Source organism: Mobula birostris, chromosome 2 (genome assembly GCF_030028105.1).
Source record: "Mobula birostris isolate sMobBir1 chromosome 2, sMobBir1.hap1, whole genome shotgun sequence".
In the NCBI taxonomy this organism is placed as follows: domain Eukaryota; kingdom Metazoa; phylum Chordata; class Chondrichthyes; order Myliobatiformes; family Myliobatidae; genus Mobula; species Mobula birostris.
In genome coordinates this window covers 62447014-62735371 of record NC_092371.1, presented here as the reverse complement: position 1 = coordinate 62735371, position 288358 = coordinate 62447014, and the positions used below count along the sequence as shown (strand labels likewise).

Sequence of the window (288358 nt, the reverse complement as noted above, 5' to 3'; positions counted from 1 at the left end):
ATTTTTTTTTATTGATAGTCAATCAGTTCATTCCTGTGAAGAAAAAGGGATTGCCGTTTCAGATCATGCTCCTATATTACTATCTTTAAAACTCCCTGGTCTTCCTCAAACCAACAGATTTTGGCGTTTTAATACAACTTTGTTATCTGATAAGGAATTTTTAAGATTTCTAGAGAAGCATATTATTTTGATTTTTGAAGAGAATATAAAGGAAGAGACTTCTAATCTTATTGTATGGGATACTTTCAAGGCCTATATTAGAGGACAAATTATTTCTTATACTGCGAGTGCTAAGAATAAAGCTAATAAAGAAAGCATTGAATTAGCCAATCAATTGAAACAATTAGATCAAAAATATTGAAGTGTTGAAGTTAAAACTAAGTATGATCTTCTGTTAACATATCCAATTGCAACTCAACTTCTTAAAGATTAAACTCAATTTTACATTCACAGAAATAAATCAAGCAAAATATTGGCCAACCAATTAAAAACTTCTGTAGTTAAATGACAAATTAAAGAAATTTGCAAAACTAATGGTGATAGGACAACTGATTACTCTGAAATAAATGATACCTTAAGAGAATTCTATTCTAAACTTTATAGTTCTGATTCCCCTAAAGATAATATGAAATGAATAATTTTCTAGATCAATTAAATATCCCTGCACTTTCTGCAGATAACTGCAAACAGATGGATCAACCCATTTCTTATAAGGAAATCACTGAGGCTAAACGTTCATTACACTCGGGAAAGGCTCTGGGTCCAGATGGATTTTCTGGAGAATTTTATAAGGCTTTTTCTTCATTAATTATACCGCAGTTACACTTAGTCTTTTTGGATTTTCTCAAATTGTTATGGTCCGGTCCGTGAAGTCCACGTTCCAGTTCCCGACCCCATCCATTGACCCTTGCTCCAGGTTTTCCTGTCTACCCTCTATCTGTTCCTGTTGAGCACTAATTGAGACAGCTGATTCTCGTAGGGGCTGGTTGCATAAATACCTCCAGAGACCAGGGCGTGGCTGCTGGATTGTTCTTGTCCTTACTCCTTGTATCCCTTCCCCTGCCTTCTGTTTCCTTGCCTGAAGTCTTGCCTTGTCTTGCCAGTAACTCTCGCCTTGCCTCGCCCGAAGTTCTTGTCTTGCCTTGCATTGCCTGAAGCCTTGCCTTTTCTTGTGGGTAATTCTCGCCTCACCTCACCTGAAGTCTTGACTTGGAGCCACCCTGTACCTAGGTCCCTTCCTATCCCTTGCCTCTGCCGGGTAAACCAGGCCAGATTGCCATTACCCTGTGGTGGGTTCTGTCCCTTCCAGTCCCTTGCCTCCATCGGGTAAGCCAGGCCAGATTGCCGTTACCCTGTGGTGGGTTCTGTCTCTTCCTGTCCCTTGCCTCCATCGGGTGGAGATCCGCGCCCTGCCCAGGAGGAGCTTCAAGACCCCAAGCCTCTAGCCAAGCCTCGCCTCAAGTCTCTAGTTGAGCCTCGCCCCGAGCCTCAAGCCTCGCCTCAAGCCTCTAGTCTCAAGTCTCTTGTCCCAAGCCACGCCTCAGGTCTCTGGTCCCAAGCCTCGCCTCAGGTCTCTGGCCTCAAGCCTCGCCTCAGGTCTCTGGTCGAAGCCTCGCCTCAAGTAACTGGTCTCTAGCCTCACCTCAAGTCTCTGGTCCCAAGCCTCGCCTCAAGTAACTGGTCTCTAGCCTTGCCTCAAGTCTCTGGTCTCTAGCCTCACCTCAAGTCTCAAGCCTGAAGACTCCAGCCTCGTCCTGCCTGCCAGCCAAGTCACGTCCTTGCCTAGTTCTGGGGTCCGAGCCAGAGGCAAGACCCAGGTTCTGGGTCCTTGTCCAGTCTCTGGCTCGGAGTCCAAGCCCTGGTTCCTAGCTCTCTTCTCCTGTCCTGTTCCAGGTTCCCGGTTTTCGTGTCCATGTCCTAGCCCTCACCCTGTATCCTAGTCCTATCCCTAGTATTTCAGTGTCTGTGGCTTGCTCTTGGGTCTGTTCCCAGCCACCTCCTTATGATACAAATTGCGTAGTTTGCCTGAATCATTTTATGAAGCTTCTATTTCGCTTGTCCTAAAAAAGAACAAGGATCCAACTGAATGCTCTTCATATAGGCCAATTTCATTACTCAATGTTGATACTAAAATTCTTTCTAAAGTTCTGGCTCATAGGATTGAAAATATTTTATCTTCTATTATTTCTGATGATCAGACTAGATTTATTAAAAACCGACATTCTCATTTTAATATATACCGTGTATTAAATGTTACTCACTCTCCTTTTCAGGAGATATCGGAATGTGTGATATCCTTAGATGTTGAGAAGGCCTTCGATCGAGTTTAATAGAATTATTTATTTAAAACATTAGAAAAATTTAATTTTGGACAGATTTTATTCAATGGATTAAATTACTTTATTTACCTCCTTCTGCTCCGGTACTTACGAATTTTTCAAAATTCCAAACCATTTAAACTTCACCGCGGAACTAGACAAGGTTGTCCATTGAGTCCTTTGCTTTTTGATCTAGCTTTAGAACCCCTTGCCATTGCTTTTCGAGAATCTAATGATATCTGTGGTATTTTAAGGAGAGGTATCACCCACAAAATCTCACTTTACGCTGATGATATATTGCTTTTTATCTCTAATGTTGAGACCTCGTTACCTTGCGTTCTTTCTTTACACTCCCGTTTTAGCCAGTTTTCAGGATATAAATTGAACCTACATAAGAGTGAATTATTTCTTTTAAATAATTTGGTATTGAATAATACTAATCTCCCTTTTAAAATTGTAAGGAATCAATTTACTTATTTGGGTGTAACAATCACTAAGAATTACAAACACCTGCTTAAAGAAAACTTTCTTACTTTATTGAACCATGTAAAAAAGATATTATTAAATAGGTCACCTGTTTCAATATTGTCGATTGGACAAATTAATTCTATTATAATGAATATTCTACCTAAATTTATATATCTTTTTCAGGCTTTAGCCATTTTTATTCCTAAATCCTTTTTTGACTCTCTGGAATCTATTTTATCCTCCTATATATGGAAAAATAAATGTCCTCATTTAAATAAAGTTCATCTTCAAAAACCTAAAAAGTCTGGGGTTTAGCCTTACCTAATTTTAGGTTTTATTACTGGGCAGTTAATATTTGATATCTTACGTTTTGGCTATATTATATTAATTGTGTAGACTGTCCAGTATGGGTTTCTTTAGAAGCTAACTCTGTGAATAAATTTTCTATTATTTCTCTTCTTGGATCCTCACTTCATTTATTTGTAAGTAAACTAACTGATAACTTAATAGTTAAACATACTCTGAGGATCTGGACACAATTTAGAAAACATTTTGGTTGATTGAGATTTTCCCTTTCTAGTCCCATTTATTCTAATTTTTTTAAACCTTCCATGACCGATTTAGTTTTTAAAGAATGGGACAGGTTGTGTATTAAATGATTTTGGGATCTGTTTGTTGGAGGAAATCTTTTTTCATTTGAGCAATTGTCAGCTAAATATAGCTTACTCAAAACTCCCTTTTTTAGATATCTACAAATCAGAGACTTTCTAAGATCTCAGTTATGCACATTTCCTGTAAGCTCAGATAAGAATTTACTAGACATAATTTTTAATTTGACACCTTTTCATAATGGTTCAATATCTAATGTTTATGGTATGTTACTGGAGACGAAGAATGTTCCTTTAGGCAAAATTAAGCATCTCTAGAAACAAGATTTACAGACATCAATATCTGAGGAAATTTGGAATGAAATTTTTAAACTGGTTAATACTTCATCGCTATGTGCTCGCCATTCCCTCATACAATTTAAGATGGTACATAGAATCTATATGACTAAAGATAAGCTATCTCGTTTTTATTCAGATATATCTCCCTACTGTGACAGATGTAATAATGGAGAAGCTTCATTAATTCATATGTTTTGGACTTGTCCAAGTCTTGAAAAATATTGGAAGCAGGGGCAGTGCTAAGGTGGTGCTAGCTGGTGCTATAGCCCCAGCAGAAATTGCAATAGCATCAGTGTAGCACCACCAAGAAATTAACTGAGATGTCACATACAAATTTCAGCTGCTTTGCTTTCTCTGTATAGTTTTGAATACAGCTTGTTTCTCCAGTTGATCTAGTGAAACAGCGTCCCTAATTACCATAGCACACACGCAGCAATAACTTTATAAACTCTATCAGATCCACTCTACACTTCTGCTTATTTGTTTGTTGTCAATGTCTTGCTGTTGTTGTCCTCAGATCAGTTAAACTGATCTAAGATCACTTAAGGTGGTGATGTCACTCACTCTCACTCACGCAAGAGATTGATAGCATACATCCAGGCGCAGATCCGTGGTCTTGCGAGACTAACGGATGCCATACACACACATTGTGCTTTTACAAGCTAGCGTTGGCCTGCCACATGCATTATTTTGGCCGGCGTGAAAAATGGATCACTTTTTAGTGAGAAAAAGACCTCATCCAGAGGAATCAGTGGTGTCTCAGCCTGAGCCTGTCTTAATTGAAAGTGACTTGCAGAAAGAAGTAAGTGGGGATGAGGACGACAGCAGTTCACCGAAGGAGTGCAACGGCAAAGTAGAGGGACAAGAAATGGAGCGGGATTCGGAAGAGAACGTGGATGAAGCTGCTCTTGGTGCTAGTGGGAATACTGTTAGCGATGTTAGCCAGCAGCCTGAGGAAGGACCCCGTCGGCCAGCATTGACAAAGTACCCTTCACTGTTCGCAACAAGTTTGGCAATCAGCAAAGGAGTTTTATTCGTGGCTGGTTTGATTGACTGGAATATTCGATCACAAAAAATACTATGTTCTGCTTCACATGCAGGCATTTCCTGGTGGAGGACATGGGTTCCATTCTGAGTCTACCTTCACTGTCACCGGTTACCGTAACTGGCGGAAAGCTACAACAGCTTTCAAAACCCACCATGTAAATGCAGCTCATAAGTTTGCTATGGAGACATGCGTCGAATTCAGACTGAGAAAACAAAACGGTTCAAGATTGGGAAATATGCTTGACGAAGGACATACAAATATTGTCCAAGAAAATCGTGAGTATATGAGAGCTGTGGTTGAGTCTCTAGCAAGGACAGACAGTGAATGACACAGTGGAATTTCTAGCTCCAATGAGACCCTACTGCAATGCATTTATAGATTTATACAAACTAATCTGCATATCATTGACACTACCTGCGACATCCGTCTCATGCAAACAGAGTTTCTCTTGCCTCAGACGCCTCAAAAATTACCTAAAGAATAGCAGCAGCGACACTCAGAACAGCAGTTTGGCCCTGTTGGCCATAAACATCCGGAGGACCAAAGCACTTGACATCCAGAAAATCATTGATGCTTTCGCCACCAGTCACAACAACAGACGGATTGTGCTTCTCTGAAAACATCAATGGTGAGTGCAGTTGATTTTTTTTAAATTTGGGCCAAGACTAATGCTGATTATTATTATTATTTTGTGGTGGATACCCCATAGTTCTTATGTTTCCTGCAAATCCTAAACTATTACATTTACTGCTATTAAGCCGACTGGTTTTGCTTAGACTTCCACGCGGTGATTCTGTTGATTTTTGTTTTAAGTTCAGTAGCCGAATTAATTGAGGTATTGCATGGTCAGAGTACGATTTGTCCAACTCCTGGTAAAGCCTTGCATCTGTTGTTTGCCTTATTTGACTTTAATAACGGTGTATCTTTTGGCATTGTTTGTCTATGTAATGCGAATAGCTGTGGACATTGTGGGTTAGTGTTGTGTTTTTCAGTTGAAAAGCAGGAATGATAAATACACAGCCTACATAAAGTAGAAATAATGTATGTACAGTGTAGTTTCACTGAACAGAATTGCCAAAAAGGATTTGTAGAAAAAAATGGGAATGTACCGGCATGCACATGTCACACATGCGCATGTAGGTGCCCGCGCAAGGCTTCATGGTCATAGTAGTCTTTTTTGGGGTAAGCACAACGTATTTGACTGCTACTGTTGTCTGTTGGCAACCCTACCATCACCACCCCCCCACCGGTCAGCCGGTCAGCAAGAATATTGTCAATATTAAACCGGTCCGCAGCGCAAAAAAGGTTGGGGACCCCTGCCATAAGGTACATCCCTCAGCACCATCACTGAATAATTCAGCTCCACTGTAGCACCAGCAAGAAAAAATCTCCTGCGCCGCCACTGATTGGAAGGAAGTTTTTCAAATTTTTTCTTTACTTTTCAAAGTCAATTTTAAGCCTAATCCTCTGACGGCCCTATTCGGTGTTGTTGCAGGACAAGATATCAAGCTGAAGACATCTGACTTACAAATTTTGGTCTTTAGCTCTCTTATAACTAGGAGGGTGCTTTTGTTTAAATAGAAAGATGTTTCTCCTCCTACTCATGCTCAATGGTTATGCAACATTATGTCATGCTTAGATTTAGAGAAGATTCGTTATTCAATTTCTGAATCTCGTCAAGACTTTCAAATATTGTGGGGAACCTTTCTGAATTATTTTCAAAACTTTCAAAACCCTCAATTCATTGTTTAAATTTAGATGTTGGCTATTATTAATTTTTATTATACGAGAAGGTATTTTACCCTTTTTTCTCCTTAATAAACAGCTTTGGTCTTAGTAGGGGTTAGATTCTTTTTCTGTTATAAATTAGTATAATTCAATATAACTTTGACAAACCTACATGAATACGGGGTAGTGAGATTGTCATTATGAATAGATATATTGTAATTGGTAGTTTTTTTTACCTTTTATATACAATTTCTTGTACTTTGTATTCTTCTATGTAGAAACTAATAAAAATATTGAAAGAGAAAAGTCAGCAAGGCTGTTCTCTCTCTGGCTATCCATCCCATAGGATGATGATGGTTCCTTTCAGTCAGTTAGTGGGGTGGTACCCCACTCCTCAGAAAGGAACAGCATGTGTGCATGTCCAGACCCACCCTCTCAACATCCTCTCCCGGATCCAGCAGCATGGTGGGGTCCAAGACGGGTGGGGGAAGTTCTGTTGCAGTGAATGGCCAGACCAAGCTTTGATGCAAGGGATGCCCTTTCCGCGCTTCAAAACTTCTGTTTGCTCGATGGCCGTTGACCCTATGAGAGGGTTCCCTCTGACAGGTCTTGTTTTTCATCCTGCAGGGTGTCTAGCCACCCTCCTCACCAGGCAAGCCTGGTAGGGGAGCCAGTTTAGTCGCCAACCACCCGACCATGCGACAGGTAATACTGGGTTACATGGTACGATTTGCACTCAGATGAGTGACCTGACCAACAAGGCTGTTAGTTAACAAATAAAAGCCTGCACATATTGTACTGAAAGTGAATTTTACTGGAAAAGAGATATTTATAAAAGACAAGAAGCTGTCTTTCTACTTGTAGTGATAAAGACATCAATCCAAATTGCTTTCAGAAGTGTATCAATTTGGATGAATAAATAGTAAAAATCCTTCACTAGGTGTGGAGTTGACCCAATTATGATTTTTACAACAGGTGATGAACTCTGATTGCATTATGGAAACAGCATAACAAGGATCACTTCATCAGTTTAAGAGCATCTTACCAAATTGAGCTATAAAGCTGAATATATATGATATATTTAAGATTGGAGTACTAACATGAAAAGTATATAACACTAGAAGTAAATTTCTCGATAACTAAGTCTCGGGAAGCAAACTGCAATGCTCATGCTTACTTTGCAGGTTGACATCCCTTCTCCTCCAGTAGACATGTGTGAACTGAACTGAATTTTGTTCTGAGATCTCTGCTTTTGTGCCAGAAAATGTAAGTTTGGCTCATTTTCTACTGAGAAACATTTGCCATCTGCTTGGGCTTGTTACACATATAAACATAGTTGGCATCAAAGGCTAGGCAGTGCATGTCTCTGCAACCCACTGTTCTGTAAAGGTAGCTAGTCACAACCTGTCGACACTTCTTTCTTTGGCTACTTACCCCTAAGAGTCCTCTCTTTATTTTAAAATAATAAAGCACAAAGTTTTGCATATTGCAACACCGAGAAGAAAAAGGCCAAATATCCTTTATGTGTGCCAGATTGGTCTTCAAGCAAAGGATTAGAAACTGTAATGTATTGTTTTCAATAAAATGGTCTCAGACAAGATGTTGCAATTCTGCTGTCAGTTTTGATCATCTCTGCTTTGCACTATCTTATATCAAACTGATTGCCCGTGCTTAATTATTGAAAGGGACTTGGCTGAATTCTACTTGTGTAATCAGCCAGCAACTGTAGTAATGGTAGTGGTATAATTTACCACTTATACAACCCAAGCATGCATGCTTGAACATAATGGTTTTTTAAATAGTGCATTATGTCAGCTCCTTGCACACGGTTCACCTTTGTTTTTATGAGTATGTGACTTCATCATAACGTACTGCAATGAATGATCCAGGCAAAGTTTTTGTTGTGATACTTAGCTCTATGATCGCTATTGAATGTGAGTTTTGCATGTGTCTAATTTGGTATTCCCTGAAATTGTAATACTGTCTGTCAGAACTGCCCTACTTGCGAAGAAACAGCAAGAAGCAGAACACATTAATAGCAGTTGTCAAAATGCCTTCAAACAGTGGTGTTAATGTGGAACATAGTTAAAAAAAAGAAATTAGAAGTGCTTGTGACTAGACCATAATCAGTAGAAATTTTAATCTACATACAGATTGAGCATAACAAATTTGTAGTAATGATGTGGAGGATGAAGTGTCTGTTTTCATGACAACTGTGTCAAAAACTGCAGAAAGAGACCTCATCAGTACAGAGAGAAAATGGGATACTAAAATCCTGAATATGAAGGACACTTGTAGGAGATGATCTCCACCAGTTCAGGAGCAACATGGGCTCAGCATCGTTATCAATGCTGAATGATATTTTCTCATTCTCATCAGATGTTGCTGTGTGATCCAGAATCTCCAGAGGGGAAGGCCCCGAATTCTCGGCTTTGCTTGTTGCTCGGCGGCCAGGACGGGGTCGAAGTGCTCGGTGCTCGGTGTCGAAGGGCTGGTCGGAGGCTCGAAGTTTTCGGACGGACTCAGAGTCAGCTGTGGTCGGGTGCTTCCAATGCATCGACAGTTGTCGGTGCCTGGAGGTTTATGGCAGAGAGAGTTTCTCCCTTCTGCCGCCTGCTATTGGGGACTATCAGGAGTCAATTGGAAATTTGAGTCTTTTTTTTACCCTTCCCATGGTCTGCTCTTTATCAAATTATGGTATTGCTTTGCACTGCTGTAACTATATGTTACAATTATGTGGTCTTGTCAATGTTAGTCTTTGGTTTGTCTTTTTTTTTGTGATATCACTCTGGAGGAACATTGTATCATTTCTTAACGCATGCATGTATTTCCAAATGACAATAAATGAGGACTGAGTGTCCTCATAATCTAATCTAATGTAGGGTTCTATGAATTTAGAAACCATTCCCCCACCTCCAAGCTATGCCCTCTTCTCACTACTGCCATTGCACAGGAGGTACAGAAGCCTCAGATCGCACACCACCAAGTTCAGGAACAGTTATTACATGCCTGAACACTTACCACATCACTTATTACAGCAGGCTCGTGAACCAGTGTGGATAACTTCATTCACCACTTCTCTGAACTGATTCTAGGACCTACAGAGTCACTTTCAAGCCTCTTTACAACTCAGGTTGTTTTTTCATTTGCAGTTTTCTGCCTTTGTTCATTGTTTGTTTGTCATCTGTCTGCTTATGTATCATTTCTTGTAAACGCTAACCTTCTCATTTTTTCCTGTAAATACCTGGAAGAAAATGAATCTCGATGGACAATATGTTAGCATGTATGTACTTTGATAATAAATTTACTTAGAACTTTTTATTTCCAAGATGGTTGCTACTTCCGGTAATTGCCCCTCCCTTTAGCATTCCCATTCCTGTATCTCTGTCTCACTTCATCTCCTTACCTGCCTACCACCTCTCTCTGGTGTTCTCCCTCTGCTATCAGACTCACCCTTGTCCAGCTCTTTATCATTTTCACCCATCAGCTTCCCAGCCTTTTACTTCACCCCTCCCCCTCTCAACAGTTTCACCTATCACCTACAACCTTGTATTTCTTCCTCCCCTCCACTCCCCCACCTTCTTAATCTAACTTCTCACCACTTTTTCCTTGTCCTGATGAAGGGTCTTGGCCTGAAACGTCGACTGTTTACTCTTTTCCATAGATGTTGCCTGGCTTGCTGAGTTTTGTGACGGTTGCTATTATGTCATTGCTGACATCCTTTTTCTAGATGTTGGCTATAAGCCTGTGAATTTGTGATTTAAGTTCTCCCCTAATGAGTTAAAGATCTTAGTAGGGAGATGAAAAGTTGTATCCCACTCTCCTTCTCCAAAGTGGAAGAATCTGTTTATAAATAAGTTATAGCTGAACATTATAACAAATAAATGTAGTAGTAGGAGGGCAGAGTTAATGTAGATTTATGAGATGTCATGTTTGACTAATCTGTTGTAACTGGCAGCATAGAAAAGTGCACAGCAGATGTAGTAAAATTAGAATATGATAAGACATAGGAGCAGAAGTAGGCCATTCAGTCTGTCGAGTCTGCTCCAGCATTTCATCATGGCTGATCCTGGATCCCACTCAACCCTATACACCTGCCTTCTTGCCATGCCCTTTGATGCCCTGACCAATTAGGGAACGATCAACTTCAGCCTTAAGTATAACAATGGACTTGGCCTCCACCACAATCTGTGGCAGAGCATTTCTCAGGTTCACTCCTTTCTGGCTAAACCAAATCCACCTTACCTCTGTTCTGAACGGCTGCCCCTCAATTTTGAGGCTGTGCCCTCCGGTTCTGGATACCTTCACCACACCCACTCTATCTAGTCCTTTCAACACTCGGTAGGTTTCAATGAGATCCCCCCCACATTCTTCTGAATTCCAGTTAGTACAGGCCCAAAGCTGCCAAACGCTCCTCATATCTTAACCCCTTCATTCCTAGAATCATCCTCGTGAATCTACTCTGAACTCCCTCCAATGACAACATATTGTTTGTGAGATACAGGGCCCAAAACTGTTGACAATATTCCAGCTGCGGCCTGACTAGCGTCTTATAAAGGCTCAGCGTTATCTCCTTGCTTTTATATTCTATTTCCCTTGAAGTAAATGACAACTTTGCATTTGACTTCTTTACCATAGACTCAACCTGTAAATTACCTGTCTTGGAGTCTTGCTTGAGGATGTTTGAACCTTCTCCCCATTTAGATATCAGTCTGCACTATTGTTCCTTTTACCAAAATGCATTATCATACATTTCTCAATACTGTATTCTATCTGCCATTTTTTGCCCATTCTTCCAATCTGTTTAAATCCTGCTGCAATCACATTGTTTCTGCAGCACTCCCTACCTCTCCACCTATCTTCATATCATCCACAAACTCTGCCACAACACCACCAATTTCATTATCCAAATCACTGACAATGTGAAAAGTAACAGTCCCAATACTGACCCCTGAGGAACACCACTAGTCACCAGCAGGCAACCAGAGAAGGCCCCTTTTATTCCCACTTGCTGCTTCTTGCCTGTCAGCCATTCCACTATCCATGTCAGTATCTTTCCTGTAATGTCATAGGATTTCATCTTGTTAAGCAGCCTCATGTATGGCACCTTATCAGATGCTTTCTGAAAATCCAAGTTAATGACATCCACTGCATCTCCTTTATCCATCCTGTTTGTTACTTCCTTGAATAACTCTAACAGATTCGTCAGGCAAGATTTCCCTTTACAGAAACCATGATGACTTTGACTTATTTTATGATTAGTTTCCATATACCCTGAACCCTCATCCTTAATAATAGTCTCCAACACTTTCCCAGTTTCTGAGGTTAGGCTAACTGGCCTATAATTTCCATTCTTTTGCCTTCCTCCCTTCTTAAAGAGAAGAATGACATTTGCAATTTTGCAGTGCTCCAGGACTATGCCAGAATCAAGTGATTCTTGACTGATCATGAACAATGCATCCATTATCTCTTCAGCAACCTCTCTCAGGACTCTGGGATATAGTCCATCTGGTCCAGTGAAATTATGATGGCACTAAATGGCGACTCCTTTGCATGCATCTTCGGAAACAGCTCTATTTCTATCTTTGATATCTCTTTTTTTCCCTTTTCAAGATTCTTTTGAAGATGCTGACCTGGAGTTATTCTGACTTCAGTTCTTTGTAGGAATGAGACCCGCTTTCAGGCCTCACGACCGGCCGCTTTTTGATAACCCAAGGACGTGGCCTGGAAGACTAGTGCACCTTCAGGGTGCCGGATTTTTGTGGCTTTGGAGTCAAGCTGATCCTAGGCCGGTGTCCCTGACTGAGGCGTTGCAGGAGAACACGTAACATCGGGAACAGTGGGTTAGCTGCCGGTAGCTGTGTGTCCGGTAAACTACACCTTTTGGGGCCAACTCTCTGGGTGCAGAGCTCGGAAGAAGCGATGCAACAAACGTTTAACATCAGCAAATCGTTTGTTATGTCTCCCCTCTCGCTGTGAAATGGGGACACCTCTTTTTCAGGGAGAGAGAGAGAGCACCTTTGGTATGTCGAATTACCAGGTGAACGAGTAGTCTTTGGGGTACTGCAACTCTGTGTTTTTATTGATGCTTCGCTGCATACTTGAGTGCTCGGTGAGGGCACTGCTGCTTTTTTGCTGGTGGAATTGAGGGGGGGATCGTTGCCTTGCTGCTGCTTGTGCATGGGAGGAGGGAGCTAGGAGGTGCTTTGGGGTTCTAATGTTTAATTGTTATTCATTATTTGGGGCACTCCTCTGTTTTCATGGATATTTGCGAAGAAAAAAGAATTTCAGGATGTATATTGTATGCATTTCTCTGACATTAAATGTACCTATTTAAACCTATTACAACCTTTGAATTTGCCTAGCACTTTTCCCTGTGAGATAGCAATGGCACTCACTCCTGCTCCCTGACATTCACGGACCTCTGGCACACTGCTAGTGTCTTCCATAGTGAAGACGGATGCAACTTTTGCATTAAGTTCATCCACCATTCCTTTGTCCCCCATTACTACCTCACCAGCATCATTTTCTGGTGGTCCAATATCAACTCTTTACTCTTTATAAAACTGAAAAAACTTTTGGGATCCTGCTTTCTGCTATTGGCTAGTCTGCCCTCATATTTCATCTTTTCCCTTCTTTAGCTTTTTTGGTGCCTTTTGTTAGATTTTAAAAGCTTCCCAATCATCCAACTTCCTACTCATTTTTGTTACCTTATATGTCCTTTCCTTGGGTGTTATGCAGTCCTTAACTTTCTTTGTCAGCTACTGTTGCCTGGCCCTGACATTTGAAAACTTCTTCCTGTAAGGGACATATCTATCCTGCGCCTTGTGATCCAGAATCATCAGCCATCTCTGCTCTGCCGTCATCCCCAGCAGTATCCTCCTCCTATCCACCTGGGCAAGCTCCTTTCTCATGTCTCTAATTCCCCTTGTTCCATTGTGATACTGACACATATGATTTATGCTTCTCACTCTCAAATTGCAGTATGAATTCAATCATATTATGATCACTGCCTCCTAAGGGTTCCTTTATGTTAAGCTCCCTAATAAGACTAGATTAGATTATGAGGACACATAGTCCTCTTTATGGTCATTTAGCAATGCATGCATTAAGAAATGATACAATATTTTTCCAGAATGATATCATGGAAACACATGACAAACCAACTTAAAAACTAACAAAAACCACATAATTATAACATATAGTTACAACAGTGCAAAGCAATACCGTAATTTGATAAGAACAGACCATGGCACAGTAAAAGTCTCAAAGTCTCTCGGAAGTCCCATCATCTCACGCAGACGGTGAACCTCCAGTGCTGCCAACTTGCCAATGCAGCATCCTGGAAGCATCTGACCACAGTCCGACTCTGAGTCTGTCCGAAAACTCCGAGCCACCGACCACCTCTCCGACACCGAGCACCGAGCACCAACTCTGCCGAGCACTTCAACCCCGGCCCCGGCAACAGGCAATAGGCAAAGCCGAGGATTTGGGGCCTTCGTCTCCAGAGATTCTCGATCGTACAGTAGCAGCAGCAGTGAAGCAGGCATTTCAGAAGTTACTCCAGGTGTCCTTCCGTGCTTCTTCACGTCTGCCTCCATCAAATCCGGATTGTGCACAGCCCCCTAGTTAACACATACGATAGTCATTCGGAACGGCCGTACGCGCTGTGTCATGCTGCTATCTTCTCCTCCCTCCTGAAGGGTTATTACACAACACTCAAACTAAGATAGCCTTTCCCTGAGTAGGCTCGAGCAGATGCTGCTCTAAAAAGCCATCTCGTACGCATTCAACAAATTCCCTCTCTTGCGATCCGACACCAACCTGATTTTCCCAATCCTCTTAGATATTGAAGAGCTCCATTACAATTGTTCCTTATTCAACGCCTTGTCCAGCTCCCTTTGCAATCTGAACCCCACATCTTAGCTACTATTTGGAGGCCTATATATGATTCCCATGATGGTTTTTTCACCTTTGAAGTTTCTTAACTCTACCCACAAAGATTCAACATTCTTTGACCCTGTGTCGCCTCTTTCTAAAGATGTAGTTCCATCGCTTACCAACAGAGCCACACCACCGTCTATGCCTTCCTGCCTGTCCTTTTGATACAATATATATCTTTTGATGTTCATCTCCCAACTGTGGCCTTCTTTCAGCCATGACCACAGCACATGGGATTGATATTGATAAATGGGCATGTGCTGAGGATGGTTAATGTCAATTCAATAGGGGCAATTAACCTGCTTCCATAGTCCCTTGTTTTTCTTATCCCTTTCCCCCTCTAAAGTTTGCTACCTTTTATTTGAGGGAAGCATTTTAGAAATCATGGACTTTAGGAATAAACAAGAAGTGTCTTGGTCCGAAGCATCGACTATTTATTCATTTCCATAGATGTTGCCTAACCTACTGAGTTCCTCCAGCATTTAATGTGCTTTGCTTTGGATTTCCAGCATCTGCAGAATTTCTTGTGTTTAGAGCATTTCAGGTTGGCAGGTTGTGATGAGTAGCATGTGAATCGGTGGTAAATGCCAACTGTTGCCAAGTTAATTCAAACTAGGGGGGTGGTGAATGCACTTGCTGATGACACAGTTTGGCAGTTATGAAGAGGGTACAGAGAGAAAGGAGCTAGGGATACAAAGAAGTTTTGGAGGATACAGGTAGTCAGGTGAATGGATGAGGGTGCAGCAGATGGAATTTAAATGGGAAAATGTGAAGTCATCCACTGTGGTAGAAAAGCAGGGTCAATTAAAAAAAATGAGGAATTTAAAGATGTTGATGTTCAGAATCACCAGTGTGTCCTTGGAAACAAAATACTGCAGCAAGAAATTAGGAAGGCATTCTGCATGTTGGCTTTGTTGCAAGAGCATATGGGTTCAAGAGGACTAGAAAATAGAAGCAAAGATGTGATGCTGAGGCTTTATGAAGCACTGGTGAGGCCACACTTGGAGTATTGTGAGAAGATTTGGGGCCCTTTATTTAAGAAAGGATGTACTGACTTTGGAGAGGGTTCAAAGAAGGTCACAAAAATGATTCCAGGATTGAATGTCTTGTCATATGATGACAGCTTGATGGCTCCAGGCCTGTATTCACTGGAACTCAGAAGAATGAGGGGTGACCACATTGAAACCTATCAAATGTTGAAAGGCCTCAACAGAGCAGATGTGCAGAAGATGTTTCCTATGGTGGGAGAGTCCAGGACCAGAGGACACAGCCTCAGATAGAGTAGTGTTCTTTTAGAATGGAGATGAGGCCAAATTTCTTTAACCTAAGAATGGTGAATCCGTAGAATTTGTTACCACAGGCAACTGTGGAGACCAAGTCATTGGGTATATTTAAGTCAGAGATTGATAGATTCCTGATTAGTCAGGGCATGAAGGGGTATGGGGAGAAGGCAGGAGATGGGGGCTGAGGGGGAAATTGGATCAGCCATGACGAAATGGCAGAGCAGACTTTGTTGGACCAAATTGCCTAGTTATTTCCTATACCTTATGGTCTTAAGAATGAAACAGCCACCCAGCTAGTGGAAGAATAGAGAATATATGCTCAGTGACTACTTTATTAGGTACAGGAGTGGAACCCAGTGTGGTCGTCTGCTGTTGTAGCCCATCCACTTCAAAGTTCAATGTACTGTGCATTCAGAAATGCTTTTCTGCACACCACTGTTGTAATGCATGATTACAGTATTTGAGCTACTGTCTCCTACCTGTCAGCTTGAACCAGTCTGGCCATTAACAAGGCATTTTTGTCCACATAATTGCCATTTACTGGATTTTTAAAATCTTTTGCACCATTCTCTGTAAACCGTTGTGCGTGAAAATCCCAGAACATCAGCAAGATCTGAGATATTCAAATTACTCCGTCTGGCACCAACAATCATTCAATGGTAAAAGTCACTTAAATCAAATTTTATTTTATTTTAACAAGACAGCATGAAGAAGGCCCTTCAGGCCCTTTGAGCTATGCCACCCAAGCAACTCCTGAGAAACCCGATTAACCTACCTAATCACAGTACAATTTACAATGACTAATTAACCTACCCACTATGTCTTTGGACTGGGGAAGGGGCTAGAATAAGTCCCTTCGACCACTACCCTCTGTTTTTATGGGAAAGCCAGTTCAAGCAGTCAACTCACTATACAACTTAATCTTCCAGATGAGACTGACATGAGGGACCTGACAAATACCTCACTAAAATCCAGTTAGCCAACATCCATAGCTGTAAACTCTTCAACAAAATGCAATCAAGTTAGTAAGATATGACATCCCACACAAAGCGATGCTGACTCTCCCTAATTAGACTATAGTTTTCTAAATGTTCATAAACCCTATCCCTAAGAAATCTCTCCATGAACTTCCCTACCACTGACATGAGACTTGCCAGTCTAGAGCTTCCAGGATTATCAAGGTTCTCTTCATAAATAATGGAACAATATTAGCTACTCGCCAGTACTCATGGACCTTGCCTACAGCTGGAGAGGACATGAAGATATTGGTCAAGGCTCCAACAATCTCATTTCTTGCCTCACTCAGTAATCTGGAATCTATATCCCATCAAGTTCTGACGAATAATCTATCTTAATGCTCTTTAAGAGACCCAACAATACCTCCTCCTTTACTTCGATGTCCTCGCATATCAATACGCTTGGCAATATTCCCCCTATCTCCTTGGGAAATATTGATGTAAAGTACTCATTAAAGACTTCATCCACATCCTGTGCATCTAAGCAAATGTTCCCCCTCCCACCTTTATCATTGATTGGTCCTACACTCTCCCTAGTTATCCTCTTGCTCTTCATGTATATGCAGAATGCTTTGGCAATCTCTTCAATCTTCCTTGCCTAGGACTTTTCATGACCCCTGTGTTGCCCTTAAGGCATTTATTCGACTTTGTTGGGTCTACGTTTTAAATGATCTGTTTGTAACTATTTTCTAGTTAGTTAAAGGTTTATAATTAAGTTACAGTATAACAAAGGCAAATCCATTGTCTATGGTATAGCGTGGCATGCGATGACGTCACCTCCGGTTTCGCTGTGTCTTGTGTGTATCCTCTGGTTCGGAGAAGGTGTGAAGGTGGTGCCATGCGTGCAGCATGATCATGAAGAGCTCTGTTTCTACCCACAAAGAAACATTATCGAAGCAACGCCGTAAGTTCATAAGAATGTATTTGAAGTAAAAATAATAATGTGGTTTCTGTTAAGGAAGCGGCAGTTGGGGTGGCGCGCGTGCTGGCTTTTCAGTTTCAAACGCGGGGTCGGCTCGAGCCCGATGGCGGTTTGACGCAACCCCCCCCCCCCCCCCGCCCGCTACTCGGGGCGGCTGGAGACACTCGCTAAAAGAAGAGAGCACGCTGGTCTCCAGAATGAAACAGACGCTGTATATGTTTGTATTTTTTGTATCAACAGTTTTCACCATACGATGTTAATGTGGAAGAGTGAACAGTAAATGGTTAACCTTACTACGACTCTATCTTCATTGGCTCTGGTTTAACTTGGTGTTTAGTCAGAGTTTCAACACACTGCACAAGAACATTACAGTGAAAAGGCAAAATCATTCGGTGTTTCCACAAGTGGTACGATGGCTTCGCGATCAAGAATCAAGTCGCTTGCATTAAGTGCCAAGAGCAGTAGGATGTCGACAAGGGTGGCTGCCCTCGCAAGAGCTGAAGCAGAAGCCGCCAAGGTGTGAGTGTCATACGCTAACCAAGAAGCAAAACTGAAAATGGAAAAAGCTGCCAGAAAAGCGGAAAACCAGAAGGAAAAGGCTGCCAGAGAAGCCGAAAACCAGTTGGAAAAGGCAAGGATAGATATAGAGTTAGAAGTGCTGACGCTACAACGAGAAGCTGATGCGGCCGCGGTAGAAGCACAAGTGTTGGAAAACGCTGAAGAAATACACGTTCCAGACGAAACAGGAAAATCTATGTCAGAAAGGGCCAAGTTGGAACGCACCAGTGAATATGTCCAATCTCAAACTGACCTGCAGATTCATTCTCCCTCTCCATACTTGCCTGTTGGCGTCCCATCTCATGTGAAATCGCAGGGAAGCTTCATTGCATCGCATCCACCTGAGGAAGACAACTCACAGTATGAAAGGGCTGACTACGAATACTTCCCGACACCAAACTCACCAGATCCGGCGAGATCAGAGGCAAAGGCTGAAGTCAGAACATCAAATCCCATCATGAACGTACATGCTCAGTCATATATTCCCCAACATATTCCCTCAGCTAGCACGCCACCTGCAGCAGAATCCTTGGCACAGTATTTAGCGTGACGAGACATCGTCAATTCAGGACTGTACCAGTTTGACAATAAGCCTGAAAATTACCGTGAGTGGTATTCCTCATTCACCAGTGCCACCGACGGAGTCTAGCTCACAGCAATCCGAGAGCTGGACCTTATGACTAAATGGCTGGGAAAGGAATCAAGTGAGCAGGTGAAACGCATACACTCAGTGTATGTCAGCAACCCCAAGCTAGCCTTACACAAAGCATGGGAGAGACTTCGGGACTGCTATGCGGCCCCTGAAATTATTGAGAGGGCGCTATTTCAATGGCTGGACAATTTTCCTAGGGTGTCAGCCAAGGACCACACTAAAGTATGAGAACTCGGAGATCTACTCATGGAGATTCAAGGTGCTAAAGAAGATGGATATTTAACTGGCCTGTCGTATCTGGATACCTCACACGGAGTTGGACCAATTGTGGACAAGCTTCCATTTGGGCTGCAGGAAAGATGGGTGACTATTGGCTCAGAGTACAAGGGAAGAGAATGGTGGTTGATTCCCTCCCTTTGAGTATTTTAGTTGATTTGTGTGCAAGGAGGCGAAGAGGCGAAACAACCCTAGCTTCATGAATTAAGGCAGCACCACCACTCACACGAAGCCAGTCAAACCCATTTGGAACAATTTTGTCATCAATAAACCCGTCTCTGTGCATAAAACTGAAATCTCCGCAATCAACAATGACCCTAGCAAGAATTGTCCATTGCACAATAAACCCCACCCCCTCAAAAAATAGAGAATGTTTCGAAACAAACCCTTTGACAAAAGAAAGGCCCTTCTCAAGGCAAAAAGAATATGTTTTAAGGGCTGTTCCTCTACCTCCCACCTCACTAAAGAGTGTACATTCCCCGTAAAGTGCTTGGAATGTAACAGCACTAATCACGATGGAGCCATGCATCTCAGCCTGACACCGCAAACTGCCAAGGCTCCTCCGCTCCCACAAGAGGATGGCGGGGAGGGAGAGGATCGCTCTGATACAGCTATTGTCAGCTCGGTCTGCACAGAAGTTTGCGGTCCAGGTCAGCTGAGCCGTTTGTGTGCAAAGATCTGCTTCACTAAGGTATACCCTAAGGGAGCCAAAGACAAAGCCATAAGAGCCTATGTAATTCTGGACGACCAGAGCAACCACTCACTAGTGAGACCAGAGTTCTTCGAGTTGTTCAGCGTAAAGGGTAATCCATTCCCATACTACCTCAGAACTTGCTCTGGCATCGCAGAAATCTATGGCAGGAAGGTGAAAGGCTTCCAGCTCGAGTTGTTGGATGGCAAAGTCGTCATCAGTCTCCCTCCATTCTTAGAGTGCAATGAGATCATGAATAATCGATCCGAGATTCCGACGCCAAGCTCAGTGCTACACCAGCCCCATCTCCACCACATTGCCAAGCACATCCCAGAACCGGACCCGGAATCAGAAATACTCCTGCTATTCGGAAGAGACATTCTTAGGGTGCACAAAGTCAGGCAGCAGGTCAATGGACCACATAACGCCCCCTTCACCCAACGTCTGGATCTGGGCTGGGTGGTGATAGGAGAGGTCTACCATGGCAACGTACACAAACCGACAGTTAACATGCTCAAGACTAATGTGCTAGAAAGTGGCCGCCATTCAATTTCTCAGCCCTCCACAAGTGTTACGTGTATCAAGGAAGCACAACAAAGGCACGAGCATAGTAAAGTAACTGAGAAGACACTGGAACAGTCAGTCTTCGCTCAAACTAAGCACGATAATAAACTTGCTCCATCGGTGGAAGATGCCATCTTCTTAAAAATAATGGACACAAAGGTCTTTAGAGACGAAGCAAACAACTGGGTTGCCCCACTACCATTCAGAGTACCGCACTAGCGCTTACCAAACAACAAAGAGCAGGCAGTCAACCAGTTCACATCTTTACAGCGAACCCTGAAAAAGAAACCTGAGATGTAGCAACAGTACGTAGAATTCATGGAGAAGATCTTCGCTAATGGGCATGCTGAGGTAGCGCCACCGCTGAGAGAAGATGAGGAGTGCTGGTACCTCCCAACGTTTGGGGTATACCACCCACAAAAGCCCAACCAGATCAGAGTGGTCTTTGACCCTAGTGCCCAGTACACTGGCATCTCGCTCAATGTCATGCTCCTCAAAGGCCCCAACCTTATTAATGCCCTCTTTGGGGTCCTGCTGTGCTTCCGGAAAGAGAAGGTTGTGATCATAGTGGACATCCAGCAAATGTTCCATTGTTTCTTAGTGCAGGAAGACCATCGCAACTTCCTCTGTTTTTTATGGCACAAGGACAATGACACCAACAAAGAAGTCATCGAGTACCGGATGAAGGTCCATGTTTTTGGCAATAGTCCATCTCCTGCTGTGGCCATCGACGGGCTGCGAAAAGCCATCAGCACAGGAGCATGGAGATGAAACTGTTAAGTTTGTTGAAAGACACTTCTACGTCGATGACGGCTTGATATCGGTACAGAAAGAAACTGAAGCAATCGAACTGCTCCAATGAACAGAGACCTCACTTGCTAAGTCAAACCTCCACTTGCACAAATTCGCATCAAACTGTCAGGCAGTCATGGAGGCCTTCCCACTTGACGACTGTGCTCCAGCAATCAAGGACCTAGATCTAGGTGGAGAAACCATACCCACACAAAGGAGTTTGGGTCTCCTTTGGGAGATCATGACCGACACATTCAGGTTCTCCGTGCCGACCATGAACAAACCATTCACCCGCTGTGGAGTTCTCTCCACTGTCAACAGTGTTTTCGATCCCCTAGGTCTGCTGGCACCGGTTACGATCCAGGGAAGAGCCCTCCTCAGAGAACTTACCTCTGAGCTCTCCGACTGGGACACTCCTGTACCAGAAGACAAGCTAAGCAGATGGAAAGCTTGGAGAGATTCACTTCAAGACCTAAAACAGCTTCATGTCCCACATAGGTACACTGCGACCTCTCTCACTGAGGCCACGCACAGAGAATTGTGCGTGTTCTCAGATGCGTCATCCAAGGCTGTCGGTGCTGTGGCCTACCTGAAAGTAGTTTGGAAAGATAGTCAAGTTGAAGTAGGATTTGTAACTGGCAAGGCGAAGCTAGCACCTCAGTCCGAGCCTACAATCCCAAGGCTTGAACTGTGCGCAGCTGTCCCAGCTGTGGAAACGGCAGATCTTAGCCAGGACGAGCTAGATCTAGAGCTGGATGCCACCAAGTTCTACACAGACAGAAAAAGTAGTGCTCGGCTATATCTATAATGAATCGAAACGTTTCTATGTGTACGTTCACAATAGAGTTCAATGCATCCGTCTGTCCTCAAAGCCCGAACAATGGCATTATGTACGTACAGAGGAAAACCCTGCAGACCACGTATCGAGATCTTTACCTGCATCCCATTTGGCACAGACTTCTTGGTTCACTGGACCCTCCTTCCTACATCAGTCATCAGCAAATAAGACACAAACAAGCGAGACATTTGAGCTGATCGAACCCGAAAGAGACTCGGAAATCCAGCCGCAAATACAAACCTGTGCCACCCAACTGGAAGAATCAATACGTACCACTGACCGCTTTCAGCAGTTCTCCACCTTGAACTCTTTAGTGAGAGGAATTGCATTCCTCATCCACATCACCAGATCCCACAAACACTCACCCCAAAATAGCAAATGCAAAGGATGGCACAAATGTGGGTTACCTCGCACTCTGGATGAATTGGCCTAGGCAAAGGATGTCATCCTTAAAGCAACTCAAAGGGCAGCCTTTGCAAAGGAGCTTTCAGCCCTCCAAACTAATAACCAGTACCAAAGAACAGCCCTTTGAGGAAACTCAGCCTGATCTTAGAGAACGATCTCATTTGCGTTGGAGGCTGATTAACACACTCTCACCTTTCAGCTGTAGAAAAGAGCCCAGTAATCCTGGCCAAAGACTGCCACATGTCCTTACTGTTCACACGCCATCATCACAAACAGGTAAAGCATCAAGGACGTCACCTGACGGAAGTTGCAATCAGGGCAGCGGGACTGTGGATCTTGGGAGGAAAAACAATAATCAATTCAGTACTCCACAAGTGTGTAACCTGCCGCAAACTGCGAGGGAAGCTGGAAGATTAATGGATGGCCGACCTCTCACCAGAATGCCTGAAAGTCTGCCCTCCTTTTACGTATGTGGGGCTCGATGTATTTGGTCCCTGGACTATCGCCACTAGACGCACGAGAGGAGGACAAGCAGAGAGCAAACAGTGGGCCATCATGTTCAGCTGCATGAGTTCGAGAGCCGTGCACATTGAGGTCATCGAGTCTTTAGATACATACAGCTGCATTAATGCTCTTAGGCACTTCTTTGCACTAAGAGGCCCTGCAAAACAGTTAAGATCCGATTGTGGCACGAACTTTGTTGGAGCGTGCAAGCAGCTTGGGATGGACAAAACTGTGCAAAGGTACCTCAGTGAGCAGGGATGCAACTGGGAATTCAACCCGCCACACGCTTCACACATGTGAGGCTCTTGGGAGCGGATGATTGGCATTGTCAGAAGGATCCTTGATTCAATGTTTCTGCACCGAATCACACGCGAAGTACTGTGCGCACTAATGGCAGAGGTCACAGCCATTATAAATGCACGACTACTCCTACCTGTGTCTTCGGACCCAGAAAGCCCCTTCATACTCTCACCATCAATGCTCCTTACGCAGAAGGAAGAAGTTCCCCCTCCACCTGGAGACTTCTCAGTCAAGGACTTGTATACGAAGTAATGGAGACAGGTTCAGGCTCTTGCAAATCAGTTCTGGACCCGTTGGAGCCACGAATACCTACCTTTGTTGCAACACAGACAGGAGTGGGCAGCACCTCGCAAGTACCTTCAAATTGGAGATCTAGTCCTGCTCAGGGACAAGCAGATCGCCAGCAATTGCTGGCCAACGCCCATAATCATTGCCACATTCCCTCGAAACGATTGACATGTCAGGAACGTTGAGTTAAAAACTACTGACCAGGGTGATGTGAAAACTTACTTGAGACCAAGTTACAGAGGTCGTTCTACTTCTACCTAAAGACTGATCTAGGGACTAAAGTTCTATACCATGTTTATAGTGACCTTACAAAGGTCAGGCGGGGAGTGTGTTGCCCTTAAGGCATTTATTTGACTTTGTTGGGTCTACGTTTTAAATGATTTGTTTGTAACTATTTTCTAGTTAAAATTAAAGGTTTATAATTAAGTTACAGTACAAGAACGGCATCTATGGTCTATCGCGGCATGCGACGACGTCACCTCCGGTTTCGCCGCGTCGTGTGTGTAGCCTCCGGTTGGCGAAGGTGCGAAGGCAGGTGCCGTATGATCGTGAAGAGCTCTGTTTCTACCCGCAGAGAAACGTTACAGAAGCAACGCCGTAAGTTCATAAGAACGTATTTGAAGTAATAATATTAACGTGGTTTCTGTTAAGGAAGCGGCGGTTGGGGCGGCTTTTCGATTTCAAACGCAGGGTGGGCTCGGGCCCGATGGCGGTTTGACGCGACCCCGTCGCCCGCTACTCGGGGCGGCTGGAGACACTCGCTAAAAGAAGAGAGCACGCTGGTCTCCAGAATGAAATAGGCACTGTATATGTTTGTATTTTTTTTATCAACACACTGCACGAGAACACTACAACCCCTCTTGGCTTTCCTGATTCCCTTGTTGAGTTCTTTTCTGGCTTCTTTATAATCCTCAAGGGCTCTGTTTGATTCTAGCTTCCGAAGCTCTACATACTTTTTCTTCTTGACTAAATACATCATCTCTGTTGACATCCAAGGCTCCCTTACCTTGCCATCCTTGTTTTTCTTTCTGACTAGAACATACCTGTCCTGTACTCTGTACTGTTGGTCATGTTGGATGTAGACTTCCCTAAAAACAGCTGTTCCCTTAGAGATTTCTCTGTAGTGTTAGGTGCTGAGGGATGACCTGACTGATTGTATATAAAACTACAAGAGGCATGAATAGGGTACATGGTCTTTCTCCAGGAAAGAATTGTCAATTAATAGAGGACAATGCTTTAAGACGACAGGGTGAAAGCATAAAAAGATTTACATGGCATTTTTGAAAATATAAACAGAGTGTATAGTTACTTGGACCACGCTAGCAGGGGAAGTGATGTAAGCAGATACAATAACAACATTCAAGAGCAATTCTGATAGACTCATGAACAGACAGGGACCAGAGGGATTATAAACCATGAGCAGTTTAAATTAGCATTAGAGACAGCACAGATACTGTGGGCTAAAGAATTCCAACAGATTTGTCAGGCAAGTCTGTTCCTTAACAAAACCATGCTGACTTTGGTCTATTTTATCATGTGCCTCCAAGTTCCCTGAAACCTTATCTTTAACAGTCTAGGCCAATGTCTTCTCAACCACGGAGGTCAGGTTAATTGCCCTATTATTTCCTTTCTTCTACTTTCCTCCCTTTTTTTAGATTAGATTATGAGAACATTCAGTCCTCTTTTTATTGTCATTTAGAAATGCATACATGCATTAAGAAATGATACAATGTTTCTCTGGAGTGATATCACAGAAAACAGGACAAACCAAAGACTAACACTGATAGAACCACATAATTATAACATATAGTTACAGCAGTGCAAAGTAATACCATAATTTGATGAAGAACAAACCATGGGCACAGTAAATAAAGTCTCAAAAGTCCCTGAGTCGATCGACTCCCGAGTCCCCGATAGCAGGCGGCAAAAGGGAGAAGCTCCCTGCCATAAACCTCCAGGCACCGTCAACTTGCTGATGCCTTGGAAGCAGCCAACCACAGCCAACACTGAGTCCATCTGTCTGAAAACTTCGAGCTTCCAACCAGCCTCTCCGATACAGCCTCCCGAGCGCCATCCTCTGCTGAGCGCCTTCGACCTCACCCCAGCTGCTGAAACACGCAAAGCCGAGAATTTCGGGGCCTTCTGCTCTGGAGATTCCAGTTACCACACAGTAGCAGCGGCAGCGAAGTGGACATTCCAGAAATTTTCCGGATGTTCCTCCGTGCTCTCACGTCTGTCTCCATCAAATCAGAATTGTGCACGGTCCCCGACTTGACAGATAACAGACATCACCATCGAAGTGGCCATGCGCGCTGCCGTCGCGCCGCCATCTTCTCCTCCTTTTGAAGAGTGAAGTGACATTTGACATAACCTGCTGAATCCTTTGATTACCTTCACCATCATTTATATGTATCACAAACTGAAGTCCCAGAAATGATCCTTGTGGGACACCATTGGTCACAGAATAGACCGGGGGTTCCCAACCTTTTCTGTGCTATGGGCACACACCATTAACTGAAGGGTCTGTGAACCCCTGGACTAGAGTAAGAATAACACACCCCATCACTACCCTTCATTCCCTAGAATATCAACATATCTCTCCCTGATCTTGCTATTCTCCATGTATCTTTCCTCAGTGAATAGTAATTTAGTAGTGCACCAACTTCCTCTGGCTCCATGGATAAGTTCTCTCCTTTGTCCATGAGTGGATCCTACCTTCTCCCTAGTTGTCTTCTAGGTTGCCAACCCTTGCTATACTTGTCCTTCTCCCTTTCAGGAGCATGTTGGACATGAATTCTGACTACTCACCTTTAAGTAACTCCCACATGTCAAATGTGGGCTTGCTCAATAACAACTGTTTCCAAACTACTCTCCCCATTTTCTGCCTAATACTGCTTTAATAAGCCTTTCCCTAATTTAGTATGTTGTCCCAAGAATGGAAGTTGCAGCAAGGTAAGGGTTAAAATAAAGTCCAGTGTGATAGTGTGAAGTCAACTTTGGCCTTATAAAGGAGGTTTTTCTGAAAGGTCTTTGAAGAACATAGCTTCTCTTTGCACAGCAAGGGGACTAGAGCCATTTGGCATACCAAGACAATGATACACGTAGGGTGACACACACCATTGATCAGTTACTTGACGAATTATGAAATATTATTAGCCTTTAATATGTAAATTCTATTGGTTATTAATACCTGTATTATTGTGATTGATCATGTAAATAATATACACAAGGCTGCCAATCAGTCAATATGCAAATCCAACTAGACAATTTCTGTGTAAAAATAATATTTTGTTCAACGTTGGCAGTGTAAAGGCAGGGCCATTCTTATCTCCTTGTGCACAAGTAAATAAAGTGTGGTTGAGAAACGAGTGTGAGTTTTCAGAGCCCAGTTAATCAGCGAGGACATGAAGTCCAGCTTTATCCATAACTGTTTTAAAACGTACTGATCTATGGTTGTGTTGATATCTTTCCCTTTTTGTGACAGGGAAGTGTGACAAAATTCCATCACATTGGGATGGTGGTTAGTTTAAAGTTTGATTGTTCAAATTTAGCAGTTAAGAGGTAATCTTATTAAAACTTTAAAAATGTGTATTGAAGTTGTTATAAGACAAAGGTGCAGAATTAGGCCATCTGGCCCATCAAGTCTGCTCTGCTATTCAATCGTGGCTGATCGTGTTTTTCTATCTCCTCCTCAACCCCAATTCTGGCCTTCTCCCCATAACCTTTGATGCCATGTCCAATCACGAACCTATCAATCTCTGCCCAAATACATCCAACAGCCTGACCTCCACAGCTGAACGTGGCAACAAATTCCACAAATTCACCACCATTTGGCTAAAGAAGTTTCTCTGCATCTCTGTTTTGAAAGAGCACCCCTCTATCCTGAGGCTATGCCCTCTTGTTCCAGACTCTCGACCATGGGAAACACCCTTTCCACATCTACTCTGTCTAGGCCATTCAACATTCGAAAGGTTTCAATGGGATCCCCCGTCATCCTTCTGAATTCCTGCGAGTACAGACCCAGAGCCATCAAACATTCCTCATATAATAACCCTTTCATTCCTGGAATCATCCTTGTGAACCTCCTGTAGACCTTCTCCAATGCCAGCACATCTTTCCTAAGATGAGGGGTTCAAAACTGTTCACAATACTCAAGGTGAGGCTTCACCAGTGCCTTATAAAGCCTCAGCATCACATCCTTGCTCTTGTATTCTAGACCTCTTGAAATGAATGCTAACATGGCATTTGTCTTCCTCACCACCGACTCAACCTGCAAGTTAACCTTCGGGGTGTTCTGTACAAGGACTCACAACTCCCTCTGCATCTGAGATTTCAGGATTTTCTCCCCGTTTAGAAAATAGTCTGCACATTTATTTCTACTACCAAACTGCGTGACCATGCATTTTCCAATTGAGTTGACCTTGTACAGATCAATGCAGTTTTCTGATCAAACTTGATGATGTGTGTCCATGGTATTAAAAAATCAAATTCGCATTGGAAATTCTCTTATCATTTTTTATTTATTTTTCCATGGGTGCTGTCTGCCCTTGGGATTCTTTAAGTATTTCTGTTTTCCAGAAAATGCAGCATTGTCCTTTAGTGAATTAGTGAACTTAGTGAGTTTTTCATTGCCGGACAAAGGTGGTGTCTTCCTTTTTTAAAGAAAGGGGCTTCCCTTCCTCCACCATCAACTCTGCCCTCAAACACATCTCTCCCATTTCACACACATCTGCTCTCACTCCATCTTCCCGCCACCCCACTAGGAATAGGGTTCCCCTTGTCCTCACCTACCACCCCACCAGCCTCCGGGTCCAACATATTATTCTCCATAACTTCCACCACCTCCAACGGGATCCCACCACTAAGCACATCTTCCCCCCCCCCCACTTTCCGCAGGAATCGCTCCCTGCGTGACTCCCTTGTCCATTCGTTGTCCCCCCATCCCTTCTCACCGATTTCCAATGTAGCGGAACAAGTGTTACACTTGCCCTTACACTTCCTCCCTCACCACCATTCAGAGCCCCAGACACTCCTTCCAGGTGAGCCGACACTTCACCAAATCTCTTACTAGCTCTTCCTTCAGTTTGTCCTGATGAGGGGTCTCGGCCTGAAACGTTGACTGTACCTGTTCCTAGAGATGCTGCCTGGTCTGCTGCGTTCACCAGCAACTTTAATGTGTGTTACTTCACCTGTGAGTTTGCTGACGTGATATACTGTGTTCGGTGCTCCTGGTGTGGCCTTCTATATATTGGTGAGACCTGACGCAGATTGGGAGGCTGCTTCCCTGAACACTTGCGCTCTGTCCGCCAGAGGAAGCAGGATCTCCCAGTGGCCAGGCATTTTAATTCCATGTCCCATTCCCATTCTGATATGTCAATCCATGGCCTCATCTACTGTCGAGGTGAAGCCACACTCAGGTTGGAGGAACAACACCTTATATTCTGTCTGGGTAGCCTCCAACCTGATGGCATGAACATTGATTTTTCTAACTTCTGTTAATGCCCCTCCTCCCATTCTTACCCCATCCTTAATTTTTATTATTTTTTCTCTCTCTTTCCCTCTCACAATAACTCCTTGCCTGTTCTCCATCTTCCTCCGGTGCTCCCTTCCCCCTTTCTTTCTTCCAAGGCCTTCCATCCTATGATACCCCCCCCCCTTCTCCAGCCTCGTTTTTGCCAATCAACTTCCCAGCTCTTAGCTTCATCCCTTTCCCTCCTGTCTTCTAATATCATTTTGGGTTTCCCCCTCCCCCTTCCACTTTCAAATCTCTTACTATCTCTTCTTTCAGTTAGTCCTGATGAAAGGTCTCGACCCGAAACATTGACTGTACTTCTTCCTATAGATGCTGCCTGGCCTGCTGCGTTCCACTCGTATTTTGTGTGTGTTAGTGAATTAAATTTAGTTTTGATTTTACTAAGACTGAATTGCATATGTTGACCCTGGAGGAACTCGACAGGCCAGGCAGCATCATCTATGGAAAAGAGTACAGTATAAGTTTCTGGCTGAGATTCTTTAGATGCTGCCTGGCCTGCTGAGTTCCAACAGCATTTTGTGTGTGTGTTGCTTGGATTTCCAGCATCTACAGATGTTCTCTTGTTCGGAATTGTTTGACCCTGTTGATTCCACGCAAGTTGCCATCAGAGCCTTGGCCACTGCAGATGATTGAAGTTCAGACGTGGGCAAAGTGATGATAAGAACTACATCTCCCACGATAGTGTGTGAGGTATGCTGGCGCTCAAGTACACGTTGATCCCCGTACGCAGCTGTCGGTGACGTAGAGGGCAGGTTTGGGCGACGTGGCGACGGGCGCGCTGTTCCTAAGTGGGAGGAGGGTGTGCGCCTGAGTTTCCACGTTATCCGTACATCGGCGCGGAGCACAAAGGCGCCCGGGGGAGCCGCTGGCGCTCGGAGGCGAGCAGCAACCATGCCGCGCGTCTACGTCGGGAGGCTGAGCTACCAAGTCCGCGAGAAGGACCTGGAGAGGTTTTTCAAGGGCTACGGCAAGCTGCTGGAAGTGGATCTAAAGAATGGGTAAGGTGGGGGGTGGGCGAGTTGGGAGTCGTCCGAGCTGGCTTGGCCGGGCCCACACCTGGCGGCGGCCTGGGCTTGCATTTGTTATAGCTTCCCTCTCTAGCCGTGCAACTCGACCGCCCGCGGACCCGGAGCTTGAGGGAATGATGGAGGGTGGGGGTTGGATGTGGAATTCTGCCGCGTGGAACGGCGAGAAAATGGCGGCAGCAGGCCGAGCGCTGGTAGTTTGGGGAGAGGGGGAGGGGAATGAGGCCATCAGCTGCAATCGCGATGCAGGAGGAGAGTTTCTTTCAACCCGGCACCCGCACACGCGGCAGGCTAAGTGTTTGCTTCGCTTAGTTTTTAAAAGGAAGGTAATGCAATCCATGATGCAGACTGCTATTCCAGTTCACTGCAGAATTGTTCCGGCAGGTAGTTGTGCAGCAACCCACTTCATTCAGGCTTGCTCCCTTATTCGGTTTCTCAAGTGGCGGATTTCCACCCGAGAAATGATTTTATTTTGGGTTGCAACCTTTGCAGTTGTGATATTTCCACGTGGAGGTTTGAGAGATGGATTCTATCGTAGACTGGCTTTTATTTACATTCCGTGCTTTAACCGATGACGAATTGTGTTCATCAAACTGACGAAAACCAGTAGCATTCGGACGGGTCATGTAAAACCCAGCGTTTTTGAACATTGGCCTGAGAGTCACCAGAAGTAAAAGTCTCGCCACTGTCTCGGAATTTATATTTCAGGGTTGCGGTGACCTGTGAATGTGTCCAAACATTGACCAGGAACATAAACTTTGGGAAAGGTTGGGAAATCAATGGAAAGGTTTTGCTTACTTTGCATTTAAAGTTGGTTGCCAAAAGAACAATGGAAAGAGTGGGGGGATGGTTGCTGAATTTGTGTGTGTGATAAAATGCCTAGGGGAAGCAAATTTCATACTTTGTTCAAAAGGATAATGATTATTTGGAAAAAATATAAATTGTTTTTTTTGGAAAGAGCTGAAAATAAGATTCTCTTGGAGAACTGATGCATATGTTATGGGAATGAAGAATATTTTCATGTTTTTTTGTGATGTCTGTCATTTAGGCTTAATCTATAATCATGAAGAGTACAGCTTCATAGTTTGCTGTAACAATCATCCTAAAGCAACTGAATACTTTCACTCGATTTTTACTTCATCAGCTTTTCCTTATTGAAATGGCTGAGATGCAGTCCATTTTGCCTCGTCTGTTTTGCATTCAGTGAGACTGTGGTTCATCTGTGATCTAACTCCATATATTACACTTGTCTCATGATTAATGAACAATTGGTTAACAATATTGAATAATTTTAACTTTAATCTTCCTCTTCCACTGTTTGAAAACTATTGTCAGACATAATCCTTCTGGTGGATTTCTGAATTAACTGTATATAAACTGTTTATGTAAGATACACACAGATTGGAAATATTTTTATCCCTTTTCTGCAGATATGGATTTGTTGAGTTTGAAGATTCACGTGATGCAGATGATGCAGTTTATGAGCTGAATGGGAAGGAGCTTTGCGGCGAGCGTATCATCGTTGAACATGCAAGAGGACCGCGGCGTGATGGGAGCTATGGTGGTTATGGTAGTGGTCGCAGTGAGTGGTTTTATTCAACAAAATTTGGTTAAAGTATTAAATTCAATTTTAAAAATTCCAATAGCAATTTTATTGAATTTTATAACAGTGAAATTATTCATCCAAACCTTAATAATGAGACCTTGATTTTTTAATTGAAAGAATCCATTGCGGCTAAGATGTCTGCCTGTTCCGATTGACTTTGGCCTTGCCTTACATTATGTAGCCTTTGGCGTTTGGCTGACCTAATGGAAGCCATGACGACAGCTGCCTTTGCCATTAAACCCTGGGTGATGAGGATGCCAAGGGTTAGACATATCTGGTTAATCTGAACTAAGTGCCTGTTACCATATGTGTGTTATACCAAACTTCTAAAATCTGCTAGAATGTAAGTACATAATGTAATATTTAGTTTTTTATATTTGCCAAAACATTTGGAGACATGCATGGTACTTAATTTTAGCATATAATGTAAATACAAAAAGAGAATACTTATTAACAAGATTATTTAATATCATGATCTATTTTCTGTGTTTTCATTAAAAATGTTCCCAATAATTTTTAATTGAGTACTTACTGATTTTTTTTTTTCCTTATTTGAACATCTTAAGGCAGCAGTGGTTATGGATATAGAAGAAATGGAAGAGAAAAATATGGGCCACCTGTCCGAACAGAGTTCAGGCTCATCGTTGAAAATCTTTCAAGTCGTTGTAGCTGGCAAGATCTTAAAGTAAGTTTTCAATGTTTTTGCTTATAAAACCACACAAAAAAATAATAAATGAAGGTCCATTGTTCTATCTTTTGTGTTTTTTTTCCTTTGAAGGATTTCATGAGGCAAGCAGGTGAAGTGACTTATGCAGATGCTCATAAGCAGCGTATGAATGAAGGTGTCATTGAATTCAGGTCTTACTCTGATATGAAACGCGCTTTGGACAAGTTGGATGGCAGTGAAATCAATGCAAGAAAGATACGATTAGTTGAAGACAGGCCCCGTAATAGACGGTCTTCATCTGGCAGTCGGTCCCGGTGAGCATAGAATTTCATAACCTGCTTAGCATTGGTGAGCCACTAACCATTGGAAGTAAAAACTGAAAAATTTACAATTGGAACTTGTTGAGAGAAATGTTAATATTGAACTTTGTTTTAAGGGTGCATTTTGTCCAATTATTAAGTTTATACAACTTCCTTTGTTTTTAAGTGCTTCTCCTATTCTGATGAAGGATTGATGATTTAAAACATTTAATGCTCTTTCTCTCTGCTGGTGCTGCCTGACCCCTTTAATCTTAATGTTTTCTTTTAAATATTGGTTTTTTTAGTATCTGTGTTTTATTTTGGCTCTTCACTAATTGGGGCACAATTAACCTGATTCTTATTCAGATTCAGTGGACTGAGTTAAAGCAAGATCAACCCAGATACATAATTGGAGGTAGCTACTGTGATAGATTCTGAGCAGCTACTCATGAAGAGCAGATGTGTTCTGTTATTCTCTTCATCCATGCTGTATGTTAAGTTTGGAGTTTGTACAGTTCTTAGCACAAGGGTCTGGCAACTTAAGCTCATCACCCCTAATGGGGTATAGGCCACAGAGAGCAGCTAGCTAGAATCCTCTGTTCTGGGCCAGTTTTTCAAATTGTTTCCAGTGTAGCCCACATATGTCTTCTAGGTAAAGATGCTTCCTTCCCTGTGGGTGGGGGTCTTCAGAATTTCTGTTGGCATTTGTGTAGTTCTTGGTTTTTATGGGATGGGTTTACTAGCCCCATGCCTCTCTTCTTTTCGCGACTGGGCTTGGGACAGTCCATGGCGGAGGTATACAAGGATCTGACAAGTAGCTATCTTAAGTTTCTAAAAGAGTTGTCTTGAATCTTTAACTATTATTACAGGAAACTAAACCCTGTCATCAGAGTGCAGAGGTAGGTGTGAAAGTACTCCATAATACTCCCAATAAAGAGGAGAGAACCTTTTATTTGTAGAAATGGGGTGCAGTATTTCAGCCATGTAAGATAGCATTGGTCAGATAGGAGGCAGATTGAGATTAGATGTGCTGATTGGAAGAAAGATACAAGTTGTATTCCATTAATTAGCTTCTGTTCTTGTAATAGTGGGCAACTAAATTCCATCATGAGCATTGCTTAAAAGTTAGCAACTATCTTGACCAAACCCTCTGCTTTGTCAATTAAAACAACTTTTCCTGGCCAAAATACAAGAGTTTTTATGCTTTATTCAACAGTGCACAGATTCTGTGGTATTGCACTAAAATATTAGTCTTGACATCGTTGAACTATCACTGACAGAGTTGGATTTGTTTGAGAGTCTTCAAATAAAGGAGTGGTGACATATCTCTGTGTGGTTCATGTTTCTGTGCTCTATGTTAGTGGTCCCCAACCATCGCACCAAAATATCATTTGCTGCAAGCAAACAATATGATTTGGCGATATGAAATGATATGAGTCAGCTGCACCTTCCCTCATTCCCTGTCACGCACTGTTGACCCCCCCCCCCCGGTCGGCAAGAGTATTGTCAATATTAAACGGGTCCGCAGTGCAAAAAAGGTTGGGGACCCCTGCTACGTCACAATCCAGAAATGTTAAGCATTATTAGTGGCCCTTCTGTATGTTGTTGTTTGCTGTGTTGAGGTGGAGGGGGAAGTGCTGGTCCTAAGTTGTGTTGACTTTCATTTTCATTGTTTAAATCAAAACTCAATTTTCACTCTTTTTTTTTGCTCAAGATGAGATGAAGAGCAGTGCAATTTGCACCTCAAATCAATGTTGCCTAGCATTAGTGTGGCTAGTGGACTTGAGGGGGGTGTGTGCAAATGAGAAAACCTGCATCCATTATTACAGTAATGACTATCCTGTCATAACACAAATGCTATATCATCAGCATCAATGCATAATTAACTCTTTCAAGCACCCTGAACAATTTCCTCTCTTGCCCATTGCATAGATATTGCATGGGCCAGTGAATGATCTTTTGGAATTTTTGTTCAGAGAAGCATTCTCATTGCTGACAGCCATATCGACAGTGTTCAAGAATTCACTCTCCCATCTGCTCTCAAGTATAATCTTGATTTGTTTAAGAGGCCATTAGTGGTGCAAAAATACATAACCTTCAAGAGCATAATAAACATGCATCATTGAGGTTCTTTGAATCTTATTGCTATCTTCAACTTGAGATCATTAGCACTGGGATTTCCTCAAATAACAAATGTAGATAAACTGTATCCAGTTCATTGGGGCAGTTATTTATTTGGGACAACTCTAAAAGACAATAACTACTGGAATTCCCTTTGTTTATTTGGAACAATTATGCTGCTAAATTGGGACAGGAGGCTGTTGCCAAACAGTCCAACTAGTGTCAGTTGCATGTGTTTGTGTCAACTATTAGTAGGCAAGAAATAAGAGGTCAGATGTTTCAGAACTGTTTTGCTTACTGGTTTCAAGCATTCAGACTTTGAGATGCAAGACATGGCTGGGAGGGGAAATGAAACATTTTTTTGCTACTTCAATAAGTTAGGAACTATGAAGAATTTGAAGGTATCGATAGTCATCTTGAATATTACAATAAAAATGAAGATTTTGGAGGATGCTATTGTTGAAAGCATTGCATGAATGCATTATCTGCAGTAGATGTCTGATCTGATTTTGTTTATTTACAATCAAAAGAACACAGCAGATGAATTCCTCTCGTATTAACTATTAGGAGCTAATACACAATTTTATAATATTGTAGGGATATTGGTAGTGTTTTAATTTGTTCATAAATTGTTACTCAGTTAACATTGTTTGTATCTGGTAACTATTTCCATGAAACTTTAGCTAATGAGGGCAGCTGCTTAATGGGCAAAAATGGTCCTGATATGTCCCAGTTAACTGGATTCCACTGTACTATGAAATTGTAATCCCAAACCACAGTAGCATAGCAGTTAGTATTACAACTTGGTGTCGGAGTTCACAGTTCAATCCCGGAGTCTTCGAAGGAATTTGTACATCCTCCCTGTGGAATGTGTGGGTTTCTTCCACGTGCTCCAGTTTACTCCCAGAGCCCAAAGAAATACCAGTTAGAAGGTTCATTGTTCAATGTCCTATGATTAGATTAGGGTTAAATCGGGGGCTGCTAGTGGCCTGGCTCGAAGAGCTGGAAGGGTCTATAAGCACTGTATTTCTAGATACTAAAGAGTAATAATTCAGAAATCACTTTCTGGCAACCTTTATTACTGAATAGCACTTTTTATTTCACAGATCTAGGTCTCGAAGTCGGCGCCATTCACGTAGTAGAAGCCGTAGGAGTAGCCGAAGCCGATCTCGCAGTGCCTCAAAGAGCAGGTCACGCTCTCGGTAAGTAAATTATTGAAATACTTCATATTATTGTGTTCTTGGAAGGCACACTATATATAGCATAATGAGAATTATTGGTTTCTTAATGTGATTTAACATGCTAGAAACTCCTTTTTAATGACATTTGAAGCATATAGATGAAGAATCAAACATCTGATTTTCATATAGTGAAAAATTAAGCTAATCCAAATATTAGGCTTGAAATACCTTTTTATAGGTAGCACAGCAACTGGCAATTTAAGATGGCTTGAAGAGAGAATAGGTCTGGTGTTTTGTAGAGATTTCGTATTCTATTCTTAATGCAACTCACAACTAATGATGGCCCCAGTTGGCATCAGCTGGAGACTGGTTCACTGTCAGCAAGAAGTTTGCAGTAAAAAGATTAGATGGCTTTAAGAGAATATCTGGGTTTACAGATAGACTGTAATTTAGCCAAATCTGCTTATCTAGAACTCCTGTGTAAACATGAATTGTAGTATTTGCTGTGTGTGAATGTTTGTACTATTAGGCACCTGCACCCTGGAGGAATACTGCTTCTTTAGCTGTATACATGTGTATGGTTGAATGACAATTGAACTTAAACACAATAGGATGAGGTGGCTGTGGTGAAAAGCTTTTGGTGAAGTCATCTGGTTTGAGAAGGTACGTATAAGCTGTGAAATAGTGGCCAGGACAGCAGGAAACATCTTGAAATAGTGGTAAGAGCGTAGGTTACAATACTACATCTGGTTAACCTGGATTGCAGAATTGGCAATTGAGGCCATCAAGAGCAATATAATTAATAAATTTGATGTTGTCTAGTAGGCTGTGATATGCCCAGATGGGATATTGGGAACTATTCCTCCAATTGTGTTGGGCTTTTTTTTTAGAATCGTGCTGAAGGCCATAGGCAGACAAGTTAGATTGGGAGCGATAATGTAGAATTAAAAATGGCAGGCTTGGAGCTGGTCTTACAGTTTGAACCGGTGTCTATAAAGTAGTCTATATATGGATGGTTTCTCCATTGTGATGGTAACTTGTCTTCACTCTGTTAGATGTATCTGCTTTGCTCTTTCAACCCCTTCTGCATTTTCTCTTCAGTATTGAGCTAACTTTTTTTTCCCCCCCAGTTTTGATAAAGGTTCTTTATCTTGAAATGTTAACTATATTGCTCTCTTCACAAATGTTTATAGGTTGCTGAGTGTTCATAAAATTTTCTGTTTTTACTACAGATTTCCAGCAACTGCATTTTTTTTATTCTTGTGGGTGTCATTTATATATTTGGCTTATTGCAATTGAAGTTAGTCATCAGGTTTAGGACTAGTATTTAAAGTTAATGGATATGTCTTAAACAAAATTCAATAATTTGTATCAATCTGATATTGTGACTTGGGGCAAAGGTAAATTATAAAAACATTGAAAACAATAAAACTACCAGCTAATGGTCTCAAACAAAAACAGAAAAATACTGGAAATCTGTAGAGCAGTTTTGCAGGAGAAATAATTTTAACTTGGGTTGATGTCCCTTCAAGATTGGCATAAAATTACAAAACAGGCATGTTGAAATTTGTAGAGGATGAGGACAAAAGATTCCAAGACAAGAAATGCTTGCAGTAATGTTGAAATGAAGAGACGATACCAGTTACTGTGGATTTGAGTTGAAGGATTATTAATGGTAGCTAATCCATTTGGAGGAACAGCTTCTACTCCTCTGCCATTAGATTTTTGAGTGGACAAAGAGTACTGTCCTGAGGAAGGGTTCCGGCCGGAAACGTCGACCGATCTTTTCCATGGATGCTGCCCGACCTGCTGAGTTCCTCCAACACGGATGCTCAAGTCCCTTATTCAACCTGTCTCAAGCGGTGGACCTTAGGACCCTGTGGAACTCCGGACCTTATTTAACCTGTCTCAGTGCGGTGGGCATTAGGACCCGGCGGCGGAGCTCTGAATCCGCAGTGTTTCTGTTCACGAAAGTAATCTCAATCACGATTTAAAATAAAGTGGAAATAATAAAGCGATCAGAAAAAGGTGAAACGCCATTGGTCGTTGGAAAAATGTTAGGCCACAGTCAGTCAACGATCGGAACAATTTTAAAGGATAAAATGAGAAAGGCTCTGCCCGATTAAAGCTACAACTATCAGTAAGCAACGCAGTGGTTTAATTATTGGGTTTTGGGTTTTTGATCCTCCACATCAACCCGGCAGGGATGGACAGTGCGCTCGGGAGCGATCTGTCACTGGATCGAACTTGCCCGGCGCTGAAACATGCATTTCTTAAGTATTTTATGCATAGAAAGGTAAAATATGTACTAAGACAAACGTTTGACTAACTGACGCTAAATAATACCGGATGTACCTGTTCCAACTTACTAAGAGAACTTCCGTTTTTTTTTTGATCCTGATCCACGATAACCCACGCACATCCTCCCGTATACATGAAATCATCTCTAGATTACTTGTAATACCTAATACAATGTAAATGCTATGTAAAATAGTTATATTGCATTGTTTAGGGAATAATGACAAGAAAAAAAATTCTGTACGTGCTCGAACAGCAAGTGCTGGAAGAGCACTTCCGGGTTTTCTGGATTCATGGTTGAATTCACCCCTGTGGAACTTGGGGATAAGGAAGGCCGACTGTATACAAGTGGTATTAAACTTGATGCTGATTCTGGATGTGGTGTAAATAAAGGGAGTGCGGGGAAGAGGAAGAACTTGCTGGAATTGTGATGCAGAACACAACAGTTGCTGGAAATTTGAAGTAAAAGAGTGTAAGCTAATTAAAGCCAATTCTGACACAAACTTTTCAAAGGCTAGTTATCTGGATAACTACTGGACTGCAAAGTAGTTGCCCAATCTGTTTTGGTTTCCCCAGTGTCAAACTGGCAAAGTGCATCAGAAATAAGTGAGGCAAGTGTAGGCTTGAAAAAAGACTGGAGCCAAGTACGAAGGAATTGGTTTTGTTGGGCAGGAATGGTCTGAGGCTGTGACAGTCTTCCTTGTGGGTCTTGGGGAGGAGGTAGAAGCAAATTGCGTAGTATTAGGGGTCATTGAGGTTGTTAGAGGAGAGGATTCCAAAGCAATCATTGAGATACGAGGAGGTGTCAGATCTCGCATCTCAATTGTTTCTCCATTAACAAGCTTTCTGAGCCCTTTTGAATAAAACACCAAGCTCTCATTCTTATGTTGGTCTCATCCTATCAGATTTCTAATTTTTTCTATTCATATGAAAGGCCATCTATCTGAAACATTGATGTAACTCTTATTTCTCTGTCCACTTGGAGTATTTGAGTTCTTAAAGGTGATTTTACTTTATCATGGAAGCATGAGCTTGGATTTAGTTGAAGGTTCTAAGCTTGTATGATCCTTGTGTTAAGTGGTGAGTAGGATTATTTTTCTATTTTTTTAATTGGCAGAGTGTTTTAATTGTCAGCAGTGTTGATACAAGGATTAATGTCTGTGGAACTTTATATTTGCATTTAGAGATCCAAGCATAATTTGTGAAGTTGCTGTTTCTGGAAAAGGTTACTTAATTTCATGCTGTGTCATTTAGGCTACTTCTGGAGCTGGCAATAGTCTTGATTTTTTTTTTTGGTTTGGAATTGTCTTTTTTTGGGCACTCTCGTTAGTTTAGGTAGTTAATCATGTATCATATTCCTAAAGAGGTGAATATGTAAATAGATTTGATTTTACTTTTGCTTAGTAAATTAGTGCTTTGGATTTCTTAAGGTATTCTGACTCCTTATCCATGTGTAAATTAGAATGTTGGCAGTTCATATGGGTATAAATATTTGGAATTTAATGGCAAACTTCATCTACAGGGATTATTCTTTGTTATCATAGCTTCCTGGGAGTCATTTGTCTAAGTAATCAACTATTTGTCAGGACCTGATGTGTGTTGATATTTTATTTGTGGCAAATGCTGACAATGCATGCATTAAATGATTTGCATGTTTGTTTAGTATAAGCTACTGCATAGGAATCAGCTGATGGTCTTTGCAGGTAGGTAAGTGTTTTTTAAGACGGTAATGAGGGAGACCTGAACACGAGGAAATCTGCAGATGCTGGAATTTCAAGCAACACACATAAAAATTGCTGGTGAACGCAGCAGGCTAGGCAGCATCTATAGGAAGAGGTACAATCGACGTTTCAGGCTGAGACCCTTAGTCAGGACTTAAAACAAGAGACAGGGTGAGAAGAGGAATAGTCCAGGTAGTTGTGAGAGTCCGTAGGCTTATAGTAGACATCAGTAGATAAGTTGTCTCCAGAGATAGAAAGATCAAGAAGGGGGAGGGAGGTGTCGGAAATGGACCGGGTAAACTTGAGAGCAGGGTGAAAGTTGGAGGCAAAGTTAATGAAGTCAACGAGCTCAGCATGCGTGCAGGAAGCAGCGCCAATGCGGTCGTCGATGTAGCTTGGAACATGGATTGTTCTACAAAACCAACAAAAAGGCAGGTATAGCTGGGACCCATATGGGTGTCCATGGCTATACCTTTAGTTTGGAGGAAGTGGGAGGAGCCAAAGGAGGAATTATTAAGAGTAAGGACTAATTCCGCTAGACGGAGGAGTCCTGACAAAGGGTCTCAGCACGAAACATGGACTATACCTTTTCCTATAGATGCTGCCTGGCCTGCTGCGTTCACCAGCAATTTTTATGAGGGAGACCTGAAGTGTGTTGGTAGATTCTGGGCTGTTCTTCAACTTAGAACCAGCAAGTTTGTGCGTGTGTGTAATATATTACATTATGTATTCTAAATACATAAGTTTTAAACATGCTTTCTGAATGGTAATCAGTTTAAGTTGATTCTGTAAAATGAACTGTCAAATGGAAACCCTAACTTTTATTTTTCTTCTCCAAATCTAGATCACGAGGCAAGGGCCATTCCAGGTCCAAATCAAAGACACCTGAAAAGAAATCCAGATCAAGAAGTAATTCCAAAGTCAAGTCTGATCATGGCTCTCGTTCCCGGTCTCCAAGTAAATCTAAATCTGACTTGCGTGATAAGTCAAACAGCAGATCTAGATCCCCTCAAGTTAATGGCAATGGAGATACTAAATCAATGTCACGTTCAAAATCCCGCTCAAGATCGAGGGAAGGGTCTGTTCCTGTGTCACCAGTGAAATCAAAGCCAAAATCTGAAAACGTGTCTCCATCCAAATCTCATAGTAGATCAATGTCCAGGTCAAGATCTAGATCCATGTCTAGGTCTAGATCTGGTTCTAAGGATTAGCAATAAATTTATGACTGAAGCAGTGTGTTGTAAGTTCTTCCTTACAGTAGCTGTACATGTAAATGCAACTTCAAGACTCCAGATTTTTTCCAACCTGGTGTTTTTCTTTCTAGTGTAGAGTGCAGGATGATTGTATATAAACCTGTTCACTAAATTGTTAAGCATATGTGCAAATATAACAATTGTTCTCCTTCTGCCCCCCCCCACCAATTATTAAAGCTTAAAAAAACAATGTGCTATTTGAGGGTAGCTTTTTTATTTCCCTATTTTATTGCTTGAATACTGCACAAATTAATTGTGCATGAAGAACTGCCACAGAACACTGATAGTTCCACTTCATTTTAGTGCCAAAACCATTCTTTTTAAATATACAAGTAATGTTTTGAACTTGAGCTGAATGACTCGATTGAACTCCTTGATATGGGGAAAAATTGATACTTTAATGGAGATGGTAAGGTCATAATTGTTCCTAAAATGCCCAATGTCAAAATGTACTCCATTTTAGGCAGTGTATATATTTTGCTGTACGTACTAATGATGTAATTTTGTCAAGCTTACATGCAGCTGCATCTAGCTTCATGAGCTAATGACTTGATTTTGCACATTCGTATGGTACGCAATCAAATATACATGTCCTCCCACATAATATGCAAGTAATCTATTGTAATTTAGTTTGTTGATCTTTGTGCAGGCCAGCATTTACAAATGCATGGATTTTTTTTACACCTGGTACATATTTGAAATATGCATGGTTTCAATAAAATATTTTATTGCAACTTTTGTAGTTTGTTTCTTTTGGACTTGTGCTTTTTATGTTTAATAAAATATGCAAACATCTTTAAATTGAGACTTGTAAGGTCACTATAAATGCAAAATAAAATGCACAGAAAAATTTAGTTAAGTTTAAGAAATAATGCAAGAAAGCTACTTAGAAACATTTCCATATCAGAAAATACCTGGTAATTTTGTGATCTGTTTCTGTACATATATTGACACTTATCCCAACTGCACAATGAAATGTTTGTATAGATTTAATTTCAAGTCATGGAGAAAAAATGTAATTTGTTGTAAAGTTTAAATTGCTGACATGATCACTTCTCTTTTTGGTCTCTTAAATACACCCAGTTAACGTGATGGTAGAGCAATTTTAAACTTGGTTAGTTCCCAATGATGCAGGTATCCTGTAAATTATAACACTAATGTAACCAATTCCTAGACATCCAGTAATTTGTGGAGTGTACTTGATTGGCCAAAGCCTAGTTTCCTGTGTGAGCATCTGCCTCAGAGGCAAAGACAAAGTGGATTTCTGTAGACACGAGAATGCAGAAGTTTGAATCTGGAGCAGCAATCTGCTTCAGAAACTCAGTAGATTGAGCAGCATCTGTGGCTCATGGGGAACTGTCAGCAGTTTGAATTAAAACACTCAGTATCTTTCAATTTTCCCTCTCCATATGCTAATTGACCGACTGAATTTCACCAGCAGATTTTGTTACTTTGCATGCCCAATTTGATAGAAATCCAATTTCACACTGGGAATTAATTGAAACTATCAATTACAGGAAACATTTACATTTGTAACATGAACTTGGATGTGATGCCTATTCCATGTTGATAGGGTCATGTGCAATCTTGATTGTTTTAGAAAGATTAAACTTTTAGAATAGTAAGCAAAATGTGTATCTTTTGGAATAGCAACAAAATCCGTTGCTGAGCTGGGTGCAGGGCCAACCTTGCTGGCGGTGGACTGAAGCAATGAAACACCAATAGGTTAGACGTATTTATCCTGCTATGTGCGAGTAGTCCGCATGGTCAAACACATTTTTCCTATATGTTTACATCTAATCACCTAGGAGCATAAATCATTTAGGACCCAAGACTGGAAACCTGTACTGTGACTTTGTAACGCACTCTTGCACGGCAGCCGTGTTGGTGGGAGGAATATTAACATTGGTAACCTTACAACCTTAATGTGTCATAGTTGCAGGGAGGAATGTACTACATGTTCAAAGTGCAATACAACCACGAAACAATGCATTTAGAGGTCATGTTGATTTTTTAAGTAAGTCTAGGATAACAGTTAAAACAGCAACCTTCCCTAAAATAAGTAACGCTTAGTTGAATGCTGCGTTTGTAAAAAAGAATGGTGATAGCGTCTTTGAAAGTTGCACATGCGCGCAAGCAGCCCCGCAGGCTCAAGCGCAAGTGCATTGTATTGGTAAGAAGCCTACACATTTTAGTATCTAAAAGAATATTAGATTACTTTTTCAGAAATAGAGGGGCTCATCGGGCAAAGACATCTGCTTCAATGTTCAATTATGCAATATTTGTCTCCTACCTTTCAGTCAATGTATTCTTTCATCGCAACGTCATTAATTTAACAAAAAACATTTGCATTTGGTCTAAAAATCTGTAGCACTACTGCAGACATTTGATTCCGCTCTTACGAGGGATGTAGTGGGGATTTGTGAATTTGGTACCTTTTTCGTTGCTAGTAACTTTTCGCTAGCTGCTTCTCCCGTATGAATTAAAGAGGCAACGTTGGGAGACGACGATTGAGGCTTGGCAGGCGGTGCATCCGTCGTTTGAATTTTACTTGAGCGTATTCATATGGACCCAAGTGAAAGACATGTATCTCATTTAATTTTACTGTAGCTTCTGTTCTTGGCTGCCCGTCAGCACCGCCATTTTGGTAAGAAATTAAATCTCTTGCATGGTTTTATCAGTCAATAAAATTGAAATGATAATCCCTAATGAATGAAGTATGAATTCACCGTACGGATGCATGTTGGTGACATAGTTGATTTTTTAATAAATAGCTATAGTTAGTTAATACGGGTTTCTATTGCATTAACAAAAATGCATGGGAAAAATCTCAGACAATTAGCAATCATTCCAAGGTTGTTTTGGTGGCATTATTCATTGAACATTATAAATAAATAGCATTCAGTGTTTGCAAGGTGTATTTTAATGTGCGTGAAAAACAGTGGTTACATGGTATACGCCTCTTTACACTGTGAAGTCCAGTGTTTGGATTGAATACTTAAAATTGACTAGGTTCATCAAATGTATTGGTACTGAAAAATTTATAATATTGGAAATTACCATTTTGTAATTGAACACATTTCAAAGCCAATGATATTCTAAACTGCAGTCTTAAATTTCCCCAGTGAGTGATTGAATATGGCAGTAATTCATTATAAATTAATTGGGATAGGGGAAGAAATGGTTCTAAGCTGAATAAAAAAGTTAAGTAAACAATATGAGAAGGTCGTTTACTTAGCAAAAATATATATCGTACAGAATAAAAAAATGGTCGTCAAGTTCCCGAGGGAAGGCCAAAAATAAAGATTTTAAATTGAGTAGTGCTATCAATTTAGCTGTAGTTTTTTTGGTAGAAAATTAGCCAAGCTATTCTCTCATTACCAAAACAACGTAACAAGGGGCTAGAGATTTCAAATTTAAACTGAAAGTGCTGGGAACAGCAACTCCAGGAACGTTTGTAGAGAGGTGATGTTAATTTTTTTTAAGGTCCATAATCCTTTAATCAGCATTGGAATGGTTTCGAGATGAAGTGCGTTTGCAAGCGCAGAGCTGGTGTGATGTAATGACGGGGAGGGTGAAGGAATAAAAGGGCGTTTCTTTGCTCGAAATAGGCTGGATAGCTGAAGTGATTTGTTGATACATGAGTGATGGTGCAAGGAAAAAAATACATCATTTTGAAGAGAGACATCGGGTATAAGAGTAAAAGGCTCTGGTTCTTATGCATTCATTGTTTCAGGATAGCCACCCATCTATAACCTGCAGCTACTGTTCAACCTAACTGGGAACAGGACTTGAGGTTTAAAGTTGATAAGCTTGATGTGAAGACCTGGTTGTTGCAAATTACTTGGTAAAAAGATCCGAGTGCTTCTTGAATTTAAACCACATTTCATTACACAGGAATATAGGAAGCTAGAGTGGGAATTAGATGGAGATTTACTGCAGGAAGTTAGTGGTTACTAAAGGTCATGACTGTGGACTAAATGGAAATATTCAAGGAAACAATTAGTTCATTTTTTTCATCTGTAATTGCTAGACAAAGATGTTTCTGCACGGAGTGTAATGCAACGAGAAAGCACCCATTACAGAACAGAATGAAGTGGGAATCATTTCCTGTTTCTGGCTGGTGACCTGTCATCAGGAAATTATATCAGATTCTAGCATCTAGTGTATTTAGATATTAAAATATGCAGAACACGTTAGTCGAAGATGTACAATGATACTGCTTGTAAAGTTCAAAAATGGTGATTTTAGTTCGGAGCCCTGGGGAAGGGAATAAGTGCAAGGGTAAGACTGACTGAGGTGTGAGAAAAATTCAGCAAAGGATCAGAATCAGGTTTAATACTGACATATGTTGCAAAATTTGTTTTAATATGGCAGCAGAACAGTGCAAGGTATAAATATTTACTCTGTTACAATGAATAAAAATAAATAGTGCAAAATGTTCATGGACCGTTCCAAAATCTTATGGTAGAGGGGAGGAAGCTGTTCCATTCCTAAAGTGTTGAGTGTTTTTCATCAGGCTCTCATACATCCAGGGGTTCCCAAAATTTTACGCCATGGGCCAATACCATTAAGCGAAGGGTCCGTGTACCCCAGGTTGTGAACCTCTGCTACATCCTCCCTGATGGTAGTTATGAGAAGAGGTCACGTATTGGGTGGTTAGGGACCTTAATGCTGGATGCCACCTTCTCAAGGCACTGCCTTTGGAAGATATTCTCAATGGCAGAGAGGGTTGTTCTCATAATGGAGCTGGCTGAGTTTACAAACCTTTGCAGCTGCTTTGATCCTGTGGATTGGAGCCTTCCTATTAGCTAAAGATGCAGCCAGTCAGTACATCTGTCGAAATTTGCTGGAGCCTTTGGTGTCATATTTGTTAGAGTAATTTTGGGTTTAGGTCATTTACACTTAGCAAATGGTTTTGGTCACCAGTCATCTGTTCCTAAAAGCTGTGAATACCAGAATCCCAGTCCATTTGTAATAATGCATTTCCTAAAAGCTGTGAATAGCGTAATACCAGACCAGACGCTGCTGGTGCCTGTGGGATGGATGTAAACCAGAAGGTGTGAGGTTTGCATGTAGTTTCAAATACAGCATTATCTATACTTTATAAATATGGATTGTCCTTCATGTTAAGCATGTAAAATACCAAATAAATATATTGTGGATTCAGTTGGGAACAATGGATTCCTGAATACCAGTCCAGATGCTGCTGGTGCCGGTGGGATGGATGTAATCAGAAGGGGTGAAGTTTTGTATTAGCTTCAAAAGAAAGCATTGTCTATACCTTGTAAATATGGATTGCCCTTTGTGTTTAGCAAATAAATATCGAGCCCCACACTGGGCCAGCAGACCTTTCCACCGAAAGCGTCTCAATGCCTGCTGTACCTTGTTCTGTTGAATAAAGAAGTTGCTTTGTATCTACCCGTAACTCTCTCTCCGGTGACTTTATTCACGCAACAACAATACTGATCTCCGCAAACCTCTAATGAAGTATAGTCACTGGTGTTCCTTCTTCAGTCATTTTGAAATGCTGGAACAGGATGGCAGGAGAGAGCAAGATATATTGGTGGTTGTATGTAGTTTGTTAAAAATTGTGGGAAATGATCTATTGATTGCAGAGGGGTAGCGGGTCGAGGGTAAGGAAATGGAACAATAGCTTTTGGTTCTAAGAAGATAGTGCTGAAGCATGAGATTAAAGGTAGATGTCGGGAGGGCTAGACAAAGGAATCCTCAGCCTAGAGAAAGGAATATGTTACAGAAGCTCCAGTATGGGACCAGATGTTGTTGGCACAGAAACACTTCAACTTATTTCGTTACTTTTATGTGACATTTTCTTTAAAAGTGAATGTAAGAAATTCCAATTATTAATCTGTATTGTTTAGTAAGTTACTCTGATTAATGTTGTGTAATTCAACAATAGAAATTTAATTAAGTTCCCTCTATATGATTACAGAATATGTACAGTTCTTGAAAAACCTGAGAGGCACAAATCATGCCATAGTTTTACTTTGGAACTCTTGAAAACAATTGACATTTACTTGAAATTTAAAACATTGAAATTGTAACATTTTCGTAAATGTTAACTAAAGAGCCAGTTGATCCTTGTGACTTTATGAGAAGGAAATTGATCCTTATACATTTATGAATAGGAGTGATGGTTGAAATTATAAACTTCACTCTAGGGTCAGTCACATAGACAGGCGAATAACTTTTAGAATGAATAACAGAGTGGAATTGGAAGAGCTGATGCCCAGCAATGTGACCCCATCGAGTGAAATCAGTTTACATGGAGTAACCAGCAACAGGTCTGTTCAGAGTACGCATCTGTCAACCAAAGCCTTTATTATTCCAGGTATGTTATTGTGTAAATGCCAAAGAATGTATGTTTACCCATGTCTGTAGATTACCACTTTAGTAGAGAAACTAACCTGAAGTGCCAACCACCCCTTTCCCTCCACAAAGACCACTTGATCTGCTGAGTTCTTCCAGCAGTTTGCTTTTTGCTTCTGAAACTTGATCACTTTGCTACAATATCCATATCCACTGTGGGACCTAGTGCATTTGATAATCTTCTTCTTGGGGCCCTTAGCTCCCAGTGGAGCATAGGCCATTGATGACTTCCAATGTCCATCATCCTCTGTTCTGAGCCAGTTTCTCAAGGATGGACCAGGAGAATCCCCATCATCATGTGCTCACTCAATTATGCGCCTCTTCTCACAAAGTAGATGGTATGGTTGGAGTTCAACAATGTTTCTGTAATCCATTGTATCTGCTGTACAGGAGATTAACATAGAAGCATAGAAACATAGAAAATAGGTGCAGGAGTAGGCCATTCAGCCCTTCGAGCCTGCACTGCCATTCAGTATGATCATGGCTGATCATCCAACTCAGAACCCTGTACCTTCCTTCTTTCCATACCCCCTGATCCCTTTAGCCACAAGGGCCATAACTAACTCCCTGTTAAATATAGCCAATGAACTGGCCTCAACTGTTTCCTGTGGCAGAGAATTCCACAGATTCACCACTCTCTGTGTGAAGAAGTTTTTCCTCACCTCGGTCCTAAAAGGCTTCCCCTTTATCCTTAAACTGTGACCCCTCATTCTGGATTTCCCTAACATCGGGAACAATCTTCCTGCATCTAGCCTGTCCAATCCCTTTAGAATTTTATACGTTTCAATAAGATCCCCCCTCAATCTTCTAAATTCCAGAGAGTATAAGCCTAGACGATCCAGTCTTTCATCATATGAAAATCCTGCCATCCCAGGAATCAATCTGGTGAACCTTCTTTGTACTCCCTCTATGGCAAGAATGTCTTTCCTCAGATTAGGGGAGCAAAACTGCACACAATATTCCAGGTGTGGTCTCACTAAGGCCTTGTACAACTGCAGTAGAACCTCCCTGCTCCTGTACTTGCTATGAATGCCAGCATACCGTTCGCCTTTTTTGCCGCCTGCTGTACCTGCATGCCCACTTTCAAAGACTGGAGTACAATGACACCCAGGTCTCGTTGCATCTCCCCTTTTCTTAATTGGCCATCATTCAGATAATAATCTGTTTTCCTGTTCTTGCCACCAAAGTGGATAACCTCAGATTTATCCACATTAAATTGCATCTGCCATGAATTTTCCCACTCACCCAACCTATCCAAGTCACCCTGCATCCTCTTAGCATCCTCCTCACAGCTAACACTGCTGCCCAGCTTCGTGTCATCCGCAAACTTGGAGATGCTGCATTTAATTCCCTCGTCTTAAGTCATTAATATATATTGTAAACAACTGGGGTCCCAGCACTGAGCTTTGCGGTACCCGACTAGTCACTGCCTGCCATTCTGAAAAGGTCCCGTTTATTCCAACTCTTTGCTTTCTGTCTGCCAACCAATTCTCTGTCCACATCAATACCATACCCCCAGTACTGTGTGCTTTAAGTTTGCACACTAATCTCCTGTGTGGGACCTTGTCAAAAGCCTTTTGAAAATCCAAATATACCACATCCACTGGTTCTCCCCTATCCACTCTACTAATTACATACTCAAAAAATTCTATGAGATTCGTCAGACATGATTTTCCTTTCACAAATCCATGTTGACCTTGTCCAATGATTTCACCTCTTTCCAAATGTGCTGTTATCACATCTTTGATAACTGACCCTAACATTTTCCCCACCACTGATGTCAGGCCAACCGGTCTATAATTCCCTGGTTTCTCTCTTGCTCCTTTTTAAAAAAAGTGGGGTTACATTAGCCACCCTCCAATCCTCAGGAACTAATCCAGAATCTTATGAGTTTTGAAAAATTATCACTAATGCATCCACTATTTCTTGGGCTACTTCCTTAAGCACTCTGGGATGCAGACCATCTGGCCCTGGGGATTTATCTGCCTTTAATCCCTTCAATTTACTTAACACCACTTCCCTACTAACATGTATTTCCCTCAGTTCCTCCATCTCACTAGACCCTCTGTCCCCTACTATTTCCGGAAGATTACTTACGTCCTCCATAGTGAAGACAGAACTAAAGTAGTTTTCAGTTGGTCTGCCATGTCCTTGTTCCCCATGATTAATTCACCTGTTTCTGACTGTAAGGGACCTACATTTGTCTTAACCAATCTTTTTTCTTTTCACATACCTATAAAAGCTTTTACAGTCAGTTTTTATGTTCCCTGCCAGCTTTCTTTCATAATCTTTTTTCCCTTTCCTAATTAAGCCCTTTGTCCTCCTCTGCTGGATTAGCCAGTACAGCTTCACCAGAGCCCTGATAGCTGGTCTTGCCCATTTTCACCTCTTATGATAGGGACATAGGGTTGGATTTTGAGATGTGTGTTTGATAATACAGGGTTATAAATACAGTTTAAATAAAAAATATAAAAATAATGCATAAAGATGTTTTCTGTTGTTGATATAATGTCAATTTTCATACCTGGTTCCCTATTTTGAAATCCAATCTAACTGTCATGTCAATGTTGACATTCAAGTATCAAGACTCAAAATATCTAGCCTTTAGAAAATAGAATTACCTTAATTTGCTTTCCAAATAAAGTAACAAAGTATACCCTCAGCGAAACCATGATTGTAACTATAATGATAGATTGACAATTTATGTAATAAGTTGAAGATGACAGTATCCTCTCAACAACAATACAGTATCTAACAGTGCATGTACAAATATATTGTAAGATTTTACTTGTTTGCATTTTTTTTCAAATGTAAAATCAGTTAATACAGCAGCGAATCTTCGAAAACCTCGGAGTTTCTCCAGAGAAAATCAAGGCATTTCCTTGCCAGTCAAAGCAGAACAGCCAGACAGCACTGTGCCAGTGACTGCTACAATTAGTCCTCAGATCAGTGGAGTGCACAACTGTGATGTGGTCAGTGTTTTGGAATGGAAAGATGGGATTGCTACCTTACCTGGAAGCAACTTGAAGGTTAGCGATTCTTTTAATTTGGACAAAATTTACCCTTTTACAAAGTAGAATGCTTTCTAAATGCAATCCTTGAAGCAAATAGGGAACATTGCATGTTTATACATTTTTCCATTATTCCTCAGTTTCTCAAAGTCTGTACCTAATATTGATGCTAAGTGTAACCTCTCCTAAGTTGTTGCATTTTATGTGTGCCTCTTGCTTTTGACTGTCAGTAACAGCTATATAGTCATCAAAGTTCCAAATTTCACAAAGCAATATTAACATTTTGGGGAATATTGATCATCTCTCAGTCAATATCAACAAGACCAAGGAGGAGGAAACCAGAGGTCCATGAGCCAGTTCTCATCGGGGTATTCAAGATGGAGAGGATCAGCAACTTTAAATTCCTCACTTTTCTGTCTTAGGTCCAGCACATTAGTGCCATTACGAAGAAGGTATGGTAGCACCTCTGGTTAGAAGTTTGAGAAGATTCAGCATGTCATTGAAAACTTTGGCAAACTTCTATAGATGTGCGGTAGAGAGTATATTGACAGGTTGCATCATGGTCTGGTATGGAAACACCAATGCCCTTGAATGGAAACACCTTAAAAAAGACGTAGATATGGCCCAGTCCATCATGGGTAAAGCCCTCCCCACCACTGAGCTCATCTATGTGGAGCAGCTGTCGCAGGAAAGCAGCATCCACCATCAAGACATCCCACCATCCAGGTGCATATTCTCTTCTCACTGCTGCCATCTGGAAGAAGATAATGGAGCCTCAGGACTCACGATACCAGGTTCCAGAACAGTTATTACCCCTCAACCACCAGGTTCTGGAACCAGAGGGGATAACTTAGCTCAACTTCACTCACCCATCAGTGAACTATTCGCACAACCGATGGACTCATTTTCAAGGATTCATCATCTCATGTTCTCAATATTTATTGCTTATTTATTTATTATTGTCATTCTTCTTCATTTTTCTCTTTGTATTTGGACAGTTTGTTGTCTTTTGCATATTAATTGTTTGTCCATCTTGTTGGGGGTAGTCTTTCATTGATTCTCAAACAAGAGAAAATCTGCAGATACTGGAAGTCCAAGCAATACATAAAATGCTGGAGGAGCACAGCAGGCGAGGCAGCGTCTATGGCAAAGAGTAAACAGTTGACGTTTCAGGCTGAGACCTTTCTTCTGTTTTCAAAATCTGCAGCTGGTTTCAATCTGTGTTAATTTTGTGTGTGTTGCTTTCATTGATTCTATTGCGATTCTTGAATTTACTTTGAATGCCCGCAATAAAATAAATTTCTGGGTCTTATATCGTGACATATCTGTACTTTGATAATGAATTACTTTGAACTTTGAACGTAATATGAAGTTACAATTCTAGATGGTTTTATCTTCCCTTGTTAGGGATTTTTAGGTCAGGTTAAGGTTGCATTCAATTTATAGGCATATTGCCACTTCCCAGACCCTGTTGAGTTGCTGGCTTTGCTACAGATAACGTTGTCCCACCTTGCAAATGTGATTGGAGTGAAGGGGATTGCATTGTTGGCCAAAGAGTCTTCCATTATGTCTCTTCTGCTTGGAGCTTTGCAGTCAACTCAGTAAATTTATTGATGAGCTGAAAATGCTGTACCCAAGGCATCATAGTAATTGTCTAAATCTCACTGCCACTTTAACATGTCACTACGTGGTGAGCCAGGAAATATCTAGGTGCAAAGTACCTTTTTTATGTATGCAAATAAATCTTTCTTGCACTGGACAGGGCTTGAATTCTCTGTGTTGCCTGCTTTCCAATTTTGGCTGCAGTTGAATGCTTTAAGTTCAAAGTAGATTTCACATCATTGTATGTATATGCTACTTTGAGGTTCATTGTCTTGCAGGCATTTACTGGAAAAGTACATAAACTGACAAAGACTGACAACCCATTTTCAAAGGAAAGCAAATTGTTCAAATACACCCGAGAACATCAGTTGTAAAGAGATATTGAAAATGAGTCTGCAGGTCATAGAATCAGTTCAGAGTAGTGTCATTGAAATTATTCACACTGGCTTTAGAGCCTGATGGTTGTGGGGTAATAACTGTTCCTGAACCTGGTGATGTGGGCCCTCTGTAAATCCTGTCAGATGGTGGTAGCAAGAAAAAAGGTGTATGCCACAGCCTGGAAGGTTACTTTACCTGCCAAGGTGAAACACCTTCAATAATTCCAAAAGACTGAAATAGGGTAAATATTGAAAGGCTTTTATTTGCAGTAAAATACGACTTCCATGCTGAGTGTCTGCCCCGGACTGAGGGGGAAGGGCAAGGCGAAATCACCTTTATTCAGGGTTCTGTGGGCGGAGCCACAGGGACAGTCAGCAGAGGGGCATGTCCAGACAGTTAACCCAGTTACAACATATATATGGTTTACCACACAAGGTGAGGCCACCTTCAGGGTGGAGGAGCAACAAGAAGCGCCTTAGACCGAAACATTGACTGTTTTTTCGTTTCCATAGATGCTGCCTGACCTGCTGAGTTCCTCCAGCACTTAGTGTGTGTTGCTTTGGATTTGCAGCATCTGCAGACTTTCTCATGTTTCTATATCACCTGGTGTTTAAAATTCTCATTGCTGTAAGCCCAACTTATCGGAGGGAGGTCGTTGCAATCCTCACTGTCATTTTCTGAGAGTACCCATTCTGATTCTGCAATTTTAGAAAATTGATCCTGAGAGTTGGAAAAGTTCCTTCCTATCTTGTATGCTTTGAGGCACCAAGCGTGAACCAATTGAACTAACAAATTTAAGGTAATTGGCAAAGAATCCACTAGGGATATGAGGAACTAATTTCTTTTTTTGCAGACCAAGTTATAAATTGGAATGCATTGCTAGAAAGGATTTTGATCACAGATCCAATGCCAACTTTAAAAAATAAATGGGTTATTTACTTAAAATGCAACATTGGGAGGAAAGAGAAAGAAAGTGGATTTTGAGATATACTTTTTTCAAATAAATTGGGTGCAATAGGTTGAAAGTTGTCTCATAATTCATGATTCTTTGGTGTATGCATGATATATATTAATGATAGCAATAACAAAATACTGCACTAAGTCACGTATTTAAGGGACTGTTCTCTCAGTTTTTTCTCTGGAATTAAAATGGTAATTTTAATTAATTCTCTTTAGTGAGTTTTTTTGTAAATAAGATCTGACTTCTAATTGAAAATTTAGAAGATGTATGATCTTTATAGAGTCATAGAGTTCTGCATCATAGAAACAGGCCCTCTGTGTTTTTCCCGACACCATGTTAATCTGTACTAATCACACTTGCCTATATTAATTCCATATCACTCTATCCCAAGTTCATTCCAGCAAATGACCAGATGCCTCTTAAATGTTGTTACCCCCTTAAATATCACCTTAAAGCTCTGCCCTCTAGTTTTAAAAAGCCCTACCAGGGGGATCAGACTCTGGCTTTCTACCCTATCCATGCCTCTCACAATTTTATATACCTCCATTGTGCCACATTTCAGCCTCCATTACTCCAGGAAAAACAGACCTAGCCTATCCAATCTCCTGTTAACTTAAGTCCTCTAGTCCAGACAGCATCTTTGTCTATCTTTTCCTTAGCTTCATCATGTCTTTCCTACAGTGGGATGACTAGAACGGCACACAGTACCCCCAGTATGACAACCAACATTTTCCACATCTCTACCATGGTATTCTAATTCTTTGGCTTCAGTTGTTATTTCGCAAAGAATTAAATGGAAGAAAGTATTTTACCATTAACTTACTCAAATGGTTCCTCATGTGAGGTTTGTTTCCTCTTGAGTGCTTTTGGTGAATGTGTGTTGAACGATGCAATTGCTTTTTCTTTGTAGTTCCGACTGAATGAATTTGGAGTTCTGGAGGTTGTCAGCTCAGAGGGTATTGTGACAGAATCTGTGACGACGGCATCTCCAGCAACACCGGTGGAAGCTGAGAGTGATACTTGTAGTGAGGCTGGCTGGAATACAACCACCCCTACTGAGTGTAAGGCATATCTACTGGGATACACATCAACACTTCAGGTCATAGCCTACAGTGACTCAGCAGATGTTAAACAATGTTTGGCATTGTTTCAAATCAAAGTCTATGCTGAATTTAAGTTTGCATTATGCCCCTTGTTTTGTTAATTATTTTTCAAATAAATGTTAAAGTTGCTTGTAACTGGAGGCAAAGAATGGACGAGTGAACTTTTCATTTTTTCTGAGTCAGGGATCCTGGCGGGTAGAGCATACTGAGGGCTTGGTTTCTGTAGATTCAGAAGCAATATGGCAAATAATCATTGGTGCAAGTAAAAGGGATTGTAGGTCCATTATTTAAACATTTTACACTTGCATAGTTACTGCACTGTATTGTTCCAGCTGCCATTTTCTACATTTGTCATCACTGACGTTCATTTGATCTTTCAATCATCAACAGATTCTTTTTCAGGGTTACAATGAGTGTTTTAATTTAAAAAAAAATCTTATGACAGGTTTTCTTTGCATAAGTTTATATTCACTTTGTGATCTTTGACAGAGTTTCCGGGTGATACTCTCTTTGAAAACACTTCGAAACAGCAGTGTAAAGGGGCAACTTAACCTTGTACCTCTATTTCTGATCGTTGGGTTCCAAAATGTCTTGAGCAGATGTCTGGGATAGTATCTCTGTCTTAAATATAAAAGGGGAATTTTGTCCTGTCATTCTGTCTTGTTCCAGTTACAGCAGGAAGGAGCGTCAGGAAAAAGGGTAACCATACAGAGAAAAGAATTCCGATTGCCAAGTTCAAAAGCAGAGAAATGTCTCATTGCAAGATCCAAAATCTCATGAAATATTATGCTGAGATGATAGCGCCTATACAACATGGACTATATCCTGTTAATGATTGTTTCCAGGACTTGAGTGACAGTGCCTAACAATTTCCCCAGCATCAGACTGCACCTAATTATATCAGTCTGTATCCAATGCATGTTTAAAGACTTCCTGTCAGAGAAAGTTTATCATATGATGTTACAAAAAAAAAGAACCACAGGAAGAGAGAAGTGAAATCAAGTATTTTGTTTACAGGTTTTGTTGGAATTTGCTTTATATGCATCATTAATTATTCAAAAATTGCCTGTAACTAATTGGAATCATGTTTTAATTAAATAGCACAACATTTCTAAGTAATTCAAAAAACTTAGCTAATTACTTATAAATGTAAAATTAGCTTGATCTATTTGAAGTTAATTAGTGAGCTGTAGCTAATTAAAGAAATATTACATTCTGATTCTGGAAAATGATAATTGAGCTGTCATTTAAAGCTTTATATAATTTTTGAGGGGTCATTGCGGTAGCCAACGTAGGTAATCCAATGCTATTACAGCTTGAGCCTTTCCACAGTTCAGAGTTTAATTCTGGCGCTGTCTGTAAGGAGTCTGTGGGTCCTCTCTGTGGAAACTGTGTGTTTTCCCTGGGTGCTCCGGGTGCCCACAGCCCAAAGACATTCTGGGTAGTTAATTAGTCATTGTAAATTGTCCCGTGATTAGGTTAGGGTTAATCGAGTTTTCTGGGGTGGTGTGGCTCGAAGGGCTGGAAGGACCTACTTCACACTGTATCGCTAAATAAGTAAGTAAATAAAACAGTTGTTAGTCTATCTGTTATTGGAGAAAACACTTTTATGCCATGGTTACCACATCCTCAAAAGAACTGTTGCAACATTCAAAGTGGAAAGCCATTTTTATGGGTATATGTGATACATAAATTCATAATGCCTCCATTTAATGCCTAGGAGTTTCTCCTGAGTGCTCAGCTGTTTACCTGAAAGAAGGTAGGATAATTCATTGGTTTCTTGCATTACTTCAGCTCCATGTTTTTCATTTTGGTTTTCTCATGCACATATTTCAGCCCCGTTCCACATTATTAGCAACGCACATTGTCATTACTTGCAGCATAGATATACGTAAGATATTGAAAAGGGATCATCCCACTCTACACCTTCTGTACATAATCTTGGCTAACATTAAATCCCAAGCTCCATTTGCGTTGTAACTGAAACGGGTGAACACATGCTGTTAGAGTTGGTGTCACAGAGAGATACAACATAGAATTAGAATCAGAATCAGAATCATGTTCAATATCACTGCATACATCACGAAAGTTGTTTTATGGCTGAGGTACAGTGCAAGACATGATAAAAAGCACTATAAATTACAATTAAGTAGTGTAAAAGAGAGGGAAAAATAATGAGGGAGTGTACATGTGTTAATTGTCCATTCAGAAATTTGATGCCGGTAGGGAACAAGCTGTTTGTAAAATGTTGAGTGTGTATCCTCAAGCTTTTGTGCTTCCTCTTCGATGGTAGCAATGAGAAAAGGGTACGTCCTGGGTGATAGGGGTCCTTAATGATAGGTAACACCTTTTTGAGTCATCACAGGGTCCACATTGACCCCCCCCCACCCAGTAACATTAGTTGCGCACTTACCCATTTTATTCTTCGCACATTCCCTTCCCTTCAACTTCCTGTAGGTTACACCATTACCTACTCACTGGGGTCAATTTTATAGCAGCCAATTTACCTGCCAACGTGCATGCGGAAGGAAACCAGTTTGATGGGGAATGTGCAAACTCCATACCTACAGCACTGGAGATCGGGACCGAGCACGAGTTGCTGGAACTGTAGGCCAATGACTCTGTTAGCTACACCACTCCGCATTGCTTCTGGTTGTTGGAAATTTGCAGCATTCAGAAGTCTAACAAGCATGGTGCAGCCAAGCTCCTAATTGTTGAGTGTGCTGTGCCTGTTTGTCTACTGGAGTTAGTTGTTAGTGTAGTTACATGAGTTGGGAATAAAAATATAGAGTGCGTGAATGAATAAGTAAGTACCAATAACCTTGTAGGTGTGAAAATGCTGCCCATTCATCTTTCCCAAGTGACTCTCCGTACATTTGCTGAGCTCCAGGCTGTATTGCTTACGATCTAAACTGAAAAATCAAGTCTGCTGCTTGATTAGCAATGTTTCTGGTTTGCACTTCTAAGTAGTTATGTTCTAAGGATAAAACCAAAATAACAAAGCAGTTTTATACAGAGCTGAGTATATATTTTGCCCTTTGGTGCTAATTAATTTTAGTTTAAACTCTACCCAGCAGCCTTGAATCTGATTTTTAAGTTCTTGTTCCTAGCACTTTGCATTACTTATTTTTCAATAATGGCAGAAACCTGTAATTTTCTCCATATTCGTTAATGCTGTTCTTCCAAGAGTTCTGTACCTTCTGCATGTAAAATGGTAGATGGGCAATCAATTCTCAGGCTTCTGCTATTGGATTGCCAACACACAACTGGAAAGAGTGACAAGGCAACCTGTGAATAAAGTTGCTTTGAATTCTTCTGTCATCTCAGGTTCCATGTGGTTGTAGTCAAAAGTGATACGGCTGAAATAGGGAACTTAGTGATGAAGATCTTCATTGTGAACTATATCTCATTTCTCCATAAAATTACACATTAATATATTATTTTTGTACAGTGCACAACTCCATTGTGCTAATTTTGATCACTTCTTGTACTTCCAGAAAGGTTCTTTATTAAGTTCTTATTGAAAGTTTCTAAAAAAAATCAAAAACGTTATGAATTGAATGAGTTCCCTTAAACTTGATAAATTGCTCTCACTTAGGTTTTCGGAATTGTAAAACATTTCATGATATGCATTGTAGTTGGAATAAGATGAAATAGCTACAGATTATGCCACCAAAAGGAAATATATTTACAGATGGAAGTAGTATTGATAAAATATAAAATATTAACCGCCAAGGACATTTTTTGATCTTGTGCAACTTTTAGGTTGACAGAATCAACATTAAAATGTGTAGTAAAATTTTCAAAATGCCAACGTTTCTGGAGTCTGAATAAAAATCAAAGGATTGATAGATGTCTTGTACTAAACAAATGCATTGCTATCTATAAGTAGCAAGTATATGCACGTGTATCACTTACTCAGTTTTCACCTTAATAGCATTAATGAATTAACAGAGCCTTTTTGCTGAAGTTCTTGTCCATATTCAGATCAATTATTAGTAATATTTCAAATGATTACATTTACTTACCATATCTTATTCTTGCAGTGAAACAGACAAATGCATCTTACATGGATGAACAGCCACACGTGGAAAGTGTTTGCTGCTGTACAAACTGTGGTCACACTTACACAGTGAACGAAGTCAGAAGCGATAGAAGGTTCTGCAGTGAGCATTGCCGGCACCAATTTAAAGAGAAGTAAGATGTTCAACTTCAAAGTTAGCAATCCGTAATACACAAGAAATATTTTTATTTTTGACAACTGGTGTAGATTCTTAACTTTATAGGTGATCGATAAGGGAAAGTGCCACATAAATGAGTCTAAAATTCATTGCATCTTGCTGGTGTCACGTACACGCAACCCTGTAAAAGTATCAGCAGCAATAGAACACACCTGGGGTCTGGTTTTGCTGTTAAACAAAACACTATTTTATCAGTAACTATGTCATATATTTACTTAAACCAGGTAAATCAAGAGTTAATGGTGTTATGCAGATATAGTTGAATATATATAAATCCCCAAACTTCTTCAAGCTTAGGTGGTAAGTGATACAGTCTTACAATGGTGTGGTAAGAAAATTCAGTTCAATCCTCAGGTTAATTAATGCGAGATATTTGTAATCCAAAGGCAAATGTTGTGAGAAGGCAATTACGTCGATATTCCACGACAGCAATACAAAATAACAGTAGCAGTAGGTTTTATCTCTGAAGTTGTTCCACTCCACACACGAAGTATCACAAAGGGGACCATCTTCAAGGGAACCACCACCCAGGCAAGGGTAGACACAGCGGTAGATTCCACACGGTTACCCCAAACACACAACGTGATAGCCACTTATCAGTTCCACGACATACGAAATAACTCCAACAGTGATTTGCCACAGCGATACTGTCTTCCAGTGAAATACCACACTCAGACAAAGGGTAAATTCACACGTGGGTATTTACAAAGGTTTTCCCCTCAGCAGAGAACCCACTCCTGTGGATTAACTATGTGACAATCACACTTTCGTATTCGAATGGAATCAAACTCACCCCTTACGGGCTCCTTCGGAAAGAGTCCAAGCAGTGATCTCTTTATCACTAGGTTTCTTCTGTTTCAAACATTTCTCTCCCCTCCTCTTTCTCTGCAAAATTCTTCTAGTTGTAGTACTTGTGAGTGTCAATTATCAATACTCTGGATCGATCTCAACTCACCCCTTTTGGGCTACTAAAAGTTTAAACCAGCGACCTCACTCACTGGTGTCTTCCATTGATAGAAGCCATCTTGACTCTGAACTGTGTGTCTCTCTATGTGTGTCTGTAAGGAGATCATCTGACCTTGCTTATTCGAAACAAGCCGTGACAAACTATAAACATTCATTGTCCATCAAACAATTCCACCTCTCTCACCATAGTAACCAAGCAATTTTGCAGTCAGCAGAAATCCAACAGTGTCCCAAAAGTCAGACTCATTCTCTCAGCGTTTTAAAGTGACAGTCCACAGAAAAAATGAACCCTAGGGGTATGTAACACTGGCCCTATGACTGCACCTAGTGCAAGGTCTAGTCCAGTACTGATAAAAGTCCTAATGTAATCCTGAAATTGCAGACCACTTCCAATTTATTTATTTATTTAGAGGTTTCAAGTCGCACTGCCCAGCAATCCTTGACAAATCTGATTTAACCCTAACCTAATCATAGGACAATTTACAATGACCAATTAACTTCAATGGTTTTAATGGGGCACGACTGCACAAGCGCATGGAGGTTGGCCAGTGAGACCAGTGGGAAGAGTTTAAAAGCAAGCAGAGTTGAAAAGGTGACGGTTATTTCTTCAGTGCTTTGAACGGGGCATGACTGCGCAAGCGCATGGAGGTCGGCCAGTGAGAACAGCGGGAAGAGTTTAAAAGGAAGACACATTTACAGGGCAGGCGTCGGAGGAGCAGGCGATGGAGTAGTAGGAGACAAAGTAGGAAGACTTTGGCTCAATGGGGCTTCGGCGATAAAGGGTTGAGGCCAGGTAGGTGATCTGTTTAAAATAAAAACAGAGAGTATGTGTGTGAGGCCAGTTTTCTGCGCTTGGTGTCAGATGTGGGAGGTCCTAGAGACTCTCGGACGACCACATCTGCACCAGGTGCGTCGAACTGCAGCTCTTTAGAAACCACATTAGGGAACTGGAGCTGCAGCTTGATAACCTTCATCTGGTCAGGGAGAGTGAGGAGGCGATAGAGAGGAGCTATAGGCAGGTAGTCACCCTGGGACCACAGGAAACAGTCAGGAGAGGGAAGGGCAAGAAGCAGGTACTAGGGAGTACCCCAGTGGCTGTCCCCCTTAACAATAAGTACTCCTGTTTGAGTACTGTTGGGGGCGGGGGGGGATGGCCTACCTGGGAGAAGCAACAGTGGTCGCGCCTCTGGCACAGAGTCTGGCCCTGTGGCTCAGAAGGGTAAGGAAAGGAAGAGGATGGGGAAGAGGAAGTTGTAGGGGACTCTATAGTTAGGGGGTCAGATAGGCGATTCTGTGGATGCAGGAAAGAAACGCGGATGGTAGTTTGCCTCCCAGGTGCCAGGGTCCAGGATGTTTCTGATCGCGTCCACAATATCCTGAAGTGGGAAGGAGAGCAGCCAGAGGTCGTGGTACATATTGGTACCAATGACATAGGTAGGAAAAGGGAGGAGGTCCTGAAAACAGACCACAGGGAGTTAGGAAAGAAGTTGAGAAGCAGGGTCTCAAAGGTAGTAATCTCGGGATTACTGCCTGTGCGTTGTGATAGTGAGTATAGGAATAGAATGAGCTGGAGGATAAATGTGTGGCTGAGGGATTGGAGCAGGGGTCAGGGATTCAGATTTCTGGATCATTGGGACCTCTTCTGGGGCAGGTGTGACCTGTACAAAAAGGACAGGTTGCACTTGAATCTGAGGGGGACAAGATTTGCTAAAGCTATTGGGGAGAGTTTAAACTAGAATTGCTGGGGGGTGGGAACCAAACTGAAGTGACGGAGGAAAGGGAGGTTGGCTCACAAATAGGGAAAGTTTGGAGACAGTGCGAAAGGGAGGAAAGGCAGGTGATAGAGAAGGGATGCACTCAGTCCGATGGTTTGAGATGTGTCTATTTTAATGTGAGGAGTATCATGAATAAAGTGGATGAGCTTAGAGTCTGGATCAGCACTTGGAGCTGTGATGTTGTCACCATTACAGAGACTTGGATGGTGCAGAGGCAGGAATGGCTACTTCAAGTGCCAGGCTTTAGATGTTTCAGAAAGGACAGGGAGGGAGGCAAAAGAGGTGGGGGCGTGGCACTGTCGATCAGAGATAGTGTCACGGCTGCAGAATAGGAGGAAGTTATGGAGGGGTTGTCTACGGAGTCTCTGTGGGTGGAAGTTAGGAATAGGAAGGGGTCAATAACTCTACTGGGTGTTTTTTATAGACCACCCAGTAGTAACATGGACATCGAGGAGCAGATAGGGAGACGGATTCTGGAAAGGAGTAATAATAACAGGGTTGTTGCGGTTGGAGATTTTAATTTCCCAGGTATTGATTGGCATCTCCCTAGAGTGAGGGGTTTAGATGGAGTAGAGTTTGTTAGGTATGTTCAGGAAGGTTTCTTGACACAATATGTAGATAAGCCTACAAGAAGAGAGGCTGTACTTGATCTGGTATTGGGAAATGAAGCTGGTCAGGTGTCAGGTCTCTCACTGGGAGAGCATTTTGGAGATAATGATCACAATTCTATCTCCTTTACCTTAGCATTGGAGAGGGATAGGAACAGACAAGTTAGGGAAATGTTTAATTGGAGTAAGGGGAAATATGAAGCTATCAGGCAGGAACTTGGAAGCATAAATTGGAAACAGATGTTCTTAGGGAAATGTATGGAAGAAATGTGGCAAATGTTCAGGGGATATTTGCATGGGGTTCTGAGTAGGTACATTCCAATGAGACATGGAAAGGATGGTAGGGTACAAGATCCGTGGTGTACAAGGCTGTTGTAAATCTAGTCAAGAGGAAAAGAAGAGCTTACGGAAGGATCAAAAAACTAGGTAATAATATGAATCTAGAAGATTATAAGGCTAGCAGGAAGGAGTTTAAGAATGAAATTAGGAGAGCCAGAAGGGGCCATGAGAAGGTCTTGGTGGACAGGATTAAGAAAAACCCCAAGGCATTCTACAAGTATGTGAAGAGCAAGAGGATAAAGTGTGAGAGAATAGGGCCAATCAAGTGTGGCAGTGGAAAAGTGTGTATGGAACTGGAAGTACTTAATGAATACTTTGCTTTGGTATTCACGACGGAAAAGTATCTTGGCGATGTAAGGATGAATGCAGTGGACTGAAAAGCTTGAGAATGGAGATATTAAGAAAGAGGATGTGCTGGAGCTTTTGGAAAGCATCAAGTTGGATCAGTCACTGGGACCAGACAGGATGTACCCCAGGCTACTGTGGGAAGCGAGGAAGGAGACTGCTGAGCTTCTGGCAATGATCTTTGCGTCATTAATGAGGACGGGAAGAGGTTCCGGAGGATTGGAGGGTTGCGGATGTTGTTCTCTTATTCAAGAAAGGGAGTAGGGATAGCCCAAGAAATTTTAGGCCAGTGAGTCTTATTTCAGTGGTTTGTAAGTTGATGGAGAAGATCCTGAGAGGCAGGATTTTTGAACATTTGGAGAGGCATAATATGATTAGGAATAGTCAGCATGGCGTTGTCAAAGGCAAGTCGTGCCTTACGAGCCTGACTGAATTTTTTGACTAAACACATTGATGAAGGTAGAGCCGTAGATGTAGTGTATATGGATTTCAGCAAGGCATTTGATAAGGTACCCCATGTAAGGCTGATTGAGAAAGTAAGGAGGCATGGGATCCAAGGGAACATTGCTTTGTGGATGCAGAACTGGCTTGCCCACAGAAGGCAAAGAGTGGTTGTAGATGGGTCATATTCTGCATGAAGGTCGGTGACCAGTGGTGTGCCTCAGGGATCTGTTCTGGGACAGGGTACTCTTTGTGATTTTTATAAATGACCTGGATGAGGAAGTGGAGGGATGGGTTAGTAAATTTGCTGATGACACAAAGGTTGGGGGTGCTTTGGATAGTGTGGACGGCTGTCAGAGGGTACAACGGGACAATGATAGGATGCAAAACTGGGCTGAGAAGTGGCAGATGGAGTTCAATCCAGGTAAGTGTGAGGTGGCTCATTTTGGTAGGTCAGATATGAAGGCAGAACATAGCATTAATGGTAAGACTCTTGGCAGTGTGGAGGATCAGAGGGATTTCGGAGTCCGACTCCATAAGACACTCAAAGCTGCTATGCAGGTTGACTCTGTGGTTAAGAAGGCATACGGTGCATTGGCCTTCATCAATCGTGGGATTGAGTTTAAGAGCCAAGAGGTAATGTTGCAGCTATATAGGACCCTGGTCAGACCCCACTTGGAGTACTGTGCTCAGTTCTGGTTGCCTCACTACAGGAAGGATGTGGAAGCTATAGAAAGGGTGCAGGGGAGATTTACAAGGATGTTGCCTGGATTGGGGAGCATGCTTCATGAGAATAGGTTGAGTGAACTCGACCTTTTCTCCTTGGAGCGACGGAGGATGAGAGGTGATCTGATAGAGATGTACAAGATAATGAGAGGCATTGATCGTGTGGATAGTCAGAGGTTTTTCCCCAGGGCTGAAATGGCTAGCACGAGAGGGCATAATTTTAAGGTGCTTGGAAGTAGGTACAGAGGAAACGTCAGGGGTAAGTTTTTTATGCAGAGAGTGGTGAGTGCGTGGAATGGGTTGCCGGCAACGGCGGTGGAGGCAGAAACGATAGGGTCTTTTAAGAGACTCCTAGATGGCTACATGGAGCTCAGAAAAACAGAGGGCTATGGGTAAAGCCTAGGTAGTTCTAAGGTAGGGATATGTTCAGCATAGCTTTGTGGGCCGAAGGGCCTGTATTGTGCTGTATGCTTTCTCTTTTTCTATGTTTCTATGTTCTAACCTACCTGGTATTTCTTTGGATTGTGGGAAGAAACCAGAGGACCTAGAGAACAACAACACATTCCATGAGGAGGATGCACAGACTCCTTAAAGAGGACAAACAACAGGAATTCTGCAGATGCTGGAAATTCAAGCAACACACATCAAAGTTGCTGGTGAACGCAGCAGGCCAGGCAGCATCTCCAAGAAGAGGTACAGTCGACGTTTCAGGCCGAGACCCTTCGTCAGGACTAACTGAAGGAACTTTCAAATCTCTTACTAACTCTTCCTTCAGTTAGTCCTGACGAAGGGTCTCTGCCTGAAATGTCGACTGTACCTCTTCTTGGAGATGCTGCCTGGCCTGCTGCATTCACCAGCAACTTTGATGTGTGTTGCTTAAAGAGGGCACCGGGGTTAAACTCTGAACTCCGGTGCCCCGAGCTGTAATAGCATTGCAATAATTGCTGCACCACTATGGCATCAAGTAGACCTTGAATCTATACTGGCACAATCCGCTCTGTGCGATTAGAGTAAAGATTCTTCCGAAACACTACCTTGGATTATTCTCTTGTTTAAAGTCTTGTTTCCTTGACTCGTGTAATGTCAAATATTATAATGGAAGTCACAAACTGAGGCACCATCATAGATGAAAACATATAAAAATGTAAAATCATTGGTAATTTGGAAGATTTTTAACAGTTTATGTAATGGATGTGGCACAAAATAACACGGGTTGCACGATAGATGTTGCATTGAGATCATAGCCCAGCCATTAATATTTTTCAGCAAGCTGCTGGAAATGAGAAAATAAATCAAACAGCTGTGCCATTGCTCTCATCAAATGGATGGCAGCTGTTACCATGACAACCCTGACAATTTCAGCATTCGGACTCACAACCAAAGAGAATTGTATGGCACTCGTCAGGAAAGATCGGGGATTTTCTTGCCACCATTACAATCTGAAGCTGATTTAATGATTAAACATATTGCTGATCTTTTTTGGACTGTTACAAAGTAGGTGCAGAATCCTTTTTTTATGACAGGACACTGCACTTCAAGGAGATAAGGCCATAAGACATAGGAGCAGAATTAGGCCAGTTAACCCGTCGACTCTGCTCCGCCATTTCATCACCACTGACCCATTTCCCTCTGAATCCCAATCTCCTGCTTTCTCCCTGTAACTTGCCACACCCTGACTAATCAAGAACCTATTAACCTTCGCCTTATATACATCGAATGACCTAGCTTTCACAGCCTCCTCTGGCAATAACTTCCACAGATTCACCATTCTCTGGCTAAAGACATTCCTCCTCATCTCCATTCTAAATGGATGTCCTTCTATTCTGAAGCTGTGCCCTCTGGTCCTAGACTCCTCCACTATAGGAGTTATCCTCTCCACCACTCCACATCCATTCTATCGAAGCCCTGATAGGAATGTGGTAAGAGAATATATAAGCACAAGTCCTGTAGAATTTAGTTCAGAATTTATTTTCCCTAGCAGATAATCCACCCGACACACGTTTTTAAGGAATAAATATCTGGATGTGGTACACTTTTGAATAAATGAAAATAAATATGTTACTAAAGTGGTAAAGTGGTTAGCACAATGCTTTACAGTACCAGTCATCCATGTTCAATTCCCACTGCCGCCTGTAAGGAGTTGTTCTCTTGAACTGCGTGGGTTTCCTCAGGGTGCTCTAGTTTCCTCCTACAGTCCAAAGATGTACTGGTTGGTAGGTCGATTTGGCATTGTAAATTGTCCTGTGATTAGGTTAGGATTAAATTGAGGGATTGCTATGCTGCACTGTATCTCAATAAATAAAAATAAATTTATTAGGCATTGTAAAAACCAATCAATTTACTAATAAATATAAATGTCTATTTTAGCGGTCTTTGTTACATAAACTCTAGGCCTTATCTGAATATTTACATGATCGCTTTTGTATAATGTAATTAACTTCTTTTCTTATAAACAGGTCACTCAGAATGGGCAGTGCAGCAGTGAAGAGGAGTGCTGGGGCAATATTAAAACGGGTCAAAAAGAGGAAAAGGAAAGTGTGTCTGAGTCCTAGTTCAGAATCCAATGAAGAATATGATTATGAATTAACTGAGATGGAGCACAGGGTAAGTGTACTTTATGCAATATTTCACTGGTGCAATTTGTAACATTTTGGTACAGAGTGTTTTTTGAAAACTCTTCAAAAGCATTATAGTGCTGCCGCCAGAAAATTGCAAGTGAAATCTAAAGCTGAGGAAATTTGCGTGAGCCTTCTCTTTTGAGTTGACCAATTTATGTTGATTTTTGCTGAATGTTCTTTGTGCTACATTTAGTGTATTTGTAGAGATTCTCCGTAATGAGAGTGTGTGCCAGTGGGAGCTTTGGGTCCATGAATTTTAATAGAGATAAATTTTTAAAGAGCAATCTAACCCCCCCCCACACACAAACTCCTAATATGGACATCCATATTTGTGAACTGTGGCAGGGGCAAGTATGCATTAGCTATACTCAAGGCTAAATGTACTGACTATAAGGTCGTCCTGCTATAGCACAGATACTTTATAGCTGTAAATTTGATTTCTGGCCGACTTTTGTTAAACCCAGTGAGGCAACTTCAGATTTATTGGCTCTGTCTGATAAATTCTGTTCTGAGATTCTACAATGTAGCTTTGAGTCTAATCATTCTGGAAAGAATATAGGAACTGGTAGCCAAATCTCAGAATGAAACCACCTGCTTTCTAGCAGTTAGCCAGAGTTCGATCACTGACTGCCTGTACACTTGTCTTAATGTTCATTATAAAGTACTTAGTCAGTGGAGTGACTCTGTAGGCTACTAATAATCGGTGAAAATGATACCTGTTTATTGTTGTGTTCTGATACAAAAACAATAAAAGCTAAAATTCATAAATATTATCACAACAGTCTAAAGCTGTAGAGATGCACTGTGCAGAAAACAAGGCCAGAATTATCCCACAGACTGTAAATTGGATTGCACCCATCAGGATGAACTTGTACTCATTCTCAATTCTTTAATTGGTGGTGCTTGCTGTTTAATGTTAAAAGATAATATCGGTTGAAGGCATTAAGGAGTTCCTAGGTGTTGATTTGATCCAGAAAAAAAAGTGCTTAAAAAAATCCATTTTATATTAGACGGAAGTTTTACTCCATCTGCTGAGAAACACAATAATTTCCTGTGGAGTATCTCCATGTTGGCTTCATTAGTTTGCTGGGAAAGTAGCAAATGGAATTTAATTCAGGCAAAAGTGATGCGATAGAACAAAAACAGGTGAAAATCTGCAGATGCTGGAATTCCAAAGCAACACACACAAAATGCTGAAGGAACTCAGCAAGCCAGGCAGCATCTAAGGAAAAGAGTAAACAATTGACGTTTCAGGCCGAGACCCTTCATCAGGTCCCCTCAGGACTGATGTGATGCACTTGAGGAGATGCAACAAGGCAAGCAAACATACAATACAGGGGAATGGGGGGAACATTAAGCACAGAGGACCAGAGCGTCCTTAGAATCTACGTCCAGGTCCACATATGCAGTAAAGTAGGAGGCCAGATAGATGAAGTGGCTAAAAAGTGGTGAAGTGTTTCTCTTTATTAGCTACACAGAGACACAGAATATGGTATCAGTGTCTTATATAAAAATTGTATACATTACTTATTGATTACAATTTGAGGATTGTATACATCATATTACAGGAAGAGTGCAAATATGCTGGAGAGGACGTAGAGTGGACTGAAGATGTTGCTGCTGAGGAACGTTTATCTAAACTGTGGTTGTCTTCTTTAGAACTAGTCTGACTGAGGGGAGACTGAACTGAGCAATTTAAAATTATGAGGGCTTGAGAAAGAGTAAATAGAAGTAGCTATTTCCCTTAGCCGAGGGATTATAGATGAGGAACATGGATCTAAAGTAATTGAATTAGAAATTGGATGAGCGCAGAATATTTTCTGGCTAGAGGCAGATGCAATTCTGGAAATCAGTGCCAAAAAAAAAGATCGGGAAAATCTCGAGAATGAAATCTTCCACATACTTAACAAGAGTTTTGTATACCTGAAGAAGACAAGAGGTCTGGAAGGCAGGATTAGGGTGGCTAGCTCCTGTTGAACCAATATGAATGTCAGAATCAGAATCTGAATTGGATTTAATACCACTGGCATATGTCATGAAATTTGTTGTTATGTGACAGCAGTGCATTACAATACATAATAAAAACTAAATTACAATAAAAAATATATATATACAAATATAAAGTAATGAGGCAGTGTTCATGGGTTCAATGTCTATTCAGAAATCTGCTAGCAGAGGGGAAGAAGCTTTTAGTAGCAATGAGAAGAGGGCATGTCCTGGGTGATGGGAGTTCTTAATGATGGATGCTGCCTTTTTGAGACATCGCCCTTTAAGAATGTCCTAGATGCTGGGGAGGCTAGTGCTCATGATGGAGTTGATGTGTTTACAACTTTCTGCAGATTATTTCGATCCTGTGCGGTGGATATCCTCTGCCCCCATACCAGACAGCAATGCAGCTGGTTAGAATGTTCTCCGTGGTACATCTGTAGAAATTTACAAGTCACATAGCAAATATCCTCAAAATCCTAATGAAATATAGCTGCTGCCATGCCCCTTTTTGTAATTGTATCAATATGTTGGGCCCAGGGTAGATCCTCAGAGAAGTTGACACTCAGGAACTTGAAATTTCCCACCCTTTCCACTTCTGATCCCCCTACGAAGACAAGTGTGTGTTCCCTTGTCTTACCCTTTTTGAAGTTCAGAATTAACTCTTCAGTCGTACTGGCATTGAGTACAAGGTTTTTACTGTGACAGCACTCAACCAGCTGATCTATCTTGCTTCTGTATGCTGTCTCATCACCATCTGGAATTCTGCCAACAATAATTGTGTCATCAGCAAATTTATTGATGGCATTTGAGCTGTGCCTAGCCACACGATCATAGGAGCAGAGAGAGTAGAGCAGTGGGCTAAGCACACACCCTTGAGGTGCACCAGTGATAATTATCAGCAAGGTGGAGACGTTTATTTCTGATCTGCACAGTGTGATCTTCCAGTGAGGACATTGAGGATCTTGTTGCAGAGGGGGATACAAGGACCCAGGTTTTGGAGCTTTTTGATCAGAAATGTTAGAATGATTGTGTTAAATGCTCAGCTGCAGTCAATGTTCCCTTTAATTTGTAATGACCAGTATGTGCAAAAATTTTGTCCTGTGCAATTTTTTGCCCAGCGACTACACCATGTGCACAATGAATAATTTCTTCAGTAAAATCCGTATAAATAAGCCAGGTTTGAAATCTGCAGATAAATCATCACAAAGTCCATATCGTTAACACAGTCTGCCTCAGAAACCGGAAAAGGAAATGTGATTGTGTATATAAATGCGAATGAGGTAGAGGGTGACATCCTTTTGTGTGCAGTTTAAATTCCTTTGTGCACTAGTAGCAAAGGATATGTGCGCACGCACACGCGCACCTTAGAGGGAATATTGGCTGTAGTCAATAAATGGCAGCTTGATGTAAATATTAGTAAGTACGTCCAGTGGCGCCATTAAGAAGGCGACTCGTGCAAGCTGCTCCAAAGGAACTAATAGGCCCAATGAGTTCCTTCAGTATTGTACATTTATTTGATTCTGTGAAAGTGGGAGCGTATTGCTAATCACCAATTCAGAGCCTACTGTAGCTGACTGACACAACATTTTGTGTTGTTTTTGAAGTCTAGTCTAACAACTGGAAAAAAGAAACACCAAATATAAACTATATTGATGAATTGGTGCTTACCTTAGCTATAATTCTAAACTTGTCTGTTCTTTGTGCATCACAACATTTTGTAGGTCGAGCAAAAGGAAGATTCCGGAAATGTCGGTGGACGTCTGATGGATGACAATCATCATGTGGAATTTAGACGAGGTCGACCCAATGAACCCAGTTGCCCTTTTCCTGGAGAGGGTATGTTCTGGATTTCATGATTAGTGATGTTATAAGACGAAATACATTAAGAGGAATGAAAAATAGCTTATTTTTCTTATCACACAAAGTATACAGGGAAGTTGTTGCTCACGCTGTATGTGCAAAAGGTTGGTTGTGCTCTGCAGACTTGGACCTACAAAATTAGCTTCATTTATTTTCACAGCCTAAGATAATTTTGCCATCAAATCTTTGAAATTGGCTTTATTTAATCTGTTTCTATCCACACTTGGCCTCTCTCAAACTAAATATAGAATCATATTTTGATCACGTTTCTCTATGCAATGGCCGATCCTGATACATTGCACAGAATGTTGAAATTCAGTGTTCCCTGATTGGTTCTGTCATTTTGTTTTAGATTCATGGAGTTACACAACATAGAAACAGGCCCTTCAGTCCAACCTGTCTTGCCGACTAAGATGCCTATGTGCATTCATTCCTCTAAATTATTCCCATGCTCCCTTGAACACACTGAGTCTCTGATTCTCAGGCTGCCGTTGAAAGCTGGGACCCAGGTTCCTGGGCTTTCTTTAAACTCACAGTAACCTCATCATTTTATAGAGTCGCTGAGATATACAGCAAGGAAGTAGCCCTTTCGGCCTAATTATTCTGTGCTGACCTTTCTAAGCTTGTCCCCTTTGCCTGCATTTGATCCAATTCCCTTTAAACTTTTCCTATTCTCTTACCTGTCCAAATGTCTTTTAAATGTTGAGCTTCTGGCAGCTCATTCCATTTACCCACCATCTTATGTGTGAAAGATTTAAAAATCCACTTCAAATCTCCCCTCTCTCACATTAAACCTTTGCTCCCTGGTTTCAGATTACTACACTCATCCTTAAAGGGACCTACTTTCTCCTTCATTACTCCTTTATTCTTAATATGTGCAAAGAGATTTTTAGACACCTCCTTTATCGTGACTGCCAGGAATATCTCGTGGCCTATTTTCACCCTCCTAATTTCCTTCTTAAGCATGTTCTTTCATCACTTACACTCCTCAAGGCACTCGCCTGACCCCAGCTGCTTTACCTGGCATATGCTTCCCTTTTACTGATCAATATCCCTCATCAACCAGGGTTACTAATCCTGACAGAGCTACCCTTCGCTGTAACGGGAATATGCCTGCCCTTAACTGACTCTCCCCATCTCATTTTCAAAGGCCTTCCACTTGCTAGGTGCTCCTCTACCTGTTAACAGCTTCACCCAATCAATCTTTGCAAGGTCTTGTCTCATGCTATCAAAATTAGCATTGCCTTAATTTAGGACTTTGACTGATGGAGCAGTCCTATCTTTTCCATAATTATCTTGAAGCTAACAGAATTATGGCCAATGCTCGCCTACTTTTCTAGCCTCATTTCCTGGGAGGACGTTGAATTTAGCTCCTTCTCTAATAGGGCCATCTATCATCATTTCAGAGTGTTATTCATATGGACTTACTGGACGTTTGTCCCAGGATATCATCACAAAGTACTGCGTTCTCCTTAATAAATAGTGCATCTCCTGCTCCTTTCTACCCTCTGGCTCGAAGCATCTATGCCTAGAACATGGAGCTGCCTGACTTGTTTGTGTCTCAACCATGGTTATGTAATAGCTGTGATACCACAATTCATGTGCTGATCCAAGCTCTGAATTCATCTGCCTTGCATGTCAGGCTACTTACATTGAAATAAACATAGTTTAGCCTGTCAGATGTTCCTTGCTCCCTGCCTTTTCATCTTGGCCAAAGATGTCAATTGTCCATTGCCCTTCTCCTTAGATGCTGCCTGACATGCTGAGTTCTACACCATCTCTTGTGTTGCTTTACATTCCAGTATCTGTATTCCTGTGTCTCTATATTACAACTGATCATATACAGAATATTATAATTTTAGCTACAACACTACAGCAGCTTTGCACTCCAGCATCATATCTGATAACTACACTGTCTTATGGATGCTCCTCAGGCAATATATTAAATTTTTGCTGAAAGTTCAGCAGTTGACACCTGGTGGAAGGAAAGCATATTCCTATTATAAGAGGAAGCTAGAGGCTAAGACATCTGAAATGTTTATCTAGTTTCCAAATAAGCATTTGTAGGTTGGGTGAAAGGAAAATTCCAGAAATGTCAGGCAACATTTAATGAATGACAACTAATGTTCCCTTTAATCTTTTTACACCTGTATGAACCAACCTTTGCTCTGAGCAGGAAATTTTAATACTGCTTGAAAACAGTGTGGCACTTTAATTTTTTTTGTAATATGCATACTATGAATATGTAGAATGAAAATTTGATAAATCACATACTTTTGATTTTATTTATTAATTGGAATGTATAATGAAGTACAACAAAGAAAATTTTTCACTTTTTGTCAGCTTATTCTCATCTGTCTATATCATAAACCTGTTGTCTATAAATTTTGCATCCAGATGAGTCTTAATCCTCATTAAATCATCCAAATGTTACACTTCTAGTCTGTTTCTGGATTTACATTTGACTGAATACATAAGACTGAATCCATTGCAGTCTACACTAGAAGCTTGAAATGTTCCAACGATGTCAATGAGAATTGACAGTTCTTCAAATTCTTTATTTCTAAGCGTGTGGTTCACATATCAGTGAATGTCTTAATTGAACTAGTCTTAATTTTATGCTAAATTATATTACCATAATTTCAAAATTACATGACTATAATGTCAAAATTCTAGTAAGATAATTTCAAAATTAACTTAACAAAAGGAAATTCCAACTGCATGGCACCCGCAATGCTTAGAGGGAACAGTGATGACAACAGTCACATGAACCTAGACCAAGCAACTTGATAGATTCAGTTTACAAATCTATTTAAATTATGTATTTTGAGCTACAGAGGAAAAAGTTAACTTCGTATTTATAAAGCATCTGGCTGCGGCATGTCTCTGCGCTCCTAACAGCTAATGAAATAATTTGGAAGATTTGCAGTACTATTTATTTAAGTTAATGCAATGCCAATTTGATCACAGCAAAATTGAACAAGACAGAAAAATACCAAGGTTCTCTCTTTCTTAGAAAATGTTTGTTGTATTTTAATTATGTGTTTAATATAAATTTAATGGTCTTAGCCAAAATATAAGAATTCTAACACCACTAAATTTCTCTGATGTTGTTTTCTAAACCTTCATTGGAGCTTGAGTTTGTTATATCTTAAGGCCATAAGACATAGGAGCAGAATTAGGGCACTCAGCCCTTTGAGTCTGCTCTGCCATTCATTTATCGCTGATTTATTATTCATCTTAACTCCATTCTCCTATCTTCTCCCCATAATGTTTGATGCCCTGAGTAACCCAAGAACTTATCAACCTCTGCTGTAAATATACTCAATGACTTGGGATCCACAGCAATGAATTACACAGATTCACCACCCTATGGCTAAATAAATTCCTTCTCATCTCTGTTCTAAATGGACGTCTCTCTATTCTGAGTCTGTGCCCTTAGGTCCTTGACTCACCCACTATAGAAAACATCCTTTCCTCATCTACTCTGTCTAGGACTTTAAATAGTCAAAAAGTTTCAATGAGATTCACCCCTCATTCTTCTAAACTCCACTGAGTACCGGCCCAGAGCCATCAAACACTCCTCCTACATTAACCCTTTCACTCCAGGAGTCATTTTCGTGAACTTCCTCTGGAGTTTCTCCAATGTTGGAGTTCAAAACTGCTCACAGTACTCCAAGCGCAGTCTGACCAATTCCTTATGAAGCCTTAGCTCCTATAATCCAGTCCTTTCAAAGTGAATGCTAACATTGCTTTTGCCTTCCTAACCACCAACTCAACCTGTAAGTTAACCTTTAAGGAATCCTGCACAAGGATCCTAAGCCCCTTTGCGCCTCTGATTTTTGAATATTCTCCCCAGTTACAAAACAGGCTTTGCCTTTTACCCTTCTACTAAAGCTCAGAGCCGTACACTTACTTACACAATATTCCATGACCATACACTTCCCTACATTGTATTCCTTCCACCCCTTCTTTGCCCATTCTCCCATCTGGTCCAAAACCTTCTGCGGACTCTGCTTCCTCAGCACTACATGCCCCTTCATCTATCTTTGTATCATGCAAATTTGGCAACAAAACCATCAATGCCATCACAAATCGTTGACATATAATGTGAAAAGAAGCAGTCCCAATAACGACCCTTGCAGAACACAACTTGTCACCAGCAGCCAGCTAGAATAGGCCTCCTGTATTCCAACTCTTTGCTCCTCCCAGTCAGCCAATCCTCCATCCATGCTATTATCTTTCCAGTAATATCATGGGCTCTTAACTTGTCAACCAGCCCCATGTGCAGCACCTTGTCAAAGGCCTTCTTAAAATCCAAGTAAACAACAGCCACCAACTCTCCTTTGTCTATCCTGCTTGGTATTTCCTCAAAAGAGTTCCAACAGATTTGTCAGGCAAGACTTCCCCTTCAGGAAACCTTGCTGTTTTGGGTTTATTTTGTCATGTGCCTCCAAGTACCCAGAAAGCACATTCTTAACAATTGACTCCCACGTCTTCTCAATTACTGAAGTCAGGGTAACTGGCTTATAATTTACTTTGTTCTGCCTCCATCCCTTCTTAAAGAGTGGAGTGACATTTGTAGTTTTCCAGTCCTCTGGCACCATTCCAGAATCTAGTAATTCTTGAACAATTATTACTAGTGTTACCATAATCTCCTTAGCTAGCTCCTTCAGAACCCAGTGGTGTAGTCCATCTGCTCCGGGTGACTTATCTACCTTCAGACGTTTCAGCTTCCTAAGCATCTTCTCCATAGTAAAAGCAATTACACCTACTTCTGCCCCATGACATTCTCAAACTTTTGACACACTGCTAGTGTCTTCCACAGTGAAGACTGACATGAAATACTTATTAAGTTCATCTGCCATTCTTTATCCCCCATTACTACCTCTCCAGTGTCATTTTTCCAGTGGTCCAGTGTCCACTCTTGCCTCTTTTTTATTCTTTATATGTCTGAGAAAACTTTTTGTATGCTGCTTGATATAATTGGCTAGCTTACCTTCATAGTTCATCTGTTCAACCTTCTGCTGGTTTTTAAAATCAACCCAATCCTTTAACTTCCCATTAATTTTTGCTATATCCTCTGTTGTGCTTTTATGCTAGCTTTGCATTCCCTTGTCAGTCACAGTTGTCTCATCCTCCCTTTAGAATACATCTTCATCTGAGCGATGTATCTGTCTTGCACCTTCCGAATAGCCCTCAGAATCTCCGGCCATTGCTGATCTGCCATCATCCCTGCTAGTGTCCCCTTTCCAATCAACTTTGGCCAGCATCTTTCTTATGCCTCTGTTGATTCCCTTTTACTCCACTGTGATATTAATATGTCTGACTTTTTCTTCTCCTTCTCAAACAGTAAAGTGTCATATTATGATCAGTGCTTCCCAAGCATTCCTTTACCTTCGGCTCCCTGATCAAATCTGGTTTATTACACAACACACAATCCAGAAATGCCTTTCCTCTAGTGGGCTCAACCATGAGTTACTCTAAAAAAGCCTTCTCATAGGCATTCTTCAAATTCCCTCTCTTGGGATCCAGCACCAGCTCAATTTTCCCAATCTAGATGCATATTGAAATCTCCCACAATTATAGTAACATTGCCCTTATTACATGCCTTTTCTACTTCCCATTGAAATTTATATCGCATATTCTGGCTGCTGTTTGGTGACCTGCATGTAACTCCCATCAGGATCTCTTACTCTTGCTATTTCTTAACTTTACTCAGAAGGATTCTACATCTTCCAGTCCTATGTCTCCTCTTTCTAAGGATTTGATTTCATTTTTTACCAAGAGCCATCCCACCGTCCTCTGCCTACCTGCCTGACCTTTTGATACAATGCGTATCCTTGGATGTTAAGCTCCCAGATATGATCTTCTTTCAGTCACATCTCAGTGATGCCCACAACATCATACCTGCGAATCTCTAACTGGACTACAAGATCATTTCCCTTATTCTGTATACTGCATGCATTCAAATATAACACCTTCAGTTCAGTGTTCATCATCCTTGTTGATTTTGTCCCTATGTTACACTTCACTTCATCTCTCTGACTGCAATTTTGCCCTGTCAACCTCCTGTCTTTCCTCATTGCCTCACTATACATTGCATTGACTTGTATACCAACAGCCAATCCTCATCCCTATCACTCAGGTTCCCATCCCCCATGCCAATTTAGTTTAAACCTTCTCCAATAGCTCCTGCAAACCTGCCTGCAAGGATATTGGTCCCCTTTGAGTCCTGTACTTTTTGTACAGGTCATACCTTCCCAGTAGTGATCCCAATGATCTAGAAATCTGAAACCCTGTCCCCTGAACCACTTCCTCGGCCACACATTCATCTGTACTATCAGCTTAATCCTGAACTGACTAGCCCATGCTACTGGGAGTAATTCAGAGATTACTACCTTGGAAGTCCTCCTCTTCAGCCTCTTCTATAAATCCCGATACTCACTGCGCAGGAAAATCTTCCCCCTTTCTACCTATGTCATTGGTGCCAACGTGCACCACGGACCCTGGCCGCTCACCTTCCCTCTTGAGAATCTTCTGCAGCCACTCTGAGACATCCAGGACACCAGCACTGGGGAGGCAACATACCATCTTGGCTTCTTTGTTGTGGCCACAGAATCTGCTGTCCGGTCCCCCTAACTGTTGAATCACTTTCATTCTGCCTGACTCTACCCTTCCCTGCTGAGCCTCAGAGCTGGGCACAGTGCCACTGGCCTGGCTGCTGCTGCTGTGCCCTGATAGATCATCCTCCACTGCATTATTTAAAGTGGTGTGCTTGTTGCTCAGTGGAATGCCCACAGGGGAACCCTGCACTGACTGCTTACTTCTGGTGGTCACCCATCTACCTGATGCCTGCACTCTGGGTGTGACTACCTCAGCAAAAGACTTTTCTATGAGATTTTCAGCCTCCTGGATAGTCCTGAGTGCATCCAGCTCCAGTTCCAGTTCCTTGACCTTGTCAATCAGGAGTTAAAGTTGGGTGCACTTGCTGCAGATATAGTCATCAGGGAGACTGTCAGGTCTCACAGGAGGAGCATTCCACTGCCTGAACTATCATCCTGCCTACACTTAGTACACCTCTAACTTCTCAATCTTACATTCTAGCCTGCACCTGTTCTTGCCTAAGCCTGTTGAGCCAAAGCCTGACCTCTCTAAAACTGGCCCACTCCAACAGTGACCGCTCTCACAATATAATTATTGCTTGTTAACTCAATCCATTTTGGCTGTCAGAAATATTCTGATCTATATTACTTCACATTGCAAATATGGAAAAGTGCATGATACTAAATAAAAATAAATGGGTCATGCTCTCTTATCAGGTTGTTAAGAAATTACTCAGATGAAAAGATAGTACTAGAGTTTTACTAATACATTAAATAATGCATAAGAAGGAATTTCTGTTGTAGAGAAAATTTAATGACAACTATATAATACTGCAGTACTGTCATATTTATCCTCAAGAGATGTACGGTACAGTGCAAAATTCTTAAACACATATATTATAACTAGGGTGCGTCAGACATTTGCATAGTACTGTAGTAATTTTATGTATTGCACTGTATTGCCACAAAAAGCTAATTTCATGACATATTGAGTGATGATAAACCCGATTCTGATATGGGTCTCTTTTGTGGACTGAGAGTGGGAAGTGGGCAGGGAGAAGAGGATTGTGGTTGCGGAAAGGGGAAAGGAGAGAGGTAGGAGTGAGAAGCACCAGAGAAACATTTTGTCATGATCAATAAACCAATTCTTTGGAATCAAATGACCTTGCCTGTTGTCTGAGGGCTGGGTGTGTCGGCAAAGATCATTCCTTCTTTGCCACCTGTCCCACACCTCCCTGCGGTGCTCCGCCCTCACCATTCCCAACATCCTTTGCTCCTGCTGGATTTACAAATACAGTACTTTGACAAATACAGAACTGTGCAAAAATATTTGGCACCCTAGCTATATGGATGTGCCTAAGACTTTTGCACAATACTGTCGGTCGGAGTGAAAAATGGCATTGAATCATATATTTTGTACTGTTATTATACCAATATATTCTTCCTGTTTTTTTTACTGTATTCTTCATTCTTTATTTCAACTATGCAATACATGCATAGTTTAAGAATGCTGCCTGATAATACCCAAAGATACTTTTCAGGCTGTTTGAATGATTGTTTGAAGAACTTTACTTCTTGAGGGCTTCTAAGAAACTTTGTTCTGTAGCAGAAATTAAATTAATGTTAGAACTGGTCTCATGCAAAATGGGTGTTAAACAAAACCAATCCATTTATTCTGGAAGGAAATGTTTCTATATTTAAAAATAAATTAATTGTAACTTAATTTTCCATGCATTTTTTAGCTGTATCTATTGTAGGAAAGAACAAGATCTGGTCTTGGGCTTCATACTTAGAAGAGGAAAAGGCTTTTGCTGCTCCTGTCAAACTCTTTCGAGAGGTAATAATCAATACTTTCACTATATTTTCTGAAATAATAAATCTGACCAAGATTCTATATATAGAATCGATTCACTCCCTATTGAATTAGGGTAATGCTGCTACGTAAGAGCATTAAAAAACAAAGGTGGGAGATAATTATTTGACTAGCCTAATCATTTTATAGAGAATGCAGCTGACATGGCTTAAAATTATCTGTTCAGTTGAGACACAGTCATATCCCTCGGCTCCCTTCACATTCATGTCATACTCGTTCCATGGCCTTATCCTTTAGGTGGCATTGATCAAGGTATGAAGGAACAGTGATAACCAACGTTATCTCTTGTTAGATAGCTATAGCAAAGAAGACTATGTACGTAAGTGGTGGACAACATGTATCGGTTTGAAAAGCTGACATAATATAGGTTGAGCACCCCTTATCTGAATCTCTAAAATTCTGAAAACCTCTGAAGTCCAGGAATTTTTTGAATGTCGGCGAGGCATCACAAATGGAAAATTCGACAAAGTGCTGGGCAGGTTCCCAGGTCTCAGCACACCACAGTCAGTTCTGAGAAGTCACCTCACATCTGTAATGAACTGAAGTTAATGAAAAATAGATAAAGCACTGCGTAAAACAAAAAATGAAGATCTTGATTGTTTATTGTCAGCATTGGAGAAAACGTATGCTGCGAGTTATGAAACAAACAGATCCATCACAACAAACTGAAAATTGAAGGTAATTGTGAATATTCAGCAGTCTGGTTGCAGAAAAATTAAGAAAAGGCAAGACTTTAAAACTTTAAAGCACCTGCTGATCCTGAAAATCTAGCACCTGAACAAATCTATGATGCTGATTGCTTTATTACGTACCTTACATAAAGCATAAATATAAAGAAAATACAAGTACAGTGTACTGTAACTTTTTAAGCAAAACATGGCATCGTAGGTGGAGTCTGAAGGCCTCCTGTTGTTGTTGTTGTTCAACAGCTGATTCGGGTATTCACCCCATGTTACCGTGCTGCTTTTGTTACCCTGCACACGTTATATGTTCATTATATTAATGGTATGCAATCATTTTTACTGTTAAGTACAGATGTATAATGAATAAGTGTGAGACAAAGATTGCTTACCAGTAGCACATAAATTCAGAGTCAGAAATTATGGTGATTCCAAGCTATCTCATTATATATTTCAAGACCCAATAAAATTCAAAATCCAAAACACTTCTGGCCCCAAGCATTTCTGTAAGGAGTACTCACCCTCTACTACTTTGTGATTCTTCTTCTTCATGTGCCTTGCTTGGGTGATCATGGCTTTCCACTTTGTGATAATATGCTCAATTGAATGCTTACTTTTCTCATTTTTGGGTTAGATTGGTATTAATAAGAGTTGAGTTTCTTTAACTAATTAAATAACAACAAATATATCTAAAGTTCTTTTTAGGCACATTATTTTCTTACATATGAGAAAGGCTACCAAATTTAAGATGTGAAGGGGTTAGGTATTCATCTTGGGCTACAAGTGCAAATCGTGAAAAATTGTGGGACTATCTTCTTTCTTACAATATAGTCCTGCCAGAAATTGAGGATGTAGTCAGACAATAGTGGTTGTTATGCATTAACGTCATCAGCATATGGCATTTTATGACTGATGAGTGTATTTTTGGATTATTTATAATCCTATCACTTATTAGCAAAAATGTCAATTTTGTTAGCTGAAGAATTCTTGAACAATGACAGTAAAAACAAATTTATTATAGATTGCCCCTGGATCTTTGACATAGCTGTTTCATTAGAAAAATACATGAGTTTTAATAAATGAAATTTTGTTATGCTTGTATAATCAATTTAGAACAACAGGTTTATAACTTGTAAAATGACATATTTGCTCTTTTTTCTCATCTCTGTCCAAACTAATAGTTGAGTATACAAAAGCTGTGGAGTGAGAACAGAACATAAACAAATGAAAATGGTTGTGGATATTTAAATTAATTGAAATAATGTTGTTAATTTTTTAATGTGACTACAGTTTTCTTTCCTCGAACAGTATCAGTCCTTTCCACAGAATAAGAATGCTTTCAAAGTTGGCATGAAGTTAGAGGGTATTGATCCGACACATCCATCTATGTACTTTGTACTCACAGTATTTGAGGTACAGGAAACTTCAGTTATTTTTAATGTCCGTGGTTAATTTACTGTATGTTTACTATTCGTATGTTGAACCAAAGTAACAGTTGAGCCACTGGTACTTTGGTTCAACATACAACTCATTAGGAATTAAAATGCAGAAAAAGTAATTAACACCTAAAAATGAATCTACTCAGTACAAATCTAAATATATGTAGATTTATGCATGTAAATTGGCTTTCAGTTATATGTATTTGTTAGCCCTTTTCTTAGCACATGATTTTCCTGCCAAACTGTTGAAATTAAAGCCAATAATTTTCAGAAGAATAATAGACAGATGTATTTGTATATGCCAGATATAACATGTGAATTGAATCAGAATCAGAATGAGGTTTATTATCACTGGAATGTGATGTGAAATGTGATATGTCGGTAGTCAGATCTACCTCATTAATATTTGAATGTTCTATTCTTTGTGACAGATGCAAATAAATGTCTTACAGTGAGCTACTGTCTGACAGGTATAATAGCGCGTTCAACCAAATCGAGTATGATGTTCTCCTAAGGGCTTGTCTATTGGTGGGTCCTCAGGTGGCTGTAGAGGCCGATCCAGGATCCACATAATCTGGTGTAGGGTAGGCAACGGTCTTCCAGACCGCATAATCCTGTCTTCTTCACCACTTGCTGAACATCGCAGTACTTAATCCAGGATGTTAGGGTGGATTTCTTAAATGGAGAATGCCTAACTCTTCCTGTGACTTTGTTTTATGTGGGGAAACTGATGCGTGGCCAGTCACCACATGGTCCTTGATGGATTAGGGTCAGGGCCTGGTGGCTTGGAACGTAAGACAACCAGGGACCCTTTCTGTTGGAACAGTATGCAAGACAAGTTTTTTCATTGAACCTCAAAGTTCAAAGTACATCTATGTCACCATGTACAACCCTGATGTAGGAGCCATGTATCTATTTTCTGTCCATTGAAGCCATGTCTGTATCGTATTTGGTGGTGTGTTTATTATGGTAATCTGTCACAGGGGTTGGGGCATGGTAGAAGCAAACGTGCATAGTTACATACTCACACTTAATTAGTTAGTTTTTTAGTATAGCGGTGAGGGGGGTGAGCCACGGAGAATGATATTTTATTGTTGATCAATAATTTAGTTCAACTGCTTAGTGTGTTAATTAGAACGCAATTCGACCACTTATTACACTGACTGAAATGCTTAAGTATGTGTAGAATGCTAATTCTGATATCACTAATTAGAATGCTTAATTACGCTGATTTGAGCACTAAGATCGCTGTATCGCTAATTTAGTTTTGTTAGTTCTTTATCACTATAAGGCCGTTCATCTTTGCTGGTTTTGTAATAAAGGATTGAAAGTATATTTTTTGACTTTGGAACTTTGTTATTGTGAAAGCGCATCATGCAGTGTTGATCTCCTGGCTTAGTTTCTCAGCTGTTTTGGTTTGTTTTAAAGTAACCACTACATTTTGGCAACAAAAATAACATTGTTCTACCAAATGAAGAGTAGTCTATGGTAAAGGATTGCCTCGGACCCGTTTGTGAAATTGGAGTCACAACACTGAGAACAATACGTCAGAAACTGGAGCAGTTTGCAGCAAGTAAATGACCATTTTGCTGATCCATACTGTGTATGTGTGCTTTGAAAACCGTCTTCAGTTGGTCAGTGCTGCGTGTCCTTTGGAGATGTTTGGTTGTTCATGTGGTGTTTGCTAGAATGTTTGTTGCTCTGTTTTATTGAAATGCTGAAATATTCCGATTGCCAGTGTTTGAATTGAAGGCTTTTTGTTCAGTCTGGTTTAAGTGCTGTGGATGTGCGGGCAGTTTATTTATTGACTACATATATTGAATCGTATATCTCCAGTACTGCAGAATTAATTGTGAGTCGTGCTACTGGAGATAGTAATATGAGTATACTGAAGCACTGAATTGGTGCCAGCATCCCAGCAGTTGGGGCCTGTCAAACAGAAATTAAAGCAGAAACTAGGGCTAATCTAATCGAACGACTTCAAAGAGAGTATGAAACAAATGTGAACAAAATTAAAAGTTTAGTACCATCAATTAATGATCTCATGAAAATTGAAGAAACTGCTTTACAACTGCAGTCTTATCTTGAGGGCTTGATGAATCTCTGTGAAGCAGTTGTAAAGCAACATCACATGCTAATCTCATTACTTCCCAAGCTCAAGCATCAAAGATAAAATAGGGGGTTTTCATGCATCAATGGCTATAGTAGTGCATTTGTAGGGGATGTGAAACAATGGTTGAGCCAAACATGTTTCATTGAAGAACATGATGCTGCAAAAAGTAAATATGTGTCTCTCCTTCCATCAGACAATGTTAATGAAATTCCAAGGCATGGTTCGGCTATGCACATTGCCAAAGACCCACAAGATGACATAGAACCGAGTGACAGTGTTTCAGATGTCAGCACTCAAAGTTCTGCTGCAGGCAGAGCATCTGTATCTAACACCTCCTCTGCAGACATTAAAACGGAGGCTGGTTTAGCTGCATTAATATCACATCAGTGATTATTAAAAGACAACACGTTAGGAGAACAAGAGCCGCTCCTCTTGGAACAGCTACGGAAAAGGAAGGAACAGTTTAAGTTGGAGGGAGAAATTGCATCACGTATGGCTAAAGTTAACGTGCTAAGGGCTTCAAGTGTGGCGAATGCTCAGAGGCCTCTAGTAGCGCAGTCCTATGGTGTGAATCCCTACATTGAAAAGGCATAAAGATAAACAAAAACACCCAATATGAATGCTGGTTTGTTCATTCTTCAGGTGTATGAAAAACTTGAACAAGCCCCCAAGAGCTAGTTCAGGGCGTTTACTCTCAGCCTGCGCTAATGAGGAACTCTGAACCCATGTTATAATCCAACAATTCAAAGTGCTCGTGGGGACATTTACTTACAGCATGAAAACACTCTTGTTCTCTTCGATACAGATCAAAGTAGTACTATTGATATTATGAGGAAGCAAAATGAAATAACAACCTTATTTGTAACAGAGCAATGCTTCATCTTTGCTTAAAAGAGGGATTCAAATCTTCGATGGCGATCCATTGCAGTATCATGCATTCATGAGAGCTTTTGAAAACTGTGTTAAAGCCAAGACTGACACTTATAGTGACTTCCTCTATATCCTTGAACAATTGCCTCAGATAACTTGTCTGAAGTTGCCAGCATGTTGCCCCTAAGAAAGGATGTCTAAAGGCTAAGGCTTTATTACAGGAACAAATGTTCAAAGGTTAATTTATTATCAAAGCATGTATCCCTATACAACTCTGAAATTTATATCCTCCAGATAGCCACAAAACAAAGAAAGAAAATGAAAGTCATTCTCGAAGAAACATTAAACCCCCCCATACAAAGAAGAATGGCGCCCTGATCATCAACCACCCCCAGCAGAAAATGGAACAGGAACAGTGCCCCCCCCAAAAAAAATTCCCTGCACAAAAAACTACCAGAGCGCTAATAGAACATCAACCCCCAAACACACCCCCTCACTCAACAAAACAGAAAAAGAACAAGTGAAAAAAAACACCGAATATAAAAGCCTAAAGTCTGCGAAAGTCCACAGTCCATAAATGCAATAATCTAAACCATAAATGCAGAACCATGATACCATCCTACAATATCACTAACATTCATTGAAAGAGAGTAACACCACACGAGGCAGAGATGCCTGCCGGCTTGTAACAGTGAGCCACACAGTGATAGGCTGCTCAAAGACGCCTTCTCTGGCAGCAATCAAAAGGAAGGCAGTCAGCATTGTAACTCTCAGTCACCTTCTGCATTCACTCCGATATCTCAATATTCTTTCATGCTTTAATCAGTGATTCCTGGATGCTTTAAGCAGTAGAATGGAGTCGAACATTGGCTCACGGCCTGTCTCAAAGTTTCTTCGCATCGAGGCCGTACAAGGACGCAGTCGTTTCCTGGAATCTACTCGGAGACAACAAAGCACTGGATCATTCAAATGATCTCAAAACTGTAAATCACAAGCTCTAAAAGTTACAGAAACAAATTTAAAATGAAAAAGAAGTAAAAAAGGTATTTTTGTTTGCTATTTGGACGATGTCAACTGAGGGAGCATTGTACGCTGGCCCCATCTTGACTGGAAGATTTTGGTAATGAACAAAAAATTGTATCTGCCTACATGGAAAAGGCTCTTTCTTGGGTATATGTCAAATCTGATGATGTGAAAGCTCTTCAAAAATACATTTATTTCTACTACTAAAGTGCATGACCATGCATTTTCCAACATTGTATTTCATTTGCCACTTTCTTGCCCATTCTTCTAATCTGTCTAAGTCCTCTGCAGCCTCTCTGTTTCTTCACCTCTATCTGCACCTTCACTAATCTTCATATCATCTGCAAATTTGGCAACAAAGCCATCTATTCCGTCATCTAAATCATTGATATACGTCATAAAAAGGAGCGGTCCCAACACCGACTCCTGCGGAACACAATTAGTTACTGGCAGCCAACCAGAAAAGGACCCTTTTATTCCCACTCACTGCCTCCACCAATCAGCCAAAGCTCAAACCATGCTAGCAAATTTCCTGTAATACCATGAGCTCTTAACTTGATAAGGAGCCTTGTCAAAGGACTTCTGAAAATCCAAATATACAACATCCACTACATCCCCTTTATCTATCCTATGTGTCATCTCCTCAAGGAATCCCAGCAGGTTTGTCAGGCAAGATTTTCTGTTAAGGAAATCATGCTGACTTTGTCCTATCTTTTCCTGTGTCACCAAGTACTCCATAATTTCATCCTTAACAATTGACCCCACCTTCTTCCCAACCATTGAATTCAGGCTAACTGGTCTATATTTCCTTTCTACTGCCATCCTCTTTTCTTAAAGAGTGGAGTAACATTTGCAATTTTCCAGTCCTCTGGCACTATGCCAGAATCTGATGATTTTAGAAAGATAAATGTGCAAATTATTTTGAGTGGGGAGAAAATCCAAAAGTCTGAGATGCAAGAGGATTTGGGAGTCGCTGTGCAGAACACCCTAAAGGTTAACGAGCAGGTAGAGTTGGTAGTGAGGAAGGCAAATGCAATGTTAGAATTCATTTCAAAAGGTCTAGAGTACAAGAGCAGGGATGTGATGCTGAGGCTTTATAAGGCACTGGTGAGGCCTCACCTTGGGTATTGTGAACAGATTTGGGCTCCTTATCTAAGAAAAGATGTGCTGGCATTGGAGAGGGTTCAGAGGAGGTTCACAAGGATGATTCTGGGAAGAAAGCTTTATTATACAAGGAATGCTTGATAGCTCTGTGTCTGTACTCGCTAGAATTTAGATAATTGAGGAGGGGGATCTCATTGAAATCTTTTGAATGTTGAAAGGCCTAGACAGAGTAGATTTGGAAAGGATGTTTCCCATGATGGGGGAGTTTAGAACAAGAGAGCACAGCCTCAGGATAGAGGGGCATCCATTTAAAACAGAGATGCAGAGACATTTCTTTAGCCAAATGGTGGTGACTTTGTGGAATTTATTACTACAGACATCTGTGGAGGCCAGGTTGTTGTGTGTATTTAAGGCAAAGTTTGACAGGTTCTTAATTGGACATGGCATCAGAGGTTACGGGGGGAAGGCTGGGGAGTGGGGCTGAGGAGGGGAAAATTGATTGAACGGCAGAGCAGACTCGATAGGCCAAATGGCCTAATTCTGCTTCAAATTCTTATGGTCTTATGATCTAAAGCATTGGAGCCATTGCATGTGATTCGTAGTGCACTGATAGACCCTATGCAATCAGAACAACGCCAAGTTGGACTGTGATAGACCACTGAAAAGAGAACGTGGTGATGGAAGAGACTGTACAGCCAGAGCTGACAGTTAACAAAATCTCAGTTTTGAACTTGGTTGAGCTTTAGCAGCTGCAGTTCAGTGCATACTTCCCTGAATACAGTCAGAATGAACAACCTGGTTTGTTAAGAGAAGATCACAAGTTTATGGAGCTGGTTACGAATTCAGCAAAACTGGTGGATGACCATAGCCAGATTAGGCTACCTTTGAGAAAGAATGAGGTTAACATGCCAAATATCATGAACTTTGCTGAACAGCATGCTCTAAATCTGAGGAAGAGATTTAAGAAGGGTTTGTCATTCATAGATCAGTGATTCTTTGGAAAGGTTTTCAGAAAACAGTCCTTCTTCAGAAAGGAATGAAGTGGGTCTTTAACCCCACCGGTTGGTTCATATCATGAACATAGGAGAGATTGATCAGGTCTATGCAAAAGGTCCTCATTTCTACCATGAAGGTACAGAATGTTGATGAAGAGGGTTTCCATACAGTCTTTTGTGAAGTAGGGGCTATTTTCAATGGATGTCCAATTACTAAAGCACTCTCCTATCCCAATGATTTGGAAACACTAACACCCAACTACCTGTATCTCCTGAAGACTACACCATCCTTACCACCAGGAAAATTCCATAAGGAAGACATTTATGCTCGTTGTAGATGGAAGCAGATCCAATACATGTCAAACTTGTTTTAGAAACGGTGCGTGAAGAAGTATTTGCCCCAATTACAGGAATGTCAGAAATGGTCAGGTAGAAAACCCAATTCCTTCCCAGAGACATTGTGCTTATAGTTGATGACGCAGCACCTGAAAACTCGTGGATCGTGGGAAGAGTCATTCAAGTCTTTCCAGTCAGAAGAGGATTTATGAAGCAGGTGCACATCAAGACCAAGACCAGCTGTCTGGACAGGCCTATAACCAAAATCTGTCTTGGCAGAAGTTTGGGGAGGTCCAGATCTAGAAGCTTCATGACTTTGAGTTGAACTACTGACTTGACAGAGAGTGGTGGTAAAGATCATTCCGTACGGGGCTAAGTGCTGGTAACACCTGGCCTAGATGACTGTTGCATGACTTGACTGGAAGAGGAGAGAAGAAAGAGTACATTTGTACAATTATTAAGATGTTTGTCTTTTAAGATTTCATTTCTCCTATTTTGGTAATAAGTAGTTGTAATTATTGGAAAGTAATAATTAAAAGGCTGGGATGTAGGAACCATGTTTCTACTTTCTGTTTGTATTGTATTTTTGTGGCACGTTTATTATGGTAATCTGTCATGAGGGTTGGGGTATGCAAGAAGTATGCTTAGTTAGTTGTTTAGTAGAGAGGGATTGAGCATGGAAAATTACTTTTTATGTTAACCGCTAATTTAGTTTGCTTACTACACTGATTGGAATGCTATTCAACTGCTTATTATGTTGGTTGGGACATTGTTGGAACACTAACCAGAACACTTAAATATGTATAGAATGCTAATTCTGATATCACAAATTAGAGTACGTATTTGGTTACGCTGATTTAAATACTAAGATCGCTAATTTAGTTTAGTTTGTTTTTTATCACTATATGAGCGTTCATTTTTGCTGATTTCGTAAATAAGGGATTGAAAGTACCTTTTTCAACTTTTGGAATTTTATTATTGTGGAAGTGTGTCATGCAGAATCCATCTCCTAGGTTAGTCTCTTAGCGGTTTTGGTTTGCTTTAACGTACCTGCTACAGCTGAGATTCATTTTCTTGCAGGCATTCTCAGTAAATACAAGAAACACAATAGAATCAATGAAACATTGCACCGAAAAGGATGAACAACTAACCAATGTCGCAAAGGACAACAAACCGTGCTAATGCAAAAGAAATGATAACAATTTATAAGCTGTAAGTATTGAAGGCATGAGATGAAGAACACACTACAGCTGTGAAGATTTCTGCTGCACCTGATGACCTTGTGATCTCTGTCTCAGAGGCCGATGTTAGGCTGTCTCTACAGAGAGTGAACCCTTGCAAGGCAGAACGTCCTGATGAAGTACCTGGTAAGGCTCTGAAAACCTGTGCCAACCAACTAGTGGGAGTATTCAAGGACATTTTCAACCTCTCACTGCTATGGGCAGAAGTTCCCACTTGCTTCAAAAAGGCAACAATTATACCAGTGCCTAAGAAGAATAATGTGGGCTGCCTTAATGACTATCGCTTGGTAGCACTCACATCGACAGTGATGAAATACTTTGAGAGGTTGGTCATGATTAGACCGAACTCCTGCCTCAGCAAGGACCTGGACCCATTGTAATTTATCTATTACCACAATAGGTCAATGGCAGATGCAATCTTAATGGCTCTTCACATGGCCTTAGACAACCTGGACAACACAAACACCTATGTCAGGATGCTGTTCATCGACTATATCTCAGCATTTAATTCTATCATTCCCACAGTCCTGATTGAGATGTTGCAGAAACTGGGCCTCTGTACCTCTCTCTGCAATTGGATCCTCGACTTGCTAACCGGAAGACCACAATCTGTGAGGATTGGTGATAACATATCCTCCTGGCTGACAATCAACACTGGCATACCTCATGGGTGCTCTACTTTCTGTATACACATGACTGTGTGGCTAGGCATAGCTCAAGTACCATCTATAAATTTGCTGATGATACAACCATTGCTGGTAGAATCTCAGTGGTGACGAGATGGTGTACAGGAGTGAGATATGCCAACTGGTGGAGTGGTATCACACCAACAACCTGGCACTCAACGTCAGTAAGATGAAAGAGCTGACTGTGGACTTCAGGAAGGGTAAGACAAAGGAACACATATCAGTCGTCATAGAGGGATCAGAAGTGGAGAGAGTGAGCAGCTTCAAGTTCCTGGGTGTCAAGATCTCTGAGAATCTAACCTGGTCCCAACGAATCGATAGAGTTAATAAGAAGGCAAGACAGCGGCTATACTTTATGAGGAGTTTGAAGAGATTTGGCATGTCAGCAAATACACTCAAAAGCTTCTATAGTTGTACCATGGAGAGCATTCTGACAGGCTGCATCACTGTGTGGTGCAGAGGGGCTACTATACAGGACCAAAAGAAGCTGCAGAGGGTTGTAAATCTAGTCAGCTCCATCTTGAGTACTAGCCAACAAAGTACCCAGGACATCTTCAGGGAGCGATGTTTCAGAAAGGCAGTGTCCATTATTAAGGACCTCCAGCACCCAGGGCATGCCCTTTTCTCACTGTTACCATCAGGTAGGAGGTGCAGAAGCCTGAAGGCACATACTCAGTGATTCAGGAACAGCTTCTTCCCCTCTGCCATCCGATTCCTAAATGGACATTGAATCTTTGGATACTACCTCACTTTCTTTTAATATACAATATTTCTGTCTTTGCACTTTTTTAATCTATTCAATATCTGTAATTTATTTACTTGTTTATTTATTATTATTATTATTTTTAATTTTATTTATTATTTTTTAAATTATGTATTACATTGAACTGCTGCTGCTAAGTTAACACATTACATGCCGGTGATGATAAACCTGATTCTGATTCTGATTCTGAAGAGTTCTTGAAAGTGAGTCCATAGGTCGTGGGAACAGTTCAGTGATGGGGTGAGTGAAGTTTAGTGACGGTATCCCCTCTGGTTCAAGAGCTTGGTAGTTGAGATGTAATAACTCTTCCAGAACCTTGTGGCGTGGGTCCTGATGGCAGCAGTGAGAAGAGAGCATGTCCTGGCTGTTGGGGGTCCTTGATAATGGATACCTCTTTCCTGCAACAAAGCTCCATATAGATGTGTTCAGTGGTTGGGTGGCTTTACTCGCGATGAACTGGGCCATATCCACTATTTTTTGTAGGATTTACTATTCAAGGGCACTGGTGTTTCCATACCAGGCTGTGACGCAACCACACCCTGGTATACTCCTTCACCACACATCTATAGAAGTCTGTCAAAGTTTTAGATCACGTGACGAATCTTCACAAACTCCTAAGAAAGTAGAGGGGCAACTGTGCTTTCTTTGTACTGCCACTTATGTACTGGACCAAGGACAGACCCTCTCACGTTATAACACTGAGGAATTTAAATTTACTGACCCTCTCCACCTCTGATCCCCCGATGAGAACTGGCTCATGAACCTCTGATTTCCTCCTCCTGAAGTCATAATCAGCTCCTTGATCTTGGCTCTATTGAGTGAAATGTTGTTGTTGTGGCCAGATTTTCAACTCCCTCCTATATGCTGATTCGTCCCCACCTTTGATTCAGCCAATGACAGTGGTGTCATCAGTAACCTTAAATAGGACTTCAGTTCATGTGCAACAATGCTAAACTAATTTACCAATTTACCTGGTCTTATTGATGTCTCCTGCATTTTGTTCAGTGTGTGATCATGAGACTAACTCAGCTGAAAATTACATATTTGGAAATTTTTGATCAAGTTGCATTAGTTTTGTCTTGGTAAGGAGTTTCAACATAGATAGTCATGTTCTTTTGCTCACTTCTCCATATATATGTAAATTACTCTTGGTAAACCTCAGACATTTTGACAGCTGTAGTGGCACTTGGCAAACTGTAGATGAGCTGAGTGGGTCAAGCAACATCTGTGGAGGCTACAAGTGGTAAGTCAGTGTTTTGGGATAAGACCCTGCATCATGATGTCCTGGTATATATACATAGAACATAGAAATTTACAGCATAATACAGGCCCTTCAGCCCACAATACTGTGCCGACCATGTAACCTACTCTAGCAACTGCCTAGAATTTCTCTAGTGCATAGCCCTATATTTTTCTAATCTCCATGTACCTACCTAAGAGGCTCTTAAAAGAGCTTATTGCATCCGCTTCTAATACCGCCACCGGCAATGCATTCTGCGCACCCACCACTCTCTATGTGAAAAACTTACCCCTGACATCCCCTCAGTACCTGTTTCCAAGCACCTTAAAATTATGCCCCCTCGTGTTAGCCATTTCAGCCCTGGGAAAAAGCCTCTGGCTATCCACACGATCAATGCCTCTCATCATCCTATACACCCTTATCAGGTCACCTCTCATTCTCCATCGCTCCAAGGAGAAAAGGCTAAGTACACTCAACCTATTCTCATAAGGTACGCCCTCCAATCCAGGCAACATCCTAGTCAAGATATAGGGTCTTGATCTAAAACATCAGCATAGACCTTTTGTCCCTGCAGATGCTGCTCGATGGTCTGATTTCTTCCAGTGTACTTTTTTTTGTCACTGATTTCAGCGTCTCCAGTCTCTTTTATCTTCTAGGCAGACTGTGACTTCCCAAACAAAAAAAAAAGCATAATCTGGCCATTTTTATAATCTTCCAAAAATGAGCAATCTGATCAAAATATAGAAAAAGCCAAAAGGCTCAACATGCTAGTTGCCAAGAAGATGTAAGGATATCAAAGGAACTAAGGCTACTGTTGTGATGGAGGACACTCAGTAAACACACTCCTTAGATGTGCGCATTCACACACACACAAACATTGCACTGTCATTCTGTTGTTGTGCTTAGTGTATGCACTTCACTGTCTTCCCTGGTATATTCTTATAATGGGTCCTAAACCAAGGTGATGTGCTTTGGTTGGCTTTATGGCTTTATGGTGCCTTTCCCATCATACATGGTGGAATATTATTTAATATTGGGGATGTGTAAATGTATGCATGTTGCTTGTGTACTGTATACTTCTGTTTGTTTTGTAATATTGTAACTACATTGTGGGGTGCATCATATTCTAATTCATGTGTTGTCTTAAGTTAACTTTGTGGGTAATTAAAGATGGTATGTCCTGGTGCCTGATAAACGGGGATCATCACTCTCAGTAGGAGGGAGAGATAGGGGCTGACAGGCATTCACACTGGACAAATACACAGGTGTGCGCTGCTTAACATCCATTCGGACAATGTCCGATCGCATATACGTCCGTAGTCCCGATCAGAGAACATGACGTAGCGGACGTAACAAATCTCGTGTATCGCGCGTCTCTTGAGTGTAGTAGTGTTACCTCTCTGTTTAATTTTCTTTTGAAAATATTACCGTAAAATGCATCATGGCTTCCAAATGCAGCAAAGCCACTCCTAGTGATAGCAGCAGCAAGAGGCAGAGGAAAAGTATTGATTTGGAAGTGAAACAAAAGGTTATTAAACAGTATGAAGGTGGAAAACCAGTGAATGCTATTGCTCAGGATTTAGGCATGTCGCACTCGACAATCACAACGATCCTGAAAAACAAAGAAAAAATTGTCAAAGCCATTAGAGGATCAGCTTCACTGAAAACTACAAGGCTCACGAAAATGCGAGAGAGACCTATATCGGATATGGAGAAATTGCTAATGACATGGATTTAGTCAATACAGGTACACTACAGTACTCTATATAGGTTTGATAAGTATATAATATGGTGTTCGCACAACGTCCAAATCACATAACGTCTGATTTCACAGAATGTTTCGTGGACGTTAAGTGATGCATACCTGTAGTACAAAGCTATTATTGTGTTTTCTGGTACATATCTTTTTTGTAAATATTAACAGTTTTCACCATTTTCATTAATTTTTGACACACCTAATAAACACCCTTGCACGAAAGTGCAAAGTGACTCCAGCCATTTTTTCGTTTGGTCAGAACCCACATATTTAACAAGTGTTGAGGTTGAAGATAAGCTATGATTTTCGCAAATGATGCAACAGACATATAATAGCTAATTTCTGCTCCTGTTTTCTCCGCTCATAGGATCCCTTTTAAGTGTTTGCTAGATGGTGGTTGCCGGACAGTTTTATTGTGGCATCTTATAATTTTGGAGTTGATATTGAAAATTAAGCTTTACAATTCTCAATGGGATTTTTGATAAAGTTTGGCTTTTGCCTCCTCCAGTCCATTACTGAAATAAGTTCAAATGAACTATGGTCAGAAAATGGATATGTGCAAAAACTTCTTAAACTGAAATCTCCTTACTCTCATTTCAAGTTAGTGGTGGAAAAGACAAGATGTCCCAATTGGGTCAGTTACAATAGACAATAGACAATAGACAATAGGTGCAGAAGTAGACCATTCGGCACTTCGAGCCTGCACCGCCATTCTGAGATCATGGCTGATCATCTACTATCAATACCCGGTTCCTGCCTTGTCCCCATAACCCTTGATTCTCCTATCCATAAGATACCTATCTAGCTCCTTCTTGAAAGCATCCAGAGAATTGGCCTCCACTGCCTTCTGAGGCAGCGCGTTCCACACCTCCACAACTCTCTGGGAGAAGAAGTTCCTCCTGAACTCTGTCCTAAATGACCTACCCCTTATTCTTAAACCATGCCCTCTGGTACTGGGCTCTCCCAGCATCTGGAACATGTTTCCTGCCTCTATCTTGTCCAGTCCCTGGAACAGAAACAGCAAATACCAAAAAATCCGTGCACAACGTGTCATGAGGTTTACACTGTGGCTTGCAAGTCATCCACACATGGCCAGGAACTGGAGCGATGTCTGTTACAGTGAGGTTGTGTAATAGCCTGTTTGTGACAACACATTAGCCTTCATTTAGTTATTTTATTTTATATTGCTGTTGTAGTTGGAAATGATTTATCCACCCTTATTTTTGTGAATAGATTTAACATAGAACATAGAATAGTACAGCACATTACAGGACCTTTGGCCCACAATGTCGTGCTGACCCTTAAGCCCTACCTCCCATATAACCCCCCCCACCTTAAGTTCCTCCATATACCTGTCTAGCAGTCTCTTAAATTTCACTAGTGTATCTGCCTTCACCATTGACTCAGCAGTGCATTAATGAAAGGCTAGAATTAATGTTTGGAGCACAAGTATTGGCAGTGAGCAGAGATGAGTTGCAAGACTACTTACTGGGTCACACTGAACTCCCATTGTAGATGGGGCCCAGTGGAGGATGCCTTCTATGTTTGTGGTAAAAATGAGATTCAAAGAAGGAAACTTGTTCTTGTCCTAGACTATACACATCTCTTTAGCTTTTAGAGAGTGGGGGGTGGGGGAAGAACATTTTAGAGGCCTATTATTCATGGTTTCTTTCAACCACAAAGTGGTCATAGGCTTGTGATGCAATGATATAGAGGAGTTGTTTATCAAATCAGGGTTTGGACGAAAGATGAAACTATATCTCATGAAGAATGTGAATCAACCAGCAAACATAAATGTCACTGAAAAATTTGATTTAATCAACTAATTCATTTTTTCTGAATATCTAGTTGTAATGAATCAGTCTATTCTAGTTTATTACAAAACATGAAAGAATGCTGAAGCCTTGCCACTGAATTTATTTCCTCTTGTTAGCGATTGCCTACCAATGTTAATGATTCATCTACTTATAGATCAGTAATGGTAAACTTTCCAAATGAAGTCTGAATAAGAAAAAAAACAGTTTCCAAGTTTTAGGCTTTCGTTATCCATATATCGTAATGTATACTGTGATCATATAGAAAGTAAAGCAACAGAATGAGAAGAAAGAAGACTGTTTAATTTTTCAACTACAGGAAGGCTCCTGGATCAATAACAGTATCCTCTCTTTGGAAGGTTTGCGGTTATCGCTTGAGACTCCACTTTGACGGCTATTCTGAGTGTCACGATTTTTGGGTAAATGCTGATTCTCCAGATATCCACCCTGCAGGATGGTGTGAGAAGACAGGCCATCGATTATATCTTCCTAGAGGTGAGAGATTCATAGGCATGGTCTTAATAGCTTTGGGCTCAATTATTGTCTGATCAGCCCAATTTCTGAGTAAAGTGATTATACTCCCCCCCATCAAGGAGACATTTATTATCCTACATACCAGTTCATAATTGTAGAAGTGCAGAAATGTATATCATGTTTTGCAAGAATTATGCATCTTAGAGTAAATTTGATTTCATTACATGGTAGTATCATCTGAACCAATCAATTGATTTTGCCAGATTTTCTCTATATTGATAAATATGTTTGCTATGCTGTACTGTCTAATTAATATTTTGTATCTAAAATTAAAGCTATAGACAATGACTAGGATTGTCCTCCTGTTGTGTGGCAGCAACTGAGGGATACAATGGATTCTGATTATTTGGTCCATAAGTTAATTGGGGCAGCCACATATGTTGGACAACTCTTAAAGAACAAAAACTAATCAAGAACATAGCTGGATTCTTTAAGTTTATTTGGGACACCATGCTGCTTAATTGTGACAGGAGACTGATGCTGAAGAGTTTCTAACTAGCGTTAGGTGCATGAACTCATGTGGCCCATAGACACTGTGATTAAAGTGAGCAGCTTTTGATGGGCGGCAACTGCGTGCATTTGTGTTCAAAAAGCAGTGATCTTTGTCTCTGATGGTTGGCAAGGGATAAACAGTAACACAATTTATAATTGTGTTGCTCATTGCGGTTTCAAGCATTCTGGCTTAAATTAAGATTTGGAGCATGAATTGCGTGAAGGCTGTCCATTATCCGCACTGGGTGTCAGCACTTATTTTGTTCATTAATGTCAATGAAATCTGTGCAGGGGAGTTTTTAAATTGGAAAAGCTGTTGCGCTGGGCAATTCCATTCTCTCTGCCTTGCAAGTCTGGGTCCAGTGGTATGAGTAGTCTTCACAAAATTGGATTCTTTCTTGGTTGCAGTGGATAACCCTGAATTCTTCTGTGCTTTATCATGCCCATGAAGTGTTGCAAAACTGCCTTCTTGGCCGTTGGATCTCACTGTTGATTCATTTTGCCCAGTACTCCGAAGCCGACTTCACATGCCAGGACATGCATGTCCCTGCTTCATCAGGGTATGAAGCCCACCAGCTACCCTCGCTGAGTTTAGCCCACCTGTCAAAGCTATGTATTGAGCTGTAGCCATAGTCACATGCCAACAGCAACTTGGAGCCACAGGTGAGAGCTGAGTGTCTGGTAGGGACAAAAGTGAGTTACTACCCCAAAATAAACATGACATGCCTCTTCACCAGAGGTGCTAACTGTCCCTGGACACCCTATACATGGCTGCAGATACAAGATGAATTCCTGCATTATTACTACAACTTCATAGTACTGTAGTAGCATTGGTCATTTTCTAATTTGTTTTGTATTTCACTTCAATACATAATTCGTTTACTCAGTTAAACGATAGTTTGCCTTTTTTTAATAACTTTTTAACTATATCCATGGAACTTTGACTAATTGTGGTAGCTGCTTAATTAGGCCAAAATGTATTGGTCCCAATATATCCCAATTAACCACAATCCACTGGACATAGATAAATAGATACTTTATTGATCCCAAAGGCAATTACAGTGTCAAGGTAGCATTACAAGTGTACAGATATACAAATAGATGAGAAGTAAGAAAGAAAAAAATAGTAACCCCGAACAGTTTAACAGGAGGGGGTCATCACTTCCCTGGCTCTAGGTTGACTTATTATAGAGCCTATGGCTCAGGTTAAGAATGACCTCATATAGTGCTCTTTGGAACAGTGCAGTTGTCTTAGTCTATTACTAAAAGTGCTCCTCTGTTCAGTCAATATGGCATGCAAAGGGTGAGAAACATTTTCCATGGGGTCTTCTGTTCTACCACAACCTCCAGTGTGACTCCTATAACAGAGCCAGCCTTTCTAATGAGTTTATTAAGCCTGTTGATGCCATAGCCCCAGCATACCATCGCAGAAAAGACTTGTGAAAAGAACAAGAATATATGCTGTCCACTAGATGGCGTCAAACTAGCACAAGAGTAATCGAAAGGATATCATTTTAAACAAAATAAATGACCTTGTGGTATGAATCAGAAGTTGATGTGAATTTAGCGTACGGGTTGATATTAATTTGCAGAAGTTTGTATTAGTTATATCAATAATGCTATTTTGTCCCATTTTAGGGTATAAAGAGGAAGAGTTCAACTGGCCAAATTACTTAAGGATAACAAAATCCCAAGCTGCACCGAAGCAACTCTTCATCAATCAAAATATAGTGAGTATCTGCACCATCCTTAAACATTTTCTTAGAGTGGGCTGCTTAAAGAAGTTGTGCATTGAAAGTAGTATTTCTTATGAATCTGCTTAATGACTTTTGCAATAATAGAGGAATTTGTTACATTTTTTTAACATAACAAGTCACAGGAATTTAAAGGCAACTGTTTCTTTCTGGTATCTTATAACAGAGTTTAGTAAAATACATTCTAATGTGTTATTAATGTTGGCAATAATGCAATGAATGTTCATGAAAATGAAAAGAAATTAGAATGTGGAAAGAGGCCTTTCAACCCAGCAAACCAATATTCATGATTACCCTTAACTCAGGGAAATCTTATACTTTATACTTTATTGTCGCCAAACAATTGATACTAGGACGTACAATCATCACAGCGATATTTGATTCTGTGCTTCCTGCTCTCTGTATTACAAATATTAAATATTAAAAATATTTAAAAATAGTAAAAATTAGTAAATATTAAAATTTAAATTATATATTATGAATAGAAAATAGAAAAATGGAAAGTAAGGTAGTGCAAAAAAACTGAGAGGCAGGTCCAGATAATCTTGATTACATTTGCTCATTTATTCCTTTATTCCTCAATTTTATAGTGAATTCCACAGCCTCAGAACATTTAAAATTTCTTTCATTTTGCTGTGCTTTAAAAGGAAATATTTCAAAAGCACAGAAAACCTCACTCTTGCACTATAAAAAGACAAAATATTGGAAATGAACCAAGGTCATATAACATTTATAGATTAAAAAAGTAGAGTTAACACATTCTGTTGAAAATTTATTGGCTGAAAGGCCAACTCTGTTTTTCTCTTCATAAATGTCTCCACATCTGCCGAACATTTCTTAAAGTTTCTGTATTTATTTCTATCTTACGTTTAGTTCACTTACATGATAATATTAAATAAATCTTATCACACTCGCATTTTGCATTATGTTAATTCAAAAATCCGGTGTTTCAAGTCTTTCTTTGTACTTGTTCAATCCTGATAAGATCCTCATTAATCTCACTCTTATGCCATTCTTTTCATGAGAAACCCAAGAATATATACAGTATTCTTGTTGGGTCCCATTAAGGTTTCATTTGACCTCATCATTACCAATAACATATATTTTATGATTGAGCTTGTGGTGTTATCAATCTGATGATGTACCTTCAGTGAGTCTATTTCTGCTTTATTCCTTAAAATCTACATATGGTGATTTCCACTTAAGTCTGAAAAGATAAAGTTTCTTCAAATTTCTTGCTTTCAGCAATCTGAATCTAGTACTGTTTGGAAAAATTGTATCCTCTAAACTGCATTTGGATAGTACCCTTCAGGAAGGATATACAGGATAGGTTTCATCACAAATTCAGCAAAATAAAATTAGAGTTTATAAACCAAAGGCTGCATAAATTTGATTCATATTCCTTTGGCATAAGTAATATAATTCTAACCGAAATGTTTAAAATGAAGAAGATTATATAAAGGAGTTGCAACGAAAATAAATCCTATGGGAGAAGTAGTTACGTGCAGTGGGCATAATCTTAAAACCAAAGCTAGGCCATTATGAGTGAAATGAAGAAATGTTTCTGCATTACTGAAAGGTAATTGGTCTTTCCATATGGAGGTGGACACTGACTCGGTTGAATTTGGGAGATTTCAGACGGGTAAGACCAGTGGTGTAGGGGCATCAGCACTGGACTTCGAGGTGGATGGCCGAGTTCGAATCTAGCCGGGATGCAACCTGGGCAGCAGCAATACCTGTGTGGAAGAAGGGCTTGGCAATCTACTTCCATATCTTGCCACAAAAACCCTATGGACAATTACTCTATCTATAGGGTCACCATGAGTCAACTATGACTCAGCGGCACAAGTTATGATCAGGTAGAGTGAAGGAGGTTGATGGCCAGGGCGGATGTACTCTAAGATTGGCCTTAATAGCAGTAAGTACCCACAACTGTTCCTATATAATCTTCACCGCTATATTTATTTTATTTGTCTTATCGTGAGAAGCCATGAAGTTGGCTGCAACAGAAATGGCGAAAGCTGTAATTTAAAGGTACATTTTTGGGGTAGACAGAATTAGAAACATCTTTAATGTGCATATGTTTTTTGTCACTTCCTGATTTGAGAGCTGATTTAAATTTATGAGTTAAGTTCTGATTACAATTAAAAGTGCACAAGTATGCCATGTTCTTGGGAATCCATTAGTTCTAAAAGCAACGAATCTGTTTGTTACAAGTGGTTACACAGACAAGTGGACTCCCAAGAACTTGGCATATTTGTGCAGGGGTATACAGAGGTAAGGAAGGATTGCAATTTGATGGAGTGAGATGAAACCCGAATATTATGTACAGTTTTCATCTCCTTATCATAGAAATGGTTTACTTGATATTGAGGAGGGCAGATGGGCCAGACGAAGGCAAATGCGATTTTGATACCATGGACAAATTGGGCTGAAGGATGTTTCTGTGCTGTATGATGATGATGATGACGACGACATCCGTCTGTTTTGAAGGACGGTGGATAGTGGCGCTAGAGTGACCTCTCCAGGGCACACGGGCACACGCCTGGGCAGGAGGAATGGAGATCCTGAGATTTCCCCTCTCCGCCTCACTGGTGTAGTCCAAAGGAAAGCGAAGCAATACATTTGTCACCAGCTTGGCTGAAAGAGCTGCTGGAAGGATGTTCAGTGATGTCCAGCTACTTTAGGGCTTCCACTCCAGATTTTCTGTCTGGGGTTTACTCCCATAGCCTTCATGTCTATCAAACCTGCCCTCAATGCAGTGGGGCTATTTACCCATATGCTGTATAACTCGATGATATCACTCTATGAGAGGAAGTACAACTGATACCACGATTGTTGTGCGTGTCTTGTAAGAGAAATTAAGTAAAGTGGGGCTGCAGTCTTTTAAGTGTAGAAGAATAGGAGATGTCATCAAAATGTATATAGCCATTTAACCGGCAGGGAAGATATTCCTCTGATTGAGGATTTAGGTTTATGGGGCACAGTTTCTGAATAAGGTACAAGGTTGACATTTGATGGGGGTGAACATTAGGAGAATGAAGGAATATGAGTGTAGTGCTGGAAAATGACACTGAGGTGGATCAGACATGATCTTAATGAATGGAGAAAAAGGTTCAAAGGAAAGTACAGCCAACTGCAGCTCTGATTTCTTGTGCTTTTATTATTGTAGGATCTTGGAAAAACAAGGCATGTTAAATGGTGGGTTAATGCATTTTATTAGGCAAAATGGTTCAAACTTAAATTTATAATGATGCTTTTTTTTCAGATGGTCACCCCTTTGGGATTTCGTGTTGGAATGAAACTGGAAGCAGTCGATAGAATGAATCCATCTCTGATCTGTGTTGCCACAGTGACAGATATAGTTGAAAGCAGGTTTCTGGTGCATTTCGATAATTGGGATGACACGTATGATTACTGGTAGGCTTTCCATATTGGTCCTTGAATCTGGGAAAGTTAACAAGTAAATAGGTGGCAGAAAAGCTTTGTGGAAAAAAGTAGGAAAAGATAGAGTGAAATAAAATGCTGCCAAAGAAATGAGAAACAAGAAGTAAACAGCCTAATCTGAGCTGAGATAGATGAGATAAATTTACGTAGCAAAAAAGGCAAAACATATATAAATTTTCCTGAGGTGATTTGAAACTCATTTTTTCCTTTAAAAAGAAGTCCTTGTATTTTTTTCTTTCTTCCTGTGCTCAAGTAGCACCTGAATATGTTGCCAGCTGATTTCCTTGTAGACTCTGTCACTGGAGTTCATGAGCCATTTGGAGTTTCGACAAGTAAAGGTTAGCTAGAAGAATATACACCGGATTTCCCGTGTCTCATTGATTCAGTCCCTTCATCAGAGACTAATCCGAACAGAATTAACTTCATTGGTCATTGGACACATTGAGTGGCTTATTCCAGCAAGCTGTAACATTTATATTAGTTATAATACTATAGTTTCAGTTTTATCACTACCAACAAATATATTTTTTTACAGGATTAGAACTTTGTTTTGTTTAAAGAGTTGGGTCACAGACTTTTGATGTGTAGGAGTCTGCCTTGCTCCATGAGCAATGCACCAGCTGGAGCTGCTTTGAAAGCTTATTCCATTCTCTTGTTTCTCTGTGCAGTCTGTAAATCAGTTAACACATGTTTTAAATGTCAGCGGTGCTGCCAGCTCTACTCTCCAAAACTTGCAAGAAAAATAAATTCATATACAAATGATTTACATTTTACAGCCTGTCACAGTGTATGTCCTGTCAGCTACAGTCCTGAATGAATGCTGTGGTGTAACTTCAACTTTAACTTTGTTTTATCCTATCACAAACGAGAAAATCTGAAGACACTGGAAATCCAAGCAACACACACAAAATGTTGGAGGAACTCAGCAAGCCAGGCAGCGTCTATGGAAAAGAGCAAACAGGCAAAGGTACCCTTTTCCATGGATGCTGCCTGTCCTGTTGAGTTCCTCCAGCATTTTGTGTGGTTGCTTTGGTAGTGAATTAACATGGAAATGACATTGTAACAATTGTTTTGGCATTTCTCAGTGCTGTAACTCATAATATTGTATGTCACAGAGACATTCTGTTTGACAAATAAAGCCCAACTGTTCTTCTCCTCTGATCAATGGTCAAAGAACAGACCAAGTCACCAGTCAATTCATCCTAGTACAGAGGGTAAAATAGGCTGGAAAAGGAGGCATGATGGCTCAGTGAACAAGTTATTGCCTTGTAGTACCTGAGACCTAGATACAATCCTGACCCTTATGTGGAGTTTGCATGTTCTCCCTGAGACTACAATATATCAGTTGCTTCTCGGTGGAAACAAGAGAGTGCAGACACTGAAATATGGAGCAAAAAGCAAGTTGCTGGAGGAACTCAGCAGATCAACAGGACCTGTGGAGGAAAGGGATGGTCGATGATTTGGGTCTGATGCAGAGTCTTGGGTCTGAAACTATTCCTTTGTCTCCACAGTTGCTGCTTGACCCACTGAAGTTCTCTTGCAGTTTTTTTTTGCCTCCTTTATTCCGGGTGCTCTAGTTTCCTTTTATACCCCGAAGTGCAAGTGTGTAGGTGAGTGGTGGAATTTGGAGGGAATTGAGGAAAATGTAGGGAGAATTAAAAGTGGAACTAATGCAGGATTAGTGAAAATTGGTGGTTGATAGTTGGCATGGAGACAGTGGGTTTTGATCTTAATGTATTCCATAATTGTGGTAATTTTTTCATGTTGAGAGGGAGCCTAACGTGGCAGCTGCTGAGGAATCACTTTTCTGATCAGACAGTCTTCTCAGATATGGGTTCATAATGAACTCTTGGCATTGAAGGTGATCAGGAGAAAGGCCTGCCTCTGTGCTATATCTCTCAATAAAACTTTAATAAGAGGCAATGCATTAACAATACTCCAAAAATCAGAAGCTTCATTTCTTCAGCTATCAGACATCTTTTTAGAATATAATTTCGATCTTTGTCCTTCTTTTTGGATATCATTCTACTGTTTAGCACCCTAAGTAGTATGAGGATTCTCCTAACAATTTCTTTTTTTTTGGTTAGGTGTGATGCCAGCAGCCCGTACATCCATCCTGTTGGTTGGTGCCAGCAACATGGGAAACCATTGACACCTCCACAAGGTAAGAGGAGAAAATCCTTAACCTGGTCAGATTTGCAGTTCTACCTGTACTGCATCTAGACTGAAAACGACAGGCTGCCAGCAGTGAGAGGGCAGCAGAGAGCAGGAGGGACAATGGGGAAACCGTAACTGTGGTTGGGGATGAAATATAATAGGCACTTCAAAGAAAGGCAAAATAAACTCAGGCAACACACACAAAATACTGGTAGAACGCAGCAGGCCAGGCAGCATCTATAGGAAGACGTATAGTCGACTTTCCGGGCTGAGACCCTTCGTCAGGACTAATTGAAAGAAGAGATAGTAAGAGATTTGAAAGTGGGAGGGGGAGGGGGAGATCCAAAATGATAGGAGAAGACAGGAGAGGGAGGGATGGAGCCAAGAGCTGGACAGGTGATTGGCAAAAGGGATTCGAGGCTGGAGAAGGGAGAGGATCATGGGACAGGAGGCCTAGGGAGAAAGGAAGGGGGAGGGGAGCACCAGAGGAAGATATAGTGAGAGGGACAGAGGGAGAAAGAAGAGAGAGAAAGAAAGGGGGAAAAAGAAAAAAAGTGAGGAAGGGAGGGAGGGAGGGAGGAAGGGAAGAAGGGATGGGGTTCAGAATGGGAGGAGGGGCATTAATGGAAGTTAGAGAAGTCAATGTTCATGCCATCAGGTTGGAGGCTACCCAGATGGAATATAAGGTGTTGTTCCTCCAACCTGAATGTGGCTTCATCTTGACAATAGAGGAGGCCATGGATGGACATACTGTATCAGAATGGGAATGGGACGTGGAATTAAACTCACTGCCTTTTCCTTCTTGTAAACTTGTATCTCCAAATCCTTATGTTCTTTTGCCGTTCTGACCTCATTGTCGTTATTGTTACTGCCGATGTTCAGAACATAGTTCCCACTGAACTTCTCTGCAGCATTCCCCTGTTCAGCTCTGCACCATTTTAACACCACTGCCCTTTAAAACTTTAGCTATAATTCTTCAAGGTTTTGATCTTGGTGTATTCCATAACTGCGGCAATTTTCTAAATGTTGAGAGGGAGCGTGATGTGGCAGGTGCTGAGATATTACCTTTATAATCAGGAAGATCTTCTCAGATATGGGTTCATATTTAACACTTACTCTTGGAGTTGAAGGTGAACAGGAGGAAAAGGTGAGGCCAGCTTTCTTGGCCAATGAGTCCTGTCTTCAGATTGTACCACGATATCTCCCAGTGAGAGTCAGCATGTCAGTGCTTCAGGTGCAGCAACTCTGCATTGGCAGTGGTTCGTTGAAGGAGGTCTTGCTCTGCTGCTTTGATTCTCTGAAATCGTCTTCAAGGTCTGGAATTCTGACTGACATTGGCACTGTCTGGCCTTGCATAGTAGCAGTCAGGGTGTTGTGCTGAAATGGAATTTGAAGCATTAGCATCATGGCGGAATCTATTAATGTAGTCAACCAAGTCCTTGCTGCAATTGTTGGGCTCCAAACTCTGTTCCAAGCTATATGATGCTGGATCCCTCTATTCACCTTGTGGGAACATACATGCTTTTTAACAGGCCAACCAAAGCACCCAGCATTTTGTGGTGTGTGAGAATCAGTCCTATATTGTAGATTTTCTTCTCATGGTTTTCAACTGGGGTTTCTGCAACCACTGTCTGACAATTAGACCAGCACCTTCCTTCCCTTTAATTACAATGTACTTGTATCCAATGTCTGATCAACTGTGGATCCTCTTGTCTGCTTTCCTCAGATGAGAGGCTGAAATTGTGAAATCAAGTGAGAGTATGTGTTCATCACTTGACATGTTCTGGACCTGGTGCACTGCATATCCAGTTCTTCTGTGTTTGAAAGGAATGTGGAACAATCTCAGGCTGTGTTGTGGAAACTGAGGGAAATTGAGAGGTGCATGCTTACTCAGTCTGCAGTTTGGAAGTCGGTAGGTATGGTGGATGATGAGGAAGTGCAATGTAAGAAGGAGGATGAGGTATGAAGATAGTATTAGTGCAATGGATTCAGCATTGCTACTTGCTTTGGGCCTAATATTGTCTTTCCAACACAAGTCAGTGCCATTATTCAAATAGTATATGTTCCTTTTTAAAAAATTAAATAAAAATGCTGGAAACATGCTGAATTTCTGCCCTTCACCCTGATACACATCTTCTTTGTTCTCCCTGCATCTCCTGACTTTCTCTAAGCCAAGGGTGCCAAACCTGTTTCTTCGTCTATAAACGCTGCTTGACCTGCTGAATATTTCTTAATGTTTTCTGACTGATTTCAGATGATCAGCATCAGCTTTATTTTGTTTATGGGTCCTTTTGTTACATTACTTGGACTCTAGGTGTGGAAGTAAACAGGGAACTAGCCTGGCCACTATGATGGAACCAGAATGTGGCTGAGAAGGTAAGCCTTCACTATTTCACTGCAGGGCCAAGAAGAATGCAATTGCTCCCACAAAGAAGGGCAGGATATCTCCAGCCTGCCATTTTCCCCAACCAGTATCCCCCTAACTGACCTTGGGAGTGGGCTATTGACATCTGGTAGCCAGCCACTATTTGCTGCCAGATGTCAATAGCCCACTCCCAAGGTCAGGTTTAGGTGGGAATCTGTGCAGAGGCATGCAAATCAATGAGCAGTAGAAGTCAATCCCAGATCTGTCCTTTGATATGAAGGCTAATGGCACCTCTTATATTTCAGGGTACCCTCACCCAGAGCAGTTCTCTTGGGATAGGTATTTAGAAGAAACTGGATCTTCTGCTGCTCCTGCGCGTGCATTTAAAACAGTAAGTAAAATGCTTTTCAATTTAACATATTTCAAAAAAAGATTAAGATATTGTAGATTCTTCCTGTCAAACAGGACTCAAATTCCACATTCTTAGAGCTTTCTTCCTCCTGTTTTAGCGTCCTCCTCATGGCTTCCAGGTAAACATGAAACTGGAAGCTGCTGATCGACGAAATCCAATGCTGATTCGTGTAGCAACGATTATTGATGTTGATGACCACAGGATAAAGGTAGTCAATTATATTGTTTTCTTCAGTAACAGTTAGTGCTTTTAACCGTTGCACAGTATTATGGCTCTGATATGTCACTATTAATGTTTTTATTTATTTTCTAATCAAAGTAACTAATTAGATAAAAGAGCATTTGGAATATAGAAATTTGCATTTGCTTAGCACCGTTATGGACTCTAGATTTCTCAAAGCACTTAACTCCTTTGAAGTGTAGTCACCCCTGCAAGATTGGAACAAATGGGTGCTCAACCGATAATGGTAACAGCATATTGTGTAAACTTGTGCCCTGTGAAAATGAGAAAGAACGGCTAAATGATATTTCTTAGGTTCTTTCGAATGGCAAAACTGTGAAAATCTTAATGCAAAGAATAAAGCTAGCTGCCCCTGTAAACAATCAAAAAATACTTGACTAATCTGAGTGCCTTAAAAGGCTAAAGACTATGAACTGCCTGACTGTCCTGGGGTAACCTGCTAGCTCCCTGCAAGCCTCTGCAGGCTTGGATATGGGCTGATAGGGAACAAGGCATCCCATTTGTACAAATGTCTCTGGGATCTCCCATGCTGCAACTGTAAATTTGTCTGAAAAATATGAGTGAAAAATAAACTTGCTTTAGCTCCCTACAGCCTTGAAAATAATCCAGGATTTTAAAAGGCTCCCTGATTTGGAGGAAGCATATCATCCCACTCACTACTGCCCATACATGAACATCATATTTGTGGGTTCAAAAGTGTAGCAGTAATTTTAGTTCCAAGTATCAGCTGATTTAATGATCGATTAAATATATATAGTTTAAACAGTTTTGTAACTTATCTTCTGTAACAGATCTGCTTTGATGGATGTAGCCATGCTTACAGTTACTGGGTAGACACAGATGATCCAGACATCCATCCTGCTGGGTGGTGTAATAGAACAGGACATATTCTTCATCAACCAGCTAGTGAGTACAGTGCTGTTCCTTCCTCATTACTCTCCTTATTGACACACTGAATATTAATTTCAGGCTGTAAGCTAATAGAATCATGGAAAGAAGCAGCAAGTCAGGAATAACGTAGGAAGAGAGAATCAGTTAACATTTCAGGTATTTTGTTTATTATTTTGACTTTTAAATACATTTATTTCAAATATTTTTGGTCACTACAGATATTGCCTGACCTATTGAATACTTTTCGTATTTCCTTTTATTTCAGACTGCAGTTTTAAAAAAACTATTTATTTCTGATCTTAAAAGGGAGAAATGATTGTTACAGGGTCATTTGTGTAGATAATTTTGATATTATCTCTGGAATTTAGCAACACCCATTTCTATTCGAAACCAATGTACTATTTTCAAAAGGTTTCAGTTTAAATATCAGTGTTTCTTTGTAATGATTTTATACTTATTTTTTTGTTTTACATTTATTTCCCCATATTTCTGAATAGTTGATACATTTCCCTCTGCTTGGGCAGATAGCATGCACTTTCATAATACTTTTGAATGAGTTTTGAATGGAGCAAGTTTTCTGAGAGATGGTAAGATTAGATAGAGGGAGATAATAACTTTAAGGCTGCAGCTTTGTTTTTTCTCTAACAGTTTCCTGTTGGAAATCAACCTGATTAACTAGTCTTGCTCCCTTTTGTAATTCAGAAGGCTGTGCAACCCAGGAGAAGATAGGGATGTTGCGGTTGGACTCATGGGCAATTAGCAGCATGGATGGGTGTGTTACCACAGTACAAGGGTATCAGACTTGTGAGTGGAGTAGATACCGGGGGGTGGGGTGGAGCTTGAATCTGTATGTTCTTGAGCTGGGCAGAGGGTCAGGGAAACATGTAAGGTTGGTGAGCTGTTAAGAGGGAACCTGGGGTGGTGTGTATGGGAAGCAATTCTCCTCCTTCAGTTCACATGATTAACTTGAAGACACTCCAATTTTATTGCTGGTTTAAATCCGTAAGGCAGCTTAAATCGGAAATACCTACCCTCATCATAATATCTTAATGGCCTCCGCAGCAGCCAGATAGCTGCTTGGCCCATCCAGTCTCCATTCAATAAAGGCTAATTTGAGACTGGGGTGATATACTGCGTCCAGTGCTCCCGATGTGGCCTTTTATATATTGGCGAGACCCGACGCAGACTGGGAAGCCGATTTGCTGAACATCTACACTCTGTCCGCCAGAGAAAGCAGGATCTCCCAGTGGCCACACATTTTAATTCCACATCCCATTCCCATTCTGACATGTCTATCCACGGCCTCCTCTACTGTAAAGATGAAGCCACACTCAGGTTGGAGGAACAACACCTTATATTCCGTCTGGGTAGCCTCCAACCTGATGGTATGAACATCAACTTCTCTAACTTCCGCTAAGGCCCCACCTCCCCCTCGTACCCCATCTGTTACTCATTTTTATGCACACATTCTTTCTCTCACTCTCCTTTTTCTCCCTCTGTCCCTCTGAATATACCTCTTGCCCATCCTCTGGGTCCCCCACCCTCCCCGTCTTTCTTCCCGGTCCTCCTGTCCCATGATCCTCTCGTATCCCCTTTTGCCTATCACCTGCCCAGTTCTTGGCTCTATCCTCCCCCTCCTGTCTTCTCCTATCATTTTGGATCTCCCCCTCCCCCTCCAACTTTCAAATCTCTTACTCACACTTCCTTCAGTTAGTCCTGACGAAGGGTCTCGGCCTGAGACGTCGACTGCACCTCTTCCTACAGATGCTGCTTGGCCTGCTGCGTTCACCAGCAACTTTGATGTGTGTTGCTTGAATTTCCAGCATCTGCAGAAATCCTGTTGTTTGAGAATGAGTTTGATAGTTTTCAGTTGTTCAACTCTTATCCTATACAGATTCACTTGATTTGGTGGATCAATTTATTATTTAAAGTTTGCAATGATGGTAAGGAAAATGTTAATTATGAACAATAGTTTAAATCTCTAGCTTTCTTTTTTCAGAATCAGCAGATTCCACAGCTGATCCTGGACAAAAAAGATGGCCCACTCCAGGGTGGAAGACTGTTAGTCATGCAAAGAGTCCAAAATATACCACCCATCACCGGTAAGTATCGGTCAAAATTAGGAAAGCCCTGACATTCAGCACTCAGCACTCTACGTTCTTTGCCCTCATCTGAACATCATTCAACAGCTGTGAATAGTTTACTGAGCTATTTCAACAAAAAAAAAATTAGCTCACTGTTACTGTAAAATCCCTGGATGTGAAGGGAATTATAGTACAGGAAAACCTCTTAAATCTACTTTGACTGCTCACTCAACTATGCTGTCCATGGACTGCATTTCCATTAGAGACTATCTAGTTACTTTTGCATCTGACAGAATTTTAATTCCTGCCAAATGGAGTATGATTCCTTCGTGAGATATTGTAAAAGGTATGAGACAGCTTTGATCGAGCATGCTTGCACACATATGCAGAATAGCTACGTCTAATCATCCCCTACTCCTTCCCTTTTTCATATGGTCCACTCTCTTCTCCTAACAGATTTTTTCCTCTCTAGCCCTTTACCTTTCCTACCCACCTAGCTGCACCTATCACCTTCTGGCTGTCCTCTTTCCCCTCCCCACACCTTTTTATTCTGGCATCTTGCTCCTTCCTTTTCAGCCCTAAAGAATGGTCTCGGCCTGAAACGTCAACTGTTTATTAATTTCCATAGATGCTGCCTGACCTGCTGAGTTCCTCCAGCATTATGTGTGCATTGCTTTGGATTTCTAGCATCTACAAACTTTCTTGTGTTAAAATTTGAAAGTATTGTATCATGACAGATACCATAAGAAATTGTTCTTGTGGCAGTGGGATCAAGAATCAGAGGGAATAGAATATAAAATGATTAACAAATTATCAGGAATGGTACGATGGAAAGTTTTGCATATTGGAATACACAGTGTGGTGGATGCAGGTCCACCAGTGGCTTTAAAAAGGGATTTCGATAAACAGTGAAAGGTAATACTTTTGAAACACTCCAGCATGGATGGTAGTAAGGCTGGCTGTGAAAGGAGGAAGGTTAGGCATGGGGCTAGCAAATCCATCCCCTAAAAACCCAGAGCTACAGAAATGCCAGCAGAAGCTCCAAGGACCTCATTCTTGGGAGAAGAAGGATCCTTGCCTAGAAGACATATAGATGAGCTGCACATGGATGTGAAAGACTGGCCCAGGACAGAGGATTCTGGCAAGCTGCTGTTGGCGAACTATGCCCCAGTAGAGGTGATGGGCTTAAGAAGAAGCAGAAGAAGAGTTTTGAAAGTTATGCAGAAGAATGATGTATTTTTCTACAAAGAACCAGCACAAGCTCAATGGATGATGCGTCTGTTGATTATTCTTTTATTCGGTGATTCTGTTACTTATACGGGAAACCTACTGTCTTTGTGTGTAATTAGCTATTCTCATATTTACCTTACAGTATGTCTAGTTTTATGTCTGGTTGCCAGTGCTTTTTCAATACGGTGACAAATGTCCACAACTCCAGCCAACCATATAAAAATAATTTAGATCCAGTCTGACACTGTGCAAAGTTTAGCAGCTGCAAAGGCTTTCTTCATAAGTTATTTTTAAGAAATTATCAACAGCTTGCAATTCAATTATTGAATAATTTGTTTCTTGCTTCTGCAATCTTACAAATATTTTGGGCCTTTAAAGTTGCTCAAATCAACAAGAAGTGTTATGTACCATGAACCGAAACAGACCTACTTGATTTCAAGGCTTCTGTGAAGTTCCCTTGCTGTCAGGAATGGGTATTTTAGCTGGTATCCTTCAGAGTATGGCATGAATGGGAGAGCATATTGGAAACATAGAGAACAGGGCAAGATGTGGAAGAAGAGAACAATAGAGAAGAGGGTTCTTGGCAAGAGGCTTCATCTTCACTGATGGATCTTCATCTTTTCTGATGGACAAGTTGCTCGTGTGTTCAAGTAACCTTTTTTTTTGGCTCCTGCACAGCACTGGATGGATTCAAGATCTCAAGATTCATCTCAAGACTGATAGTTTAAGGACTATGGTGAATAATACTGCCTTTATGCTATACAGTCTCACAGGCATAAAACCACAGTTCTTGCCACCAGTAATAAGTTGATTAGTTGTGGAGTTAGAGGAGCAGATAGAAAGACTTGGAGGAAATAATCAAGTTGACCCACATATGGCTGGGCTTACTGAACAATAATTCCCTGTTGAGCATCTTCCTTGTTCTACTACAATGTCTGCTTGACCATGGTAGTAAAATTAAAAGCCAATGCAAAAAAAAGATTAAATTTATAAATCAAAATTTTGCAGTATCTTTTAAAATGCTAGTCACTCAGTCTTGTCATTCCCTTAGTACCTGTCCTCATATACCTTGCCCAGTGCTACTCCTGTGGCTTCATCTAAAGGCAGGTACCATTCAGTGGAAGAGATTGCATTTGCTCACAAAGAATTATCTTGAGCATAAGCAGCTGTGATCTGGCCTAGTTCACTGACAAATCACAGGCAAGGTCATGACAGAACCTCAAAGATCAGATCTAATCCACAAGAAGGCAACATCCATCATCAAAGATCCCCACCACCTGGGCTATGCCATCTTCAAACATCTACTATTAGGCAGCAGGTACAGAAGCCTGAAGTCCCAAACCACCAGGTTCAAGAACAGCTATGTACTTCCCTTAACTATTCAGTTCTTGAACTAACCATAAAACGTTAATCACTACAGCTTAGCTATATTATGACTACGTTATCTTGCTTGTACCTCTTTCTGTCTCCTGTAAAATATCAGTTCCTTCATCTCTGCCGCATCTGTTCCCAGGATGAGGCTTTCCTTTCCAGGACATCAGAGATGTCCTCTTTCTTCAAAGAACGGGGTTTCCCTTCCTCAACCATTGACGCTGCACTCACCTGTATCTCCTTCATTTCCTGCACATTTGTGCTCACCTGGTCTTTCTGCTGCCTGAAAAGAGATGGGGTTCTTCTTGTCCTCATCTACCACCTTATGACCCACCACAAGTTCTGCCATCTCCAATGGGATCCTACCACCAAACACAGCATTATCTCCCATCCCACTCTTCACTTTCCACAGGGATCACTCCCTCCATGATTCCCTTGTCCATTCGTCCCTTCTCACTAATCATCCTCCTAGCACGTATCCCTGCAAGCGACAGAAATTCTACACTTGCCCTTTTACCTCCTTGCTTACCTCCATCAGGTCCCCAAATGGTCCCTCCAGGCGAGGCAACACTTCACCTGCAAATCTGTTGGGGGTCACCTATTGTATCTGGTGCCCCCGATATGGGCTCCTCTCCATTGGTGAGACCCGATGTAAATTGGAGGAGCAGCTCCACTCCATTCACCAAAAGCAAAATTTCCTGGGGGCCAACCATTTTAATTCTTATCCCCATTCCCGTTCCAACATGTTGATCCATGGCCTCCTCTTTAGCCATGATGAGGCCACTCTCAGGATGGAGGGACAGCACCTCATATTCCATCTAGGTAGCCTCCAAACTGATGGCATGAGCATTGATTTCTCCTTCTGGTAAAGAATGTTTTCCCTCTCCATCCCCTTCTATTCCCCACTCTTGCCTCTTACCTCACCTCACCCATCACCTCCACCTGGTGCCTTCCGTTTTCCCTTTCTCCTATGCTCCACTCTCCTCTCCTATAAGATTCCTTCTTTTGCCATTTACCTTTCCCACCCACCTGGCTTTGCCTATCACCTTCCAGCTAGCCTCCTTCCCCCTCCCTCCCCCCCCCCCCACTTTCTCATTTTGGCATCTTCCCCCTTTCCTTTCCAGTCCTGAAGAAGTGCCTCAGCTCAAGATGTAAACTGTTTATTAATTTCCATAGATGCTGCCTGACCTGCTAAGTTTCTCCAGCATTTTCTGTGTGTTACATTCATCACTTTGCATTAAAGTGGACTTAGTTTTTGATCTAATTGTACAAGGTATCTTTAATTTATGTTTTTCTTGTGAATGCTGTTATATTATGCTATGTGCCTATGATGCTGTTGTGCAAGTAAGCTGTTCATTGCATCTGTGCATTTGGAAATAAATGACTTTGACAGAGTTGAATCCCATAAACCTATCATAGATACCTGCACCACAGAAGATCTGCCACTCACTGACCTACCTCAGCAATTGACTGATACTTTTGCAGTTACGTTCCTGTAACATCCAATAACTCTTTTGAACAGAGCTATCCATAACCATGGTTATATAATCCTTTGAGCGGTTTCTGCTTCTGAGTGCCAGAAGAGTATGGATTGCCAGGGTATATTATATTATGATTGGGTTCATCCTTTACTGGCTTGAGTGGTTGGCTCTTTGCAAACCGTACGCAGGTTAGTTGTGGAACTTCAAATCTTTAGGTCATTGCATACAAGCTTTCAGGCAGGAATCATTCCTGCCGTACTGAAATGCTCATGTGTGTGGCCACACCCTCTAGGTGCAGGTCCCTGCCCAGTTCTTCCTGCTTGCCTTCCTCTCAGACGACTGGAGCTCAATATTGTGTATTCGAGCTGGTGCTAAATCTTGTGACTAACCGTTTTCATCATTGCTGTCCTACCACCTACCAGCCACATTGAAATTTGTTGCTATCTAAAAGGAGGAACCTTTGAGGGTTGTAGTGAGGGACACAGGAGTGGAAATAAGTGATGCATTCATGCACCATCTCTGGGATATAAATTAGAAGAAAATTAGTATAATCTGAGTCCTGCTGCTAGTCACGGCCACTCTAGTTTGGGCAAGAATACCTTCGCCATTAGTCCAATGACAAACAAGAGAAAATCTGCAGATACTGGAAATCCAAGCAAAACACCCAAAGTGCTGGAGGAAGTCAGGAAGTCAGCAAGCCAGGTAGCATCTATGGAAAAGAGTACAGTCAACGTTTCGAGCCAAGACACTTTGTCAGGACTAGAGGAAAGAAGATGAGGAGTCAGAGTGAGAAGATGTGGGGAGGGGAGGGCCATTAGTGTAGGATCATGTAGTCCAACGGTCCCTTGCTGCATACTTGTATTTATGCGTCACTTTGTTCTTCAAGAAAGGGTGGAGGGAGTTGGGGAATGTCACACACGCTTGATTGAACAATTGCTATGGTTAAAAATATGAAAGTGCTCAGACAATAATGTGAGACTTGCAGCTGAATCAGAATCAGGTCGATTATCACTAATATAAGTCATTTAATTTGTCGTGCTATGGGAGCAGCATAGTACAGTATATAAAAGGTATTATAAGTGACTATAAAAATTACAATAATAAATATTGGAAAAATTTAGTGCAAAAAGAGAGCAAAAAGTGAGGTAGTGTTCACAAGTTCACGGTCCTTTCAGAATGGTGAAGGAGAAGAAGATGTTTCTAAAATGTTGAGTGTGTGTCTTCGGGTTTCTGTACCCCCTCCCTGAAGGTAGTAATGAGAAGAGGGCATGTTGCACATGGTGATGGTCTTTAATGGTGGATGTCACTGACTTGAGGCTTTGCCTTTTGAAGAATTGTAAGCAAATTATTTTGAAGCTGTTCTAAGTATGCAAATATATGATAGAGCATTTGTGTGATTTGTGTTTGTTGGGGATTATTGATAAGTGAATGATAGGGATCAGAGAGCATTTGATGATATGCTCTTATCTTGACCATTTGTCAAGGTTATTGAACTTCATACCACACTGCACCCAGTGCTTGGGGCTTGACTCATGGCTCCCGCCCCGTCTTTCCGGTGTGTATCTGGATCCCATGGGTGGTGACATTTCTGTGCTCTATTTCTGGTTCTGAAGTGTTCAGTACTGCATTTAAAGATGACAGTTCTCGATACCTGCACTGGCTTATATGTTTATCAGGTTGGGTATCAGGTTGATTATTATCTGCGAGCATCCATAATAATCAAGAAAAAGAAGTAGCATTAAAATTCTGTTATTGTTCATTATGTTGCAACGCTGTAGCTGTTTCACATTGTGCTCTCTTTCTGTAGGTATAAAGCAGTAACTCGGCTATATGGCATATTTCGAACATAGAATGTAAAACCCTTCAAACTACAACGTTGTGCTGTTCTTTTAACCTCCTCCAAGATCAATCTAACCCTTTCCCCCCGCCCCACACAGCCCTCCATTTTTTTTTCATCTGTGTGCCTTTCTAAGTGTCTCTTAAATATCCCTAATATGTTTACTTATTGCAAGGAAATGAAGCTGAATGGTTTCCTTAAAGGTATGCGTCAAGGACTGCCAGGAATCTATGAAGAATGCCAGACAGTCTTAAGTGCTCTGAATGCAGCCTTCACATTTATTTTGTCGATGTTCCAGTGCTCCAACTGCTCCCATTCACTCATTGACCAGATATCTCCAGTTTCACCTTAACAGAGATAATCCCTCTCTGTCATCCTGTTTCTTCTGCCTCCTTTTCAGTACAAATGAAGTGCTTCTGACCTGCTGAGTATTTCCAGTGGTCTCTGTTTTTGCTTCAGATTTTCAGCATCTGCAGTTGATTTGACTTTCAGCGAAAAGTGTTGGGAGACATTCTTGAAATTCAGTCTCCTGCTGAAACGATAACTGAAGTTATTTAGAAATACAATAGTCTTCTAAATAAGCAGATATCATAAAGTTGGTATGCTTCTGCATCATTTGCTATTGGCTGGGATTAATAATGCACCATGATTGCCACATCTATTTTTGGAAATTATCCAGTTAAGCACCAACTCTGCCTTTGATGCAGTTAAGTGCCTCAAAACATCAGGAAACAAATACAGACAGGAGACACAAGAGACTGCAGATGCTGGAATCTGTTGCAACACACAAGAACTTGGAAGAATTCAGCAGGTTAGGCAGCACCTGTGGAAGTCCCAACTCAAAACATCATCTGACCACTTTCCGCCATAGATGCTGCCTGACCTGTTAAGTTCCTCCAGTTTCTTGTGTATTGTCCATGTTCGTTTTGGGAAACTGATTCAGATGAGATTTGACCAAATTGGCAAAAGTCAATAGAAGTTAGAAAAAAACCAAGTATATGTTTCTCATGAGACTGGAAGCTATTCAAGGTATAACCAAGAATAATTGCCTCTAAGATTTTGAAAATAAAAGTATAACTCCAAAAGTGTTATCATACAGTAGATATCGGTATCCAACCAACTTGGTTTACGTTGTGAAATATATGTGCTGCCAATGTGGAATATTGTACCAACCGTTTCTTATCGCTGATCAAAAAGGAAACATTCAGGCAGTTTCCATTTTAGTGAATGTTAATTTGACCGATGGAACATCCAGGCTAGAATGATCAAGACTGTCTTTACGCAGATTATATAACCAGGCTGGATGAATCCATAACCAGAAAACCAGATCAGACCTTTAACCATAACATATTAGAAATATTTAGATTTGGACGAAAGCTCTGCTAGTATAACAGAGGAGAATCTGTTCATTGTAACCAACTGCCTTTGGCTTGCTAGTAGCACTGTAGCCTTTGCATCACCAGACATTGGTTTGTGCCCACTACAAAAGGGGGGTTTTATATATTTGCAATGCATGGCACTTGCATCTGTGCAGAATAACTACTGACTCAGCCATAATATTCCTCCTGAATCACATAAGTTGAATCAGACCTTCTCCAAGTAACTCTGTGGGCCAACTCTGAGCACGTAACATCAAATATCTTCCTTTTTTTGGTGGGATTATTTGAACTCATCTGACATCCAGTCACCATTCTTGTAACTAATGAGTTCATATAATTCCATCAAAAATATGAAGATCGTTGAATGTTATCTAATTATTTATTTACTAAAATTTAGATTTGATATTTTATCATAACATCAAAGTTGAGAATGTTTTGTGTGTTGATTTTACAATTACAATTCATGTTTATTTGCAGTCTACCTTTTTTTTAACATTATGTCAGAAGCGGAATTGACAAAGTTTGTCTGAACTGTCATACGAGAGAGATATATTTTCCTTGTTGTACCTTCCTATTGTATATTTTGAATTTGTCTTTCCATTAATATTACAACCAGATTTACAGAAATGGATTCATTCAGCGTTGTGACAGAATTTCATTGTCTTGTGCTCAGGAAGTGCCCCACTCCAGGTTGTGATGGGTCAGGACATGTTACTGGAAAGTTCATTGCTCATCATCGTTTATCAGGCTGCCCACTGGCCGAAAAGAATCAAGCAAAAATGAAGTTAGAATTGTCAAACGGTGAAGGATCATCTCGAAAAAGAAATCTTTTGTCATTTGGGCGTAGAAAGAAATCAAGACATCATGGGAGGTAACAGTGATTAATGTTGTTAACCAATGAAAACAAACAACAAAATGTAGTAAAGCAAGTTTGACATTACTTTCTCCATCCTTCTGGTGCCTTTTCCATTCTAAGATAAGGGAGAAAGTAATTTGCATGTTAGCACTTTTTAGGGGAAATGCAAATATCTTAAAGTGGTTTGCATTCTGTTTATCTGTTGTCAGTAGGAAGATAACTTAGCATTGCAATGTATGTCCCTTAGCAAAAGAATAGCAATCATATACTTATTATATTTAGGCCTGACTGAAATCACCTTCCTTAGAGCATACTGGTGCAATTCCTCACTGCTATCATAGAGAGCATCCTCACATCAGCCATTACTGTCTGGTTTGGTGCAGCATTCTCCCGCAATACATGAAAACCACAGCAAACTGACTGTCAGGTCAGCAGAAAAGATCTTTGGCCGCAGTCTATCATCACTGTAGGACTTGTATGTATCCAGGACAAAGACGTGGGCAGGAAACATTGCAGAAACTACCCACCCAGCAAACAGCCTTTTCCAAAAGCTCTCATCTGGAAATTGCTATTGGACTATTAAAACAAAAACTTCACATGATCGTAAAAGTTTCTTCTTCCAGACACTTAATCTGATCAATCATTCTGGTTAGATACCCCCACCCCTCTCTATCGAGTACTTCAGTCACTGTGCTGCAATGTAACACTTTAAACTACTTTTGATAATACTGTTTACATTGCAAATACATGCTGATACATATGTATTATGCATATTGTTTTCCATATCCCTACTTTAACCTATAACTTATTGTTTATAATTCTTATTCCTTTTAATTGTTGAATGTAGTTTATTTTTGTTGTATATCATGCCAACACACCACAGCAAATTCCTAATACATGTAAATGTATATGGTGAATAAAGTTTATCCTTGAACTTTGAAAACAAATTTATCTTCTTTGGCTTCGACTTTGACTTTGCAGCCAGTAGCAATATGACCATGCTTGCTGCTGATACTGTCCTTTAAATTTTAGCATTCTCTGTAAGGTGTAAATATATTCTCTTCTGATATGGGCTGCAGTAGAGTGTCCCTGGTGTTTAGGACAGTGATATCAACAGGCTGACTAAGAGGCCATTCACATTGAAGAATTCTCACTGATGGCAAACCAGGAAGTAAAAAGCACAATATTGAATTCAAATTCTAACACCTTGACTAGAGTGAAATAAAGGTTGGAAAGCATTCATTATAAAAACAAATAGAAGTGTAATACCACGAACATAAATTGACCATGTGAAGTAAAATAACATTATTATTTTGTCAGTTTTAGTTATAAGCTTGCAGAGAAAACTATGTATTTTTAAATTGCTAAGTAGAAATTATGGCTTTGTAACCAGTAAAATGTACTTACAACCCATTCAAAAAAAAAAGAAATTTTCCAGAAAAAGTGCATTCCTGTATCATTCAATATACCTCAAATTTTAATCAGTTTTCTGATTTCTGGAGATAATAATAGAGGAATTGTGCCAAGGGAAGAAGAGGGGTGACCAACGAAATCTGGACTTGTGTATTTAAATACAAATAAACACTCCAGACACTTTGTAGTTTCCCACCTTAATGACTATAAATAATACAATTTCATTGTCACCAACATTACAAAATCTAAGCCCATGATTGAGCTATCTATCATGGCATTTCTCCACTAGTCCCTGACTCACTATGTTTTTCCTACAACAATAAGAAATAGAAAAGGAAATTTATTTCAAATTTATTATAAATATAAGAAACATATGAAATAATTACACTCATTGAAAGTACAAATGGATTTTAAACAGGAAGTATTCTGTCAGTTTTAATGCAGAATATGACAAGCAGATTTGCATAGTTATTGGTATTTTAAAAATAACTTTTGCCTTAATATAATATTTAATAATTTTTAAAAAATACATTTACATGATGTGGGTGTCGCCAGCTAAGCCAGCATTTATTGCCCATCCCAGTTGCCGTTGAGAAGGTGGTGATGATCTTCCTTCCCACTGCAGTCTCTGAGATGTAGGTGCACCCACAGTGCTGTTAGGTAATAAATGTACTCAGTTCTTTAATTTTCTTCTATTTGAAAGTGCAGATGTATTTTAGACTAATATAAAAAAAAGTTAACAGATTTGAACTGTTGTGTTAACTTGCAGTTGAACTTCTGCTTTTTGGATATCTTAGTCTGCTTAAGCCCCTAACCCATTTTAAACTATTTGTTGTACTTTTGAAAACTGCCAACACACACATTTTTTTAACTAAAGTGGTATGAAAAATTGCTATATTTATTTAAAAATTAAAATAAACATCCTGCATAGCCTTATAGCCAAATTCAGAAAAGAATATTCAAACATGTCAGAACAATAAAGTATTTGAGAGAAATGATCAGCAATTTACTTGGGGATTCAGCTTCTTATGCATAATGAGATGGATAAACATGTAAGATTAATAAACCATCCTAATAAAAATATTAAACAAATTTAGTCATATACAATTCATATACTTAATAATACAGAGGCTTACTTTTTTCAGGGGCAAGTACCATGTCAAATCCTAGATACTTTTCTGGATCTTTGATGTTTCACACTTTCATGGTGCATCTCATTGTGGTTTGGTCTCAGATATTCTGTTTCAGATAATGTACAGGATGTTAACTTTTTTTCCTGTCACCATATTGATTCCATGCACAGGCATTAATACATTTACACACAGGAGCGGAATCAAAGTGCTTTGGCTGTTGGTACCTCAGCCTGTCTCACTGTCTGCAGACAAGCATGACTGAACTCTTTCTGTCTAATCTCACCAATCCTTTGGAGTCCAATGTGGTCTTACTGGCAAGAAGGTCAGAGGCAGTGTTCCACAGAAGGTCCTCAGCCTAAAACAACCCTGACAGCCTTCAAAGTTGGCTGCATAGCCTTGCAAGCAGTAAATGTTGTCATTGATTTTAATAGGTTTTAAAAGCCTCCTATTTAAAAAAATACTAAACCTCAAATAAATAATTAAAGAAAAATACTTTTACATTAACTAAAAGATATAAAGCAATTATAAATCAAAAGTTCAAAGTAAAATTTATTACCAGAGTACATACATGTCACCACATACAACCCTGAGATTCTTTTTCCTGCAGTCATACTCAGGAAATCTATAGAATAGCAACTGTAAACAGGATCAGTGAAAGGGCAAGAGCATTGAAGACAACAAACTGTACAAATGCAAATATAAATAAATAGCAATAAATAACAAGAGCATGAAATAGCAAGATAAAGCTTAAAGTGAGACCATTGGTTGTGGGAACACCTCAATGGATGAGTGTAGTCATCCACTTTTGTTCAAGAGCCTGATGGTGGAGAGGTAGTAATTGTTCTTGAACCTGGTAGTGTGGGTCCTGAGGTTCTTGTACCTTCTATCTGATGGCAGCAGCAAGAAAAGAGCATGGCCTGGGTGGTGAGGATCTCTGATGATGGATGCTGCTTCCCTACGACAGCAATTCATGTAGATGTGCTCAATGGTTGGGAGTGCTTTACCCGCGATGCACTGGGTCGAATCCACTACCTTTTGCAGGATTTTGTAGTTATCAGAGAAGTAAGCTAAAGCAAAACAAAAGCATTCCCTTTTGTCTCCAACATCAATTTCCTTCAAACTCCATTGACAAACATGAATGTGGCATTGGCCCTTGCACTAGGTTGAATCTTATGCGGGGACTAATTGGCAATGATCCAAAATAATACAGGAAAATCTAAACGTGACTCAGCTTTGCGATTGAACTCAATATGAAGAGCAAGCTAACAGAATCCAACCCTTAAATCTGACACTAATTCCAAATACCCATGTCTAACACTATTTGTTAAAATTCTGGTCACTTGGAAGTCCAGTATTCAAATCAATATCAAAAGCATTCTGTGATCAGAACAGTTGGTAAAGGTCTGTGTGATCCAGCCCATTATAAACCAAACAGAATCATAATACTGGGCGATCTTAATAAGTCTTCCTTTAATTTTCTGCTATTTCTCTTTTTACCAGAATCGGCCGACCACCCAAGTATCAAAAGCTTCAACAAGAGGATTTGAAAGTCAGCTTTCAAAGTGAGTTGAAGCACAGCTCTTTGCAAGAAGTGTTATTTCATGTATTTACTAGCTAATTTCAGAACAGTTTCCCCTGTGTGAAAATTTACCAGATCTATTTACAAGGGTAGAAACTTCAGTCAACAAACTTCACAAACATAATCTGTTTAGGCTGCTTTCAGGCTATGAACAGAGAATATTCACCCATTTAAAATAATATACACAAATGCTTGCCCGAAGGGTTTCAGACTGAAACGTTGACTGTACTTTTTTCCATAGATGCTACCTGGCCTACTGAGTTCCTCCAGCATTTTGTGTGTGTTGCTCATATTTCCAGCATCTGCAGATTTTCTCTTGTTTACCCATTTAAAATAAGTGGGTTAATGTTTGAGTAGGTATTTGCTGTAGTATATGTGCATGGAACATGTGAAGTTTACAATTTGGAGTTCGATGTCTCAATTATCTAAGTACTATACTAGGCCTTTTTAGAATTTTATACTTTTTATGGAATCCATGGATAAAAATTAGATAAGATTAAAGCTCCTTAATTGAAATATCCTATGAATGTACACAAAAAACATTCTTGTGTTTTGTGTCCTTTTGATTCAGTTTATATATTCCTCTTTTGAAAATACTGGTAATGCTGGGATGTATTTTCAAATTTACCACCTCTCCAAACATTTCATGTTGTTGGTCCTGATGTTTTTGATCCAAGGTTTTTCAGAAGTCAAGAATGAAGCATAAAACTCGTTGCTTATGATCATTTAAATGTTACAAGAATAAAAAAGAAAAAGGTAGAAAGATGAAGTGAGTGTGACAGGGAGAGAGAGAAAGAGGAAAGGAACAAAGGGGAGAGAGACAAAGAGACCAACCAATGTGGTCTGGCCTTCTTATACCAGTTTGCTAATTCCATTGAATTTCCATAGTTAACCAATGTGTTAGCTCCTTTTCACATAATGAGATACCCACAACTGCAACCTCTAAAAAAAATACACAGTGAACAATTACAAGTATATAGGTAATTATAAAAAAATAAAAACATGCATAAGTAAGTTAAACTACAAGGAAAGTTACACTTTTCCATCCAATCCAATAATATTGTTGAACCAATGTTATAACCTGTGCTGGAGAGCCATCTCACAATTGGAGCATTGCCCAGTGTTTATTTGCCTCTTTAACCCAATCAGTAACTTCCCTTATATACGTCCAACTGTTTCTCTCTCATTGCTCAGTCGGTTCCTGGTTCTAATCAGGAGCTGTGAGGTGATGCTGTGGGTCACTAAACTGATAGCTAAGCTGGGACAAGAGCTTCCTTTAGGAACTATGTGAGTGCCTTCCAGCATTGGTCCTGCTGCCTGCACCAGTGTGCTGGAATTGTGCGTGGGTGCCCTGGGACTACAGGAACAACAGGCCATATTGCTATGTAGGGCGCTCAGTTCCCAGCATGCTCCACCCTTCCGTTCCTCACTAACTGCGCAACTAACTTCTGTGTGTTGCGTATTGTATATTCTCAACCTCAGGACAAAGCAAACCTCCGCTACTTGCTTGCACCACTCTCTTCACATTCTTCCCTCTGCACACATACCTACGTGCTCATCCCACCCTGTATGTGAGCCTTCCTCTAGGTGACAATCAGATATGTTGATTTACTTAGAACACAACACAATACAGCACAGGAGCATGCACACAATGTTATGCCAAACAAATTAAACTATTAATTAAATGCCTAGCCAAACGAATTTCTTCTGCTTACACAATGTGCACATCCCTCCATTGCCTGCTAATTTATTTGCCCATTTAGGAGGCTTTTAAATGCCTCTATTGTATCTGTCTCCATTCCCACCTCTGATAATACATTCCAGGTACCCACTAATTTGTAAAAGCAAAAACACTTGCCCTGCACATCCCCTTTGAACTTTAACTCCTGCGCTCACCTTACGTGCATGCCCTTGAGTATTAGATATTTCAACCTCCAAAAAGTTAGCAGCTCTCTACCCTATCTATGTCTCTCATTATCTTATAAATATAAAATATATCAGACAGTAATGGTCAATCAGACCATTATTGGCAATTTCACGATGCTAAGAAGTGGAATTAAACATTCCAATTAAAAAACGTCTTCCTTCTAACATCCTAAAAAAAATAAATGCTTATTATATTCAGAAGGGACCAAATTTATCATTGCAATCTTAGTGTTTTCTGGTGCTATATTTTTAGACATTCCAAAAGAAGGCATACAACAAGTCTTGCAACAATCAGTCTTTCTGTCTGCCATGTCTCCACATCCAGCTCGTTCATTGTCCCTGTGTTGGGAACAACACTGCAAGCTCCTTCCAGGTGTAGCAGGGATCAGCGCCAGCAAAGTAGCCAAATGGACTATCGAAGAGGTAAGAGAAGGGAAGGAAAAGGAGGTAAAATATGACCATTTAAGAATGTGATAAATCTGTTGGAATTATCAAATTGTTCCAGATTCAAGCTGCTTCATTGTGTTGTCAGTAAATTATGGTCCTTTTTATATGAACCTGGGTAGTTAGTCATTGCTCAAATTCAGAACTCCCTGAAACATACAGGGCATTTTTGCTGTAGTATTTCATTTTAGTTTACTTCCAATTAACAAAATGATTTAAGATAATTAATTTCAACTTGCTTTAAAATAATAACTTCATCTTATCAAGCATCTTATTTCTTGTGGGTGAGCTATGTTTGCAGCAGAAGTGTGACTACACTTACGGCTGCCCTCACTGATTTGATAAGATGAATTTCACTATATATTTCATGTTTCGATAAGAATATAAGACAGAGGAGCAGAATCAGGCCATTCAGCCCATCTAGTCTGCTGTGCCATTCCATTATGGCTGATTTATAATCCTTCTCAAATCCATTCTCTTGCCTTTTCCCTGTAACCTTTGACACCCTGCCTAATCAAGAAACTATCAAACTCCGCCTTGAATATACCCAATGACTTGGCCTCCACAGCTGTCTTTGGCAATTTATTCCACAGATTCACCATCCTCCCGTTAAAGAAATTCCTCCTCATCTCTGTTCTAAAGGGACGTCCTTCTAGGACCATCCTTGACTACCCCACTATAGGAAATATCCTCTCCATGTCCACTCGATCTAGGCCTTTCAATATTCAATAGTTTTCGTAAGATTCTCTCTCATTCTTCTAAATTCCAGAGAGTACAGGCCCAGAGCCATCAAATACTCCTCATACATTAACCCTTTCATTTCTGGGGTCATTCTCATGAACCTCCTCTGGGCGCTGTCCAATGCCAATACATCCTTTCTTAGATAAGGGCTCAAAACTGCTCATAAAACTTTTAAGTTTCAATGTACATGGGACAAATAAAGCCAATTATTTTATTAGTCATTTGAAGCACTTGCCTCAGTACTTTTATTTGCTAAGATCTATTTTAAGGACAATTGTCTCAATGGTCCATCACATAACTTCACTATAAGATGTTCCTATTTGTTTGATGTAGGTGGGAAACTTTGTTCAGAAACTTACCGGCTGTGAACAACAGGCCAAGCACTTCAAAGAGGAGGTAAAACTTGCTTCCACGTTTCCACAAACTGTGCGGCAGTACAGTGGTTCAGCGAGTGGAGTAGCTCATAGCTTCAATGACTGTTGTTCCTTCCTAACCCCAGTTGCTGTCTGTGTGAAATTTGTATGTTCTCCCTGTGATTGCTGGGTGCTCAGGTTTCCTCGCATATCCCGAGGATGTACAGATTGATAAATTAATGGGCTACTGTAAGTTGCCCAACCATGAATGAGAGTCCTAGACTCTGATGGGAATAAGTGGGAGTATGGGATGAATAAAACAGGATTAGTCATAGCATAAATAGGTTCTTGATGGTCAGCATGGATTCAGTGGGCTGAAGGGCCTGTCTCTGTAAGACGTTGTAACTCCATAGTACAAGGCAATTTCAACCCATTGAGTCTATGCCAGTATAGCTTGTACACTTGATATGCTGTCTTATGTATAATATATATAGATTTGTAAAGTTTTAAAAAATAAATTCTATTGTATTTTTTTATGTCCTGTAAATGCCTGCAAGAAAATGAATCTCATGGCAGTATATGGTGACATCTATATGGACTTTGATAATAGCTTTACTTTGAACTTACAGAATAAACCAATTCATCTCCATTTCAAATTTTCCCTAAATGTCCATGTAATCTGTTTTCCCCTCTTCCGCATCAACTCATTTTGATAGAAAGGAGTACAGTGCCAGTTGCATTGCTAATCAGGTAGAATGTCACAGCAGCATTTAGAGAGGACATCCTGAAGGTCACATCCAGTGAGGCAATATGGGAGATACTCAGGAATAAGGAGCAGTCATTATAGGACCCCCCCCCCCCACCCCCATAGCCAGTAGGATACAGAGGAATAGATATGTAAGCAGATTATAAAAGGACCTTAAAACAATTGGATAATTGTACTGCTACAGATTATATAGATGGTGCTAAGCTGGGGAAAGGCTTATTTGTGAGCTCTACCCATTTTGCCTCACTGGATGAGACCTTCACAAAGTCCTCTCCAAGTGCCACTCTGACAGTTATATGTTAGTGAGTCTTAAATCAATGGTAGCAACATTATTGGAGAAGATACTTAAGGATAGGATCTGCTCTCAGTTGGAAAAACATGCATTATTAGGGAAAATCAGCATGGCTTTGAGTGGGGCAGGTCATGACAAACATAGAGTCTTTTTGCCAAGGTTGAAATGTCAAATACTAGAGGGCATAACTTTAAAGTGAGAGGAAGAAAGTTTAAAGGAGACTGAGAAGTCAAGATTTTTACAGAGCAAGTAGTAGGTGCTTGAAACACAATGCCAGGGGATATGATGAAATCAAATACAATAACAATGTTTAAGAGGCATTTAAAGGTACAAGGACAAGCAAAAAATGAAGGGTTATAGACCATAGACAATCATAGGGGATTAGTCTGGATTGGTATCAGGGTCGGCACAGATACCCTGGGGTGGAGGGTATGTTGCTCTGCTAGACTGTCCTGTGCCCTATGCATCTCCCCTCTGATTCAACAACTCCCTTAGACACAGTGGACCATTTAAGTGGCCAATTAATCAACCAATATGTAAGCATTTGGGATGTGGGAGAAAACTGGAGCACCAACGGGAAATCACAGAGAGAATATGCAGATCCCTATGAAAGGTAGCAGAGAATCCAGTCTGTTTCTGGGAGCTGGGAAACAGCAGCTCTAATAGCTGCACCACTCTGCTTCTATCTCAGATAGCATTTACGTCAGGTTTATACAAGTTCTAATCTAGCACTTTGGACATCAGCCTGTTTATGCATGGCATATTTTCTGAAATTTTTATCCACACTATTTAACAGTCTGATGTCGACAATTTTTCTGTCAGGCTTCCCACAGCATAATTTCATGGTAATTGTTTTCATTAGTATCCTGAACTTAGATCATTGTTTAAACTTACACTCAAGAGCACTTTGAGAAATAATGCATGTAATATGACATTTAAATGATCATATCCTGATGTATATTAAAATTCTGCACTCTTGTTTTTAACAGTCAATCGACGGGGAAGCTTTTCTTCTGCTAACACAAGTAGATATAGTGAAGATCATGAGCATTAAACTTGGCCCAGCATTAAAAATTTATAATTCTATACTTATGTTCAAAAATGCAGATGATATTCCTTTGAATTTAAATGAAACATAATCTTGTAGAGGAAGTAAAACTGCTTTGGAAACACAATGGATTCCAATTAATTGGAACACATCAGGTCCAGTACATTTTGGCCCAATTAAGCAGCTGCCCCATTTAGCTAAAGTTTCATGGAAATGGTTAAGAAGATATAAAAAAGACAAACTGAGTGATAAGTTATATCTTTAAACAAAATACAGAACACTACCAATGCCACAAACAGTACTATAAAACTGTGTAATAGTTCCTAATCGTTATCAGTGGAGGAATTTACCCAGTGTACGCTGCTGTGTATGGAGTGTCCAGGGAGGTGAAGGGACTTGTCGTGTCCTTTCTGGGACAGCTCACTCACCTTTGGTCCTCATCGGACATTCAGCTCCTACCGTGGCTTCAAGTAGCTTTTTGCATGGGACAGTGGCTACACCCCAGTACACTGCTTCGACAGGTGGGTTAAGCCAGGTGAAGGTAGCCAGTGGGTCTCGTACCCTGGTAATATAGGGACATGCCTGTCCTAGCATGTGAAGTCATCTCCGGCGATGAAACCAACAGTGAGATCCAAAGGCCAAGAAGGCAGTTCTGCAATGCTTTGTGGAGAGTGAAGGGCATGATAAGGCACAGTAGAATTCATGGTTATCCACTGCAACTAAAGAAGGCTGCAGTTTGTGATGACTACTCATACCACTGGACCTGGACTTCTGAGGTCGAGAGAGTGGAATGGTTTTTGTACTTTAAAAACAGGTTTCACTGTCATCGTCACGTACAATGGACACTCAACATGCTGTCATGGTCCTTTTAAAACGCAAACAACAGGAATTCTGCAGATGCTGGAAATTCAAGCAACACACATCAAAGTTGCTGGTGAACGCAGCAGTCCAGGCAGCATCTCTAGGAAGAGGTACAGTCGGCGTTTCAGGCCGAGACCCTTCGTCAGGACTATCTGAAGGAAGAGTTAGTAAGAGATTTGAAAGTTGGAGGGGGAGTGGGAGATCCAAAATGATTGGAGAAGACAGGAGGGGGAGGGATAGAGCCAAGAGCTGGACAGGTGATAGGCAAAAGGGGATACGAGAGGATCATGGGACAGGAGGTCTGGGAAGAAAGACAAGGTGGGGGGGACCCAGAGGATGGGCAAGAGGTATATTCAGAGGGACAGAGGGAGAAAAAGGAGAGTGAGAGAAAGAATGTGTGCATAAAAATGAGTAACAGATGGGGTACGAGGGGGAGGTGGGGCCTTAGCGGAAGTTAGAGAAGCCGATGTTCATGCCATCAGGTTGGAGGCTACCCAGATGGAATATAAGGTGTTGTTCCTCCAACCTGAGTGTGGCTTCATCTTCACAGTAGAGGAGGCCGTGGATAGACATGTCAGAATGGGAATGGGATGTGGAATTAAAATGTGTGGCCACTGGGAGATCCTGCTTTCTCTGGTGGACAGAGCGTAGGTGTTCAGCAAAGCGGTCTCCCAGTCTGCGTCGGGTCTTGCCAATATATAGAAGGCCACATCGGGAGCACCGGACGCAGTATATCACCCCAGCCGACTCACAGGTGAAGTGCCACCTCACCTGGAAGGACTGTCTGGGGCCCTGAATGGTGGTAAGGGAGGAAGTGTAAGGGCACGTGTAGCACTTGTTCCGCTTACAAGGGTAAGTGCCAGGAGGGAGATCAGTGGAGAGGGATGGGGGGTACGAATGGACAAGGGAGTCGCGTAGGGAGCGATCCCTGCGGAAAGCAGAGAGAGAGGGGGAGGGAAAGATGTGCTTAGTGCTGAGCTCGTTGACTTTATTAACTTTGCCTCCAACTTTCACCCTGCCCTCAAGTTTACCTGGTCCATTTCCGACACCTCCCTCTCTTTTCTATATCTTTCAGTCTCTATCTCTGGAGACAGCTTATCAAAGGAAGGTCTCAAAGCTCTCCGCTTCTTTTTGGATTCCAGACCTAATCAGTTGCCCTCTACCACCACTCTGCTCCATCTAGCAGAATTAGTCCTTACTCTTAATAATTTCTCCTCTGGCTCCTCCCACTTCCTCCAAACTAAAGGTGTAGCTATGGGCACCCGTATGGGTCCTAGCTATGCCTGCCTTTTTGTTGGCTTTGTGGAACAATCTATGTTCCGTACCTATTCTGGTATCTGTTCCCCACTTTTCCTTCGCTACATCGACGACTGCATTGGCGCTGCTTCCTACATGCATGCTGAGCTCGTTGACTTTATTAACTTTGCCTCCAACTTTCACCCTGCCCTCAAGTTTACCTGGTCCATTTCCGACACCTCCCTCCCTTTTCTAGATCTTTCTGTCTCTGTCTCTGGAGCCAGCTTATCCACTGATGTCTACTATAAGCCTACTGACTCTCACAGCTATCTGGACTATTCCTCGTCTCACCCTGTCTCTTGCAAAAATGCCATCCCCTTCTCGCAATTCCTCCGTTTCCGCCGCCTCTGCTCTCAGGATGAGGCTTTTCATTCCAAGACGAGGGAGATGTCTTCCTTTTTAAAAGAAAGGGGCTTCCCTTCCTCCACCATCAACTCTGCTCTCAAACGCATTTCCCCCATTTCACGTACATCTGCTCTCACTCCATCCTCCCGCCACCCCACTAGGAATAGGGTTCCCCTGGTCCTCACCTACCACCCCACCAGCCTCTGGGTCCAACATATTATTCTCCGTAACTTCCGCTACCTCCAACGGGATCTAACCACTAAGCACATCTTTCCCTCCCCCCCCCCCCCACTTTCTGCAGGGATTACTCCCTTGTCCATTCGTCCCCCCCCCATCCCTCCCCACTGATCTCCCTCCTGGCACTTATCCTTGTAAGTGAAACAAGTGCTACACATGCCCTTACACTTCCTCCCTTACCACCATTCAGGGCCCCAGACAGTCCTTCCAGGTGAGGCAATACTTCACCTGTGAGTCGGCTGGGGTGATATACTGCGTCCGGTGCTCCCGATGTGTCCTTCTATATATTGGCGAGACCCGATGCAGACTGGGAGACTGCTTTGCTGAACACCTATGCTCTGTCCGCCAGAGAAAGCAGGATCTCCCAGTGGCCACACATTTTAATTCCACATCCCATTCCCATTCTGACATGTCTATCCATGGCCTCCTCTACCATCAAGATGAAGCCACACTCAGGTTGGAGGAACAACACCTTATATTCCGTCTGGGTAGCCTCCAACCTGATGGCATGAACATTGACTTCTCTAACTTCCGCTAATGCCCCACCTCCCCCTCGTACCCCACCCGTTATTTATTTTTATACACACATTCTTTCTCTCACTCTCCTTTTTCTCCCTCTGTCCCTCTGACTATACCCCTTGCCCATCCTCTGGGTTCCCCCTCCCCCGTCTTTCTCCCCGGGCCTCCTGTCCCATGATCCTCTCATATCCCCTTTGCCAATCACCTATCCAGCTCTTGGCTCCATCCCTCCTCCTCCTGTCTTCTCCTATCATTTTGGATCTCCCCCTCCCCCTCCCACTTTCAAATCTCTAACTAACTCTTCTTTCAGTTAGTCCTGATGAAGGGTCTCAGCCTGAAACGTCGACTGTACCTCTTCCTAGAGATGCTGCCTGGCCTGCTGCGTTCACCAGCAACTTTGATGTGTGTTGCTTTGTTGTCATGGTTCTTTTGATTGAATGTAAATTAACAAAATTAGCACAGACACCTATTGCAGATAATGGACTGACTTCAAACAATGCTTTCAGCAATTGCATCCTTCAAATCTTAATTTTTGTTGTAACATTCAAGATGATTATTGATCCACAGATCCTAATGCTGAAGTAAGGAAATCATTTCATTTTCACTCTTGCGCATTTCTGGCATCTCCAAGCCTCAGTGCCTGAAACCGCAATGAGCAAAACAATTCTAAATTGTCCTACTGCTTATTTCCTGCCAACTATCAGTGACAAAACTCACTGCTTTAGAACAAAAACACACACACAACTGACGCTATTCAAACTGTTCTCTCTAAGCACGGTGCAGTGTCTCATTGGTCACACAAGTTCACACGACTGATGCTAGTTAGAAGCTATCTGGCACCAGGCTCCTGCCCAATTAGGCAGCATAGTGTCCAAAATGAAGGAAAGGAATCCTAGCTATTTTCTTGATTAGTTTTTGTTCTTTTAAGATTTGGCTCAAATAACCAGCTGCCCCAATTAACCACTGGACCAATTAACTGAAATCCACTGTACTTAACGTTGTGTTTATTAATTTATCTTTTTTTTTGCATGGCAAAATGTTGAATGAAACAAATTGTACGTGTCATTTTGACAATCAATGGGAAGTTAAAGATACTGCTCAATCAATCTCAAATTTGTGACATTAGTTTATTCCCATTTATGAAACCCATTGAACAGATTTTGTGATTTTACTGATTTTACTGTGACAGTTCACATTTTACATGTAATTATCTTTTATATAAAATTTATTGAAGTATTACTGTACAGTTAAATAATGCATTTTAATTATACTTGGTTGCAACACTATTTGGATTTATTGAAATGTAGTTTCGGGGAAAAAACTAAAAATGTGATGTATTTTATAATTGATAGTTAAACAAAGTCTTACATTAAAAAATCAGATTGTAACTTTTCTAACTATTTCTGAGTTTACATTTGGGTTGATTGGAACTATTTTGTCATGTTGAAATACTCTAGATGACTGGTGAGAATTTCACTTTCGAACCTTTAGTCCCCACAGCCATACATTTAGATTTGTCGATATTGTATGCTTTTCCTTATTGTCTGAACTTTTCTATTGACTTTCAGAAGTCCTTGATTGCAAACCTTCTTTTAGTCAGAATATAATGTGGTGCTCAACATCTGCAGTCCTTTTTACTTGTAAAAGTTATGAAACGTTACTTAAGTTGTAGGGAAAAAAGATTCCAGATTTGTTGACGTTTTTGCTAGCTACAGTTAAATATTAATGATAGCAGAAGACCATCACCTCATGAGTTCACACAACATTCACTTTAATGTTATTTTTGCATGTGTTTGCTTATTTATTCGTTAATATTAATGCCTCTGTTCGAGTAGGGGATAGAGAAATATCGCATCATGATGCCATGAGTGGTTTTTGGTGATGCTGACAGCAGTATTTGTGAACCATATAGTAGTTTCTATGCATAAACTTATAGGATTCACATTCAAATCTTGTATTTATATTTTTACTGGAAGGTTAGAAATACTCTGCAAGCATCTGTCTTATTGCGCCAAATTATCCTTGTTTCGTTCTCTTAGAGCAGATATGTAATAGATCTTTATTAAATGTTGCTTAACTCCTTCAGAAAGGATCCCCACTCGGGTTAAAGAATTACAAATAAATTACTTTGCTTCAATAATTTTGTTTAATATTTACTTTTAAAAGCCTTAAACCTCATTTTGCAATATTTGTCTTAATTACCTTAACAACATAGATGAATAAATGTTATTATTTGTTGAAAAATTAGTTACAAAATCATAAATATGGTTGTTTTTTGTTAATTTATTAAATGATGTATTCATTATAGCTGTGATCAGAATTATGTTCTGCCCATGATGAAAGTAATTAAATACAGTGTGCTCAGTGAAAATAAACAAGGATTAATTACAATATGAACTGGAGCTTATATAAATGTATGTGTATCATACATGTAAGTGTAAATAGCTATCTTTTAAATTCCTTTATATCATTCAGAGTCTTCCCTGTAAGTTTCCTAATTTCTCTGAAGAAAATTGATGTTCATTTTGGTCAAGATGTGAGATTTGCTTTCTGCTTTTTCTGTTCCCTACTATTCTGCCATAAGGGCTGATAACAACTTGTGGTATTTTACATTGTATGACAATTCTGAACTTATGTTTTCTTGAGAAATTTTAAGTGATTCCATACTTGGGTTTTTCTTAAATTCAGGATGTCAGGGAAAGCTTTTTTGCTGTATTGTAAAAATAAAAAATATGTAATTTTAAGGAAATAGATACACATATCCTCATATGAACTTCTGTTGCTGTTGTAAACATTTCTTGTTTGTTTTATCTTGATGCAGTGTACTGCTTCACACACTACATTGGGGTGGACATTGATTTGCCACAGTTTGTGCCAGGTTCCAGGTATGCAAATACATCAAAAATTAATTATATGTAGCAGAAGACAGGGAGTGCTTTGGAAGGTAAAGATTTATCAAGTCTTGATATTTTTAACACTTAACTTGCATTTTTTCCCCAAATTAAGTACTTAATAATAATCCATCTATATAGTGCTTATGAGGATTTCAGTTGGGTTGACTGTATCCTTCACCAGACATTGTAGAACAGAAACATAGAAAACCTACAGCACGATACAGGCCCTTCGGCCCACAAAGCTGCGCTGAACATGTCCTTACCTGAGAAATTACTTAGGGTTATCCATAGCCCTCTATTTTTCTGAGCTCCATATACCTGTCCTGGAATCTCTTAAAAGACCCTATCATATCTGCCTCCACCACCGTCACTGGCAGCCCATTCCATGCACTCACCACTCTCTGCATAAAAAACCTACCCCTGACATTTCCTCTGTACCTACTTCCAGGCACCTTAAAACTGTGCCCTCTCGTGCTAGCCATTTCAGCCCTCGGGAAAAGCCTCTGACTATCCACACGATCAATGCCTCTCATCATCTTATACACCTATACTGGATTGGGAGATTTTTCATATTTCAACTTCTCTGTAATTCTATAGACGATAGTCAACCATAAAACCCCAAATTATTTTTGTTGCTGGTTATTTAGTGCTAAATAGAACAATTAAAAACAAATTTGGAGATTTTAGTTTGACAAACAACATAATCTTATATGTGTTAATTTTTATGTTTCTTTCCATTTCCACTAATCACCATTCTTTCTTAACAAAGATGAAAAGTGCCAACGTGTATTTTATTGCTCTTTCATGAGTCATTTGATTGAAGATCAAATAAGGAACTAAAAGGTCAATATTGCATCCATTGCTGGCATGTGGCTAAGTGGTTAAGGTGTTGGACTAGTGATCTGAAGGTCCTGGGTTCGAGCTTCAGCTGAGGTAGTGTGTACTGTGTTGTGTCGTTGAGCAAGGCACTTAACCACACATTGGTCCTGCATGTTTATAGTCCAGAATGGACAAGGCAAGACATTAGGTAGGTGGTTTCTAAATCCTCAATAAAATAGGCAGAAAGTAAGTGATTCTTTTTTTGCTAACAGTGGACAACCTTCCACATAATACAGTCATGGTCTTTAGCCAGCCATCAGTAAACTAGGGCTAATTGAATCTCAGTAAGGCTCTTAAAAAGTAAACTGTACATGAGTGATGACAACATTTAAAGACTATTATTCCTCGAGACTAAGGGATGTAAGAAACAGGAGAGGTTATTTTGTCCCTTGTACTTGCTCTGTCTTTTGTTGGGATCATAACTGATCTTTTATCTCAGTGCCACTCTCCTGCATGAACTTCATCGCCCTCAATTCACTTAAAATGCAAAAATCTAGCAACTGAAACAAAATTGTAATGCAGAAACTGGTGTTGCTAACCTTTGGTGTTTGGTGTTGTGTATTTAATATTTTGGTAATATTTGTGTAATATTGTAAATATATTGTTTGATTAAGCATCCTTTGTTGTTTACAGAATGCATTGCGGGTTATATGTAAAACTACGTCAATGGCATACGTCCTCACGCCACCATGTCATATACGGGCGTGTCTCGCTTAAAGTAAAAAACAAAGCATACAAATTCTCCTAGTCTCCCCTTGTTTTTCTTCCAATTACCTGTATCTTTTGGAGATGTAAAACATAACGGTGGTGATGAATAAGTTTTAAATGAATCCGAGATGACAACCTACCTGTTGAAGTGCAGTGGGGCACATTTTGAGTTTTAAAAAAAATGCAGAAAGATATTCAAATTTCTAAAAAAGCACAACACATTTGTTCCTTCACAAGGGGAAAAGAAAAATGGTGGAGTAAAAAAAAACAGTGCAGCACGTGTCCCTTCAATAAAGGAGACAGAGATGATTGAGTCAAAACAAAATGCAGAAAATGGACAGAATTTACAGGTTTATAAACAATGAGTACTGGGTGATAATAATAATAAACAAACAAAAAAAGCAGAAATGGCTGGCTACATCGGAACGATATACAGCTCATGTATACTGAGTGAATTGAGTGGTATTTTGAAACAAATAGAATAGTCAATGAGAAAAGAGCACCAGGTTTGCTGAGTGAATTGAGTTTAAAGGCATACAGTTTGCTCAGAAGTTTAACTGCTCCAACCAAACAAGCAGTTTGTCATTGAGCCTACTAAGGAATCAGTTATACTGGATTGGGTTTTATGAACCGGAGGTGATTAGGGAGCATAAGGTAAAAGAACCCTTAGCAACTAGTGATCACATTATGATTGAGTTCAACTTGAAATTTGATAGGGAGAAAGTAAAGTCTGGTGTAGCAGTATTTCAGTGGAGTAAGGGAAATTACAGCGGTATGAGAGAGGAGTTGGCCAAAGTAAATTGGAAGGAACTGCTATCGGGTATGTCAACAGACCAGCAATGGCATGTGTTTCTAGGAAAAATAAGGAAGGTGCAGGACATATGTATTCCAAAAATGAAGAAATACTCAAATAATAAAATAGTACAATCATGGCTGACAAGGGAAATCAAAGCTATTGTAAAAGCAACAGAAAGGGCATGCAACAAAACAAAAGTTAGTGGGAAGATAGAGGTTTGGGAAGTTTTTAAAAACCTACAGAGAGCAACTAAAAAAATCATTAGAAGGGAAAAAAATGAAATATGAAAGCAAGCTACCAAATAATATCAAAGTGGAAAGTAAAAGTTTTCTCAAATATATTAAAAATAAAAGAGAAACAAGAGTGGATATAGGACTGCTAGAAATTGAGGCAGGAGAAATAATAACAGGGGACAAGGAGATGGCTGATGAACTAAATGAGTATTTTGCATCATCTTCACTGTGGAAGACACTAGCAGTTTGCCTGATGTTGTAGTGTATGAAGGAAGAGAAGTCGGTGCAGCTACTATTACAAGAGAGAAGGTGCTCAAAAAGCTGAAAGACCTAAAGGTACAGAAGTCACCCGGACCAGATGAACTTCACCCTAGGGTTCTGAAAGAGGTAGCATTAGAGATTGTGGTGGTATTAGGAATGATCTTTCAAAAATCATAGGACTCTGGCTTGGTGCCAGAGGTCTGGAAAATTGCAAATGTAACTCCACTCTTTAAGAAAGGAGGAAGGCAGCAGAAAGGAAATTATTAACCAGTTAGTCTGACCTCAGTGGTTGGGAAAATGTTGAAATCAATTGTTAAGGATGAGGTTATGGAGTACTTGGTGACACAGGACAAGATAGGACAAAGTCAGCATGGTTTCCTGCAGGGAAAGTCCTGCCTGACAAACCTCTTGGGATCCTTTGAGGAGATTCGTCGTCATTAGGTCACATCTGGAATTTCCAGTTGGATGATTTCCCTCCTTGCCGCTCTGTCCTGACACTTGTCCACAACATCCCTAGTCTTGTCCAGCTTGCTCCAATCCTTGATGTTATCCAGCCACGTTGTTCTTTGCTTTCCTCTTCCTATCTTTCCCTCCACTTTTCCATATAGCAAATCGGACAAGATGTTATCTCTCTGCATAAAGTGTCCACAATAAGCAACTTTTAACTTCATGATCTTCTCCAGCAGTATCCGTGGTCTGTCTGAGGAGATTACAAGTAGGATAAATAAAGGGGATGCAGTGGATGTTGTATATTTGGACTTTCAGAAGGCCTTTGACAAGGTGCCACACATGAGCCTGCTTACCAAGTTAAGAGCTCATGGTATTACAGGAAAGTTACTAACATGGTTAGAGGATTGGCTGATTGGTAGGAGGCAGCAAGTGGGAATAAAAGGATTCTTTTCTGGTTGGCTGCTGGTGACTAGTGGTGTTTGCAGGGGTTGGGACCACTTCTTTTTATGCTGTATATAAATGATTTAGGCGATGGAATAGATGGCTTTGTTGCTAAGTTTGCAGATGGTGTGAAGATTGGTGGAGGGACAGATAGTGTTGAGGAAACAGGTAGGATGCAAACGGACTTAGGTTAGGTGAATAGGCAAGAAAGTAGCAAATGAAATACAATGTTGGAAAATGCATGGTCATGCACTTTGTACAGAAAAAAATGTGCGGACTATTTTCTCAATGGGGAGAAAATCCAGGAATCTGAGATGCAGAGGGACTTAGGAGTCCTTATACAGAACACCCTGAAGGTTAACTTGCAGGTTGAGTTGGTGGTGAGGAAGGGAGTGAGCAGATCGGGCAGCATCCGTGGAAAAGATCGGTCAATGTTTTGGTATTCAGTCCTCAGTCCTGACAAAGAGTTCCGGCCCGAAACGTCAATCGATCTTTTCCACGGATGCTGCCCAACCTGCTGAGTTCCTCCAGCGTGTTGTGAGTGTTGCTTTGACTCCAGCACCTGCAGATTATTTTGTGTTGGTGAGGAAGGGAAGTGCCATGTTAGCATTCATTTCAAGAGGTCTAGAATACAAGAGCAAGGATGTGGTGCTAAGGCTTTATAAGGCACTGGTGAGTCCTCACCTTGAGTATTGTGAACAGTTTAGAGAAGATGTGCTGGCATTGGAGAGGGTCCAAAGGAGGTTCACAAGGATGATTCCAAGGAGAAAGGGTTATCATACAGGGAACGTTTGATGGCTCTGGGTCTGTACTTGCTGGAATTCAGAAGGATGAGGGGAATCTCATTGAAACCTTTTCGAATGTTGAAAGGCCTAGATAGAATAGATGTGGAAAGGATGTTTCCATAAGATCATTAGACATAGGAGCAGAATCTGGCCTCCACAGCTGCATGTAGCAACAAATTCCACAAATTCACCACCCTTTGGCTAAAGAAATGTCAATTTCCCATGGTGGGAGAGTCTAGGACAAGAGGGCACAGCCTCAGGATAGAGGGGCGCCTTTTCAAATTAGAGATGTGGAGAAATTTCTTAGCCAAAGGGTGGTGAATTTGTGGAACTTGTTGCCACATGCAGTTGTGGATACCAGGTCATTGTGTGTATTTAAGGCAGAGATTGATAGGTTCTTGATTGGACATGGCGTCAAAGGTTACAGGGAGAAGGCCATGAACTGGGATTGAGGAGGAGAAAAAAAAGGATCAGCCATGATCAGAAAAGGATCAGACTGGATGGGCCAGATGGGCTAATTCTGCTCCTACGTCTTATCGTCTAAAATGAGCTTTGCTGATATCATGAAAGTAACGCAAAATCATTTAGAACTGAAAACATTGTTGAACAATTCAGGTTTCATAAGCAGAATCAAAAGGAAGGAGAGTCCATTTCAGCTGAATTGAAGAGATTATATGAGTGTTGTCAGTTCAGTGATAGGCTTAATGATTCACTGAAAGATCATTTTGTTTGTGGAATCTTACAAGAAAGCATTCAAAAACTACTAAATGAGAACAGTTGAAATAGCTGTATCAATGGAAGCAACAGACAGCGACATATTTAAGTTGCAGTCAGGAATGAATGTGAGAATGATCAAAATTACAATGTTCAAACAGAAACCAGCCTGGCCAAACAGTATGGCTTGTTACCATTGTGGCAGAGGCTCACATACACCAGACCAATACGGGCTGAAAGGTGAAACTTGCAGAAAAATGCAACAAAGTAGGACACATAGAAAGAGCATGTTGGGCAGACAAAAATAAAAGCACTGCACGGGAAGAGAAAAAGATAACAAGCCAAGTTGCAGTTTCAAAAAAGCACTAATCTACATACTGTTGATAAAAAATATGAGAATGACACAGGATTGGAGAGATTGGAGAGTGAGAACTAACAAGAGACAAACATTATAGCTCACACCAGAAATGAACAGCAAATTCATTACAATGGAATTGGACACTGGCTCTGATGGTTCGGTCATTCCACAAAATGGGTTTGAATGGCAATTAAGGAATACTGAACCGAAGCCTGCAGATATACAACTAAGAACTTATACTGGAGAAATGATAACTCCTGTGGGAATGACATTCATAACAAAGAAATACAACAACCAACAAAGCCACATTGGGTTTGAATGCAATAAAAACACAAAGGGCAGCATTGTGGGATGTGAGTGGCTGTAACAACTGCAACTAGATTGGAGTTGCAATTTGCACGCTATATGCTCTGCAACAGAGTTAACTGAATTAAAAAAGGTTCTGGCTGATGCCATGGCAGTGTTCAAGGATATCACTGGAAAACTTAAACATATCAAGGATAACATTGTGTTAAATGAAGGGGGCACACCCAAGTTTTGCAAAGCCTGCCTGGTTCCTTATACCATCCATAATAAATTATCTAGTCAACTGGATTACATGGAGGCTGAAGGAATTCTTTCCAAGTTTGAATGGAACCCATGGGCATTGCCAGTGGTCCCAGTAGTCAAGATGAATGGGTCTGTCAGTATCTGTGGTGATTTTAATTTGCCATCAATCTAGTACTGAAAGTAGATCAATACCCACTGCCCAGGATAGAAGATATATGCACTTGGGTTAAATGTAAAAGTACATGAATGACACATGTTATCACATTGCCACATCATGTATGTGTGTCTCGCTTCAAGTAAAACCAGAGTATACTATTTCTCCTGGTCTCCCCTTGCTTTTTTTTCAAATACTTTTATGCTTTGGAGTTACAAAACATAATACTTAGCTCCTTGTTTCTCAATACTAAATGGTTTAAAGGCAGAAATGAAACTTTAGTAAATAGCATGCAGCAAGATTTTTACACTTCATTTGCACTTTATGTTAAAATGCATTTCCATAAATTAGTCTTCAAGTGACAAAGACAATATGGAACATAGCTCTTCTAAGTTTTATGTTACAGTATTTGGTTAGAGATAAGTGCTTCCATGGGGAATTAAACTGAAGTAATGTTTGGAGATATGTATGTATGAAAGAGTTCTGTGTTCCAGATTGTCTTTATAGTTTATAGTATTATTTGGAAGATTGAATGGTAGAGAAAAAAAATCTTGGTTGATAATCTGTCATTGCTGCTGATTGACATTTTCCTTTAATAAAATCTGTGAACGTGATCTGACCTTCAATAGTGTCATTCTAAATTGTTCATTTATACTTCAATTGTAAACAATGTAGAAAAAGAATGACGTCATTTAAAATCAAATCATTAAAAGATCACCCTGATCTTTACTTCTCCACCATATTTTGCACTGAGCATTTGCATTTAAAATATGATTCTAAGGATATTTGATAAATACTGTATGTAAATAATTATTCATACATTTCACTGAATCTTGGGAATAAAATATCCAAGATAGACTATAACATGTTATTTTTCTTAAGTGAAATATGGTATCATAATCTCTTTGGGAACATGCAATAAATCAAGTGACATCAGCAGTATAATCTTGTGAAATGTAAAACTTTGGACACTTTTGGAATCATGTTGGCTCTCAGTAATCTGTTATCTATTTCACTGCATTACTCCACATTGTGCAAGAGTACGGCTAAACTTAAAGGTTATTTATTAGTCACGTTGTATAACAGACATTAAGTTTCTCAGCATTTTGTTTAACAATTCCCTTAGGTCAAATGACATGCATTTTATTGCACTAGAACAAAGCTGTCATACAAATTTCTGTTTACAGAAAATTTTGGTTGAAGTGTTGAATGGCTCAGGAGTACATGTTATTTGAAACAATGTTGAATGTAAAGATTAAACTGTCAGCTCCATACCATGCGAACTGTAACCCTGGTCTGGGAACGGTACCTCCATTAATCGCAGGATTCTGCAGAGAGTGCTGCGGACAGCCCAGTGCATCTGTAAATGGTAACTTCCCACTATTCAGGACAATTACAAAGGCAGGTATGTAAAAAGGGCCCGAAGGATCATTGGAGACCCGAGTCACGCCAACCACAAACTTTTCCAGCTGCTACCATCTGGGAAATGGTACTGCAGCATAAAAGTCAGGACCAACAGGCCATCAGACTGATGAACTCACACTGATTTGAATGTACTTCTATGTTACATTGACTGTTCTATTTATTATAAATTATTGTAAATTACTATGATTGCACATGGCACATTTAGACGGAGACATAATGTAAAGATTTTCACTCCTGACGTATGTGAAGGATGTAAGTCAATTCAATTCAATTAAGGCTGCCAGTTTCTACATATTAGCTAGTTTTAAGTGTGGCATTAAATGTTAGAAGTTAAGTATGAATCAGGGATCTGACACTTTTGGTTTATTTGCTCTTTATAAATTCAAATTTCTAGACACTTTTGTTAAACTCAGGTTTGATGTCTAGGATCTCAAAAGAGGAATTAAAAATAACATAACAATATTGCAGATAAAATTGTACTTAAATATGTCTGTTTATTTATTTATTTATTGAGGTACAATTTGGAACAGGCTCTTCTGGCCCTTCCAGCCACACTGCCCAACAATCCCTGATTTATTCCTAGCCTAATCGCAGGACAATTTACAATGACCTATTAACCCATCAACCAGCATGTCTTTGGACTGTGGGAGGAAAGCCGAGCACCCAGAGGAAACCCATGGTCATGGGGAGAAAAAACAGGCAGCAGCGGGAATTGAACCTGGGTCACCTGTACTGTAACTTGTTTTACTAACCACTAAGCTACTGTGCCGCCCCTCCACGGTTTCATCTCATTAGTAATAGGTCCATTCTCAATGATGTAAAAATACTCAGAATAAATATGTATTATATAAATAAGAAAACAAAACATGCTTTGAAGGAATGATTTTAAATGAGGAAAAACAACCCTGCAATATGCTTATGTGTCACTTTATTATTTTTGGCACAGTTCAGATATCTGCAGGAAAATGTACATAAAGGTGGTGAACTCTGATTGTTTTGCAGGAGCGAGAACAGTTCAAATGCTGTAAAATGAAACCAGCTACGTAAATATTTACAAGGTATATTTACATGGAGTTTCAAATATAATTTCCATGGAACTATGGTAATTTCTGAAGTGTAATAAGCCTATCTGAATGATGTGACCAATTGTGACAAAATAGAGTTGAAGTTAATTGTTCAGAATTTGGCTGTGTAATTTTACACCTAGTCCTACCTCTTAAATTGGTTTTGGAAAAGGTAAGTGGATATAGACTTTAATGTTATTAGTAAGCTTCTAGGTTGATATATGCAACATTATGGCAATCAATTGATTGGATTTTTAAACTTTAAATTGCATAAGCATCAAAAACTTGTCCATATCCATCTCCACCTCTACTCACTCATTAGAATTAGAATTTACTTAAATCTTACATCCATCTCACAACTTGAGGGAGTAAAAATTTCTGTGTTATAACTCCATCGCAATGTACAGACATGCAAATTTAAAAGTTTAATGGCTTGCAGAAAGAAGCTGTCCCGTAGCCTGTTGGTCCTGGCTTTAATGCTGTGGTACTGTTTGCCAGACGGAAGCAGCTGAAACAGTTTATGTTTGGGGTGCCTGGTGTCCCCGATGATCTTCCGGGCCTTCTTTCCACACCTGCTGCTATGAATATCCTCAATGGAGGAAAGTTCACATCCACAGATGCTCCGGGCTGTCCGTAGTTCTTCCTTCCTTTGCAATTCCTGATTTTGTTGGTGCTGGGTTATCCTCTATATTTAACGTCTCAGACATAAGACTATAAGTCACAGGAGCAGAATTAGGACATTAAGCCCATCGAGTCTGATCTGCCATTTCATCATGGCTGATCCCAGACTCTATTCAATCCTGTACACTTACTTTTTCACCATAATCTTAGATGCCCTGACCAATCAGGAAACTATCAATTTTCGCTTTAAGTATACCCACAGACTTGGCCTCCACTGCAGTCAGTGGCAGGGCATTCTATAGATACAGTACTCCCTGGCTAAAAACAATCCTCCTTACCTCTGTTCTAAAGGGTCAGCCCTCAGATTTGAGGCTGTGCCCTCTATGCACATCACCACCATAGGAAAAATCCTTTCCACATCCACCTTATCTAGTCCTTTCAACATTCGGTAGGTTTTAAAGGGATTCCCCCTGCATGTTTCTAAATTCCAGTGAGTACAGGTCCAGGGCCGCCAAACGCTCCTCATATGTTAACCTCTTCATTCCCAGAATCATCCTCATGAACCTCCTCTGGACTCTCTCCAATGACAACACATCTTTTTTGAGATATGCGGCCCAAAACTGTTGACAATACTCCAAAAGCGGCCTGACATAAAGCCTTGGCATTATTTCCTTGTTTTTATATTCTGTTTCCCTTGAAGTGAATGCCAACATTGCACTTGTCTTCTTTGCCACAGACTCAACCTGTAAATTAACCTTCTAGGAGTCTTGCATGAGATCATTACCTAGGCGTCTCTCATCTAGCTCCCATGAGCTATTGGATATGAGGCTGGTTTAAAGAATTCTTACTTACTCCTTATTTTCCAGTACTAAATCTTCAGAGAGACTTTTCAGAGAAGCATTCTCAGTTTGCTAATTTATTTTAGTATCCATGAAACTCTTACAGTCTACTTTTACATTTTGAACTGGTTCTGTTTCTATAAGCTTTTCCTCCTTATTCATCTTTTAAAAGTTTTTGTTGATAGATTTTGTCAAATCTGACTGGCACCTATCTTTGGACAAAGATATATTCAGAGGTCACAGAAGCAATTCAAAATTTTAATTACACATTGGCATGTATTTCTTGCAGTATAGAAATCAAAGTGTCAACGTTATGTTAATTGGTATTGCTTTGCACTGTTGTAACTGTATGTTATAATTTTGTAGTTTTGTCAGTTTTAGTCTTGGTTTGTCCTGTGTTTTCTTATGATATAATTCTGGAGGAGCGTTGTATCATTTTTTAATGCATGCATTTCTAAATGACAATAAGCGAGGACTGAGTGTCCTCATAATCTAATCTGACTAACAGGCAATATGTTGTAAAAGTTGTGCCAAAGTGTACCTTTTGTCTAACTTTGTTGTATCATGACTGATTGTGCATGTAACAGTGTAACCTGAATGTTTAGTCTCTGTTTGGAAGTTAAGCACGTGAGTACTAAAAGGGAGTAGACGTCTTAGATGAGATGTATTCACTTACATTTTCGTTGCTACGCATAAGGTACAGGGTTGGTGGGATTCTAATGTTATTTGTATTCTGTTCCTTCAGAATTGCCACTACCGTATTAGTTTTGTGCCGTTTCCTTTATGTATTTTTATACTGCATATGCAATTCGTTGATACACAAGGGTGTGGATCTAAAGTTAAACTGAGATTGTAACGGCAGGAACTGGTTGTAAATTCGTTCGTTTTGTTTTGAGACCCTCTTCCAGCACTAAAACATCTAAAACAGATAAATGAATTAAAACCCGAAAAAGTATTTGTTGTCCTGAGTGTGTACTTTTCCCCAGGCTACATTCAGAAGAACAGTACAATACACATGTGCTGCTATTCACTGTGGGTTTCTGAGGACAAACATCTTCATATCATAAAAGGACATTTAAAAGAACACTGAAAGTGCCAAAAGGGTTTAGAATGTGTTGCCAGAAGTGTAAGATTACAGATGCAAGGGAAAGCATTTTAGATAAAGAAAGACAAAGACAGCCTGAAAAAGCACTGGAAATACAAAAGGGATTTAGAATGGAGGTACCTTGAACATCAGATTACAGCTACAAGGAAAATGACTTTAGATGAAGGAAGACAAAGAGGCAACCTCAGCAGAGGTCTTTAGAATGATGAATTGGTTCAATCTGTTAGTTGTGGTGTGTTCTTTTCTCTCCCTGTGAGAAAATCTAGTATTAGGAACAATGGATGAAATAGAGTAAGTGATGAACCCCAAAAAGCAAATAAAGAGAAATTTTGAGCAGGAGAATGGCTAGACTCCTTCATCATGAAGATGGTTGGGCAAATAGCTCAGATGCTTCATGCCAATGAAACAGAACAAGCTGAGAGAAAATGGAACAGAAAGCCCCATGACCTGCAGAACCATGATTTCCAGCACTGGAATGTTTTATGTTCCTGATAGCAGCAGGAGCCACTATCTCTGCTAAATTAAAATAGGATATGAACCTGGAGGATCAAGATTGTGACAATGAATCTGTCCTCAGTGGGATAAGTTAGGTGGGATACTTGAATCTCGATTTTTGCATCTGTCCTTGAAACTATGAACATAAGCCTACTATAAGCCTACTGACTCTCACAGCTATCTGGACTATTCCACTTCTCACCCTGTCTCTTGCAAAAATGCCATCCTCTTCTCGCAATTCCTCCGTCTCTGTCGCATCTGCTCTCAGGACAAAGGAGATGTCCTCCTTTTTTAAAGAAAGGGGCTTCCCTTCCTCCACCATCAACTCTGCTCTCAAACGCATCTCCCCCTTTTCACGCACATCTGCTCTTACTCCATCCTCCCGCCACCCCACTAGGAATAGGGTTCCCCTGGTCCTCACCTGCCACCCCACCAGCCTCCGGGTCCAACATATAATTCTCTGTAACTTCCGCCACCTCCAACGGGATCCCACCACTAAGCACATCTTTCTCTCCCCCCCCCCCCGCATTCTGCAGGGATCGCTCCCTATGTGACTCCCTTGTCCATTCATCCCCCCCCATCCCTCCCCGCCGATCTCCCTCCTGGCACTTATCCTTGTAAGTGGAACAAGTGCTACACATGCCCTTACACTTCCTCCCTTACCACCATTCAGGGCCCCAAACAGTCCTTCCAGGTGAGGCGACACTTCAACTGTGAGTCGGCTGGGGTGATATACTGCGTCCGGTGCTTCCGATGCAGCCTTCTATATATTGGCAAGATCCGATGCAGACTGAGAGATTGTTTCGCTGAACATCTACGCTCTGTCTGCCAGAGAAAGCAGGGTCTCCCAGTGGCCACACATTTTAATTCCACGTCCCATTCCCATTCTTGTATGTCTATCCACGGTCTCCTCTACTGTAAAGATGAAGCCACACTCAGGTTGGAGGAACAACACCTTATATTCAGTCTGGGTAGCCTCCAACCTGATGGCAAGAACATTGACTTCTCTAACTTCCGCTGATGCCCTACCTCCCCCTCGTACCCCATTATTTATTTATTTATATACACACATTCTTTTTCTCTCTCTCCTTTTTCTCCCTCTGTCCCCCTCACTATACCCCTTGCCCATCCTCTGGGCTTGCCCCCTCCCGCTTTTCTTTCTCCCTGGGCCTCCTGTCCCATGATCCTATCATATCCCTTTTGCCAATCAACTGTCCAGCTCTTGGCTCTATCCCTCCCCCCGTGTCTTCCTCCTATCATTTCGGATCTCCCCCTTCCCCTCCCACTTTCAAATCTCTTACTAGCTCTTCTTTCAGTTAGTCCTGACGAAGGGTCTCGGCCCGAAACGTCGACTGTACTTCTTCCCAGAGATGCTGCCTGGCCTGCTGCATTCACCAGCAACTTTGATGTGTGTTGCTTGAAATTTCAGCATCTGCAGATTTCCTCGTGTTCGCATTTTTAAACTATGAACACCATCTCGTTTTTCATCCTTTTGCTCTGTTTATTTAATTTTGCAACTTACAGTAATTTTTATGTCTTGCTCTGTACTGCTGCTGCAGGACAACAAATTTCACCACATGTCAGTGATAATCAACCTGAATTCTGATATTTGAAGACTTAAAAGAAGCTAATTTTTTCACTATTTGTTAATAAATAAAGTAAAAATAACTAAACAATTAACTGAGATTATGCGCTCAGCGTTTAGTGCAATTTTAAGTGTATAAATTGTGAAAATATACAGCTCCAGAAGCTGGAAACAAGCTGCCAGAATAACTCAATGTGTGAAGGGATTAGGCCAGAACGCACTCGCGGAAGTATTTTTGAGTGCAGCAGGTGAATTCGGTTTTAGCCCTACCTCTGATTAACATCAGGTCAGTCAGTCACTTTTCTTGCAAAAGGTTGTCATGCTGCAGTTGGATCTTCCCAATTTTATATTACTGATAGCAGCAAAGTTAAACGACTTAATTCTTCTGAAAGCAAGTCAATTGTTTTATTTTTTTCAAGTGGGCTGTTTTGTGGGCGGGGGGAGGGGGAATCCTGAATGAAACGGAGGGTAGCCAGTAACTTCAGAGAGTTTCGTAGGCCGGATGACAGGAATGAAACGAAGTCCCGAATTGGTGCACTCACACACTCGCGCGCTGTACGAACGCATTGCAAGTCAATCGGAAAGGAATTGTTTGGCAGCAATTAAGCAGAGGTTAGGTTGCAACAGAAGACTGACGTCAGGCCCTGCGCACCACTGGTTCCTCTCTCGTTGCTCCCGCTCAGTTGTATAGGGGAATCGCTGAGGTGCCGTAACCATTCTCTTTATTCCGCGTGATCAGCTCGATTTAATTGGACTGCTGCGCGCCGTGCCTTCCCGGTCCCTGCCCTCCGCTTCTCCTACTATTTGAAGGTAAGTGCTTTAAAAAATATATATGTATGTGGAGAGTTATTTCCACAAGGAAAGTTGTGACAGGAAGGGGTTTTAACTTCTGCTTAATGACAGCTGCTGAGCTCGATCTGGTTGCTAATGGTAGCTGATTCTGTTGCCATGGAGTTGTCTGGTTGATTTACACATTGCCCTTTCAGGGGCTGGGTCAATATAAATTGGGGGTGCAGGGGACAAGTGCTAGCTATTTTCCCTCTTTCAAGAAACAGGCATTAAGAAATAACCGAATCTAGGTGCGCTCTCAGTTCTGTTTTTCATTAAGACAACTGCACAGACAAGAAGTAGCTTGACGATCAGGTTTCCAGTTTTAGTTCCTTGTTTGGATTAAGGCCATGCTGATTATTTTTGGCATTGATGTGATAACCTTCTGCTCGGATAAAAAAGAAGACTTGACCCAAGAGTAACTTCATGGCGGACGATTTTATTTTAGCAAAATTTAAATTGTTGAAACTAGCATTTCTGGGCTGAGAACTCTCTCTTTATAATCAGCCCGAAGTTTGCAGCACCAAACACCTGTTGATCATTTTTTGAGGTCAAATTGAACTGGTGGCGTTGCTGTGTTGTGCAAAAAGGACATTATGTTCAACAGAAGTGTTCTACGGAATTATTATTGTTTTGGAGAGGAGCACTGTTACTCAGATGGTGCCACTTAATCTGTAACTATCCCCTTGGTTTGCAACAGACATTGCTGTTTACTGCAGAAAGAGTGCTTGTAAACTAATATTGATATATGGCATAAAGCATAGCCTGAAAGAACTACTTTGAATTATTGTAATATTGGGATAGTAGAGATAGAAAAAGACTGCAGATATTGGAACAGGGAACAAAACAAAACCAATGCTGTTGGAACTTAGTTGATCAGTCAGGCCCTGTGAAGGCAAAAGTTGCAAGTCAATGCTAAGGGTCCATGCTGTAGTGACAGTAATTACTGTAAGTGATTAGTTCCCAAATTTTAAAAGAACAACATCCTGATTTGACATAAATTGACAGTGTACAGGAAAATGGAGAGTATAAATCAATATTAGTACCATTTGGTACTCATCCAGGCGATAGAAACACCACTTTTGCCAAGTCATAGCAAGACTGTGGGTTTTGTGTGACAACATGGCTTCCATTGTAAGCACATGTGTTAATGGGTGGCAATCCAGAGTTGGCAGCAAGCCATGACATTCCCCTCAAGCCACTAAGGCAAACTACAGTGACAAGAGCAACATGAATGTCGAGCTTCATGATTCACACCCTGTGGCTTCATGCCATCTATACATTGAGAAAGGAAAACCTCTTGCTACAGATGGCCAGCTGAGTTAACCTACTGCGCCCACAAAGCTCATTTTGTTCTGGATACTATTAGATTGTGGATTTTCTGGGACAGATGGTTGTGAGGTAAAGCTGAGGTTTATCAATAGACACATGCAAACTGATACTGTATATTTGAATGAAGTTGCCAAGGGCTCGTATGTAGATAGGAAATAGGAAGAGTAAATGAAGTCCTTGCAGGTGGTGCTCTGGCTGTAAGTGAGCAGCGTGTCCAAGCATCCAGCTGGATAAAGGCAGAGAGCTGTGGAAGAAAGATGGTCAAAGATATCAAAGTCTGCAGATAGTCTAAGAAAAAACAAGTGGGATGGTATAATTCATTACAGATAGAGAGGAGGCCTTTGTAACTTTAGTAGGAGCCACCCAGGTACAATGGAAAATTTGGAAAAATGTTTGGAAGGATCCAAACAGAGAATTTCAGAAAGGTTTGGCATTGAGCTATGAACGATAAGACTTTGGAAAGTAAAAAGTGATTGGAGGTGGTTTGGTTCCCATGTACTTTCTTCTCTTTTTCTTCAAGGTGTTTGTGATCAAAGGTCTGCAAACTGTTGTCAAAGAAGATTTGATGAGTCATTAGTCATAGAATCATTCAGAAGTACAGCACAGAAACAGGCCCTTCAGTCCATCTTGTCTGTGCTGAAACCTTTTAAACTGCCTACTCCCATTGACCTGCACTGGTACCATAGCCCTCCATATCCCTTCTTTCCATGTACCTATTTAAACTAATTTTAAACATTGAAATCGAGCTAGAATGCACCACTTGTGCTGGCAGTTCATTCCACATTCTCATTAGCCTCTGAGTGAAGAAGTTTCCCTTCATGTTCCCCTTAAACTTCTCACCTTTCACCCTTACCCATGACCTCTGGTTGTAGTCCCACTCATCCTCAGTAGAAAAAGCCTGTTTGCATTTACCCTATCAATGCCCCTCATAATTTTGTATTCCTGTATCAAATCTCCTATCAATCTTCTACATTCTAAGAATACAATCCTAACTTATTCAATCTTTCCTTATAACTCAGGTCCTCCTGACCCAGCAACATCCTTGTAAATTTTCTCTGCACTCTTTCAACCTTGTTTATGGCTTTCCTGTAGGTAGGTGACCAAAACTGCACACAATACTCCAAATTAGGCCTCACCGATGCCTTATACAACTATTGCAATGTGTTTGTTGATACCACACACTGCAAGTGTGTAGTGATGGATGGAGTAAACATTTATGACCTTGGATAATAGTGCTAACAAGTAGACTGCTTTGTTCTGGATGTTGCCAGATGTCTTAATCATTACTGAAGATACACCTTTCCCAAAAATTGGAGGAGATTGCTTTATGTTTCTTGTTTGTGTTTAGAATGTGGTTGTACTACAAGGAGTCAAATGTGAGGATATCCAGCCCCTGACTTGTTTTTTTAAGTCATGATATATATGCAGTCAGACCAACTACATTGTTGGCTGGTAATGAACCTCAGATGTCCATGTTGGTATATGGAATGGATTACGAGTGCAATTCTACTGAACTCAGAGAAGGTGGTAATCATTTCTTTCACCAAAGATGGTAATTTCCTGACACTCTTGTCGAAGAATTGTTGCTTCTCACTTTTCAGCTTTAGATAGAATGTTTTATTTCTGGATTGATTTTTGTCCACCATTTTAACATTCCAAATTAGGTTTTCTCATGACAGATAAAGAGATGTAGAGTTACTGTCAGATTTATAAGTGATCATATCAATTGGAAGGCGACTTGGCAATTCCAGCTAATTCACATTTTATCTTGCCTAGTTTCTGATAATGTTTTCAATGCAAAACAAATATTTGTAAATTCCCTAAGTACATTATGGAAGTACCATGATCACAAAGAATGCAGCAATACAAGTATAAGCTTGCTAGTATTTTACCAATAAAATATGAATGGACAGTAAACATGGTGTGCCAGAGTTTCCCACAACTTCAACCAAGTATGAATCTTATTCCCTACACCAGTGGGAATACTTTATCGTAAAAAAAATTAAAATAGGTAAACAAAGAAAAATGTCTTAAGGCACCCTACAGATTGGTATTAGTGAAACTTGCTGAGCTCCCCAAAGGAATGTTAAAGCAAACAGTGGTAGAATTTCAGGATCATCGTCAAAGAGGAATGAGAGGTAGGAGCAGAGAGGCTATGAGAGAGAATTCTATCGCTCACGGCCTTGGCAATAAAGGACTGGTCAGCAGCTAACAGCACAAACTGGATCTGGATTTCAAATTACCTATGAGCTATGGGAGATGCATTGGTTTCTAATAAAATGTTAGAATATAGAACATTACAGGTCCTTTGGCCCATGATTTTGTGCGAAACTTTTAACCTACTCTAAGATCAATCTAACCCTTTCCTCCTACATAGCCCTCTATTATAAAAATATGATAAGAAGATGAAGGAAAATCATGGTTCCCAAACTTTTTTATGCCATGGACCAATACCGTTAAACAAGGTGTCTGTGGACCCTTGCTCTGGTAGTAGTTCAGCATGAAACTAGGTTATGGGAATGATTTTCTTGTATTTCAGTGTTACAGTATGTAAATTGTTACTGACATGAATGAAATTTATTTTTAAATGCTAATGTATTTTTAGCTTAATCTTGAAATAATTAAAGAAAAATCTTCTGTTGGAAATGTACAGGGGCCCTGGAGTGGAGAGTTGAAGAAAAGGTTTTTCAATTCCAATCCTGTCTCGATGAAGAATCGAGGTCTGAAATGTCGCCTGTTTATTGGTTTCCATAGATGCTGCCGGGACCTGATGAGTTCTTTCAGCATTTTGTTGCTCTGGGTTTCCAGCATCCGCAGAATCTCTTGCTTATAAAATTACAGCTTGTTTATAAGGCACTTGTTATAAATTGAGGAGAGGAAATCTTGCCTGCTGTTTCTAAAGTATACTAAACAGTAATACAGTTTAAGTACAACTTTTTTAAAAACGCACTTATAAGAAGCCTTTAACAGTTTCTGGATATTCAAAGGTACTTCGCAGTTACTGTAATAATATAGAAATTATTGAATCTCATTTGCTGATAACCTCCTATGATCAGAAAACAAAGAATTTGGAAATGCTGGAAATTTGGGGTATTGATTGAGAGATCACCATGGGAAGGGGATCAGGGATAACTTCTATTCTTTGAAATTATGACCATGGAATCTTTTTCACTTACATGCTTATGTGGAAGGTATCTTGGGGAATGGCTTATCAAGTGATCAGCAGCTTTCACAGGGAAACTCCCTCTTGCAGTGTGTGGGTGTGCTAGCATTGATCTTTTGATTGTGTACCTGGAATGTGACTCAAACCTGCAGCCTTCTGACACAGAGGCAGGAGTGCCAACAGACTGATGTTCCTTTGGAAAATTTGTCGCTGAGTCCTATAGGCTGCAGCGTGCCCAGACGGAAAATAAACTGCTGTTTATCAAGCTTGTGTTGGGCCTCATTGTCTCATTGTGACAGTACTGGAGGTGACAGAGTGAGAGTATGATGTCAACTTAGAATGGCAGGCACAGTGGACTGAATGCAGCTCCTCTGCTATGTGTTCACCCACTCAATTGAGTGCATCTCTTTTTGTTTATGAAATTCAAGTTGGGCAAGAGTGAGACATGGTTTATAAAAAGGTTACAGCTGCCTCAATCCCTTTTATGACTTCATGGATGAAGAATCTATCTGGTGCAGGAGGTCCTAAGGTTTAATTTCCAAGCATGTTAAATTTACTGATCTCAACCAATGGGAAAAAATTTTATTATTGGAGAGCAATAATTATCCTCCTTGTCCCCATGCTTTGAAAGAAGTTAGCTCTCATTGTTCCTGGTTGGCACCCGGTAATCCATTATCAGGTATCAAGTAAGCACATCATCAGGCTCAAATTTATGAACATCTATGGTTGCAGAATTGACGAGGGCTCTTTGGATGTAATGATAATGTTCTGTGTTCATGCATAGAAAACATGTCCATCAGAGTGAGGTTGGTTGCACCATTAATTGAAAAGCAATGGATGTTGACTCAGGAGGGTAGAGCCAAGAAAATAATTATTTCCCTATCCCAGGCATTGAATTACGTCAGAAGTCTAGAGTCAATCGGGTAGTTCTGTCAAACTTCTATTCAGTTGGAAGCGCAAGAAAGCTTGTGTTCATTATAGGGAATTGGTATTTTAATGATGTTTTTAGAAATAATTGAATGCACAGCAAACATGTTCTTTTCCAAATGTTTTTAAAGTCACTCACATTAGCCCTTTAAAATGGGAATGCTATTTATAAGTTATGACCTTAGTCATCCTGATCAGCAATCGAAAAGTTTTTGAATTTCATTTGGTTTGATATCTGCAAAACTGTACCAAACAGTTGAAACCTATTTCTTTCAATTTACAATCTAATTGTAAAGAAATGCTCTACTTAGTTGACAAATATTAATATTTACTTTTTTGAACCTTACTACCACTTCTTTGTTTAAGTACTGCTGTAGGAAATTAACACAATTCATAGTGAGTAGTTGCTTGAAGGAGAATCCAGTTGTCTTAAGTGGTCTTTTTTATGAGTAGCCAATGAGTTTGTTAATAAGTGTGAATGCTGCTGACTGTTTCACTTGTTCTGTATTTTCTTTCCAATCAATAGTTTAATTCAAAGCAAATGCCAATTATGAATACTCCACAGTGTTTATTTAATATAACAAGCACCATCTGTGGGTGTGTGGCTTTCTTCAGTTGAGATAAATTCAACTCTATTGAATTTTAAAGTGCTCCTCCAATTCAACTGCTTTGTAGAACCAATTTAAACATCTAATCTATTAATGCAATTGATTTTGGTTAACTGGGGCATTGGGGCAGCTGTTTATTTGTGACAACTATCAAAGAACAAAAACTAATTGGAAAAAATAGCCAGCATTCCCTTAGTTTATATGGGACACTTGGCAGCTTAATTGGGATAGGACACTGTAGTGATGTGCAATTGCATTAGACACTACACTATGCTTAGAATGAACAGCTTTTAACTAGCGGGAGTTGCATGTGTTTGTGTTCAAAAAGGAGTGATTTTTGTTGTTAATAGGTGGTGAGAAATAAGCAGTAAGACAGTTCAGAACTGGTTTGAGCTGTGATTTTCTGGAGATGCTCGAAATGGCTGGGAGAGAAAATGGGAAATAAATTAGGAACTGTTGAGAATTTGAAGGTATTAAATGTTACAATGAAAATGAAGATTTGGAGGATGTATTGGTCAAAAGCATTGTATGAAGGCAGTCCATTATCTATACTAGTTGTCTGGGCTGATTTTGTTCAGAAGAACACAGCAGCATACTCTGGATGAATTCCTCCATTGATAAGTAATAGGAACTAATACACTTTAATAGTACTGTATAGGTATTGTTTTAATTTGTTCTGTATTTCACTTAAATATGTAATTTATTACTCACTTAAATGGTAGTTTGTCTTCTTTACACCTCTTGAACTATTTCCATGAAACTTTGACTAACTGTGGCAGCCACTTAATTGGGCCAAAATGTACTGGTCCTGATGTGTCCCAATTAACTGGAATCCACCTTGCATGTATGCATTTCATTTATTTAATGATTATTTAGGGGGCTTCTGCCACTGCAGCACTCTGCATTAACATGGCTCTGAACAGATGTAGAGATGAAATAGATTTTTTTTATGGAGAAGTTTAAAGACTTAATTGAAGTTTGAGACTACATTTATACAATTTTTAATGTGATGTGAAATTGCATTTATAAATTTGGAACTGCTTGAGGAATCCAGTAGTGAAAAGTTACTGTAAGAAGATTGTCCCTGTACTGAAATTTGAAAGCATACTTTCAAATTGCTGAGATATCAGATGATTTAAATATGCCTAGGAATCTTGCAAACATTTTTTGAAGTCCATTTAAATGTAAGGGTGGCAACTTTACAGTGATAACTGATCACAGCTGTTGGAATTCCAACTGGTTCATGTGAAGAGAGTACCTTTGCCAAGAACCATTGCAGGAGCCATGGTTTTGGATCAGTAAAAGCAAACTAATTACACAGCCTGCACAACTTGTTTGCATTTAATGTGAAGGAAGATTTAAAGGTTTGCAGTTATCGATTATTTCATTACAAATATGAAACAAATGCAATGGGAAAAACATAGGGTGAATAAGTGTTTGGAAAACAGCATATTAATGCATTCATCATAATTGAAATATGCATGCATTTTTCTCTTACAGTTTTTGAAGTTATTCATTTTATGTGATTTCAACACTTGCTTGGTATGTTTTCTATTTTAAAATGACAAATCCTTTTATATCTCTTTTGTATCTCAATTTGATGATTGCTCAAAGATCTGTCAGATATCCTTTGTGCTGTCAAAAATGTGGAAGATAGTTTTCTTCTTGCAAATACTTCCTCTAATAAGGAACGATAAACCAAAAGCGCTTACTGAAGGAAATTTATGTCTATGATCTCATCACATCTGGACACGAAATGTAATCTGATCTCTGACTTTTCCATGATTCTTTGTACTAATTACTTTTGCAGACAGGAACAACCAATGTAGACAACAGGATACAATGAATTTGTACTATATTAATAATAAAAGAGGTATGGGGCAGTGTGATCTTTTATAATAAAAAAATCTAGCTTAAGTTTAAATAATTTTTGAGAGCATACTCAGAGAAAGTGCTGGGGGTATTGAGGCATGCAAAGAAAGATAATTCCCAGGGTCTGATGGTGTATCATAGGATGAAGCTACAGAAGAAATTGCAGGGGCCCTGGCAGAAAATTCCTTAGGCATATGTGAGGTACTCAAAGATGAGATGCTGGAGGGCAACTAATACCTTTATTTAAGTAAGGCTCTGAGGACAATTCAGGGAATGATAGGCTGGTGAAACTAACATTGTTGGTCGGAAGGTTACTGGAGGTATTCTGAGAAACTGGATCTATCTGCATTTGGAAAAGCAAGAACTGAAGTCAATATGACTTTGTGTATGGAAAATAATGTCTCACAAATTTGAGTTTTTTGAAAAGATGATTGAGGATTGATGATTAGGGCAGGGTATGTTGTTTTATGTGGACTTTTGTAAGGCTTTTGTGAAGCTTCTGCATAGGCTGGTCTGGGTGGATAGATCACATGGGATATAGGGTGATCTAGCTGGTTGGATTGAGGAAGGAGACAAGGTTGTGCCTGGTGGTTTTTCAGAATGGGAGATTATGACTAATGATTTGCTGCACAGTAAATAACAGTGCTCTGTATCCACTGTTATGCCGCCTTTGTAAATGCATTGATATATTGGGCCCAGGGTAGATCTTCAGAGATATTGACACCCAGGAACTTAATACTGCTGATCCCATAATGAATGCTGGTGTGTATTTCCTTGACTCCTCTTTCCTGTAGTCCACAATCAATCCTGACTTAGGTTGAGTGCAAGATTGTTGATGGGACATCACTTAAGCTGATCCATCTCCCTCCTATACATCTCTTTGTAGCCATCTGAAATTCTGCCAACAATAGTTTTGGCATCGGCAATAGTGGTGTGCAAAAGAGCAACTCTGAACATACAACACGTTGAACCTTGAAGTTGATGAGCTGCAGCAGAAGACCTTGAACTTACATTCAGGGCCACTACACTAATAAATGGTCACTGAATGTGTATGGGCTAATGCAAGTGGAAGCTGATGAACGCTGGTCTGAAGCCAACATCATTTGCCATAGTTGGGTCTCAAGTCAAGGTTTTATAAGGTTGGGTGTAAAATGGTGATTTTTTCCGAGTGTATTGCTGGTGAACTGAGCTAGACCTAGCCCTGCTATTGGACTTCATGTTGGCATCCATTAACAAAGTATAGTTACAGATTTAACATTTATAATGTTTTTCTTTGTTTAGTCACTTGTATTATCCATTCTGTGAAGAGCAAAAAAAAAGAATACAGGCCATCACCAGATAATGATTCGCTTCAGTTTACGTAGACATCCGTAAGTAAATTTTGTGCATAAGTCAGAAGATAGACAAAAAATACTTACTATAGTAACCAATATCTTCACAGTAATGAATGACATCAAAAGCACATAAGACTGAGAACAGTTATTATGGAAAGTGTGGAGAGAGGGAACTAGTTCTGCCTTTTGTAGGAAAGAACATGTGTGTTTTTGAACTTTAAAGCGTTGATGTCTTACTGAGGTTGGAGAGAAAATACAAAAAAAAACTAAGGTACAAAGGGACTTGGAGTATTCTGAGCAGTTTTGAGCCCCTTATCTAAGAAAGGATGTGCTGCAACTGGAGAAAGTTCAAAGGGGATTCAAAAAAATGATTCCAGGACTGAATGTATTGTCATATGAAGAGCGTTTGATGTCTTTGGGCTTGTATTCACTAGAATTCAGAAGAATAAGGGGTGACCTCATTGAAACCTATCGAATGGTGAATGGCCTTGATTGAGTGCATGTGGAAAGGGTGTTTCCTATGGTGGGAGAGTCTAACGCCAGAGAACTTGGCCCCAGAATTATGTATATTTAAGGCAGGGGTTGACAGGTTCTTGATTGGTCAGGGCATGAAGGGATATTGGGAAAAATTAGGAGATTGGAGCTGAGAGGAAAATTGGATTTGCTATGGTGAAATGGCCTAATTCTGCTACTATATCTTATGGTTGTGTGTGCTTATTCATATGCTGTGAGAATATATACTAATCATAAATATTATCAAAGTTCAGGCATTTGTAACTTTGGAACAGCCTGTATTATCTGTATCTGTGTTATGATTACTTTTATACATACTGAAGCTCAGTTAGTTCAAAGCAACACACATGACATGTAGAAGGAACTCAGCAGGCCAGGCAACATCTATGGAAAAGAATACAGTCAATGTTTCTGGCCGAAACCCTTTGGCAGGACTTGGAAACAGTAATTCAGGAGCTAAACCTTGCGTGGCATGAAAACCTTTTGGAAACTGGTTTATTTTGCATAAAGTTAAGTTTGTGCATAATTATATAGCATTGTTCTCCTTCATTTCCCTGTTGGCAACTTCAGACAGGTATAAGCTTGTCCAAGTGAAAATAGTTCACAGAGGAAATAGCATATAACTTGTTCGTACTCTTGCTTATTGGGAAATTTGCCAGCAGCTCCTAAATGTGAGTGCTAAAATATTCTAAATATGATCTAAATATGTAGGTCTATATTGCCAAATATTTTCCTTGGGTGATCCGGTACCTGTTGTACATTATAACAATATTTGAAGCATCTGATCTGTATTTGCGTGACAGATTTGCTACAATCTCCAGGAAGCAAGTTTACTCCATTTTGATTGAGTATATGCAATAGTATGGAAACTCATGAGAATGTCCATCTTGAAACATTTCTTCTTCCTCCTTTCTTCAGTTTTCCCTTTCAATTTCTACATTCCCACTTACTCCTTTGAAGGTTTATTTGTTTTGATGTTTGATTTATGATCAATTGCCATATTCTATTTGCATGTTAATTCTTCACATGTAAATTTAAATTATGACAATTGGTGGACTGTAAGGTGTCAAAGTCACACTTTTATCTTTTTCCTCAATGGATCCCAATCAGACTTCCAGTTCAGATTGGGGTCAATTCACTTAGTGTGCATAGCATGTTGAAACAGCAGCTAATGTCTCTTCCCAGAGCCCTGATTTCCAGTCAGTAGTAATGATCACATTACAAGTATTCCACATGTGGGAACCCTTATGTTCAATTGAGTAGACTTGAAGATCTTGAGAAATAAAAACATTACTACAATCATGAAAAGCTGGCAGCTGATTTGGGAAACTGAAGGTATTGGGGTTTTAAGAGAGTACCTGTAAGAAATATACTTCCTAAAGAGTGTAAAAACCTGGACCATTCAATGAAGTATCCTGCAGGGCTGCTGCAGTCACATCTGCTCGCCAAGTATTTTCCCTGAAAATTGAGTACCAGAAGGAAGATTTTTGTGGTAATAGTGGAAAAAAACCAGTAAATGTATCATTACAGCCTCTATGAGAGGAGCTGGTTGCCCAGGAGCAGAAGACTTGGATGTTCACATCGTTATGACCTTTTACAGGACAGGGGAGGAAGGTAAATAGCCTTGTTTCCCTGATGGGAAGAAAGACTGGGAATGGACTCCAAATATGGCAAGAAGTGACTATGTCTATTAACACCAGGCAAACACATGGATAACTGCCAGGACAGTAATGACCACACCAGGAAGGGAAAGATAAATGTGAACCTTTACATAGTGTATTTTTTAAGCACTTTGGAAAGTGCTTCTTGCCACTAATGTTTATGTTCATAATATGGACATCTTGTGGAGCCACGTTATGACTTATGAAATGCTAAATGGGCCACGGTTTATATCCAGTATCTTCAGGGATTTGGCACAGGAAACTACAGCTTCTGAAAGGTGGTTAATGACATAGTTAATGATGTAGTCTGTCCAGATATTACAGTTATTTATAATGGAAGGGAGGCATGTAACAGTAGATTTGCTACAGATAAGAATAGGACAATGGAACTTCAAGAGAGGATACACAAGGCAGTGAAGCAGCAGGAAGAAGAGGCAAAGAAGGAGAATGGGTCTAGCTGATGAAGAAGAAATGTTCTGGGACTTGTACAGCATTCAAAAGAGGAATGTTCTTAGAGCAGGATAGACAATGGGTGATGTGGATAGGATTAATCTGTGGAAAAGATTGTGACTAACTTGTGTGGCACATTAATATATGGACTTGAAAACGTAGAGCCATGATGGTGGCATCTCTAATCCCATCTACAGTGTAGCCTTTCATAACTGAACATTATTGGCAACCCTTTTGACAGCTTGTGATTGCTCATATTCCTGAAGTAGGTTTTTATTCCGCTAATATTGTGGCTTCCTCCATGGATACTTTTACAGAAGAGATTGGCTAAAACTGGAGGGGAAATAGTGGTTGCATTGCTCATTCTGTTGTGGACTATGCCAACCCTCAGATAGACACGGAGTTTGTCAGAGAGGCAAATCGAAGGAATGGTACAGAACAGATGGTGAGTGTTAGTGCTCTGTTTTCAGATGGCTCTCCACTTCCTCTTAATCCCCTCAACTAACATCATAAAAACAGATTATCGTCTCATCAATTTGCTGTTTGTCTACACATTTTAGCCGTATATCTTGCATTACAATAATGAATGCACTTCAAAAAGTAGTTTATTAACTGCAGTAACTTCTTGGGTGAGGTTGTGAAAGTTTCTTTATAAATGTAATTTTTTTTATATTTATTAATTAACTGGATCTTGACATGAAACTGGACATGTTTAGTCACTCTTCATTGGGGCAGAATTGGAATGTGTACTGACGGAGGATGAACCTGCTTGTGACCCAAAGCAGAGAGCTGGCATGTACCTGATACTTTCCTATCCAACTTCTGTCTTGGGAGAACCACTGATAGGATGCACTAGACAAGAACCCAGTTGTTCGGGGAATATCTCATAGCAGGAAGGAATTAATTATCAAGTGACAGTAACAATTTGTACATTAGCTACAGATGCTATCTTAAACAATATTATTGGATGGTGTGGAATTTTAAACTGTGACATGATCGGGCTTGGATTCTTTTCCTATTCCCTGTGATGGTTTGATGCTGAAGAACAGGATGCTTTCTGAAAGGGCTCAGCTGTTCAAGTTATATTCCCCTTTTTGTCCTTAGCATTTAGTTCATTCACTTATTTAGTGGACCCCATTCTCTGTCTTCTACAGAGCATAGTATTTGACATTCAATCATAGGAGAAAAATCACTAGTCCTTCCTCAACCCACACTTTTCTCTCCAACAAAAGCCACTGGGTGCTGTTGAACAGAAATGTTGGCTGATACACTTCCCCCTATCTCGTCTCCCGAGGCCAGTTAGGGTTCTTCCCTAACTTCAGGATCAGGTTTTATATGACTGACATATGTCGTGAAATTTGTTGTTTTGTGACACCAGCCCATTGTGCAATACTCAAAAATAAAAACTACAAATTACAAGAAGATCTGTATAAAAATAAGTAGCGCAAAAGGGAGTGGGAAATACTGAGTCAAGTGTTCATGTGTTCATTGTCCATTCTGAAATCTGATAGCAGTGGGCAAGAAGCTGTTCTGTCCCATGTTGGATTAATATCACTGTGAATTGGGCTGCCAGTTAAATGAGATGGTCAGCTTCCTTGAAAATCAGCATGTCAGAATCTGAGCTGGTAGAAAGGTATTTGAAGTAGTTCAAAGTTCTCTGCCTCTCCCTAATAACACTGACAATGTACACACTGAGTATAATGTAACATTCAACATGAATGTTATTGTCTTCCACAGTAACACTTGAACATACAGCAGAAAAACATTGTGTTTGCTTTTCATTTCTTTCCAACCATTGATTTGTTTCTGTTTTTTTCTCTCTATCTATCCCACATAGACTAACCATTTCTCAGTATTAATTAATACTTCTCCCCCTTGGCTTTCTTTTTCAGTTAAGCATGTTGTCTACTGTCCCATGTGACTCTTTAGTAGGCACTAAAGGGGACCTGAGTTCAGTTTCATTATAATGAAGTATACAACCTTTGGGGTATCAGAAGAGTGACAACCCATTCCTGTATCCTTGGACTCCAACGTACACAACCTTCTTAGGAATGATTTTTCTAAGTTTTTGATAAGCCTGAAGAATTCTCTCTCAAATTCCTGTTGGATTTTTGACAACTAAAATTATTTTTTTTTTGTAAAATTATGGCCCAGAACTTTTGGCACTTAAACTGTTTTATGGGTCAGATTAATACTATTTGTGAAAATGATGTAAAGAGCAATGTGAAGTTCATAAATCAGTGATGCCAGATTTCCTGTAATGCACCAATTTCCAGTGTCGGAGTGCATTCCCAATTACATAGTTGTTTCAGTACATCTCAGCAGATGCAATCTTTCTATGCAGCTCTTAAGACAACATGACATTTCATCTGCTGGGAGATTTGCCATTGGAAGATTCAGCACTGTTAGGAGGGTGTGGAGTGTGATGGAGAGAGCATACTCCCTGGGGATGAGAGAAACACTGGCTGCCAATGTTTATGTTCTGTAGGAGCTTGTTATGAAAGAGCCTTGCTTGATTATATTTTTATAAAACACAAATCTTTCAACTATTCCCTCAATAACTTGGTGGTGCAAAACTCTCTCTAAAAGCCTTGTGAATTGAGAGTCTCCAAATGCAAAAAGTTTAGGAGACTCCAACCTAGTGTACATCAAATAGTAAGATTTATAGAGGAGGTACAAACTGATCTTGACTGAGATTTTGCTCTGCTGCCAGAACTAATTGCCTTCACATATAGTTACAGAAATGACTTGTGTAAGAGCTAATCACCATTCACGGTTGTGTTGAATTTAAAGCTCAAAGTCAGTTTATTATCAAGGTGCATACAATATATGTCACCATACACAACCCTGAGATTCATTTTCTTGCAACTGTGCACAGTAAATCTAAAAAACGCAACAGAATGGTTGAAAGACTGTACATAACAGGGTGGACAAACAGCCAATGCAAAATTCAACAAACTGTGCAAATACAAAAAAAAATAATGGTAATAAATAAATAGAACACGAGATGAAGAGTCCTTGAAAGTGAGTCCATTGGTTGTGGGAACAGTTCAGTGATAGGGTGAGTGAAATTATTCTCTCTGGTTCAGGAGCCTGATGATTGAGTGGTAATAACTGTTGTATAACCTGGTTGTAGAAAAAAAACGTAGAAAATAGGTGCAGGAGTAGGCCATTCAACCCTTTGAGTCTGCACCCTGTACCTGCCTTCTCTCCATACCCCCTGATCCCTTTAGCTACAAGGGCCATATCTAACTCCATCTTAAATATAGCCATTGAACTGGCCTCAACTGTTTCCTGTGGCAGAGAATTCCACAGATTCACCACTCTCTGTGTGAAGAAGTTTTTCCTTATCTCGGTCCTAAAGGCTTCCCCTTTATCCTTAAACTGTGACCCCTTGTTCTGGACTTCCCCAACATCGGGAACAATCTTCCTGCATCTAGCCCGTCCAATCCCTTTAGAATTTTATATGTTTCAATAAGATCCCCCCTCAATCTTCTAAATTCCAGCGAGTATAAGCCTAGTCAATCCAGTCTTTCTTCATGTGAAAGTCTTGCCATCCCAGGAATCAATCTGGTGAACCTTCTTTGTACTCCCTCTATGGCAAGAATGTCTTTCCTCAGATTAGGGGACCAAAACTGCACACAATACTCCAGGTGTGGTCTCACCAAGGCCTTGTACAACTGCAGTAGAACCTCCCTGCTCCTGTACTCAAATCCTCTTGCTATGAATGCCAGCATACCATTCACCTTTTTCACTGCCTGCTGTATCTGCATGCCCACTTTCAATGACTGGTGTACAATGACACCCAGGTCTCGTTGCACCTCCCCTTTTCCTAATCGGCTACGATTTAGATAATAATCTGTTTTCCTGTTCTTGCCACCAAAGTGGATAACCTCACATTTATCCACATTAAATTGCATCTGCCATGAATTTGCCCACTCACCTAACCTATCCAAATCACCCTGCATCCTCTTAGCATCCTCCTCACAGTTAACACTGCCACCCAGCTTTATGTCATCCGCAAACTTGGAGATGCTGCATTTAATTCCCTCGTCTAAGTCATTAATATATATTGTCAACAACTGGGGTCCCAGCACTGAACCTTGCGGTACCCCACTAGCCACTGCCTGCCATTCTGAAAAGGTTCCATTTATTCCCACTCTTTGCTTCCTGTCTGCCAACCAATTCTCTATCCACATCAATACCTTACCCCCAATACCGTGTGCTTTGTTTGCACACTAATTTCCTGTGTGGGACCTTGTCAAAAGCCTTTTGAAAATCCAAATATACCACATCCACTGGTTCTCCCCTATCCACTCTACTAGTTACATCCTCAAAAAATTCTATGAGATTCATCAGACATGATTTTCATGTGTGTGTGTTGAGGCTCCTGATGGCATCAGCTAAAAGAGGGCATAGCCTGGGTGGTGGGGGTCCTTGATGATGGATACTGCTTTCCTGTGGCAACTCTCCGTGTAGATGTATTCAGTGATGTTGCGAACTGTATTTGTGATGGACTGGGCCATATCCACTACTATTTGTATGATTTCCATACCAGTCCATGATACACCCAGTCAACACACTCCCCCACCACACATCTATAGATGCTTGTCTAAGTTTTAGATGACGTGCCAAATCTTTGCAGACTTCGAAGGAAGTAGAGTTGCTGCTCTAAGATGATAACACCGAGGAATTTAACATTGCTGTCTCCCTCACTGATACCCTGATGAGGAATGGCTCATGGACCTCTGGTTTCCTCCTTCTGAAGGTAATAATCAGCTTCTTGTCCTTGCTGACGTTGAGTGGGAGGTTGTTGTTGTAGCACCAGTCAGCTAGATTTTCAATCTCCCTCCTATATGCTGATTCGTCACCACCTTTGATTTGGCCAACAATAGTGCTATCATCAGCAAATTTAAATTGGGGCTGTGCGAAAATGTCCAGAGCTGGGCTAAGCATACAGCCTTGTGGTGCATGTCTGATGGTGGAGATTGTGGAGATGATATTGTTGACAATCTGGACTGACAGGTCAGCAAGTGAAGAAGGCAAGGATCTAATGCACAAGGATATTTTGAAGGAAATATTTCAGAATAGTCAAATTAATTTTTAGAATTCTGTGGGATGATAATGTAAATTGGGGGTCGCCAAACTTCTTTGCACCGCGACCCGATTTAATATTGACAATATTCTTGCAGACCGGCCGACTGGGGGGCGGGGGGGTGGGGTGTTAAACTCACCTCAACATGTCTTTTACAGTTAGGGTTGCGAACTTTCTCACTCCCAAATAAGGGACAAAAGTAGCAGTCAAATCCTGATGAAGGGTCCCGGCCCGAAACATCGACTGTACCTCTTCCTATAGATGCTGCCTGGCCTGCTGTGTTTCCCAGCATTTTTTGGTGTGTGTTGACGGGACACTTGTGTTTACCCCGAGAAAGACTACCATGACCATGAAGCCTTGCAAGGGCACCTGTGTGTACATATGTGACGTGTGCATGCGCGTAGTTGCCGATTTTTTTTCCACAAATCGATTTTGGCTTAATCTTCCCCACTACATTGTACATACATTATTTCTACTTTATATAGGCTGTGTATTTATCATATTATTCCTGCTTTTTCTATATGTTAATGTTATTTTAGGTTTTATGTATTATTTGGTAGGTTATTTTTTGGATCTGTGAATGTTCAAAACTTTTTCCCATATAAATTAATGGTAATTGCTTCTTAGCTTTAAGCCATTTTGGCACAAAAGGTTTCATAGGCATGCTGTACCTTAGCGGGGGAAATACGGGACAAGGGTAGTCCCGTATGGGACAAACCAATTTAGCCCAACATACGGGATGTCCCGGCAAATACGGGACAGTTGGCAACTCTATGTTCAAGTTCAACAGTGCGTGACAGGGAATGAGGAAAGGTGCAGCTGATTCGTATCGTTTCCTCGCGGCCCGGTAACGGTCCGCGGCCTGGTGGTTGCGGACCGCGGATGTAAATAGTGCATTCTGGTTTCGTGTCAAATTATTTTAAAATGCGATATTATTATGACATTTTAGTAAACTATCACTTAGTTACAGAACTATTGTGCAAATTGATTTTCAAACCATGGGCAGGGAATTGCTTTTTACAAAATATGTATATTCACTCCTTGCATACAAGCTTGAACATGTGAAATAACACATCCATTTCATATGAAACAATACTGGTGAAGGACTTGCCTAAACTCGTCTTTCTACTGGTAGGAATATTTGTTTTTTACTGCCTTGAATCCACCATTCCAAGTTTTGAACTCCAAAGCAGATCATGTGAAGAACAGATTAGATTTAAGATCATAGACAACTCCAGATGTCCTGGCAATCCAAGCACAATTAAATATGGTCGGGAAGTTGGTTTGAGGACAAAAGTTATAGCAGAGTGGACTCGGAGGACAGTGGAGTAACTCTGCTCCTGTTGTTCTGATATCCTTTGCGAGCATCTCTTTGTAATCCTTCTTTCATAACCTGATTTGACCATAAGACACAGGAGCAGAATTAGGCCATTTGGCCCATCAAGTCTGCTCCACCATTTCATCATGGCTGATCCATTTCCCTCTCAGCCCCAATCTCCTGCCTTCTACCCATAACCCTTCATGCCATGACAAATCAAGAACCCTGCCTTAAATATGTGCATTGACTTGACCTCCACAGCCACCTGTGGCAATGAATTCCACAGATTCACCACTCTCTGGCTAAAGAAATTCCTCATGTCTGTTCTAAATAGACGTCCCTCTATTCTGAGACTGTACCCTCTGGTCCTAGATTTCCCCACCATAGGAAACATCCTCTCCACAACCACTCTTTTGAGGCCTTTCACCATTTGATAAGTTTCAATGGGATTTACCCTCATTCTTCTGAATTCCACTGGAAGTCAGAAGAATGAGAGCCGAGAGCCATCAATTGGTCCTCGTGCTAACCCTTTCATTCCCAGAATCATTCTCATGAACTTCCTCTGAAGCCTCTCCAATGTCAGCACATCCTTTCTTGGATGTGGGACCCAAAGCTGCTCACAATTTGTGAATGGAACGCAGCAGGCCAGGCAGCATCTATAGGAAGAAATACAGTCGACGTTTTGGGTCAAGACCCTTCGTCATTACTAACAGAATAAAGAGATAGTAAGAGATTTGAGAGGGCGAAGGGGAGACCCGAAATGATAGGAAAAGATAGGAGGGGGAGGGATGAAGCCAAGAGCTGGGAAGTTGATTGGCAAAAGGGATACAAGGCTGGAGAGGGGGAGTATCATGGGAGGAAGGCCTTGGAAGAAAGAAGGGGGGAGGGGAGCACCAGAGGAAGATGGAGAACAGGCAAGGAGTTGTTGTGAGAGGGAAAGAGTGAGGAAAAAATAATAAAAATTTGGGATGGGGTAAGAAGGGGAGGAGAGGCATTAACGGAAGTTAGAGAAATCAGTGTTCATGCCATCAGGTTGAAGGCTACCCAGACGGAATATAAGGTGTTGTTCCTCCAACCTGAGTGTGGCTTCATCTCGACAGTAGAGGAGGCCATGGATTGACATATTGGAATGGGAATGGGACGTGGAATTAAAATGTGTGTGTTGCTTGAATTTCCAGCATCTGCAGATTTTCTTGTGTTTGCACAATTTGTGAATGTTGCTCTTAGTACCAGGTGTACCTATTATTTGTAGAGTTTTTTATGTTTACAGTGTTCCTCTCCTCATCCAAAGCATATATTTTTAAAGTACAGTTATTGTCCTTTTGGATGCTGTTTCACACTAAATGCTTCTGAGCAAGCCCCATTGGTTATACTACAGATTGAGAACATGTGCTCATTTTCCATAAACAGCCCATGTTATCATTGCGTTGAAGTTACCCCAACTTAAGTCTGTATGTTAAAATCTATTCAAACTTGCTCTGCATATGCTGCATCATTGTCTACTCCCTACGTTTATTGCCAGTAAGCTTAAGCACAACTTCTGTGATAGCACTAAATCCTTTAACATTTCTCAAAGCTACCAATAATACAGTTTGTCTGTATATGGAAATTAAATTGATTTCATTCCTAGTCATTAAAGCTGCTCTTCCCTTTCTACTATTTTTATTGTTCCTGTGGACCTTACAAACTGAGGATAAGTTTGAAGTAATATTTAGTACTTACAGACTGGATATTCAGAACTGCTGAATTTACAGTTAATGAAATGAGTCTCAGTGACATTGAATTTTATAAAGAAAACTTAAAAATTAGTCATTATTGCTGTTTATTACAGTTTTATAGTTCCATGACTCAGAGTTCTAGGAAATCAGCTGTAAAAGATAGCATCGAATTTGAAGCAATGCTTCTCTAAACAGCTGCAGTCCAGTGAACAGCAAGCGCTTCTATGTTGTTGTGAGCACTGGACTGGGGATTGTACAATATACTGTATAAGTAATAAAGGCATTTTGCAAAATCACTCTTTCTCATTTATTGCTTGAAGATGCTGTCTTTTACAAAGCTGCTTTATGGCCTGCTCCGTGTTTCTTAGATGATTATTTTGATCTATGGCTTGTGCGTTTTCAGTGATAAAGCTCTAAAGCTGAGTGAAACCAAATCTACTGCCAGGTGCTTGGTTCTAAAAGATTAATCCTCATTATTCAGTAGTAATTTGATGTAACAAAAATCGTTAATGATGGGAAAGTTGGCATGGAAGCATCAATCAGTGGAGACGGCATGTTTTGTGTGTTGATCTTATTATTGACTAACCGTTGTGCTCCTTGTTTTGTTTTAAACGTTCCAGTGTTCATTCATAGGCAGCAGTGTGTAACAGTGCAAGCACAGTTCTGCTTGGTAGCTTGTTTCTGATAGAGTTACACTGAGTTTAATATTGCAGATTCTTGTTTATAAATTTCATTACCATTCTAGAGAGGGAATTTTACCTTGCATTTTTCATTTTTTACCGTTGAAGAGTGTTTGGGATTCTAATAATGATTTTTGGTTTTGAAAATTCGGGCATGTCAGTACAGGTGTTTTTTTTTTGTCCTATAGAAGATTTAAGCCCCAAGGTAATATTGATAAATGAAAGAAAATTCAGTGTCAGACTCAGATTTATTTATCATGTATAAGGTACAGTTTTAAGCACATATACTGTAGCTTGGGGGCCTTTTTCTACAGTACTGTAGTAATTTTATGTACAACAAATTTCGTGACATGTGAGTGATGATAAACCTGATTCTGATATGGGTCTCTATTGTGGACTGAGAATGGGAAGGGGACAGGAAGAGGGGAATCATGGTTGGGAAAAGGGGAAGGGAGAGGTAAGAGAGTGGGAAGTATCAGAGAGACTTTCTGAAATAATCAGTAACCCAATTGCTTAGAATCAAATGACCTAACCTGCTGTCTATGTGTGCCTGCACCCATGCCACCCATCGCCCCTGGTATTCCTCTGCCACCTGTCCCACACACATCCTGCGGTGCTCCATCCGTGCCATTTCCAACATCCTTTGCTCCTGCTACATTTACAAGTTCGCTCTCCACTCCACTTTGTCAAATACAGTATTGTGCATAAGTCTGAGGCACCCTAACTATTTATATGTGCCGTAGACTTTTGCACAGTACTATATGTTGAAGCATACAGTAAAGTGTGTCATTTTGTGTTCACAACTAGCATACTCAAGTGGCAAGCCTGAAGTGTCAGCACACATTCTAATGCTAAAATAGCATGGTCAAAATGATGCAGAGAATAACACAAGCAGGAACAACAATAATACCAACAACGGCCAAACAAGCCTCTTTCTTATCTCTTCTAATCCACTCACGCACACACAAGCCTCGTCCCAGGATTCTCAGACTCACGGATGTTAGGCCTCTAACGTTAGATGTCACCCCCGGGCATTGATCATTGGTTTGACCTTTTGGGCTTTGACTTCTAGACTCACACGGACCTTCAGCCCCAGTGACCCAGAGTGTGACTCCTTCAGAAACTTATGACTCCTTTGGGCCTCTCTCTTCAGTCTTTGACTTTCATGCTTCTACCTCTGGACCTACCATGCCCTGGAATTTGACCTTTAGCTTTATAGTGGAAGATATTTCTGACTGACAGGGTGACTAGCATTGCTTTCGCTAAGAAGCTGAACAAATGGGATTTGTGGCTCTTCAAAAATCTCCCTTTAGTACTGAAGATGGGTATCGAGATGGGCTAAAGGTCCTCTGAAAGGGATTGCCATATGGCTGACATACCGGTGATACTGAGTAATTGCATCCAAAGTACAAAAGAAATTTTCTCGGCTTTCCCGGATCCATCATGCATCAAGACCAAGTTTCCTATAATGCTTTCATGAATCAACATGATATCAAGAGGTGGATTTGAATAAAATTCAATTCAAAGACGCAGTTCTTCAATTACCCTTACACACCACCTATCCATGGTAGCTTCCTGTGTAAGTGAATTGGATGCAGTTTTACTACTTCCTACATGCTGTCTATATCCTTTGCAGGCATTTGCTTTTTATGTCACATGTCTCCATTTTGTCTCATCTCCATGGGAAACCAAATGTCGATGTGGGGAGAATTTTGTGCAATATCTCTGTTCAATCTGTAAACCAATTGCTTAGAATCAAATGACCATGGAAGCTACCATGGATAGGTGGTGTGTAAGAGTAATTGAAGAACTGCGTCTTTGAATTGAATTTTATTCAAATCGACCTCTTGATATCATGTTGATTCATGAAAGCATTATAGGAAGCTTGGTCTTGATGCGCGATGGATTCGGGAAAGCCAGGAAAATTTCTTTTGTACTTTGGATTCAATTACTCAGTATCTCTGGTATGTCAGCCATATGGCAGTCCCTTTCAGAGGCCCTTTAGCCCATCTCGATACCCATCTTCAGTACTATGCAGGCACACCCAACCCGTAGACACCAGGCTAGGTCATTTGATTCTAATGCAGGAGGAGAAGATGGCGGCGCGACGCAGTGCGCGCGGCCTCTCCGGTGAATGATGTCTGTAATCTGTCAAGTAGGGCACCGTGCACAATTCTGATTTGATGGAGACAGACGTGAGAGTACGGAGGAACATCTGGAGAAACTTCTGAAATGCCTGCTTCGCTGCCGCTGCTACTGTGTGGTAACCGGAATCTCTGCAGTGGAAGGCCCAGAATCCTCGGCTTTGCTTGTTTCGGCGGCCGGGGCTAGGTCGAAGGCGCTTGGCAGAGGATGGTGCTCGGGAGGCTGTATCGGAGAGGCTGGTCAGAGGCTCGAAGTTTTCGGATGGACGGACTCAGTGTTGGCTGTGGTCAGCTGCTTCCAATGCATCGGCAGTTGTCAGTGCCTGGAGGTTTATGGCAGGGAGTTTCTCCCTTTTGCCGCCGCTATCGGGGACTCGGGAGTCGATCGGAACTTGAGACTTTTTTTTACTGTGCCCATGGTCTGTTCTTTGTCAAATTATGGTACAGGTTTCCCCTGCCATCCAAAGGTAGAGCATTCCTATGAAATGATTCGTAAGCCGAAATGTCATAAAGCGAAGAAGCAATTACCATTTATTTATATGGGAAAATTTTGTGAGGGTTCGCAGACCCAAAAATAACCTACCAAATCATGCCAAATAACATATAAAACCTAAAATAACAGTAACATATAGTAAAAGCAGGAATGATATGATAAATACACAGCCTATATAAAGTAGAAATACTTTTCCACAATCATTACTGAACTGTTCTCCTTAGCGAAAATCTCATGCAAGCACCATCGGCAGAAAATCTCACGCAAGCGCTGTTGGCATGAATACTCTCTCCAGTAACCTTTAAGCTATGAAGCTGCCAAATCATACCAAATAACACCTAAAAATACACAGCCAATATAAAGTAGAAATAATGCATGTACAGTGTAGTATCACTTACTGGAATTGGGAAAGCAGCGCCGAGCACACTGATGATGGTGTGTTAGGCTGAGTCAGAGTTTGGGTGGTGCAGTGGCCCCCACCCTCCAGGCCGCTGGGCGATACATTGCCGTGAAGCATGCAGGAATGCAGCGGTAGCTGGGAGGTACACAGCACATCTTTAAGAAAAAAGCCGAAATAAACAAACTAATTAATTAGGTGCCGCCTGACACATAATTGTCGGCCCAGATCAGTGTCGATTTCCGATTCTGTCGTCTCTGATCTGCGCCGACATTTACATGTGGGGCGGTACCTAATTAATTAGCATGTTTATTTTGGCTTTTTTCTTAAAGATGTGCTGTGTGCCTCCTGGCTACTGTTGCATTCTCCGCGAATCGGTATCTGTCTGTGGCCTGGGGGTTGGGGTGGGGGGACACTGGGGTGTCATCCCATCGTCTGTTTCCATTAGAGCAGGCAGCTCATCTTCTCCTATGACTGTCCGCCTCGATATCGAAGGTCGAGGTTCGTCGTCTGCTGTGGCTGATGTGGAAGGCTTGCTTGATTGCTGTGCCTCGCACATTTTTCTATCACACAGTTCTTTGTAAGGACTCAAACCATCCTGCAAATATCTCCTAAACCTACGTACCCTTTCAAAATTAAAGTGGTACTTCATCATTACTCATTCGGTTTCGATTGTTATCCTTTTTTCTTCCAATTGCTTCAGCTCTTCATCTGTCAATTCTTGGTCATGGGATGCCAAAACCTCTTCAACATCATCTTCGTCAGTTTCCAGAAGCCAAACTCACTTTGTCCTTACTTCATTCATCACGATCGAAACGCTAAGTTAAGCTAAGAGTAACATCCTTACGAGCTCTTTTAGGCTTTTGCGATATCTTAGAACTCATCTTGCAAACGGCTGCTCACAGGCTCGTGTTTAAGCAATGCCAGCGAGAATCCGGGGGAGAGCAGCTGCTCGGGGTGTGTGCTGCCTTTTATCGCGCATGGATTTTTTCACGCGCTGATTTTTTTTTATCGCATGCTGCTTTTTTTTTCTTAACAGTGAAAACACCTTCTGAAAGTGAAAACAGGGTACTAATGTAGGTCTTTCGTAACAGTGAGGTTTCGTAAAGTGAACGTTCGAAAAGGGGGGGACACCTGTATTGTTTTGCACTGCTGTAACTATATGTTATAATTATGTGGTTCTGTCAGTGTTAGTCTTTGGTTTGTCCTGTTTTCTGTGATATCACTCTGGAGGAACATTGTATCATTTCTTAATGCATGTATGCATTTCTAAATGACAATAAAAGAGGACTGAGTGTTCTCATAATCTAAATGCCACCTTGAGCTTCTGGTTGCCTGAATTCTCCACCTCACTTGCATTTTGACCATTCGGTTTTCTTGCCTTTTACATTGCTCAAATATAACTTAACAGAGGTGTGAGGAACAGAATTTCATCTCTCAGGCAATTTTCAACCTCTTGTTTTTCTCAACACTGATTTCAATAATTTCTGCCCTTCACTTTTACCATTTTCTCCGGCAGCCATTGGTCATCACCTTGTTATTGTCTTTCACACCTCTAAACTTAATGTGCTCCTTTAATTTTTGTTTGGATTTTAACTCGTGATCTGTCAATGATTACATTTTATCAATAATTGCTGATCATTCCTATACCTTAGTCTTTGAACTCTGATGAACCCACTAAATACTCAACGTTTCTTCCCCTCAACACACCCTTCGAAGGGTCTTGGCCCGAAACATTGACTGTACTTCTTCCTATAGATGCTGCCTGGCCTGCGGTGTTCACTAGGAATTTTTATGTGCGTTGCTTGAAATTCCAGCATCTGCAGATTTCCTGGTGTTTGCGATTTCTTCCCCCCTCTCAGTTCCTTCTGTGGTTTATCTTTTCACTTATGTGATCTCTTGAGTGTCTGCGTTTATTTAAGGAATCCCAAATCAGTGCAAGCTCTTAACAATTTATTACGAAAAGAAAGTCTTGTCTTTTCCATCCGGAAGCAAGGCTGATTTTGGGAACTTTATGTAAAAGTGAGGAATATCAAAACAGAGATTTTGATGGGATTTGTCTGTTAGGAGGAGAAGTAATTAGTGAAGCAGGCCCATTCTGTTCTACTCGGGGGATATGTGCTATTTTACTTATTAAGCATTTCGGTAGAAGTAGAATCTTCTGTCATTTCAGTAGAAACTTCTGTCATTGTGGAGAAGGGTGGATGGAAGAAAGAATTTGGGGAAAAAAGACTTGTAGACACTGAAGGTGAATTTCCTTGTCGGTCTGTCATTTTTGTTTAAAAAACATATGAAAATAGATTAACTCAACTGAGTATTGTGTGGTTTTTTCATAGAATTGTTACAGCAGAGAAATATGAACTCCTGCACATTGGCCTCACTCACAAATGAAGTTATGCAAATACTGTATCATATTTACACTGCTTTGCAACAAAGTGTGAAGTGACTGGCCCATTATTTTTGCCCTCATTATAGCAAAGTAAGGCTCCCAACAATTTTTTTTTCAGAATTATTGTCATCCTGTAATTATGGCAGGTTTACTTGGGGGAGGGGGAGCGATGGGAAAAAGAATGTTTCTTCTATATTATGAATGTATTTTGAAGTGAAAGTGAGCTTCAAATGGAGATTCAAAAGGAAAAGCAACATAAACAAAATGCTGGAGGAACTCAGCAGGCCAGGCAGCATCTATGGCAAAGAGTAAACAGTTGATGTTTCGGGCTGAGACCCCTCAGCAGGACTCTTAACCCGAAACACCAACTGTTTACTCTTCTCCATAGATGTTGCTTGGCCTCATGAGTTCCTCCAGTATTTTGTGTGTGTGTTGCTTTGGACTTCCAGCATCCGCAGATTTTCTCATGATTGTGATTCAGAAGGAAAATAAGGTTTCATTAAATTGAATATTATCACAATTGCGATAAACTACAATAATGAAGCAGTCTGAGTCTTCGGATTTCTTTTTTTACATGTGCAATGATGTTCAGTTTAAGATGGGGGAATTAATAAGGAAGAACATCTCAGTAATGGCCATAATGGGATTGTCAGAAGCAGAAGGGAGTGACTGGTATTGAAAAGCCCTGTTCTCCAAAAAAGGGCAAGGAAAGTCTTTGAATTTGAAGAAATTTGACCCTCAAAAGAATATCCAGGAAAAAATTTACATGGAGATAGATTCCAAAGCAATCTTAACATGCCAAAAAATTCCTTGTGGAACTGCCAGCAAGGCCCAAGCTTGTATAATTTACATCAAATGCTAAATTTTAGAAAGCTAAGTGAAGGTTCAGAAAGAAAACAAAATTGGCTTTGTTTTACGAGTGATAGAAGATACTGTGTAAAATCATCATAACATTTATCTATGAAGTGTTAAATAATTGAAATTAGCTGTCATATTTCCCTACTGAAATTTCAGGTATTTGTCATGGACAGAGAAATACTTACTCTTCCCTCCCACAGGGCAACAAGGACAATTAACCTTTGATATCCTTTAGTTACCTATATTTGATCTCCACCTGAGGTTGTGGAATATAAACATTAACCTCAAACATTTACACATCTATATTTTTATATGTTATAATTTGTTTGCTCCTCAATTTGATAATTCCAGGTTTGTTGAAGTCTTGGCGTTCCTTGCTATTTCTACAGGGATCACGTTTACTGAGAGCTACCGAAGACATTTATGTAACATGAATCTCTGATTCTTTAACACACTTAAAATGTTGGAGGAACTCAGCAGGCCAGACAGTATCTATGGAGAGGAATAAACATTCAACATTTTGAGCCAAGATCCTTCATCAAGACTGGAAAAGGAGGGGGCAGAATCCAGAATAAGAAGGTGGGGGAGGAGGGAGAGGAAGGAGTGCAAGCTGACAGGTGAATATTCCATAAACATTTTCTGAAATTGCAGTTGCTCAGATCCCCTCTTTAAATTACATGCAGATTTATGATGAATTAATTCAAGTGGATAGCAATGGTTCTGAAGTACTGTCAGTGAGAATTGTGATAATTGATTTCTAAAATGAATCTTCACAGATAAAAACGCAATGTGGTTATCATATCGAATGAGTACAAGCCTTTAGTACTTTGTAACTTGGAGACCACCTAGACAACACAAACACCTATGTCAGGATGCTGTTCATCAATTATAGCTCAGCATTTAATACCATCATTCCCACAGTCCTGATTGAGAAGTTGCAGAACCTGGGCCTCTGTACCTCCCTCTGCAATTGGATCCTCGACTTCCTAACCGGAAGACCACAGTCTGTGTGGATTGATGATAACATATCTTCCTCTCTGTATACACATGACTGTGTGGCTAGGCATAGCTCAAATACCATCTACAAATTTGCTGACGATACAACCATTGTTGGTAGAATCTCAGGTGGTGACGAGAGGGTGTACAGGAGTGAGATATGCCAACTAGTAGAATGTTGCTGCAGCAATGACCTGGCACTCACCGTCAGTAAGACGAAAGAGCTGTTTGTGGACTTCAGGAAGGGTAAGACGAAGGAGCACATATCAATCCTCAGAAGGATCAGAAGTAGAGAAAGTGAGCAGCTTCAAGTTCCTGGATGTCAAGATCTCTGAGGATCTAACCTGGTCCCAACATATTGATGTAGTCATAAAGAAGCAAGACAGCAGCTATACTTTTATTAGGAGTTTGAAGAGGTTTGGCATGTCAACAAATACACTCAAAAACTTCTATAGTTGTGCTGTGGAGAGCATTCTGACAGGCTGCATCACTGTCTGGTATGGAGGGGCTACTGCACAGGACCGAAAGAAACTGCAGAGGGTTGTAAATCTAGTCAGCTTAATCTTGGGCACTAGCCTACAAAATACCCAGGACATCTTCAGGGAGTGATGTCGGTCTCAGAAAGGCAGCGTCCATTATGAAGGACCCCCAGCACCCAGTGCATGCCCTTTTCTCACCGTTACCATCAGGTAGGAGGTACAGAAGCCTGAAGGCACACACTCAGTGATTCAGGAACAGCTTCTTCCCCTCTGCCATCTGATTCCTAAATGGACATTGAAGCTTTGCACACTACCTCACTTTTTTAAAAATATAGTATTTCTGTTTTTGCACATTTTAAAAAATCTATTCAATATACGTAATTGACTTATTATTGTTTTATTTATTTTTTTCTCTCTCTGCTAGATTTATCAACTGCTGCTAAGTTAACAAATTTCACATCACGTGCCAGTGATAATAAAACCTGATTCTGATTCTGAAATCTTTCAAAGGCAATGACTGACAGATGTCAGGATATGTGTTGCATGTTAGAATGAAGAGGTACTGTATTTGTTGGATATTTGTTTCCCTCTAGTGGAAAAGAAGGATTAGTACAGGCCATCAAGCTGAGATTCTGATGACCTTCCACCATGAGAACCATAACGTTGCCTTGGCAATGTAAACTTGAAGATTTTTTTTCTTATATTTTGCTTCAGTTGATGAAATTCAGATTTTAATGCCATCTTCTTAAAGCCTACAGCCTGTCTATGCAGGGAAGAGTAATGAACAAAATTGCAAGATTTGACTAGAGGTGCATACTGTACGTAAAGTCTTCAGGGTAGTCACCAGTATCTCATTGAAGTTATTGTTGAATATAAGTGTAAAATTACTTATAAAAATGAGGGAAAAGTAGTAAAAATAATTTTAATGATACATATCAGGACATAAGCATCTTATTTAAAAAATAAGCTATGTGTATTGTGAAAAATGTGTTCCTTTGGTTATTATTTTTATTTTTCACTGCTTTTTACAGGATACATAATGTGCTGATGGAAATGCCATGTTTGTGAGTTATTGATACAACTAATGAAGTCCCGGGGAGCTGAATTTTAGACAAGATTTGGCAATGGGGAACAAACATTGTTTTACCTATGAATTGTAGTGGCATGTAGCCATTGTTTTCCAAGTATTATTAATGCAATACACAGATGCATACTGCATCATTAATTTTCAGATATGCAATGTTTTCATATCACACAAATAATGTCATACAATGCATTTTTTGGAAGTAAGTTGTTTCTCCCAAACAACATCGAACAGGAGAAGTGTTGATAGATTTAAAAGGAAACTACTGCAGACAGTAGAAGTCTGGAAAGGAAAATAAAGAAATACCAAGTCAGGCGAGATTCATGGTGAGAGAAATAGCCGTGACTCTCTTCACAGGTGATTCCTGGCCTGCATGTATATCATTTTCTGTTTTTATCTGAAATATTGACTGCTCAAATGATAAAGCCACCTGATTTGGATATACTTAACAGCTTAAGGGCTGTTTATCCATATCCCTATAAAAATGGTTTCCCAATTATTAACGAATATATTTTACAGAATTGCATGAATGAGCTGGGGGGTGTGGTCTGGATCATAAAAAGGATGGAAAATCATTGTTCCAAATCTGTGTTACATTTGTATCGCTGGCTATATGGACACTGTTAAGCATGATTTCTATTATTCAGTTTAGAGGTATGTTTTGGTTTTTTTAATCGTCTTTCCTAACTGGAGTATTTGCATTGTTCAAAAGAACTTTATTTAGGATGCATCAACATTTGGTTTTTATCACTGATGATACTAGTGCGTGCATATTAAAAGTGGTAAATTCACAACTGTTTACTTAGTTACAACACACTAATGACAAGCATATCCTGAAAGCAAATGTTATTATTCAATAATCTAAATCTCCATTCTGAAGGCTGAATATTTAACCTTCAGTGTTATGACAGAATTTGATTAGTGACCAAAATGAAACTACTATTTCAATAGACCTACTAAGGATTTTTAAAAATTTATTATTGGCTAAAATAAAAAAAAGTAAGCTCCATACAGCCTGATCTGCTGAGTTCCTCCAGCATTTTCAAATACGAGAAAATCTGCAGGTGCCAGAAATTCAAACAACACACACCAAATGCTGGAGGAACTGAGCAGGCCAGGCAGCATCTATGGAAAAGAGTACAGTTGACGTTTCGGGCCGAAACTCTTCGGCTGTACTCTTTTACATAGATACTGCTTGGCCTGCTGAGTTCCTCCAGCATTTTGTGTGTTAAGCTGCATAAAACATAGAAACATAGAAAACCTACAGCACAATATAGGCCCTTCAGCCGACAAAGCTGTGCCGAACATGTCCTTACCTTAGAACTACCTAGGCTTACCCATAACCCTCTAGTTTTCTAAGCTCCATGTACCCATCCATGAGTCTCTTAAAAGACCCTATCGTTTCCACCTCCACCACTGCCACCGCAGCCCATTCCATGCACTCACCACTGTCTGCGTAAAAACAACAACTTACCCCTGACATCTCCTCTGTACCTACTTCCAAACACCTTAAAACTATGCCCTCTCGTGCTAGCCATTTCAGCCCTGGGGAAAAGCCTCTGACTATCCACATGATCAATGCCTCTCATTATCTTGTACACCTCTATCAGGTCACCTCTCATCCTCCATCGCTCCAAGGAGAAAAGGCCAAATTCACTCAACTTATTCTCATAAGGCATGCTCCCCAATCCAGGCAACATCCTTGTAAATCTCCCTTGCACCTTTTTATGGTTTCCACGTCCTTCCTGTAGTGGGGCGAGTAGAACTGAGCATAGTACTCCAAATGGGGTCTGACCAGGTTCCTATATAGCTGCAACATCGCCTCTCGGCTCTTAAACTGAGTCTTACAATTGATGAAGGCCAATGCACCATTTGCCTCCTTGACCAGAGTCAACCTGCATAGCAGCTTTGAGTGTCATATTGGTGTCATTATGGTGTCTGTTGTGCTTGCTTTAAGTTTCACATCATCCATCCTCTTATCCACTTGACTGAATGCCTTTGGAAGCAGAATTTTTATTACACATGTAAAATATACAATTTACAAGTCATAGAGTCATAGAAAATTACAGAACAGAAACAGGTCCTGCCATACCAAACCATTTAAACGGCCTGTACCTGGATGACAGGCCTCCATACCCCTCCCATTCATGTGCGGATCCAAACCTCTCTTAAACATTGAAATTGAAATCGCACCCACCGCTGGTGCTGACAGCTCATTCCACACTCTCACCATCCTCAAGCAACTGAGCCTTCTTGACCAACCTCCCACGCGGGACCTTGTCAAATGCCTTGCCTGAAGTCCATGTAGATAACATAAACTGCCTTGCCTTCATTAGCTTTCCTGGTAAGTTCCTTGAAAAGCTCTATAAAATTAGTTAGACATGATCTACTACACACAGAGACATGCTGACTATCCCTAATCAGTCCCTGTCTAACCAATTACTCCTATATCTGGTCCCTTAGAGTGCCTTCCAATAACTTCACCATTACTGATGTCAGGCTTACTGCTCTATTATTTTCTGGTTTATTCTTAGAGTCTTTTTTAAACAGTGCAATGACATTAGCTATCCCCCAATCCTCCAGGACCTCATCCGTTGGTGAGGATGATTTAAATTTCTCTTCTGTGGCTGCTGCAAATTCTGCACTATATAAAAAGGGAATGGTTTTAGTAAGTTCTTTATGTAATGATTAATAACCTAATGGAATAGTAGAGGCAAAAGATGAGATTGTTTAAGAGCAAAGGACACTGAAGGGGAGAGAGTTAATGCTTCAGATCATCAACCTGGAACATTTTCTGTTTCTTCCACCCGTTCATATGTGCTGCCTGACCTCCTGAGCATTTCTAACTGTTTGTATTTCAGAATGTATAATCCAAAGTATTTTTCACTAGACACACTGAAGAACAAGAAAAAAAGAGGATTCAATAACTTTTGTCTTGTGTATTAATGTTGTGAATACAAAAAAGAATACTTCACATTAAACTGCAAGTTAATGTCCAACGTAAAAAGAAAATAATAATCATAACATGCGAATTGTCAAATCAAAATGAAAGTATCTTCTACAATGATAGTTTTGAACATCTACCTTAATTTTACAGAATTGTTTTTACATTTATGTTTATTGGATATTTTTTGTTTTTATATTGTGTTCTTTAGGCTTATTGTTTTTGCTGCATTAGATCTGGAGTAGCAATCATTTCATTCTCCCTTACACTGAAGAAGGACAATAAACAATCTTAAATCTTGAATCATTAATTGATTCTCTAAAAGTAAAATGACCTGCAGTTTCATCCTGTAAACATTCCCCTTGATCTGAATTTTATACTTGACAGAGCACAACAAACTGTTTTCGTCTAATAACCACTAGATGACAGTAATTTGGATAAATCTTGAAATCCTTCCTGAATATCATACTTGAGATGTGCACTGTGAAACTAAAAGTATGCTGGAGTTGATCACAGACACTCAGGGTTTATCGCCTCATCATGTTGCTTTAATATGAGTATTTATTGTTGTTGAGATCAAATTATTAAATGAGCATTAAAGTATGCATTTTGAATCAGAAGTTACATTTTAGTTTCAATTAACAAAACAATTTTCAAATCAAGTAAATCAAAGGCATATTAAGGCATATGTATGCATCATCAATCATAGCTTTAGTGCCTTTTCCATCAATTAATGATCATGGTGTAGGTGATTGAAATGTTGCTCTTTGCTGATACTGCTCAGCAATGTGGAGGGTAGAGGGCGGTGCACTCTATGCCATGCATATTACACTTGTTCCTGAGCTGATAAGACCACAGCACCGAAAGAGTTGGAAAGAGGAGTGTGCCATTCTGCTGCTTGGGCCTGCTCTGCTTTACGATATGATCTTGGCTAATCCAACTTGCCTTTCTCTGTAAACATTGATTCCCTTCCTGATTTATATAAAACCTTCTGTTTCAGTGACATCATTTTATGAATGCTGCTGTTTCTAGGTTTTAACTTTAATTTGGCAATCTCCTTTGTTGTTATCCAAAAATCAGAAGGCCAATCTGCAAAGAAAATAACATAAGGTATTCTTCTGTAAATTCTCATGTCACAATTCAAAATTTATATTGGGTGCTGATATTAACACTAAATTGCCCAGATGAAACAGCAGTGGCAAAAGAGGAAATTGTTTAATTGATACAATATAAAACCATAAGATATAGGAGCAGAAGTAGGCCATTTGGCCCATCGAGTCTGCTCCGCCATTCGGTCATGGGCTGATCCAATTCTTCCAGTCATCCCCACTCCCCTGCCTTCTCCCCACACCCTTTGCTGCCCTGGCTAAGCAACAGCCTATCTCTGCCTTAAACACACCCAATGACTTGGTCTCCATAAATCAACTGATTTACCACCCACTGACTAAAGAAATTTCTCTGCATCTCTGCTCTTAATGGACGTCCTTCAATCCTGAAGTCATGCCCTCTTGTCCTCGACTCCCCTACCATGGGAAATAACTTTGCCATATCTAATCTGTTCAGGCGTTTTAACATTTGGAATGTTTCTGTGAGATCCCTCCCCCCCCCCCCCCCATTATTCTCCTGAACTCCAGGGAATACAGCCCAAGAGCTGCCAGACGTTCCTCATATGGTAACCCTTTCATTCTTGGAAACATCCTTGTGAATCTTCTCTGAACCCTCTCTAATGTCAATTATCCTTTCTAAATTAGGGAACCCAAAACTGCACACAATACTCCAAGTGTGGTCGAGTACCTTATAGAGCCTCAGCAGCACATCCCTGCTCTTATATTCCACCTATTCTGTACCTCTAGAAATGAATGCCAACATTACATTCACCTTCTTCACCACCGACTCAACCTGGGGGTTAACCTTTGAGTATCCTGCACAAGGACTCGCACGTCCCTTTGCATCTCCGCATTTTGAATTCTCTCCCCATCTAAATAATAGTCTGCCTGTTTATTTCTTCCACCAAAGTGCATGACCATACACTTTCCAACATTGTATTTCATTTGCTACTTTGCCCATTCCCCTAAACTATCTAAGTCTCTCTACAGGCTTTCTGTTTCCTCAACACTACTCGCTCCTCCACCTATCTTTGTATCATTGGCAAATTTAGCCACAAATCCATTAATCCCACAGTCCAAATCATTTGACATACATGGTAAGAAGCAGTGGTCCCAATACTGACCCCTGTGGAACTCTACTGGTAACCGGCAGCCAGCCAGAATAGGATTCCTTTATTCCCACACTTTGTTTCCTGCTGACCAGGCAATGCTCCACCCATGCCAGTAACTTCCCTGTAATTCCATGGGCTCTTACCTTGCTAAGCAGCCTCATGTGCGGCACCTTGTCAAAGGCCTTCTGAAAATCCAAGTACACCACATCTACTACATCTCCTTTGTCTACCCTACTTATAATTTCCTCAAAATCTGCAGTAGGTTTGTCAGGCAGGATTTTCCTTTCAGGAAACCATGCTGGTTTTGGTATATCTTGTCATGTGCCTCCAGGTACTCCGTAATCTTGTCCCTAACAATCGATTCCAACAACTTCCCAATAGCAAAGGCAATAAGATAAAATGTAAATTTTGGTTTAAATACACACTGTGCAAAATTTTGCACTCCTATTTGGTGGTATAAGAAATTCTAACATCCATCCCACATAAATGGAACAACAGCTTCCATAAACAAACTGCTGCACGAACATTTTAAAATTTTTAATGTTTTTGCCTACTTAAGCATCACTGTCTCCATTACCATTTTAATGAAAGCATGAAAATGAATAGAAATTTACTTAGAATTACAGCACACTGTTGTACTGTGATATTGAGAAATGCTGGATATAGATCCTCTTATGTGTATGAATACTTAACTTGTGTATGTACAGTCCATAGATGCAGAGAAGCATTGGGGACTGCCAGCTTCTCTGGGGCTGGTGACTGTTCTTGATACTAGCTGGTATTTTCCCACATCAAACCCAAAAGGAATATATCCTAGTTAACACATTAATGCCCATTCTGTGAATCTCAAAGGGAGATATGTTGTTTGGGTCAGCAACAGTGTCTTTTTAAAAGCTATCAATAGCATTTAAAAACTCCTCTTCAGTAAAATCTTTCAGAAGAATATAATTATTAGTCTGAAGGAAGCTTGGGCTAAATTTGTTAATATCAGCATATTAAAAATGCCAAAATGAGCTTCTCATAGATTTTCTATTCTTGCAGAAAAACTCAACTCTGCAGGCATTTTCTGCTGTTTGGGAACTTGGTTCATGGCACATTTCTGTTTACTCTGTATACCTCAGACTCTAGATACAACACTGAATCGTGTCATCTGCGGAAATTCTCTAATGACTCAGCAATAGTTGGGTGTATAAAGGAGAACGGGAGAATGAATTCAGGGCTCTGGTGGAGGACTTTGTCGAATGGTACAAGCTGTATCATCTGCAGCTGAACGTCAGTAAGACAAAGGAGATGGTGATGGACTTTAGGAAGACTAAGCCTGCACTGCTCCCTGTTACTATTGATGGTGAGGATGTGGATTTGTAGGACCACATCCACGTCCTACAAATACCTGAGGTGCACCTGGATGACAGACTTGAGTAGAACACCAATACAGAGACTGTGAACAAGAAGGGCCAGACTGAGGAGACTGAGGTCCTTTGGAGTATGCAAGCCTCTCCTTCACATGTTCCACCAGTCTGCTGCTACCAGTACAATCTTGTATGTGGTGGTGTGCTGGGGCAATGGCATCAACATGGGTGATGCCAACAGGCTCAATAAACTGATTAGAAAGGCTGGCTCTGTTATAGGAGTCGAACTGGACACACTGGAGGCTGTGGTAGAATAAAGGACCCTCTGAAAAATCTGGTCAATTCTGGATAATATTTCTCACCCTCTGCATGCCGCCTTGGCTGAACAGAGGAGAACTGCACTGCTCCAAAGAGTGCTGTATGAGGGCATTCTTACCCTCGGCCATTAGGCTCTATAATGAGTTAACTTATAGCGGGGAAGTGGTGACCCCCTCCTGTTAGACTGTTGGAGGTAACATTTTATGTTCTTTCTTACTTCTCTTCTAATATTTGTGTATCTGTGCACTTGTAATGCTACTGTGACACTGTGATTTCTTTTGGAATCAATAAAGTATGTATCTATCTCTACTTCTGACCTGCAAACTGTCTGGGTTACAACCAGTTCACAGGAAGAGAATGCTGCTGTAACTTGCAAGGATATGTACATTGCAGAGATAAAGACAATTTGTGACAGCCAGTACAAGTCAGTATTTAAAATTCACACAAACCAACTTCTGTCCTGTCTTTATCTGTCCCATTATCAGTATAACCCATTCAGGAGCAGTCTCTCCATTGTACAATTCAATTCAACACTTCCTTGGTATAGCTTGTTCCACATTCTCACTTATCTCCAGGGGTGATTTTCTTTTAATTCCCCAATTCTCTTATAACATATAATATAACATATAACCATATAACAATTACAGCACGGAAACAGACCATCTCGGCCCTTCCAGTCCGTGCTGAACTCTTACTCTCACCTAGTCCCACCGGCCTGCACTCAACCCATAACCCTCCATTCCTTTCCTGTCCATGTAGCTATCCAATTTAACTTTAAATGACAACATCGAACCTGCTTCAACCACTTCTGCTGGAAGCTCGTTCCACACAGCTACCACTCTCTGAGTAAAGAAGCTCCCCCTCATGTAATCCCTAAACTTTTGCCCCTTAACTCTCAACTCATGTCCTCTTGTTTGAATCTCCCCCATTCTCAATGGAAAAAGCCTACCCACGTCAACTCTAGCTATCCCCCTCACAATTTTAAATACCTCTATCAAGTCCCCCCCTCAACCTTCTATGCTGAAATCACTATCTCAGAATAATTATATTGTTCTTCCTCTTGATTGGAAATGCTCTCTCTCTGTCCAGTTTTAAAGTGATCAGGTTTTCAGTTTCACTAACCAAAAAGACCACAGCTGCTCAGCCTTTCGCAGTAGATAAAACTAATTTCTTGGAATCTTCGTGTAACTTAATTCGCTACCTCTATGCTTTTCAAAAATATTTTGGCTGGAATGACTGTCCATGTATTGTCTATATATAGTTTTGTTTTACAACAGTGATACAAATTCTCTACTTTTAATCCCACGCCCCTTGAAAAAACCCAAATGCTTGGTTTGCTGAAATCGTCTACTCTACCAATTGCACTTGAAATGCTTATTGTTTTCATTGGTTTCTGTTTCACCATCTGCAGAAAACAAAATCTCATTCATTAACCTCTCCAGCTTAGTTTTTATCAATGACGTACAAGTCTAATTATCCAGCTGAAGTGTGTGTGTATGTGTACGTGCACGCACTGAGGGAGTTTAATAGTAATATAAGGAGTTATAGTAAATTAATATTCTGGCAGTGGTTTGGTGTACTATATTGATATTTCTGACTTTGTTGTCCCTATGTTGCTACTTAAGCTGCTCATTTTATGAGCGTATTTTGTTTTTATTTAAAACTTTAGGCAGCTGTAGTTTTTAAAATATGTATTTACATTATTTAACATTGCTGTTCCAACCTAAAAGTGAATACATTTATTTGACACTTCAACTTTAAATATGCTGGCTTTGAAGCAAATGTAAAAAAAAAATTAACTCTCAGTTTAGGAGCTTGGGTCACAATTCCAATAGTGAAGCTAAAACTATTCCACAAGTTGGATGTTATCAGATAATTACCAAGTACTGGGATTTTATCGATAACCAATGTCAGATTAACACCAGTACAACTACGAGGTTGTTAAATACATCATTCTGGAAGGAATAAGTAACTTTGTATTTATGGTTCCCCAAGCTCTCTTTTTTTTGTCATTTCTGCCACTTTTATGGGTTAATTAATGGAGATTTAGAAGTTGGAGTTGAATACAAGTTTATAAATTGAATAAAATGAAAACAAAATCATTATCTAATCTTTAATTTGCCCTCACAATAAATGTTTGACAATGCAATAATTATTTAATATTCTTTTTGACAACTATATCATCGGAAGAAGATTCTGTTTCGCAAAATTGGGATATTCCTAGAAACCAAATAAGACATTGATAGATATTTATATATAGATTCATAGAATAGTACAGCACAGTACAGACCCTTCGGCCCATAATGTTGTGCCGACCCTCAAACCCTGCCTCCCATATAAGCCCCCACCTTAGATTCCTCCATATACCTGTCTAGTAGTCTCTTAAACTTCACTAGTGTATCTGCCTCCACCACTGACTCAGGCAGTGCATTCCACGCACCAACCACTCTCTGAGTAAAAAAACCTTCCTCTAATATCCCCCTTGAACTTCCCACCCCTTACCTTAAAGCCATGTCCTCTTGTATTGAGCAGTGGTGCCCTGGGGAAGAAGCGCTGGCTATCCACTCTATCTATTCCTCTTATTATCTTGTACACTTCTATCATGTCTCCTCTCATCCTCCTTCTCTCCAAAGAGTAAAGCCCTAGCTCCCTTAATCTCTGATCATAATGCATACTTTCTAAACCAGGCAGCATCCTGGTAAATCTCCTCTGTACCCTTTCCAATGCTTCCACATCCTTCCTATAGTAAGGTGACCAGAACTGGACACAGTACTCCAAGTGTGGCCTAACCAGAGTTTCATAGAGCTGCATCATTACATCGCGACTCTTAAACTCTATCCCTCGACTTATGAAAGCTAACACCCCATAAGCGTTCTTAACTACCCTATCCACCTGTGAGGCAACTTTCAGGGATCTGTGGATATGTACCCCCAGATCCCTCTGCTCCTCCACACTACCAAGTATCCTGCCATTTACTTTGTACTCTGCCTTGGAGTTTGTCCTTCCAAAGTGTACCACCTCACACTTCTCCTGGTTGAACTCCATCTGCCACTTCTCAGCCCACTTCTGCATCCTATCAATGTCTCTCTGCAGTCTTTGACAATCCTCTACACTATCTACAACACCACCAACCTTTGTGTCATCTGCAAACTTGCCAACCCACCCTTCTACCCCCAGATCCAGGTCGTTAATAAAAATCACGAAAAGTAGAGGTCCCAGAACAGATCCTTGTGGGACACCACTAGTCACAATCCTCCAATCTGAATGTACTCTCTCCACCACCACCACCCTCTGCCTTCTGCAGGCAAGCCAATTCTGAATCCACCTGGCCAAACTTCCCTGGATCCCATGCCTTCTAACTTTCTGAATAAGCCTACCGTGTGGAACCTTGTCAAGTGCCTTACTAAAATCCATATAGATCACATCCACTGCACTACCCTCATCTATATGCCTGGTCACCTCCTAAAAGAACTCTATCAGGCTTGTTAGACACGATCTGCCCTTCACAAAGCCATGCTGACTGTCCCTGATCAGACCATGATTCTCTAAATGCCTATAGATCCTATCTCTAAGAATCTTTTCCAACAGCTTTCCCACCACAGACGTAAGGCTCACTGGTCTATAATTACCCGGACTATCCCTACTACCACCTGCATGCCTATGAAATGCTTTTCTCTGTCAGCTAACAACAATCTTGCTTTCTTTTGGATATATGCATATCTTTAGTTTGGACCAGTTAGTTTCAAAAAGCCATTTGTTTAAAAGCATCTTAAGGTTCAACAGTGCATGATTGTATTGACATCCTTCTGGTTATGAATCATCAATGTGTAACTATTCAAAGTAAAATCCTTGGACCTCGGAATGAGTGATTTAGCCTTCGGTCAGGTTGTCCGTTCAATCAGAGTGAGTTCCATCAGTCTCAGAAACCATTTACATAAAACCTTCTTCAATATAACATGAATGACACTCGGGCAAAACCAAACCAAACAGGTTTTAAGTTGCAGAGAAATGCAGAATGGCAGAGAGAACAGTAAAAATTCTGATAGGGTGGTGCCCAGAAGATATAAGTGGTAGTGGTACTGACAGAGAAAGAAAGATACAAGCCAATGAATAACATCAAAAAAAAAGTCTGAAAAGGCACAAACAAGAAGAGGTAAATGAAATTTGTTGTAACTGGAAGAGAAGGAAAAAGAAACTGATGCTCAGAATTTGATTTGAATATTATTTTGGCGTGCAGAACATGTGCTACCTAGAGTGCTAATGCCATTAATCCCATGTAAACAAACTGTGAAATTTGTCCCAAATCTTTAAGAAGCAGATTACACTTGGACTGGTATGGTAAAATGGGCCATGTGATGTTTCTGATGGGAGCTCATTGACTTTGATACTATTTTAGATATTATATTGCTCACCTAACAGAGAAGGATGTTAACCTTTAATGGCATAGAGCCAGATACCAACAATGCACATAATGTAGGAGATTAATTCTGCAGACTATAGGGAGAGACCCTTAAATTTACTGAAAGGGAAATGGTACTCAGTGAGATCCTGCATTTCAGCTGGTCCAAGAAGCTATGAGAAGGAATTGATAGGTGACCTCCAGCTGTCCTATTCAGCTCAGAAAATCACCTCTCCTTCATGCAATACACACACACAGTATGTCAAGAGGTGCTCCCCATAACTTAAAGAAGTTGTATCAAGCTATTTCTGTAAACGATTAGAGGTTCATACAGTTATTTGTTATAACCAGGTGTTGTATAATCATGAGGGTGTTCCTGCAAAAGAGAGTTTGTCATCTGGGCTCTCTTGAACAATAGCCAGTGAACTATTCTCTGTAAAGTATTGGGGTGTGGTCAGTATAGTTAGATTTTAACTTATTAGCCTATGAAATGATGCCGTCATGGATTCCTTCACTGCCCATGCGGTAAGTCTCATCCTACTCTACTGGAAACAAAAGGCTGATGGTATTCTGTTGGGACTTCCCAGTGATGGCCTTCCTTGTCCCCCTGTTCGACCTTGTTCCTACTGCTGTTCTTTTGGTGCCTCAATGATGTACCACATGGTGCTGTGAGCACTAGATTTGGAGATGCAGCAAAGGCCCACCACGGTCATCTTTCACTGTACCTCTGTACATGTGACAATAATAAATCAATTTACCAAACCTAAGACTTTGAATACAGTTTCATCAGAGAGAGCCAAGTAGCGGTGATGCGTGTCTGTGGGTGTAGTCCCTTCATGATGAATATTTGTTTGCCTCCTCACCTGTGTAACTGTAATAGTGTTTCCTGTCTGCAGTTTCGCCACTTAGGCTTCATTGAATGTGTGTGTCACAAAAGTATCTGGGCCAATTGCTTCATGCCAATCATGGAAACGATTTGTACACAGAAAGATGTTAGTAGACAGACCCAACCAGTTCCCCTGCACCACCACTCTCCTCTGTCTGATGGAACTGGTCCTCACTCTCAATAATTTCTCCTTTTGCCCCTCTCACTTCCTTCAAACCAATGGTGCAGCCATGGGCACTCACTTGGGTCCAACTATGCCTGCCTATTTGTCAACTATGTGGAATTGTCCACGTTCCAAGCCTACACTGGTATCAGTCCCCAGCTCTTCATCGATGACTATATTGACGCTGCTTCCTGCTCCCATGCTTAGCTCGTCAGCTTCATCAACTTTGCCTCCAATTTCCACCCTGCCTCAAATTTACTTGGTCTACCTCCGACACCTCCCTCCCCTTTCTTGATCACTCTGTTTCTGTCTCTGGAGATAGCTTATCTACTGATGTCTATTACAAACCCACAGCTGTCTGGACTATACATCTTCCCACCCTATCACTTGTAAAAGTGCCACCCCCTTCTCTTAGTACTTCTGTCTCTTCCGCATCTACTCCCAGGATGAGGCTTTTCATTCCAGAACTAATGAGATGTCCTCCTCCTTCAAAGAAAGGGGCTTCCCTTCCTCTACCTTCAATGCTGCCCTCACCCCATCATTCTGCCACCATAGCAGGGATAGGGTTCCTCTTATCTTCACCTACCACTCTGCTAGTCTCTGCATCCAGCACATAATTATCCACAATGTCCACCATCCCCACCAACCAAGCACATCTCTCCCTCCCCTGCCATTTACCGTTTTTCACGGGAATGCTTCCTGCACGACGACTTTGTCCATTTGTCCCTCCCCACTGATCTCCCTCCTGGCACTTATCCTTGCAGGCAGAACAAGTGCTACACCTCTTCTCTCACTACCATTCAGGGCCCGGAAAAGTTCTTCCAGGTGAGGTTACACTTTACCTGCGAGTCTATTGGGGTCATCCTCTGTACCTGGTGTTCCCAGTGTGGCCTCCTGTATATTGGTGAGACCCAACATAGATTTGGAGACTGCTTCACTGAGCACCTTCACTCCACCTGCTGCAAAATATGGGATTGCCTGGTGGCTACCCATTTCATTTCTACTCCCCATTCCCATTTTCATTTCCCAGTCCATGGCCTCCTCCACTGCAGTGACGAGGCCACACTCATGTTGAAGGAGCAACACCTTATATTCTCTCTGGGTAGCCTCCACCCTGACGGCATGAACATCGGCTTCTCAAACTTGTGGTTATTGCCCCCCCCCCCACCATCCTCTACTTCACCATTCCCCATTCTCATTTCCCTCTCTCACCTTATTTACATAACACATCCCTCCGGTTCTCCTCCCCCTTTTCTTTCTTTCGTGGTCTTCTGTCCTCTCCTTTTAGATTCACCCTTCTCCAGCCCTTTACCTATTTCACCAATCAACCTCCCTGCTCTTTACTTCACCCCTCGCCCTCTCCCAGTTTCACCTATCACCTTCCTTGTACTTCTTCCTCTCTTACCCCCCACTCCACCTTCTTACCCTGACTTCTTCTCTTCTGCTCCCATCCTGATGATGAAGGGTCTCGGCCAGAAACGCTGACTGTTTACTCTTTCCATAGATGCCACACAGCCTGCTGAGTTCCTCCAGCATTCTGTAATTGTTGCTTAGGATGTTAATAGATTAATTTTCTAGACTGGAAATATGATGTACAGGGCGAAATGGCCTATCAATGTTGAGTTCATTTTTGAGTCCAGGTGGTTGCAATCTATCCAGTTGGAGGGTAAGATGATGTACAGGAGAGAGAAAGAATGCTGGTCAGAGGCATGTTTTTGTGTAACATTCTGTAGTTGCTTCAGGTGAGGAATCCTGATGATAGGTTGCTTGTCCTCTAACTAATGGCTGGGAATGCACCATAAAAGTAGAGGACTTGAAAGATAAATAATAAAAATAATTTAAATTTTCAGTTTTTTAAAAAAAATTTCATCCATTGGCTTCCCCTCCACCCATTCTGTACTGTCTGCAGGGGTGTATCCGTGGAAAATAGCACCTATGGCAAGCACTGAAATTGCGCCCGTCTAAACATCTGACACCCATCTTTTAGATAACTCTACCATAATATCAGCTCAAAAATACAAGTCAAGCTCGTTAATCTTGTAACTAACAAATTATGGCACTACATGAAAATTATAACTGCACCTTCCTTGCTTTCACTGATGCAAATTGGTCTAAGATGTGATCAAAGTCAGTTTTTTCAGTTTCTTCTCTTTCTACACTCAGCAGAGCAAGATCACAGAGTCTGCCTTGACCCATGGAGGCTCTCAAATACAAAAGTATTAGTTTTAACTTGGTGCATGATCTCTCTCAGCTGGTGATGGAAACTGTCATGGTTAGCATTATCTGAATAGCAATGTGGAGATTGAGGTAGACGCTCGCATCTCCATACAGAACAATAAATTTAAGAAGCTCTTCAGGTCTTGATATTTTCATGTTGACCTGCCTTGATAGCAACATTCTGCAATCCAAAATTTCTTCATATAGCTGCTGTCCATCAACATCAGAGCTGTACAATTCGCCCAAATTTTCACACTTCTTCTTCAGATTGTTACTGTTGGCGCCGTAACACAGTCCCTCGACATGGAGAAGGAACCCAAACTTGGCGTCAGTGCCGTGCAAACGAGCGAACCTTTCATAGTCATAGTCATACTTTATTGATCCCGGAGGAAATTGGTTTTTGTTACAGTTGCACCATAAATAATTAAATAGTAATAAAACCATAAATAATTAAATAGTAATATGTAAATTATGCCATGGTTTAAGTCCAGGACCAGCCTATTGGCTCAGGGTGTCTGACCCTCCAAGGGAGGAGTTGTAAAGTTTGATGGCCACAGGCAGGAATGACTTCCGATGACGCTCTGTGTTGCATCTCGGTGGAATGAGTCTCTGGCTGAATGTACTCCTGTGCCCAACCAGTACATTATGTAGTGGATGGTAGACATTGTCCAAGATGGCATGCAACTTGGACAGCATCCTCTTTTCAGATACCACTGTCAGAGAGTCCAGTTCCATCCCCACAACATCACTGGCCTTACGAATGAGTTTGTTGATTCTGTTGGTGTCTGCTGCCCCAGCACACAACAGCAAACATGATAGCACTGGCCACCACAGACTCGTAGAACATCCTCAGCATCGTCCGACAGATGTTAAAGGACCTCAGTCTCCTCAGGAAATAGAGACGGCTCTGACTCTTCTTGTAGACAGCCTCAGTGTTCTTTGACCAGTCCAGTTTATTGTCAATTCATATCCCCAGGTATTTGTAATCCTCCACCATGTCGACACTGCCCCCCTGGATGGAAACGGGTCACTGGTGCCTTAGCTCTCCTCAGGAGCTCGTCCATTTCTCTGTGAAGATTGTCGAATGTTCCCTTCATGACCCTTCCCATTTCCTCCTTAGCTGTTAACCAGCGTCTCTCGAGTTCTCACCAACCATTCGTTTCTTTCATCTCTGACGTCTTTCAACTTCAATATTCCATTCTTGACAGAGACCGACTCCTCCTTCGAGTGGCTCACTGACCAACACTTCTCTTTCATCATAAAAATGATCTCAGAGGGGTTTCAAATCCAGGGCAGTATTGTGGAAGTTCATGCTAGGATCCTGCAGTCTCTTTTGAATACAGTCAATGCGAATGACTACTTTGTTCCAAACTCCTAGCAAAATCAGAAAATCGTAACTCAACATGCGATTGTACAGCTGCCTTGCATCACTTCTTGTTTCATTGGTCATTGTCTTATCATGTCCTAGAGAGCCTGAAGTATCTCCTCAAGGTACTTGTTGACGGGCTTCACTGCTTCTGTCCTTGCAATCCACCTGGTTTCAGACTCCGACTTCACAACCACAGGCACGGCATTTTTGAGTTTTTCCCAGCGCTGTGTTCACTGGTTCACCGCGGAAGAACGATCGTATCCGGAACGGAGGGTTCACAGTTGGTGACCATAGCGGGATAGAAGACATAAAAGGGTCGGCCCAAAACCAACTGCGAAGACACCAAAGGTCTGCCTGATCCAAATTACATTCATCCATCTCTCTCTCTATCTCTCTCTCCCCCCACCCCTGTTGGTACCACAACAGCGATGATTGCGAACTGCACTAAACTGAACTGAACTCTGCGTCACTTAAGACTGATCATTTTACCCCTAGACTGCGATAGAGCTTGGTTGATTCCTATTACCCTAGTTCTGTGTATATGTGTGTATTATTGCAAACCTGTCACGTTTATATCCTTACGATTAGAGTACTGTATTACTTCTTTAATAAAACTTTATTAGTTCCTAGTAATCCAGACTCCAATGAGTGTTCCATTTCTGCTAGTTTGGCAACCCAGTTATGGGGTACGTAACAGGACTGTCTAACACGGACTGTTTTCCTCTCAAAATCAACTTCCACATTCCTCACTACTTCTGACATCTGCTCACGGTGTGCCTGATCAGGAGTCAAGTTGAACATGAGACCATAGTACTTGGCTTTAAGAATGCTTCTCAGTAAGCTTTGGTGAACAGTGCATGCCATCATGTGGATGAATTTGTTCTGGACACCTGGTGAAAGATAAGACGTGGATCCAGGATGACTTTCCAAATGAATGAGGTGTTCTTTTATGACAGGGTCAAAGATGGCCAGTAGTTTCAGTAAGCCAATGAAATTTCCCACATTGGAGTCATCGTCTAGCTAAAGTGACTCCCTGTGTCCTCACAAAGCCAGGTTCTGAGTCGCAAGGAATTTTGTGCAGTGAAGGATTCTCGTCAAGATATCACACCACTTCTGCTTTTCCTTCTCAATCTGTGACTGAAATACTGTGTTAATAACTCCTCTGTTTCCAGCTAAATTTCTTTCCATTTCTTTCCACTGTGTGAAGCATTCCCGATGATTCTTGGCATTTTCATGAACACTAATCCTTTCGGGTGCTTTCCACTGGTTGAATCCACTTTCCTGCTCCAATGAGGATTGATGGTCTGACTGGGAGTAGAGAAGACAACAGATACAAAATGCAGACTTTTTAGAAGGGGAATAGACCAGCCATGAGCGAGTCACTTCCTCACCACGACCATTTCCCAATTTCCTCTTGAACCAAGTTTTGTTCATTGAGCGGTTATTTGTTGGTAGGAAAGGCCCCTCACTGTTCTGGAAATACTTCGAACCCAGCTTTATTATCTCTGTTCTCAACGCGTCAGGCAGAATTGCTTTTCCAGTATCCTTGTTGAACTTCAGAAGTCCAATGTCATGCTGTTCAATCACTTCTGGTATGACAGTTTGAGGCTCTTTGACACCATCCAGTTCATTAGGTTCAGTGTCGTCAGGTTCAATCTCGTCAGGTAAAATCTTGTCAATAAACTCAATGTCACCACCACCACCATCGTGTTCCCCTCCTGTCATGTCCACGTTCTCCGTGGCAGCCTCACTGTTAATCTCATCATACTCAGATTTATCTGACTTGACTTCCTCCTCGGCTTGTGACGCATTTGTACTTGATCCACCTTCGGATTCTAACAAATGTGTAGCAGGTGCAGGCGACTCCATGGAACATGTCGAACTACTTGTTCCGGGCTTTTCAAAGAAGGGCATGAAGAACTTACTCGACCTCTTGGCTTCCTCCCCTCCAACTTTCGTCTCTTCCATCCTTCAGCTCCACTTTCCTTCTTCTTCGTGAAGAAACGTTTCATGGTCTTCTTAGACAATGCTCTGAAATAAGGCCATCCTAGTGCTTCTCAATCAAAGACAGATCATATATCTGAAGAAAATTCTTTTTTCACTGTCTGAGGATGGCTTGTCTAACTTTAATAGAAACTGCTCAGTGGCGCCCAAGGCATGTGCCAAACCTGCCATACCTTAGTTGTTCCTTTTTCCTGACCTGTTCCATTATCATTTGCTTGAATATATGGTAAAAATAAGTGGTCTTGCAATTTGCCCCTCCTGGCTTCTCGCTTTCCTAATCCACTACAACACTTCATTTTATTTATAAATGAAGCTGAAGTTGACAAATTAATCATAGTTTTAATAAGGCAAGTCCAGGTGCCCTCACCCCATCCAAGGACTGTATTCTGTCTTTGAAAGATAGAACCCTATTATTTCTACCACAGCTTCACAGAATCGTTAACTAGAATTATTGAGACCATGCCAATGATCTGCTATGTGATTAAACCCTGCAAAAGAATGAAACAAAACCTGCTTGGCCCATGCTTCAACCCTGTGTCTTGTGATAGATTTTTCAATGAAGCATTTCCTTTTTTTTAAAAAATTCAGAATGTACAAACGTATAACAGAAAATTTTTAAGCTGGTTGGATGAAATAAAGAACACAAATGATTTTTTGAGGAAATGCATAGAAATATGCAGAATAGCTGAACAGATAGTAAATTATTGACGTGCATGCACTCAACAAGGGGGTGGAGTCATTGCTCCCAGCTGTACAGAGCTGCTGTAGCAGAAAGCTTGACAATGCTTTCCTCCTGAGCAAGCTTCGGCCAGAAAAGAAGTGTCAGATAGAATATTTTCTTTTATTGAGTTTTCTGTTTTGGGTATAGAGTTTTGGATACTGTAAAAGATAAACTCATCAGCTAACGATGGACAGGAAGAAAAGTAACTTCATTTCCAAAACTTATTCTCGTATCACAAGACCAAAATTGTATACGGATTCAATGGCATCTACTACCTACAATTTCTCACATCAAAGATATTCCCGCAGGTAATTTGTAATGTACTTCATGGTGTAACTTCGCTATTGCTGATTTATAAGTAATATAAGATGAAGCTAGAAAATCATTTGATTTGTGTCATTCATAGCATTCTGCATTAGAGTGTTATTAAGCAGTAAACCTGCGTACATAAGTGAGGCTGGATTATCACTTGATCAAATTTTGAGCTATGGTACTATTAGGCACTTGTTTAAAGGGATTCCAGATCTGTTACTTTTTCAACTGGAGATTTGTTTCGCAGCATAACATTAAAGGATATAACATACATGTTATATATGTTTTTGCATTATTACATTGTCATTAACTTTATTCCACAAAATAATCAAAGTTCAAAGTAAATTTATTATCAAAGTACATATGTGTCACAAATGCTCAGTGAAGGGGAAGGATTTACCCACTGTGGAGGGTTCTCTATCTACTACTCCTTCCAGGATTTTTTTTTGTTCAAAGGCATTGGTGTTTTCATATCAGGCTGTGATGCAACCAGTTAATATACTCTCCAACGCACATCAATGGAATTTGTCAAAGTATTAAATGGCATGCTGAATCTTCACAAATTTCTAAGGAAGTAGAGATATTACCGTGCTTTCTTTGTAATAGCACTTACATACTGAGCCCAGGATAGGTCCTCTGAAATGATAACACTAAGGAATTTAAAGTTATATCCTTTAAATATTACACTTTTTTCTTACAAAATTTTACACTTTACATTCTGGTAACTTTTCAAGTACATTCATGCAAACAATTTTTAGATTTATATTCAGTAGTGATGCTGAATTTGTAAATGGGTCCATAGCTTGCAGAAGCTGGACATCTATAATCTTCTCTCATTATGTATTCAGACAGCACACTTAGATTTGTATGTCTTCTGTATGGTGGTGGTGGCATCCATTAGTCTCGAGAGACCATGGATCTGTGCCTGGAAAGTCTTGCTTCAGACTGTGTTAGAACAGTGTCTGTCGTGGCTGTAGAGTCCCACACAGGTGTAACAGTTTCGGCTGGAGCAACTGCACTTGAAGGCGCTGTCCTCCAGTGTTGTCTTGGTGCTGTTTTTTCGACGAGAGCGCTTTTCTTCAGCAGCAAGCTTCAGCTTCTCTTCTCCTCCTTTTAGACCACTGCGTAGTTCCAGCCTCCAGTGAGAGCGATCGCTTGCGATGTCCTCCCACCCCTCGACGTTCATTTTCAGTGACTTCATGTCTCTCCTGCAAACGTCTTTGAAATGAAGATGGGGCCACCCTTGTGCTCTCTTGCTGGAGGCCAGTTCCCCGTACAGCAGGTCTTTCGGGTATCCTCCCGTCTTACATGCGGTGTACGTGGTCCAGCCAGTGGAGACAGTGTTGTTGGAGCAGGGTGAAGAGGCTGGGTATCTGGGCCAAGCTGACACTGGTGCCAAGCTGTATCGGCCTTGCCGTTCCCTTGGACAACATCAGTGTCGTGGAGAGGGGAGACTTGCAGCATGGGCAACTGCTGGTCTTCCATACAACCTTGTCCAGGCCTGCGCCCTGGAGAGTGAAGACTTTTCAGGCGCAGATCCATGGTCTCGCAAGACTAATGGATGTCTTCTGTGTTACGCACCCCGTAACTGGGTTGCCAAACCAGCAGAAATGGATCACTCAGTTGGAGTCTGGATTACTAGAACTAAGGAAGTTTTATTAAAGAAACACGCAACACAGTACTCTAATCAAAAGGATAATAAATGCAACAGTTCAGCAATGATAAACACACATGTACACAGAATTAAGATAACAGGATTAATCAAGCTCTATCGTTGTCTAGTGGTAAATGACCAGTTTCAAAGTGACGCAAAGTTCAGTTCAAGTTAGTTCAGTTCAGTTCGCAGTAATCACTGCCATGGCAATGGACAGTGGGGGGAAGGAGAGAGAGAGCAAAATGAATGAATATTCAACACAGCTTCCACACAGACCTTCGCAGTCAGCTTTCGGGCGAGTCCTTTGTGATGTCATCTGAGGTCACCGACCGTGACCCCTCCGTTTCCAGATACGATCGTTTCTCTGCGGTGAACCCAGCACCCAGGCAAGGGTGGACACACACCAGGTTCCCGCCGATCGTGCCTTTCCACCCTGTGCGTCTATGGCCCGGTACTTCCCACCGACTTGTGAGAGACGCACCGCTTCCAGGGTCTTGTTACCTCAGGTGTCGGGTGTGTCCTGCCTTAGCGAACCTATCCCTTTTTATCCCCCTGCTGGGGTATCGCCTGTCCATCACTTCAAACAGTTCAGGGTTCAAAGGGGGAGCCGACCTTGACAGCTCTCCTTCCTTCATTAACATCTCCAAATGCTGCCCCATTGTTTTCCTTATCTCTCTCTCTCCTGAAGACAGGTGGCAGACAAACTGCTGATCCCACCGGTGCCAGCACAGGACAGCTACATCTTAATCTATGTGTATTCTTGTCACATCTGTATGATAATATGTTAAAAAGGTGTGATTTGAAGGAAGCCAGGCCTTGGGATCCGAGTGGAGTGTAGTGGAGTGGAGTGTAGGCAACTAAGAACTTGCTTATCACAGATTGAAAGATTGTGCCTGAGGGAAAACGTAGCATAAAATCATTGAATTTGGTAAGAGATGATATACTGGTATAGAATGAAATATTGGATAAAGACAATAAGGCAATGTAAAATAGTTCTAACACTTTAAATCTGAGATTTTTAATGTCTAACAACAAAAATGTTCAATGACAGTATTTTCAAAAACACTTGATTTAATATTAAACTTTTGTTTGCAAGATTAATTTATCAGTCAGTGAACCATATAGCATAGAAGCAGGTTTAACTGGTCTGTGCTGACCAAAATTCCCAACTAAGCTAGGACCCTTTGCATACTTTTGGAGCATATCTCTCCAAATCTTCCTGATCTATGTACCTAGCCAAGTCAATTTTAACTGTTGTTAATGAACATGTCTCAACCTCTTCCCCTGGCAGCTCATTCAGGTACTGACCACTCTCTGAGTGAAAAAGTTGCCCCTTAAGTTTCTATTAAATCTCTTCCCTCTCACCTTAAACCTGTGTCATCTAATTCTCAATTTCCCCAATTGCTGGGGAAAAGAATGTGTGCATGTTCTCAGGCCTCCCATCCCATGATCCTCTACCTTCTCCAGCCCTGTATCCTTTTTGTCAATCAACTTTCCAGCTCTTAGCTTCAACTCTCCCTCCCCGTCTTCTCCTATCATTTCGTATCTCCCCCTCCCCCTCCCCCTCCCACTTTCAAATCTCTTACTAACTCTTCTTTCAGTTAGTCCTGATGAAGGGTCTCGGCCCAAAACGTCGACTGTCCCTCTTCCTATAGATGCTGCCTGGCCTGCTGCGTTCCACCAGCATTTTGTGTGTGTGCATATTCATCTGTATATATTCTTCATACCTGTATACATCACTGAAAGATCACCCAACAATTTTTCTATGCTCCACTGATTATTTTCCCAAGTCCCAACCTGCTCAATCTCTCTCCTTGATTCAGTCACTCCTCAAGTTCTGGCAACATCCTTGTAAATCTCCTCGGCATTCTTTACAGCTTAATGCCTCTTTCTAACAGTAAAACTAAACACAGTATTTCAAACATGACCTCAGCAACATCTTGTAGACCTGCAACATAACATCCCATCTTCTCCTCAAGTGCTCTGGCTGATGATGACCAGTGTGTCAAAAGTCACATTCACCACCCTGTTTGCCTACTGTCAGGGAACTGTGTACTTGTGCTCTTAGCTCCCTCTGTTCTACAACATTGCCATAATTCTATTATTCACTGTGAAATCCCTTCCAACAATTGTCTTTCCAAAATGCAACACCTCCTCTTATCCAAATTAAACTTCATACGCCATTCCTTGGCCCACTTACTCATCAAGATCTCTCTATTAATCCTGATAGCCATTTCCTCTGTCAACATACTACCTACTTCAATGTCATCTGCAAATTTACTAACCACACATTTACTATAGTTGTATATATCCTTTAATGTACAGTAGTGGTAGAGCAGGAAGTGAGATGTAAAGTTTGCATAACTAACAATGGAATGGACCAAAGCTGATGGCAACTGATTAGATGCACCACCACTGAATTTGCAGTGTCATTTCTGCTGAAATAATCTTGCTACTTTTAAGTGTATAGATGCACTCACCTGAATTTGCTACTTTTAACTTAATCATTAAGACTATAAGACATTGGAGCAGAATTAGGCCATTCAGCCCTTTTGACCCATTCCTTCATGGCCGATTTATGATCCTTCTCAACCCCATTCTCCTATTTTCTCCCTGTAAACTTGTACACCCTGCCAAATCAAGAACCTATCAAGCTTCCCTTTAAATATACTTAATGATTTGGGCTCCACAGCTATCTGTGGCAATGATTCACCATTCTCTAGCTAAATAGATTCCTCCTCATCTCTGTTCTAAGTGAACATCCTTCTGTTCTGAGGCTGTGCCCTCTGGTGCTAGACTCGCCCACTATAGGAAACTTCCTCCCCATGTCCACTCTATCCAGACCTTTCAAAATTCAGTAGGTTTCAATTAGATCCCCCCTCATTCTTCTATATTCCAACAAAAACACTCCCTATATGTTAACCATTTCATTCATGTAATCCTCCTCTGGACTGTCTCCAATGCCAGCACATCTTAGATAAGGGGCCCAAAACTATGCACAATACTCCAAATGTGGTCTGACCAATACCTTATAAAGCCTCAGCATTATATTCTTGCTCTTATGTTCTAGTCCCCTCATAAAAAGAATGACAACATTGAATTTGCTTTCCTTCCCACCGACTTGACCTGCATGTTAACCTTTAGGGAACCCTGCGCAAGGACTCCCAAGTTCCTTTGCACCTCTGTTTCTTGAATTTTCTCCCCCTTTAGAAAATGGTCTCTGCCATTGTTTGGACAGTCCACACCAGGAGTGCATGAGAAGAGGTACTTTTTAATCAGGGTGGTGATCGAGATTTTGAAAGCAGAATGTTGCAGCAGCTTTTCCTGATTTGAGGAGCGACAAATCAGCAAGAAGGATTCATTAGAAAGGGGGAGTACAGGAAATGCAGGTGCAAGCAGAGCAGCCATTCTTTTGGAGTGGGCCAGTCTTTAGAGTGGCTTTGTTTCATCAGGCTTAAGCAAGATTAGGCTTGCGTGAGGTAAATTGTCTTGTAAGTTACTCTCTCTGTGTTCTTATTTGTTCATTCCTCTTTTAGTGCATAGTATAGTGAGAATGATTCCAGCGGCTGTAGTTTGTAATGTTTGGGGGATGCGCGAAGTCTGGTAGAGCTCCATTCTCCCACATAAACACATCTGCACCAGGTGTTCCGAGCTACATGACCTACGATAAGGTATTAAGGATCTGGAGCTGCAGCTCAAAGACCTTCAACTCATACGGGAGAATGGGCAGGAGCTACAGGGAGGTAGTCAGTCCTAGATTGCAGGAGATGGGTAACTGGGTGACTGTCAGGAGAAGGAGGGGAAATGCACAGCCAGTGCAGAGTATACCTTTGGCTGTTGCTCTCAATAATAAGTATATAACTTCAGATACATTTGAGGGGAATGACCTACCGGACAGAGCCACGGTGACTGGGTCTCTGGCACTGAGCCTGGTGCTGTGGCTTGGAAGAGTAGAGAGGTGAAGAGGAGTGCAGTGTTGATAGGGGATTCTTTAGTCAGAGAAACAGAGTTGAGGATTTGTGTGCGCGATATAGACACACGGATAGTATGTTGCCTCCCTGGTGCCAGGATCAGGTATGCCTTGGATTGTGTCCATGGCAATCTCAAGGACGAGGTTGAGCAGCCAGAACTCTTGCTACATATTGGCACCAATGACATTGGTAGACAAGGTGAGGAGGTCCTGAAGAGATATTTTAGGGAGCTGGGTAAGATAGCTGAAAAGCAGGGCCTCCAGGGTAGTAATCTCTGGATTGCTGCCTGTGGCATATGCCAGTGAGGGTAAGAATAGAATGATTTGGCAGGTGAATGTGTGGCTAAGGAACTGGTACAGGGGGAAGTGGGTTCAGATTTATGGATCATTGGGATCTCTTCTGGGATAGGTGTGTCATATGCAAAATGGAAGGGTTACACCTGAACTGGAGGGGGTCCAATACCCTTGCAGGCAGTTTGGCTCGAGGTGTTCGGGTGGGTTTAAACTAATGAGGCAGGGGGATGTGAACTGGAGTGATAGTGCTGAAGTTAAGGTCGTTGGGCTACAAAAGAGGCAATGTGTAGTGAAACTCCTAACAAGAAGAGGCTGTTGTTAGGGCAAAATCGCAGTCAACAGGGTGAGTTGCAATGTAAAAGGCAGACAAATTCAAAAAGGATGAATACAGGATGAAAGATAAGACCATAAGATATAGGAGCAGAAGTAGGCCATTCGACCCTTTGAGTCTGCTCCGCCATTCAATCATGGGCTGATCCAATTCTTCCATGTTATATTTATATGTAACAATATTATGTTATATTTCAATGTGTGCAGTATACAGAATAAGATCAATGAATTTGTAGCATAGTTACAGATTGGCAATATGATGTTCTAGGAATAACTGAATGATGGCTGAAAGAAGATAACAGCTGGGAGCTCAATGTCTGAGGATACACATTGTATCAAAAAGATGGGCAGGATGTCAGAGGGGGTGGTGTGGCTCTGTTGGTAAAAAAAAAATAAAGTTAAATTATTAGAATGAGGTGACATAGGGGAGAGATGGTGTTGAATCATTGCAGATAGAGCTAAGGAACTGCAAGTGTAAAAAGACCCTGGTGGAAGTTATATACAAGCACCCACACAGTAGTAAGGATATGGCCTATAAGTTACAAAGGGAGATAGAAAATGCATGCCAAAATGGCAATGTTACAATACTCATGAGGGATTTCAATATGCAGATAGGTTGGGAAAATCAGGTTGGTGTGGGATTCCAAGAGGGAGAATTTCTAGAAGGCTTACAAGATTAGATTTTTAGAGCAGCTTGTGGTTGAGCCCACTAGAGAATCAACTATTCTGGATTGGGTGTTGTGCAATGAACCGGAATTGATTAGAGAGCTTAAGGTAAAAGAACCCTTGGGGCCAAGTGATCATAATATGATCAAGTTCACCCAACATTTGAGAAGGAGAGGCTAAAGTCTGATGTATCAGTATTACAATGGAGTGAAGGAAATTACAGAGGCATGAGAGAGCAGTTGGCCAGAATTTATCTGAAAAGAACATTGGCAGGGATGATGGCAGAACAGCAATTGCTGGAGTTTCTGGAAGCAATTCTGAAGGTACAGGATGTATACATCCCAAAGATGAAGCAGTATCCTAAAGGCAAGATAACACAACCACTGCTAACCAAAGCTAACATAAAAGCCAAAGAGAGGGCATATAATAGAGAAAACATTAGTGGGAAGTTAGAGGATTGGGAGCTTTTAAATACCAACAGAAAACTACTAAAAAGTCATTAAGAAGGTAAAGATGGAATAATTTTTAGCCAATAATATTAAAGGGGATACCAAAAGTTTCTTCAGATACATAAAATGTAAAAGAGAGGTGAGAGAGGATATTGAACCACTGAAAAACGATGCTGTAGTAATGGGGGACAAGGAAATGGCAGATGAGTTGAACATCATCTTCACTGTGGGAAACACTAGCAGACTGGTGGAGGTTCCAGGTGTCAGGGATCACAAAGTGTGAGTTACTTCTCCAATTACTAAGGAGAAGGCTCTTGGGAACATGAAAAGATAAAGGTAGATGAGTCACCTGGACAAATGGTGTACACCCCAGGGTTCTGAAAGAGGTGGCTGAAGAGATTGTCCAGGCATAATTAATGATCTTTCAAGAATCACTAGATTCTGGAATGGTTCTGGAAGACTGGAAATTTGCAAATGTCACTCTACTTTTTAAGAAGATAGAGACAGATGTGAGAAGCAGGGAGGAACATCTGGAGAAACTTATGAAATACCCGCTTTGCTGCCGCTGCCACTGTGCAATCGAGAATCTCCGGAGGGGATGGCCCCAAATCCTTGGCTTTGCCTATTGCTTGTTGCCAGGGCTGTGGTCGAAGTGCTTGGCAGAGATGGTGCTTGGTGTCGGAGGGCTGGTCGGAGGCGCAAAGCTTTTGGACGGACTCAAGAGTTGGCTGTGGTCGGGTGCTTCCAGGGTGCTGCATCGGCAAGTTTGCGGCGCTGGAGGTTCATGGCAGGGAGAGTTTTTCTTCTTTCTATCTGCGTGAGATGATGGGACTTTTGAGAGACTTTGAGACTTTTTGTTAACCATGCCCATGGTCTGTTCTTTATCAAATTACGGTATTACTTTGCACTGTTGTAACTATATGTTATAATTATGTGGTTTTTGTCAGTTTTTCAGTCTTGGTTTGTCTTGTGTTTCTGTAATATCATTCTGGAGGAACATTATCATTTCTTAATGCATGCGTTACTAAATGACAATAAAAGAGGACTGCGTGTCCTCATAATCTAAAAAAAAGAAGGGAAATGCAGAAGAAAGGAAATTACAGGCCAACACGAGGAAATCTGCAGATGCTGGAATTTCAAGCAACACACATAAAAGTTGCTGGTGAACGCAGCAGGCCAGGCAGCATCTCTAGGAAGAGGTACAGTCGACGTTTCGGGCCCAGACTACTTCATCAGGGCTAACTGAAAGAAGAACTAGTAAGAGATTTGAAAGTGGGAGGGGGAGGGGGAGATCTGAAATGATAGGAGAAGACAGGAGAGGGAGGACGGAGCCAAGAGCTGGACAGTTGATTGGCAAAAGGGATATGAGAGGATCATGGGACAGGAGGCCTAGGGAGAAAGAAAAGGGGGAGGGGGGAAGCCCAGAGGATGGGCAAGGGGTATAATGAGAGGGACAGAGGGAGAGAAAGGAGAGAGAGAAAAAGAATGTGTGTATATAAATAAATAACGGATGGGGTACAAAGGGGAGGTGGGGCATTAGCGGAAGTTTGAGAAGTCAATGTAGGCCAGTTAGTCTGATCTCAGTGGTTGGGAAGATGTTGGAGTCGATTGTTAGGAAGGGAGTCTCAGGGTACTTGGAGGCACATGATAAAGTAGTCAGCATGGGTTCCTCAAGGGAAAATCTTGCCTGATAAATCTGTTGGAACTCTGAAGAAATAAAAAGCAGCACAGACAAAGGGGATTTCATTGATGTTGTGTACTTGGATTTTCAGAAAGCTTTGACAAGGTGCCACACATGAGGCTGCTTAACAAGCTACAAGCCCATGGTATTAGAGGAAAGTTTCTAGCATGGATAAAGCAGTGGCTGATTGGCAGGAGGCAAAGAGTGGGATTAAGGGGAGCCTTTCCTGGTTGGTTACTGGTGTCTAGTGGTGTTCCACAGGGGTCCATGTTGGGACTGATTCTTTTTATGTTATATACAAATGATTTGGATTATGGAATTGATAGCTTTGTTGCAATGTTTGCAGATGATATGAAGATGGGTGGAGGGGCAGGTAGTTTTGTGGAAGTTGAGAGGCTTCAGAATGGCTTAGACAGATGAGGAGAATGGGCAAAGAAATGGCAAATGGAAAACAGTGTCGGGATGTGTATGGTCACACTTTGGTAAAAGAAATGAAAGGATTGACTATTTTCTAAATGGTAAGAAAATACAAAAACCTGAAATGCAAACGGATTTGGGAGCCCTTGTGCAGAACTCGGTAAAGGTTAATTTGCAAGTTAAGTCAGTGGTGAGGAAGGCAAATGTGATGTTTGCATTCATTTCAAGAGGACCATAATATAAAAGCAAGAATATTACATTGAAACTTTATAAAGCACTGGTGAGATATACTAAAATTGGAGAGTGTTCAGAGGAGGTTCATGAAAATGATTCCAGGATTAAATGACTTGTGACTTGAAGGCCATTTGATGGTCTGGGTCTGTATTCACTGGAATTGAATATAGAAGAATGAGGAGTTCCCCAATTAAAAACTATCGAATGGTGAACTGCCTTGGTAGAATGGATGTGAAGAGGATGTGTCCTTTTGTAGGAGAGTCTAACACCAGAGGACACAGCCACAGAATAGAAGGATGTCCTTTTTAGAACAAAGATGAGGTGGAATTTCTATAGACAGATTATGGGGAGTCTGTGGAATGCTTTGCCACAGACAGCTGTGGCAGCCAAGTCCATGTATATTTAAGGCAGAAGCTGATAGGTTTTTGACTAGTCAGGGCATGAAGGGATATGGGGAGAAGGCAGGAGATTGGGGTTGAGAGGGAAAATGATCAGCCATGATATGGCAGAGCAGACTCGAAGGGCCAAATGGCCTAATTCTGCTCCTATATCTTATGGTCTTACTTATTCTACTTAAGTATATGACCGTACACTTCCCAACACTACATTACATCTGCCACTTTTTTGTCCAGTCTCCCAATCTGTTCATCTTTTTGCAGACTTCCTGCTTCCTCAACACCACTAGCCCCTCTACTTACTTTTGTATTATCTGCAGACTTGACCATGAAGCCATGAATTCCATTTTCCAAACTATTGACATATAATGTGAAATAAAGCAACACCAAAACAAACCCCTGCAGAACACCGCTAGTCACTGACAGCCAACCAGAAAACACTCCCTTTATTTCCACTCTTTGCCTCCTCTGAGTCAGTTAGTCTTCAAAGGTTCATTTATCAAAGTATACATCTCTGAAATTCTTCTTCTCCAGATAGCCAAAAAACCAAGACAGAAAAGAATGACAGCACAATTATCAACCCTCAAATCCCTCCTCCCCACCCAAAAAATGAACAAAAATAGAACAGCCACATCGACCCCCCAAATACCCCTCCCCTGCACACAAAAGAAAAACAAGAAAGATTGGGTGGAAAACACTGAATATAAAAAAGACTTTAAGACTGGGGGAAAAAAGACCATAGTCTAAGTCCATGTTGAAAATGCAGAAAACCTGGGTAACACTCTCTGGTCAGCAGTTTGCTTTTCCCTCTCCGGCATCAGAGTGATCACACCAGCAATCAAAAGGCACTGTCCTGTCTCTGGCAGCAGAGCATTCCCACCAGTGATCAAAAGGCAGTCTCCCCTCTTCAGCAGAGCATTCCCACCAGCAATCAAAAGGCAGTCTCCCCTCTCCAGCAGCAGAACATTCCTACCAGCAATCAAAAGGCAGTCTCCCCTCTTCAGCAGCAGAGCGTTCTCACCAGCAATCAAAAGGCAGTCTCCCCTCTCCAACAGCAGAGCATTCCCACCAATGATCAAAAGGCAGTCTTCCCTCTCCAGCAGCAGGGTGTTTCCACCAGCGATCAAAAGGCACTGTCCTGTCTCCAGCAGCAGAGCATTCCCACCAGTGATCAAAAGGCAGCCTCTCCTCTCCAGCAGCAGAGTGTTTCCACTAGTGATCAAAAAACAGGCAGCCAATGCTCACCCTCCGCATTCGCGTTAAAGTTTTCAATCTCCCTCGCTGTTTTAATCAGCGAATGATGGAAGCTTTAATTGGCAAAATGGAGTTGAATATCAGTTCGCACCACATCCTGTAGCCTTCTCACCACAAGGTTTGTGCATACTGCCTCTGTCTCCCAGAGTACTCTCAGAGATTGTGGAGTGCTGAAACACCCAAATGATCTTCAAACTGCAAATCACAGGCTCCAGAATCACCTTCAAGATGAAAAATAAATGTAAACGATATAAAAAGTTAAATATATGGTTTCATGATCTATCTAGAAGATGTCAACTGAAGGAATGTTATACACATGCGCCATAAGAAGCCTTCTATCCATGCTATTGTCTTTGCTGTAATACTATGGGCTCTTATTTTGTTAAGCAGCCTTATATGCAGAACCTTGTCAAAGACCTTCTGAAAACACAAGTAAACACCATTCACTGACTCTCCTTTGCTTATCCTGCCTGTTTTTCCTTCAAATAATTCCAACAGATTTTTCAGGCAAGATTTCCCCTCAAGGAAACCATGCTGACCTTGGCCTGTTTTATTATGTGCCTCCAAGTACCCTGAAACCTCATCCTTAATAATGCACTCCCAACATCTTCACAATCATTGAAGTCAGGACTTCATTATTCCAATAGGACTTAAAGGGAGCATGGGAACCAGATCCCTAAGGCAATGGAGGGAGCACAGAAACCCGGATCCAAGTATTTTAAAACTTAGTACAACATACTCTTTTACTTATTATCTCAATTAAGTTGATTTGAACGGTTCTACAATTTGTATTTTTAAAGAATAAAGTTACTGAGATTGAAAGATTTAAATCCTTACACCAATTTCTGTTTCTTGCTGTCTAATCGGTAGAGAATGGGAAGACGAAGTATGGTGTTAGATGATGGGTAAAACCAGAAGAGGGTGGGGGGTGAACTAAAGAGCTGGGAAGTTGATTAGTGAAAGAGATAAAGAGTTAGGGAATGTGATAGAAAAGGATAGAAGAGCTGGAGGGGGAAGGGAAGGTGGAGAAGCACTAGAGAGAGGTGATGGGCAGGTAAGGAGATAAGGTGAGAGGTGGAAACAGGAATGGGGAATGGTTAAGGGGGTGGGAACAATTACTGGAAGTTCAAGAAATCAATGTTCATGACATCAGGTTGGAGGCTACCCAGATAGAATATAAGGTATTGCTCCTCCAACTTGTGCGGCTTCATCGTGGTAGCAGAGGATGCCATTGACTGACATATTGAAATGGGAAGTAGAATTAAATTGGGTGACCAGCAGGTGATCCTGCTTTTCCTGGCGGAGAGAGCGTAGGTGCTCAGCTAAGCAGTCTCCTAATCTATGTTGGATCTCACTGATATACAGAAGACCACATTGGGAGCACTGGATGCAGGAGATGACCCCAACAGACTTGCAGGTGAAGTGTCGCCTCACCTGGAAGGACTGTTTGGGGCCCTGAATGGTAGTGAGGGCGGAGGTGTTCGGGCAGGTATTGCACTTGTTCCTTCTGCAAGAATAAGAACCAGGAGGAAGATCGGTGGGGAGGGATGAATGGACAAGAGAGTTGCACAGCAAGCGATCCCTGCAGAAAGCAGGAGGCAGGGAAAGATGTGCTCGGTGGTGGAATTCCATTGAAGATGGCAGAAGTTATGGAGAATTATGTGCTGGATGTGTGTGGTGCGTGGCCAAGTGGTTAGGGTATTGGACTAGCGATCTGAAGGTCGTGGGTTTGAGCCTTGGCTGAGGCAGCGCGTGTGTCCTTGAGTAAGGCAGTTAACCACACAGTGCTCCAGTCTACCCAGCTGAGAATGGGTACTGGCAAAAAAAATACTGGGGGTTAACCTCGCAATAGACTGGCGTCCTATCCGGGGGGGGGGCGGGGGGCGGGGGGGGAGTCTCGTACTTTCAGTCGCTTCACACCACGGAAACTGGCATAAGCACCGGCCTGATGGGCCACAAGGCTTGTGACAGACTTTAATGTGCTGGATGTGGAGGCAGGTGGGGTGGTAGGTGAGGACAAGAGAAACTCTTTCCTTGGTGGGGTGGCAGGAAGATAGGGTGAGGGCAGACATGTGCGAAATGGAAGAGTTGCAGGTTGATGGTGGAAGAGGGGAAGTCCCTTTCTTTGAAGAAGGAGAACATTTCATTAGTTCTTGGAATGAAAAACCACATCCTGACAGCAAATATGTTAGAGATGGAGGAACTGAGAGAAGGGGATGACATTTTTACAAGTGAAAGGGTAGGAAAAGGTATAGTCTAGGTCGGTGTGAGAATCAGTGGATTTAATCTATGGCTCCTTTGTTCTACTGTGAATGCCTGCAAGAAAATTAATCTCAGGGTAGTATTTGGTGCCAATATCCATACTTTGATGATAAGTGTACTTTGAACTTTAGTTAGACTTTAAAAATTTTAATTTTTTGCAAAATTTATTGTATTTTGGAACAGAATGTCCATTAGTTCTTTCCATAGTAAAACTCCAATAAAGTTCAATAGAAAAGTTTAGAAATCTTGATGATTCACTATCTGGCTCAAAGTGTGGTGATTCCTGTGCATCCTTTAATACACTCGGACCCTGGTTCTTTTGAACTCTTTAACATACTTGGGTGCTGGTTTCTGTGCTCCCTTTAATGCCCTGGAGATCTGGTTACCATACTCTTTTCAACCTGGAGTCCCATCATTTCATAATCATTGAGTTATACAGCAAGGAAGCAACCATGGAACCCAACTCATCCATGCTAATCAAGATGCCTTACTAAGTTAGTCCCATTTGCTGGCCTTTGACCCCTATCCCATTCCTATTTAAGAATCCATCTTAATGTCTTTTAAACATTTCACTTGTACCTGCCTCCATAGTTTCCTTGGGCAGCATGTTCCATATCACCAACACCCTTTGTGTGGAAAAACTTCCCCTTAGAACCCCTTTAAACCTTTCCTTTTTCAAATTTAGACCAATATTCTCTAGTTTTACACTCCCTTATCCTGTGTAAAGACCATGATCATCCACGTTATCTGTGTTCCTTATGATTTTATAAACCTTTATAAGCTCATCCCTCAGCTTCCTTTGCCCCAAGGACAACAGTCCCAACCTATCCAGTCTCTCTTAAACCCTTCAGTTCCTACGACACGCTTGTGATTTTTTTCCTGTGGATTTCTTAAGATGAATCTCAAGGTTGTATATGGTATATATGCTTTGATAATAAATCTACTCTGAACTTTTCACTCTTTTTAACTTCAGCATATCCTTCCAAAAGTGTGGCAACCGGAACTGCACACATTATTTCAGGTGGAATCTCATCAATGTCCTTTGCAGCTGTAACATGCTTGTGATTATTTCCCTGTTAATGAAAGTAAGCATGCCAAACGCCACCTTCAATACTTTATATACCCATGTCACCACTTTCAGTGAATTATATACTTGTACCCTGAGGTTGTTCATTTCTAACACACTTCCTAGGGTATTAACATTTCCTGTGCAAGTCTTTCCCGAGTTTGACTTGCCAAAATGCATCACTTTGAACTTGGCTGCCAAATTCCAATTGTCATTACTTTGCCCAGTTTCTTAACTTTTCGAACAGGATCTGGATCTGTTGTGACCTTAGCCAACCTTTTTTACTGACCAACACAATGGTGGTCATCTAAAGTTATAAAGAAGTCCCATGCTCCATTTAAACTTGCTGGAAAATATACTACTATGTAACATCTAACAAAAAAAGATTAATTAAAAGTGAGTTGGGGTAATAATTGTACTGACAGGCAGTCCAAAAATTTGCCTGTCTAGAATCCTCGAAATCCTGAGTGTGGTGGATTAATGGAGTTTTACTGAACAAGTCTTACTATACCACTGCACAGTATCACAGGTTATGCAAGTGGAATCATTGTTGATTGTAAAGTGACAAAATATTTTGGTTAAGGATATAAATGGAAATGTAAAGCAGGTGTATTTAAAATGAATGAGATGCAAATAAGAGAAAGTAAATGGCGGCCTTAAATCTGAGCCCATGAAACTGAACCAGCACTATGTTGTAGTATGGATGACCTTGGTTACTGAGGTTTTCCATGAGGAACCGAGGCACAAGGTAATATCAAACCATTGAAGTAGTGCCATGAAGTCTCAAAAAATTGAACTTCTAGTGTCTAACATGTTTTAAGATGTTTTAATATGGCTTATGATAAAACATTTGAAATATTGTATTTGTCAGCCTTGGAGAAAGGCAAATGCAAGGAGTTTCTGCTGTGTGTAAAATGGGAAGGAATCGATAATATTTACTTATTTATTTGAAGATATAGTGTAGAACTGGCTCAATGATCTGCAACCCCCAGCAAGCTTTCTATTTTATCCAGCCTGACCATGGGACAGTTTACAATGACTAATTAACCTACTAACTGGTACATCTTTGGACTGCATTCATTCAAAGGATATAGATACCTTGGGCAAACCTGGAACTTAATACCCATTTCTCTTATTCTCTTATTCCCTGGAATATAGGAGATTAAGGGGTGAGTTGATAGAGTCATATAAGATCATGACATTCATAGGGTAAAAGTAGGGTCTTTTGCCTAGGGAGGAAATGCTTAAAACAAAAGAGTGTAGGTTAAGATCAGTGGCAAGAGATTTAAAAGGGATATCAGGACAGCTTCTTCATGTTACAGTGCCTGTTTGGAATGAGATGCCAGAAATAGTGGCTAATAATGGGAGAGTTTAGAAACATAGAAACATAGAAAATAGGTGCAGGAGTAGGCCATTCGGCCCTTCGAGCCTGCACCGCCATTTATTATGATCATGGCTGATCATCCAACTCAGAACACCGCCCCAGCCTTCCCTCCATACCCCCTGACCCCCGTAGCCACAAGGGCCATATCTAACTCCCTCTTAAATATAGCCAATGAACTGGCCTCAACTGTTTCCTGTGGCAGAGAATTCCACAGATTCACCACTCTCTGTGTGAAGAAGTTTTTCCTAATCTCAGTCCTAAAAGGCTTCCCCTCTATCCTCAAACTGTGACCCCTTGTTCTGGACTTCCCCAACATCGGGAACAATCTTCCTGCATCTAGCCTGTCCAATCCCTTTAGGATCTTATACGTTTCAATCAGATCCCCCCTCAATCTTCTAAATTCCAACGAGTACAAGCCCAGTTCATCCATTCTTTCTTCATATGAAAGTCCTGCCATCCCAGGAATCAATCTGGTGAACCTTCTTTGTACTCCCTCTATGGCAAGGATGTCTTTCCTCAGATTAGGGGACCAAAACTGCACACAATACTCCAGGTGTGGTCTCACCAAGGCCTTGTACAACTGCAGTAGTACCTCCCTGCTCCTGTACTCAAATCCTCTCGCTATAAATGCCAGCATACCATTCGCCTTTTTCACCGCCTGCCGTACCTGCATGCCCACTTTCAATGACTGGTGTATAATGACACCCAGGTCACGTTGCACCTCCCCTTTTCCTAATCGGCCACCATTCAGATAATAATCTGTTTTCCTATTTTTGCCACCAAAGTGGATAATTTCACACTTATCCACATTAAATTGCATCTGCCATGAATTTGCCCACTCACCCAACCTATCCAAGTCACCCTGCATCCTCTTAGCATCCTCCTCACAGCTAACACTGCCCCCCAGCTTCGTGTCATCCGCAAACTTGGAGATGCTGCATTTAATTCCCTCATCCAAGTCATTAATATATATTGTAAACAACTGGGGTCCCAGCACTGAGCCTTGCGGTACCCCACTAGTCACCACCTGCCATTCTGAAAAGGTCCCGTTTATTCCCACTCTTTGCTTCCTGTCTGCTAACCAATTCTCCACCCACACCAATACCTTACCCCCAATACCGTGTGCTTTAAGTTTGCACACTAATCTCCTGTGTGGGACCTTGTCAAAAGCCTTCTGAAAATCCAAATATACCACATCCACTGGTTCTCCCCTATCCACTCTACTAGTTACATCCTCAAAAAATTCTATGAGATTCGTCAGACATGATTTTTCTTTCACAAATCCATGCTGACTTTGTCTGATCATTTCACCGCTTTCCAAATGCGCTGTTATCACATCCTTGATAACTGACTCCAGTAGTTTCCCCACCACCGACGTTAGGCTAACCGGTCTATAATTCCCCGGTTTCTCTCTCCCTCCTTTTTTAAAAAGTGGAGTTACATTAGCCACCCTCCAATCCTCAGGAACTAGTCCAGAATCTAACGAGTTTTGAAAAATTATCACTAATGCATCCACTATTTCTTGGGCTACTTCCTTAAGCACCCTGGGATGCAGACCATCTGGCCCTGGGGATTTATCTGTCTTCAATCCCTTCAATTTACCTAACACCACTTCCCTACTAACATGTATTTTGCTCAGTTCCTCCATCTCACTGGACCCTCTGTCCCCTACTATTTCTGGAAGATTATTTATGTCCTCCTTAGTGAAGACAGAACCAAAGTAATTATTCAATTGGTCTGCCATGTCCTTGCTCCCCATAATCAACTCACCTGTTTCTGCCTGCAGGGGACCTACATTTGTCTTTACCAGTCTTTTCCTTTTTACATATCTATAAAAGCTTTTACAGTCCGTTTTTATGTTTCCTGCCAGTTTTCTCTCATAATCTTTTTTCCCCTTCCTAATTAAGCCCTTTGTCCTCCTCTGCTGAACTCTGAATTTCTCCCAGTCCTCAGGTGAGCCACGTTCTCTGGCTAATTTGTATGCTGCTTCTTTGGAATTGATACTATCCCTAATTTCTCTTGTCAGCCACGGGTGCACTACCTTCCTTGATTTATTCTTTTGCCAAACTGGGATGAACATTTGTTGCAGTTCATCCATGCAACCTTTAAATGCTTGCCATTGCATATCCACCGTCAATCCTTTAAGTGTCATTTGCCAGTCTATCTTAGCTAATTCACGTCTCATACCTTCAAAGTTACCCCTTTTTAAGTTCAGAACCTTTGTTTCTGAATTAACTATGTCACTCTCCATCTTAATGAAGAATTCCACCATATTATGGTCACTCTTACCCAAGGGGCCTCTCACGACAAGATTGCTAATTAACCCTTCCTAATTGCTCAAAACCCAGTCCAGAATAGCCTGCTCTCTAGTTGGTTTCTCGACATGTTGGTTCAAAAAACCATCCCGCATACATTCCAAGAAATCCTCTTCCTCAGCACCTTTACCAATTTGGTTCACCCAATCTACATGTAGATTGAAGTCACCCATTATAACTGCTGTTCCTTTATTGCACATATTTCTAATTTCCTGTTTAATACCATCTCCGACCTCACTACTACTGTTAGGTGGCCTGTACACAACTCCCACCAGCGTCTTCTGCCCCTTAGTGTTACGCAGCTCTACCCATATCGATTCCACATCTTCCCGGCTTATGTCCTTCCTTTCTATTGCGTTAATCTCTTCTTTAACCAGCAACGCCACCCCACCTCCTTTTCTTTCATGTCTATCCCTCCTGAATATTGAATATCCCTGAACGTTTAGAGGGCTTTGGGCCAAATGTAGACAGATAGGTAAAGCTCTCTGAGCAACATGGATGAGTTTGGCTGAAGGGCCTGCTTCTATGCTGTATGACTCCACGACTCTTTTTGCTGTTGAAAAGCTGGTATTAAGCTATTTTCTTGAACCACTTAGTTCTTGTATTGATTGGAGATTTTTCAGGATCAAGCCAATGATGATGAAGGAATAGACTATTTGTAAATCACAACTGTGTGTATCCTTTGATGAACTGAGAAGGAATAAGTATCTTCTCACTGTGCATGAGGACCCAGTGCTCATCAATGCCTATAAGTGCTCACTTCCAATAGGGTTATGGGCTTTTAGGCCTCAGCCCTAGGCCGAAACTCTACTGCAGTTGTGTATTTCTGCATACATTGCTGCGATCAGTAGAAATATTAGATGTTGAATTTGAGGCCCTTTGAGTCACATACATGGTTTCTTCATTGTAGCAACATTGTGAAAGCCAAGTTAATGCTTCATTTGTATTACATGTTCAGTACAGTGCTAAATTTTTGCATGACTGCTTTGGTTATAAATATCATTCAATAGCTTCACTGCATTACATGAACAAATATAGTTGTGTAAATGAGATGGTTATGCCTTGAAAGATTAAAGAACTGATTAGATGTATCAGTATGTGCATTTAATGGGGGGGGGGGGAGAGGTGCAGCTGTATCTTATTGCTGTTGAATAGGAAGTCATAGAGTGATAAAATATAGAAAGAGCTCCCTTCGCCACCATATGAATACCGATCAGCCACTGATCTATCCACCTTACCAAATGATCAATAATATTAAAGAGAAAAGGAATCAGCTTTTTTTGTCTTGTGTTCATTGAAACGGACAGTGAAATACGTTGTTTTGTGTCAAATCAAATCAGTGAGGATTGTGTCGGCAACCTGCAAGTGTTGTGACACTTCTGGGGCCAGCATAGAATGCCCACAACTCATTAACCTAAAGGAAACTGGAGCGTGCAGAACCGATGTTCTTCACTCTAAATATCCCACAGGTGACTCCTATCGTTCTTTCAATTATCAACATCTCTGAAATTACTAATCACATTTCCTGCATTCATCTCCAAAGCATTAATATGCAGCAAACAGTAAGGTTATCAGAACATTTCTCTTATTGTCTGTAGCCAATGAAGATTTAAAAATCTCTGTCAGGGACACTAAAATTTTGTCCCTTGTCTGGGATACATCTCATTAGACCATGTCGATTTATAGACCTTTAAGCTGACTAAACCATCTAATACCTCTTTTGTTTTGTGAAATCGCAGTCTGTTTTTGACATAAAATGTCCTTTTTCTCATGAATACCAAAGAAAAGTATTTACAGGTATTTAAGGCCTCACCTACATCCTCTGGCTCCCATGAAGAGATTGCCGTTTTGCTCCCCAATGGGCCTTAATCTTTTGCTGGTTACCCCTATGTCCTTAATATATTTATAAAATGCTTCAAGATTTTTTGCTGCTTTGTACACAATTAAAATTATATGTCATTTCCTTGCCCTTAAAAGTTTTCCACTACAATTTTCATAGTCCTATTGGACATTGTTGGCTTTCCATTCTCTGTACCTGCACTTATATTCATTTCTTCGTCTAGCCCTTGATATGCAGGGATCCTTGGACTGGATGTCGATACCCTTCTCCTTTTTTATAGGAATATGATGGCCCTCAATTCTCATTATTTCACTTTTAAATGATTCCCACTTTTCCAGTGCAGACATATCTGTAAGTAACTGCCACCAGTCTACTTTTGCCAAGCCCTAGCTAATTATTTTTAAATTGGTCTTGCCTCAATTCAGGCCCTTAATTTCTGGACAATCCTCATCTCTTTCCCTAACTACTTTGAAGCTTGCAAGGTTATGCCACGTGTACTTCAACCACTTGTCCAGCCACATTGCTCGAGATTAGGTTCAGTTATGTTCTTTCACTTATAGAACTACTACTACTACCCTCAACCACTTTATTCAGTGGGGGTAACTTCACTTGCCCCATCACTGAACTGTTCCGATATCCTATCAAATCACTTTCAAAGACCCTTCATCTCATGTCCTCAAGATTTGTTGTTTATTTATTTTTTTTTGTATTTGCAGTTTGTTGTCTTTTGTACACTGGTTGAACACCCAAGTTGGTGTGGTCATTTACTGACTCTATGGTGTTTCTTGGATTTGTACAGTATGCCCACAAGATAAATGAATCTCAGAGTAGTATACATATACAGTATGTACATTGATAATAGTTACTTTGAACTACTGTTGTACTCTTTCAGAAAAAAACTCTCTTTAATGCAATTTAAAAATTCTATCCTCTCTGTGCCTTCCACACTAAAATTAGTCTCTGCTTTAATTTTCAAACAATATTTTCATAGTGGTACCACGATAGTGTAGCAGTTAGTGCAATGCTATTATAGCTCTGGGTGTCAGAGTTCGGAGATTCTGCTGTAAGAAATTTGTATGTTCTCTCTGTGACTGCGTGGGTTTCCTCCAGGTGTTCTGGTTTACTCCCATACTCCGAAGAGGTACTGGTTGGTAGATTAATTGGCCATTGTAAATTGTCCTGTAATTAGGCTAGTATTAAATAAGTGGGTTGCTGAGCGTCACGGCTAGTCGGGCCAATAGGGTTTGTTCCACACTGTATCTCTAAATAAATAAGTGAAAGCAAACCAACAATCAATATTGCTGGGAAGAAGTTGGCCAGAGCTATTTGCAGAATAATATGATAAGGACACACGAGATTCTGCAGATGTTGGATATCCAGAGCAACACACAATATGCTAGTGGAACTTGGCAGGTCAGGCAGCATCTATGGAGGAAAATAAACAGTCAAAGTTTTGGCCAAGGCCCTTCATCTGGTTCGGAAAGTATTGGTGATCTTTAGAAGTGTCTGCTGATTGGATGGAATGTTACTTCATCTGGAGGGAACATCGACAATCATTGGGGCATGAAATGGGCAACTGCCAGTGTCCAGTCACCTGTGAGGGCAGCTCTCCTGCTGATTCCATATTCAGTAAAGCTTAACTGTTGTAGCGTGTACTTGACCCTGTTATAGAGGAAAACTATTCTTGAAATAGAGCACAATATAGGGACCAGCTTATTTATTCTCACAAGCACAAGGCCAGTATGTGGGTACTTTGCACCTTTCAAAGGAAACTGAAAACAGGGTTTTGTCTGTTTTCAGGGCATGGGGGCTGAATCTTTCCCCGCAAAGCAGAACAGGCCTTGTTGTCTTGGTGTTTCAATGTTTCAATAATTTGAGGATTATTCCTAGAAAGAATTAATATACAACAAAAAAAATATACTTTTATCAGATTAAGTGTTCACAATTGATTTTACTGTGAAGATATGCAGAGTTCTATTGGCTCTGGAAAGAAAATTGAAAATACAAACCTCACTTAAGCTTATTTCAATAGACCCAACATTTATGCTGGGTTTTAGAAGCCACCCTGTTCATTTACATGTCTACAGAAGTATTTTTATTCACTATCTGCATATCCTGAAACTGAACACTGTATTGGTAAACAAGGTGTATTATGTGACAAGCCACAAGAGATTACAGATCTTGAATTCTATTATGGAAAGTTGTATTTTGAATAGAAAAATAAACTCTTTCATCCTGTTTTGTGGATACAAAATTCCCTGCAGACTTTTTGGTAGTTATTTTAACCTAGTATGAAAAGCAGTAGAACAGCCAAACAATTCACTATTGTTTTCTTGTATGTAAATTAGACTGGTTCAGCCATATTCATAGTGGCATCTTAAACAATGAAATATGTTTATAATGCAAGAGCTTAGTGGCTAGAAGACTCAAAGTTCAAAGTTTATTTTATTATGAAAATGCATATATGTCACATTTTCTTGTGGGCATACTCAATAAATCTATAGCGTTATATACATAACAGAATCAATGAAAGACCACCCAACTAAGGCATTCAACCGGAGTGCAGAGGACAACAAACTGTGCAAATACAAAAATAAGAAATAATAATCATAAATAAATAAGTATCAGGAACATGAGATTAAGAATCCTTGAAAGTTAGTCCATTGGTTGTGGGAACATTTCAATGATGGAGAAAGTGAAGTTGAGTGAAGTTATCCCCTTTGGTTGAAGAGCCTGATGGTTGAGGAGTGATAATTGTCCTGAACCTAATGGTGTGGGTCCTCGGGCTCTTTTATCACCTTGATGGCTGCAGTGAGAAAGAAGCATGACCTGGGTGGTGGGGGTCCCAGATGACTGATGCTGCTTCCCTGCGAAAGTGTTTCATGTAGATGTGCTTAGTGGTTGGGAGGGCTTTACCTGTGGTGGACTGGACCGTATCTAGTACTTTTCGTAAGATTTTTCTGTTCAAGGTCATTCATTGGTGTTTCCATATTGGGTTGTGATGCAACCAGTCAATATACTCCCCAATACACATCTGTAGAAGTTTGTCAAAGTTTTAGGTGGTATTCCAAATCTCTGTGAACTCCTATGGAAATAGAGGTGCTGCCATGCTTTATTCATAATTGCACATACGTGCTGGGTGCCGGACAGGTCCTCCGCAACAATAACACCTGGGAACTTAAGTTGCTAACCCTCTCCACCTCTGATCCTCCGATGAGGACTAGCTCATGGACCTCTGGTTTCCTTGTCCTGGTCTAAAATCAGCTCCTTGGTCTTGCTGACATTGGGTAAGATGATGTTGTTATGATACCACTCTGCCATATTTTCAAACTTACTCCAATATGCTGATTCATCACCACCTTTGATTCTGCCTAAGACAGTGGCGTCATTAGCAGACATGAATATGGTATTGGAGCTGTGCTTAGCCACACAGTCATAAGAGTAAAGTGAGTAGAGCAGGGGACTAAGCAGACAGCCTTCTGGTGCACTTTGCTGATGGAGACTGTGGAGGAGATGTTGGTGCCAATCCAAACTGACTGGGTCTGGAGTTGAGGAAATCCAGCCAAGTTACCCAGGTGAGTAATGCATTTAATTCTGGATCTGATACTAAATGTCAATCAGCTCTTACCACCGTGCATTTTCCTGAAAATAACTCCAACCTTCATGGAATCACTGATTCATTGGAATTTGTGTCAAAGAAGGTGACCATTGGGCACATTATGTCAATGCTGTCCAAAACTGAACCTGCGGTTAATTCTACCACTTAAACTTTTGATCCTCTCAAGCTATGGCCCTTATCAATATCCTCTCAAGACCTCTGTTAACTGATGCTCATCTTTAATGCTGCCTTTCTTGAAGTCTTCATGTAGCCATCACTTTGCTTCTTCTGCTGGTAGTCTTTAAATACCTGCATGGTATCCTCCCATCCACACATGAATTGCCATGATGTATATTTTTTGACAGTCTGTGTATCCCCTATATATCGTCATATCCCTCTGCCTTTAACTTTCCAATGTTGCAAAATTTTAGAGTTCAGTGTTATAGCAGCTGTCATATCTGGCATTTAATTTCATGTGCTTTTGAGGATCCACAAGAGGAATCACAACTGTTCATTCTTTCTTTTCCTTCCTTGTAGAATGTTGAGCTCAGCTACTTAGTGGCATTTTGCAGCACTGACACTTCACTGCATGTCAGACAGAGATTTGAGTGTTATGCTGCCTTTTCAATTGGCCACAACCTCATTTCCTCGATGTTGCAACTACCAGTCATTCAGTACGTTTAAGGAAAGCTTTAGTTCCCTCATGCATGCAGTCATTTGCTTGTTGGTTATAGCACTTCACTGGTGCTCAGTGAAGAAGAATATTGTGGCTGCCGTCCAGCTTTTCCGCTGCCTAAGGAAAGCAACCAACATAATCAAGGACCTCTTCCGAACTGGCCATTCACTCCTCTTCCTCCTGAGAGCTCGTGCCACCAGACTCAAGGACAGCTAACACACTGTTGTCAGACTCTTGAATGGCTTCTTGTACACTAAATGATGAGCTCTTGGTTTATGAATCTACCTTGTTATAGCCCAGTTACTTTGTCTACTGCACTATACTCTCTGTGTGACACTGCTCTGCATTCAGTTTCATTTTCATACCTTGATCTACTTGTATATGGCATGAGCTGTCTGCATAGCATGCAAAACAACTTTTCACTGTATCCCATCATTTACTTAGTGTCTGTCACACTGCTGGCATTTAGAGCTTCCTTCATCATGCCAGTAGCTTCCTCTTGGTTTTCACTTCTGTCAGTCATGCAAGTCCCAGGTGGAGACTCAGGAATACCATCACTCTCAGATGTAGAAGTATTCTTCATTGCTGTTTCTGCAATAAATTTGTTTTACCTGAGTTGAACCCCTAAACCTGGAGGACCGGTGGACTACTCTTAGTCTGGCCTCTACCCTTTGACCTGTTTGGCATGGGTGACTATACCAAGAGCCAAAGCATAAGGCCCTAACTCCAGCCAACATAGCCCTCCAGGTCATTGAGCTTCCAAACCATGACGAGGTTGTGGTCCTCTGGAAGGTATTCCAGTACATGTGACAATAATAAAACAATATCAATCTACAAAATTCTATTTAATCCAAAAGAAAAGCCACTAAGGATAAGCAAAATGCAGCTTTTATAGGATTGCCACATCTTGGGAATAAATTAAAAAACAATATCTGCTAGATGTACCCATTTTATCCTAAAACAGATATTTAAGGGAGGGTTTGAACTATTGTTTCTTTTAACAGATCTTAGTCAGGATATTAGTGAGTAAATTTAAGGAGTTTTTGCAAGCAATGCAAAATGCCGTTCTGATGAGCACCTAGTGTCAGGTTCAATTTAAAATAGGAGTTCACTTTGCTTCAGTTAAATAAAGCAAAATGCAAGGGATAATTGAACAAAGCTGTGTAGTGAATGATAACATACTGTGTGTCACAAACCTGTTAGACAGCAGTCACAAATGTCTAAATTAGTATATACACCAGAAACGCAAAAGCTGTATATACTTCTCACATACACTGCTGGAGGAAATCAGCAGGTCAGGCAGCACCTATGGAAAAACCTAAACAGTTGCTGTTTTGGGCGGAGACCCTTCATCAGGATTGGAGAAAAAGTAGATGAGAAGTCAGAGTAAGAAGGTGGAGAGAGGGGACAAAGAAGTACAAGGTGATAGGTGAGGGGGAGGGTGAAGTAAAGAGCTGGGAAGTTGATTTGATTGGTGAGATAACAGGCTGGAGAAGGGGGAAATTGATAGGAGAGGATCTCTCTCTCTCTCTCTCTCTCTCTCTCCCTCCATTTAGTTGGGTGGTACCCCACTCCTCAGAAAGGAACAGCGTGTGGGTGAGTGGATTTTAAGTGAGTAGGGGGTTGCACAGGTCCAGACCCACCCTCTCGACATCCCCTCCTGGACCTAGCAGCATGGTGGGGCATAGGAGAGGATAGAAGACCATGGAAAAAAGAGAAGGGGGAGGAGCACCAGAGGGAGGTGATGGGCAGGTAAGGGGATAAGGTGAAAGATGGGAATGAGAAATAGTGAGGGGGAGGGGCAGACAATTACCAGAAATCAATGCTTATGTTACACAGACAGTATATAAGGTGTTGCTCCTCCAAATTGAGTGTAGCCTCATTGCAGCAGTAGAGGAGGCCATGGACTTAGGTTTACAGTGGTGTCATATGGGCCTAGAGATTCTTTTACTGACCACTGTTTTTATGTACATTTACTGTATGTCATTTGCACAATTTTTACTGCACATTTTGTCAGTGGTATAGACCTTGTACTTAAAGACAAGAGGATGAAGACGTACACAAATGGCTTACTTTTACCTGCCCAGCTCTTGACTCAGCCAGGGCAGCAGTATCTTTAATCAAGCTGGGTTCCTCTGAAACTGTCCATTTCAATCCCAGGAGGAGTGACTGGTTTATCCTTGGTGTCCAAATCTGTAGGGAAGATATCATGTCAATATGATGGCTGGCCCCATTATCTTACCCCTGGCATCCAAGAGAAAATCTGTCTCAAAGAAGCACAGCTTGAGCCATGTTGGGAACTTCTGGTTTAAGAGTTTGCATGATAGTAAAAAGTTCATACTTTGTTTAATGGGTGGCTAATATCTGAAGGACTAGTTGGTGAATTTGCCACAAACGTTGTATGCTATGGAACATTACCCTCCAGCCTTGCATCAAATTACATTGTTTTTTTTTATGCAGTATGTTTCAATGCATGCATTCACCTCAAAAAGAAATTTCATCTCTGCTTTTAATGATGATGCCAGCTATAATTAATGTGTTTTTCATGATTTCTTGCATCCCTACGGAAATGGACAAAATTTGAACAAATGAATTTCATTACAGACAAACTTGAAGTTACCCACTTCATTATGCTTATTGTATTTTTATGCTGAATCAGATCCAGATTAACAACCATTTCATTCTCTTTTACACTCCTGCACTGAAGAATGACAAAAGACAATGTTGAATCTTGTATCTTGGACCTAATAATGGAATTTCTGAATTAGTGAAAAGCTGAAGGGACTTGTGGCCCAAATAAACTTCTGAGTTCATGTACAGTACATACTGTAGACCATTAAGTGTCATTAACAGGGACAGAATATAATTGAGTTATAAAAAGGGAGGGGAGATTTCACATTTCAGTGGGAGACCAAGGTTTGCCAATACTGAACATCTCCAAGTATATACTATGTTTTAGGTAGAATATAATGCATGTGGAGAAAATGTTGTGTACTTTGCAAACGCCAGTCCATGCTTTTCTATGTCATGCAAGTGATAACAATTGCTGCAGATCTGACAGAGGTGTCCAAATGATTTTGTTAAGAATATGGCAGACGATGGACCCATCATACTTCAACAGTGTAAACAAGCTACTTGAGGAGGTCAGTGTGCTGGGCAGCATCTGAGGAGGCAAAGGCATAGTCGAGACCCTGCATCAGGACGGGGTCTCAGCCTGAATCATTGATGATCCGTTTGCCTCTACAGATGCTGCCTGACCAATGTTCCATTTAAGTTGTGTGCTTGTGCACGTGCATACGTCCTTTGCTACTAGCGCACAAGGGATTGAAACTGTGCACAAAAGTTGTCACCCTCTACCTCATTTGCATGTTAAGTATACTTCACAATCATACACAATCATGTTTCCTTTTCTGGTTTCTGATGCGAATGGTGTTGACAGTGTGGAGTTTGCGATATTTATCTGCAGATTTTAGAGCTGGATTATTTATACTGTTTTTATTGCAGAATTTATTCAGTGCAACATGTTGTCACTGGGCAAAAAATTGCACAGCACAAGATTTTTGTGCACACTGGTCATTACAAATTCGAGGGAACATTGTGTCAGACCCTCGGAATAGATCCCTCAGCTTGTTGCTCGCTTCAAATTGCCTGCAGTGTCTTGTGTCTCTGCTGTATAAGCACCAATTTCCAACACCCATTCCTCATTTTTCCGGAAATCCTTGGTGCTACAAGTTTTGTGGCCACCTTGTGGGGCACAGTAAAGGCAAATACTGGCTCCATATAGCTGTGTCCTAACGGCTGAGATGGTCAACAGCATCATTTGCATCTTGCACGGGTCTGTCCATTACCTAACCTGCAGCTATGCAGTGTAGACACCACTATCTGGCTATTCCAGCAGTGTGACTTTCTGAAAGTTGATAAAGCTGTGCTTTGATTTGGGCTTCTACATCCATTCTCCAGACACCATTATTCCTCACAGCACTTCTCTACAATTTGCTGCAAGTTGTGCAGCAATAAGTGATTAAGTATTGGTAATTCTATTTATGGTTGGTGATGAAAGAGTACAGGCTTTCAGTGGAGGCCTACATGCATTTACTAGAATAGTATGTCATTCAAGTGGACACTTCATCTGCGGTTGAAGATGTCATTGCAGAAACTTGCAGCAACATGCCACTCGTGTAGGAATTCAATTCCTCCAGTCATTTGACAGTGACACATTACACAAATGAGAGGTTGCAAACACCTATCACATCCTTTGCTTCATGTCCAGAAATATCCTGCTGCTCGGCAGCTTCTATGGTGCAGCTTTGAATGCCCAACTGAGAAGTCCATCTGGTGTTTATTGTGTTCTCTGATAGAGATTTGCCATTTGCCTGAAAGTGTTTATGCTTCCATTACTGACTCCAGCATTTAGATTAATGTGAGATTAATAATTCGAAATTTTAAATCCACAGCTGTGGGCTTCAAACTTATGTCTTTGAATTAATAGCCCAGCACTCTGGCTATCAGTCTAATAATGCTATCACACTATTGGTACATGCTGGAAACTTGAGCACAACAATCTGGAATGACATTCTGTTGCTGCAGGTGTTCCCACCCTGGGGTCTACAGACCTCTTGCTTAATGCTATTGGTCCATGGCATAAAAAAGGTTGGGAACCCCTGTGTTACTGAGTGAATGATGAATTGTCATACAATTTCTTTTTGGGATAAAATATTAAACTGGGCCATATCTGCTCTTTTGGGCAGACACTAAAGTTTCCATGGTCTTATTTAGAAGAAGACAGGAATCTACTCTGTTATCGAAGCCCACATCTCTTTAGCAGTCAATATTCACTAAACCAAGTTACATGGGCAGCAACCATAATATTATTTGTGGATGCTTGCCGTATGTGATATCTGGCCAAGATTTCCTGCACTAAAAAATAACTGAAGCCTAAAGTGATATTTAATTGGGGAAAATCTGTTTTGGGATGACCCAAGGTGGGGAAAGCTGCTGTGTGAAGTATTTTTTAATGATTTAGTCATTATTACTAATGGTAGAACAATGTTTGAAGGGAGCAGGATGCCTTATTAGTTTCAAACTTCAACAAAGCCTTGGAACTCATCTCTTGGACAATATGCTTTGAGTAACATATGACCAATTTCTCAAATGCCGTGTTATTACACACTTGGTAATCTTCCAATTTTGTGTAGATTTGAGGTCACTCAATGATACTTAGTGATCATTGGTACTGCCACTGGGCACCACAGATGTGATGCTAATTGATACTAAATTGTTGCGAACATATCAGCTTTGGGGAAAGGTTTTGATTTGTCATTGAGCCAACTGCTACTAAGTATCCATGATATGGCAATGTCCCTTAGTTTTTATCCTGGAGCCTGTTTCTGCTTTCCCTGCTTTCTGATCCTTGATCCTGCTTTCCCACGGATTTCAGAAAAGCCAGGCATATCAATGCCAAGCCATAGCTGTCAGACAAAAATAAGTTCATCCACATGATCTTTATTAGTTGATGTTTGGACCAAACCAAACTAGTTTGATTGGATTCATCTTTACATAGGCACAGATATTCAGAGATGCTCCAACTACTTTTCAGTTTTTGTCGGGGATGTTGTTATGTTTTGTTATTACTTGATATAAAGTGAAAAATATTTTAAAAGCAAACCTAGTCTGCAATGTGCATAATGCTGTTCCTTTCATTGTGTGAGTGAATACTCCATGTAGTAAGTTGCAAATCTCTGACTTGTTCAAATGCTGTGCAAGTGATGATGATTAGGACAAAGTTTTATTATATTTTCACTGGCCTGCTACGTTCACCAGCATTTTTTGTGTGTGTTGCTTGAATTTCCAGTATCTGCAGATTTCCTCGTGTTTGCATTATATTTTCAGTACTGTTTTATAAATGTTTAATTTGTACTGCAAAAAAAACTTCCAGTTAAAAACACTAACAGCCTCTCATGAGTTGGGATAGTGTATACATTTAAAAAAAATAAGTATTGTTTATAATGAGGACAAAGTCACTGGAAAGACACTGAAGCTAGTGGATACAGAAGTGTTTTATTCAACAAAATGAGACACTCTTAGGGTAAGAGGCCTACTCAACCCAATATTACATGACATTTTATATGCTAAAAGATCAAAGGTAACAGCAATACAATTCCATACTTACAATGCTTCCTTTGAATTACACGTGTTTTTCATACACCTCCTTCTTCACACCCACACTCCAAACGCCCAAAATGAATGTTAATCAGCATTGTCTGATTTTCAATTAACTATTGTGCCCACAGCTTCAGGAAGACGATTGTTCAGGACTGCATCTTAAATTTAATCTACAATCTACTTTCATGTTTGGTGAAAGGCTGTTGTTAAACATAATATTTGTTGTATACCCTAACTCCAGACGACACCCTAACAGTGTAATCGGGATTTTTTTAACAAAATCGAATTTGAAGATTTTTTTTTTATCTGCCATCAATAATGCAATATTTTAAGACAATTATTTACAAGGTTTTTAGAATTTTTTTTACCTTGTTGCTGGTTTGACCTTTAGAACTGGATTTTTTTTTAGAATTGCCATTATTGAGCTCAATAACCTCTTATTGATTGTGCAATAAGAATTTTTTAAAAAGTGCTTAATGTAGGACATAGAAATTGAGGGGATAAATTGGACAAGCTAGATTTACGAGATTGATTAAAGTAGCTTGTTTGTGGGCAAAGTGAGAGCAATTAAAGACATATTAGAATAGGAGCCTGGAGGAAGAGTGTAGTTGAAGGAGAAAGGGGAAGAGTGCCTTAGGGGGCAAGTGTTTGGAAAGTTAATTGAACAATTACTATGGAATCCATTGCTAATGAAGCTGAAGGATGGCAGAATCAATTTATACATTTTCATTTAGCTGGATTGCGCTGTTGATCTCTCCATAGGTCCTTAAGTGGGGAATAGTTGTTGAGTTTCTCTTTCTCCTTTCTGCTTCCAGCAAGCAGATCCAATTGCTTTGCACCATATATTAATACTGGCAAGTAGCTGTAATTAGTCTGTTCACAGGTACAGTATGTCACAGATTAAAATGCATTGCGCAGTAACTTTTTGATGTGAGGACATCTCAGAATCAGAATCAGGTCTAATCTCACTACATATATCGTGAAATTTGTTAACTAAGGTTGTCATAGCCGGGGGTTGTAGTGCGGATAAGCTCCCACTACCTCTTGGCCTTCACGTGTGGCTTCTAGGTCCAGCAGAACTGTTTCTACTGACGAGAGAAGGGGCAAAGGTGGACCACTGGCGCCTGAAAACCAGTTGCTTTGGGCAGGTGGGGCTTGTCAGCCTTGGATGGCAGCCCGCCCAGGAGAAGAACAACTGATTTTAAACCTCCGCTGCCTTGCGGCCATACCCACCCATGGAAAAGGCTTCAGAAGTAAACCCCGGGGAAGAAATCTGGAGCTGGGATTCCTAAGGCAGTTTGATGTTGTTTACAACTTCACTCTGGCAACCTGTGCAACGACACTGGGGCCAAGCTGTATCAGTGCTTGCCCTTCCCTTGGACTACATCAGTGATGTGGAGAGGGGGAACCCACTGCATGGGCAACAGCCGGTTCTTCAAATCTTCTCGCCCACAGTCCACCAAAGGCACAAACCCATGATCCCCTGGGATCGATGGCTGCCTACTATTATATATGTGTGTGTGTGTGTGTGTGTGTGTGTGTGTGTGTGTGTGTGTGTATGTGTATATATATATATATATATATATATATAATATATACACACACACACACATATATAAAGTTTTTATATAGTAGTAGTAGGTAGTGTTCATGGGTCAATGTCCATTTAGAAATCAGATGGCGGGGGGGGAAATGCCATCTATACCCGTCATAATTTTGTATACCTCTATCAAATCTCCTCTCAATCTTCAACGTTCCAAGGAATAAAAGCCCTAACCTATTCAAACTTGAGAAAATACGCTGTTGCTGGAAATCCAAAGCAACACACGAAATACTGGAGGAACTTAGCAGGTGAGGCAACATCTATGGAAAAGAGTCAACAGTCGATGTTTTGGTCGAAGACCCTTCATCAGGACTGAAGAAAAGTTTCGGCCTGAAACATCAACTGTTTACTCTTTTTCATAGATGCTGCCTGGCCTGCTGAGTTCCTGCAGCATTTTGTGTGTGTTCCCTAACATATTCAATCTTTCCGTATAACTCAGGTCCTCCAGACCCAGCAACATCCTTGTAAGTTTTCTCTGTACTCTTTCTCACTGTTGGAACATGTTTTTGCATATCCCCTTCTCTTCACCTCATTAAGTAGTTGGACTTGGCCACATGATGATTGATTGTTGGAAACACGAGATTGCAGATGCTGGAATCTGGGACAACAGACATCCTTCTGGAGGAACTTGTGTCAAGCAACTTCTTGGGAGGGGGTGAGAAAGGTGTGGAGAAGGAATTGTCAACGTTTTGGATCAATACTCTGCATCCTACATTTCTGAATGCCTTGTTTTCATTTTGGAGTGACTATAATGCCTCTATTTTGAGCCCTTGTTCAATATTCATATTTGGCATTTAAAGTTTCCAAGTTTTTTAGATGGGTGTCATGAAACGTCATAAAAACCCATTGTGACATTGTACTCCTTGTTGTATGTGATTTGTTGCTCCTTGCTATGTTTATTTCGAATGTTCAAAAATACCTTCAGTTATTTTGAAAATAAAATAATTGTTTCATATCTTTGGCTCAATGTTCAGAGGGTGTATGAAACAATTTTGTTCACATGGCACTTAATTTTGGTACTTGATTCCCCTTAAGGATTGTTTTGCTTGGATTTGGAGTTGTGTTGTGGGGTGGATTGCAGTAAATATAGTCATGGAACAAGGAAACAAAACATTCAGCCTGTTGAGTTTGCACTAGCCATCCATCACCCATTTATTTACACTAATTGTACTCTGGTCGCATTTTATTCCCTCATCTTCCTATCAACACATCCCAGATTCCATCGCGCATCTACACCCTAAGAAAATTTTCATTAGTCAATGAATCTATTAACCTACATGTCTTTGGGATGTCTGAGGGAACTGGAACACTCCGAAGAAATCCACAAGGCCACAGAGAGAATATACAAACTTTACAGAGCCAGTATGGGAAATCAGGCATGGACTTGGTTTGTTGTCACTGTGACGTAGGATCTCAGCTGGATGTACTGCCATCACCATTTTGCTACTTGGTAGTCTGCTACAATGTCAAAGTACCAGAGTATTGTACATGACAGCTGGATTTTATTTGGCATTACAGCATGGAGTAGACCCTTCCAGCCTCAAGCCACATTGCCCCAGCAACCCCACAACCTCAATTAGCCCTAACTTAATCAAGGGACAATTTGCAATGACTATTTAACCTACTGCGTACGTCTTTAGGCTGTGGGAGGAAACTGGAGCACCCGGGGAATACCCTTGCATTCCACAGGGAGGATGTATAGAGACTCATTGCAGTGCTGGAAGTGAATTCTGAACTCCAACACCCGGAGCTGTGATAGTGTCACACTAATCGCTACGCTCCTGAGGCATCTATGCTATTTCAATTTTCAATAATCATGGTAGTATTTTTTTCCTGGGAGAAGTATTGCTCACTGAAAGTTGGTTGCATTAGTTGCTTGATGAAACTGAACTCTTGACTAAGCATTTCATTCAAGGAGCCTGACTCACAACTGAAAACGTTAGCTGACCTTCACTCCACATTAACATCTTGGTTCAGTGAATGTTAATATACAGTTTAATTAGCTGCTTTAATTTCCTAAACAGTCATGACAACACTTTTTTAAATGTCACCAACTCATCAAACAGAATGAATAGTTAAGTTAATAGACATTTGTTGAGACAAAGCTGGTAATTATGTTTCTGTAAGTGTGTCTGTCTGAGTCATGATTTTATGTTTTTGTGATCAACAGGAGTGAGTCAAGTCCTTCAATTATGAGCCACTTTCAAGTACACCATTGCCAAGAGCAGCTGTCTTCTGACTGCTCCAGTTCCCAGGATTCACTGGACAACCAGTCACTGGATGACTTCTGGACAGAGGTGGAGAACATTAAGGAGAGTTGTGAGACAGAGGTGGATGAAAACAGTGACGTGAAAACATCAGATGGTATGTTTTATGATATAGTTGGGATCACAGAGACATGGCTCCAGGATGACCAGGGATGGGAGCTCAACGTTCAGGGATATTCAATATTCAGGAGGGATAGACATGAAGGAAGGGGAGGTGGGGTGGCGTTGCTGGTTAACGAAGAGATTAATACAATAGAAAGGAAGGACATAAGCCGGGAAGATGTGGAATCGATATGGGTAGAGCTGCATAACACTAAGGGGCAGAAGACGCTGGTGGAGTTGTGTACAGGCCACCTAACAGTAGTAGTGAGGTCGGAGATGGTATTAAACAGGAAATTAGAAATGTGTGCAATAAAGGAACAGCAGTTATAATGGGTGACTTCAATCTACATGTAGATTGGGTGAACCAAATTGGTAAAGGTGCTGAGGAAGAGGATTTCTTGGAATGTATGCGGGATGGTTTTTTGAACCAACATGTCGAGGAACCAACTAGAGAGCAGGCTATTCTGGACTGGGTTTTGAGCAATGAGGAAGGGTTAATTAGCAATCTTGTTGTGAGAGACCCCTTGGGTAAGAGTGACCATAATATGGTGGAATTCTTCATTAAGATGGAGAGTGACATAGTTAATTCAGAAACAAAGGTTCTGAACTTAAAGAGGGGTAACTTTGAAGGTATGAGACGTGAATTAGCTAAGATAGACTGGCAAATGACACTTAAAGGATTGACGGTGGATATGCAATGGCAAGCATTTAAAGGTTGCATGGATGAACTACAACAATTGTTCATCCCAGTTTGGCAAAAGAATAAATCAAGGAAGGTAATGCACCCGTGGCTGACAAGAGAAATTAGGGATAGTATCAATTCCAAAGAAGAAGCATACAAATTAGCCAGAGAACGTGGCTCACCTGAGGACTGGGAGAAATTCAGAGTTCAGCAGAGGAGGACAAAGGGCTTAATTAGGAAGGGGAAAAAAGATTATGAGAGAAAACTGGCAGGAAACATAAAAACGGACTGTAAAAGCTTTTATAGATATGTAAAAAGGAAAAGACTGGTAAAGACAAATGTAGGTCCCCTGCAGACAGAAACAGGTGAATTGATTATGGGGAGCAAGGACATGGCAGACCAATTGAATAATTACTTTGGTTCTGTCTTCACTAAGGAGGACATAAATAATCTTCCAGAAATAGTAGGGGACAGAGGGTCCAGTGAGATGGAGGAACTGAGCGAAATACTTGTTAGTAGGGAAGTGGTGTTAGGTAAATTGAAGGGATTGAAGGCAGATAAATCCCTAGGCCAGATGGTCTGCATCCCAGGGTGCTTAAGGAAGTAGCCCAAGAAATAGTGGATGCATTAGTGATAATTTTTCAAAACTTGTTAGATTCTGGACTAGTTCCGGAGGATTGGAGGGTGGCTAATGTAACTCCACTTTTTAAAAAAGGAGGGAGAGAGAAACCGGGGAATTATAGACCGGTTAGCCTAACGTCGGTGGTGGGGAAACTGCTGGAGTCAGTTATCAAGGATGTGATAACAGCACATTTGGACAGTGGTGAAATGATCGGACAAAGTCAGCATGGATTTGTGAAAGGAAAATCATGTCTGACGAATCTCATAGAATTTTTTGAGGATGTAACTAGTAGAGTGGATAGGGGAGAACCAGTGGATGTGGTATATTTGGATTTTCAGAAGGCTTTTGACAAGGTCCCACACAGGAGATTAGTGTGCAAACTTAAAGCACACGGTATTGGGGGTAAGGTATTGGTGTGGGTGGAGAGTTGGTTAGCAGACAGGAAGCAAAGAGTGGGAATAAACGGGACCTTTTCAGAATGGCAGGCAGTGACTAGTGAGGTACCGCAAGGCTCAGTGCTGGGACCCCAGTTGTTTACAATATATATTAATGACTTGGATGAGGGAATTAAATGCAGCATCTCCAAGTTTGCGGATGACACGAAGCTGGGTGGCAGTGTTAGCTGTGAGGAGGATGCTAAGAGGATGCAGGGTGACTTGGATAGGTTGGGTGAGTGGGCAAATTCATGGCAGATGCAATTTAATGTGGATAAATGTGAAGTTATCCACTTTGGTGGCAAAAATAGGAAAACAGATTATTATCTGAATGTTGGCGATTAGGAAAAGAGGAGGTGCAACGAGACCTGGGTGTCATTATACACCAGTCATTGAAAGTGGGCATGCAGGTACAGCAGGCGGTGAAAAAGGCGAATGGTATGCTGGCATTTATAGCGAGAGGATTCGAGTACAGGAGCAGGGAGGTACTACTGCAGTTGTACAAGGCCTTGGTGAGACCACACCTGGAGTATTGTGTGCAGTTTTGGTCCCCTAATCTGAAGAAAGACATCCTTGCCATAGAGGGAGTACAAAGAAGGTTCACCAGATTGATTCCTGGGATGGCAGGACTTTCATATGAAGAAAGACTGGATGAACTGGGCTTGTACTCGTTGGAATTTAGAAGATTGAGGGGGGATCTGATTGAAATGTATAAGATCCTAAAGGGATTGGACAGGCTAGATGCAGGAAGATTGTTCCCGATGTTGGGGAAGTCCAGAACGAGGGGTCACAGTTTGAGGATAGAGGGGAAGCCTTTTAGGACCGAGATTAGGAAAAACTTCTTCACACAGAGAGTGGTGAATCTGTGGAATTCTCTGCCACAGGAAACAGTTGAGGCCAGTTCATTAGCTATATTTAAGAGGGAGTTAGATATGGCCCTTGTGGCTACGGGGGTCAGGGGGTATGGAGGGAAGGCTGGGGCGGTGTTCTGAGTTGGATGATCAGCCATGATCATAATAAATGGCGGTGCAGGCTCGAAGGGCCGAATGGCCTACTCCACCTATTTTCTATGTTTCTATGTTTTAAGACCATTGTGAACCAGAATAGATATATAGTACACAAAATGGGACTAGGTTAGTTGGGCCTTAAAGCTCTCTGCTTCTTTCTGGACAATAGACGGAAACAGTCCCCTTCCATCATCGCTCTCCTCCATCTGGTGGAACTGGTCCACACCAAGAACAATTTCCCTTCAGCTCCTCCCACTTCCTTCAAACCAAAGTGGAATTAAAATGGGTGGCCACTGGAAGATCCTGCTTTTTCTGGTAGAGTGTAGGTGCTCAGCGAAGTGGTCTCTCAATCTACGTTGGATCTCACCAATACACAAGAGGCCACACTGGGAGCACCTGAAACAATGGATTACACCAACAGATTCACAGGTGAAGGGTCGCCTCACCTGGAAGGACTGTTTGGGGCCCTGAATGGGTAGAGAGGAAGGAGGTGTGGCATTTGTTCTGCTTGCAAGGATAAGTGCGAGGAGGGTGATCAGTGGGGAGGGATGAATCGACAAGGGAGTTGTGTAGGGAGCAAACCCTGCAGAATGCAGAAAGTGGCGTGGAGGGAAAAATGTGCTTAGTAGTGAGATCCCGTTGGAGATGACGGACATTATGGAGAATTATGTGTTGGACGCGGAGGCCTGTGGGGTGGTAGATGAGAACAACCTTGTCCCTGGTGGGGTGGCGGGAGGATGGGGTGAGGGCAGACATGTACGAAATGGAAGAGATGCATATGAGGGCAGTGTTGATGGTGGAGGAAGGGAAGCCCCTTTCTTTAAAGAAGGAGGACATCTCCTTCATTATGGAATAGAAAGCCTCATCCTAAGAACAGATGTGGCAGAGATGGAGGAATTGAGAGAAGGGGATGGTATTTTTACAAGTAACAGTGTGGGAAGAGGTATAGTCCAGGTAGCTGTGAGAGTCAGTGGGTTTAGAACATAGAACATGGAATAGTACAGCATAGCACAGGCCCTTCAGCCCACAATGTTGTGCTGACCCTCAAACCCTGCCTGCCATATAAGCCCCCATCTTAAATTCCTCCATATACCTGTCTAGTAGTCTCTTGAACTTCACCAGTGTATCTGCCTCCACCACTGACTCAGGCAGTGCATTCCACACACCAACCACTCTCTGAGTAAAAAACCTTCCTCTAATATCCCCCTTGAACTTCACACCCCTTACCTTAAAGCCATGTCCTCTTGTATTGAGCAGTGGTGCCCTGGGGAAGAGGTGCTGGCTATCCACTCTATCTATTCCTCTTAATATCTTGTATACCTCTATCATGTCTCCTCTCATCCTCCTCCTCTCCAAAGAGTAAAGCCCTAGCTCCCTTAATCTCTGATCATAATGCATACTCTCCAAACCAGGCAGCATCCCGGTAAATCTCCTCTGTACCCTTTCCAATGCTCCCACATCCTTCCTATAGAGAGGCGACCAGAACTGGACACAGTACTCCAAATGTGGCCTAACCAGAGTTTTATAGAGTTGCATCATTACATCGCGACTCTTAAACTCTATCCCTCGACTTATGAAAGCTAACACCCCATAAGCTTTCTTAACTATCCTATTTACCTATGAGGCAACTTTCAGGGATCTGTGGACATGTACCCTCAGATCCCTCTGCTCCTCCATACTACCAAGTATCCTGCCATTTACTTTGTACTCTGCCTTGGAGTTTGTCCTTCCAAAGTGTACCACCTCACACTTCTCCGGGTTGAACTCCATCTGTCATTTCTCAGCCCACTTCTGCATCCTATCAATGTCTCTCTGCAATCTTTGACAATCCTCTACACTATCTACAACACCAACAACCTTTGTGTTGTCTGAAAACTTGCCAACCCACCCTTCTACCCCCAGATCCAGGTCGTTAATAAAAATCAGGAAAAGTAGAGGTCCCAGAACAGATCCTTGTGGGACACCACTAGTCAGAATCCTCCAATCTGAATGTACTCCCTCCACCATGACCTTCTGCCTTCTGCAGGCAAGCCAATTCTGAATCCACCTGGCCAAACTTCCCTGGATCCCATGCCTTCTGATTTTCTGAATAAGCCTACCATGTGGAACCTTGTCAAATGCCTTACTAAAATCCATATAGATCACATCCACTGCACTACCCTCATCTATATGCCTGGTCACCTCCTCGCAGAACTCTATCAGGCTTGTTAGACACAATCTGCCCTTCACAAAGCCATGCTGACTGTCCCTGATCAGACCATGATTCTCTAAATGCCCAGTGATCCTATCTCTAAGAATCTTTTCCAACAGCTTTCCCACCACAGATGTAAGGCTCACTGGTCTATAATCACCCGGACTATCCCTACTACCTTTTTTGAACAAGGGGACAACATTTGCCTCCCTCCAATCCTCTGGTAACATTCCCGTGGACAACGAAGACATAAAGATCCTAGCCAGAGGCTCAGCAATCTCTTCCCTTGCCTCGTGGAGCAGCCCTTGGAATATTCCGTCAGGCTCTGGAGACTTATCTGTCCCAATGTATTTTAACAACTCCAACACCTCCTCTCCCTTAACATCAACATGCTCCAGAACATCAACCTCACTGATATTGTCCTTACCATCATCAAGTTCCCTCTCATTGGTGAATACCAAAGAGAAGTATTCATTGAGGACGTCGCTCACTTCCACAGCCTCCAGGATAGTCATCAGTGGATAAGATGTCTCCAGAGACAGAAAGATCGAGAAAGGGGAGGTAGTGGTCAGAAATGGACCAGGGAAGTTTGAGGGCAGGGTGAAAGTTGGAAGCAAAGTTGATAAAGTCGACGAACCTGAGTGGATGCAGGAAGCAGCACCAATGCAGTCGTCGACATAGCATAGGAAAAGAGGGGCAGTGATACCAGTGTAGGCTTGGAGCATAGACTGTTCCATGTAGCCGACAAAAAGGCAGGCATAGCTGGGACCCATGCGAGTACCCATGGCTACACTTTTGTTTGAAGGAAGTGGGAGGAGCCAAAGGAGAAATTACTGAGTGAGGACAAGTTCTACTAGACAGAGGAGAGTGGCGGTAGAGGGGAACTGGTTGGGTCTGCTGTCCAAAAAGAAACAGAGTTTTGAGGCCTTCCTAGTGGTGGACGGAGGTGCTCGGACCAGGGAACTTGAAATCATTAAAAAGATCAAGAGTGTGTGAAGTGTCATGGATGTAGGTGGGAAAGGACTGAACCGGGGGGATAAAACTGAGTCAAGGTATGCAGATATTAATTCACTGGGGCAGGAATGAACTGAAGCAATGGGTCTTCGTGGACAGGCAGGTTTGTGGATCTTGGGTAGGAGATAGAAACGGGAGGTGCAGGGTGAGGGAGCTATGAGGTTGGTTGCAGTGGATGGGAGATCCCCAGCGTTAATAAGATCATTGCTGGTGTGGGAAACAATGGCCTGGTGCTCCTTAGTGGGATCCTGTTTGAGGGGTAAATGAGAGGAGGTGCCTGACAGTTGTCGCTGGGCCTCAGCAAGGTAGAGGTCCATCAGTTAGTTTGATTTTGACTTTCCAGTGTGTCATGCCAAACGTCATAGTTGGGTGGTCCCTCCTCAATATAGTACACCATAGGAAACAGTGGTAAAGGCTAAGATGCTGGTGAAGAGGACCTTCCTAAGAAACAGCTAGGTTCTGAACATGGAAACAAGCAAAACATTCAAAAAATAAATTGAGTTTCTGCCTTAGAGTTGTGCATTCCTTTAGAGAATAAGGTTCTCGAGAATTCTAGAGAGTTAAGGTGTTTCAGGGTTGATGGAGGGGATATCTTGTTACAAACATGAATAGTACAGCAAATCAAGATGGGAATTTTAATTTCCATTGGCGGATGGGAAGTTTATTTGATGGACTGGTTTGCCAAAGCAGGGAGCTGGGGTAAGATATTTTAATAACGTTCCAAAGTCATGAGTACATTAAATGAAGTATGGTTATGTAAATTTCCTTTTGCTATGATATAATGTCTATCCCATAACGTGTAGTCAAGACCCAATCTTGATATAATCTTCAGGTGGTGATTTTCAGACTTTAGATCATATGTTGAAGTAATGCTTAGCTGTGAAGACAGCCAAAGTTAGGAGGCTCAACCAGATAGTGGATCTTCTTTGAACAAGGTTATGAAGTATAGATGGCTGGTGTTTAAGAACTTCAGTTTATTTGTGAGCATAGTAGGTGGCTGAAGTATTTTTCAAGAGGGATAATGTTATATCCATAACATTATATTATGTTGTGGATAAAATATAATAACTTGGGAATATGTATATTTTGTATAGGAATAGAGTGAGGTGGAGGATAAATTTGTGGCTGAGGGATTGGAGCAGGGGGCAGGGATTCAGATTTCTGGATCATTGGGACCACTTTTGGGGCTGGTGTGACCTGTACAAAAAGGACGGGTTGCACTTGAATCCAAGGGGGGCCAATATTGTGGCAGGGAGGTTTGCTAAGGCTACTGGGGAAAGTTGAAACTAGAATTGCTGGGGGGTCGGGGGTGGGAACCTAACTGAAGAGACGGAGGAAGGGGCAGTTGGCTCACAAATGGAGAAAGCTTGTCAGCAGTGTGAGAGAGAGGGTAAGCAGAATGGTTTGAGATGTGTCTTTCAATGCAAGAAGCATCATGAACAAAGCGGATGAGCTTAGAGCATGGATCAGTACTTGGGGCTATGATGTTGTGGCCATTACAGAGACTTGGATGGCTCAGGGGTAGGAATGGTTACTTAGAGTACTAGGCTTTAGATGTTTCAGAAAAGACAGAGAGGGAGGCAAAAGAGATGTGTGCGTAGCCCAGTTGATCAGAGAGTGTCATGACTGCAGAAAAGGAGGAAGTCATTAAGGGATTGTCTACTGAATCTCTGTGGGTGGAAGTTTGGAACAGGAAGGGGTCAATAACTCTACTGGGTGTTTTTTATAGTCCACCCAATAGTAACAGGGACATCAAGGAACAGATAGGGAGACAAATTCTGGAAAGATGTAATAATAACAGGGTTGTCATGGTGGAAGATTTTAATTTCCCAAATATTGATTGGCATCTCTCTAGAGCAAAGGGTTTAGATGGGGTGGAGTTTGTTAGGTGTGTTCAGGAAGGTTTCCTGACACAATATGTAGATAAGCCTACAAGAGGAGAGGCTGCACTTGATCTGGTATTGGGAAATGAAGCTGGTCAGGTGTCAGATCTCTCAGTGGGAGAGCATTTTGGAGATAGTGATCACAATTCTATCTCCTTTACCATAGCATTGGAGAGGGATAGGAACAGATAAGTTAGGAAAGCATTTAATTGGAGTAAGGGAAATATGAAGCTATTAGGCAGGAACTTGGCAGCATTAATTGTGAACTTATGTTCTCAGGGAAATGTACAGCAGAAATGTGGTAAATGTTCGGGGGATATTTGTGTGGCGTTCTGCATAGGTACATTCCGATACGTAGGGTACAGGAACCATACGGTACAAAGGTTGTTGAAAATCTAATTAAGAAAAGAAAGCTGATGAAAGTTTCAAAAAAACTAGGTAATTATATGAATCTAGAAGATTATAAGTCTAGCAGGAAGGAGCTTAAGAATGAAATTAGGAGAGACAGAAGGGGCCATGAGAAGGCCTTGGCGAGCAGGATTAAGGAAAACTCCAAGGCATTCTACAAGTATGTGAAGAGCAAGAGGATAAGATGTGAGAGAATAGGACCAATCAAGTGTGACAGTGGAAAAGTATATGGAACTGGAGGAGATAGCAGAGATACTTAATGACTACTTTGCTTCTGTATTCACTACAGAAAAGGGTCTTGGCGATTGTAGGTATGCCTTACAGTGGATTGAAATGCTTGAGCATATGGACATTAAGAAAGAGAATGTGGTGAAGCTTTTGGAAAGCATCAAGTTGGATGAGTCACCGGGACCAGACAAGATGCACCCCAGGCTACTGTGGGAGGTGAGGGAGGAGATTGCTGAGCATCTGGCAATGATCTTTGCATCATCAGTGGGGACGGGAGAAGTTCTGGAGGACTGGAGGGTTGCAAATGTTGTTCCCTTATTCAAGAAAGGGAGTAGCGATAGCCCAGGAAATTATAGACCAGTGAGTCTTACTTCAATGGTTGGTAAGTTAATGGAAAAGATCCAGAGAGGCAGGATTTATGAACATTTGGAGAGGCATAATATGATTAGGAATAGTCAGCATGGCTTTGTCAAAGGAAGGTTGTGCCTTACGAGCCTGATTGAATTTTTTTGAGGATGTAACTAAACACATTGATGAAGGTAGAGCAGTGGATGTAGTGTATATGGATTTCAGCAAGGCATTTGATAAGGTACCCCATGCAAGGCTTACTGAGAAAAGTAAGGAGGCATGGGATCCAAGGGGACCTTGCTTTGTGGATCCAGAATTGGCTTGCTCACAGAGGGCAAAGAATGTTTGTAGAGGGGTCATATTTTGCATGGAGATTGGTGACTCAGAGACCTGTTCTGGGACCCCTTCTCTATGGGTAACCCTAGGTAATTTCTAAGTAAGTACATGTTCGGCACAGCTTTGTGGGCAGAAGGGCCTATATTGTGCTGTATGTTTTCTAAGTTTCTAACATCTCCTCTTCATCAACGCTGTGCTGTCTGAGGACAACAATGGAGTGCTTGGCAAGGCAGGTAGTGAAAAATTGTAGAAATATTGCTATCTTTGGAAGATTATAATGGAATTCTGTATGGTAGATGATGTCAAGTTTTTCAGTTTTGTTGTTTGTGCCGGAGGTAAATGGTCCTTGAAAATTATTTTTTTGAGCTTCTGTCAATATTGAATTTTAAGACCTTCTTATCCCTGGTTGAGCCAGGACTATTGAGAATTTAAATGCTTTTATGGATTTTTTGATTTGAATCTTCAGTTTAATGATCAGATTATTTAAGTTTAGTCTGTAGGGGTGTTTGTATCTGCTTGGTTGCATGATTTCAGAACTTTTGTGTTTTATATTGTATCTTGTATTGCATAAATCTGTGTTATAAAGCTATCTGGAATTTGACTTGTTGCTTCAACATATCAAAATTGATAGCCTTGCTTAGTTTTGCTAGAGCCTTTGTTGGTGACCATCGACTTGGACTTTATTTTATTTTGTTTGACATTTTTGCTTGGCTCATTTAACATCATGGTTTCAGCTTTCATCACTGTGGACAACCCACATAAAAAGTTGAAAGAGATGCTGACTTGTTCTGTCGTGTTATTATAACTGGACAAAGTGGTGTGAGGTGCTCAATTTGTTAGGTTGCTGGGTGCAGTGGAACTGTGTTGGTAGATTAAAGAATGGGGGGGGGGTGTCACCTCTGCAGATTGTCTTTGGGCCAGCAAAGAGGTAAGTGGTTAAGATGAGGAGAATGTAGGGCGTAGTCACTACTGGGGCAAGAGGTGGTAGCGATATGTGTGAAGCCTGCAAAAGTGTCGGGTAGATTTCTTTCCTCAAAATATATTCTGTTTTAAAATTTGTAAATACAAAGTAGAGTGCATTCATACGCCAGCTATAGAACAAGTCACATTATTCCATTGCTTACAAAATTTCACATTATGTTAGCATGACATGTGCAATGCTGTAGAAATTTTTTGGACAGGCTTCAAGTCATTCCTTCGGTCATGGTAAAAGGAGGTTAAATTGTTTTCTCTCTCTACGTATGTTCTAGGAATAGCCCATTGAGCACAAAGTCCTGTTTGGGATGAGTCTCTACAAAGAGCATCACATTTCCTGATCCTCTTGCACATTGTAGTTGGAGTTGCATAAAAAACATTAAGTATAGGAGCAGGAGTAGGCCATCTGGTCTTTGAGTCTGCTCTGCCATTCAATAAGATCCTGGTTGATCTGGCCATGGATTCTTCTCCATCTAAATGCCTTTGCCCCATAACCCTTAATTCCCCTACTATGCAAAAATCTATCCAACCTTGTCTTAATTATATTAACTGAGGTAGCCTCCACTGTTTCATTGGGAAGAGAATTCCATAGATTCACCACTCTCTGGGAAAAGCAGTTGCTCCTCATCTCAGTCCTAAATCTGCTCCCCCGAATCTAGAGGCTATGTCCCCTAGTCCTAGTGTTACCTACCAGTGGAATCAACTTTCCTGCTCTATCTTATCTATCCTTTTCATAGTTCTGTATGTTTCTATAAGATCACCTCTCAATCTTCTGAATTCCAGTGAGTACAGTCCCAGGTGACTCAATCTCTCCTCATAGTCTAACCCTCTCATCTCTGGAATCAACCTGGTGAACCTCCTCTGCACTGCCTCCAAAGCCAGTATATCCTTCCTTAAGTAAGGAGACCAGAATTGCACGCAGTACTCCAGGTGTGGCCTCAGCGGTACTCTAAACAGTTGCAGCACAACCTCCCTTCTTTTAAACTCAATCCCTCTAACAATGAAGGCCAACATTCCATTTGCCTTCTTGATAGCCTGCTGCACCTGCAAACCAACCTTTTGTGATTCATGCACATGCACTGCCAAGTCTCTCTGCACAGCAGCATGCTGTAATTTTTTACTATTTAAATAATAACCTGCTCTTTCATTTTTCCTTCCAAAGTGGATGAGCTTGTACTTACCAGCATTGTACTCCATCTGTCAGACCCTTGCCCACTCACTTAACCTATCTATATCTCTCTGCAGACTCTCTGTATCTTCTGCGCAATTTGCTTTTCCACTCAGTTTAGTATCATCTGCAAACTTAGATACATTACAGTTGGTCCCCTTTTCCAGATTGTTACTGTATATCATGAACAGTTGCGGGCCCAGCACTGACCCCTGTAGCACACCGCTCACCACTGATTACCAACCACAGTAACACCCATGTATTCCAACTCTCTGCTTTCTATTAGTTAACCAATCCTCTATCCATGCTAATACTTCACCCCAACCTTATGCGTCCTTATCTTATGGATAAGTCTTTAATGTGGCACCTTATTGAATGCCTTCTGGAAATCCAAATAAATAACATCCATCTGTTCCCCTCTATCCACTGTGCTCGTTATATCCTCAATGAACTCCAGTAAGGTTTTCAAACAGGACCTGTCTTTGCTGAATCCATCCTGCATCTGCCTGATAGATCTATTTCTTTCCAGATGCCTCACCATCTCTTCTTTAATGATAGCTTCAAGCATTTTCCCAACTACAGATGTTAAAGTAACCGGCCTATAGTTACCTGCCTTTAGTCTACATCCTTTTTTGAATAGTGGTGTGACATTCACCATCTTCCAATCTACTGGGACCTGCCTAGAATCCAGAAAATTTTGGTAAATTATCATCAAAGCCTCTACTATAACTTCTGCAATTTCTTTTAGTACCCTGGGATGCATTCCATCAGGATCAAAGGACTTGTCTATCTTCAGGTCCTCAAGTTTGCTCAGCACTACTTCTTTAGTGATAGCTACTATATCGAGGTCCTTACTTCCCATTGCATCCATAACATCTTTTTTTGGCATGTTCGATGTTTCCTCTATCATGAAGACTGACACAAGATAGTCATTCAAAGTTTCGACCATTCCCTCATTACCCAATATCAATTCTCCCTTCTAGTCCTCGAAGGGACCTATATTCACTTCAGTCACCCTTCTCTGCTTTATATAATTATAAACACTTTTACTATCTGTTTTGTGCTAGTTTATTTTCATAATCTACCTTCCCTTTCTTTATTGCTCACTTAGTGGTACTTTGCTACTTTTTAAAGTTTTCCCAATCTTCTAGTCTCCCACTACTCTTGGCGGCTTTTTATGCATGAGCTTTTAGTTTGATGTCTTCTTTTATTTCCTTTGTTAACCAAGGCTTGCTCACCCCACCCTTAGTGTTCTTGCTTTTAACTGGAATATACTTCTCTTGAGCACCATGACAAATCTCTTCGTTGCCAAAGTAATTAATTATGGGTTATGTTAAAAAGTATGTGAATGGCATACGTCATTATACCGCTACATCATAAGCGCATGCCAAGCGAAAAGTAAACCAAAACTAAAATACCTATCTCCCAGCTCTGCATTTTTCTTTTAATTAGTTTTATATTTTGAAGTTGCAAAACATCACAGAAACTGACGAAAAATTTCTTATTTAACCTCACCTACAGTAGTTACATCACCTCTATCTGAAAAGTATAAATTATTTAAAAATCCAAATAATTAATAAACTAAAACATTAAACTATCCCTCCCCCCCAAAAAAAGTCATGTTTAACTTTTGTTCAGGTATCCATTCTCTTCAATTGAAATCCAGGAAGAACTTTCGATGCTGGTACCAACTTAATGCAGGTTGCTTGCTTGGATTCCTTATTGTCAGTGATGGAGATTCATTGCAAGTTCGTGCTCTGAAACTAGACTCGACAAAAAATTCTGTGTTGGAGCAACTCGGGCAAGCATCAGTCCACAAAGAGGAATTCTTGTGTCTGCATGTGTGAGAAACACCTACTTATATATTCATGAGGATCTTACAGTAATTTCATGCAAAGTCCACCCCACATACATTTAGTCTGGGTAACGTGCTCTATTGTTAAATTTAAATGTTTCTACTTTTCCTTTGTAGATGCAGAGAGGGATGCTGATTGGCTCAAGGATACTGGGTTGTCCACTCTTATCAATGAAAACAGTCAAGATGATGACAGTATAGTTCTGCTTTCTACTCTAACACGTACTCAGTCAGCAGCCGTACAGCGCAGAGTCAACAGCTGTACTTTGTCTTTGCGGGTGAAGAGCAAACAACCTGTACGTGATGTCAGGGATGTTTTTCAAGGACAGAAGTTTTCAGTAAGTCTCAATTATCTATTATTAACCAATTACAAAAGTTTGAATTCACTTGTAAAGCTGCTTTAAAAACTAACATGGCCTGGGTTTAACTTTTCAATTGGGATATGCCTAATGGGAGAGAAAGGAGTAGAATAGTAAAATATTGACAGTGACTTTTGCCTCACTCACACTCCATGTTTGCACAATACTGAAGGCTTGTTGTGAGCACAATAGTAATTTTGTTCAGGCAAATGAAACCCTCCTGAAAAATGTTGTGATCCCATGTAATTGTTTGGAGTTTATAAAATTTTAAGCTCTGCTCAATGTTGGATGCCTGGTCTTGGCATTGCCCAGGAAATTTGGTGCTATCAAGAACGTTAAGGAATGTTGCTTGCAAAATAACTTTGTGTCTCCTCTGCCCTGGATTTCTCCCACTTGCTTGCCAGTTCTGCCACACTGATCCCAAGGTACCCAAGAACATCTGACTGTTGGAACATGTTCTTGCATATCCTTGGTAGTGACTGTCTCCACACCTTCTCTGGACCTCATTAAGTGGTTGGACGATGATAGGTTGAATGGAAACACAAGAAATTGCAGCTGCTGGGATGTGGAGCAACAAACAGCCTGGTAGAGGAACTTGGGTCAAGCAGTATCTCAGGCAAGGGGGTGGAGAAGGAATTGTCAACATTTTGGATCAATACCCTGCATCCTACATGATTGAATGCTCTTGTTTTCATATTGTGGTGACCATGATGCCTCTATATTGAGCCCTTGTTCGATGTTCACATTTGGCACTTAGAATTTCCAATTAATAGATTTCCTGTACTCTTTTACCTAACTCATTAACAATGTGTTTCCATCATTGCCATTAGTGGTTGGGGGTGGGATAGTAGGGTTGCTTCATGGAGTTACGAAAGATCTGGTGAAGGTAGATTTTCATGTAGCACATTGACATTATTCCATGGACATTTCTTCAGTTTTACAGGATAGTGGTTTCAGTTAAATAGGGAACATTTGACACAAGCATCATTTCAGAAATGCATTCATGATTTGATTCCAATTTTTTACTTACTTGGTTGATCCCAATAAGATGTAATCAGAGGCCTCCAACTAGACCCTTTCCCTCCAGGTCTTGGCTCTTGCTTTCCATGATTGATTGTTGGAAAATGAATTGAAGGGAATTAAATAAGATGTAAATGTCACCACTGACCACCAAGATTCAGCATAGACTGAGACTGAACAATTGTGTGTGGACAACACTTCAGTTAGATTTATCAGAATTCTACCCCCGGCCAGAGAACTTGAGAAGTCTGGAGCATGTCAAAAGTGAAACTCAAATCTAGGGCATTTTGTGTGTTACTGTCCATTGAAGTTCTGCAGCAAAAATAGAAGGTCAGATGAGGAACGGTTATTCAAATGAGTTGCTCATGAATGGCTACCTCTTGGAGTATTGTCCTGAGTTCTTCAGCCAAGTACCAGAGAATTGTCTAATAGAGAGTCATTTATAGGCATCCGTTAGTCTCGTGAGACCATGGATTTGCGCCTTGGAAGGTTTCCAGGGCGCAGGCCTGGGCAAGGTTGTATGGAAGACCAGCAGTTGCCCATGCTGCAAGTCTCCCTTCTCCACACCACCGATGTTGTCCAAGAGAAGGGCATTAGGATCCATACAGCTTGGCATCGGTGTCGTCGCAGAGCAATGTGTGGTTAAGTGCCTTGCTCAAGGATACACGCTGCCTCAGCCAAGGCTCGAACTAGCGACCTTTGAATCACTAGACGAACGCCTTAACCACTTGGCCATGCACCAACACATAGAGAGTCATAGAAATTTACTAAACCAGCTATATTCAGTTTATTTGAAAGAATACGGGTAAAAATTGACTTCCTTCTGAAGGTAGTACCCGTTCATTGGTACATACCAGGAAAGTAATCTGAAGCAAAACTTTTGATTATTTTCCTGGCCCTCTTCTACCATTTTGCCCCCCCCCCCATTTACTGAGTGCAAACTTCATGCTTGGTTATTAAACTTCTGGACCCAGATTTCAACTTTGTCTTCATTTTAGAATCAGTACCATTTTGGGCAGACATCCATTTGAGCCTGTTTCCCACACATGTTTTTCTCCAGACAATCCTGGTTGATGATCAACTGCAGAAGTTCCAAGGATCTGACCTTTCAGTGAGGAGTCTTTAAAGTCATCAAAGTAGTCCAATCTTACCTTGGCTGAGATTAGGATAGACTAGGAATCATATCTTGTGTGTTTCCTACTGTGCACATGACACCTGGAGATCGTGTGAACTAACTAAAATCAATTTTTAGAAAGTAAAATTTCTGCTGTTGCCCATTACTTACAGGGATATGTAACCCACAAACTTTAACATTCCCAAACAAACCACTTGTAGTGACCCTGATGAAGATATTGAAAAACCTACTGAATGTGGCTGATTATTATTGTACACTTGCTCTGGGGTACTAGATTGTGCAATAACAATGATAAGCAGCTATGTATACTATTTTTTAAAAAATATAGTCATAGTCATACTTTATTGATCCCGAGGGAAATTGGTTTTCATTACAGTTGCACCATAAATAATTAAATAGTAATAAAACCATAAGTAATTAAATAGTAATATGTAAATTATGCCATGATTTAAGTCCAGGACCAGCCTATTGGCTCAAGGTGTCTGACCCTCCAAGGGAGGAGTTGTAAAGTTTGATGGCCACAGGGAGGAATGACTTCCTATGACGCTTAGTGTTGCATCTCAGTGGAATGAGTCTCTGGCTGAATGTACTCCTGTGCCCAACCAGTTCATTATGTAGTGGATGGGAGACATTGTCCAAGATGGCATGCAACTTGGACAGCATCCTCTTTTCAGACACCACTGTCAGAGTGTCCAGTTCCATCCCCACAACATCACTGGCCTTACGAATGAGTTTGTTGATTCTGTTCGTAATATGCAACAACTTGAATGGAATAACATCAAGATCAGCAGAAAAAGATTCTGCCTCCTAACTATTGTTTTTACAGTTCTATAAATATTTTTGTTTTGGAGACATAGAATTGTACAACATGAAACTTCATCCACACTAACTGATGGGCTCTTTCCATATTAATTCCACCTCCCAACACTTGGTCCATGGCTGTCAATGCCCTGGCAATTCAAGTGCTCATCTAGACACTTGTTAAAGGCTGTCAGCAACCCAGCTTCAACCAAACTAAGGCAGTGCATTCCAGGTACCTACCACTCTGTGAGTGAATAAGTTCCCCTTCAACCCCACTCTAAATTTGTTTCCCTTTACCTTAAATCTATCCCTTCTAGTTTTATCCATCATTGATGTAGAGAAAAGTTTCTTGCAGTCTTCTTTATCTGTACCTCTCATCATTTCTTATACCTCAGTCATTTCCCATTTCACTTCCTCCACTCCAGGGAGAATAGATCTAGCGTCTTCAATCTCAGCAGAGCTATTACATCCCAGGCAACCTCCTGATGGATCTCTTCTGCACCTCTCAAGCACAATCATATCTTTGCCTGAGCGAACATGTAATATTGAATCTAAGGTCTGTCTGGGGTTTTATAAAGTTGGGGCAGAATTTTCCCACTTGTATATCCTTCCCTGACTAATCAAGGCCAATATCCTGGAATCTTTCCTTGCCACATTATCCACTTGTGTTACCAGCTTCAAGGATCTGTTTGTGTGTACTACAAGGTTCCTCTGTTTCTCATTATTCAATAGCATATTTACGCTATATGTTCAAGACTCATTAATATTAACAAAATGCATTACCTTACATTTATCTGGATTAAACTCCAGCTGCCATCTTTCAGCTCATCTCACTAACAGTGCTTATCTCTCTCTAGGCTGAGTACTTCCAAACTATCAATAACTGCTCTAATCTTTGTGTCATCTACAAACTTACTGATCAAGGTTCAGGATACCTGGAAGTTAATGATAAAATGTCAAAGTCATCATGGTTTCTGTAAAGCAAAATCTTGCCTGACAAATGTGTTAGAGTTCTTCGAGGAAGTAACAAGCAAGGTAGACAAAGGAGAGGCAGTGGATGTCATTTACTTCAATTTTCGGAAGGCATTTGATAAGGTGCCACATATGAGGCTGCTTAACAAGATAAAATCCTATGGTGTTACAGGAAAGATGCTGGCATGGATAATGGAATGGCTGACAGGCAGGAGGCTGCGAGTGGGAATAAAAGGGGCCATTTCTGGTTGGCTGCAGGTGACTAGTGGTGTTCCTCAGGGGTCAGTATTGGGACCACTACTTTTCATATTGTTTGTCAATGATTTGGATAATGGAATTGATGGCTTTGTGGGAAAGTTTGCAAATGATATGAAGATAGATGGAGGGGTAGGTAGTGCTGAGGAAGCAGGACTTAAGACAAAATAGAAGAATGGGCAAAGAAGTGGCAGGTGAAATACATTGTTGGGAAATGTATGATAATACATTTTGGTAAAAGGAACAATAATGCAGGCTATTATCTAAATGGGGAGAAGGTTCAAACATCAGAGATGCAGAGGGATTTAGGAATCCTCGTGCAAGACTCCAAGACAGATAATTTACAGGTTGAGTCTGTGGTAAAGAAGGCAAATGCAATGTTGGCACTTATTTCAAGGGGAATAGAATATAAAAACAAGAAGATAATGTTGAGTATCTATAAGACACTAGTCAGGCTGCACTTGGAGTGTTGCCAACAGTTTTGTGGTCCCATACGTCAAAAAGGATGTGTTGTTATTGGAGAGAGTCCAGAGTTGGTTCACGATGATTATTCTGGGAATGAAGGGGTTAACATATGAGGAGTGTCTGGCAGCTTTGGGCTTGTACTCACTGGAATTTAGAAGAATATGTGGGGATTTCATTGAAACCTGCTGAATGTTGAAAGGGCTAGATAGGATGGATGTGGAGAAGATGTTCCCTATGGAGGAGGTATTGAGAACTAGAGGGCACAGCCTCAAAATTGAGACGTGGCCTTTTAGAGCAGAGGTAAGGAGGAATTTTTTCAGCCATAGTGAATCTGTGGAATGCTTTGCCACAGGGTGGAGTGGAGGCCAAGTCTGTAGGTATATTTAAGGTGGAAATTTATAGTTTCCTGATTGGTCAAGGCATCAAAGGATATGGCGAGAAGGTAGGTGTATGGGGTTGAGTGAGATCTGGGATCAGTCATGATGGAATGGTGGAGCAGACTCGATGGGCTGAATAGCTTAATTCTGCTTTTATGTCTTACAGTCTTATTCTTCCCATTTTTGACATCCAACTCATTAACATGTATTACATACAACAGGGGTCCCAGTACTGGTGAGATACCACCAGCCATAGACATCCAATCTCAAAAATAACAATTACCACCATCCTTTGTCTTTCCTTGTGAAGTCAGTTTTAGATCTAATTTGCCGACTTGCCGTGGATTCCAGGAGCCCCAACATTTTGAACCAGTTCCCCATGTTGAACATTGTCAAAGGTTTTGCTGAAGCCCCTGTAATCCCATCCACTGCCCTGCCCTCATTGATACACTTTGTTATCTCTTTAAACAATTGAATTATGTTAGTCAGACTGTATCTTCCCTTGACAAAGCTATGTTAGCCGTCTCTGATTAGTCCCCGATTTTCCAAGTGATCATTGACACTCTCCTTCAGAATATTTTCCAGTATTGTCCCAGCTGTTGATTTTGTACATGCTCTGATGATAGCACAGTATATGTATAAAATACAAACTGCATACAGTACTAACTTTCTGTAATTTGATTCTTTTAGAACAGTGATTCTAAACATCAAGACAAGCATGGTTCTGTTCTTTCCTCATTGCAACAAGAGCGACGACTTGAGCATATGCTCCCAGAAGAAGAGAAAAATGAAGGTAACTTTGTATTTCATTTTATCCGATGTTTACCTTAAAGGTTGGAATGGTGAATTTATAAGAAAATAGAAACTTATAAGAAGTAGGAGAAGGCTACCTGGTCCATCGAGCCTACTCCTCCATTCAACAAAGATAATCTGGCTGTGGACTCTTTGGTCGACATACCTGCTGTTGGATTCTGATGTTTTTAATTTAAGATTCTTTTGGAAGTCAGAAAAGAGGCAGAAAACTTGTTGCTTCACAATTGTTTTATTAAGTGTTAACAGAACAAAGAAAATAGAAACCTGACAGTAATGGGAGCAGAGGTGAGTGGAAGGGAGAGAAGAAGCAAATATGGTGGTGCCACATGGTTAGCTTTTTTTAATACCCATAGATAAGAAGTATTCTGTTAAACTTTGTAGGTAAGATCTTTGTATGTAACCAATCAGTTAGCCCCTATTTAAATAACACAGCAAAGAAGCTTCCAAAACTTTCCAGAACTGTAACCACTGGGAACACACTAAGCAACTGCATATACATACTGTGACCATTAAGAAACATACCAAGAAGTTATGTATATTTAAATAGATTTATAAAATTCTAGCAGGTAATTAATTGTTAAGCTGCAAAGATAATAATAATTAAACAGTCTAATCAAACACTACCTTTTCCCATAATCCTAAATTCTCTTGCTATACAAATGAATGCTAATCTTAACTTCATGAATCTTACATTTTCTGACTTTATTTTCTACAATAGTCAATAAAGATTACTGAAGTTCAGTTTTTTAACTTAATTTTTAAATGAATTTTTACATTGGAACAAAAAACACCAACAAAAAGGAGATTTATACAGTGCAACACCAACCTATCGGATGTACAATTGATAACAGTAAAAAAAGCACCCAAAATAAAATCATATAAAGTTCGTTTCCACCCCTCCCTCCCACTACACACTCCAAGCCAATTATTACGATATAAAGAAAAGTTAATCAGAGCTTTTGTCGCTATAGAGCTGTGAATATAGGAAAGAGTGTATTGCCTACTACCTAAACTATAATATATTTCACATCATTAAAAAAAACCATAAACATTAACCAGAAAAGAAAGCTGGATGTAAGGGACTAAATCACTGAAGAAAAAGGAAGATAAACCTTTAATCTAAAGAGGAGTTATGAAAATATTCAAGAAAGGGTCCCCACACCTTATGGAACTTTATGTCTGAATTAAGAAGTGAATAATGAATCTTTTCAAGGTCCAAGCAGGACATGATGTCTCTAAGTCATTGAGCATGAGTGGGTGGGGCAACATCTCTCCACCGAAGAAGAACTAAACGTCTAGCCAAAAGAGAGGGAAAAGACAATGTTCACTGTTTAGTCGGACTCAAACGCGTGTCAACTTCACCCAAAATGCCAAAAAGAGCAATCAAAGGGTTAGGTTCTAAATGGCAATTAAGGATATGAGATAAAGTAAAGACATCTCCAAAATTTCTCCAAACTGGGGCAAGCCCAATACATGTGGATAAGAGAAGCCTCGCTTGTCACAAAAGAGACTAATATCAGAATAGAACTGCGATAATTTGGCTTTAGTCATATGAGCCCTGTGTACAACCTTGAACTGCAAAAGGCAGTGGCGAGCACATAAAGCGGTTGAGTTAACTGACTTAAGAATTGAATCCCAAACCTCGTGGACAGAGAAATATTTAAATCATGCTCCCAGGCAGTTCTAATTTTATCAAAGGAGGCACGCCTCAAGGTCGCAAACTTATCATGAATAGTAGATATTAGACATTTTACCCAGTGGGTTTATACAAAGAGACAAGTCCACAACACTTTTTCTGGGCATCTCAGGAAAATTTGGTATTAAAGGGTTAATAAAATGTGTAATTTGAAGATATCTAAAGAAATGAGTATTAGGTAGGTTAAACTTTGCAAACAGTTATTCAAAAGTTGCAAAACAATTGTCTATGAAAAGATCTTGAAAACGCCTGATGCCTTTTCTGTACCAATCATGAAATGTTAAGTCTTGTATTGAAGGTTGGAAAAGATGATTGTGAAAGATAGGACTAGAGAGGGAGAAACCATAAAGACCATAATGTTTTCTGAACCGAGCCGATATTCTCAGAGTATGTCTAATGAGAGGATTAACAATTAGTTTAGGCAAATGACAAGGAAGTGCAGAAATGGAGAATTCCTTATGGGAGTTCAATTCCATTGCCACCCATTTTGGGCAGTCAGACTGACTATGAAAGAAAGATTAAAAAGTAAGGCAGCGAATATTGGCTGCCCAGTAATAAAAACGAAAATTGGGCAAGGCGATTCTGCCTTCCCTTTTAGGTTTTTGAAGGTGAACTTTATTAAGTCTGAGACGTTTGCCCTTCTGTAGATAGGACAAAATAATAGAATCTAACGAATCAAAAAAAGCTTTAGAAATAAAAATTAGTAAAGATTTAGTTTGTATCCGGAAAGCTGGCTAAATTTATTAAGTAGTGAAAACATTGGGGGTAAGAAGGTAGTCAGATTTGATATAAAAAGTAAAAGAACATCGGCATAAAGAGAAGCTTTATGCTCAACATCCCCCCTCCAAATCCCCATCAATTCAACGCAGCTTCGAAACGCAATCGCCAATGGCTCTACGTCCAGATCAAAAAGTAAGGGACTTAAAGGGCACCCTTGTCGGGTGCCACGTTTAAGGGTAGAAGTTTAGGATTGCTGGGCGTTGGTCAAAACAGAGGCAGTGGGACATGAATATAGCAATTTAATCCACGTAATCAAACTTTGTCCGAAGTCAAATTTTCCTAAAACCGCAAAAAGATAATTTTCCACTCCACACGATCAGATGCTTTTTCTGCATCAAGAAAGATGACACACTCGGGAGTCCCAATTGAAGGTGAATACAAGATATTAAATAGACGTCATATATTAAAAAAGGGAGGCAAATTTTAATAAAACCGGTTTGAGCTTCAGAAATAATTGAGGGTACAATGTTCTCCAATCTACGAGGAAAAACTTTAGCCAAAATTTTAACATAAACATTTAACAAAGAAATTGGCCTATATGAGGAACACTCTGTTGGATCTTTGCCTTTTTTCACTAAAAGAATGATACTTGCCTCATTAAATGATGCTGGCAATTGACCATGTTTAAACGAATCGGATAAAACTAAGGTTAATTGAGGCAAAAGCAGTGAGGAAAATTATTTATAGAATTCTACAGAGAACCTATCAGGTCCAGGAGATTTACCAGACTGCAGTGCAGAAATGGCTAAAGATATTTCCTCTAATGATAATGGCTCACTGAGTTTTGCTTTGAGATCAGGAGAAAGCGAGGGAATATTTAAACTATTTAAGAAATGCTCGACAGAAATGTTATCATTTAAAGATTCAGAGGAACAGAGTTGAGAATAATAGTTCTTGAATGTATCATTGATCTCAGAATGAGTCAAGGTAATATTCCCATTTCCCATTCAAATTTTAGTAATTTGTTGTTTAGCTTTAGAACATCTTAGTTGATTGACGAAAAAGTTACCAGATTTATCACCATGAATATAAAGCCAGCTCTTATTTTTGAAAAGTTGGCGTTCAATTGGATGAGCGGAAATAAGGTCAAACTTAGTTTCAAGTTCCACTTGCTTCTGGTACAGTTCCGGATTTTTGGTCTGAGCATATAATTGGTCAGTTACTTTAATTTGATTGACCAGATCTAATTGCTCTGTATAGGTCTTTCTTTTCAAATTCACAGTACAGGTGCACATTCCTTTATCCGAAATTCTGAAATCCAAAAAGCTCCGAAAACCAAAGTTTTTTTCACCGACAGCTGAGGTGTGACGTGGCAGCACTAGCAGAGGCCACCAGACGTCAGTTGTGGCTCAGCACTCGTACTGGTTACACGTGCATTTGCTGTTCGCTGGTATTTTGTGTTCACTGTTGACTTTGTGTTTAATTTCACCGTGAAAATATCAAAAAGAGCTGCAGATACCCTTGTGGGTAACAATGAGAAAAAGAGAAGGAATCTTCTCTATCAACAACGCAGAAAGTAGAGTTATTGCAGAAGCTTGATCGTAGTGTGTCTGTGCAGCATCTTACCGAAGAAAACAGTGTCGGAACGACCACTGTATATGACTTAAATAAACTGAAAGACAAGTTACTGATGTTTTACAATGACAGTGACATTCTACGTTTATTCCAATGAGTCATTTACCATATGTTTGATTCGGTTTGTTTGAAGCTATATATTTCTATGTTTTGTTAAATGTTTTTGTTGGAAATAAAATTTCTTCTTGTCATTATTCCCTAAACAATACAGTATAACAATTATTTACATAGCATTTACATTGTATTAGGTATTATAAGTAATCTAGAGATGATTTAAAGTATATGGGAGGATGTGCGTAGGTTTCGTGCACTGCTGGGTCTTAAAGTCCACCTCACTGAGACAGATTAAATAAGGGACTTGAGCATATGTGTTTTTTGGTATGGGGGGGGAATGAAATCCGGAAAATTTTGAATTCCGAAATGCAACTGGCCCCAAGGATTTTGGATGAGGGATTGTGGGCCTGTATATGAAATTATTTAATCCCTTAGATATGCTTTCATGGCATCCCTGACAACCTGAGTTGAGGTTTCAGATGATATATTAATATTAAAAAGAAAGAGTTATTTGGTCCTTCATAAATTTTACAAAGTCATTATCCGACAACAAGGTCAGGTTAAAATGCCAGTGTTTATTCATTTGAGGGAGACCAGGAAGAAATATGGACAGGGTAACTGGGGCATGATCTGAAATCAATATACTCTGATAATCACAAGAGCAAACAGCTGGAATCAACAGATTATCGATTTAAAAAATAATCAATTCTAGTAAAAGTATGATGGACATGTGGAAAAAAGAGTAATCTCTCTCACTTGGATGAAGTTCAGTTTTGACATTTTCTGTTGTTACGAGAGATATCACCCATTTTCTCCTTTGGTGTATTGCAATGGAACAAGTTCAACCTTGGTTGAAAGTGCTTAAAACAATATAGTGGCAGCAGTGTGCCCCAAAGACAAATTAATTTTTGTACTCAGACCAAAATGGCTACCATTACTGTATGATATTATTGACTAGGAAGAATTTCTCTGCTGTCAGTTGTAAATGTCACTATTATTGGACAAAAAAACCCCAATCTGCTAAAGACCACTTCGACTCTTTTTTGGTTTTATTCCCCACTTCCCTTTGAAGAAGAGTGGCGAGGTGGGATATTATTACTAATATAGTTGCTCTGTTCCCATTTACGCAGGGCAATTCGGTCAGAATTTAGAGAGGGAATTGAAACTACCTTTTAATCAGCCAAATTACAGGCTAGCACATTGCACTTTCCATTCACTAAAACCTTTGCCATCCAAAGATGAACTTGTATTTTCAACTTTTTGTTCTGGTCTCATTCCTATATTCCCTCAGTAGAATTAAGTTTGTCTTCGGTGTTTTGGGACTGAAATTGGATTTCTTTTGAATTAAGGTATTACTGGATTTTTGTCCCATTCATGTCGCATTTACTGACATTATGATACTTCTGTGTAACTCTTCAGCGTTATCTTTGCAAGAGAACATTTCGGTTTTTTTTAGTGTCTGCTTTTGTTATGTTGCTCACAGTATTGTGATCTTTTAGTGGTTGAGAGAATGGCTGCATGAATCTGCCTAATTGTGAAATCAGCTCTCCATCTAGATTTTTAGGCCTGTCTTCATTTCCATCAGAAATGAGTGTACTGTTTCAGGGCAGGCTCACGTCGGTTTTTATATTTTTATTTTTTATGGAATTGTAATTTGATATTTTTTCTTTCATTTAAATGGAAATACAGATTTTTCACTGTTCACCAGCTGCACTTTGAGGACTTGTGTTTGAAGACTAGAACAGTCTGCATAATTATTTTTGCTAGTAAATTTAATCCCTCATATTTTCTCCAGTCATAACCATGTGTTATCAGAGTGTCAAAATAACTATGAAATATTATTTGACAGATAAATCACCATTAATTCACCCAGATGAGATGTCACCCATTAACTTTTGTAAATTCATTAAGTTTATTTTTTAAGTGCTTCAATTCTTCCAGTTTGAATATATTCACATGGGAAGTCCCAGAGAACATAAAGATAGAATTTTAGTGTTTTTCGAGGAGGGAGAGAATATTCCCATGGAAGCAGCTACTTCAGTGTATTGCTCAGTTATGGTACTGTATAATATTGGGACCTCAGATTCGTAAATAGTATGTCACTGGTCTTATTTTCTGTGTATATAGAAATGGAAAAGCAACTTCTCTTAACATTTTCTAATGGCAATTTTAAAAATAATTCGAAACCGAAATGTTTTTTGAAATAAGAAATGCTCAAAATGTAGGAAATGAGACATGTCTTCAGTGTATTTCATGAATTTAATTCTGGTTGCTTATTTAAGATAGAGTGGAATTTTTTTCTCAGAATTGTGAGTCTTTGCAACTTTTTTCTTTCTCAAAGGAATCAGCTTTGTATATTTTTTCTGGCAGAGGTCAACAGATTCTTCGTTAATAGGGGGTTGAAAAGTTCCTGTGGTCGGACAAAAATATGGAGTTGAATTTGCAATTGGATCAGCCATGGTCATATTCAACGACAGAGTAGGCTTGAGGGGTCAAGTGTGTTTTCTTATGTTTGCATGTCAATCCTTTTTGCTTGGAACAAGTGTATTATGGTTAGAACTTAAACTTAGTCATGCCAGAACTTTTGCTGCTAGATATCTGTCTTTGCCTACAGAACTATTTTGCAAAAGCCCATTGATTTTGACACTGAATAAGTGCTTGCTTTTTTTTCCCAGCTTGTTCTGATGAACAGGGGAATTCATCACCAAGGCAATGTGGAATTTCCAAAGAAGAAATGTTATTTTCTGATGTTTCTTATTCTGAACAAGCACATATTTTACGATATAGAATGTGCCCCATCAAAGTGAGGAAGCAAAAGGATGATGGAGTTTTACCTGTAAGTACTTTTTCTTATTTTCCTTCTATGTGTTCAGAGAGCAACCTAAACAAAGACTCAGTGGCTCTTTACTAATGAACATTTACTTATTATCACAGTAAAACTATTGTTCCCACTTTGAATCAGAGTCATACTGTGGTCACACATAAAAGTTGCTGCTGAACGCAGCAGGCCAGGCAGCATCTACAGGAAGAGGTACAGTCGACGTTTCGGGCAGAGACCCTTCGTCAGGACTAACTGAAAGAAGAGCTAGTAAGAGATTTGAAAGTGGGAGAGGAAGGGGGAGATCCAAAATGATAGGAGAAGACAGGAGGGGGAGGGATGGAGCCAAGAGCTGGACAGTGATTGGCAAAAGGGATATGAGAAGATCATGGGACAGGAGGCCCAGGGAGAAAGAAAAGGGGGAGGGGGGGAAGCCCAGAGGATGGATGAAGGGTATAGTGAGAGGGACAGAGGGAGAAAAAGGAGAGAGAGAAAAAGAATCTGTGTATATAAATAAATAATGGATGGGGTACGAGGGGGAGGTGAGGCATTAGCGGAAGTTAGAGAAGTCAATGTTCATGCCATCAGGTTGGAGGCTACCCAGAGGGAATATAAGGTGTTGTTCCTCCAACCTGAGTGTGGCTTCACCTTTACAGTAGAGGAGGCCGTGGATAGACATATCAGAATGGGAATGGGACGTGGAATTAAAATGTGTGGCCACTGGGAGATCCTGCTTTCTCTGGTGGACAGAGCGTAGGTGTTCAGCGAAGCGATCTCCCAGTCTGTGTTGGCTCTTGCCAATATATAGAAGGCCGCATCGGGAGCACTGGACACTGTATATCATCCCAGCCGACTCACAGGTGAAGTGTCGCCTCACCTGTAAGGACTCTCTGGGGCCCTGAATGGTAGTGAGGGAGGAAGTGTAAGGGCATGTGTAGCACTTGTTCTGCTTACAAGGATAAGTGCCAGGAGGGAGATCGGTGGGGAGGGATGGGGGGGACGAATGGATCCCTGTGGAAAGTGGGGGGGGGGGGGGAGAGACGTGCTTAGTGGTGGGATCCCGTTGGAGGTGGTGGAAGTTATGGAGAATTATATGTTGGACCCGGAAGCTGATGGGGTGGTAAGTGAGGACAAGGGGAACCCTATTCCTAGTGGGGTGGCGGGAGAATGGAGTGAGAGCAGATGTGAGTGAAATGGGAGAAGATGCGTTTGAGAGCAGAGTTGATGGTGGAGGAAGGGAAGCCCCTTTCTTTAAAAAAGGAGAACATCTCCTTCGTCCTGCAATGAAAAGCCTCATCCTGAGAGCAGATGCGGCGGAGATGGAGGAATTGTGAGAAGGGGATGGCAAGAGACATGGTGGGAAGAGGAATAGTCCAGATAGCTGTGAGAGTCAGTAGGCTTATAATAGACACCAGTAGATAAGCTGTCTCCAGAGACAGAGCCAGAAAAATCTAGAAAGGGGAGGGAGGTGTCGGAAATGGACCAGGTAAACTTGAGGGCAGGGTGAAAGTTGGAGGCAAAGTTAATAAAGTCAACAAGCTCAGTATGCATGTAGGAAGCAGCACCAATGCAGTCGTCGATGTAGCGAAGGAAAAGTGGGGGACAGATGGTCACTGTGTGGTACATGAAAGGGAGAGTAATTCAGTTATGTAGGCATTTGAATCATTATCTTTTTTAAAAATAAATATACTGTGTGTTTAATTAAACTTAGGCATTGCCTTGCTCTGCAGAAAGCAACATTTTTAAAAATCCATCTTAAGGATGAAACATGCAGTGGAAGTAAAGGAAGAAAAATACAGTGGATATTGGTCAATTGGGATACATTGGGTCCAATACATTTTGGCCCAATTAGTTAAAGTTTTGTGGAGAAAGATATAGAAGAAGACAAACTACTATGTAACTGAGTAACAAATTATGTACGAAATGAAATGCTGAACAAATTGGAACACTACCAATGCTATTATAATACTATAAAACTGTGTATTAGTTCCTAATAGTTATCACTGGAGGCATTCATCTTGTATCTGCAGCTGTGTATGGGGTATCCAAGGAGGGTTAGCACCTCTGGTAAAGAGGCTTGTCATGTCCATTCTGGGGCAGCTCACTCACCTTTAGTTCCCACTGGACACTCAGATCTCACCTGTGGCTCCAAGTAACTGCTTGCATGCAACAGCAGCCATTCCCTGGTACACCACCTCAACAGGCGGGTTAAACCAGATGGTGGTAGCCAGTAAGCCTCATACCTAGTGAAATGGGGACATTCCTGTCCTAGCACATGAGGTCAGCTTCAACAGACTGAGCCGATGAGATCAACAGTGTGATACAAAGGGCTAAGAAGACAGTTCTTCAAAGCTCCATGGAGAGTGAAGGGCATGATAAGGCACAGTAGCATTCATGGTTATCCACGGCAATAAAGGAAGATCCCAGCTTGTGATGACTACTGGTACCACTGGACCTGGATGTCTGAGGCTGAGAGAGTGGAACTGTCCCAGTGCAGTGGCTTTTCCACTTTATAAACTGTCCTGCACAGGTTTCATTGTCATCGTTGGATATGATGGACAATCCACATACTGCCGTGTTGTTTGGATTGACTATAAATGAACAACATTAGCACAGACACCTAGTACAGATAAAGGACTGCCTTCATACAATGCTATCGATGACTGCATCCTCCAAAATCTTCAATTTCATTGTAACATTCAAGATGTTACCTTCATAGTTCCTCACTTGTTGAAGTAGTAAAATTGTTTTATTTACACTCCTGGTCGTTTCTGGCATCTCTAAGCCTGAATACTTAAAACTGCAGTGAGTAAAGTAGTTTTAAGTTGTCTTGCTGTTTATTTCTCGCCAGCTATCAATGACAGAAATCACTTCTCTTTGAATGGAAACACATGCAACTGGCGCTATTTAAAAACTGTTTGCTCTAGGTATGTTATGGTGTCTAACGGCCACGCAAGTTCATGGGGCTGACGCTAGTTAGAAACTGTTTGGCAACAGCCGCCTGTGCCAATTAAGTGGGATAGTTTGAGTTTGAGTACAGAGAAGAAATTAAGAACCTGGTGGCATGGTGCGAAAGACAATAACCTATCCCTCAATGTCAGCAAGACGAAAGCATTGGTTGTTGACTTCAGAAGGAGTAGCGGACCGCACGACCCAATTTACATCGGCGGTGCGCAAATGGAACAGGTCAAAAGCTTTAAGTTCCTCGGGGTCAATATCACAAATGACCTGACCTGGTCCAGCCAAGCAGAGTTCACTGCCAAGAAGGCCCACCAGCTCCTTTACTTCCTGAGAAAACTAAAGAAATTTGGCCTGTCCACTAAAACCCTCACTAATTTTTATAGATGCACCGTAGAAAGCATTCTTCTAGGGTGCATCACAACCTGGTATGGAAGTTGTCCTGTCCAAGACCGAAAGAAGCTGCAGAAGATCGTGAACACAGCGCAGCACATCACACAAACCAATCTTCCGTCCGTGGACTCACTTTACACTGCACGCTGTTGGAGCAGTGCTGCCAGGATAATCAAGGACATGACCCAACCAGCCAACAGACTTTTTGTCCCTCTTCCCTCCAGGAGAAGGGTCAGGAGCTTGAAGACTCGTATGGCCAGATTTTGGAACGCCTTCTTTCCAACTGTGATAAGACTGCTGAACGGATCCTGACCCGGATCTGGGCCGTATCCTCCAAATATCCGGACCTGCCTCTCAGTTTTTTTGCACTACCTTACTTCCTATTTTTCTATTTTCTATTTATGATTTATAATTTAAAGTTTTAATATTTACTAATTTGAACTATTTTTTACTAATTTGAACTATTTTTAATATTTATGATATTTAATATTTGTAATCCAGGGAGTGTGAAGCACAGAATCAAATATCACTGTGATGATTGTACGTTCTAGTACCAATTGTTTGGTGACAATAAAGTACAAAGTAAGTAGTGTCCCAAATAAATGAAGGGAATCCTGGCTTTTTTCTCAGTTACCTTGTGTTCTTTAAGAGTTGTCTCAAATAAGCAGCTGCCCTGTTGAACTGATGGACCAATTAACTGGAATCCACTGTACTTTCATCCCAAAATAAAAGGAGAAGGTCAAATGAGGGAAGTATAGCTTATCTCCAGTGAGCTCTGTATTCCATCCTAGGCCTCCTGTCAGGTACGAGCCAGTGGCCAAGAGCTAAGTTCTCTGAAGGTGATGATGCAGTTTGCTTCAAATAACTTAAAAACTGATCTGAACAAAAATGAATGGAATCCATTTGAAATCCCTCAATTAGCTTTATTTGTCACATGCGCATTGAAATGTTAATGCATCATTTGCATTAACAACCAACCCTGTCTCAGGATGTGCTGGGAGCAGCCCATAAGTATTACCGTGCTTCTGATGCCACTATAGAATGCCCATAACTTGCTAACCCTAACCTAAATGTCCTTGGAATGTGGGAGGAAACCGCAGCACTCTGAGGAAAACCATGTGGTCACGGGCAGAATGTACAAACTCTGCAGACGGCGGCAGGAATTGACTGCTAATTGCTGGCACTTTAAAGCATTATGCTAACCGCCACACTACCACCACATCCAGATACTGCTGCCTCATCGGTGGCCTTCCTTCAGCGGTAAGGTCAGAAGTAAAGATGTTCATTGATTGCGCACTGCTCAGAATTGTCTCTGCTCCCATCAGTTAATGAAGCTGTCCACATCCAAATGCAGCAAGACCTGGAATATATCCCAGTCTCAGCTAGATAGGTGGCAAAATAATAATCATGCCTTTCAGGTGTCTATCAGTAAAGATGTCTAACAAGAGAAAATCCAGCTATCACCCACTAATAGTCAATGTCATTACCATCACTGAATCTCCCACTATCAATATCCTGGGAGTTAACTGGAGTAGCTATTGAGCTTTGAGAACATCTTCAGAAAGGGATGCCTCAAAAAGGCAGCATCCATCATTAAGGACCCTCATCATTCAGGACATGCTTTCCTCTTATTACTCCCATCAAAGAAGACATACAGGAGCCTGAGGATAAACCCTCAACATTTTACACGCCCATTGGCATCAGAGTTCTGAACAGACAATGAATCAACCCAAGAACACTACATCACTATTTTTGCTCTCTTTTTGTACTATTTATTTAATTTAATTCTTATTTTTATATTTTACATTTCTTACTGTTATTTTTGTGTATTGCACAGTACCGCTGCAGCAAAAGAATAAGTTTCACGACGTATGTCAGTCATATTAAACTGATTCTGATGTACATGATGTAGATAGAGGAGCAGATCAGAGTCTGCGAAGTGACATTTTAATTCCCTAAACCCTTCCACCATTTACAAGGCTCATATCAGGACTGTGAGAGAAAAGTCTCATCTAAATGCAGCTTCAAAAACATTGAAGAAGCTTGACACTACTAATGCACCATAGCAGCAGTTTCTCCCATCTACAGCAACATGCCAAGGCACTTTATATAGCACCTTCCAAACCCACAGCCTCTACCAGCTGGAAGGACAAAGGAAGCTGAAAGCATGTGAACAACACCACCTGGACATCGTCCTCCAAGGCACAAACCAACTTAACTTGGAAATATGTTACCATTTCTTCAACATCACTGGGGTTCTGGAGTCAAAATTCCTGGAACTCCCTCCCCAAATGTGTCATGGATACAACTCACACCTCAAGGACTGCAGTGGCTCAAGAAGGCAGCTCACTACTACTGTAAGAGGATTTAGGGATTGGTAGTTAAATGCTAGCTCAGCCTGCGAAGTCCAGAGCCCTTGAGTGAATAAGTAAAAAGCACCTAATGAAGCAATAAAACTGTACTCTTTGTCATTATCAAATAACATTTAGTTATATAAGCAAAACTCTTGATAATACTGTTGCATTACTGTGCCTCCTAAATAATGTACTCGATTCTGCCTGTTTTAACAGCAATTCAGAATATACAAGAGTAAACTCGGAACAACCAGGATGGAGGATCTCTCAGAACAGGACATGAAAAAAATTCGCACCTTGGCACTAATTGAGCTTACAGCTCTCTTTGATGTTTTGGACATAGAAGTGAAACGAAACAAAGCAGTAAAAGTGAAAGCACAAGGTCGGTGCCAAGTTCACACTCCTTCAGTTCTACTCAAAAATATTTTGTGAAGATGTTATGATGCGTGTATTTAGTGTGATCAAGTGAACAATAAGTTACGCTGTGGTGGTCAGCATAGAGAAATTGAAAATTTTGGAGAAGTTTTTAGCAAATTTTATGAAGCTGTTGTGAAGAAGCACCATTTGCTAATGTTGATCAGAATTCTAATGCAGTTTCTTAATTTGGAGCATGTGGTTTGGCTTGTATCCTTTCCCAATAGTCCTCTAAAGATGGTCACTAAGACCTGAGATGTTTCTTTCATCTTACTTAGCATAGATCACCTCACAGTAGGAAGGTTTGCAGATGCAAATAGTGCCCACCACATTTGAATTCCAAGATAAAAGTAGAGATAAATGTCTTGATTTTAATTGAGATTATATTATATAAAATTAGATTCTATTAAATGTTATGTTGTAATAACATTGGAGATTGCAGAATTGTCATTAGTAGGTCTGACCAGGAACACAGTACTAATACAGCTTTTGTTTCTGAACAGAAAATAAACTCTTTGGTGTCCCACTCACACAGCTGATTGAATATGATCAGAAGATTGACCCCAATACCAAAGTTCCACTGTTTCTTAAAAAGGTGGGTCCTCCTATAGCACTGGGCATTTCAAAAACAAATGATCAGTTTATGTTATGTATGGAATGCAAAATCTCCAAGCAATTTGAAGTACCTTAAATCTAGAAAATCCAAAGAGCAGAGCTTCAAGTATTAAAAAATAACATCCAGCAGTAGAAGAAAATGTGCTAATTTAAGATTTTGTTTTGCAGTTCTTATGAAATCTTGAGACATTTGTCTATATTTTGATCATCTGCATATTAGCAGCCTATCAACACACAGATGGGTTAATTCCTTCACCAGCAGGAATTTGAAATGAGTGAGTTAAGCACACATTTAGTCCTCAACAATAAAACAAAATTTCAATTTTCCCCACAGTTGCTCTGCAGTCTGGAAGATAAGGGCTTGGAAACTGAAGGAATTCTTCGTATTTCAGGTTCTCTTGCCAGAATAAAGGTAGTGCTGCTAAGCAGGTGGAAAATAGAAGAAAAATAAAAGTTAGTTCCCAACTTTTAGTAACATCCAGCATTCTTTTGACATAAGTGTATGTATTTTTTCCTTGTTCACAGACTCTGCAACAGGATCTTGAATCAAATTTTTACCAAAATAATTTTGACTGGAAGAAAGTTCAACAAAATGACGGGGCAAGCTTGTTGAAAACATTTATCCGTGAAATGCCGTATCCCTTGTTAACAGATTATGTAGCTGCTTTTGCAACAGTTGGAGGTATGTCCTTTTTCATTCTATCTTTTATTTTAAGAAAATCATCCATATATGCCAATTGGTGAAAGTCGGTCATTATTAGTTGGAGCCAAATATTGTTTGAGTTCCTTGATTCATGTGATTGCAATGTAGATGGTGGTGTGGACTTTGAATAGGTGCAGTCATAGAGTATATATACAGTATACATCGTCTTTGGCCAATTTGTGTGTGCGACTGAGACCTACCAAGTATATCATGGCCTAAATGGATTGGACGTGGAGAGGATGTTTCCCATAGTGGGAGAGTCTAGAGGGCACAAGTTCAGAATAGAAGGGCGTCCCTTCAGAACAGAGATGAGGAAGAATTTCTTCAGTCAGATGGTGGCAAATGTGTGGAATTCATTGCCACGGATAGCTGTGGAGGCCAAGACATTGAGTGTATTTAAAGTGGAAGCTGATAGGTTCTAGATTAGAAAGAGTGTCAAAGGTTGCAGGTAGAAGGCAGGAGAATGTAGTTGAGAGAGAAAAGAAATTGGCCATGATCTAATGGTGCTGCAGACTCTATGGGCCGAATAACCTCATTCTGTTCCTGTGACTTGTGGTGCTATGGGCTAACATGCCCATTTCCTCCCTATCTGTCAATATTTAATTGATTCCTTTTTTTGTCACCTCCCCTGAAAGTTTGTTTTAAATTCCCAACTTGTACTTTATGGAAATGCTTGTCCCTCAGATGCCCTTTAAATATTTCTCCTCTTGCCTTAACCCTATGCCATCTCTTGGGAAGAAGTCTAACTCTCTACTGATTTATGCCCTTAGTAGTTTTATAACCCTCTGTAAGATTACACCTTAGCTTCCTGTCCCAGGCAGTCCCTGACAGTGCCAGGCTGTCCAATCTCTCCTTGAAACTAAAGCCCTCCATTGTGGGTAACATTCTGGTGAATCTCACCAGCACTCTTTCGAGTGCTACCGCATTGCTTTTGTGATCAGAACGGCACACAGTATTCCAAGTGAGACCTAACAAACATCTTGTACAGCTGCAACATGATGTGCAGACTCTTACACTTCATATCCTTGCATAACAAGTCAATCAAGCTGAACTCCTTCATTACTACCCTATCCAGTTATTTTGTCATGTTTAGAGAGCAATGAACTTGCACTCAAGGTCCCTTTGTGCATCAGTGCTTCTAAGGTCCCTATTGTGTACCACTTATGACCAACCAGTATTACGTCACACATCTCTAGGTGAAATTTCATCCACCAGCCATCTGGTCCTATGTCCCCCTGTATCCTTGGGCAAACATCCTCCAAATTTTGTGTGATCAGCAAACTTACTATCAGGACACAGATCTTGTCTTCCTAGTAATTTAGAAAATGACAAACAATAACAGTCCCAACACTTACCCCTGCAGTATACCATTTGTTATAAACTTCAAGTCTGAAAAGCAACTTTCCAACACTGCTTCCTCTCACCAAGCTAATTCCTCCCCTTTTCCTCTTCTTCTATTCCCCACCCTGGCCTTTTACCTCTTCTCACCTGTGTATCATCTCCCCCTGGTGCCCCTCTTCTTTCCCATTCTCCTATGTCATCTCCTATCAGATTCCTTTATCTCTAGCCCCTTACCTTTTCCACCCTCCTGGCTTCACCTATCACCTTCTAGTTATCCTCCTTCCCCACATTTTTATTCTAGCATCTTCCCCCTCCTTTCCAGTCCTGGAAAAGGGCCTTGATCCAAAACATCAACTGTTTTTTTTTTCATTTCCATAGATGCTGCCTGACCTGCTGAGTTCCTCCAGCATTTTGTGTGTGTTGTTTTAGATTTCCAGCAACTGCAGAATGTCTTGTGTTTATGATTAGCTACATTAGGTGTTTATTACTACTATGTGGGGCATTATCAAATTCCTTATTGATACAAGTCCACCTTATCTGTCACCCTGTCTTCATCAATCTTCCTTATCTCTTCAAAATTTGCTCAAATTATTTAGTGAGACAGGATACCTGCCCCTTTCCACATTCCACAAAGTCATCCTGACCATTCCTGATCATCCCCTGCCTTTCCAAGTGCACACTTTGTCCTGTCCTTTTGCATTTTTTCCAATAACCCACTGATGTAAGGCTTACAGATTTGTAGCATGAGGTGTCTGAAATGCATTGCCGTGGGAATTACTGGAAGGAACATCTTTTAAGGGACATTTAGGCATGCATGTCAATGGGCAGGGAATGGAGGGATATAGATCTTGTGTAAGCAGATGTTCAGCACCCACATCATGGGCCAAACATCCTGTTCCTGTGCTCTACTGTTTTATGCTCAATGTTTTCTCGCTGTCATGTGAGCTCCCTCGCTCTCTGTTCTTGCTGCCCATACCATCCTGGAATAGATCTGTTCTGGACTGAACTGCCTGAAATTGGTGCTGGCTGTAGATTCAATGGTCACTTGCAAAAGGGCAATAAGATGACAAGACTTTGATAATGACTGGATAGCTCTACCAAAAAAACTGAGACACATTTGTTGGGCTGCCTAGGTTTTGACTATGTTGTAGGGGAAGAAGAGTGAGGGATAATAACTAATAGAGATGTGGAATGTGATAATGGAACTTGGAGACAGACTAAAAGTAGAGACATGAATTCAGCAGTGATGACATGCAAGTTTCAGGAACTTCATTTATTATATTATAGCAGGCAGCCATTGTAATAGTAAACTGGATTTATTGCTAACTAAATTAAACTTGCAGATATAAGTTATTCAGTAATCAAGATCTAGTATGTTACTTAATTCTTTCTGTAACCATCATTCTGCCATCAAAGCCTAGTTTTACTGTAAAGCAAGTTTCTGTGTAATCTTTTCAGATGAGAATGTAAAATTTGTACCAAGTTTATGCTCAGGTGGATCAGCTATGACATGGTGCACACCAGCTTTGATAAATGACTCATTATTTTAAAAAAAAAGGATCTTATGCTTTCCCAGCATATATGATAAATAATCTCTTCTCTGGCTTCCAGCTAGGTACAGGTATTGATTTTAAAGATGTTTCAATGACAAACTCTGTCATTGAAATGTTAGTTAAAACTGATACCTGTACCCAGCTGGAAGTTTGACAAGAGTTTATTCGACCTGTTATTTTGCTCAAGGATTCCGCGAGACTTTCATTTTTTCTCCTACAAACTATATGAACTGATTGTCTGTACACATACTTTTACTAAATAAAAGAACACAATATTGGGCAGTTTTTTAAAATAATGATGTCTCATTTATTGTTCCAAACATATAATTAATAAGCTTTCCCATGGCAACTTTTTTTTTCTTCTCAGATATCACTGATCAAGTCCAGATGATACATGCTCTAAATCTTCTTGTGCTGATCCTTCCAGGTGTATATAGAGCCACATTAAAGGTAGTATTTATTATGGAAATGAAAATTTGCCAGACTGAACCATGACCTGCTTGATATTGATGGTAGAACATCCTATGTAACATAATCACTTAAGCAAAATTTAATGACTCCTATACTGTCTACCTTTGAAAGAGAGCAACGGCACTATCAACTCTGCCCATTCTGCCCAAGATCTGATCATGGATTATGCTTTTCCCAAAATTAATTTGATTTTTCACATCTGTGATGGGCTCCTGCTGTTGAGCAATTGTGAAGCCATGCACCTGGATATTCAGGGATTCATACTGAAGAATTCTTAAACAAGGAATCCACTGAAACTGTCCAGCACATAATAGCAGGGTGCAGTATGCAGGCAGGGACAGCATGCACTGAACGGCACAACCAGGTTGCAGGAATTGTGTACAGGAACATCTGCACTTAGTGTGGATTGGGCACTCCCCAGTCCAAATGGCAAACACCCGAGAAAGTAGTGGAGAATGACAGAGCTAAGTTCCTGTGGGACTTCCAAATACAGACTGATAAGCAGGTACTGGCCAACCAACCAGGCATAGTAATACTGGACAAGGAACAGGAGAAAGCAATAGTAATAGATGTGGCAATCCTGAATGAGAGTAACATCAGGAAGAAAGAATATGGGAAACTGGAGAAATACCAGGGCTTGAAAGAGCAGATAGAAAGGATGTGGAAGGTTAAAACCGGAGTATTAAAATAAGAGCACTTCGAGCTGTGACACCTGGACTTGGAGAATGGTTCCAACAAATCGTGGGAACAGTATTTGAGATCTCAGTCCAGAAGATCGCACAGCAAGGATACTGTGCCAAATCCTCAAGCTCCCAGGCTTCTGGTAGAGGACCTGAGATTGAGGAAAAAATAATACACATACTGTACACACCACCCATAAGGGGTGAGGGAAAAAATAAATATAATATATGATTAACTTCTTAGAGCAATAATGGTCTAGTGTGCTGCTTGGTGGTGAGAACAGTGCACAGAAAAAAATGCCAATCCACTGTCTGTACTGAAGATACACATTTGCAAGGGCTTCTGTTGCATGATGAGTGTTTGACGAAATTAACACTGATAGCAGCTAAAGATGTAGATGTCAGTTTACAGTAACACCTGCAGGTAATGGCATTTTTGCACTAGTTACAACCTTAGGTTAGATGTTTTTATTTCAAAATACTCCTCAACTTAATTTAAAACCAATGCATGGAGACAAACTTTTTTATTTTTGTTGATCTGTAAATCATGTAGAAAACAGAAAGATAACATTCACATTCCTTTATACAGGGCTTGAAGCTTACCCGATAATGGTTTCCTGGATAAAAATCAGAAGTGTGTCCAGTTTTTTCATCTTTGTTCCTTTAACCCAGGGATCCCCAACCTTTTTTGCAACACGGACCGGTTCATTATTGACAATATTCTTGTGGACTGGCCGACCCAGGGGCGGGGGGGGGGGGGGGGGGGGGGGAGTTGGGTAGGGTTGCCAACGGACAAAAGTAGCAGTCAAATACGTTGTGTTTACCCCGAGAAAGACTACAATGACCATGAAGCCTTGCGTGGGCGCCAGTGTGCATGTGTGTATGTGCCGATTTTTTTCTACAAATCGTTTTTGGTGATTCTGTTCGGCGGGGGGGTGTTAATCACGACCGGAATATAGGTGATAAGTGGCTAATACACTCAATTTCATTTCTAAAGGGGCTTATCTAACAAATTTAATATTAAACACACAGTGCATATTTTCCTCGCGTGAATATAGTGATAAGTCAATTATCAGGGGAGGACGGGGGAGCTTGAAGTAAGTGTTGAACGAACTTCCAGTAGAAGTGGTAGAGGCAGGTTCGATATTATCATTTAAAGTAAAATTGGATAGGTATATAGACAGGAAAGGAATGGAGGGTTGTGGGCTGAGTGCAGGTCGGTGGGACTAGGTGAGAGTAGCTCGGCACGGACTAGAAGGGCCGAGATCGCCTGTTTCCGTGCTGTTATGATTATATGGTTATATAAGTCACTTATAAGTCAATAGCATCATAACATTTTAAGTAACGTTTGGATATTAAACATACAGCACATATTTTCCCTGTATGAACATATAAAATCATTGCAACACACCAATATCGCTGAATCAGTGGGAGCCCTGGGCTTGTTTCCCTGCAATGAGACGGTCCTATCGAAGGGTAATGGGAGACAGCGATACTCGAAGGGGGTTCCTTATGTCCAGTCTATTCCGCAATTTAGTTTTCGTTGCATTCATTGCAGAGATATGTTGGAAATGGAAGCAACGTTTTCATTGCTTTCGTGGTTATCTCAGGATATTTAGCCTTGACTTTGATCCAGAATGCCGGCAGAGATGTTATGTCAAACATACTTTTCAGCCTGCTGGCACTTGCAAGCTCGAGGAGTTGATCTTCTTCCCGCGCTGACATGGATGACGCACGGATAATGACCTCGCATGTGTTCAAGCTCAACAGTGGGCGTGACAGGGAATGAGGAAATGTGCAGCTGACTCCTATTGCCAAATCATATCGTTTCCTCGTGGCCCGGTAGCACATGCTTTGTGGCCCAGTACTGTCCGCGGCCTGGTGGTTGGGGACCGCTGCTTTAAGCAGTGGAGTGCTTGACCATCTGATTCTTTAACAAACAGATTGGAAGCTGCTGTTCTCTTACCTACTATCGTCAAGATCAGAAAGTTATGATGACTTTCTTTCATACTTCAGTCTGCTATTGTGCATCCAATACTCTAATAATATGACTCCCTTGGACACAGATCAACTTCATTGCCACTCTCTGCCTTTTCAGATCCAGCTTTGATCTGGCTCACTTACTCTGTTTTCCCCAGTAATTCAGTACAAGTGGAGAACCAGGGGTGGAGGAGGAGAGACACTGAAATAAAGCAAAGGAAGAGAGTGTAAATTGTTTTGTAAAAGTTACAGGCAGGGATAGACCAGTGGGAAATCTGTATTGGGGTTAGCTACAAATATGAATGGTGTTATTTGGCAGTGAGGAAAATAGATGTTGTGGAGTTGAGTGAAAGTGGTTTGTCAGTTGCTTGGTTAAGTACATATAGAAATCGAGAAGCAAATGTGAGAGTAAGTTTTGTCGATATTAAATACATTACTGAAAATACAATACATTCGATATTACTCATTGGTAAGACACAAATAAAATGTTGCAGTACAAAGGCAGATAAATCAAGTATTTACCAGGAGGGAGACAAACATACAGACTCCAAGGAAAGTGATTCTTTAATTCCTGCCAATTTGCAAGATGTAATTTTTTTTTATTTAGTGCATAAATACAAATAAACTTTTACAAGAAAAATATTATGAATTTATTAGATATGGTTGTGTGCTTTGCCCCCATGCTCTACTTGCCTTACACTTATGACTGCGTGGCTAAGAATAGCTCCAATGCCATATTTAAGCGACATACACAAAATGTTGGAGGAATTGGAGTTCGTCCAGCACTTCGTGAGTGTTGCTTGGATTTACAGCATCTACAGACTTTCTCTTGTTTGTGAACATATTTAAGTTTGCTGATGACACCACTGTCCTAGACTAAATCAAAGATGGTGATGAATCAGCATATAGGAGGGAGATTAAAAATCTGGCTAAGTGGTGCCATAAGAACAACCACCTATTCAGTCTCAGCAAGATCAAGAGGATGATTATTGACTTCAAGAGGAGGATACTGGAGGTCCATGAACAGTCGTCACTTTCGGATCAAAGGTGGAGACGGTCAGCAACTTTAAATTCCTTGATGTTATAATTTTGAAGAATCTGTCCTTGGGTCCAACATGTAAGTGAAGAAGGTATGGCAGTGCCTCTTCTTCCTTAGGAGTTTGTGGAGATTCTGCATGACATCTAAAACTTTAACTAACTCCTATAGATGTGTGGTGGAGAGTATGTTGACAGGCTACATCACAGCCTGGTATGGAAACACTAATGCCCTTGAACAGAAAGCCCTACAAAAAGTAGCAGATACGGCCCAGTCCGTCACGGGAAAGCCCTCCACTTCATTGAGCACATCAACATGGAGAGCTGTTGCAGGAAAGCAGCATCTATCATCAGGGACCCCACCACCCAGGTCATACTTTCTTGTCATTACTGCCATCAGGAAGATGGTACAGGAGCCTCAGGACTCACAGCATCAGGTTCAGGAACAATTATAGTTTTTAAACCTCAACCATCAGGCTCCTGAACCAGAGGGGATAACTTCACTCAACCCCACTGACCCCATCGCTGAACTGTTCCCAGAGTCTATGGGCTCACTTTCAATGACTCTTCATCTCATGTTCTTGATATTTATTGCTTATTGATTTATTATTGCGGGTATTATTTTTTCTTTCTTTTCATATTGCACAGTTTGTTGTCTTTTGCACACTGGTTGATTTCCCAAGCTGGTGCAGTCTTTCATTGATTCTATTATGGATTTACTGAGTATGCCCACAAGAAAATGAACCTCAGGGTTGTATATGGTGACATGTATGTACTTTGATAATAAATTGACTTTGAACTTTGAAAAAATTGCCATATTAGTTTAGAATTGATAACAAGGACAGCACTTGGTGATGTTCCTAAATTGTTGTTCTTAAGAGTTTCTTGTATTGATTATTCATTAAATATACTTAATTGGTTGAAATGTGTTTTGCCCCTTTTGAGATCATGAAAAGTCACAAAGATCACTCTGTAGATAGTATATTAATGAGAGATGATGCTTATCTACAAAGGCTGTATGAGCTCATACAGGTTCCCAGGTTCCATTCTGTGATTTAGCACAGCGGATAACTTGTATAAAAATACTGCCGGTTGTAAAGGCTGAAAAATGCCTATTTATAGCATTTATTTGCATTAGTCAGAAAGCTGATGAGTAACCATTCCATAAATAACAAAATGCTTCACTTTCTGTAGTTGCTGTTGGAGTTTCTTCGCAAGGTGATCAAAAAAGAGCAGCAAAACAAGATGAACCTCTGGAACGTATCCACTATAATTGCTCCTAACCTTTTCATGCACAAGGGAATGACAAACAAGGCACCTAATGGAAATGAAAAACAGCACGCGGAAAAGGCTGCAAACATTGTCCGGTTGCTTATCCATTACCAGGATCTTCTTTGGACTGTATGTTAAAATTTTGTGCACAAATCTGCATAAGCATTTATTTTCTAACTCTTTTTGTTCTAGAAAAAATGCAAATTACATGCTTATCAACAACTAACAAATTTGGTTAAAAGAGCAGTCTACATAAGGTCGTACAGAAGTAAAATTGAATTATGCCTATAAGACCCTGTTTACACCACAAGTGGTCCCGCAACACCTCACCTTGATGTTGAATGGGAGTAACTTCAGATATATGGCAAATTTTGTTAAATTATTATTCAGTCCAGTATTGTATTCTCTGGACACTTCACAAATTGAAGGAAAACTTGTATAAGAATTTGAAACTGACTACCCAGCCCTCTTTAAGAGAGTAGCAGGGTCGAGCTGTGTCTGTATCAAAGGAGGTGTAAGGCACTCCTTCCCTCCACGACCTGCAGGTCACCCATGGGCAAGGTGTAGTACCTGCTTAGCCCCCCAATCAGGGTCATGTGAAGCCATGGGAGCAGACTATGGACGGTCGTGTGAGCAGCTGGTGCATATGACCAGACCTAGTCTTCTGACTACTGATGCCAGCAGATAATCTGGAGAGTATTGGTAATGATTGGGATTGCCTATCTTGTAAAGACACTGCCCAGAAGAAAGCAATGGCAAACCACTTCTGTAGAAAAATTTGACAAGAATAATGATGGTTAAGGAAAGACCATGATCACCCACATTATATGACATGGCATGGAACGAATAAACCCGGCCCTCAACTTAGAATAGAACTGATTCCTAAAATTGGCTGTAAGATAAAGTATTTATGAAGGCAGTAAAGAATTGGATCAGAATGAGATTTATTATTACCGGCGTACATCATGAAATTTGTTTTTGTGTGCAGCAAAATCGTGCAAGCCAAAAAAAATTACTATTACCCAAAACAATAAATTTCATGACATATGTCAGTGATAATAAGCCTAAATGTAATTAAGTTTTTTAGTCTGCTCTGTTCTCCCAACATAACACAGACGAGTTCAGAAAGACACAGAGAAATAGGTGCAAGTGTTATAGCTGAAATACCACCGATAAACAGCATTTACCACATAAATGGAACACGAGCATTTTATTTGTTGGGATCAGTTTATTTCCGCAATTAAATACATAGAGACTAGACAAACTTGAATAGAGCTGAATTTGCAGTGTTTTCTATTTTTTGCCCAAGCTTAAGAACATAGAAGACTGACAAATATATTCCCAATAATTTTGTATTTTAGGTTCCATGCTTCCTTGTAGCGCAAGTGAGGAAACTGAATGAAAACAGCAACAAGAAGTATGATAAGCGTATAAAAAACCTGCTGAAGAAGATTCACACAGACAAGCATGACAAACAAATAACAGAAGTACGCATATGCAGTCTGAATTTTCATTACTATTCTGCTTCTAGCCAGGTTGCTTTTTCACTATGCTAAGCATGTTGTACAGTTGTGATTTAAACTCAGTGGCTACGCCTGTACCAAATAAAGTGGCCCTGAGTGTATATTCATGGTCTTCTGCTGCTGTTGCCCATCCACTTCAAGGTTCAACATGTGCATTCAGAGATGCTTTTCTGCACATCACGGTTATAACGCATGTTTACTTGAGTTACTGTTGCCTTCCTGTCAGCTTGAACAAGTCTGGTCATTCTCCCCTGACCTCACTCATTAAAACTCATTTTCACCCACAAAACTGCTCGCAGGATGTTTTCTGTTTCTTGCACCATTCTCCGTAAATTCTAGAGACTGTTATGCATGAAAATCCCAGGAGATCAGTAGTTTCTGAGATACTCAAACCACCCTGTCTGGCACCAACGATCATTTCACTGTTAATGTCACTTGAATCAAATCTGATGTTCAGTCTGAGTGACAGCTGAACATCTTGACCATGTCTGCATGCTTTTATGCATTGAGTTTCAGCCACACGATTGGCTGATTAGATATTTTCATTAGCAAGCACATGTGCCTGTGTACCTAATAAAGTGGCCATTGAGTGCATATTATTAGTCATTTCCAGCTGGGTGATGAGGAAACTAGTTTTTCATAAGGAACCAGTGCTGAAGTGGAAATGCTTCCTATGGGAAATAACGCACATGCATATGTAGCTTATTCCCCATACTTTGGGAACTTTCACTACCCAAGATACCTGTAGTCTTTTTTTGTCTTCTAAAAGCCCCCAGTCTGAAAATCCATATCAATGTACTTTAATTTATGTATACAGATAATTCATTTATTTTAATTAAGACCATAAGAGCAGAATTAGGCCATTTGGCTCATCATGTCTGCTCTGCCATGTCATCATGGCTGATCCAATTTTCCTCTCAGCCCCAATCTCCTGCTTTCTCCCATAACCCTTCATGCCCTGACCAATCAAGAATCAATCAAACTCTGCCTTAGGTATACATAAAGACTAAGCCTCCAAAGCTGCCTGTGGCAAAAAGTCCACAGAATTACCACTCTCTGGCTAAAGAAATTCCTTCTCATCTTTGTTCTAAAAGGACGCCCCTCTATTCTGAGGCTGCTGTCTCTAGTCTTAGACTCTCCCACCATAAGAAACATCCTCTCCATAACCCTGTGTCAGTATCTTTCACTATTCAATAGGTTTCAATGAAGTCACCGCTCATTCTTCAGAACTTGAGTGAATACAGGCCCAGAGACATCAAGTGCTCTTCATATGACAAGCCATTCAATCCTGGAATTATTTTTGTGAACATCCTTTGAATTCTGTCCAGTTTCAGCACATCCTTTGTAAGACAAGGAGCCCAAAACTGCTCACAGTACTCGACGTGAGTCCTCACCAGTGCTTTATAAAGTCTCAACATTACATCCTTGTTTTAATATTCTAGTCCACATGAAATGAATGATAACATTGAATTTGCCTTCCTTACCACAGGCTCAACCTGCAAATTAATCTTCAGGGAATCCTGTGTAAGGATTCCCAAGTCTCTTTGAGCCTCAGTTTTTTGTATTTTCTCTCTATTTAGAAAATAGTCAGCTCTTTCATTTCTTCTAGCAAAGTGTATGACCGTACACTTCCTGACACTGTATTCCATCTGCCACTTTGTTGCCATTCTCCTAATATGTCTAAGTCCTTCTCTAGCCTCTCTACTTCCTCAAAACTACCTGTCCTTCCACCTATCTTCATGTTTTCTGCAAACTTTGGAACAAAGTATCAATTCAAATCATTTACATGTAATTTAAGAATTGGTCCTAATGCAGACCTCTCTGGAACACCACATGAACTGTTTCTGATTGTCAGCCTCAAACTCACAATCTTGGGTGCCTAAGAACTTTGCACAGTACTGTATTTGTCAATGTGGAGCGGAAAGCAAGTTCGTAAATTTGGTGGGAGCGTAGGATGTTGGAAATGGCGAGGGTGGAGTGCCGTGGGAGGAGGTGTGTGGGACAGGCGGCAGAAAAGGAGTGCCAGGGATGGGAGCTGCTGTGGGTGCAGATACCCCCAGCCCTGTTGCAGGAGGTAAGGTCATTTGATTCTGAACAGTTGGTTTATTGATCATTGCAGAATGACACTGTGGTGCTTCCCGCTCCCTCACCTCTCCCTTCCCCTTTTCCCAACCATCCCTCTCCCTGCCCTCTTCCCACTCTCAGTCCACAATAGAGACCCATATCAGAATTGGGTTTATTATCACTCACATATGTTATGACTTTTTTACTGGAAGCAGGACAGTGCCAGGCATAAAATTACTATAGTACTGTGCAAAAGTCTTGGGCACCCCACCTATATGCAGTATATATTTGCCTAAGACTGTTGCACAGTACTGTATAGGATTAGTACAAATGAATTCATGGGAATCTGATTGGGGCAGGTGACAGCACAGGTGGTGTCCAATACAATCCAGCCCAATTGTTTAAGCTTTTCAATAATGTGAAATGAAACCTTATCTTTTTATCTTAGCTACCATGTAACAAGACAATAAAAGTTCAAGCCCCCAATTTACTGAAGTGTACATTGGATATTCAACTGGAACCGGAGATGACTATTTGGGATCTTTTGGCTCAGTTTCGGAAGAAATTAGACTGTGATGCCTCAAACACCAATCTCACAAAACGGTAACTAGTTCTTCTTCCCTTAAGGCACAAGAGTTAGTACTTCAGTTGTGTGTCAGAATATTGGAAGCATCGAAAAGTGGGATAAAGATTATCCTTTGAGCCTGATCCTCTACTTCAGTTCCACATTCTTGCTCACTCCCCATTCCTTTCGATGTTTGGAAATCAGTTCATCTCCTTCTGAAATGTGTTCAGTGACTTGGCCTCCTGCATCATCTGTGGTAGGGAATTCTACAGACTCCTCTGTCAGAGTAAAAGCAATTTCTCTTCATTTCACTCTTAATTTCTTTTTCTGTAACCTGAGAAAGTGATGCATTCTGAATGCCCTGATCTCAGTCTTTTGGAATTGTGTACATTTCAATTAGACTTTTCCTCATTCTTCCTCATTCTACTTCCAATGAGTACAGATATATTCAATTCAATCTCTCCACTTTAGGGAATACAGTAATCGCAGCAATTGGTCTGCTGAATTTTTGCTTCATCTGTGGCAAGATATTTCATTTGTCATGTAAGAATACTAACATTAAGTTGTGGTCTCAGCAATTCCCTGTATAATTGTAGTAAGGAATTCTGCTCCTGTTCTCAAAACCTCTTGCAATGAGGACCAACATGTCATTTGCTTAATTACCAGCTTATTGCATAGTTACTTTCTGTGACATATGTACGAGACACTTTGATCCTTTTGTACATTAACATTACCCAATCAACCACCATTTAATTACTATCTTGCCTTTTTGTTTTCCCTATCAAAATGGAAGAACTTCATATTTGTCCTCATTATACTGTAGCTGACATATGTTTCCCATTCATTCAACTTGTTTAAATTCCTTTGAAGTCTCTTTGCTTCCACTGTAAAACTATAAACTCCACCCAGGTCTTATAACTGTTGTGGGTAATAGTGAAGTGAAAGTGCTTATCATTCGCTTCAAGGCTAATGGGTTCTTACTGATACCAGGTTATTGCATGAGGTGATCTGTGATATCATTAAGTCAGTGAAGAACCAGGGAAACTATATATTCATTCAGCTAAATAATTCTCATCAAAACAAGCAAACTACAAAAAAAATAGGATAACAACAGAGTGGGCAGCCAGAGACTTTTTCCCATGCAGAAATGGCTAAAATGAGGGGACATACAAACGTAATTTTAAGGTGATTGGAGTAGAGTATAGGGGGGATGTCAATGATAAGATTCTTTACACAGAGAGTGAAATGCACTGCCAGAGGTGGTGGTAGAGGTAATCACATTAGGGACATTTAAGGGGCTGTTAGGCATGTGGATGATAGAAAAATGGAGGGCTGTGTGTGGGGGGTGGGGTAGAGGAAGGGGTAGGTTGATCTTGGAGAGGTTGAAAGTATTCCTTCGTAGAAGAGCCTTTGCTGTGCTGCAATGTTCTATCTTATATGCAAATTAAATCTAAATTTATATGGGGAAAAAAGTGAAATAAAGGTCTTGGAAGCAAGTTGAGGTAGAGAGATCTGGAGGTGGGGGGAGACAGGGGAAAAAGATTGTTTTATTGATAATTAAATTGTAATGATAATTATTCAATACTAATTAAATTCTAACATTTTTTCATTTGGCAGGAGTGCTTTAACACACCTCCTAAACAGCATCTGCAAAACAATGTTTAGTTGCATGTTTGTGAATTCCTGAAAATGCAGTCCACTTAGTCTGGGTGAACAATGTTACACTATATATATATCTTGGCCAAAATAATTAGTCACTGTTTAATTTCATTACCTGAAAACCTAAAGAAAGCTAATTAGTCTCTCCTACTCAAACAGTTTATGTAGAAGGAGCTTGACTTCAGTACACTTCCAATTTCAGACAGAAGTGGGGCAGGAAAGTTATTCTATACTACAGCTTGACTATACAAAAATCCATTCTAAACTTATCAGACCCAAGAGACTCTACTTGTACCAGTAAGTAGCTAGAGGCAGTTTCAGTCAAAGCTTGGCCATTATCGTCTTATTGCCACTATTATGAATTGTGATGTGCTTTTGGTTGCTGGGGTGGATTTAAATGCACTATTGAATACAAACAACATTTGTTGGATCATTGCTTTGGATGTGATACAACCAAGGTGATACAGTGGTACAAAAATGCAGATCCAATAGTAGCTCAACCTCAGCATGGAAATTATGTAAAATGAGAACTCATGCAAACTTCATTTTAGGTCAGTAATATTTGTTGAGAGATAATAAATCCATTATCATTGAACATAATATCTTTTTCTTTTCAGAAGCAATGACTCCACAGAATGTTCAGAATTCTGCTTATATGAAGTGGGTGGTAATATAGGTGAGTAATACACCAAACATAATGTGAACATCAATATCTTTCTGACATTTTGTGTCAAAGTGAATAAAGTTGCTTGAATTTTTAAAGAGGCGATGGATAAAATTGCTTTTATTTAGTGTGGCCATTCATAACCAATGTCATAGCCAAGAAACTGGATTCTGTACAGCAGCATGTACTTAACATGATTCAATTTTGATAAACAATTCCCTTGCCCTATTATGAGCTCCATGAAATGTAGGATTTTCCTTCCATTTCCAGCATCTGCCTAAATACTGATGTAAGGAGTAGTCTGGACATATTCCCAAAGCTTTTAGCACTCGTCTCTAGGTGTAATATACTGGAAGCCAACAAAATTAAGGAGAAAAAAATTGTAACATTTCACACTGTGAGAATCTTGTCTGAATGATGAGTATTGGTAATATTTTGACTACATTGGAATACAAGTTAAATTTGTTTACGCAATAACACAGCAATTTGGCTACAATGCAGACACAGTAGCTCTGCAATAAGGTATTTCCTTTTAGAAAGATATCTGCCTTGAAGCAACATTATATCTTGAAGGTAAATATCCAGCACTAAATCATACAATAGATTGTAATGTTTGCTATATATCTTAAATATGCAAGTAATTCAACTTTTAACCTTACCTGCTGCTTAGTCAAATCCTTGGATTATTGTTTTTCTCTAACACTTCTGCTGCAGTAATCCCACCAAAAGGTATTAAAGTAGGCTCCTTTACTCTTACTTTAAATACCTCTTTAAAATTTGGATGCATTTTTGTTTTAAGTAATTTACTAGATTAATTTAATTATATTTTAATTAAATTTTAGATAAGTATCTCTTAAACTACCTTTTTTTTCCTCTTGGCTTTTTCTCCAGTTTAGTTTTGTGTGAAGGTTATCAATTGGAATCAATTCTGTGAGACTTCATCCCATTTAAGCCTTTGCCGACCAATTTTGTTTTGTAATCAAGGGTCTCAAAAGTCTAAAACCAACATTAATACATGCAATATACACTGAAATTTTCCGTGAACCTTGAATACAGTTGTGTAAAAATGCATTGAATTATTTTGGTAACCTTAATGTTTCTGTATTTGTATGCAATTATTTTGGTAACCGTAATGTTTCTGTATTTGTATGCAAAAGTATTGTGTGCCTTTTCAGGTATTTTAAAATGATTGCATATTTCTTTCCTTTGTTAGGTGAACGGTGTCTTGATCCAGACATAAATATATGGGAACTTTACAAGGTTAATCCTCAAGCTGAGTGGATCATAAGACAATGTGCAACATTGTCGAAGGAAAGCTAACTTTTTTTGTGAGCATTCACCATCTAAAACCACAGAATTTTCAATTTGCTGGTTAAATAATATCTGTACTTCAGATTATTGTTCAAAGTTTGTGACCTGATCAAGGTGAAGAAAAGGAGTAAGAATACTTTTTCAAAGCAATGCATGAAGCAATTTATTCAGTAAAGCACAGCACTTTCATTAAACAAGGGATATTTACCACTGAATGAAGGTAAAATCTGATTGGCTTTTCTTATTTGCAGGTCTCTTGGCAGGTGAATTTGAGAACTTGAATTTTATATGCAATTTATATTTAATCATGGATTTTTCTTTATTGCATGACATTCAATAAGCACTGCCAAATATTGCAAGGAAAACTTAACATCCTGGAAGAGAAAAGTAAATCTCCTTCATGATTATATATATTTTCTTGGAATTTTATTTTAACGTTTCTTTTGCCTAACTTGGACGTGCTTGGAATAAAAAAAATAAGGAGAAGAAAATGGAACAGAGAGGAAAAGCTTGGCTTGTGCCAAAATATCCTGCCTGTTAATTATTTATTGAAGGATGAGAACTGAAACATGAATCTGTGTCTGCAGTTTATTTGCCACGAAGCCATTTTTACTTGCACATATCAAAATCTTCAAAGCAACTGGATCTTCACCTTGAGATAGAGAACTATAATTGTCAAGGCTTCGGTACAGAGAATGTGGCGTGATTGTGTGGAAAAAAATACAATTGCAATCAAACTGATGTAATTTACAGGTCTTATTGTGTATAATATTTTTTTGAAACTCATGGGCTGTGCAATTTTTTGAAGTGCTAGCCTACTTGTAATTACTGATAAACTTTCCTGCTGAATAATGTTACTACATTTACATTTGGGTTTTTATTTTCTATATACCTACAAGATCTTTTTTTATAGTCTGTTTAAATGACTATTCTAATCAGTTATTTGTGTCTGAGGTGGTGGTTATTTTTTAAACAAATATAAGCTTTACAATATTCCTGATGTCAATGCTTGCAAGAATTAACAAAGCAATTGAGAAAATTTGCAACTGTGTCAGTAAAAAAAATGTTCAGATGAACACTTTTGATTTTAAGAGATGATCTTAAATTCCAAGAATGTCTCTTATTCAGATATGTCCAATAATGAGTATGTTGAAGTTACAAAATTTCACAACCAATGTTCTGGACCTTTGATCCAGAGATAAAAACATAGCTTCCTAGCTGACATAGTTGGATTCTAAATTCAAGACTTTAAATTAATCTGGAATTCAAATTAAATAAAAACTATTACACTGTCGGATTGTTGCAAAACCCCACCTGGTTCACTAGTATCCCTTGGGTAAGGAAATCAGTCATTTTTACCCAGTAATTATGACTCCAGACTTCCCAATATGATGACCTCTTAACTGCCTCCTTCCTTAGGGCAATTGACAATGCCCAGTAAATGCTAGTGCCAATATTAATAATATACAGAAGTTATAAAACATGGTCTTTTCAAACATTCAGCTTATTCGTAACAACTACAGGTATAATATAACCACTTTCGGGAGATGCATTGAAAGTGATATTACAACAGGTAAAGAGCAGTGAAAACTTTGAATTACTGTTGAATATATGGTATGATTCGGTCAGTACTCTAACCATGGTGAAATGCTGCTGCATGTTTGTGTGGTTTCGGTCAAACCTGTGGAAGTGATTTAAAAAAAAAAAAAAGTTCAAACAGAAATCCAGTGGTCTTCAAAGCTAAGTTATTAAAATACTCTGGTCACAAAATTTCCGCTCCTGCAAACCAGAATTAATAGTGTCTACTTCTGGGCATAGCAGAAAGTTCTTCACATTAGGGTTTTTTTGGTGCATAATCATCAGGACGTGTTTTAAATGTTGTATGTGCATTAAAAGTAGTTAATTTACTGAAAGAACTGACATTTATTCTCTAAAGGAGGTGGTTCACTATAGTTTTTTAATTATTACCTATAATAAAGTTAAAATGAATTACTTACAGGTGGATAACAACTCTCATTGAGATTTTTTTGTGAGAAGTCTGCATATATATGTAAAAATAAGTATGAACCAGATTACCACTCTTCAACACTTACATTTTGATGCAGAGTAAATAATAAACTTAAGTTACTGGATGGTTGGAAAATTTAATATTTGTTATTGCATGAATGAGTCTGAATGAAATTTTGAGCCACTGCTTCGCAAATGGGAGAGAAACATTGAACCCAAAATGAAAACTGTTCTGAAATAGCCAGGGTACAATAAAGCATGAAAACAGGACATAGGCCAGTTGGACCAAAGGTGAACAAAATACCCCATCCAAATTAGTCCCATTTGCCCCATAACCTTTTAAACCTTTCCAAATGACTTTTAAAAGCCTCAACCACTTTCTCTGATGGCTCATTTCACAAACATACACTCCGGTATGGTTTAAAAAAATGTTGCCCCTCAGGATTATAATAAATCCTTCCTCTTTCACTTAAAACCTATGTTTTCTAGTTCTCTAATCTTGGGAGCAAAAAGACTATGCATTCACTCTATCTACAGACCCCTAAATGATCACCACTAATTCTCCTGCATTCTAAATAATTAAGCACTAGTCTATCCAGCCTTCCCCTATAAGTTAGTCCCTCAAGTCCTAGCAACATCCCTGTAAATCTCTTCTGCACTCTTTCCATAGAAACATAGAAAACCTACAGCACAATATAGGCCCTTCAGCCCACAGAGTTGTGCCCAACATGTCCCAACCTTAGAAATTAGTAGGCTTACCTATAGCCCTCTATTTTACTAAGCTCCATGTACCTATCTAAAAGTCTCTTAAAAGACCCTATCGTATCCACCTCCACCACCGTTGCCGGCAGCCCATTCCACGCACTCACCACTCTCTGAGTGAAAAAACTTACCCCTGACATCTCCTCTGTACCTACTCCCCAACACCTTAAACCTGTGTCCTCTTGTGGCAACCATTTCAGCCCTGGGGGAAAAACCTCTGACTATCCACATGATCAATGCCTCTCATCATCTTATACAACTCTATCAGATCACCTCTCATCCTCCGTCACTCCAAGGAGAAAAGGCCGAGTTCACTCAACCTATTCTCATAAGGCATGCTCCCTAATCCAGGCAACATCCTTGTAAATCTCCTCTGCACCCTTTCTATGGTTTCCACATCCTTCTTGTAATGAGGTGACCAGAACTGAGCACAGTACTCCAGGTGGGGTCTGACCAGGGTACTATATAGCTACAACATTACCTCTCGGCTCCTAAATTCAATTTCACGATTGATGAAGGCCACTACACCGTATGCCTTCTAAACCACAGAGTCAACCTGCGCAGCTGCTCTGAGTGTCCTATGAACTCGGACACCAAGATCCCTCTAATCCTCCACACTGCCAAGAGTCTTACCATTAATACTATATTCTGCCATCATATTTGACCTACCAAAATGAACCACTTTACACTTAACTGGGTTGAACTCAGATCTGCCACTTCTCAGCCCAGTTTTGCATCCTATCAATGTCCCGCTGTAATTTCTGACAGCCCTCCGCACTATCCACAACACCTCCAACCTTTGTGTCATCAGCAAACTTACTCCCCCATCCCTCCACTTCCTCATCCAGATCATTTATAAAAATCAGGAAGAGTAAGGGTCCCAGAACAGATCCCTGAGGCACTCCACTGGTCACCGACCTCCATGCAGAATATGACCCATCTACAACCACTCTTTGCCTTCTGTGGGCAAGCCAGTTCTGGATCCACAAAGCAATATCGCCTTGGATCCCATGCCTCCTTACTTTCTCAATAAACCTTGCATGGGGTATCTTATCAAATGCCTTGCTGAAATCCATATACCACTACATCTACTGCTCTACCTTCATCAATGTGTTTAGTCACATCCTCAAAAAATTCAATCAGACTCGTAAGGCACGACCTGCCCTTGACAAAGCCATGCTGACTACTCCTAATCATATTATACCTCTCCAAATGTTCATAAATCCTGCCTCTGAGGATCTTCTCCAACAACTTACCAACCACTGAGGTAAGACTCACTGGTCTATAATTTCCTGTGCTATCTCTACTCCCTTTATTGAATAAAGGAACACATCCACAACCTTCCAATCCTCCGGAACCTCTCCTATCCCCATTGATGATGCAAAGATCATTGACAGAGGCTCAGCAATCTCCTTCCTCGCCTCCCACAGTAGCCTGGGGTACATCTCATCCGGTCCCGGTGACTTATTCAACTTGATGCTTTCCAAAAGCTCCAGCACATCCTCCTTCTTAATATCTACATGCTCAAGCTTTTCAGTCTGCTGCAAGTCATCACTACAATCACCAAGATCCTTTTCCATAGTGAATACTGAAGTAAAGTATTCATTAAGTACTTCTGCTATTTCTTCTGGTTCCATACATACTTTCCCACTGTCACACTTGATAGGCCCTATTCTTTCACGTCTTTTCCTCTTGCTCTTCACATATTTGTTGAATGCCTTGGGGTTTTCCTTAATCCTGCCTGCCAAAGCCTTCTCATGGCCCCTTCTGGCTCTCCTAATTTCCTTCTTAGGCTCCTTCCTATTAGCCTTATAATCTTCTAGATCTCTAACATTACCTAGCTCTCTGAACCTTTTGTAAGCTTTTCTTCTTGACTAGGGTTATTACAGCCTTTGTAAACCACGGTTCCTGTACCCTACCATAACTTCCCTGCCTCATTGGAACGTACCTATTTAATAAACACTTTCCTAGAGCAGCGTGACCAAGACTGAACACAATACTCTGTGCAGCCTGAGCTAGCATATTGTACATCTCACCAGGATCTCCCAACTTTTATACTCAGTGCCCTAACTCTGAAGTTTGATGTGTCAAATGCTATCTTCCCCACCCTGTCTCACCATGTCTCAACTTCCAGGGAACCATATACTTGAACTCCAAGGTCCATCTGTTCCATAACACTTCCCAGAGCCTGCCATTCACTGTAGAAGTCCTATATTGATTTGACTTTTCAAAGCACAACACTTCAATGATCTGAATTAAACTCCATTTACCATTCTTTGGCCCACTTACTCAGCTGATCAAGGTCCTCCTATGTTTTTTTTTTGAGAATCAGAATCAAGTTTATTATCACTATCTTGTATGGAATGAAATGTGTTTTTGGCATGAAGTAATAACTATCTTCATTGTCCAGTTGGTAACCATGCCTTGTACAGTATCATTCAAATTGTTGACGAGACTGACAAACAACCCTGAGCACACCACTGGTCATAGGCCTCCTGTCTGAAAATCTACCTTGCACCATCACCATCTGCTTTCTGCTATCTGGTTAATCGTGTATCCAATAAACCAACTCTCCCTCAATTCCATGTGATCTCACCTTCTCGAACAGCCTACCATGTGGAACATTATCAAAGGCCTTTTTGAAGTCTATGTAAACCGTGGCTTTCTTGATCAAACCATCCAAAATAAAATTCAATCATCTGTAAGACATGATTTCCCACACACAAAGCTATGCTAACCACTACTCAGCCCCTGTCTTTCCAGATGCAAATGTACCTTGCCCTGTAGAAACCTTTCCAGTAGCTTACTTACCACAGATGTTAGACTTAGTGGCCTATAATTCCCATGCTTTTCTTTGCTATCCTTAAATAAATGCACAGTATTCACTACCCTCCAGTATACAGGCACCTCACCCAGCGCCAATAGTGAAGCCAATATCTCAGCAGGGCTGCCCACAACTTCTTCTCAATCTTCTCAGATTGTTCTTGGGTATACCTTGTCAGGCCTTAGAGATTTGTCTCCCTTCATACATTTTAAGACGTTCAGCACTTCCTCTATGGTTATGCAGATTATTTCCAAGACTTTTCCATCTACATTTCTTAGTTTTAAAGTCTTTGTGTCCTTCTCCACAGTAAAAACAGGAGAAATATTCATTCAGGACTTTGCTCAATCCTGTAGTTTCACACAAAGATATCACGTCAGTCTTTTAAGGGGTTGCATTTTCTCTCAAATTACTCTGCCTCCTCATCTTTGTTTCCAGTCCTGATGAAGGGCCTCAGCCCAAAGAGTCAACTATACTCTTTTCCATAGGCACTACCTGGCCTGCTGAGTTCCTCCAGCATTTTGTGTATGTTGCTTCAATTTCCAGCATCTGCAGATTTTCTCTTGTTTGTACTTGTGATATCTCTTTGGATTCTCCTTAGTTTCCTCCGCTAAAGTTATCTCTGTCCCCTTTTTGCCTTCCCAATGAGTTCTCTTTATCTTACTCCCACTTGCCCAAGGTCCCTTTGCCCACAAACAACTGAACCCATTCAGACTTTGAATGCTCTGGAAATGTCCACCAGGGTTTTACTTGCTCATTTAACACAAATTTTAATATTAGTTTTATAATTCCAATTTCACCTGAAGTTATCAATTTCTTTAGCTAAAATACACAGAATTAAGTGCATTTGTCATCATTATTATGTGTTGTGTGATGTGGGCATTCATGGTCTTATGATTGTTCTTCTACAGAAGTGCCAAAGTGGTTGCCATTGCCTTCTTCTGGGTAGTGTCTTTACAAGCGGGTGACCCCCCCGCCCAAAAAAAAAACATTATCAATACTTTTCAGAGATTGTCTGCCTGGTGTCAGTGGTCGCATTAGCAGGGCTTGTAATCTGAAGTAGCTACTTATACAACCACCCACTATCTGCTCCTATGGCTTCACGTGATCCTGATCGAGGGGCTATTCAGGTGCAACACCTTGCACAAGGGTGACCTGCAGGCCAGCGGAGGGAAGGAGCACCTTACACCTCTTTTGGTAGAGGTGTATCTCCACCCCACCACACAAAATGTATTATCAAAGTCATTATAATACTGTTCAAAAACCACATTAAGCAGCTGATGTGACCTGTAGATTAAGAGGTTCCAACGCCACAGATACATTACTAGTTTGTTGTTGTTTATGAAATGGCAGAATTAATTAATATCAGTCAACACTTGCTCATTAAAATGATTTGAATGGGGGACATTGGTTTTGAACTTGGGGTTTGGACAACAGTATCGGACACTATGTCTACCTTCAAACTGCATCCAGACTTTCCACATCCTTCCTGTCGTGAGGTGACCAGAATTGAGCACAGTACTCCAAGTGGGGTCTGACCAGGGTCCTATAAAGCTGTAACATTACCTCTCGGCCCTTGAACTCAATCTCACGGTTGATGAAGGCTAATACACCTTATGCCTTCTTAACCACACAGTCAACCTGTGTAGCAGCTTTGAGTGCCCTGTGGACTTGGACCACAAGATCCCTCTGATCCTCCACACTGCCAAGAGTATTACCATTAATACTATATCCTGCCATCATATTTGACCTATTAAAATGAACCACCTCACACTTAATCTGAGTTGAACTCCATCTGCCACTTCTCAGCCCAGTTTTTCATCCTATCAATGTCCCGCTGTAATCTCTGACAGCCCTCCACACTATCCACAACACCCCCAACCTTTGTGTCATAAGTAAATTTACTAACCCATCCCTCCACTTCCTCATTCAGGTCATTTATAAAAATCACGAAGAGAAGGGGTCCCAGAACAAATCCCTGAGGCACACCACTGGTCACTGACCTCCATGCAGAATATGACCTGTCTACGACACTTTGCCTTCTGTATGCAAGGCAGTTCTGGATCCACAAAGCAATATCGCCTTGGATCCCATGCCTCCTTACTTTCTCA

General features: G+C 40.7%; 3 protein-coding genes across 4 annotated transcripts; all 3 read left to right on the top strand.

Moving 5' to 3' along the window:
- The first annotated feature begins 29846 nt into the window (after positions 1–29846).
- On the top strand, positions 29847–41981 carry LOC140187045 (serine/arginine-rich splicing factor 6-like). The gene is made up of 6 exons (XM_072241938.1): positions 29847–30070; positions 31528–31679; positions 32270–32388; positions 32482–32684; positions 35897–35992; positions 40835–41981. The coding sequence occupies exons 1-6, from the start codon at positions 29964–29966 to the stop codon at positions 41199–41201; spliced, it is 1044 nt and encodes a 347-aa protein (XP_072098039.1). The 5' UTR covers positions 29847–29963; the 3' UTR covers positions 41202–41981.
- A 5478-nt stretch (positions 41982–47459) lies between these two features.
- l3mbtl1 (L3MBTL histone methyl-lysine binding protein 1) lies at positions 47460–127450 on the top strand. The gene is made up of 21 exons (XM_072279686.1): positions 47460–47595; positions 50454–50662; positions 54496–54646; positions 58735–58885; positions 66586–66733; positions 70458–70572; positions 78944–79038; positions 81063–81167; positions 95494–95629; positions 97799–97890; positions 101183–101334; positions 103449–103525; positions 106189–106274; positions 106393–106503; positions 107327–107441; positions 109426–109528; positions 117482–117679; positions 121711–121772; positions 123969–124138; positions 125234–125296; positions 127301–127450. Exons 1-21 carry the CDS (start codon positions 47460–47462, stop codon positions 127448–127450), a joined length of 2625 nt encoding a protein of 874 aa, XP_072135787.1.
- A 20155-nt stretch (positions 127451–147605) lies between these two features.
- Positions 147606–283051, top strand: LOC140187037 (rho GTPase-activating protein 18-like). Of its 2 annotated transcripts, XM_072241916.1 has the most exons (15): positions 147606–147783; positions 230633–230826; positions 244100–244320; positions 250057–250159; positions 256960–257120; positions 263024–263189; positions 263725–263816; positions 264171–264248; positions 264362–264518; positions 267801–267883; positions 272794–273000; positions 274233–274358; positions 276907–277061; positions 279300–279358; positions 280560–283051. In XM_072241916.1, exons 2-15 carry the CDS (start codon positions 230655–230657, stop codon positions 280664–280666), a joined length of 1887 nt encoding a protein of 628 aa, XP_072098017.1. In that variant the 5' UTR covers positions 147606–147783; positions 230633–230654; the 3' UTR covers positions 280667–283051. The 2 variants fall into 2 exon arrangements, with proteins under 2 accessions (XP_072098017.1, XP_072098025.1); XM_072241924.1 differs by lacking the exon at positions 264171–264248.
- Positions 283052–288358: the final 5307 nt, after the last annotated feature.

Excerpts from the sequence above, each read along its gene's own strand:
- l3mbtl1 (XM_072279686.1), top strand. The coding sequence starts at position 47,460 with ATGAATAACAGAGTGGAATTGGAAGAGCTGATGCCCAGCAATGTGACC. Across the intron at positions 117,680-121,710 it reads AAATCAAGACATCATGGGAG|AATCGGCCGACCACCCAAGT; the intron begins GTAACAGTGATT and ends TCTTTTTACCAG. Across the intron at positions 125,297-127,300 it reads CCAAGCACTTCAAAGAGGAG|TCAATCGACGGGGAAGCTTT; the intron begins GTAAAACTTGCT and ends TGTTTTTAACAG.
- LOC140187045 (XM_072241938.1), top strand. The coding sequence starts at position 29,964 with ATGCCGCGCGTCTACGTCGGGAGGCTGAGCTACCAAGTCCGCGAGAAG. Across the intron at positions 30,071-31,527 it reads GAAGTGGATCTAAAGAATGG|ATATGGATTTGTTGAGTTTG; the intron begins GTAAGGTGGGGG and ends CCTTTTCTGCAG. Across the intron at positions 35,993-40,834 it reads AAGAGCAGGTCACGCTCTCG|ATCACGAGGCAAGGGCCATT; the intron begins GTAAGTAAATTA and ends CTCCAAATCTAG.
- LOC140187037 (XM_072241916.1), top strand. The coding sequence starts at position 230,655 with ATGAGCCACTTTCAAGTACACCATTGCCAAGAGCAGCTGTCTTCTGAC. Across the intron at positions 230,827-244,099 it reads TGACGTGAAAACATCAGATG|ATGCAGAGAGGGATGCTGAT; the intron begins GTATGTTTTATG and ends TTTCCTTTGTAG. Across the intron at positions 274,359-276,906 it reads ATGACAAACAAATAACAGAA|CTACCATGTAACAAGACAAT; the intron begins GTACGCATATGC and ends TTTTTATCTTAG.